The sequence below is a fragment of the Micromys minutus genome, assembly GCF_963924665.1.
Source record: "Micromys minutus genome assembly, chromosome: 15".
NCBI classification, from domain to species: domain Eukaryota; kingdom Metazoa; phylum Chordata; class Mammalia; order Rodentia; family Muridae; genus Micromys; species Micromys minutus.
The window spans coordinates 51,026,973-51,315,330 of record NC_137984.1 but is presented as its reverse complement, the minus strand read 5'-3'; the positions used below and the strand labels follow the sequence as shown (position 1 = coordinate 51,315,330).

Sequence of the window (288,358 nt, the reverse complement as noted above, 5' to 3'; positions counted from 1 at the left end):
CCTTTAGAAGATTGTTAGAGCTGAGTATGATGGGGCAACTCCTACAACACCCCCACTCGGAGCTGCGACAAGAGGGTCAGGAGTTCAAGACAAGCCTGAGCCACAGGAAACTCAACTGCAAATTTTCAAAATCTGCGACTGGAATAAATTTCTATTGCTAGGACTAAACCAGATAGCTATGATCTATTGTTTCCGGGTTACAACTCACTATGAACATGAATTCTGGAGACACCATCTTTATCCATTGGGACAGCTTTTGTTTTTTGGTTTTTTGGTTTTTTTTTTTTTTTTAATTGAGCCTATATGGTTTTTTTCTTTATTAGCTTCCTGCCATAAGGAAAAAGAAGCAGGCCAAAGGTAATGCAATACTCCTATAATCCCAGCCTTCAGGAGGAGACTAAGGCAAGAGGATCACAAATTTAAGGCCGGGCTGAAACATTCAGCAACATCTATTCTGCAAAAAAGAAAGGAGTGGGGTCATTATGATAGCTCAGTGGCTAAGAGCACTGGCAGCTCTTCCAGAGAAGCAGGCTCTGTTTCCAGCACCCACAGGGCTACTCAGCAGCGCCTATAATGACAGCTCCAGGGGATCTGATGCACTGTTCTGGCTTCAATGGGCACTTCACACACTTCACACACGTGGTACACGGACAGAAACAGAAACAAAATGCTCAGACACTTAAAATAAAATAGATAAATCTAAAAAAAAAAAAAGAACTCAATCTTTCTCTCCAGAGCTAATTATTGTCTGTGTCATACAAAAGCCAAAAGATTTCAAGGGTTATAATATTCTCAGTTCAAACGTTAACTTTAAGGGATGAAGATATAACTTAAACTTCCTGTGCTTAAAAAAACTATTTAAAAATTTTAAATATGCTAATTCCACACTCATTTTCTACAGTTTTATGTTCAGTATATGCAAATATAGTCAGAAAACTCAAATGACTTGAATTAAACAAGCCATCACATGTTTTAAGAGTCTTTGAAAGGGGGTCAAATGAGGTTGATACTTCTTGATACTACAGTTTCCCAGAACTATATCCCCAAATATCTAGAGATGAAAAAATAGGCTGGCCTTTCTTTGAAAGGTGGCTTCAGGCAATGTTACTTTGAAACAGAAGCACTGCATGTGGGTGTGGAGGCACAGGCTGTGTGTCAGAAAGTGTGTGTGTGTGTGTGTGTGTGTGTGTGTGTGTGTGTGTGCGCGCGTGCGCGCGCGCATTTTCACGCTTAGAACACAAGGATAACATGTACAGTTTGGAATGTTCTTAAAAGGGCTTTGTTGCTATGAAATGTGAGGGGAGATTACAGGATCCTTGCCGCTGACATACGAGTCCTAATTACAGAGGTTTAGTGTCTCGGGGATGTTTTTCTTTAGACACTTCCATAGGGAAAAAAAAGATAGTTGCTCAAGTATATTTTTTTAAATTGCACTTGAAATCATCTATTAAAACATGAGGATAGAAAGGGGTGTGGTGGGGAGGCCTTGACTCCGAATTCTTTCTTTTCATTCCAGTAACTCCCTATTAGTAGTAATCTTTTTGTCTCTGTTTCTAAGAATTAACAAAAAATGTAATTTAGTTGTCTACAAAACATTTTCTTTTATATGTTTAACCAACAAGTTTTCCATTGATGTCCTCATTCTTAAGACTACACTGGATAAGTATCTTTTTACAGGGTGCCTATGAGTGTCCGAGATTACACATCTTCTGCAATAAAGTCTAAACTGTGTAAACTAAATAGCATGCTTATTGTTACTGTGACCTGTTTTTCAAAATTAAGACCAAGAGCTATTGACAGCTGCCTATTCAAGCTAATCTGACTCTTGGGTCACAGCCACATCAAAATTACATTTCTGAAATGATCATTAGTATGGTTAATTCTGATTAATTTGACTATTTGAACATTGATTAATCAAGAAACAATTTGTCCTTATTTGGAGAGTAAAAAAGAAGTCTAAACAATGCTCAGAATGTGACCTACCATTACACTGTAGCCTCCTGAACACCCACTTCTAATAACACAGTAGCAATCACATAGTCAAACCACTGGTGGGACAGGTCGAGAATTATCCTCGGCTATATATACAGTCAGAACAAACAAAATCAAATCAATGAACAGAAAGAAAACCTGGACATGGCTCTTGAGATGCCTCCAACCTTTATTAAGCATAAGCTGGAGATCTATGTTTCCGATAACAGAAAACCAAATATTGGGAGAATTGCTCTGAGTAGGCACTTTTCTAAGTAATTAAAAATGTTCTAAGAATGCAAATTTACTCAGCAAGAGGAATAATTTGCTCTGTGGTATATTTAATATTTTTGAAGTATGTGTGGTTCTCATCAAAGCTCCCAGGGGAAGACTTTCAGGGTGACACACAGTTTTCTCTCCAACCTATGACAATCAATGCCAGTTGGCTTTTTTTCTTCCTCTCGGTAGCTTCCACACCATCCCCTATTACTTCCCCCATCTCATAATGATACATCAAGACCTATAAACACTATAGACATTCATACTCTGTTGTGTGACACTGCTCCTGGAAAGATGTGACAAAATGTCTACTCATCCCAGATAGAGAACCAGTAGCAGACCAAACAGGAATGCCACCAAAGTCCAACTTGGTAAATCAATGACTTCTATTGGGGTTACTTACAGGAATGTGGGTGAGGGGTACATTGCAGGAGCAGAAATGACTCAAAGATAGATGCTTCACCAAAGCCCACCCCAGCAGAGATGATAGCTCACTAAAGCTGGAAAGCAGGAATGAACTGCTCATGCTTCAGACAGCTCACAGACTTGAGGTCATCCTTTCCAGGCAGGTTATCTTGTCTGAATGTCTCTCAGCAGTTCTTAAAGCTTATATAAACTTGAATGGGAGCGGCCTAGTGAATCTAGTCAGTTTCAGGTACTTCCTGAAGCCTTTGAAGTTGTTTTCTCCCAGATCTTAAAATGTTTCCCTTCAGGAAGAAGTGCTTAACTCTTAGGACATCCTATATCTTAAACCAAATTTCCCCTAAGATTAAGTATTCTTTACTTAAATAAATAAGTATATGTTCATATAAATTTAAAGAAATATATTTATATTCTTTAAGGTATACTCAACCCACACTGCACTTGATCTTATTCTTTTAAGTTCTAACACCTAAATGCTGAAGACAATAGATAACTGTGCTCGATAGTTTTATGTCAACTTGACACAGTTATGGTCATCAGAGAAGAGGGAGACTTAATTAGGAAATGCCTTCATAAGACTGGGCTATAGACAAGGTGGTAAAAATTTTTCTTAATTAGTGATTGATGAGGGAGGGTCCAGTTCATTGCAGGTGGTGCCTTCCTTGGACTAGTGTTCCTAGGTTCTTTAAGAAATCAGGATAAGCAAGCCAAGGGAAGCAAGCCAGTAAGCAGCATCCCTCTATGGCTTCTGCATCAGCTCCTGCCTCCAGGTTCTTGTATTGACTTCTTCTAGTGATGGACTACAATGTAGAAATGTAAGCCAAATAAACCCTTTCCTCCTCAAATTGCTTTTGATCATGGTGTGTATCACAGCAATAGAAATCCTGACAAAAATACCAATTATGTGTATGAAGGGAGTTTCAAGGACACCCACTCAAAGTTGTAGGTACTTGAGTGGACATAGTAATGTTCCTATCTATAACAAATGTTGCTTCTTCAGTAGATGGAAACAAATAGAGACCCAGAGATGGACAATGTGCAGAAGAGTGAAGGACCATGGAATGCTCGGTCTAAAAGGGAGTTTATCTCCATCAAACCCTTCCCCTCGGGGCTGGGGGAACTCTGTGGAAGAGGAATCAGAAAGATTGGTAAGAAGTTCCATTTTAGACCCATCAGGACTGACCATGTATGTATGAACTCACAGAGGCCTTGGCATCATGCACAGGACCTGTACAAGTCAAAGCTGGGGGAGATAAACACAATACCCGTAACCCATACGCTAACTCTGAAAGTTAACTGCTTGCAGAGGAAAAATTAGTTTTCTCCAGTGAAATCTCACTGGGCATCAAACTACACTTAAGGACAGGACTCATGTCCAACCCAAAACAAACTCAATGACATTTTTTGGAGACTTTTCATCTCATAATGCTTTGTTTGGGATTTTTGTTGTTGTTTGGTTGGTTGGGTTTTGTTTGTTTTCCCATATAAATCTTTTGATTATGTATTATAATTTCTGGTTTTGTGTTTTTATGGCATTTTCATGTGTATAATTTTGTGTGTGTGTGTGTGTGTGTGTGTGTGTGTGTGTGTGTGCCTATCTGTTTATATGTTTCTTTTGGTCTTTTCTGTTTGTTTGTTTGTTTGTTTGTTTGTTTTGTCTTATTCTAGTTTGGTTTTGTTTTATGATTATATACCTGTTTATTTTCTAATGCAAGAGGGCAAGAAAGGGTGTGGGTTAGGGTAGGGGGAGGAACTGGGAGAATGGAAGCTATAATCAGAGCATATTGTATTTTTTAAGTTATTTTCAATTTTAAAAGTTAGCTCTTAGCTCACTTTCTCTTTCTAATTCAGTCTGTGACCCCAGCATACAAATGATTCTACTCACAGTCAGAGTGGACCTTCCCGCCCCCAGTAACCCACTCTCGGAGCTTCTTCACAGCCGTACTTGGGGCTCTCTTTCCTAGATGAATTGAGATTCTATCAAGTAGATAATCAATTATAACTATCCCCGACTCTGTTTTCATCCCACAGAAGCCTCCAGTCCTCCACTATACCTAAAAAAGTCCCACCCATCCCCATCTTCCAAAGCCACAGCCCTGAAACCCAGCTCAAAGTCTCAAGGAGCCACTCTCTCCCGGGATTGCAGAACAAAGCAACTGCCCCAATCCCAGATACCAACTGGTCTCAGAAGGAGGCAGCTGACGCTGAGCTCTCAGCTTCTCTAAAGAAAACAGCTCACTTCTTCAGCTCCCTTCATTTCAATCCTGAGCTACAAAAGCTCCAGCCTCCCACCAACTGTGTTCATCAAGCTACTGGGTCCTGTCCCTGATCACTAGCCAGACTAGAGATGCCACCACTCCAGCGTTAAATAAACAAACCTGTTTCAACTGTTTAAGGTCATTTGAATTCTCATCTCTTACTTCTTCCTACAAGCTTAATTCTTACTTGTCCTCACAAGGGCATAAATATCTGCATTTAAATCATCACCAAAACTCCTTCTGCCTTTTCGAGAAGACACTGTGGTAAGTGATGTGCTTAATTGAGCCGAGCTAATCGAAGCTTCTTGCCCCTACTTCCTGCTCTCATTTCCCCTTTGCACACAAAGAGTGTTTTGGGGTTCTTTTTGTTGTTGTTCTGTTTTGTTGTTGTTGTTGTTGTTGTTGTTGTTTTTGCTTGTTTGATTGCTTCTGCCAACCCCCCTTTCCTTTTTTCTTAACTTTAGAGCCTCCTTTCCTGCAGGATACATTTTGGATCAGATATAGTACTATTTCGCTTAATGGCATAAATCTCATTGTAACTTAATACACACAGATGTCATGGCTATATGAAGGGCTCAAGTTTGAAACTGTATCGGACATGTTCTCAGCCACAGGTTAGTTCTTTAATTCATTATAATCATCCTTTTTGTTGTTGAGTTCAGGAATCTCTTCCTTGCCAACGGATTCATGTGAGAAACTAAACTTCTAGCAATGTTGCTTTGGGGTAAGGAAGGTAGAAATGACAGGGGCGGAACTGAGATTTTAGGCAAAGTTCCCAAGCAGGCTGCAATAACAACATTCTTGAGAACTTAGCTCTTCATTTCTTTTTTTTTTTTTTCTTTTTTTTTTTCTTTTTTTGTAAACGCTGACTCTGCAGCCCAGGATTAAAAACTGTAGACATTTTATATTTTTTGTGAAAATAATTTTTAAAATTGTGGCAGGCCAGACCACAAAGTACTCAGCACAACACGTGTTTATTAATCACGGACTCTGTATGGATGCTACTCTGATCAGCGACAGGCCACTATAGAAAACATCTGTTCTTGGGGTCTTATTATCTATAATCAGTGGAAAATCAGAACCAATCACATGACCCAGAAAATAAAAGCCCATACTTTTTTTAAAAAAAGATTTATTTATTTATTATTTATAATATATGAGTACACTGCCACTATCCTCAGACACACCATAGAGGGCATCAGATCTCATTACAACCATGTGGTTGCTGGGAATTGAACTCAGGACCTCTGGGAGATAAGCCAGTGCTCTAACCACTGAGCCATCTCTCCAGCCTCCTTCATAATTTTTAGAATTAGGAAGTTGGTGGCATTTAATTCTCATCTCTTTAAACCAATGGAAGACATTTTGCTTATTTAGCAGCTCCTGACTCTGGCTACTTTGGAAGGACAAGTGTCATTGCACACACTCCTGTCATTGTTCCAGATAACAGTGATACTTGGGGGGAGGGGTGCCATTATCCCATTATCCTCCTCACTTAAATTCCAGGGATGTTATGACCATAACAATATTTGTCATCATTGCTAAGGTATGATCCAGTTTTTACTTTGCTTAAGTTGAACTGGTTTTCTGTTTGGCTCAGTTCAGTTCCCAAACTCAGCGTGTTGATGTATATCATCACACAACTACAATTAAAGGGCGTGTCAGCTCTATTTCACTAAGACAAAACTGTCCCTTCTAGTTTTAAACAGTTTGATTTGGCTGTTGCCGTTGCTGTTTTTGAGACGGGGCCTTGCTCCCAAACTCTTGATTGTCTCCCCTCAGACTGTGATTGCCAGGGTAATGTACCACCATGCTGGCCTACACTGTTAAATGTCTGTCGGTATTTAGAATCTAGTCTAGTCTCCCTCCCCCAAGGTCTTCACTAGTAGAAGCTATTCTTGACATTGGTTCTATTAAACAGTTACTATTGAAATACTGTAAATGCTCAAATTCCCTTAGTAAAAATAATAGTTATCATCAGTGATGGGTACTTAGCTGACAAGATGCCTAAGACTGCCCGGGTTTCTGTTCCTCAGTAGGCAAACACTGAAATAACAACCATATCTTAGATCTTTACTTCATCACTTTTCCATTGTTCTTCCAACACACCAGTTAGCCCTTCTTCATCTCTGGATTGAAGCACTCTAAGAAGCAAGAATCCTACTGTAAGGATTTTCCTTGTGATTTCCTTGCCGCAGTGTGCTTAGCCTTTCAGCAGCATCTGATTCAAATGCCCAGGGCTTCCTTTTTATAGTTCTGATGGCATCTTGGAGTCTTCAGGTGAAACACTGTCTCTGTGGTCTACTGACAAACATCCAACAGGCTGCCCTGTAGATGAAAAGGCCTGCACTATACCATAGATCAGTTCTGATACCTCTGCCGTATCTGATCTCAGGTCTCCATTTAACATCTCTGAACACAGCACAAAGGCAAATGAACTTTACAGTACTGTGAACTGTACTTTATGTTTTATTTTTGTAGAGTTTTAATACAATGTAGTTAGATAATCCTCAAAGAAAAGTTTAAAACAAGTTTCAGTGATTAAAGGCAGAGCTCAGTTGGTAAGGTATTTGAGGATAAAACATCCTGATAAAATCAACTTAAGGGAGAAATGGCTATTTGGGCTTACAATTCAAGGATACAGTCTGTCACTGGGGAAGGAGTGGGACAGTGTGTCAGCAGGCAGAGAGAGCGTGGTGGCTAGAGGAGGCTAGCTGCTCACTTTTATCCATACCCAGGAAGCAGAGGGCAGAGAGGAAGTAGGGCTGAGTTATAAAACCTCAAGTGACACTCCCAACCTACCCAAGTAGCACACTCTATCAATGAGGCTCAACCTCCTGAAGGTTCCGCAATTCCCCAAACAATGGTGAGAGCTTCAAACCAAGTGTTAAAATGCCTGAGACAAGGAAAGACATTTCACACTTGTCTTAATTAGGGCTGTATTGCCTGTGAAGAGATACCATGACTATAGCAACTCTTTTTCTGTCTGAACTTTGCATTGATTCTTGGTGAACTTCACATCACACCCCAACCTCAATAATCTCCCTTCCCTCCATATCCTCCTCCACCTTCACAATTAGCCCCCCAAGAAAACAATTTTTTCTCTTGCTCTTGCTCTTGCCTTCTTGCTCCCTCTCTGACATCTCCCTCCTGCTCCCTTTCTCTTTCCATTCCCCGCCCCCTCCATGTGTTCATGGCCAACCTCTCCTCCTCCTCCTCCTCCTCCTCCTCCTCCTTCTCCTCCTCTTCCTCTTCTTCTTCTTCTTCTTCTTCTTCTTCTTCTTCTTCTTCTTCTTCTTCTCTCTCTCTCTCTCTCTCTCTCTTTCTCTCTCTCTCTCTCTCTCTGCCATTTTCTGTCTCTCCATGCCCTGAATAAATTCTATTCTACACTAAAATTTTAATTTAATTAATTAAATAAAATAATAATAATAAACAACTCTCTTTGGACGCTGTGGTGTGTCACAGTGTGTATCACATAATATACCTTTTTGCTCAAACAGCTTTACATACAAATGTTCACTGCAATGAGTCATTGGTCTGGTTTGATGCCTCTGGCTTCTGTTACACTATCAATACTGGATCCTTACTGGGATTCCCCTCAGATATCTCCCCTGTGTCATGATCCTGAACCTTTGGTTGTGCAGGACCAGCCCCTTCACTTGCTCCATAGATGAAGTAGATGTTAGGGTGGGCCAACTCAAAGCCATGGATCTGGGACTGGGTAGTAGCTGAGCTGGTCAGTCTACCAACTCTCTCCCTTTGCCCAGGCCAGGAGTGGGGCCAGCTTTCCTTTCTGCAACAGCTAGCAAGTGGTGGAGCCAGCTCCTCTCTTCTGGGCTAATTCTCTAGCGATGCCCATCGAGGCCAGAACCAGCTCATCTGAGTGCAACAACCTGAGAGGGGAAGGGCCAGCTCTCCCACACTAATCTAACCAGGAGAAGGGCAGGGCCATTTTCCCTTCACTTATACCACCAGAACCAGCTCTACTGCACTGCCCAGACAAAGTGCAGGGCTGTTCTCCAGAGTGCTACAGTTGGCTAGGTACAATAACAGCTCTTTCATGCCCATACACAGCAACACTTATAACATTAAAACATTTTATTGGGGCTAGTTTAGCCCATTATTGTCATGGTGGGAAGTGTAGGGACATGCAGGCAGACATGGTGCTGGAGAGGTAGTTGAGAGTTCTACATCCAGATCAGCAGGTAGCAGAAAGAGAGAGTGAGTCATAAGGTCCGGCTTGAAGTTCTGAAACCTCAAACCCCACCCCCACCCCCAGTAACATACACAACTTTTCCAACAAGGCCACTCCTCCTAATGGTGCTACTCACTATGAGCCTATGGGGGCCATTTTTATTCAAACCACCACAACACTCAAAGCTAACACCTTGTATTCATTAAGCCATGGTTTGGGTCTCCAGGACTCCAGAGGTAGAGGCTGGAGGATCAGAAGTTCACAGTCACTCCACAGCTACCCAGTAATTTCAAAGTCAACCTTATTCTTTTCCAGATATTGATGATTATAAATGATACTAAAAATATTAACACAAATTATTCAAAGTAGCAATATTTTAGACAGGTATTTAAAAATAAAATGATGTTGAAATGACTGTCTTTGAAAGCCAGGAAGACAAGTTGAATAAAGAAAGAATACTTAAGACCAAATAGAAGAGTCAATAGAAGAAGTGAATGGGAGTGGGAATGTGGGATTTTGGGTAGCCTTTCATGGGCAGCCAAGAAGCTGGCTTCGGGCTGAGAGCAGATCTGTGAGTACAGTGCACTTATTTTTTTCCTTTATTATACATTCTATTTGCTTCCCCACCTCCTACCCCAAATGTTAACCTGTCTCCATTCTGGCACCTGCTTCATTCTTGATGACCATTTAAGCTATCAGTTTTGTCCAGGAGAAAATGATCACATCATAGCAGACCACTCTCATGGTTCACTCTCACATGAAAAGTTCAACTGGTCTACCACAAGGGAGAGAAACACGACTGTCAAAGACAAGAAAGAACCATATGCACAGCAAAGGCCACGAGCTCCATAAATAACCCCGAGTTAAGTCAAGCATCCATCACTAGGAGGAATGTTTTCCTTGGTCATAGGACTATCTGGACTCTTCAAGGGGGGTCAGTGGCTGCTGCAGATGGCAGTAAGTTATTTTGGTAACAATATTCAAGAGATTACTAACCCTCTTTTTATTTTTAATTTAGATGAAGTCATCACTTTGAATCTATTTATAAATTTTCCTTTAATGTCTCTTTGAAGATCTGCTTCAGAAACAATGTTTTCCTATTTGGTTTTCCAGAAAACACTGTTTTCTCCCAGTGCATCAGAGGGAAGTTACAGATGATCTGAGTGTCAAATCTTACCATAATCATCACTAATTTATTTCTTGCGAAACCAAATCTGGCCCACTAGGTTAGTCAAAACACCAACTCTCCTTAGCACCTTATACTGCTTCTGGTAAACATTTCTTCCTCAAAAATGATTTTAAAATAAATTCATATCCTCTCTTATAAAGACCAACATGTACCATTTCTGTGCATTCAATCTTGTCATATGGAAAGACAAAACAGAGAGGTTGTGACAATGATGTGATGGAGACCTAGGGATTATTATCCTTCACTCCTTCCAGATAATTGACCACATAACAACAAAATGGCTTAAGGAAGTTGAAAGCAGTTCTATTTAGGACAGTAAAAAATAGCAAGCTGGGCCTTAACTTTGAAAAGATACTAATAATAAAAAAGGGCATCGAGGCCTCCTTAGTTCTATTGTTTATAAAACCTACAAGTGATTCAGAAGCCATCCATCTCCAAAGTGAGCTCCAGTTTCATCAGTGAGGAAATGTGTTTCAAGTTAGGGCTCACGCTTTCTATCATGACTGCTTTCCTAAGGACAATAAGAACCCTGGGAGGGAATTATTAAGAGGTTTCTTAGTACAGGAAGAGCTCCAGCCTTCCATCTCTCTTTGCTCCTCTTGGGTTCTACATGTGGAGGTGATGTATGATGGACTTTCTTTTAGCTCAGCACAAATACTGAACATTAGATGATTTGTGTAAACCATCTAATTCTTAAATTGAATATGTTTTCTGTGGCCTACAGAATGGACTAGGGGCACTGTTGGTCATATTACAGACATGAAAGTCAATCAAATAAACAATCAAAAGGTACCTCATCTGGATATAATCATTTCCCAATTCCATCACACTCGTTGGTAGTCCCAGTAGATTGAAAAATTCAAAACCTGTACATGCTGTTTTAGGCCAAGGAGATAGCACCCTAAAATTAAAAATAGAAATGCATTCTGCAGAAATTCACTAAAGACTCTGAGAAAGTTCCTCTGCACATAATCCCCAACAGAAAATCAGGCCCAGCCAAAGTTCAACCGGTACACAGCAAACTTATCAATTTTCTGTGCAGATATGAGAGATCTGTAGAGAACTGGAGTTGAATAATACAAGTGAAATTGAGATACAATGATTTCAAGACATTGAGACAAGAGAACAGAGAATTAACTTGAGAAGACACAGAAAAGGCATATATGCATCCTGGGCAAGCAGAAAAGAAGTTCTGTTATCCTCAGAACACCCAGTAGAAGTCTTAAGCCCTCTGAAGGTTGTTACAGGTATTGTGTGATGGTTAAAGAGACCAGAGAGACTACAATACCCTTCAACATCAACACACAGGAATATTTTATCACCTGTAGCAAAGGACTTAGCAATGCTAGGCAAATGGTTTTTTGGAAATAGACCAAAAACCAAATGTTGTGTCATAGGCTAACCATAAGTAACTAAGACAGGGTTCAAGTTGGCAGAGACTGGAATCTATGAGGTTTGGTATTAAGGGGAACACCCTATAACGACTCCTGGGCTTTCCACGCCCCATTCCTCAGTCAGTTCCAACTAGAGTGATTTATTAAGGCGATGCATTTCATAAAAATAAATCAAGCATATCCTGCCTTTTCCTCTGTGAGCAAACCTGAAAGCAAACTATAAAGCGTGGTATGCCCTGGAAATGATGGTAGATTTGGTTCTTCTTAATGCCAAGCTCATCTGGTTTACCGTCCTCTCTTGCTACACCATGGTGTTCCATGTGTATGTTTGCTTTGTTCATTTGTTGATGTGAACATGTTTATACATGAAGCCAATCTCAACATTATCACTGAATCAGCATGGGGAGTATGGTGGCTTGAATGGCCCCCAGATGCTCATATATTTGAAAATCTGTTGGGAATATGGGCTGGGTAGAACTGTTTGACAAGGACTAGGAAGTATGGCCCTGTTGGAAGAGGTGTGATGAAAAAGCCATTTTGAGCTGTCAAAAGCTGTCATTTTGAACTAGTTCTCTCTATATCTAGAGGTGAGCCTGTACTGGTTGGCTTTATGTGTCAACATGACACAAGCTGGAATTATCACAGAGAAATGAACCTCCCTTGAGGAAATGCCTCCATGAGATCCAGCTGTAAGGTATTTTCTCAATTAGTAATCAAGGAAGGAGGACCCAGTCTATTGTGGGTGGTGCCATCCTTGAGCTGGTAGTCCTGGGTTTTATAAAAAGTAAGCTGAGCAAGCCAGTAAACAGCACCCCTACGTGGCCTCTGTGTCAGCTCCTGCCTCTAAGTTCCTGTCCTGTATGAGTTTCTGTACTGATTTCCTTTGGTGATGAACAGCACTGTGGAAGTGTAAGTTAAGTAAACCCTCTCCTCCCCAACTTGCTTCTTGGTCATGATGTTTCATGTAGGAATAGATACCATGACTAAGACAGAGCCCTCAGCTGTCCCTACTCCATGCCATCACATTATCCTTTACCTACCATCTGGTCCTCAAGTATCATGAGTCTCAGGCACTCTAAGCCCAGCTAACATCTTGCTTTTTACAGATTGCCTTTTGATAATAGTGTTTTACTACGGGAATGGAAAAGTTACAAATACAAGGAGTAAATTTAGATTTAAGTTTTTAGGGAATTAAACTTTACTTGTATCCCACTTGGGCTTTGTGAAAGCTGTTAATGAAAAAAATCACTTTACACACCTTTAATGCATTTGCTTAATAGTAATTTATGGTGGACTATGGACCAAACTCTTTAAGTTCTTTTTTGGAGCTCTGTAGTAGGTATTTCCATTTTAATCCATCTTGCTATCACTATTTTTCTCAAGATCTTTTCTAACTTACAAGGTTAAATAAATATCGATATATCAGAGAAACAAATAGTAGTCACACATAACAATGTTTTTCATTTGCAATTGCTTAAATAGAACTCCCAAAGTCTCATAATACCTAAAATTCATAGCAAGGCCTGATCCCACAACTAGAAGAGTGAGACAGGAGGATTACTGTGAGTTCCAGGCCAGTCTTGCTACTGGCTCAATTAATTAATTAACTAATTAATTAATTAACCAATTAATTAAAAACAAAGGAAAACACAAAAAGGAAAAGGGAAGAAAGACAAGTCATATAACTAAGGCAAATGTGTGTTATTCTATGAGTTTGAAAATTATGATAAATTTACACTTCACATGTGTCAACATACAATTTACTAGAAGGATTAGACACTCTGAATGAATGACTTCAAAAGGGGAGTGACTAAAGGCTAGGACAGGACAATACCCTGGTGCTCCAGGAAGCTAGTGATGTCTGGCTGGCCTGAACCTTCTGAACTGCACGGCAGTAGGAACAGGTTGAGCAGGTCAGTCTTCTCCCCATCACTGCTTATCAAGGAGGACTGATTAAACTTTAACTCCACATTCTAAGACTGCTCACATGGCTGTGGCCGAGCACACTTAGGGTATGTACCATACAGGAAATGCATTTTCAGAATAGTTCCTACCCGGTGTTCAGTAAGTAATGTCCCTGTCTACTGCAGCAAGACCGAATGTGATACACTTGATGTTTTAGAAAAGCTGAAGCACAGTTTCATATGGAACAAAGTTTCCACACAATATAAAAATCATTCATTTGTTTAAAGTGTATGTTGCTACTTTGAAATTGCTACCCATAAAAATAACTGGAGTAAGTGAGGACTGAGGGTAGAAACAGCTTTTAATCATGATGTTATTAAATTATTCTCACAATGACAGATAGCTCTCCTTTATATGAATTTATTAAACTCTAAATATCAATATCTCATGAAATAGAAAATTTCAATTAGATTTGAGTTAATGTCTTTTTCGATATTCCTTTATAAATTCTGTTGTTTGTATAAGTATTTTTGTCTGCACATGTGTATGTGCAGCATGTGTGCAGAGCCTCTGGAGACCAGGAGAGAGAAGCGGAGTTCCCTGAACCTAGCGTCACAGATGGTTATGAGCTATTGTGTGGCTGCTGGGAACTTAGCTTGTGTCCCCTACAAGAGCAGCAAGTGCTTTCAACCACTGAGTCATCTCTCCAGACCCAAGATTACCTCTTAAAGCAAACAGCTATCAGTGTGTGGCTTTTATTTCTATCTTACACAGAAAATAAGCTAATGCGAATTTTATGTTCTGATTTCTGAGAGTCTAAGTAAATGGATTCCTTAAATGATACAGGTTTGGCCAGTCACGTGACACACAACATAAAGGGAAGGACCGCAGAAGCCCTGCATTACGTGTGAGTACTAATACCTTGTGCAATACACAATCATGCAGAAGTAAGACTTTGGCCACCGTTTCTTTTCCCCTTAGAATGTTGAGACTCACATCCCCACTTATTAGTTATTTTATTACAGATAACCAAAGGAGGTGGGGCAGATGAATTCATGCAGTTTGAACTGATTAGGTTGAACTTTGTTGTCTAAGTTAATAGGAGCCTCCATTGATATCCTAAAGGAAGCAGCACAGGCCAAAGGACAGCAGAGAAGCAATGTATAGGAGAAAAACACAGACGGTGAGTGTCTGCAGGAAGAGCTGAGAGGTAATTGACAGAAACCTAGATTGGGAAGCAGAACCCAGACAGGAGTGTGGGTGAGAGAAAGATGAGAAAAAGAGGATTACCATAGAGAATACGGGAGAGAAATGTGAATGAACGTGTTCCTGTCTTCTCCTGAAACTGCACTCTGTGATGAGAACAGAAAGATTTCAAGCATAAATGGCAAAGACCAAGAAGAAGAGATGTGGAGGCTATCCGGTTTGGGGAGCTAGAAACGGATGAAAGATGGTGGATGAGGCAGGCAGGAAGAAGCCAGCTAGGGGGCTGTCCCTCTCCCATGCTGGGTCAGGTGGCTGAAATCCCAGGGAAGCTGCACAAAGTTTACCCGAAGAAAAGGGAGACCAACAATGCCTTACCACCAGCTTTGGGAAAACACCCATCTCCTTTTTGTGCAGAGCAGAGGATCCCTTGTGGGGAACACCCACCAGGCCGAGAGAGAGAATACACCCACACCGTTGCAGGATGTTGAGACATTCTACAACGCCTCATACCACCAGGGCACTTGCCCCTGAGAAGTTCCTGTACTTCACATATGACATTCATGTACTGTTCCAAATGACCAAAGCCATCAAAGGAAGCAACAGACATGCCAGCAACAGAACATCATCCCAAAACTCTTGACGGCATGTCAAAGAATGAAAAATGCCACTAGGAAGACATTTTTTAAAAAGTTTATATGTACTTACTGAAACAGGCAGGTTATTAATGAAGGTAGCATTAAGCTTCACTTAAATCTTGATACTCCTTTGTATGTATTTTTAAAATGATAAATACAGTTAATAACCTTGGCCAAAATGTTATTTATTATGTTTAATAGAGACTAATAAGTTGTGGCTTTGAACATCAAAAGCTTGAGTTGTGGAATTTCACAAGAGCAAGAGCTGCTGATGGAGAATGACAGACGGAAGGTCTATGAGTGAGGAGCTAGTCCCTGAGGGAGTCAGGGGAGGGACAGCAGGACAGCTCTGACAGGAGGCCTGAGCCTATCCTGTAAGCACATCCCAGAGAGTGACTAGAACACACAACAGCTGAGCAGCTGGATAGAGCCATCAACCCCTCATTTTGTCTTCTACCACATCCTGTGAGATGTTAGGAGGCTCCTGGAAGCCACTCTGCTGACTGCACTATGGATATTCTTCCTGGGGGACTCTGAGGAGAGAGGGAGGCAGGGAACAAAGCTGCTTTGTTGTAACAGGTGAAGTGGGGGAGGAACATCAAATAAAGCAGGAACTGGATGAGTTAGTCTATTTATTGGAAATCTACAAAGGGTGCACCTTTGCCTCAGAGATTGGCTGTATACTATGTCTCCTCTTGAAAACTCTTTGGATAAAATAAGAGAATACAAAGAATTTGACAATATTGCAGCAACGTAATAAAAGTCGGAAAATAAAATTAAAGAAATTTCTTAGAAAGTTGAAAAAAAATTAAAAACCAAATATAAATTATGTGAAATGCCATTGGTCAATATCCACACAGAGGAGAGGACTGAAGAGAGGGAATCTGGCTCTGGGTTTCTGTGTTCACAAGAACATACTGTCATAAAAACACAACAGAGGGAAAATTCCAGAACTCTGTGCCAAAGAGATAATTACAAAAAAATTACTCAGAGTGGGAATAAAAAAATCCCAATCTAAGAAAGGATCAAAGAACTGTCAGTCTTAGGAGCAACGGGAGCTGGAGGACAATGGGATATTTTCAAGAGGCTAAAAGAAATTGTCTTTAATCATCTAATTATCTCTTTAGACAGAAAGGATGACAAAGGCCTTCACAGGTAAGAGTGGTTTAAAATAAGTATATTTGCTATCTGAAACTAAAAACTCTAAACCATCAGAAGCAGCATGATATTTCCATGCACAGATTGAAGTGTGAGAGACAACAGCTAAGAGACTGGAGTAAGCTTCCAGCAGCAAAAGTCAGAAGCTGGGCAGAGGAGACTGCTTTTGTTCTATGCCTTGCATAACACATGGGATTTTAAGGCTATTCTTACAATTTTGGTCAAAACCAAAATCAATTTCCACGTAACTTATTTTAATTTAGGTACTTAGTTTCATTGGCTTGTCTTAGAGGCAGTGGTCAGGACAACTGAGATCTGGGAAGGGAATGCATATTTGAAAATAGCCGGACAGAGGATGGGGGAGAGGAATTAGCCTTTGACATTCTCAGTCACAACAAAGAGGTTGAAACTCAATTAAGACATTGGAGGTATGAAGGTTGGAGGATCAAAGAGTAAAACTTACAAACATAGATAAAGAGAATAAAGAAGAACAATACTTGAAGTTTTCCCATTCAACCATTTTTTATAGTAAGAATGGTCTTACACAGTTATCAAGGGTCAGAAGACAGGAAAAGCAATGAATTAGACCCAGCAAAGTGTTCTAGATGCTGAACTGCTCCTGTTGCTGTGCACACTCTGCCTCCTTAGACTCAACTAGCTCAAGAGCCCTGTGAGGGCAGCACTCCAAGCATCCCCTCCTGAAGATGAAGGTTGTGTGTAACTTTTAATCAGGAGTTGCTAAGAACCCGAAAGGGCTAACCTGTATTACCTGATCCTGATTTAACCTGTGCTCACAAAATTCTCTTTATGGATGGCATAGCAAATAAAGACCAAGAAGCAGAAAGATATCCAAGCACCAAAAGGCAGACTGCCACTTCAGGGAAGACTGGTTGAGCATTTACAAAAGGAGGAGAACCTGGGCTTAGCAAGTAGAAAACATCTGCTAGTAGACAATAGAAAAATGGAGGCCTGCTGAACTCAACCTTGGCTAAGACCAGAACTGCAGGGAGGCAAGAAGATGCCTTTCTAAGAATTATATTTATTGATAGAAGGTGCGAGTTTGTTTTATAGATTACCCCACTAAGGCTCGTCAGATGCCACCTAGTGAAGGTTTGTGGTTATTTTTTACAACAGGAGACTCATATTCTCTTAATGTGGGCTTCACCGAGATCTTGACTTGATTTCATGAGCTGACAGATTATTATAGGCCTAAGAATAAGATCATACAATTTAAAAAAGGAAAAAAAAAGAATTCTATTTATAGCCTGTAAAATGAATGTGCTGAAACAGTTATCAATCAATAGCTCTCATTTCATCTGATCCAAGGCAAGCATCCATTTTTTTCCTTTTATATAAAGCTAGATCACAAAAGTTTATCATGTTGAGAGATGATATTTCAATGTTGGCTGAAGAAAAAAAATACAAAAACCATCCTGTGTTATCTATAGCCCAATGGTTCATGCATTCAATAAATATTTTCAATATTATGCTCAGTGTTAAGCATAATGGACAATCCACCGATAGCAACACCAAGAGGTAAATGAAAGGCAGCCACAGGGGAGTGTGATGTCTAACTGGGGTGGCAAAGGTAATGATGAGAATTATACTCATAGATGACAGGTTATGTGAAGATGAGGGCCAATAAGATGTGGCCACATCGAGGACAATGTAGAGTATTTATAGGGGTCTCAGAATAACGACTCTTCCAGAAGGACCTGCAAGAGGGAAGCACGTAGGCTGAAAATGGTGTCTTCTAATTCCAAGCTCCTGACCGACATGGCTGTGCCTTTGCTTCACAAATCAATCCCAATGGCTTCAAACTTTAGAACTTCCATTTTTGCAAAACTGTGTGCTAGTTATAACTGTCTACTCTTCTAACTAACCACAGAATCTGTCACCAGGTTATATGGTTTGTCAACTGGACACCTCACACTTCCAATCAATATCATTCATGAAGTGAATATAATCCTGAAATCAAAATCCATAGACCCAGTTTTTACTCTTCCATTACATTCTAAGCATTTTCTTCTACAAAACGGTCTCCTCTTAATATTACAAGGAAAATTTCCAAGCAAGACAAAACATTGCCTCCAAAGCCAAAAATTTATCTAAAATTATTTTTCTGGAATTTCTCCAAATTCTCTCAATTACATGATTAGAAACAACCCAATCACACACTTAGATAGAATGTCTTTCCCTCTGACTCTTCTCATGTTCCACCCCCATATAGATGTACTAAAATGTAACTTGGAAGAGAAGGAAAATGAAGTCTAAATATGGTGTCCAATGAGCTTTGACAGAAATGGACATGCATGTAAAGGCAAAATCAAGTATATTTATCAACCAAGACCTCTCTGTGTTGGTTTTGGTGGTGGTGTTGCTAGAGGCAGGGTCTCACTTAGGGGTGCAGACTAGTTTTTAGGTGGGTGGCCTCTGTTTCCACCCAGGAGAGCTGGAATCACAGGCATGCACCATCACGCCTAGCTTTGCTCTCTTCATTCTTAGACTTTAACCAGCCAAGCTGCCTAGCCAAGCACACAAATATTCTAGTCTACGCTCAAAGAGAACAGTATTTAAATAAAAAGTTAAACAGCACATAAGCTAACAATTTAAATTCTGCCTTTAATTTCCTTGAGCACACAGTAGTAATTTTAGTATGGACTAAGCATCAAAAACATGAAAAACACTAAAAAACATTTAAGTGTTTTGGTTTTGGTTTTCAGATGAAGAATGCCAACAATTCTTCATATAAATGAGGCATAAACCCAAAACAGAATTACTATCCAACTAAAACCCACAGAGCAACTTAAAATAGAGCAAAACATACACAGACTTCATTCATAAATGAGGAAATGACTTTTAGGGAGAATCTTCATGAGCAGTCTAGCGAATGTTATAGGATAGACGTCATGAAGGAAGGATGTACACAGGGTGTGTGTGTGTGTGTGTGTGTGTGTGTGTGTGTGTGTGTGTGTGTGTGTAGATGCTTAATGAAATATTAAGTAAGATAAAAGTTGAATTGAAATTGACCATAATATCCATTTGGTAGTTGCTGGATGTGAATGTCTCAAATTTCTAAGCTGAGACCCACAGAGTTCAAGTAAACTCCAATCTAAATGTTGTCACTGAAGGTTTTGTGTATAATTTGCTGACACTGATTGTGAATGGAATTCTTGAGCTCCATTGCTTGGATGATTCTCACCATTGACTGAGAAGTAGGTTTGTTATGCAAACAATTGTTTAATGCTGTACTGGTCAACACTTGCAGGGGGTGACTTTACACTGACATAGAATCTATACTCAGCCCAGTGACCATCTGCCTGACTTCATTAACATTTATTTAGTGCAAGTCTTAACAATGCTGAAGGAAAACTGCATTTAAAAGCCTTTCAAATCCAGAAATCACCTCTTAGTAGTAGTTGGCTATTTCAAGATTATTTATTTATGCAATATGAAAATTCTTCATTTCCTGTGAGCTTTAGCATCTGTTTCTGAACTTGACTTGAAATTCCAATATATTGGTTACTCAAGAAATTCCTACTCGGAACTTTTTTTTACATCAACAAACTACCCAGTCCAATTCAAGCATTTATTTAAGACACATTTATTGAAAGAGTATGAATGTATCATGACTAAGTCTTATTTACTCAAATACAAGATGAGTATCAGCATTCAAATGCTCACACTACTGAGAACGCTCAATCATGAGAAAGATCTGACTTTAGAAGAAAGTAGTTTTGTTCTGTTGACTTTCAAACAAAATGGCTATTTTCACAAATGGAAAAACATGTCTTGCTTAGGACTGGAGAAACAACTCAGTGGTTAAGAGTACTCCCTGCTCTTCCAGTGGACCCAGGTTTGGTTCCCATTACAGATGTGGCAGTTCATCACCTTAAAGAATCCCAGTTCCAAGAGATCAGATGTTTTCCTCTCTGCATATCTGGCCCTGCTCCACATTCAGACAAACACTTATACAAATAAAATACAAATAAGTAAATCTCAATGTGATTTTTTTTTTACCAAAACTAATTATCATCAAATATTTTCTTGATACATAAATTTAAGGAAGAGACAGACTTGGGGATCATTTCAGATAGAAATACAGATAAGAAAGTCAAAGAATTACAAATAACTGCACAGTAAGGGAAGTAAGGCAGACAGAAGACAGCGACAACAGAAATAATGAAAAGCAAACAGATGAAACATGGGTTAAACCGTGGAAGCGAAGCGAGGGTATACATTGCAAATAGAAGGGATTTCAAGCCCAGATTCTGCAGAACAGCCAATCAGCAATAATTGCAAAAGCCTAAAGATGTCATGGAATTTGTGTCTCGTTTTTCTACCAACTCATTAATAGGCCCTTCAATTAAAGAGTCATCAGATACAAGCAGTGTTGCTGATTCTCCAGCTTAAATGTATTTTTTAAAGATGTATTTATTTCTTTCATGTATAAGACTGCTCTATCTGCATATGCACTGGCTGCTCTTCCAGAGTTTAATTCCTAGCAACCACATGGTGCCTCACAACCATCTGTAATGGGACGAGTAATGTCTTCTGGTAGGTGTGAAGACAGAGGCAGTGTACTCATATATATATATATATATATATATATATATATATATATATATATATATGTAATAAATTAATAATTTTTTAATTTAATTTGAGAACATTGTAAAAGTTGTGTTGTTTTAACTTGTAAAAAAAATCTCCCACAATAACTATTTTACAAATTTAGTGAGAAGGTAAATATTGTTTTAGGCTTTTGGTAAATCTTCTCATTTCTAACACAAGGCGGACAGTTTTCACATTTGCTTCTGTATCCGGTCTGTAGTAATGCATCATCTGATTGAAATACTTAAAGACAAACTGACATCACACAGATACAAATTGGAAAGGGTTGAAGTATTTTAATAGTCTTTCCCCAGTAATTGTGAGCAATCTTTTTAATATGACACTAAATCTCATTAGTGTTCAGCCTCATAAAGATTAACTTGAATGAGAAGTAATATATTAGGAGATTTTATTCACTGTTGTGTTACAATTCTTTTTCTGATTTGCAGAAATGATTTTCTTTAAATCTATGAATGATTTTGTAACAGCAGTCATTGGTCATTAGAAAAATGGGGCTCTCTGCGTCACCCAAATTTTGGCACATTTTGTTATCCATTATCAAATTATGAAATATTTTAGTTGCATGTTTTTACAAATTCTAATTTATTTTCAGTGGTTAGAGATATGGAGAGCAGTTTAGAGCAATGGCTGTTCTTGCAGAGGATCTAAGTTCAGTTCTTAACATCCACATTGTAGATAACAACCATCTATAACCATGTGCTCCAGGGAATTCAACACCCTCTTTCGACCTCCGTAGGCATTAGGCACACTGTACACATACAATGCAGGCAAAACACTCATACACATAGAGCACATCTTAGACAGTGTCTCACCAGGGGAAGTGGCTCAGTCAGTTTGCAACTGAAGTAACTGCAAATACACTTCCCCTCAGGACAGCATCACACTTTGGTATGGAACAGATTCTGTACATTTTCCCCACTGTCCAAACACACAAGGATTGCAACTTTAATAAGTGAATATTTCATAATGCTTCATCAGCGGTATTTTTTACTGGGAGTCTGGCAGTAATGAATGCTACGGTGACTAATAATTATAGCTTGATGGGTTGAAATAATAAATGTTAAGACTTTAAAAGTTTTGCCCATGACTACTTTTGTGACCTCAGTATAATTGTCAACATAGTACAAGAGGCAAATGACATCTTAATATTTCATTCTAACACTTTAGACTTTTCAGACTCCATAGAAGGGGTAAAAAAAAAAAAAGAGTTTGATAAAATACAGATTAAGAGCCAGCAGAAAAGGGCTGGAGAGATGGCTCAGCGATTAAAGACCTGGTTCACAAGCAATACTATAAGAACCAGCATAAAAAAATCGAATCTATCTTGGGCTATCAGTGGGTATCTGCAACTTGCTGAAGCGACTGCCCAGGGCTGATATGGTACATTGGAAGAAAAGTCATCAAAGTGTCATTTCAAACAAGCACATAGCGAGTGCCTGAATGTAGTGTAATGCTGTTTGTTAAGTTTCTACCAGTAGATGAAGCCAAAAGGCAACAGCAGAAATATTTTTAGAAACAGTTATTGGGCTGAAGACAAATGGAACCCCTGATCTACTGTGATGGAGCCATGTTCCCCCTTTTTGGGTGGCAGCAGCTTCTTAAAGCCCAGACGTGGGTCTCACTTTGAGGAACAACTGTGAAGTGTAAGTGATGACTGCAGGTGTTTTTTAACAAACAAAATTAACAGACTTTTCTTTGGTCTGAGTCTATCCCCTCCAAAAGGAAAAAAAAAAAAAAAAAAAAAAAAGGAAAGAGGGAGAAAAAAGATGAAGCCCTGGCTGTTGGGATTTGCTTGACGTACACTGAGAACATGGTCTGGTGAGCAACTGTATGATGTTAGCTCTTCTTCTCTTTGATACTAAATAAAGCTCCAGAAGAAATCTGTGTTCCACTGAGAAACATGATGAGTGGCTTCAAAAGAGGATCAGTGGATCCAGAGAGGGAGGACAAGACTGCAATAATTATCAACGTCTTTCTAGCAGTGACTAGCCCCTCAGCTGCACACTCAACTTTAGACAACACTAGTCTTCCTTAATGCAGTACAGGCAAGAGATGTTGTTTACTTTGTCATACAATCCCATGGGTTAGTGAAGAACCTTACAAAATCACATAGGGACATTAAAACTAAGTTTTCTACCTGTCCCTCTATGGGGATATTCATCAACACAAGTCAAATCAAATGTGATTTGATTCAGAATATTGTGATAACATTTACCGATGGCAAGTATAAATGTACAACCCTGGTAGATCTTCTAGCATCTTTTCTATGACTAGCAACTGATTCTTGGCTTTGCCAATCCCCAGATGGAGACAAGGATTCGAGTTAAATTTAACATCCTGGGCCATGTCTAATTTTGCCCATCTGAACTTTCATCTGAAGTATCTTCACAGGATTGATTTGGGGTTGCCCTTTTGCTGTAATGTATACACAAATAAACATCTCCCTCTGATGAGTTATTGCCTGACTGGGAGTTTCTCAGTTTTGTATTGTTATGATGGTACCAATGGGGATGCTTAGGAATCAACCTTCATCTTGGGCGGCAGTGTGAAAGCCAGGAGCCATGTATCTCTGTATAGTGACAACAAGTAAGAAGAGCAATAGAGGAGGGCATCCTACATCCTACCACACCCCAGAGCACACACCTCGTGGGTGGAGAAGCACTGCCAGGCAGTAGTCGGTTCCCTACAGTTCAATTGTGATTAGTGGTCCATACAACCACCATCCCACCACAAACTAAGGAAGACCTAAGAAACCGTCATCTATTCATTTCTTAAGTTTCGTGTTTCACTGCCAAGGTATGCACCTTATTTTTTGAGACAAGGTCTCATAGGCTGGAGAGATGATTCAACTATTAAAGGCTAGGCTCACAACCAAAACATCAACTAGGTTCTCGTGTATCCCAGGCTGGTTTCAAACTCCCAGTGATGACCTTCGATTCGTGATTCTCCTGTCTACCCCTCCCACTTGGTGGGACAGTATGTGTGCTTCACCATGCCTTGTTTATGAGGTCTGAGGACCGAATGTTCTAGGAGAGCACTCTCCCTACTGAGCTATGTCTCCAGCCCAAGACATGGACTTCTGGGACTCCTGCATTGTGTAGTAACAAGCTCTGAGGAGGCTCGAAGGTGAAAAATCTTTCCAAGTGCCAGGCAAGATATGTCATCCAAACTAAAACTCTGTATTCACTTCTCTGTTTATTACAGTTAGCCTTAATGAAATCACAATTAGACATTCAAGAGAGTATGACAATATGAAGGCAGTCTAGTCGATTGCCCCATTCCAGGCCCCAGAGTGTGAAAAACTCTAATATCATAGTACTGATATATATATATATATATACACCAAAGATGTATAAAATTAACTTAAGTTAACAGAATCACTTATTGAGTCATTGAGTCATATACTTGCTATAGATAACACCAAGTTAAGGTCCCTGATTTAGTTAAGCAAAAAACAGGCCAAGAATAATCTTGTGTCAGTTTTCACCTTGGAAGACAATCTAAAGAGAAATTGTCTAGATCACGTTGGCCGTAGGGCATTCTATTGGGGATGGTCATGCTGGTAACTGACATAGGAAGTCACATCCCACTGTGGACAGCACCAGTTCCCTAGGCCAGGGTCACTGTGTTGTCTTTGCTATGCTCTCCACTATGGGTAAAATGCTTTAACTTCCTTCCTTTGCTCCCCACAGTAATCTAGAATGGGGACCTGTAAGCCAAAAAATCCCTTTCTTTCCTAGGAATTGTATTATAGAAGTGAAACAAGAACAGATATCCTTCCAGACCTCAGAAGCATCTGCCAGCTCCTGTCAGCTTATCTCTACACCTCATGCAGAGCCCTAGCAGTGTCCTGCCATGAAAACACCATCAGAGGCCGTAACCTGAGGGTGAGTGACTCAGGCTGCCAGCTGAACCAGGGACACAGTCAGCACCAGGTTGGCAAGCATGGCTCTCATTCGTAATTGCAGACCAGAACTCCTTCAAAACAGCTTTGTTTCTATTCTGAGTGTCCTGAGCTATGTTATGAGTGCTGAGCAGAAGTGGGAACTTGCACCAAACAAAAACCAGTCTTTCACCTTCAGAGAAGGAAGTCCTGGAAGACAATGGATTTTATAATTAGTCAAGCATGGAACTTTCTGTTGTTCTTTTCTTACAGAGAAAGTTATTCAAGCAAAAGCAGAACAAAGATGAATTAGTTTTAATTGTCAATTTGACATAACCTATAACCACCTCGCAAGAGTCTTAATTAATGGGTATGAATTAATGCTTAACATAGAAGACACATCCCATTGTGGGCAGCACCAATTCCCTAGGCAGGGGGTCTGAATGGTACAAAACTTTAAACAGTTGTCTTTATACACATACTCTTGTTTCCAGACACTCCTGCTTCTCTAGTCCACTCTAGAACTGGCCTCTTCAAAGCCCGTGAAGTGTCTTATCATTAGGTCCGCTCTGTCTCCAGTGTAGTTCTGTTTCTGACTACCCATTGTCTGCGGCTACTCACTTTAAAGACAGATCATTAACTGTATTCTCTCCTCCCTCCTCAAAAGTCCTATTTATCTTACCTCTACAGGCTCCTTCCTGTAAGGTGAACTCTCTCACCTTACTTTGACATCCTTGGCTTGGACCCAAGCTCCATTACATGCACATCTTCAGCCACCAGTAAATATCTCTAGTCATGTTTCTAAATAATGTACTTAGAAAATGACTTTTAAGATGACCCCAAATGATACTTGGCATTACTTTTTCTTATTTCTAGATGTAATTTTACAAATCAACTATTTATCTACTGATCTGTCTGTCTGCCTCTCTGTCTGATTGTTCAAATATAAAATACTTCTGGTTTGTTTGTTTCTTTTGCCTTACTGGATGGAACCACATTGAAAGTCTTTCTATAGGTTTAAGTTGGTGAAAGCAATTTCTTGTGATTCTGGTCATTGACATCAGTCTAATAGGCTCCTTTCTACTGTACCCCCATTACTGGGGTTCGCACTGATGATCACCCTCACTATTCCCTCTGAGTGTTTCCTCAGTGAAAACACTAGGTGTATTCAGTTTCCCCACATCCACCATATACAAATAAATTGCCATCTACCTTTGCAGACATCCATCACTCTGGCTTAGCTCACATCTCTCCTCTCCCAGGGAGTACAGACTTAATGAATCTAAACACAGCTCAACTGGAACTCAAATCTTAGTCTCATTCCACTATCACTTTACTTTTAATTGCTTTTCCCAGGAATAGTCTTTCACGTTGGTTAGATACCCTTGAAGGCTTCTTACAACATCTGAATTTTCATTAAGGAGAGAGTAGATACATTTATTAGAAACAGTCAAAGGACAACTACAGCTAGTTTTCCATGGTTTATTTTTCTGAGCATTCAAAATCCTGCTCAGATAGCATCATTTAATCCTTTCTTCTTTAAACTGGCTGTCCCGCACAGACGTGAGACGCCCTCAGATTTCCTTTCCAGTTAATAGCATCAGCGCCACTGCTTGGACTGCGGCGCATGGTGCCCCATCAGTCTCCTCGAAGACTCGATTTCAGCAGAATGGAAACTGATGAAAGACAGAGACTTTCCATACATGTTTTAATTCCTGGACTAGACTTGAATTTCCTTCCATCTCTAGCAATGAAATCTTAGAGATGTGTATCAGCACATCTCATATCCACCAACCCCTATCAGCGTGGTGGCCACACTGAAACTGGGACGCTTTGAGGCGTGAGTCCTGTGCTCACAGAATTGCACCATCTAAGCATCCAGGCAAGAAAATGCCTCTTGTCATTGGATCACAAGCAATGATCCTGATGCTGGCTGGATTTGTCTTAAAACGTCCCTGAACTTTTGTCTTTTTTGGATAGGAAAAATAATGATTCTCGAAACCTCTACTGTTCCCCAAAAGTCCTCTCTCTGTGTCTTGTGTGTTTTGGTCACCTATTGCTGAAGGTCAATTCAAAATTTTTAAAAATAAACTTTTTTCCAGATTATGCTTTCTGTGCCTTAGATGATTTCAGATAATGCCCCCTAAAGCTCCTAAAATGATAACATTTCTGTATTGTTGAGAGATTTCTATTACACTGGATTTTCTTCTATTGTATAATGGAACAAGAACAAGAAACACTGTTCTTAGTCTTAAAACATCCTATTATTCGTATAAAGAGGCAGAAATGGACAACAAAGGGCTCACTCCCATCTGACCCTACTTACCAAAAACCAGTGATTAGAATATTTTTAAAGTGTATAGCACTGAAATCTAGTGAGGGGAAAAAATCATAATTTAAAGAACTATAAAGTTTTGTGAGAGGTGAACTAGTTAAATCTGACAATTGATCTTCAAACAGGACATACTTAGTGAAGCTTTCTAAGAATGTGATATGAAGTCATTTGGTTTAAATTAATGATTTATAAACCTAAGGTGAGATTTCTGTAAAGGTAGCACATTCAGTATTGATGGACCCCTAACAAGAGTGTTCCTGTTTTAGCTTTGCTTAAAGATTAAATCTCGCTTTTTAAGCCTTCCTTAGCCTTGTTACTTTGTAATTAAGTAAAAAACCCCTAGTGAACTTTAATTCCTATGTGGAATTAGGAAGGAAGAAAACCTCATTTCATTGAGCAGGGAAAAAATTCTCTTGGTATATGGACTGGGAAAAGGTGGAAGAAAGAAGCCTGGGTTTTTCTTAATGTCTCATCTTATTTCCAGGCAGTGTTTGTTTCTTTTCCCTTTATCTTGAGAGTGGGACAAAAGTGCTTGCTAAACAATGGCCTTCCTCACTTGTATCCTATGTAACGTCACTAAGAGGGACTACTCAGCCTGCAGGAATTCACATCCATCCATTCTTCCTTAAATACTGACTTAAAACCATCCGTGAGTTCAATACAATTATCACCATTGCAACTACATGTCAGTTCTCCAAATAAAAAATAGACACAGTTTAATTGACTTGGCTTACATGCAGGCCAGAACACCTCCTGAAAGCCTACTGTATGATTTAACAACTCAGGATTTATGAGAACTGAGGGTGGATGTACAGATATTTTGAGTATATATATCTGTGATTGCAATGGCTCCTGCTGAGCCTGGCCTCTATTCCTTTCTACCCAGCGTAGTCTGCTCCCACAACACACTGGAAGCACTCTCTAACAACAGAGGATGACCAGAGACTGGTATTTTGAAGTGAAGACCCCAGGAGGATTTTGCTGCGACAAAGTAATATGAACTACGGGCCACCATCTCTTAAAATCGAATCCGGGTCTCAGTGCCCTGGAGTTGTAGTGAGTATACAGGAAGACAGCCTTACAGGAGCCAGCAGGGGTGACCAGCAGGGGAGACCCATTAGTAGACACACACCCTTGCTGACAGCATCCCTAGCAGAGCCTTATCTTGACCTAAGGGATGTTTGCTATTGACTTTAGTTAAGGCATCGCTTACATACTGTGAACATTTACGTTATTTGGCTTTCCAGGTTCATATATGATGTACAGAGAGCTGAGATATTTTGTCCCCAACAACATTGATTCATTTATCTTCATCTGCTTTGTCACTAGCATAGAACCTTTGTGACCAACTACTGCTTCAGACTCTCAACAAAAGACAATGCCTAAAGATGACATTCTCCTTGGAAGGAGGCCATGTTTTCTATCTTAGACTACCTTGCCATACAGCCCAGACATATCACTCCCCCAGGAATTACCCAAAAGACTCCATGTTAACAAAGCAGAGACACTTACATGTCAATGGTTATTGCAGCCCTGTTCACAATAGCTAAATTATGGAGCCAGACTAGGTGTTCAAGACTTGGGCATGAATAGAAAAAATAAGGTTCATATACACAGGAGAGTATCTTTCAACCATAAGAATGAAGTTATATGGTGTGAAGGAAAATGGATAAAACTAGAGATAATTATATTAAATAAATTAAGTTGGTTTCGGAAATGTAAATCGTGTTTTAGTTCATTTTGTGATCTTAACATTATGGATTCTATAGAATCACACGGTTACCAATGGCATGAAACTCAGACAAGTACCCTGCCAAAGGACCCGTACAGATGTGCTGCTAGGGATGCTTTACTATAGAGAATTTTCTAGAACTTGATCTAAATGACATAAACAAATATTAACTACCTTTTTTCTGTCTAGATTCCTTTTTGAAAAAATGGAATTATATTTATTTACATTCCAAATGTTGCCTCCCTTCCTGGTCTCCCATCCCCCACCTCTTTGCTTCTGAGAGGGTGCATTCCCACCCAACCCCCACCCCTTTCACCCACCCACCACCCACCCACACTCAGCCTCCCAACATCCCCTTTCCTGAGGCATCCTCTCCCACTGAGGCCAGACAAGGCAGTCCTCTGCTACATATGTTCCAGGGGCCACAAAACAGCTCATATATGGTTTTTGATCGGTGGCTTAGCCTCTGGGAGCTCTGAGGGGTCTGGGTAAGTTGATACTGTTGTTCATCCTATGGGGTTGCAATCCCCTTCAGCTCCTTCAGTCCTTCCCATAGGGGTCCCCGACCTCAGCCCAGTGGTTACCTGTCTCTGCATCTGTCTCAGTCAGCTGCTGGTAGAGCCTCTCAGAGGACAGCCAGGCTAGACCCTGGTTAACTGCCTTCTTTATCTCTTTTTTACCCAGAATTTCCTTATCTGCTCTGATTTTAATCAAAATATGTATTAGGTAGGTTGTTCTTTTTAAAATTATGAAGTAGGGTCTGGAAAGATGCTCTTGTTAAGATCCCACGTTCAGTTCCCAGCATCCACATGAATGCTCACAAGCATCTGTAACTCCAGTTCCAGAGATCCAGTGTCTTCTTGTGGCCTCCACAGACACCAGGCACACACATGGTGCACACATATACATATAGGCAAACACTCATACACATAAATAAAAGAAATATATCTTTAGAAAGCAACGAATGGGGAGAGGGGCTGGGGAGACGAACCACGGCTTAGAATGCTGACTGCCCTTCCTGAGAACCTGAGCTGGATTCTAATCCAGCTCAGCTAGTTCACAGTAGCCTGAACTCCAGGCTTCTCTTGATCCCCTCAGCACCCACACATGGCAAACATACACAGCACACACACACCACACATACCACTCACACACACTCACACACACACACTACAGTCATCACATGTCTCACACACACATCACACATACTCCCACACATACCATACATACACATACCAGGCATCATAGACATATACCACAAACACACACACACACACACACACACACACCATACACACCACACACATACCACACAAACATACACACTTCATATATCACACACACCATACACACCACACACATACCACACAAACATACACACTTCATATATCACACACATTCATACACCACACACACTATGCATATACCATACACATACCACACACACACACACCGCACGAAATACATACCACAGTCGTATAACATACACATACTAAATAAATACCACACACACACACATACACACACACACACTATAGTCTTCATATGTCTCACACACATCACACACATTCCCACACATACCACACACGGACACACCAGGCTTCATAGACACATACCACAAACACACACACACATACTCATCACACACCACAGTCATATCACACACACTCACACAGCACACATACATACAACACACACAACACACATATACTAAAACACACTAAGTATATACCACACACATACCACACAGACCACACACACACACACACACACACACACACACACAACACAACACATACCACAGTAGTATAACATACACACACTATACACACACCACACACACATTTATCATACACACACACATGAATACATAAATAAAAGTTAAAACAATAGTAAAAATAATAATAAACAGTCCTGTGTGCTGACCTCTTTTGTAAGAGACTTTTGTAAAGGAATACATGCTTTTAAAAATAGACATGTGGTTTTTCTTCTTTTCTCCCAGGAAGAGTTAACAGAGGGCAGACATTTCCACTGTCCTTTTTTCTAAATGCTCTATTTTATCTGCCAACTGTGCTTAGTGAAGAAAGAAGGCAGATGACAGAGTCAGCAGCAAGACCCAGGCCGGGTGAGGTGGGACCCCAGCTACTTAGAGGCCGCTCCCACAGGGAGATAAAAGACAGCTAACACAGCAAACTCCAGACAGAAGCGAGTTTAACCTTTTCCTCACTGGAGACAATCAGTAAACTGGTTTTGTCTTCCTATTGAAGTTGTTGAGAAATCATTGCTTTCCTCTTTTCCAAAGCAAATATATGGGAAATACCTTTTGAAAATCTATTGTAAATGTTGGAATTCCGTAAATCCCACCCCTCCGTTACCTAGCAACAGCCAGGTATACCCCACCCCTCAGTTACCTGTCAAGAGCCAGGTATGCTCCGCCCCAGTGACCTGACACTATTAAAGGGGCTGCTTGTTCCCTCTCTCTCTCTTGTTCTCTTGCTCTTGCTCTCCCTCTTGCTCTCCCACCCTTTCCCCTCTCTTCCCCTTCCCTTCTCCCCCTCTCTCCACGTGCTCATGGCCCACCTCTACTCCTCTACTCCTCTTCTCTCCTCTCTTCTCTTCTCTTCTCTTCTCTTCTCTTCTCTTCTCTTCTCTCTCTCTCATTCTCTCTCTCTCTCCCTCTCTCTCTCTTCCTCCCCCTCTCTCTGCCTCTACTACCCTTTTAACTCCCTCATGACCTGAATAAACTCTATTCTGTACTATACAGTCATGTGGCTGGTCCCTCAAAAGGAAGGGATTCCCAACATGAGTCCTCAGAGGCATCCCCCTTGCCTTCAGGCCTTGCCGCACCTCCATGGGCCATACCCTCCCCCCCCACACACACACTCTCTTCATTCTTTTCCTAACATTGATGCTGAACGGGACGTCATCTTTTAACAACAGTAAATGTAATTTGAAGTTTAAAATTGTAATGTGTGCCGTGTGTGTGTGTGTGGGGGGGGGGGTGGCCAGGGAGTTCCCAGCATCCTCTTCACTCTACCTTCTGATGCTGGAATTGAAGACCAGAGCAGCTATGCTCAGCTTTTGTACACGGGTGCTGAGGATTTGAACTCAGGTACTGGAGCTCACAGAAACCCACTAGTCATCTCCCCAGCCTTGTCTGGGGTGTTGTATTTCAGGCACATGATACATGTGACCCTATGTATCCCCGGAGTCCTTAGCCACTTTGGCCAATCATAGAACAAAAATGTTTTGGTTGTGTCTTAAAGTGTCTATAGATTTATATTGTGCCTTTTCTATAAGTAGCATTTAATTGTATTAATTAAAGTACAAAAGCCAGTGTCCAAGGGCAGAGAGTAGCACGAGATGGAGAGGCCAGTGAGTGGGAATCCCTTCTCTGTCCTACCAGTAAACTGTGCACACACTGGGCAAAACGCAATGGTTTTCAGAAAAATACTACACTTAAGGGATTGGCAATCTCCGTGCTGAGAAGATGGGGTGAGGGTGCTCTGGAGAATCAGTGGCTGGACAAACCAGGTCCTGTGAAATGCTGTTTTGAAATAGTAATATTAGAAGTGATTGAGGGAGACACTTGATGCTAACCCCAGGCCTCAGCACTCATATTCATGTGAGTATGTGTGTGCCTCACTCATGTGAACACCTACACACACACACACACACACACACACACACACACACACCTATACACACACACACACACAAGCACACACAAACAGGGGCACACTCTCACCTACACACACACACACACACACACACATACACACAAACAGGGGCACACTCTCACCTACACACACACACACACACACACACACATGCACACACACAGAGGCACACTCACACCTATACACACACACACACACACACACACACACACACACACACACACAGGGGCATACTCATACAGAGTCCACACACAAGAACTGTTATTCCACATGAGGCACCACACTCATTAGCTCAGTTAATTTTTTTACAACTGTGTATAAAATCAACGCTGTGAAGAAACTGCAAATTAAACAAAGCTGGGATGGGATAGCCAAGGTCTTTCCAGTCTCAATAGAGCCCCCAATGCAGAGCTGTACCTTAAAGTGAGCCAATGGCCTTAGGCATCCGTCGGCAGAAGCGAAGAGCGCGTTATATGAAAATTCAGTAAGAGTCCCGAACAGCTGTGGGCCCCTTCCCTGTGCACCACCCCTTTCCCAAGCCCAGCAGGCACTACATTATCCCCCAAGCCCAGAGTAAAAAATTTAAAGCAGACTCGGACTTCTCTCGGGGACTAGAGCACACCACAGTTCAGTTGCCCAGTTCTTCAAATGCTCAGCTTTTTCCAGTTAAATGTCTATTCCTGGGATTTTTTCCACCAGGTTTCCCTGACTCTTTTTCATTTTCCCTGCTGAAGTATTGACGTGTTTAGCAGCTCCAACCATGACTGCTCCTTGCTCCGGCCACTGACACAGAAGTCGCCTTGCTCTGACGGTGGAGTCGTTACTCTCTCCACAACTTTGGTCTCCAAACACTGCTGTCTTCACTGATCGCATCCGGAAGCCTGCCTGACAAAACGGTTTTGCGTGGTTTAAATTGTGACATACCATTGCACTGGTTCACTATTAGGACTGAGAGGTTTACTGACGTTGTGAAAATCATCAACAGCGACCACTGAGGGGATCCTAAGCTTCTTTTGTAAGGCTGCTAAAATCCACGGTCTACTTGATTAGCAATCGTCTTGACCTAGATTTCAAGGGCCCCAAAGATAGGCTTCATTTTTAGGTCCTGTGTGATTTCTTTGAATGTGCCTTGCTTTCATTCTGATTGAGCAATATAAACTCAAAGCTGCGCACCCGAGAGGGGATGATTACTGATACCTACCATCAGGGACCAGATTGAAAACCAACCAAGGGGGCTTCAAACCCACGGTTGGGCCACAGGAATTTTCTGTGCCCTAACCAGAGTGCAGCACCTCCGATCAGCGTCCCCTAGAAACGCGGATCTGCTTTTCAAACTGCCGGAATTGCTTTCCAAAGACTAAGAAGAACAGAGGCATGCAGCATGGATTGACAATAATCCCGTGCACGTTCCAACTTGATGGGCTGCTCTATCGGCGCGCACACGTTATCTGCTGGAGTGAATTATGACAGGCGTCTCCGATGGTATTTCGCCTGCAGTCCAGAAAGTGTCTGCACCTCCAAATGCTTGAGAATCTGAGACAGACTCACAGGGTAAGCCACTGGGTGACACAGAAGGAAGGTCCTGACACCTGGGGAGAAAGGCAGCAGACGTGAAGAACAATGTTGTGTCTAAGCCCTGACGGAAGATGAAAACACCAGCTAACACAGCAGAGCAAAGGAGAGGCGATTCCTGTCTGAAAGCCACTGCCACAAGACTTCTTTCTGTACCTTTAATTTTTATTTTCTCTCTGCCCTCTGCAGTGAAGCTGACGGGGCAAGTGGCCGTGCCTGCATGGCTTGTATATCTGACGGCTTGGAAGCACTGTTAAGAGGTTGATCATCCTGAGTTTACGGGTTTTCACATCCAAAGTGTGGGACAGCAAAGAAAAGGCATGGAGGAAGCCAAGACAACCTCGGGTGGCTTTTGTGACTTGTCAGGAGACGCAAATCTGAAAGACTCACTTCTTCCTGAGTCTCTCCGTTCCCAGGCCTTATTCCATTTGAGTTCATACATTAAAATTAAACCTTTGCACTGGCTTTTGCTCACATAGTTTGGAAAGAGTGTTCTGACTCTCAGCTCCGATCTCCTGGCTCCCTGAATAAAGCCGGTGACAGACACAAACTTCATACACATGAACCTCTGAAAGGTCATACACCTGAGCTCCTGGGGGTGGGGGAGGGAAACTTCCTGGAGCAGAATCAAAATCTTAACAAAATTCTCAACAGAGCTAATAACACAGAAATTGCTTAACCTTAACTCTCATTGCTCCTAACTATAGAAGAGGCTGCCCCGCACCACCCCAGAAAGACAAATGTCACTTCTTGTTCCTGGAGGATGGGCGATTCTTCTATGGCTTGGGAGCAACTCCAGGAGCCGTGCTTCCTCCCCGGGAGGCTGCACCATGTTAGACTCGGTCATGTTAAGTCCCCAAGCTCTGAGCACTGACCTTGTGATGGGCTAGCCTGAAGAAGGCCACAAACACAACTCGGAATCCTCATGTTCTGCAGATCAGCACTGAACATGTGCTGTAGACCCTGTGTACAAAATCCCACTGAGCAAACCTGAGCGTTGCATGGGTTCCGCCTCCATTAGATTGCTTAGTCTTATGTGTAGTTATTAAAACATATAAAAGCCATCCCGCCTTGCACGGTAACACTGTTAAAAACGGTATCTTTGTAAAATTAGTAAAATCAAGTGTATAATTTCAGCACCATTGGAAAAGGAAACACTTGTGTTATGCTGGGGTCAAAGAAGTTTTAATATTCTAATAGTAGCTTTTCTTTATTTATGTTCCAGCACAAGATATATGTAGCAGATTCTAAGAAAGAAGCTGTACTTAGAACACTGTTCTTAGTTAGTTCTTTTAATAACCTGATTTCCCTCTATCTGATATCATCCAGAATGCTCATAAAATAATTGATATTTATAGTTGTAGCAAATCAAGTCTTTTCAGAGATGAAGTCAGAATAATACTGCATTAAAATAATTTTAATAAGCTGTTTGCTTGTTTCTATTACTTATGATAGATATCTTTGATATATATAAAATGTATTATTATACATGTATATATACATACGTTTATATAATTTTTTTCAATAGCTTTTCTATAGGAGCCAGCACAGCACAGCCTGTATCTAAGGCATTGTTCTGATTTGTCCACCATAGCACATCTTTGGGCATGACATCATGAGACCTGTGAGGTTCATGTCTTAAGAAATAAACTTCCAGTCACAGAAGTCAAATATTTCACCACAGCTGAAAGACAAAAGTTAACCTTCCTCTACTTTCAGATGCCTATATTAACAAAAAAGTGTGTCTCCAGACTAAACCTAGAGAAGATCCTGGATATACTCTTTCCACGTTAAAATCCAGCTTGCTTAATTGTGTCTTTGTACAAATGCCATCTGCCCACACTGTAAAACTGTTCTCTAAAACTGGGCCAGATACCAACATGTATGAATCTTGAGGAATTCAGAAAAATATGTACAAATGCACCAAAAATATTTGTTTGACTACATAATTGAAAGAGAGAAAGAAACCAGAGTAACCTCTAGAATGGAAGAGGTGAGATAATCACATTATTCCAAAGTCTGAAGTCTATAATAATAGTAAGACCAGGAGGGAAAGTTGTCCCTGAAATTTGAGATATTATGTCTATTTCCTATAGCCCCAGCAGAAATATCTTTGTACTTCCTAGTTTTATTGTTTAAAAAATGAAAGAAATGTAACAGCCTTTTCTATAATAAAGTTACAGCTCTCTTCCCTTTAATCCAGCATGTTAGACACGGATGTGTATGCACTTACATTAATGCAAGCTCTTTAGAGCGGGAAGTCTCTGACCTGTGATATCATGGGTTCTATTCTTTGGCCATGCATGGCACATTCTAGAGCCTGGCATTCCTCTTCGTGTTCTTTTTTTTTTTCTTATTTAGTTTTTATTCATAATCATAAACTTAACTTTGCAATCCAGTTAGACTAGAAGGGGAATGAAGAAAATATGGAATCCAACAAACTTCATTGAGAGCAGAGATTATAGGATATTGTGAGCAGATGGGGTGGGAGTGCTCTCCTGAGCTACAGAAGGAATGGTCTGATGGGTAAGATGCCCACAGGTCAAAAGAAATTAGAGTTGTCCACAGTTGGAAGTGGTGATCTTCTTGCCATTCCTGGATCCAAAACACTCCATGACCTCCACACAGTTCATGCCTTCTTTTACCTTCCCAAAGACTACATGCTTTCCACCAAGCCACTCAGACTTGGAAGTGCAGATAGAAAACCTGGGAACCATTTGTGTTTGGTCCAGCATTGGCCATGGACAAGATGCCAGGACCTGCGTGCTTTAGGATGAAGTTCTCATCCTCAAATTTCTCTCCATGGATGGACCTGCCTCCACTGCCATTATGGTGTGTGAAGTCACCACCCTGGCACATGAATCCTGGAATAATTCTGTGAAAAGAGGAATCCTTATAGCCAAATCCTTTCTCTCCAGTGCCCAGAGCATGAAAGTTTTCTACTGTCTTTGGAACTTTGTCTGCACACAGCTCGAAGGAGACGTGACCCAAGGGCTCACCATCTGCCATGATGTTGAAGAACACAGTGGGGTTGACCATGGCTGCAGCAAGAGGCAAAAAGCGACAGTGGCGTCTGCAAAGCTTCCTCGTCTGGTTCTAAAGAGACGAGTTTCAGTTTTCTACTGTGTGAGCTAGATGCTAGAAAGCTGCCTTGGAGTCTGCCATGGCTCATTCAGCTGCCAGATCTTGCATGGTCCTTTACACAAGCTAAGAACTCAACAATCGATTATTCAGATTACTTGCTGTGGATACACTTCTATATCCAAATATCCTAACCTCCCCTGTAGGGCTCTATTGACCATCGGTCCTATCCATTCATTCCTTCACGGTGGCTTCCTAGACACAATGCTCATCCTACAAGAGAGCTTGCCACTACAACATTTTTTGTAAAGCGTTGTCATTTAAGGATCTCTACTGACCATCATTGGTGTAGGTTTAAACTCTTTGAGTTCTTTTTATAGAGCTCTGAACATCTCACCCTGTTTATCAATACTCCCCTTGATACTGCAATAGCATCTTCTCTTGCATGGCTGGTGCCAACATCCAGATTTAGCCACAGATGAGAAGGCTCTCATATGTTCCCTTGGCCTTTAAACTCTCTAAACTCTCCTGGTTTTGGTTTTTTTGTTTGTTTGTTTGTTTGTTTGTTTTTGTTTTCCTTTCTCTATTCAAGTTAATCTTTCTGCTTATTTCAAGTCTCTCATGTCCTTATTCCTCCTTCCTACTTTAACTACCTTCTTGCCAGTTCTCATGTCTGACCATCATTGTCTTCACTAGAAACACACCTCTGACTTAACCACATGCTACTATATGCCCTCTTCTCCCTAACAAATCTCATGCTCTCTTACTTCTCTCTAACCAATCCATGCTCTCTTACTTCACTCTAACCAATCTCATGCTCCATTACTTCTCTCTAACCAATCCCATGCTCTCATATTTCTCTCTAACCAATCCCATGCTCTCTTACTTCACTCTAACGAATCCCATGCTCTCTTACTTCTCTCTAACCAATCCCATGCTCTCTTACTTCTCTCTAATCCATCTAATGCTCTCTTACTTCACTCTAACCAATCCCATGCTCTCTTACTTCACTCTAACCAATCCCATGCTCTCTTACTTCACTCTAACGAATCCCATGCTCTCTTACTTCTCTCTAACCAATCCCATGCTCTCTTACTTCTCTCTAACCAATCTCTTGCTCTCTTATTTCTCTCTAACCAATCCCATGCTCTCTTACTTCTCTCTAACCAATCCCATGCTCTCTTACTTCTCTCTAACCAATCCCATGCTCTCTTACTTCACTCTAACGAATCCATGCTCTCTTACTTCGCTCTAACCAATCTTATGCTCTCTTACTTCACTCTCAGAATTCTGCATGTCATCTTACTAAGATGATATATAGTTTTACAGGTCAATTCTCAAGTACAGTGGTGACATTTAAGTCATCATGTCTAAGGCTAAGTCATGAATCATAACAGCCATATAGGAATTTACTGGTTTTCTCAACGCTATCTTTTGATTCCCATCTGCCAGGGCAGAAGTTTTAAAGGAAAGTGATGGAAAGTGGAGGAAAGGTATGTTCCTTCTAGAACAAAGACCAATGTGAATCACTGACATCTTGTAAACATTACAGAAAACAGTGAGTTTGTTAATCCAAACTCACACAAATTTAGATTTTTAAAGGAAGTTTTAAAAAGATGTGCTTCTTTAGGATTTGCTATTGTTGTTACAGTCACAGTATTATAATGAGTCTTTGTAAATATTAAGGAAAGAAAATAAAGATTGTGAAGTAAGAGGCTAGAGACGTGGCTCGGTCAGCAGAGTGCCTACTGAGAGGCCCTGATTCTAAAACCACACAGCAGTTTATGACCATCTGCAACTCCAGTTCCAGAGACCCAGTGCCCTCTTCTAGCCTCCACGGGCACTGCACACACACTACACATGCGCACACACACTACACATGTACACACACAATCATACATACACAAATAAAAATGAGTATCTCAAAAATAAAAGATATATATTGTAAAATAAAAGTATATATTAATGGGATGATAAACCAACAATTGGGGGAAATTAAGATTTAAGGTAAGGTATTACTTTGTAATTTTTAATTATTCAAAAAATTTTTAGTTTAAGATATAACACAGTACTCTGCATGCTACCAGAAGCAAGAACCCTGAAACCTACAAACCCTTTATCTATAGTGTTGTTCTGCCTGCAAGATATTCTAGGGCATGGGTGGCACAAAGCTTCTGTGAGTAACCAACCAATGTCTGGTTTGACTTTAGGGCCACTCCATGAGATGGAAGCCACACCTGACACTGCTTGGGGTGACCTAGAACTTGAGACTAGAGACTGATGGCAAAATCAAATAATACTAGTCTAGAAAAATACAGAAAAGAAAAAAAATGTAGTGATAAAATGACCCTTAATAATACTGTGATGTAGTCATAGATCAGTGCCTGTCTAACTAAAATCAGAGAAGCTGCCTCCTCCGGCAGATGGGAAGAAATACAAAGATTCATGGCAGATGTGAGGCAGAGAGTCAAAGATCTTGGCACACTAAATGGGACATCTCCATCAAAGCTCAAAGAACACCGTGGAAGAGGAAGCAAAGAGTGTGGGAGCCAGAGGGCATGAAGGTGCCAAGGAGACTAGGTCTTCTAAGTCAACTGAGCGAAGCTGATATTGGTTCACAGAGACCGAGGCAGTCTGCACAAGGCTTCCCCGCCTGCACCAGGGCCTCTGCGCTTACACTGTGGCTTCCAGGTTGGTGGTTTGACAGGGTTTCTGAGCACAGGAAGACGCAGGCTTCTGGTTCTTGTGCCCTCTCTTGGACTCTTTTTTTTTTTTCCCTTATGTTGGTCTGTCTCATCTGACTTCAAAGTGATAGTTTTTTTTTTTATCTTATTATATATTAACTTGTTATCTTTAAAATAAATTAATGAGGCTTTGGAGAGGCCACTGTCCCCTTTTTCTGCTTGCTGCAGCCATGCTGAACCTCACTGCATTTTTTTTTTTTTTTTTTTTTTTGAGGTTGCTGTGATGGCCGGCCCTTGAGTTATGTCCCCTTCGAACTGTTTGCAGAGTTCCAAAGACAATAGTAACCATCTGTGCTCTGAACACTGGAGAGAGAGGATTTGGGATATGCAGGTTTCTCCTTTCACAGAATTATGTCAGGATTCGTGTCCCAGCCTGGTAACCTAACATGCTATAATGCAACAGGCATCGGGTCTATCTAGGGAGAGAAATCCGAGGATGAGAACTTTATCCTTATGCATACAGGTCTTGGCATCTTGTCCATGGCAAATGCTGGATCACACTAGAATGGCTCACAGTTTTTTATCTGCATTCTTAAGGCTGAGTGGCTGGATGGCAGTCATGTGGTCTTCAGGAAGTGAAAGAGGGCTTGTGTACCATGGAAGCCATGAATGATGGGGACTTTGGACTAATCTTATTCTTTTGACTTTCAGCCATCTTACCCATTAGAGGATTCCTTCTGTAGTTCAGAAGAGTGCCCCTCCCCACCCCATCTGCTCACCATATCCTGTAATCTCTGTTCTCACTGAAGTTTTCAGGTTCCACATTTTCCTCATTTCCCTCCAAATCTAGCTGGATTATTGAGCTAATTTTATGATTATGAATAAAAACCAAATAAAGGGAGAAATGAATGGATGGATGAATGTAAACCTAGCCCCTGGACTACAGGTTAACAACAATACTGTCATTTATACCTGCTGGGAAAGAGAAAAATCAGTTTTCACCAATGGAGTGACAATCAGTTTATCATCCACTCCATGTTCAAATCTCATGTTCAGGAATAGTACTTATTTTTTTTAAGCACTATGTTTAGAAGTATCATGAGATATCTAGTCATTTAAAGTCAAACGAGACATTTTTGTAATTATAAAATTGATGTTTTCATTTAAGAAGACACAAGAAAGTTACATGAAGAAGGGGCCGATGCACGGTCCACATTCGGTGCACTGTCTCTCTCAGACTGTGGAACTGGTTTCCTAGGTAGTTGTCTGACAGACAAAGGAGAAGCTCAAGTTTGGTTTGCAGATGCGCTGAATGGGCCCCATAACCTCTCTGCAGACCCTTGCTTTCACTGCACACTGTGCTTGTGTTGGCTAATGTCTACACTAGTGCCTGTGACTCCCGAAAACCGTCATCATCATCATGGCATTGTATACTGCTTCCAATCAGACAAATCACTTTGTAGAAAAAGACGGTGGCAAGAGGCTTAGACTCATAGGATTGACTGGTCTTACCACATTCCTTATTCATTTCAAGCAGAAGCATAAGAGTAGCGTGGCCTTTGTTCACATATTAAATATACTCATTAAGCAAATAAACATGAATATTGACATTATTTCAAAAGCAAGTGCCTGCCACGTTAACACTCCAGTAATGCTAATCCAGTCTTGCAATGACACAAAGGTTTATAAATATGCCATGTGCTGCACCCTGATACTCTATGTAGAGATATTGATAAGCTTCTGCTTCACAATTTGAATTATTGTAAAAATTTACTTTAAGAATGGATGTACATCGGCGCATCCTTCAAATGACTTTGATAATGTTTTTGAGGCAAACCAAATCAGCCTTACAACTTTAAAAGGTTTTAATGGAAATCCAGCTGTTGTTTTTAGCACAGCAGAGGGAATGAGAGAGAGGCAAGGCCTGCCGGAGCCATGTTTGCCACACTTGAGCTGGCTAGAATTTTTTTATTCTCTAGTTATTTCTTCTACTTAATTTCAAGAATGAAGAGTTGAATTAATAAGTCTATCAATATCTCCAATAGTCATTATGTTTTCCATAAAATGTGTTTATCTCTCACACTGCAGTGACATCACATATTAGTAAAAAGTTTCTATATTATGTCCTGACATTTTTATCATTTTAAACATACACCAATAAGTCCATATAATTTAATTTCATATATTTCTATTATTAAGATGCATTTCCTTTGTGCTTTTTCTTTCATTAATATCATATGTCATAAATGTCTTTATTCATATAGTATTCATCTTAAAGGTTTAGTTACCAAGATAAAATTTTTAAATTGTAACAATTATTTCAAAAGAAGAAAAATATTCTTTCCTAGGGCAGCTAACAAAAAGACTTATAATAATCTATCAGAAAATCTGATAGTGGTTTGTACTGTTCATAATCAAGACCTGTCTCAAGCTTTGTTTCTTTTTTTTTTTTTTACTATTTTTATTATTAAATTGGTGTCCTTTCTGTTAACCACAGATGACTTAAGAGGGTAAGGTGGGGATGGCTCTCTTTCTGTCAATCAGTTCACTTCTCCAACTGCAAATTAGCTAACAGGAGACTGGACTATAGTTTCCTTTGATTTTTCTTTGAACCACAAAGGATGGAGGCATGGAGAGGAGGCAAACAGGTTTCTAGTACACAAGTTCCCCCACCACATGTGTACAATCCTGTTTCAAATCCCTGCTCATCAGCTGCTCCAGGACTCTCAAGACAGATACAGCAGCAAGGGTTCCAAGACGTGCCTCAAGGGGCACTTGAGAGAACCAGAGATTTTCAGTCTGGTCAATAGATAATGGAGAGGGGAGGTGACTGCTGATGGACACACCTGACAAGCTGTCATGTGGAAGGAGTCAAGAGAATCTGTTTCATGTTAGAGACTGAAATCCCAAGGAGGCAGCTGGGGGCTTTACCGACACGTGGGCATTGTCAAAATGAGAGTTGTTTTGTGATGAGGCTGACTTCCACGTGGCATGTTCAGGGATAATCTATTGCAAATGTAGTAAGATATACTGAAGTCTAGAGGTGGAGTAAAGTAGAAATTTCTGGTTTCTTTGGAGACTCAGGTTATAATGATGTTTTGTTGGGGCAGACAGGTGAAAGAATGTTTTGCTAAAGCAGACACATGAAAGAATGCTTTGCTGAGGAAGACACAGGTGGAATGCTATAGCAAACACATGAAAAGACTCCTGATGTTTAAAAAGAATATAAATGTGACCCCAGACAGTGTAAGCTCTACCATTGGTTCCTTTTGCTCTGCTTCGCCAGTCTTTGATGACAGCGCTCATGTATTGGTTCGCCTTACGTTGCGTTGCTGAGCTTCACTTGTGGTGACATTATTGAGAGAAATGTACCAAAGAACTTCTCCTGAGATTCCCGTGTCTTCTTTCTACTTTTACAGCTCAATTGGTGAGCCCTGGGTTTCCTTCTGGATTGAACTGCCCTTGCTGATTTGTGTGTGGTGTCTGCCTCCGTGGACTGGACTTCAGCTGCTGATTCAGATTTGGTGGTTTGCTACTGGTCTGGACCGAAAACAACAAAGATTGGAATCGCCCCAAAGAGCTATTTCTAAACAGGTCCATTTTCTTTTCCACTACCTCTGGTGGGTGGTGTGCTAGAGGAGAGGGTGAGTCCTTATTAAATTAAGCTGTGAAAAATAAATGCCAAGAGTGGAGGGACTCTTAAGTGGGCTTTAAGATACCTTCCGGAAGATTCTGGGGCTAAGGAGGTTTCTGGGAGGAGTTTGGTGCTCCTGCTTACGAAAAAAGCAGGTAGGCTTTATAGATTATGCCTTGGAAATTTCAAGGAAAAGAATGTTTAGAGATAAATAAAACACAAACAAGAGAGGGAAATATTTTGGAGAAAGTGTTAACTGACTTGCCAATGAAATCATTCTCAAATCTAATTCATTTGAACAATAGTATTCCAAGTTTGAATTTTATATGCTATGGTCTTATAACTGAGTTTTGTAGCTATTAATTTCCCCTCAATAGAAATAAAAATATATTACTCTCATATTCTAAATGTATTTCTAGCAAGTACCTCCCCCAAAGATTATTTTTGTAGAACCAAATTCTTTCTAAGAAGAAAGAACACTAACAGGCCTTTGCTAAATGTTCTCTTCTCACATAGGTAATATGGATATTTCTATAGGTGACTATACCAATAATCAGAAAATATAGCTGCAGTGAGACGAATCTAAAAGTATTCATAAGCAGCTAAAAGTTTTCAATATATATTCCTGGAGAACAGAGCTTCCCCTTTATTTATTGTTTGTTCCTTTGTCTGTTTGTTCTAGTCTTGGCCTAGTGATGAACTCTTGTTTAAATGGTTTGAATTCTGCTACAATCTGAGCTTTGTTTGAAAGTCTCCAGGTGGAAAACCTGTGACTTTTAATGCTCTGGAATCACTGGTTTCAAACGATCTTAACAAATGAACAGCCAAAAACGTTTGGGGAATCTGACTGTGGAAAAGACACGCAAAAAAAGGCTTAGTGTTGATGGTGAGACACAGTGAGTGCTCGTTGCTGGCTCTGACCTGCTCAGCCTTTGAAATCCACACCAGCCAGGACTCACTACATCCCCTCCGTCACAAGAGAGGGGTCTCACCCATGTGGATCCAGTAGTTCACCAATGGTACGAGTCCTGTACTCCCCACCACCAAAGCCTGCCAGCAGATAGGCCACTGAGGATCTTGTTTCCTCTGCTCTGCATGATTCTCTCCTTTTCCTCCATTCTGGGTAAGAGATAAGGGAGAGGCTTGGACAATTGCATCTGAAGGTAGAAAAATGAGAGCGCATCACTGAGATAAAAAGACCATACCAGAGGTAAAGTGGTAGACAGGAGTCTAAAACTAGCCTAAAATTTTTAAGTAAAGAATGCTTTAAAATGCCAAATGTTTGTAAACTCTGAAAGAATGTCACGTGTAGAAAATCCTACATCTGACCTGGGATATGTTCTTCCAGCTAAGCTGCCTCAGTGGAAGAGTAAGTGCCTGGCCTTGTAGAGACTTGATGTGCCTGGACCGGGTGGGGATACCCAGGAGAGATTCCACCCACTCAGAAGGGAAGGGGGACACGGGAAGGATTGTGAGAGGGATGACTGGAAGGAAGGGAGTGAGTGGGACGTAAAGTGAAAAAGAAAATTCTACCTAACCTCAGGTGATGGATCACCATCAAAATGCTGGCGCATTAACATTTCTTCCAGCTCATGTATATAAAATGCACACAGTGCATAAATGAATTTTGTTCTTTGTGTGTACCTCATCCCTAACATTTCTTCCAGCTCATGTATATAAAATGCACACAGTGCATAAATGAATTTTGTTCTTTGTGTGTACCTCATCCCTAACATTTCTCATTATATGCTTTTGCCACTATATATAAACAATATATTCCACAATCTGGAAAAATTTGTTAAAATCTAAAACACTCCTAGACCCAGGCATTTCAGATAAGGAAACTCGGGTGTAATTAGATGATTTTAGTGCTAATTAATTTTACTTAATTCCATTTAATCTAAATTATTTAACTTTAATTTAGACAATAATTGTGCAAACTTGAAAAGAAAAATTACTGTAGCCTAGGCCGGTTTTCTCAGATACAAAATATAAAGGCATGTAGTTGATATCCACCCTGTTACAACAAGCAGGGCCGTGTTTGGTTTTTCTAGATGACAGCCTCTGTCCACTACTTAAGAAATCCCTATGGCAGGACTGTAGACTGTGTGCTAAAGAAAGTTATTCAGCATCAGGAAACCAAAGAGGCTAGAGGCTCACCTCCCTATGCCTGTGTGGTTTAGGTCTTAAGTTTGAACCATCCAGTTATGTCTAGACCTTTGCATTTTCAGGGGCAGGAACAGAGCAACAGTTTGGTTAGTAGGGATATTCCACGCCCCTAGACAGAAGGTGTAACAGCTTTAGTGTGGTTGATTCACGTTGAAGCTAGACTTTGTCACCTATAAGGACCAGTGCCAGCAATGGCGACCATGTTAGCCTCAAATAGCATCTTGCTACTGTTTTTCTTAGCCTTTGGTTATGTATCTTTCTATTATTATCAGTAAATTACGGGAATGAGCCAGTATCTAAAACATCCTTCCCAATACTGCCAAAGCCAACTTCTGCTGATTGATCATAAGAAAACTGAAAGATCTGTTTGAATACCTTAAAAAGATGTTGTGAAATCTGTCTCGGTTATTTTAATTTAAAAACATGGTAAAGAAGTGTAGACATTATTATGTGAGTCTTAGGGAAAGAATGTATCTCAATATAAGCAATGAATGAGCAACTTGCAAACTGTGCTAAGACCCTTTCACAACAGTAACATGATTCCAAGTGCACCAGAGGCTCACGAGCATCTTTAATTCCAGTTCCATGGAATCTGACCACCTTGGGCATAAGGCACATATGTGCAACATAGACCTTCATGCAAACAAAACATTCATGCACAGAAAATTAAATTATGTTACAATAAAAAATAAGGAATGGGTACAAACTAGTAGGTTGTTCATAAATCTGCAGGATCAGAATAGAAACAGATTTAACTTTAAGGGCAGAGTTCTTCGTTTTACATCTGAGACCTAGGTTGGGAAACCGAAGGCCAGCTGAGGCAGCCTCCTTAGCTGGGGGAAAGGAGCCCCCAGATTAATCGGTCCAATCCTGTTTGCCCTCCATTCCTGCTTCTCTGAAGCAAACCAATTTTATGTTTTCAGGAAAGCCAAGCTTTTGAAACTGCTGAAAAATAAAAATCCATTGCGAACTAGCGAGTGCTTTGCACAGAGCTCATTCTTTTGTCTCAGGCGCAGCCCCTTATATCCATGGCTTCCATATCTATTCATCCAACAAGCCACTGACTGACTGTATCTGGAAAGTCTTTGTGTGTAGGATGAACATGTGCACAGATGGGCTTCCTAAGGTGTTTGTCCTCTGAACAAAATAGCACATCTGTCTACACATTTATATCATCTTTGGTACCATGAATAAACCACATAGTAGTTTATGTAAATATATGGAAGGTTGTGCATAGATTATATTCAAGGACTTAACGCATTTGCAGGTTTGGGCTTTGCTGGCAAGGAACCTGAAGTCAATCAACTGTGAATCCTTAAGGAGGGTGTGCACATTTCTGAAGTGCTTCTGAGGCTATTAGAGTCTCAGGATCCAATAGAAAACATAGGAAGAGTGAAGCAAGCTCTAATGAAAGGTAAAATATTCAGATTTAATCAGCAGCTCCTTTAGCCCCAGCCCAGCTTTGTATTTCCAGCTGACTATCTTGCCTTCATCTTAAATACCTCCTTTATGTCAGGAAATCCATTCTTAGATGCTTGACCTTAGGCCGGAAATCTTTCAGGTTTCAGCAATCACAAGTCTGTTGTTTTGAAGAGACTTTTTGTATGGATTTTCTAAGGAGTGAAAAAAAGATTAAGAATGCCTCCTAAGGAATATTTTGTTTGGACGTGGAAATCAGAGCTAAAGAATTAAACCTAGAGTCAAGAAAAAACAAATCTGCTAAGTCATTTCATCACTTTTAAGATAAAGAACATTTTCCTTAACTTTTCCTGCTAACTTAAGCAGATCTTTTTTAATGTTGAACTGCTATTCAAAACACCAAGAGTAGTTTCTCTCCAACAAATATATTACCATTTCCAGCAGTGATCATCCATACAAAAGATAATTAAACAACTCTACATTGCTAGCTGTTTGTTAAAAAAGGTAAACTAAAATTTTTAATTTAAAAAACGTTTCCAAAGAACTATTTCATCACTTCAGTTAAGAAAGGCTAAAACTAAAAGTCCCCCCAAAAATAAAAAGTCCATTTTATTGATTTCCTTAGGTCACTTAAAAATAAACTTGTATTTTCTTAGCACTAAACAAAATATTGAACACTACCCTTCAGGCATCTGACCATACTTCAAATACTGATCTTATCACTGCTGGCAAATCAAACATTGTTGGACTTTAAAAGGAAGAAAAGTAAAAGCTGGAGGCACTGGGAACCATCAGAGGTCAGGCTGTGGCTTTCAGTCAGGCCAGAACATACACATACACACACAGTCACACACACACACACACACACACACACACACACACACACACACGAGTACACACAGTCACACATACACATGAATACACACACACATGGGGACACACAGCCACACATACACATGAGCACACACACAAACACACACACACACACACTGGGCTGGGTAAGGACACTTGGCATCCATTTGACTTCTTTTTTACTAAGTAGGATTTAGAACATGACACAAAAAGACCTTTATTCTGAAACTGACTGTCTACCCCATTCAACATCTTCCTGTGACCTTGCAAACAGAAAATGAGAAGTTCTCATGTCTTGGCCATTTGAACTCCATAAATCAATGTGATAAATCATAAAATTATTAAATCAAAGATAACTGGAAACTGGCCAGGAATTGGATGGGAATTTTCTCATGTGTTTTAAGTACTGGCTGTGTCCTTTCTATTTTTGTAATAAACTGTGCCGTGTAAGTAGGAGTTGAAGATTCCCCAAAAGTACAAAGAACAGAACACAGAGGAACTCCTACTGAACTACATTTCACCATTTTGTTTGCATAAATGCCATGCTTTTTTCTGAAAAGTCTTAGAACCTTCCACATCTGATCCTCCGAGGCCAGTGGGCTTCTTAGAATAGAATCAGACATTTGCCAGCAAAATCTAGCAATGAAATTATTGGTCTGGCTTGGGACACGTTTAAGTACATCAGACACGAGCCAGACTTCTAAGGTAGAGGCTGGTAAACTGACTGCAGGAAGGGTTAAAATGATTGTTCATTTCTTTCTAAAACCACACTTGAATCTTACGGCTTATTTTAGACTGAAATTTACAAGGATTTTTTAACACACCCTGTTTCCCAAATGCGGTGTTTTATTGAAGACAAAAAGGACTAGACGGTCATTGTCCCATGTCGTTGTTTCATAGCCCCTTTTGCATTATCGGGGAAAATATTTCTACATGACAAGGAGCACTGCCCGGAAACCTGTTGAAAACGACTGGGTTTTGAACGTGAGGGGGTTTAGGTGCAGGGAAGGGAGAAGAAAAGGCTTTAAGGGGAATCTGCATACCGATGAAACCTGACCAACCAACACAAGGGGGCAGGAAGCGCTCAGGCTGGGGTTTCAATCTGGGCTAGCTGAACGGTTTATCTAAACTCTTCTTCGCCCTCCAGGTATTTATCAGTTCCCTCAGTGTGAAAAAAAAAAGTGTCGCTGACAACTGGGTTTAGCTCATACTTCGTCTAAATACTGCGAGGTAAACAGAGCGTCTGCAGGGACAGCTATCTAGCTGGCTGTAGCTTAGGACAGCCTGGGGCTGTATCTCTGGAACTTCTCTGGTAGGAGGCTGGCCATTCTGATCAGATTGCATTTCTCACACACCCCAAATGCTTTTTTTTTTCTCTTTAAATCTGTGAACTTTGGTTGCAAAGGAGGAGCTTGATAAAATCCCACCAATCCTCCGGACAGTGTTCGTTTCGTAAAATAAGGAAAAATCAACGAGGCCGGGGGGTGGGGGTGGGAGCTGTGGTGGTGATGGTGGTGAGGATTGCAACCTGCTCTAACTAGGTAGGTCTGGCTTTTAATCCCCTGTCCGTTTGAAAATCGCCAGCACCTTCCCAAACTGCCCTGGGTTTCTTTTCAAACTCAGACAGCAAGATGTTTAACTTTGTTCTCCACTCCCACCCGCGCTTTGGAAGTTTCCGCAAGAAGTGGACATCCTGGGAGAGGTTTCAATGACCAGGGAAGGGGACTGAGATGCATTAATCATTAGACCTGAAGACGTGAGTCCCCGCAGATCTGCGCAGGCTGGTGGCTGAGCCGCAGTTCCAGGGCAGCTCTGGGCGCCCCTCCATTCCAACCAACCTGTTGCACCTCTCTCAGAGCTGCTCTGCGCAGTTTCCCCGCCTGGGAGCTGATTGACAGCAGTCACTACCCAACCCTGGACTCAGGGCCTCCTCCAGTGATCAGCGATTGGCCCCCTGGGAGAACTGGAGTTAGGGGGTGCAAAGGGAGAGATTTCCCTCAAAGAGTAAGGTCCCGGGACCTGGGAGGTAGGGACTCTCCTGTCTGCTTCACGCCCGGGACACACTAGAAGTGTTTAGTACCTTGGGTTGCGGCTCCAAGGCGGGACCGCGCGGCGCACTTGGCCATCCTCCTGGTCCAGCCCCGCCACTGGGAGGCCCCCGCAGGCGCCGCGCGGAGTCCCCGGCCCTTCCCATCGGGCTCTCTAGGAGCCTGCAAAGACTAGCTTTGCAAACTTGCCGGGTGAACTGTCGGAATTCGAGCGCCCGCAACCTGCGTACCACAAGGACTCCCGGGATGGCCACCCGCGCGTGCAGGACAGCCAAGTTCTCCAGCTTCCAGCAGATACTCACACAGTCCTCCAGGCTGCTGCTGCTGCTGCTCCTGTCACTGGTAAGCCGCGTCCCCACACAGGCTGCTGCCCCCGGTGCAGCACTTCTGTCCCTGGGTCTCTCCGGGACTTCGGGGGTCCCTACAGAGGAAGCTATAGTAGTGGCGAACCGCGGGCTCCGTGTGCCCTTCGGTCGAGAAGTCTGGCTGGACCCGTTGCGTGACTTGGTGCTGCAGGTGCAGCCAGGAGACCGTTGCACAGTGACTGTGTTAGACAACGACGCGCTGGCCCAGCGGCCGGGCCGCTTGAGTCCCAAGCGTTTTGCGTGCGACTATGGCCCGGGTGAGGTGCGCTACTCTCACCTAGGTGCTCGCAGCCCTTCCCGCGACCGCGTCCGGCTGCAGCTGCGCTACGATGCTCCAGGAGGGGCGATAGTCCTGCCTTTGGCACTAGAGGTGGAAGTGGTTTTCACCCAGCTGGAGGTTGTGACTCGGAATTTACCCCTGGTCGTGGAAGAACTGCTAGGAACCAGCAATGCCCTGGACGCTCGGAGCTTAGAGTTCACCTACCAGCCTGAGACCGAGGAGTGCCGCGTGGGCATCTTGTTAGGTTTGAGCGCTTTGCCTCGTTATGGAGAACTCCTTCACTACCCACACGTCCCGGGAGGGACAGGAGAGAGCGGGACCTCCGAGACCATTTTGATGGACTGCAAAGCATTCCAGGAGCTGGGCGTGCGCTACCGCCACACGGCCCCTAGTCGCTCACCTAACAGGGACTGGCTGCCTATGGTGGTGGAGCTACATTTGCGAGGGGCTCCAGTGGGCAGCCCTGCTTTAAAGCGTGAGCACTTCCAGGTGCTTGTGAGGATCCGGGGAGGAGCGGAGAACACTGCACCCAAGCCCAGTTTCGTGGCCATGATGATGATGGAGGTGGACCAGTTTGTACTGACTGCTCTTACTCCCGACATGCTGGCAGCAGAGGACGCTGAATCCAACCCAGATCTTTTGATTTTCAACCTCACCTCCGCCTTCCAGCCTGGGCAGGGCTACTTGGTGAGCACCGATGACAGAAGCCTGCCTCTGTCCTCCTTCACACAGCGGGATTTGCGCCTGCTGAAGATTGCCTATCAGCCTCCCTCCGAAGACTCCGATCAGGAGCGTCTGTTTGAACTAGAGCTGGAGGTAGTGGACCCCGAAGGAGCAGCCTCAGACCCTTTTGCCTTTATGGTGGTGGTGAAACCCATGAATACACTGGCTCCGGTGGTCACACGAAACACTGGCCTTATTCTCTACGAGGGTCAGTCTCGGCCGCTCACAGGTCCTGTAGGCAGTGGACCCCAGAACTTGGTCATCAGTGACGAAGATGACCTAGAAACTGTGAGCCTGGAGGTGGTGGCTGGACTCCGGCATGGCCACCTTGTTATCCTGGGTTCTCCCAGTAGTGACTCTGCCGGAAAGACCTTCACAGTGGCTGAGCTGGCAGCTGGCCAGGTTGTCTACCAGCATGATGACAGGGACGGTTCACTGAGTGACAACTTGGTGCTGCGCATGTCGGATGGTGGAGGACGCCACCAGGTCCAGTTCCTGTTCCCTATCACGTTAGTGCCTGTGGATGACCAGCCGCCTGTCCTGAACGCCAACACTGGACTGACAGTGGCGGAGGGTGAGACTGTGCCAATCCCCCCCTTGACTCTGAGTGCCACTGATATGGATTCAGATGACCCTCAGCTGCTTTTTGTACTGGAGCCGCCCTTCTCAAGCTCCGGGCACCTGCTTCTGCGCCAGACTCATGCTCCCCGGGACGAGCAGGGTCTGTGGCAGAAACAAGAGTCATTCTATGAGCGGACGGTGACAGAGTGGCGGCAACAGGATATAACAGAGGGGAAGCTCTTCTACAGGCACTCGGGGCCCCACAGCCCCCGGCCAGTGATGGACCAGTTCCTGTTTAGAGTCCAAGACAATCATGACCCTCCTAATCGGTCTGGGATCCAGAGGTTTGTCATACGCATTCATCCTGTGGACCGTCTCCCTCCAGAGCTGGGCAGTGGCTGCCCCCTTCGGATGGTGGTGCAAGAGTCCCAGCTCACACCACTAAGGAAAAGGTGGCTGCACTACACGGACCTGGACACTGGTGACCGAGAGCTACGCTACACAGTGACCCAGCCCCCTACGGATACAGATGAGAACCACTCGCCGGCTCCACTGGGCACTTTGGTCTTCACCGATAATCCCTCAGTTGTGGCGACCCATTTTACCCAAGCCCAGGTCAATCACCATAAAATTTCTTACAGGCCCCCAGGGCAGGAGTTGGGAGTGGCAGCCCGAGTGGCCCAGTTCCAGTTTCAGGTAGAGGATCGAGCTGGGAATGTGGCTCCTGGTACCTTCACCCTTTACCTGCAGCCTGTGGATAACCAGCCCCCGGAGATTGTCAACACCGGCTTCACTGTTGAGGAGAAGGGCCACCACGTCCTTCGTGAGACTGAGCTACATGTGAGTGATGTTGACACGGATGTAGCCCACATCTCGTTCACTCTCACACAGGCCCCCAAACATGGCCACATGCAAATATCTGGACGGCCACTGAATGTAGGGGGACAGTTCCACTTAGAGGACATAAAACAGGGCAGGATTTCCTATCTGAATAACGGGGATGAAGCTTTGACTGACAGCTGCTCCCTGGAGGTCAGCGACAGATACCATGTGGTGCCAATCACTCTCAGAGTGAACGTTCGACCGGTGGACCGTGACGGTGGACCGTCAGTCCTTCCTGCTGGCACTCTGGAATCCTATCTAGATGTCTTGGAGAATGGGGCTACCGAAGTCACTGCCAGTATCATTAAGGGGACGTATCAAGATACTGACAACTTGATGTTGACTTTCCTGTTGGAAGGTCCACCTTTATATGGGGAAATTCTGGTCAATGGAGCTCCAGCTGAGCAGTTCACCCAGAGGGACATCCTGGAGGGCTCTGTGGTCTATGCTCACACCAGTGGTGAGATTGGCCTGTTCCCCAAAGCAGACTCTTTTAACCTGAGTCTGTCAGCTAAGTCTCAAGAATGGAGAATTGGTAGCAGTATCATCCAAGGCGTGACTGTGTGGGTGACCATCCTCCCTGTGGACAGCCAAGCTCCTGAAGTTTTTATTGGTGAGCAGTTTGTCGTGCTGGAAGGGGACAAGGGTTTGATAAGCCTGACTCACCTAAATGCTGAAGACTCAGACTCCTTGAAGGATGACCTCTTGTGCACAATAGTCATTCAGCCAACCTCAGGCTACGTAGAGAACATTTCTCCAGCGCCAGGCTCAGAGAAATCAAGAGCTGGGGTTGCCATAAGTGCCTTCACGCTGAAGGATCTCAGACAAGGACACATCAACTATGTCCAGAGTGTCCACAGAGGAGTGGAACCCGTCGAAGACCGCTTTATATTCCGTTGCTCTGATGGCATTAACTTTTCTGAGAGACAGATTTTCCCCATTGTAATCATTCCTACCAATGACGAGCAGCCAGAAATTTTCATGAGGGAGTTCATGGTGATGGAGGGCATGAGCCTGGTGGTCGACACGCCCATCCTCAATGCTGCCGATGCCGACATTCCTCGGGATGATTTAACATTCACCATTACCAGGTTTCCGACTCACGGTCATATCATGAACCAGCTGATCAATGGTACAGTGTTGGTTGAAAGCTTCACCCTGGACCAGATTATAGAGAGTTCCAGCATTATTTATGAGCATGATGACTCTGAGACACAAGAGGACAGTTTTGTCATAAAGCTGACAGATGGCAAGCACTCTGTGGAGAAGATGGCTGTCATCGTGGTCATCCCTGTTGATGATGAGACGCCCAGAATGACCATCAATAATGGGCTAGAGATAGAAGTTGGGGAAACCAAAGTTATCAATAACAAAATCCTAATGGCAACCGATTTAGACTCTGATGACAAATCTCTGGTTTATATTATTCGTTATGGACCAGGGCATGGCTTGTTACAGAGACGTAAACCTCTAGGTGTCTTTGAAAATATCACGCTAGGTATGAATTTTACACAGGATGAAGTGGACAGGAACTTAATTCAATATGTGCACTTTGGGCAAGAGGGCATTCGAGACCTAATTAAATTTGATGTGACAGACGGAACAAATGCTCTTATAGATCGTTACTTTTACGTGTCTATTGGAAGTGTTGACATTGTCTTTCCCGATGTGGTAAGTAAGGGTGTGTCCTTGAAAGAAGGTGGCAAAGTCACTCTGACAACCGACCTGCTCAGCACCAGCGACTTGAACAGTCCGGATGAAAACTTAGTTTTCACCATTACCAGGGCTCCGATGAGAGGTCACTTGGAGTGCACGGATCGCAGAGGACTGCCCATCACTTCTTTCACTCAGCTCCAACTGGCCGGAAACAAAATCTACTACATACACACAGCTGAGGATGAGGTCAAGATGGACAGTTTCGAGTTTCAGGTCACCGATGGCCGGAATCCTGTCTTCCGAACTTTCCGGATCTCAATCAGCGACGTAGACAACAAAAAGCCTGTGGTCACCGTCCATAACTTAGTGGTCAGCGAAAGTGAAAGTAAGCTAATCACCCCCTTTGAACTCACTGTGGAGGACAGAGATACCCCTGACAGGCTCCTAAAGTTTATTATCACACAGGTCCCTGTTCACGGTCACCTCCTCTTCAACAATACCAGATCTGTCATGGTTTTCACCAAGCAAGACTTGAATGAAAACTTAATCAGCTACAAACACGACGGCACAGAATCCACCGAAGACAGCTTCTCCTTCACGGTTACTGACGGCACCCACTCGGACTTCTACGTTTTTCCTGATACGGTATTTGAGACTAGGAGACCTCAAGTGATGAAAATCCAAGTGTTACCTGTTGACAATAGTGTCCCCCAAATTGTGGTGAACAAAGGAGCTTCTACACTTCGTACTCTGGTCACTGGCCATTTGGGATTCATGATCACAAACAAAATACTGAAAGTGGAAGACAGAGACAGCCTGCATTTTTCTCTTAGGTTCATTGTGACAGAAACTCCCCAACATGGCTACCTTTTCAACTTGGGCCAAGGAAACCACAGTGTCACACAGTTTACCCAAGGTATGTTCTGCTCCTCCTCCTCACAACCAAAGCCCTGCCAGGCTCTATTTCTTGAGAATGAGCAAGTCCCTAAGCCTTATAAGTCGAGCACCAGGACTGAGTTAAAGGGACAAGGGAGAGAGGAGAGAAAGAGAGAGGAAGAGGGGAGGAGATCACAGATACCCACTGTTCTGGGGAAACGCCTCCATTTTGCTGTCAGAGGGAATAGAAAGGTACTGTAACTGTGGCAAGATATGCTGATGAGGCAGGACAAGAATTTGAGGGTTTATGACAGAGGCTGACTTTCTAATGCAGCTCTATGCCCCCAATCCTGCACTCCTGTTTTGTACACTGCACACCCCTTGAAATGTTCCAGCGCCTTAGTGAGAGATTTGTGGTAAGTATCACCTGGTTGTCATTATCAATATACATTCAAACACAGCATCTTTAAATTCTAAATTACATTTTTTATTTTTAAATACTGGGTTGATACTTGCTGTGACTATTGGGAATTTTGTAACTAACAGACAATCATCATTTATATTTATTTGAGACTTTAAAAATATTCCATACTGGTTTGTGACAGCTGTCCAAAGACACAAGAGATAAATAAACCTGTCAAGAGCTATTAAAATTATATCTCATGTAACAGGGCACAGCACAGGGCTGTGCTCAAACAGTGAGCACACAATTAATGATGTGCAAGAAAACTATGTATCCATTCACTGGCTATCTTGTCATTCCTTACATTAAGCTCAGAAAATATGAAAAGATGGTTAATCCTCGAAGGAGGGAATTATTTTGTTACTGTTTTCTGTTCAGCTGATTTTATTATTGCTTACTATTACTTTTCCTTAATTTTATGTTTGCTATTATGTTATCTTATTATTGTTTATCATTACTTATTTCATTGCTATTTTTCATTCATTGTTTCTAATTTGTTTTTCTTCAAAGCCTTTTCTGCCCTGTTCTATGCAAAGTATCAAACATCCCTTTCTTTTAGCACCTGCCTTCCTGAGGGCCTTGGGGCAGCAGGCTCTGAAGAGGTCAGGAACTTAGGGGAATGTGACCTCTGCCTCTCTCTCAGCTTAGGGAGGAAAAGGAGAAGTCATTCAACTCTTAGCTGGGAAGTTAGGGCTCTGTTCTCAGACCCTGCAACCTTCATTACAAAGGGATTTGTGTTGCTTTCAGGAAAATCTCAGCATCAGAATGGAAACTGGATCTCCCTTGTGGGCTCTGGGGTGGAAATGGAGCGAAACCCCAGGACATCCCAGTGGGGGTGTTCTTTTCCTGCTACAATGTTCTGCTCTTAGACAACAAACACTTTAATAGACTTCATTGCTGTGTTGATGTGATCTACTTTTCTGTTTGATGCTGGCAAACAGCTTCACACTCCAGCCTCTGGTTCTTGGCTGGGCGCCTGCATACATCTCAGGCCTGCAGCAACAGGAAAACCCCAGTGAGTGGAGTTTTCTGTAGATGCCTCTGGCAGAGAAGCCCGCATGCTGCTTGCTCTCCTTGGAGAGAACAGGAGAACTGTTAGAGGGTAGAAACCCTTCCATCTCCTCTCCCCTCTGACTCCCAACCAGAGTATTTTTACAGGGATGTTGTTGTTTCTAAGAAGTTGGAAGGTATGAAATGAATTCTTGTAAATTCTACAAACCAAATTCAACAGCTTCAAAATACTGCCATATTATTCCTCATATATTGAACTCTTAAAATATGTTGTTTTGCTGAAGGCATTTTGTTTTCACAGAGTTACCACAATTAAGTTTTATTATTTTGTAATTATACAGTAGTGATGTTTTGTGGTAAAAGAAATAGTTTTAAAAATTATATTTTAAAGGAACTTAGCATATTTTCACAAAAATTCAGACTCTAAGGAGGGACACTTGATATCCAAGCGCACAGCACCCATTTGAACAAGTTGAGGCTAGAGTCTGGTTCCTAGCAGTTATTTATGGAGATTAGATAAGTCGTTAAAGATGGCTCCTTCTCAGCTGGCTGGCCTCCTGGGGAAAATGAGAGCGGTTGGGGACTCATAAAAGGGGACTGTGTATGTGCAGTCTGTTTTTGTTTTTTATTTTGTTTTTGGTTTTTTGTTTTGTTTTGCTTTATCAGGAAGGGGTAAGAGAAACTGTATTTTGATAGAGTTAAACACTTTTAACAAAAGTTGCCAGCAAAGCTGTTCCTAAGTTGATTAACTAAATAGCCCTTGGGAGACGTTTTTGTTTCGAAGACTTTTGAATCAGGAAAGATTCACAAGCAGAACTAGTCAGATCAGAGAATTTATTTGCTTCGAACTCTGCCTTTTGTCCATGTGTCTCCGCCTACACCATCAGCCCCTGCTCCAAGGTCTGAAGCCTTGTCTCAACTACATAAACTTTTTTTCTTCTCTTCAATGAGTACATAATGGGCCTGGTAAGGAGGCTCAGCAGGTTAGAGTATCTGATGCTCTTGCAAAGAACCCAGGTTCAGTTCCAGCACTAGATCGGACAGTTTATAACCACCTGTAACTCCAGCTTCAGGGGGTCTGATGCCTCCTGGCCTCTTTAGGTATCAGGCAAACATACAGGCAAAGCACTTTAATACATAAAATAAAAACAAATAAATAATAAGCACATACCTATATTTTTTGTTGGATAATTTGTTAAGTGAATTAGTTTTGCTTATATTTGTCAAGCAAAAATTCGGGAAGGCACAAGACACTCCCACCCTGTTTGCACCAGCTTGTAATTACTAGGGATATTTGCTTAAAGTAGGAACTAGGGACTAGTTGTATAGATCAATAAAATAAATATATTAAATATAGCAATCAGGAGAATATCTAATTCTTAGATTACTGCTATAACATTTCAGGTACATAAATGACTGCATCCTCTTTGTACTTAAGGAAGGTAGTGTTTATATACATTTTCAATGTGTGTCTGTCTTCAGAGGTGCCTGTAGAAAACAATCAGGATTCTGCTTCTTCTATGATTTTGTTGAAGATATTTACTGTGCCTTTTAGTTGGAAATCTTCACCCTCTTCTACACATATTATCCTTAAGTTTGGTCATCTCATTATGTCCTGGATCTCCTGGATATTTTGGGTTAGGAGCTTTTTGGCTTTTGCATTTTCTCTGACTGTTGTGTCAATGTTTTTTATGTTGTCTTCGGCCCCTGAGATCCTCTCTTCCATCTCTTGTAGTCTGTTGGTGATGCTTGCCTCTGTGACTCCTGATTTCTTTCTTAGATTTTTCTATCTCTGGGTTGTCTCCTTTTGGGATTTCCTTATTGTTTCTATTTCCGTTTTCAATTCCTTTACCTGTTTGGCTGTGCTTTCCTTTAGTTCTTTGAGTGTTTTTTGTGTTTCCTCTTTAAGGGCTTCTATATGTTTACGTATGTCCTCCTGGTTCTCCTGTAATTGTTTAAGAGAGTTACTCATGCACTTCTTGAAGATCTCCATCATCATCACGAAGTATAATTTTAAATCTAAATCTTGTTTTTCTGGTGTGTTGGGAAATCCACTACTTGCTGTGGTGGGAGAACTAGGTTTTGATGTTGCCAGGTTGTCTGGGTTTCCATTGCTTAGGTTCTTTCACTCCCCTCTTGCCATCTTGTTATCTGTGATGTTAGGTGATCTTGTTGTCTCTGACAGGAGCCTGTCTCTCCTGTGGGTCTGAGGGCCTGTGGGCTCAGGAAGGAGATTGCTGCTGGGTGTTTGGCTCTTTTTGGGCAGGCAGTGAGTTCTGATGGCAGTGACTCTGTTCTGTCTCCATGTGCTTAGGTGGGAGAGCACTTGAGAGGCTAGGCTATTCTGAGAGCTCAGCCGTCTGTATGCAGGTCTTGAGTAATAATGGCTGCCCAGGAGTCTGCTTCTGAAATCATGATTTAGTGTTAACAAAGTTACAGGAAAAATGAAAAGTTTTGAAACAACTATTTATTTCAATGAAATCCACTCTTACTGTGTGTGTTTTTTTTAAACATTAGCACAGTTGTATAATAGAAGTTTATTTTATTTTATAGCTTGATTTTATTTTTATTGTATGGATGTTTTATCTGCATGTACCTATGGAGATCAGAAGGGGTCATCAGCTTCTCTGGAACAGGGGTTACACAGAGACTTACTTTGAGCACTGTGGGTGCTGAGAATGCAGCCTGGGTCCTCTTTATGAGCATCCAGTGCTCTTAGCCAAAGCCATGTCTTTACCCACTTATTATTAACATCATCACCACCACCACCACCACCACCACCACCATCACCAACATCACCACCACCACCACCATCACCACCATCACCACCACCATCATTACCACCACCACCACCATTACCACCACCATCATCACCACCACCTCCACTATCACCACCACCACCACCATCACCACCACCACCATCACAACCATCACTACTACCACCACCATCACCAACATCACCAACATCACCACCACCACCACCACCACCGTCATCACCACCACAACTACCACCACCACCACCCCCACCACCACCACCATCACCACCACCACCACAACCACCACCACCACCACCACCATCACCACCACCACCACCAGCACCACCACCACCACCATCACCTCCACCACCACCACCATCACCTCCACCACCACAACCACCACCACCACCACCACCATCACCACCACCACCACCAGCACCACCACCACCACCATCACCTCCACCACCACCACCACCACCACCACCATCACCACCACCACCCCCATCACCACCACCACCATCACCACCATCACCACCACCACCACTACCACTACAACTACCATTGTCTTCAAGCAGTGACTTTAGAGTTTCAACCAAAATTTAAGAGCAGGTAAGAAGGTTAGAAAAGAGTTTGTCATGGCTGCTACAAATAAGGATGTGTAATCAGCAGAGTTCTGGTCATTCCTTATTGATAAACAATGGTCCTAAGTTGAGATTTTAGAAATAACAGGCCAAGCAAGGGCTGTGTGGAGGCTGTGGGTGGGGCTCTGCAGGGCGCTGTGCAGGGACACTGCCTCCTAGCCTTCAGAGACTCACTCCAGATTAAAGTGGAGATGCTGGTGAGTGGATGAGGCTCTTTCATTTCAGGTTAAGATCATTTGCTGACTAAAAAAACCTTCAACAGGGTTGTTAGATGTAAAAATGGCAAATAAAAAATCTGGAGAAGTTTTTAATCTTTTAGAAAAGACGCTTGTGCTGAAAATTCGCATAAACTTTAGTGCGGACAGTACACAGCTAACAGTAAAGAACGACAGGGGTGTGATACATTTGGACTTGGTCTATGAACTGAAAACGCAGATTTCCCTATCGCCAGGAATGTCTCTTTCTAAGTGTATCTTCTTTCAGTGCCGTGAGGCAGGATGCAGTGATGTCACATCTCCTGAGATTCAGAAGTCTAGGGTAGAACTTGCCAACTCTAAATGCTCTGCTTATCAAGATGATGTTCTCCTGTCCTTTTGTTTATAGCCCTGTGAACACAAACCTAATAGAGCTTTTAGAAATTAGGAAGACCATAAACACAAACGAGACAGTTAAATATTATACACCTTGATGACAGTGTTCTCAGCCACATTCTGCTCACCGTAAAAACTCACTGACTGGCCCAGATCAAAGACAGATCTATTTTAAGCATCACAGGACAGAGTGATAATGGTTTCATTAAATTGTATGTACACTGGCATCATTAAAGAGAGGAGCTCATAAAATGGAGGCATTTAAAAAGCTGTGTATAGGTAATGTTAATAAACCTATGCACATGAGTCTGGTAGACTTGGAAGCCAAGAAAGGAAAGGCTCTAAAGCCTCTACCATGCATTGAGGTTAAAAGCAGTCTACTGCATTGTAACAGTTAAGAAAAATCACCACCATGGCAAAGAAAACATCTGCTCTTTCCTTTAGCTTCCTGTAAACCTCACTCTGCAAGGGTGGTGAAGCATGCGATTTCAAGAGGTCCAGGAAATCTGCCATGCCTCAAAATATCTTCTTTTCCACCTGTCATGGAGCCTGACGTTCCGTGTTTAACTGCCACTCCTTTGACGGGAAGGGGGCACCACCTTGCTATTATTATATTCTAAGTCTGGCCCTTTATTTATCTGTGCACAGGATCATATTTCTATGGGACAGCTGATATTGAGGGGTGTAGAGATGAGGGATGTGGAGATATAAAACAAAAGCATCATGCTCCCCTCCCAAGAGGAGATCTAAACAAGTTTACAGAAACACAATAGCCAATAGGATGTATTGAAAGTACAAGCCATCACAATTGCTACGGTAATTAATCACTTTGCCTTTTGGTTGTGTTTTAGCTGACATTGATGACATGAAAATATGCTATGTCTTGAGAGAGAGGGCAAATGCCACAAGTGATATGTTCCATTTCACAGTGGAGGATGATGGTAAGTATTCCACTCTCTGGGTGGCCTTTTATTGACTTATTTATTTGGGTTGCTCTTTGACAACATTGCTACAAGAAATCTTTTTCGAGTGTTACATTGTGTTCATGTGATTTTTATGCAGAGTGGATTTTGTGTCATGTTAAAAAAAAGAGTTAGTCATTTCAGTCTGATAGAATCCTACTCTTCAGTGGATGTGGGTAAATGAGTTATCATTTGTGTCTTGTAGAGTCTGTGTGTGTGAGAGAGGGGGGGGGAGAGGGAGGGAGGGAGGGAGGGAAGGAGGAGGAACAGGAGAGAGAGGGAGAGGAAGGGGAGCAGAGGGGGAGGGGGAGGGAAGGAAGGAGAGAGAGAGAGAGAGAGAGAGAGAGAGAGAGGGAGGGAGGGGGGAGGGAGGAAGGGAGGGAAGAGGAACAGGAGAGAGAGGGAGAGGAAGGGAGGAAGAGGGAGGGAGGGAGGGAGAGGGAAGGAGAGGGAGGAAGGGAGGGGGAGGGGAGGGAGGGGAGAGAGAGAGAGAGAGAGAGAGAGAGAGAGAGAGATCGAGAGAGAGAGAGAGAGAGAGAGAGAGAGAGAGAGAGAGAGAGAGAGAGAGAGAGAGGGTATGAACAGGCTTCCTCTGCCCAGTTCAGATTTCTCAGGCAGCAGGAAGATGCTGGAATCTAGCCCTGCTCTCATAGCAGACAGTGCCTGCCCTGGAAACATGTAGCTGCTCCTGGATTGAATATGAAGATTTTATTTCTGTTGTATGTTCTCATGGAAAGTCACAGAGTCGCCAAATATTTATGTTGTACAAACAGGACAGAGAAAGTTCCAAGAAAGTGACATGCTAGAGAGCTCACTCACTCAGACTAGGTCTGAATGTGTTTCCTTGTGACAACTTTTAAAATAGGACATACTGTTTGGTCATCCAAGGAGAGATCCTTGTCATCCTCCATATCCACAAAGCAATAGATGCCCTTGTTTACAATATTGCTTGGAAAACATGGCCAGTTGAAAGTGATGTCTGTCCCATGCATGGCAGAAAGGGAAAAGAAAGGTACGCATTATGGTCACAGTTACCTGATTCTGCCCAGATCCCAGGTTTAATATAGCTAATGTCTGTGTTTGAAAGGAACCAAACCACAGTTTAGCAACTGACATACCGGCAAAGGAATCTCATTAAGGAAAAAGTCCTAAGGAAGAAACCAACTGATGAACTAAAAACATTGTACTTACTGACTCCTGCTGCTCTAATGAAAAATTCTGCCAAAGGAAGCTGTAAAATCATACATGTGGTAATCAAATGTCAATTTCAGGAAAAAGTTCATCTTTAGAATGAGCAAACAAGACTCAGTAACAAGAAATGTTTCCTCTTAGAATTTCAAAAACATTACAATACATCCACAGTTTTCGGCTGGAGAGATGCTCAGCAGTTAAGAGCACTGCCTGTTCTTGAAAAGGACCCAGGTTGGGTTCCCAGCACCCACATGACAGCTCACAAACACATGTAACTCCAGTTCCAGGAGGTCAAGCAAAACACTCATACCCACAAAATAAAAATAAATCCTTAAAAAGTACCACGGCCTTTACTTTTTAAAGATTTATTTATTTTATTATGTGAGAACACTGTTGCATTCTTCAGACACTCGAGAAGAGAGCATTGGATCCCATTACAAATGGTTGTGAGCCACCATGTGGTAGCTGGGAATTGAACTCAGGACCTTGGGAAGAGCAGCCCATGCTCTTAACCACTGAGCCATCTGTGTAGCCATGGCCTTTACTTCTAAAATTCTGTTGTCTCCTCACACTCATGTAGACAGCCATAGTTATTCTGCTACTCCACACGTCTTCAGCCAGGTGGGACAGAAGCATTGCATTCAAACTCAGGTCTATGTTCAAACTTTGGAAAGCATTGCATTGTCTATCATATGGAATAGGAAGGCAGGATGCCTGGCTGAAGAGGTAAGGCTTCAGTTTTGTAAGATGTAAATCCTTCTGCTTATAAAAGCGGGAATGGAATCATTCCAGGAGGTTCCTTTTGAGCTTCAGTTTCCCATTGGCAAAATACTCGAGAGAGCCTTCTGTGCCGTCCTGGGCTCAAATATAGCCTGTAGAGCTCAGCTAGATCCCAGCCAATGGTTATTAAACAGAATGTACATGAACCTGATATAAGAACAGTTCCTTTTGACACTACAAACAGAAATCTACAAGACAAGAAAGAATTCACATGTATGTTTTAGAATTGATTCCATCAGACGTTTTAATGGAACAGGGGTTGGTGTGAGGGGTTACCTTGCAAATGGTCTAGCAATGAGGTAACACACAATAGTTTTGTATGTCACAATGAGACATAAAAAGTATTAGCTATAGTGATGTCTGCTTTATGTAGAGAGGGTACATACATTGTTAAGTCTTTTGTGAAGTGTGTGAACAGCTTCCAGTATCACACATCTGGGGCAGCTGTCAGACAGCACTGCCTAAGGGTATGAACTTTCAAAGTCCAAATCTCCTTCCAACCCACTGAAGTCTTCTCCTTCAAAACCACAGGCTTGTTGTCAGAATACTGGCTAGCTGAGGAAAGTCCCAGGGCAAACATAATCTTCCAGACTTTTAAAAAATACAGTAAAATTTTATGTCAAGAGCCAGGAATGGGAGAAGAAACCTCTTGTGTCAGATTTTCTCCTGTGTGGTTGGGACCTGGCTGGTCACAGGATTCTCCTGTTACCATGTGGTCATGTGTGGGTGACCATGCCCCATTCAAGGAGTGGTTCCTTGCATTTGGGGTTTGTAGTACTTTGATGTTAATTACCAAGTGATGGGAGGAAAGATTAGTTAGAAATGAATAGTGGTGGGTTTTACCTCAAGAGACCTCTACTGTGTTAGAGTGACCCAGTAACACAGTTAAGAGTTCTTCACACGTCTTAAAGGAGTGTTGTCAGAAAAAATATATATATATAAACAGTTCCACAACCTAAAAATTAAGGAGAAATGAACATTTGCTCCATGATATGATATAGAACCCACGAGCACACATGGAGTCCTTGGATCTCAGAGATCTCCCAACGAGACTTTAAACCTTCTATATGATTTATTGCTGACCATGCAATTTCGCTGCCACCACATCCCCCTCAGTTTAGTACAATAACAGCAGAGAAAATACCAACCCTGTTTGGAAGGTAAGGAAACTGAGTCATGGCAATGGGTAACCAACCTCTTCAAGTTGCTCAAGTAGATGAATAGAGGCCGAACTGAATCTCAAGCTCTTTCCCCAGACCATGAGAACCCATGACTTCCCCACTGCTCCTAATAGGTAGAAGAGAGCAGGCACTCCCAGGCCTCTGTCCTGGTGAGGGAAGAGTGGAGTAGGAACACTGTCAGCCTGTGGAAGGTACAGAAAAGAAAGCACAGTATCTTCTAGATTGTTAGTCTGTATTTCAAAATACTTCAGATGCCCTATGGTGCTCAAGTGTTCAATCCTTTCCCGTTGCCTTGGTTTAATTCTTGATACTACAAGGTCCTCTAACATAAAAGTGGTCTGGGGACCTTTGTAAATTTCCCTCCAAAGAACTACTTCAGCTCTTTATTGTGATGTGAAAGCCAGTTTCAAGTAACTATATCAGGGTATATATAGGACGGACGTTAAAATGGATGAAGCCACAGGTGAAGGGACAGCCTTTTATTTTTATCCAGTACCCCAAGAGGAGCTTCTGTGGCAGTTTCCCGCAGGACCTTCGTGTTCCATGGGAATATTCCCCTACCCTAGTTTTAATTGAAATCCCTGTGGCACCAACACGGAGTCCTGGCTAAGCCTCCACATTTATAAGCACACGGAACCAACCATTGTGAGGAAGGACTTGAAATCTTCAAGTGGGATGTAATGTAGGAAGAGCCCCAGTTTAGACAGTTCTTGTTACTATCCTTAAAGAAGCATTTTAAAGGGAAAAAAGGTTTTTTGATATATTATATAAACAGCTTAAAATTTAAAGAGAAATAGGCATTTTCTACATTAAAGTTAAATTTAAAGCCAGAGCATAATTTTGAGCAAGTTCTTTTCTGGTTTTGTCACCCCAATTTTTATTTTGAGGTGATAGGAGATAAAAGCCAAAGAAATTGAAAGTTGTCTTCATATAAAGTATGTACAATATTTATCAGAATGGTGTTGGTTTTTGTTCTTGTTGTTATTTTTAAGGGTTTTGTTTTGTTGTTGTTCTTTATTGTAAGTCTGAAGATCTCAGGCTCTGATCCAAGATGGTTACCGGGGAGACTGAGGGACTCTAGGGAACGGGTCAAACTCATGGCCTCCTACATGCTTGGCAAAGGTTCCACCACTGAATTGCATCTCCCGAGGATCCTTTTTGATGAGCCTGAGACTGACATGATCTCGTGGCGGCTTGATAAGCAGTGTAAGAGGAGTATTGCTTTGATTTATGAAACTGGTTTTTGTGTGTTACTTCCATCTCCAAGTCCCCTTATGTCCCGGGCATGAAGCGTAGCTCGGCCTCGCCCATCATTCCTGGCACTGGAACAGGGCAGCAGACATGACAGTAATCTGTGCTGGCGACTACAGTGTGCCTGGTCCACAGCCAGGTCATTTTCTGTTGCTGTCATTGCTGTCTTTGAATAAGCTTTCTGGTGGCCAAATTCTCATCCACCCAGATCTTTAATTCATGAGCCACGGTAGGATATAAATAGCACCTTGAGATAGGAAAGGAAGTCACAAGGTCATTTCTGTCTGTGAGACGTCAGTTAAGGTCAAGGCTTTCAAGTTGCCATTCAACATCTGACAAATTAATACCCAGATACAACAGGGTCATGGGAGCCTCTTCCTTCTGGACACAAGGAACAAGAATTTTGATTTGAATCTGTCTGTCACATAAGGCTGGGGGCAAAGTAATTACTGATAATTAGCTTGAATTTAAAGTAATGGTTAAAAAATATAAATAGGTACAAAGTATGGAGGGAAATGAGGATTATGAGTAGACACATTAAAAGATCAGCCTGCCACTGAGCTGAGGAAAAGAAAGCATTCTGGGCCGTAAAGCAATTGCTAATGGCAGGAGAAACAGAGGGAGGGTGGGAGAGCCAGGGCCTCAGCCACAGGACACGGAAGTAGCCCCAGACACGGATGAAAATGCTTTAAACATGCACATAACGCCAGCTTCACTGAAGGACATCGGCTACTGTGGCTAATGTTTGTAGGCCCTCCTTTCTTCTTTGGACAGTTCAGAATAGTTCAAGTCATCAAACGTCTCTCTGGTTTGCTCCTGCTCAAGGCCTGGCTCTAAAAACACCCCTGCTCAGCATCCGTGAAAGAAGGCACTCTTCTAGTACAAAAGTGCAATTCAAATCTTATCAGCCATTTTGCATTCATCCCCAGTGTCCACACCATATTAATACACACTTGGCCTTATAGCAGAGAGCATTTACTTAAATCGGGAGACCTTTAGCAGAGATTGAATCCCTGTAGAGACTTAACATGGATCCATATTTAAACCCAAAAGAAGTAATGCTGCCCTTTAAAAGCTAAGTAAATCTTTCTTTCACAGGTAATCCATACACCATCATATCAAGCCAAAGATGTGTCTGTAGTCCATGTTCCAAAGCTTACTGCTGTCTTGTAAGTTTGTTCTGTGCGCTGAGACAGGGAAGGCTGCTTTCCTCAGTCAAGTGTATGGTTGTCATCTTTGTATTTTGTAGAGCCAAAGAAATGTAACCAAAAGCCTAAGTGTAGGATAAAAGAAAGGTCTGAGTGGCAGTGGGTAAACTTGTTTCTCTAGAGTCTTTATTCATTTATTTATTGAGTTAGTCAACAAATATGTTTGCCATCCTCAGGATGTTTCAGATGTTTACTGGATGTTAGAAAACAATAATATAAATATATAATATAGTATAAGTATAGAAATATAAATAAATGGTGACCGTCTTTGACCTCAGACTTACCCCAAGGATAAAGCAATAGACAGTACATTCGGGAATTTAAGAGGTAGAAATGCAACTCAGAGAAAAAGTTCCTTTGCAAGGCGAAGTGAAGCCCCTGCAGGAAGAAGAGGGAGAAAGAGAAGCCTGTGTAGAGATGTCTGAGGTCTGGTGTTTAGGTCAGCAGAAGAGTGTCAGCATGCCTGAGCTCAAAAACAAACCATAGGGGGGAGAGGGAGGAGTGGGAGGAGGAGGGGGAGAGAGAAGGGGAGAGAGAGAGGGGGAGAGAGGGAGAGAGAGGGAGAGAGAGGGAGAGAGAGGGAGAGAGAGAGAGAGAGAGAGAGAGAGAGAGAGAGAGAGAGAGAGAGAGAGAGAGAGAGAGTGAGTTAATTTATTGAAAGATATGTCCCAGGTTTTGGCACCCATGTCAGGAAAAAAATAAAGAGTGTGTGTGGGGGTATTTACTACGGAGGTGTGGTGAGGTATGGGGACAAGAGGGTGCCTCTGGTGAACCTATGTTGAGGCATCCCTTCCCCCTGAGACACACGACAGTATAATACAGAATAGGAGTTAAGAGGGTAGAAGGGGCAGGGAGAGAGAAGAGAAGAGGTGAAGAGTAGTAAGGGTCGGCCATGAGCTCGTGGAGAGAGAGGGAGGAAGGGAATGGGGAGAGGAGAACAAAGGGGTAAGGGCAAAAGAAGAAAGAAGAGAGCAAATGCAAGAGAGGAACAAGAGAGTGGGGGGGGGGGGCAAGCAACCCCTTTTATAGTGCCCGGTAAATGTGAGGTAGAGCATAACTGGCTGTTGCCAGGTAACTGTGGGGTGGGGTTTACAGAATCCCAACAGAGACTACTCTGGCAAGCTGGACCACAGATCATGGTGCACAGCTTGTGCACGTGGAATATTAGGTACGCTCCTTTTAAAACAAGGAAGTAGGTAGTGTGTTCCAGTTTGCGCTTTAGAAGGCAAGTCTTCCAGCTGCAGAGAATTGGTCCAAGGGCAACAGTGTGAGCCTGGTAGGCTGAGGCAGTGACTCAGGTGACCTGGAACTGAGAGGGCCTTGCATGCAGGTACATACCTTTCATTCCAGCAGTTGGGAGACGGGGCAAATGACTCTCTGAGTTTGAGGCCAGCCTGATCAACAAAGTGAGTTCTGGGATAGCCAGGGCTACAGAGCAAGATCATATCTCAAAGCAAGACAGAGAGAAGAGGATTGCTTTCCCATAATTTTGAGTCTAAATGCTTAACCTCTTATTGGTTCTTTGTAGAAGGAGGAAGGAATGAGCATAATCTGGGGCCTCACAGCCCATGCGCAGGGAGAGACTGCATCCCTGGTACAGAGATGGGGATGGAGCCCAGGGGATCTGACTTACCATGTGAAGTCTTGTCTCTTCCATGTATGGAAGGCTATCCTTTCATTCTGTTTCTTTGCTCTCTCCCATCATCTCGGAAGTGGGAGCTGTAACAGATGCTGCCGTGAACCTCCACATTACTAGAGTCCTGACTCCGAGCCAAGCATCTCAACTTGGCTGCTCTCAGTTGCAGTGGTAAAGTGAGCAGCTAGCGAGGTTCCTCTGAAGACTGTGTAGAAAAATGAGATGAAAGTTTGCCATTGGTATATTTCAGTTCCTGGGAGGGACTGCAGGGAGATGCTACTGTCTGGCTGTGGTCCCTTCCCAGAGGCCTTAGGGGATTCTGCCTCGTTCTCTTTCTCTCTTCCCCACTACCTTCTCTCTCTTCTTGGTAGTCATGCGTTTGTTTCCTGAGGGAGGTCATATTGTGTAGCCCACAGTGGACTTAACCTCCTGGTCCGGCTGCCTCGGCCTCCTTAGTTCTGGAGCATGTGGCTACCCAGAATGTCTCCTTGTCTTTCTTAAGCTCCTACATGTGTCTCTTTGCTTCTCAATTTTCCTTGTTTCCTTCTCTCTTTTCTTCCCTTCTTCCTTTCCCATGGCAACTGTCTGTACAGTTTGACTGACAGGTTTTGACTGACAGGTGGGGGGATCTGCAGACATGAAAATTAGAAAAGCGCTGAACTTTTCTTCAGTGCAGAGTGAAACTTACAAACGCGTCAAAACCACTTTGCAGGTTGTCAGTGGCTTAACTAAAACCTTCATGAGGAATTTCCCCCATGTTGAAATAACAGATACATAAAATCCCCATCTCTTGAGCTCTGTTAGCTTGTATGATTTCTCCTTTCGAACACCTGGGAATATACATTTTATAGGACTAAAGGTTAAAGATGGTAATTTGATTTTGCTAAAACATTCCTATGTATATACACACGCACAAATCATATAATTGTGCTTCTTCAATACACATACATATTAACACACATAGTACCTGATTGTGCTTTAGGAATATATATACATACACACAAAAATTACATAGGTGTGCTTCATACATATGTATATACAAATACACACACATAGAGGCTGCTTTCATCACCATAGTACAGATATTAGTGAATATTGTAAAGAAAGGGCCACTTGAACAAATGTACCATTGAGGACATTAATAAATGTAAACAGTGAGAAGGACATAGCCCATGACGTTTTTTTCTAAGGTTATTGAGAAGTGTGTGCCGTGTACATTTGGATGTAGTTAATGCATTCCTTCAAAAGCCAAATCTTTCCTCCGGAACAATTTTTTAATATTTCAATTAATACCAAAATCTTTATTTTCTATAGAGATTAGAGGAAAACTTTCCAGTATTTAAACTCTTGTAATCCTGAGGGTTCTATTAGTTCAGTTACTGGTAGTAACTGAATTCTACTTTTGGCTACATTAACAAAGTTTTTACCTTCTAAGTGTGAAAGCTACGTGTCCCTCAAATCCCAGTGAGGTCAATGGAACAAAGACAAATTCTTAATCCTCATTGTAAATAAAGAAAAATAAGATTTACTGGGCTTGAACTTTGTGAAAATATGATGAATATGTTAAAACACACTCATATGAAGACAGCATCCTTGATTATGTTCTTTCTGCACACATGCAGAGTGATTTCTCTTTGTTTTTTTTTTTTGTTTTGTTTTGTTTTGTTTTGTTTTTTGAGATAGGGTTTCACTGTGTGCAACTATCTCAGTAGACCAGGCTGACTTCCCTTGTGAGCTGGGATTAAAGCTGTGCACAACCTTGGTCTGGCCTCGACTAACTTCTCAGTGTTCATTTCCTTAGAGCTAAAATATTTATGTAGAGGAAAAAAGTCTTTATCATTGGCATTCAGTTTTTGAACAGATACTGTAAATTTGCTAAAATTGTTAATTGGTTATTTTGTCTCTGACTTTGGTGGTGGTGGTGGTGGTGGTAAAAACACTTGCCTAGTGGCAGCATAGAAGCAACTCTTTAATGATATGGAAACATTTAACACTAAGGAAACTGAACTGTACCTTCAGTTGATTTACATTTAGCATCCTAACAGTGTTGCCAGGAGAACTCTCCAGAATGAATTATTCAGTTATAGCTAATTACCGTCTAATATAAAGTGTGGACTAGTTTTAGCATCATTCGAACAAAGAAGCTAAAAGAGACTGAGAGATAATTACACAGCTATGTTTAATTTTCCATCTTAAGTAGTCCTTTGTTCTTCATGGGAAGTTGCTTGGAAAATGACACCCTTCATGATCTCTTGGGTGAAGGAGCCTGGGCCACAGTTCTCTTTGTCTCACTCTGGTGACATTCCTTCAGACTTCTCTGCTGGATTCGTCACCCTGTCATCTTGGTAATGCCACCTGCTCCGTCTCACTTGGCTCTGGCGGGGCGGGATGTCGGGCACAGTAATCAGTGTCTCACGGAGTATTCCTGAGAGCGCTTCAGAAGCTGAACAGGAAGCCGTAGGACTTTAGAAATCCAGAGGGCAGGAGACAGTCATTTGGTTTTCATAATTCTCTTCCTTTTGTGCACAAATTGGCTGAAAACTGAGGCCATGGCACTGTGGATATAAGATTCGTAAAATGGCATTTAAAAAGTTGTTTTCTCACCTTTTCTTGCTGTCTAGACTTCAAAGTACATTTTGTCCCTATCGTAGCTTCTGAACCCAGACAGTTATGTCCCTTTTGGACTTCCAATGAGCTTCATTTCCACAGCTAATGTCCTCACTATGAACATTTTGAGCCTTTCATAACCCCGCAGATATAAACTGCTTCAAATTGTGACAACGGTGCTGTGTAAATGTTCTTGAGTTCCTTCTATAATATAGGGCAATGTTTGTGAATATGGGAGGGTTTTATCTCAAATTTCACTGAGAGCGCTTCCATTCCCAACAGGTGCTTAGTTTATTTAATAAATATTTTTCCAGTTAATGCACACATTTCTTCAAATAGATCTCTTGTCATGTGGCTGTCCCTCTGACCCAGAAATAAGACCTGGCCTCTAGGGTTTCTAGATACCCAGGTTTGTTTTTAAATACTTTGGGAAATATTTTCTTCCTTTGCTGTTGGGCAATTTTCTAAAGTATAAGTTAGCCTTTCCTTTGCATTTCTTTTTTCTTTTTAATTTTTGTTTGAGGATCCATTCCTTTTTGGTTTATGTGCATGGCTGTTGTGTCTGCATGAATGCCTGCACCGTGCGTACGTACAGGTGCCAGAGTTGGGCACCAAATCCTCTGGTTCTCTGGAAGAGCAGCCTGTGCACCTAACCACTGAGCCACCCCTCCCTGCATTCACTTTACATCTCCAGTTGACCATCTGGACTCTTCCCCTTTGTGACCAAATCTGCAGGCCACAGGAAGAGTGCTGGCTGTGCATGTGTGCTGTGGTGAGCTGGCAGCACTGGGCCTTGCTTCCTTCTTGCATGCTCTGTGTGAGGCTAGACCCAAGCTGCAGGCTTCGGTATCAAGTCCTTCCTGGACCTCAGGAAGAATCGCATTCCTCTGAGCCACCGTAGCTGCATTTGTTGCTATGCACTATTTCGGGATGTTCATCTGTATAACAATACCTTCACTTATATAATTATCTAAGTCATTACGCCAATTGTAAGACGGATACCTATACAGACATGGAAATACATATGTATACACATACGTATGCTCACCAAAAGTTGTAATTTGTACAGTTCTACTATAATGTAGAAGATAGTTATAATAGATTATATCCATTATAATATGTTATACATATACATTATAATATTGTTAAAATGCTATGAGCATATTGTTTGCGTGTGCGCCTCAAATTATACTAATAATTTTAAAGTCATTTATTTTGGCTTGTCCTTTTTGTTTAAATCACCTTTCACAAGTTAAAGCACACGCTCCCTGTGCCAAAGCCTTCTATTTGTTATGACTGCACCCTCACAGTGGTGTTATTAAGTGGCCAGAAGTCTCAAGGGATAAGACACTGCTTTCACCAACCTCGTTACTTGGAGGTCCATTCTCCGCTCGCCTAAGCCATCACATCCAAGCTGTCTCTGGCTCAGAATAGGAGAGGTTTCCATGCAGCCAGTACCTGCATGTATGGATGAAGTCAGCGTGGGGCCCACTATCCATGGTTAATAAACTGGAAATGTGTATGGGTATAAACCCCCATGTGGGTGCTGGGAATTGAACCCAGGTCCTCTGGAAGACGGCTCTTCAACACTGAGCCATTGCTCCAGCCCCACTTCTGGATGGACTTTTATGTTATGTAAGGCTGTCTTCCTGCTCCTCTTACATATATATATATATAGAAAAAAGAATTTGCTGCTCAATGCCTCAGCATTTGTAGGTACTACGGCCCCTTTAAGTTGATTGTTTTATATACATAAGCATATATGTACATTCCAAACAGCACCGAGACCAGGACGAGTTTATATCCTCATCTTAATGGATTGCTTTTATCCCCGTTTCCCCGCATCACTTTGACCAAACTGAGACAGTAAGCAGCCCCTGTGCACCCCCTTTTCTAAGTCCACCTCAGACCACTGTGCACACCGGGAGAATAAACAGTATGGGAACAATTAGAGCAGGTGACGTTTGAGTGACACAGGGTGTGTATTCATGGAGCTCAAACGAAGGGTCCCATTGGCAGAGATGAAGCAGACTAGCAGAGCATTGTGTAGCCGAGATTTCCCGAGTAAACAAGGCCCCTGAGTAATGTTATGAAGTGTCTGAGTTTTCCACTTTTGTGAGTCTCTGTTGATCTTACATTGATCACACAGCCATGGTATTAGTAACATATGGTGTTAACAATGTATGACCATGGTGAAGACTGTGTGAGACAGGCTTTGAAACTGTAGACCGTTCAACTGGGTTCTACCACATCTAGTCCCTCCTCAAGGGTCATGGGGTCACTGTGGTCACTTTGACTCTTTCTAACACGTTAATCATTTAATCTCTGTTAGCTACAGCTAATGAAGTCACCTCTGGCTGGTTCTCTGACACACCTTGTATAGCATGCTTGCTGTTTTCAGTTTCAGTTTCAGAGAGTGGCATTTCAGGAGAATTCGATCAGTCTGCACCTAGGGACCCCAACCCCACACTTTAGGGAAAGCATTGATCTGTGCACAGGCATGGTCCAGTCCCAAGCAGGCCCTTTGTGTCTTCCTACCCATCCTTCTCACAATCCATCCCATGGCTGCTACAAAACTTCTATCAGGTATCTGTCATTTCCTGTCATTCCAACACACTTGGGTACACAGTTGCACACGTGTGCACAGGGCAGATGGAATCACCATCGTCAAGAAGGTTAAAGCAGATCCCTAGACGGTATTCGAGAAGGGGCTAGGTAGTAACTAAATTTCAGTGACCCAGAGTCATTGAGAAAACATTCAGATTAAAAACACCTTAGTCTTCACATCGATAACTATAAATATTTTCCAAGAAAGATCCCCATGTTATCACCTGAAAGATTATTATAGTGCATGTATCACAGGGATTTATTGGAAAGGTTCTTTTTATAAAAAATATACATATTCACTATAGGAAGATAACAAATATAAAGCTAAAGTTTAAAATGTACATTAACATTATCTTAATAACCAAGCAAAAACCACAATAATATTAAGCTATGTTTTTCCCCCAGAGAGCATGCATTTTACCCAGAGTCCCTGAGTAATATATTCTGTCCTAAAGCTGAACTTTCTCATTTCTTGGTACATTTTGGACATTTTTCTATATCAGTTTTTCTGGTGGGTTTGTTGTGTGTATCTGCGTTTATGTATATGTGCGTATGTGTATGTGTATGTGTGTATGTGTTGTTTATGTGGTATATATGTGCGGTGTTCGGGTGAGGTTTGCTTGTATGTGAATACTTGTACCTGTACACACACGCCAAGGCCAGGGAAGGGTGTCTTCTCTCTACCTTACCCCTCTGAGAGAGAGGCTCTCACTGAACTGGAAACTGCCATTTTGCTGATATTGCTTGGCTAGTGAGTTCCTGGGATCTGCCTGTCTAAGCACCCACCCCAGTGCTGGGGTAACAGGCACGAAAACCCTTGCTTTTTATTTGCATTTTAGGGACTCAAATGCAGGTTCTCCTGTTTGCACAGCAAGCTTCACCACCACTGAACCATCTCCCGGGTCCCCTGAGGATGCTTTCAGCCATAGCTTCTGTTTTACTATTGGGTTACCTTGCACAAGTCATTTAAACAGCTGCACACATGTTTAAGAAGTCTGCATTTACATAAGAGTGCTTAAATACATTCAGCTAATTATCCTGACTAATTATGGCACCCTACTCTACAGGTGAAAGATACTTTGAAACCACTCGAGTCTGTTCTGTCTCCTGTTCATAACAGGTACAATCCTGCTGGGTTCTTGTTTATCAGAGTTGATAAGAACAAGACCCCCTCTGCCATTCCTTCTCCTTATTATTAATAGAAAGAAAGCACAGTTTATAATGGTCTTTTGACCTTGGAATTCCTAGCATACTTATTCAGAGCACCTACCAGCCCTGAGGTCATCTTAAATCCTCCTGTTAGAAGTCCTGTGTAAACTGTTTCTTCAGGACGTGCTAATGGCTCTTCTGCTGGGTTTGATTTCTTTTACTGTAAAAACAACACTGAAAATATGTCTTCTTAAGAGATAAGTCTCAGACAGGATTAGTGGTGCCTGACATCCCAGCACCTGAGAGATAGAAGCAGGGGGATCAGGAGTTCAAGGTCACGCTCGATACTTTGGGATTTCAAGGAGTATGTAAGATTGGGTAAAGGAAGAAAGGGAGGGAGAAAAGGAAGAAAAGAAGGAAGGAAGAGGAGAAACAGGGAAGGAAAGAGGAGGAGGGAGAGAGGGAGGAGAGAGAAAGAATTCTATAATACTAAAGATGTGCATGTCTCCAGTCTTGAGTGTGAACACAGTCTCAGGTGGGCAGAGCAGAGAGAGAGAGGCAGGTGCTGCGCAGTCAATATTTCCAACATGGCCACCTCTCCACCCTAACAACTTAGCTGACCAATTTTTAAGATGTCAGACAGTACTTCTCATTGTCTGCATTTAGTATAAGAAGAAATTGAAACTCAGAGGATTAAAACAGAAATTTCAGGGGTACAGGAGTAACGCAGAAGTTAAGCAAGTGCTGCCATAGGCAAGGATTTGGGTTCAATCCCTAGACTACCCTCTCCCCCAAAACCGAGCAAGTAGTCAAGTTCCTCAGAGATTATTTATTCATTTCCTATTGTTAGAGCACGCTATCACAAATGGAGTGACATAAAACAACATGGAGGTTGGAAGTCCAAGAGGGGTCCGATTACACCAAAGTCAAAGTGTATAGACATGTGTCCACCTGAAAGCTCTACAGGAGAATTCTCATTTAAAAAAAAAAAAATGTCAAGGCTGGAGAAATGGCTCAGTGGTTAAGGGCACTTGCTGTTCTTGAGGGCCCAGGTTTGGCTCCCATCCCTGACATCAAATAGGTCACAGCCATCTGCACTCCAACACCACAGGAACTGATACCCGCTTCTGACATTCCCGGGTATGGCACCCACATGGTACACATGCACACTAACAGATGCAGACACACATACATAAATAAAAACACGCCTTTTTAAAGTAAAAAGTTCTACATTCCTCAAAGCAAATTACATATTCAACACATTTACCCTCAGTATCCTAATGTCATTATGGGGGAGAAACCCCTTTTTTAAAAGTACTTTGAAACTCAATAAATTCACACAGAGCCAGAGAAGACTAAATGTCCAGTACAGTCTTGCACAGAGCAACAAAGCCAGGAACCTCACGTGCCTTGATTGTCTTGGTGGTAACGGTGAGGAAAGACAGAATGAGATTGGCAAACTAGAAGACGTGTTGAGAAAGCAGTGGGGCAGCTAACAGTGTACAAACCATACATCAGACAAGGGTGCAGAATTCAGATTCCTGCCTTCCCAGCTCCCAGCGTCTACTTGCATTCCTTAGCTCAAAGCTCCTTTCTCTATCTTTGAATTTCCCTGTGACTCCCTGCTCCCATCTTTGTCTTCAAAACACCCTGGGATGCTGTTGGGTTTATTTAGATAATCCAGAATAACCATTTAACAAATATGGCCACCCGATTAGCATCCGAGGTTCCATCCACAGCCTCAACCCTCTTGCCCTGTAAAATTGCAACTTCACACTCGTCAGGGATTTGAACACCGATACTCAGGGGAGCCATTATTTTGCCTGCCAGGAAGTAATGAGCCATGTGATGACTGACCTCCAGGTTCATCACCCGTCAGTGAAATGCAAGGGACACAAGATGACCTGTCTAGGTGAAAATATATGAGCCTACCCTTGTCACAGTGCCTAAAAGTTTTGAAGGTTTTTTTTTTTTTTTTGAGGTCAATACACAAGAATCCAAAAAATGGAATTAAAGCTTTGAATCCATCCTCAAGATAAGAGTTATCTGTAGTTTATTTTAACACGTGTCAGGTTTTAGGAGGGAGAGGTGAAGGGAGACGGAGCAAGCGCAGTCGGAGGAAGAGGGAATGCAAAGATGCTGGTTTTCCTTGTAGCTTGCTCTATAATTTATCCAGAGCTAGCCCAGCAGTAGAGCATGCCAACAGGGAGATCCAAACACACACACACACACACACACACACACACACACACACACACACACACTTTAAAAAGTTAAAGAATACAAAAACATTTCTAAGTATAAGTTTTTGAAGCTAAATTACAAACCTGGAAAGCAAGGCCATGCCCAGGAGCAGGCTTACGTGAATGGAGAGCTGATCCCGGTGTAGTAGTCTCCAGGGGCAGTTGAGAAGCAATGGAGCCCAACAGTCCCACAGTCACAGGTGTATTTGCTGTATGTGACAAACTGAGCCTTATGGTGGAATGGGTCTATAACTGTATCAGGCCAGTGTCAGAGGTGTGTGTGTGTGTGTGTGTGTGTGTGTGTGTGTGTGTGTGTGTGTGTGTGTGTAAGAGAGGTGGGGGAGGCAGACAGACAGACAGACAGACAGACATGTTATAGCCTATATTGGCTGTATATACAGCCCAGAGTGGCCTGGAACTCATGATCCTCCTGCCTCTGCCTCCCAAATGCTGTGTTTACAGGTGTGCGTCTCGTGCCGGGCTCAGAAGACAGTAAAGTCATAAGTTTTATAACAAAGCATGGTTGGCTAGGTAAACAAGTTGTGAAGCCATAGGACCTACAGTGTCAGCTGCTGTGCGCTCTAGTTTCTGGGAGTCGTCTCTCTCTGGCAAAATACTTTAGCTCTGATGAATCTAGTCATCCTGATGGAACTTACCAAGTTTCATTTTGATAGCCATGAATGAAGTAGTATTTACTGTCATGTGTTAACAGAATAAATGCAAGCTGGCTGTCTCACAGTGGTACTAAAGCCACCCGTGCCAGACAGGACACCAGGATAGGCCAATGGTTTTGTCCTTCTGGGCAGAACTACTGAGGGGAAGGATGAGCTCTACTCTGACAGCTCACAGTCCCCTGGAGGCTTTACCTTTGGTATCACAATACAATTCTCAGGTCACAGTCTCTAGTGCCGTTCTTCTGGTTTCTCCCGAGGCTCACATGTGAGTCTGCCTTGACTGTTAGGGGAGACCTGAGGCTTGGACTGCGGAGCAGTGCTGACATTAGGATGCCGAGGACTGTGGAGATAGATGCATTTTACATCATGAAATGGTCATGGGTATTTATGGAACAAAGGACACCTTAATGTGTATCTTAAATTGCCTCTGAAGGCTCATACGGTGAAGGGTTGGTCTCCAGTGAGGAGCTAAGCAGTGGTAGCCATGTGACCCTAACGGCCGACACCTCAGTGCTACTGCTCCTCTCTTTTATCATACTGCTTGATCTGTTTCATGTTCCTGCCTTGTTGTGCCCCTTTCCAGGGCATCAGAACATGCACATGGTGCACGTGCATACACGTGAGCAAACCACTCATACACACATAGTCAAACTTAAAAATCAAAACATCTAGGGCTGGAGAGATGGCCCACTGGTCAGGAGCACTCTCTGCTCCTGCAGAGGACCGAGGCTCAGTTCCCAGTCACTTCTTGGTATCTCACAAGTCACCTGTTTCTTCGGCCCAGGATCTCCCAGACCCTCTCCTGACTCCCCCAGCCTCCTAGGCCCTCTCCTGACTCCCCCAGCCTCCCGCTTACTACGTGGTGCACACCGGTAGACCCCTGTAGAGACAGATACCCAGAGAACAAACAGATGATACAAGATGGTCTGTTATTCTAGGTGCTGGTCCCATACTGTGGAGGGTCTCACAGTGAAGCCCCCAAATAGTCAGGGAACCAGGAGGTCACACGGGCATGCACCTCTGTTTCGGCTTCTGTGGGAAAAGCAAGGCACGGAGAGCAGGCTGAGTATGTTAGGCGGTCTACAGGCTTCAAGCGTAGGGCCTAGCTCTTTGTCCAGTCGCTGGCCTTGACCTGACTTGGGCAGAAGGATGCTGATTCTGGGATGGGGCCTGCTTGTGAGAGGCATGCTGGCCTGCTCTAGGAATTAGACCATCTCAGCCCGTGCAGTTTCTCCTGAGTGGGGCCATCCGGAATACAGGAAAGGTAGGATCTGAAATGAAATCTCTCCCTGGGAGGATGGGTGGAGAATGTTGAGAGGTTGGAAAAAGTTTTTTTTTTTTTTTTTTTTTTGTATTGTTATTTTGTTTCCTAGGGAATGAAAGACTTGCTGGGGGCAATTTAGACAAAGAATTAGCAGCTGCCTGCTCCTTATCCCATACGGTTGCCCAAACCATTCTAATGCATGTAATAAAAGGGCAGCTGTTGCTACACCTCAGTTTGGGATCTGATGGGTGTTTCCAATGAGTTAAGTGGTAGTTCCCGGTCTGCTAAGCTGCCAGGTATTTTAATTAAAACAGGTGAAATGAAAGGTGGTGATTGTCAGTACTGAAGGAGAAAGATTCTTCATCGACCTTAATTAATGTGCAGAAAAAGCATTGTTTAAATTGTGCAAAGCTTACTGGACATAGTTGTTAGGCCGCCAATATATACAATTTCAGCTGTATTTAACCAAGTATTTTCATCTATTTCCAAAAAAAAAAAAAAAAAAAAAAATCTGAATCACAAGTGTTTGGGTTTTAGATCTGAAGTGAACATCTACAACTCATTGCTATTTTGTTTATATGTAAGTAATTCCAAAATATTACTGTCATGTTCATTTTAAACACTGTAAAATGCAATCACATTCCATGTTTGAATGTTTCCTTATATAGATGAAAGATCCCATCAGTGGTGCAAGGGGAGGGGCTGTGTTCTAACAGAGGCTAGACAGTGGAGGCTCTCACTGAGCATCTAGTGAGTACGTGAGCGAGCTCACACCTCGTCCGCTGATGTGGAAGCTGCTAGAGCAGTTTCAGCAGTCACTGACTCACTGTGACCTGCAGCCTCGGGAGAGGTCTGGTTGGTTGGTTTGTTTTTCGTCTTTCTTTCTGCTTCTGATGACATTATCTTGTCATTTCCCTGTGTGTAATTTTAGTGATGGCAAAAGCAGATCACATTAGAGCTAGAAAGTCAATTTCATTCCCCCCTGATTATAAAGGCAAATTATCCCGAGCTTGTCACAGAATGAAGTTGAAATGGCAGCGAACTATGCAGCCAGAGTGCCACCCAAAGTGCCAGGCAGTGAGCTATGACCAGAGTGCCACCCAAAGTGCCAGGCAGGGAGCTATGACCAGAGTGCCACCCAAAGTGCCAGGCAGGGAGCTATGACCAGAGTGCCACCCAAAGTGCCAGGCAGGGAGCTATGACCAGAGTGCCACCCAAAGTGCCAGGCAGGGAGCTATGACCAGAGTGCCACCCAAAGTGCCAGGCCAGTTTGTTTAACTACACAAGTGCCTATCTCGGATATGAGTGAGCACTTCTTAGATGAAGAAAATAAGGATGTAAGGCACATTCATGCATCTTTTAAAAATGGATTTTGTGTATGTTGATCTCTGTGTGTGTCTAACTGAGTCTGTGTATGTATGTGTCTATGTGCATGTGTCTGTATTTATGCATGTGTGAATTTTATATCTGTGTGGACCCAGAAGTTCATAACGATCAATCCCTAGAAGCCACAATAATGCACACACACACACATGAATGTGTCTCAGAGACATAGCATCGAAGTATGACCTGTAGTACACACCAGGATCTGAGACTCACAAAGCTGAGGCAAAGGACTGCTGTGAGCGTGAGGCTAGCCTGGGCTAATAAAGTAAGTTCAAAGCCAGGCTAGCTGTGAGTGAGAGCCTGTCTTCATTTTTTTTCTCTTCTGGAACTAGAGAGATGGCTCAGTGGTTAAGAACACTGGCTGTTCTTCCAGAGTACGTGGGTTTAATTCCCAGCACCACCCAGATCACAACTGTCTGTAATTTCTGTTTCTGGGAATCCAGTCTGACCTCTGTGGGCACCAGGCACGCAAGAGGTGCACAGGCAAAACACTCATGCACATAAAATACTTTTCTCTATGTGTGCGCACACAGATTGCTGCTTTCCTGAATTATTTGACTTATGAAGTAATAGCAGGTAGGGCTGGGTCACTTTCTGAAAACATTGGGATTTAGACCTGCAGAGGTGTGCTACAGTCTGATTTCCTCACTGAAGCACTGTCGGGCTGCAGCCTCAACTTTAATAATTATCATTAAATTATCCACTTAACCAGGAACTTGGAATTTTAATTCTCGCTGAACTTTCTTCACCACGTGTGTCTGAAAAGGCATGATGTCTGTGACATCACAGAAATGTCACCTACGGGCCAGGCATGGGTGTCAACAGGAATCCGATTTCAGTGGCACAGTTCTGTGATATTTTATTCTATTTCACACCAGGGATTAGAGTTGTAAAGAAGTGTTCACATGTACTGGGTTCTTTCTTCCCTAAGGTTGGGTTTCACACCCAAGGTTTCCAGATTTAAGTGACACTCAAACAGTAATGATCCTCAGGCTACTGAGGCTCAGCAGGTGAAGATGTCCCCAAGCCTGACCACCTCAGTTTGGTCCCCAGAACCCAAACCAAACACACAAAAAACTTCAGTCTCTTGGGGCCAAGAAGTATTTTTATGAAAAATCAACTGCTGTAAGAATAGAGCTGACTCCCATGTGTTGTTCTCTGACCTCCACCCTGTGTTATTGTATGTGTGTATTCATACATATGTACACACAAAAAAAAATAGAAATGTCATTAAAAAGCATGATTTTCAGCAAGCATGGGTCAGATATATACTGCCATTCTATGACTTTGATAAAGTCTGAATGTAGCTCAACCTTTGTCATCAAACTGTGGTAAATGTTCTTTTAGAAAAATGTGTTGAGCACCTAAAATTATGTTTCCTATAAGCTCATGACACTAGAGGGATGGATGCTCTTACTGAGGGTGGGGAGTAAGCATAGGAAGCTAATGTTACTTAACTATGGGCCTAACCCCGTGTAAATAAATAAAAAGAGCAACTCTTCATTTGAGAAGAAGTCCATCTTTGGTATAATTATATAGGAGTCATTAAGGGGAGTGAACCCAGAATGGTCAAACCCCAGACACTAGTAAAGCAGGAAAATAAATAGACCACGGTCTTTCTGTCCTGCAGTCTCCCCTAGTCACAATCCACCATGAAGCATTCTTCTCTGCAGCGACAGATTTCCAGGTCAGCATGCGGCACATTTGTTTAAACACTGGGTAGGGGTGACTTTGTTAAGATGTGTACTTGTTTTAGAGATGATATTTCTTTGTGTTTATGAAGTGATTCTGTCTGCACACCATCATTCAGTGGTGAAATCTCCAATGGAATCCAAGACCTTAGTGTGAGGAGCGGACAGGGAATGTGAACAGAGCACCTGGGCAGTTCTTAAAGGCATTCGTATGCTCGACAGAGAGATTTTTTTCTGTTCTGCTAGTGTGAATCCGTACCCACTTCTGGAAGGAAGGAATGCTGGATGACTGGAGTGTCTCATTAAGGCTTGGCACTTTTTTGGAAAGACTTACAAGAAGAACGAGAAAGAATTATATCTGACATCTTCTTTAGGCAGCTTGCTCTCTTCTCCCACCCTCCCACAAAACTACTATTTGCACCTCGTGTTTTGGGACACATTTATAGCTTCACTGGTATAAGATGAAAATGCTTTTATTGGCCCATGATTTGTCATGTGGATAAGGCTCGCTGCCTTCACACTGTATGTATAGATAAGGCGAAAGATGCAGGGATATCACTGCATATCTCCGAAGAGAAGGATCAAGCTTTTGAAGTTTTTAAAGTGGAAAAAAACCTGTCACAGGAACACGGTTGTAAAAATGCCCCTGGGCTCATGAGGTAGCTAGTGGGCACATGGGCAAGATGAGGAGCCAAGTTTGAAGATCTGGAACACACATGGAAGTCAACATGCTAACATACGCCTATAATCTCATCATCCCTATATTGATATGGGAGGCAGAGACATGAGTCCCCAAAGGCTCAGAGATTGCCCTTTGACCTCCACATGCCACATATGCTCATACATACACTGGGGAAAGCACTTGTGCATGCACACCACACACACACACACACACACACACACACACACACACACACACACAGCTTAATTTTTCTTCACAGTTGTCAACTGTGTCTTTGCTCTGAAATATTAATGAATGAGTGTGTGTTTTGGAAGGTAATTGGGCATTGCCTAGAAAATCCATGGTGTTCTTTATTGCCTTTAAATTCAAAGTCAAGACTTAATAATGCTTAACTTCTGTGTTATTTCTAAATTCCCACAAAAGTCTCAAGAAAAGCACTTTAGGAAGTCTGACAAGTTTGTGTTAACTTCTATTAAATGTGTCTGGGGACAGAGCATGAAAAGAATATAGGAATTGTTCTATGCATTAAATCAAGGAAATTATGGTGGTTAAAGGTGATGCCTTTAAATATAAATGGTTAAAGACAAGTCTCAGATAAATTGTCTTTTAAATGCACATTGTTGGAAGATGGTTGATGTTCGTGAACTCAGGCATTTGATGAATGGGCTAATTTGACAAAGGGTCCATTGTGATATTATGGGAAAGAATCAGGGTGGAAATATAACAGACAGACAGACAGAAAAGGACACTGACCATACTGGACAGAAAGCCAACCATGAACTGGAACAATTCTGAGTGAGCATCGAACCTACAGTAAATGGGTTTTCACTAAGCCTGGCCACTTCAACTTACCTGCATCAACAATTAGAAAATTAAAGTTATTAACACAAAGACATGATCTTGGCCAAGCAATCACTATCCATCTCTAAACTCACATGAAGAATTAACATAATCTTCAGTGTACAACCAAAACTAAGATATCAGTTGGGGCCTAAAACCATGTAGTTACTGAAGAGTGACCCAGTTGACAATGAGAGGTTAATAGTTCCTAGGAAGCAGAGGACTCTGAACCCTTGTCATTTGATGAGTTATGCATAGCATTGAGGCCCTAGGCCATCCTGTACTGTCCTGGGCCACTTCCTTCTGGTGGGAGAGGTGGGAAGCAGCATTGTGGTATGCACAGGTTCCCTTTGCCTGTAGAACTACATTCTCAAGTAAATAAGAAGCCCGAGCTTCCCCCAACCCTGTTAAGCAAATGTAACCAGGTGTAAGGCCTTGCTGTCTTTTACATTTCAACTGAGCCTCATCCCCTCTTGAAGGCTTAAATAAAGCTGGGTGTACAGAGAGGGTCGAGCTTTGTTAATTCTGTCCACGTCCCTTCAGATTACTAACTGGACTTTGCTTTTCTGTGGGTCCTTCTAATCAAACAGAAATCATGGCCAATAGTGAAGCAGTTATTAAAAACTTGTGACTCATTACAGCACACATCATGTTCGGAGTGCATAGCTAATAAGGATCCATTTAATATCTCTGGGAGACCTTCATTAGACTCCGGTGATTCATGATCAGCAAGATGGCACCCCTGTCAGGACAGTCCTTAGATATACAGCCCTTCTAAATGTCACCAATGCTGGCTGAGACAAGTAGCGAAGAGCCTTATCGACCGGAGACTGGGTGGGAAGAGACCTGCCACACATGGATCTGAGAACCCCAGAGCGTGGGGGGCGTCCTACTGACTTGGGGGTGTCCTACTGGTTTGGGGGTGTCCTGCTGGCTTGGAGTATGGTGTCATGCTGAGTCAGGTGTATCTTGATGGCTTGGAAATAGTAAACATAGTTGCTGTGTTGCTGAGAAATTGTCAGTAATTAACAAAAGATTTAACAGCTGTTATATGGTTGAGGAAACAAAAACAGAGAGGAGCTTCGCTGAGGACAGTATGTTGGAAGATTTGATAGGTGGTTAATCGACTTCCATTGTTGCTCCTAAAAGTTGTTCTGTTTGATTGACCTCACCATTGTTACACAGAGAATGACAGCAGGTGATACAGGGGGTGACAGCAGGGGACATGAAGGTGTGACAGTAGGTGACATGAGGGTGTGATAGCAGGTGACACAGGTGACAGCAGGTGACATGGGGGTGACTTGGCAGGTGACACAGAGAGTGACAGCAGGTAACACAGGGGGTGACAGCAGGTGAAACAGGGGTGACAGCAGGTGACACAGAGGGTGACAGCAGGTGACACAGGGGTGACAGCAGGTGACACAGAGGGCCCAGCTGCCAGCCAATAAAGAGGATGATGTCTTGAAGGTCTAGACTCAAGTGTGGCATCTAAAGAGACACACTGTTCAAAAACAATGGGCTGGGAACATGACTCAGTCAATAAAGTGTTTTTGCCACGGAAAGGTGAGGATCTCAGTTGAGATTCCCAGTACCTAGTTTTAAAGATGTCATAGCTGTAGATGTCTGTGACCCCAGAACTGAAAGAGTTCCAGGAGACTCCATGTTGAGTAACAGACCCTTTCTCAAGTAGTCATGTAGACAGCAATTGAGGAAGACACCCTCCACTGATCTGTAGTCTCCACAGACATGTGTGCCCCCCACACACAATGCACACACTACCGTATACACACACGCACATACCCATATCTAGATCCACACACAAAAAGACAAGAGAAGGAGGGAGAGCCACTTTCTAAAGGCACCATGGAATAAAAATATATACCAGTGCCCAGCATTTGATCTGTAGGGAGCATTTTGTCCCAGAGTTCTTTGGGGTAGTGTTCCCTTCGGTGATCAAAGTGTCAGTGAAGGCACTAACACTAATTTTGCCTGTGGTGGAAAAACCACAGTGTTGCGGTAAATATTAAAATGATGGCGTAACCTTTAATCGTCCCTGTGGTCTCACTCTGCAGACGCCGCTCTAGTGCGGAGCTGAGCACACACCATGTGGTCTCACTCCGCTTGGTGCTCCATGCCACCTCCAGGAACTCTGACTTGGTTCACTCCACTGCCCCTCTGCTGCTTCTGTCCCGGGTAGATACCACCGCCCTGGCATTTTCCTTTTTTCCTTTCCTCCACCACCTGGCACAAACATGACTCCAAAGCCCAGTAGCCTATCAAACAGGTTTATTTGTCAAATTTTCAATCCACAAACCCTCTACACAATAAGCTTACATCCTATGGACAGAGATACAAACTGCCCTTCTATATGAGATAAAAAGACCTATAGAGACCCTTAAATATTCATATCTACCTGTCACCAATTAAGACCACCTGAATCTAGATCCTCCTCCTTTAGCTCCATCTTGATTCCCCCAGAATCTCCCTTCCTCTCCTCCTCTTCCATTTTCCTAGACTTTTCTCCACCTACCTCTTCACTGTCCAATCATATGTCACCCTAATATCAATATACACTACAGTAATTTTCCAGAAACCATACTTAACCTTAACCTTTGTTCTCTGCAACAACTTGGTACTTCCTACTTGTTCCTTTCGTCACAAAGCTTCTTGTAATATACCTGCTAAAATGAATTTCCTATTCACTAACAGAAGGTGTTAGGAAATCATCAAAGTAAAAAGTTAAGAGTCATTAGCTAATTTTCTGCAGCAAGCACTATGACTGAAACAGAAGTATAATTATAGACAGAGATAGATGATTGATAGATATATGGATAGATGATAAAGATAGATAGATAGATAGATAGATAGATAGATAGATAGATAGATAGATAGATATACAGAGAGACAGACAGATGATAGATATAGATGGATGGATGGATGGATGGATGGATGGATGGATGGATGGATGGATGGATAGATAAATGGATAGATAGATAGATAGATAGATAGATAGATAGATAGATAGATAGATAGACAGCGATACAGACAGATGATAGATATAGATAGATGGATGGATGGATGGATGGATAGTTAGATAGATAGATAGATAGATAGATAGATAGATAGATAGATAGATAGATAGATAGACAGCGATACAGACAGATGATAGATATAGATAGATGGATGGATGGATGGATGGATGGATAGTTAGATAGATAGATAGATAGATAGATAGATAGATAGATAGATAGATAGATAGGTAGGTAGGTAGGTAGGTAGGTAGGTAGGTAGGTAGGTAGATAGAGAGAGAGAGAGATAGATAGACAGACAGATAAAGACAGACAGATGATAGATATAAATAGATGGATGGATGGATAGATAGATAGATAGATAGATAGATAGATAGATAGATAGATAGATAGATAGGTAGGTAGGTAGGTAGATAGGTAGATAGGTAGCGATATATGATAGCTAGGTAAATGATGGATAGATGATAGATACATATACACATACACATCGATAGATAGCTTATATTACTTTCCTTTGTTTTACTGTTTTAAAATTGTCCTTTTCACCAGGTGGTGCCTGGTGAAACAGTTTCGCGAGTAAAATCACCTGCTGCCCAGTCCAATGACAGTGTGATACCCAGGACCCACACATAGTGGGGGGAAAGAAACCAACTCCCAGGAATTCTGACTTACACATTCAAATCAATACCCACAAGTTACCCTCTAACCTACATGTGTGCACACACACATACACTAACCTACATGTGTGCACACACACATATACACACAATAAGTAGATAAATAGAAGAGACACTGTTGATTTCTCTGCCAGAAACCTAGGCCGTGTGTTGGACAGAATGTCTTACACTGAATGTCCAATTACTGGTAAAGAAAAAATAATAAATCCATTTCCCCTCGAGCCAGAAAAATAAAATAGTTGCCAAACTAAAGTAGAAACCCAGTAAATGGACTGACTGTGTAAGTTAATTTATCCCAAAGCAATGGCTCACACTAGGAAGCAGACCTGCCTTCTGCATCACTGGTATTCTTAGGAGAAGCCATGCAAGGGGGTCACACTAGGAAGTGACCCTCCTGTTACCACCTCTCTCTCTGAACGGGTGTAGCCAAACCCAGATTTCATAGTGGTCCTGGGGATTGCAGGACCTCAGGCCCTCATGCTTGCTCAGCAAATGCTCCTAAACACCAAGCTATGTCCCCAGTCCTTCAAGAGGCTTCGTCTTGAAAATAAGGTTACCCTATGTCTGTTTCTATCGATGATGCTTGCTTATTCTTCACAGGAGGCATACCTATTGGGACCTCTGATCTGAAGCACAGGAGAGTTGAACTACATATTTCAACTACAAGGGTTTGGTGTAGCTTGGAACTCACTCTGTAGACCAGGCTGGACTCGAACTCACAGAAGCCTGCCTCTGCCTCCAAAGTGCTAGGATTAAAGGCGTGGGCCACCACTGCCCAGCTGGCTATAAAGTATTTGATACATAACTTGTTTAAATTGTTTATTCCTTACTCCTGGAACCTGGGAGTGAGATCTTTGGACACAGTTTGCAATGAAGAGTCTGAGACCCCTAGGATTCTCTTCATAGTAGAGACTTTGTTGGGGCCTCAGGAAGATTTTTGTTGGGATGAAGCTAGTGATGTATGCCTTTATTTGACTGGTACAGCTGTCCCAAAATTAATGAGTAATCCTTCAAACATAGTAATGGATTAATATTAAATAACACTTTTATTTACAGCCAATTCAAATCTTAGGGAGGAGAACATTACAGACCCGTTCTTGCTAGACGACCTGAGACTCAGATCTGATTGGTTTCATCTAGGCATTGGTCACATGTGTTAACACGCTGAGAGAGGCACCCTCGTTACCTGCCCTCCTGTGAAGAATTCACATTGTACTTATCTATTTAGAAATGGGTCACTTTCATGTATACGATATCAGTAGCTCCTTACTGTGTATCAGTCCTTGCATTACAAATGTTCCCATACTAAAGAAGTCACGTGGCTGGAGGGTACATGACCAGCCGGAGACCCAGAGCAGCGACATCCCCAGTGATGTCTCTGGTTGCAGGTGACGTTCTTGAAAGGGAGGAGATACCTGTGCCCTCTGATGCTTCTCTCTGATTATAGCTATGGCAGGGATAACTGCTCCTCTGTCATTTCGTCAGCTTTTATTCCTACTTAAAAAAAAATTATCAAAACAGCAATCACAGCAGGAAATTATAGCAAGTTCTCTTTAAAATACTTACTCGGGGATGACTTGAAAGAACTTAAATGTCTGCTGCTGTGAAGCTTTGCTGCATTAACGGTGAGTCCAGGGTGAAGGAGTTACAGACAGAGCAGGCCTCACGTCAGCTCGACAAACAAGCTGTTGTCTGATGCTGCTCCTGACTTCGAGCCTGGGAATGAACGAATGACTTCGAGCAGGCCAGCTCCTCTCTGAGTGCCTGTCTGCTCCCAGGTAGCTGGGAAAGAGTGGCAGTTAGTCCACGTGGCTGCTTACAGCCAGAGAGGTGCTGCTGTGTGACAGCTGTTCCCCACAGGTTCAAGACAGACCGTCAGTGGCAGATGGAACAATAAGGGTCTTAGAAGCCAGAGCTTTTTTTTTTTTTAAATAGGATATTTTCTTTATTTACATTTCAAATGTTATCCCCTTTCCCAGTTTTCCCTCCAGAATCCCCCTATTCCATCCCCCCTCCCCTGCTTCTATGAGGGTGCTCTCCCACCTCAACACCATGACACTCCCCTATACTAAGGCATCGAGCAGTCACAGGACCAAGGGCCTCTCTTCGCACTGATGCCCGAGAAGACATATGTGGCTGGAGCCATGGGTCCTTTCCATGTGTAATCTTTGGTTGGTGGTTTAGTCCTGGGAGCTCTGGGGGGGTCTGGTTGGTTGAATTGTTGTTCTTATGGGGTTGCAGACTCCTTCAGCTCCTTCAGTCCTTTCTCTAACTTTCTCTAACTCCTCTATTGTGGACCCCATTCTCAGTTCAGTGTTTGGCTGTGAGCATCCGGCTCTGTGTTGGGCTCTGGAAGAGCCTCTCAGGAGGCAGATATACCAGGCTCCTGTCAGTATGAACTTCTTGGCATCAGCAATATTGTCTGGGTTTTATGGTTGGATATGAGATGGATCCCCAGGTGGGGCAGTCCCTGGCTGGCCTTTCCTTCAGTCTCTGTTCCACACTTTGTCTCCATATTTCCTCCTATGAGTATTTTCCCCCTGCTTAGAAGGACTGAAGCATCAAGTAGGCTTCATCCCAGGGATGCAGGGATGGTTCAATGTCCAGAAATCCGTCAGTGTCATCCACTATATAAACAAACTCAAAGGGGGAAAAATATGATCATCTCATTAGATGTTGAGAAAGCATTTGACAAAATTCAACACTCCTTCCCAATAAAAGTCTTAGAAAGGTCAGGAATTCAAGGCCCATACCTAAACATAGTAAAAGCAATATACGGCGAACCAGTAGCCAGCATCAAACTAAATGGAGAAAAGCCTGAAGCAATCCCGATGCCAGAGCTTTTGCGTGTTGGAGCATGCAGTGTCCTGACAGCGTCCCGGCTGCCCCCAACCCCCACACTAGTCCTGGTTGCTAAAACCTTTCTCTGCTGTGATGCTCATTTAATGATAGAAGCTCCCTCAGACCTTGAAGGATAATTTTTAACTACAAAGTAACCTATTTAGAAGGAGTTTTTAGCAAATGGCTCGAACTGGTACATTTTCTGCTTAGGAAGCTCCAGAATTGTTTCAAAAGAGAAGTAAATAACTTAAAATTGGGTGCATGAAAACTGGAGCAGAGAATTCATTTAGAAATTAAAGGATTTTTACTAACTGGTCTTTTCGCAGGATCTCTCTGAAATCAGGCAATAGATTTTGAAAAGCTAGAAACAGTAAATGTAGTTCATTATGGGATTTTATGTCATTTCAGCATTGAGATACTTGTGAAGGCTTGCAATGAGCATTTTCAATATTTGCACGCATATACTCACACACACATGCATGTAAAGGGAGGGAAAGGAGGGGGATAAAGAGGAGGAAGAGAGGGGAGAGGGAGAGGCTCTGTGCTGAGGTGTGTATTTAAGACAGGCTTCTGTCCGTCCATTGTTAGATGTGTTACTTAATTTCGATGTGACAAGGCTATTTTGAGCATGAGGCTTATGGGAGAAGACAAACCTCAGGTTTATGGTTAACTCTCCCCTATTAGGAAGACAAGAATCATTGGTTAAGCCTAGTTAAAAATAAGTCATGTGACTCGTCGGGGAAGCATTCACATGGATGATAACAAATATTCACGTACTTTAGTAAAATTTCCACTGGCCAGTAAGGACTGTGGGGTTACACAGACCTGTAACTCACGGACAAGCTGTCCTGAGTTCTTTCCTTCCTTCTGTTTCTCCCTCTCTCCTTGTTTCCAGTGATCTGCTCCTACTATCTCTGGTCAAGTGCCTTTGCTGCTTTCTCTGCTTCAACACGTTTCCCTTCAGGAACATTTGCCAACTGCCACAGCGGCCTGCCTGTGCTCCTCCCACAGCGGCTTGCCTGTGCTCCTCCCACAGCAGCCTGCGTGTGCTCCTTCCACAGCAGCCTGCCTGTGCTCCCTCCCACAGCGGCCTGCGTGTGTGTGTGTGTGTGTGTGTGTGTGTGTGTGTGTGTGTGTGTGTGCGCGCTCCTCCCACAGCGGCCTGTGTGTGCTCCTCCCACAGCGGCCTGCGTGTGCTCCTCCCACAGCGGCCTGCGTGTGCTCCTCCCCAACTTAAGAAACTGCAAATGTGTGCATACCGGAAGTATAGAAAACATGTGGATATGCCTTCGTTATTTTAATCCATGTGGTTAAAACCCTCATCAAAGACATACAAAGGAGCGTGTGCAACCACATTAGAACATTTCCATTCAACGTCTATGGCACAATGTAGGCAGCTGGAGACAACTGGTTTATAATCTGTGTTTTGATGTGCGGGCGTGCAAACCAGTTGGAACAGATAGTAAATTTAAGCTCAAGAATGTTTTAGGAAACAGGACAGAGCAATGGAGGAAATTATTCCAGTCGGAGTCTGGGGAGCACTAGGTAGTCCCTAAGTTTTCATTCCTATTGTGGGATACTGGAAAGGCCTTATCGTGTTCCTTGTCCAGGATGGTTTGGTATAGTTTACACAGAGGTATCCGAGAAGCCGGGGTTGGAAGATTGGGGGCTTCACGCATCTCCCTCTCTGGTCAGAGGGGTGTTAGGAAGGGGTTGTAAATGTATATGGTGTTAGCTGATATTTGGAGAGACGGAGTTAGGGCAAGTGGAGATGGAGAAGGAAGAAGAGTGCAGTAGGGGCAGGTGGAGAGATCACGGGGGCTGAAATAAGCAAGTTCCTACGGCAGAGGAGCAAAGGAGGAACTCCAGGTATGTTTAGGAGTTGATTAGATGACGGGTAGCTCAAATTTGACGCCCGGAGTGCAACTCTAGTATCCAGGAGGACAGCAGCAGTGTTTCTAGTCTCTGTAACATGGAACACAAGAGACAGCTAAGAGCAAAGAAATAATGCAAATTCAGTTTGGGGCATGTGTGAGATTCAGGAGGCTGACACCCTGGCCATGGGAAAGATGTTCTTGTTCCGTCCCCAGGTGATGAGTAGAAACACCGCGGTCCCTGTAGAAGAGGCAGGGCTGTGAGGTGAGCTCAGTGTCAGCAGACCTAGTGTGAGCTCCAGAGACGGACAGCAGGGGTGTTATGCGCACAGTAGGCACTGACGTCAGGTTCCCAGAGAACGTGGAAGAAATGTAAAGGACAGTGATGGTTCACGCTCACAAACTCAGATTCTCAAGCAAGGCGTTCTTCAGGGCCAACGTTAACTTAGCTGCACCACACTGAGTAGGGGGAGCTGGTGGCGTCCAGTTTCCTCACGGGAAAAATAGGCTCGATGACTCTGTGGACCTCGGGGTGTGCACATGAGGATGTGGAAATGTCACATGGCAACCCGTGGCAACGTCTACTTCACACTGAGCTCGGCAACGCTGCTCCTGTGGCAAAGTCTAGGTAGCCAATGACCAGGCGGAATAGCTGTGGCAGCCATAACAAATGTCACTATCATTTGTATTATTGTTAAGAAAATTTCTAAAATACTTGAATAGGATACTGTGCTAGCTGGTTTGATGGCAACTTGACACAAGCTAAAGTCATCTCAGAGGAGGGAACCTTCATTAACAAAATGCATCCCTAAGATCAGGCTGTAGGCAAGCCTCTATGTCCTTTTCTTAATCTGTAACTGCAGTGAAAGGGCTCAGGCCATTGTGGGTGATGCCATTCCTGGGCCGCTGGTCCTGGGTTCTGTATGAAAGCAGGCTGAGCAAGCCATGGGAAACAAACCAATAAACAGCACCCTCCATGGCCTCTGCATCAATCTCTGCCTCCTGCCCAGCATAAGGTCCGGTGCCAAGTTCCTTTAATGACGAAAGGCAGTGTGGCAGTATAGTCTGAATAAACCCTTTCCTCTCCAGGTTTCTGTGGCCATAGTGTTCCCAACAGCAGTAGAAACACTAAGACAGATATTAAAAAATGAAAACTTTTTAAAACTTACTTTTAATTATATGTGATATGTGTGTGTCTCTCAGGGAGCATGTGCATGTGAGTGCAGGTGCCCACAGTGGCCAGAAGAGGGCGCTGGATCCCTTGGAGCTGTAGCTCCAGGCAGTGTGGATGTTGGGGACCAAAGTTTCCTTTCTCTTTCATTTTCTTCTGCTTCCTGGCTGCTGTGTGGTGAGCAGCCTTGGTTTCCAGCATGCTCCCTGCCATGATATTCACAAGCACAAAACAATGAGGCCAAGTAGCCACCGTCTGAACCCTCTAAAACCAAAACCAACTCTTTCCTCTGTCGGCTGATTCAACATTTTGTCATAGCAACAAACAGCAAACCCAAAATAAGGCAGAACACCGTCCGTCCCTCCTCCTTCGAGTAACCCCGCCTGCTGGGCAGCCCAAATCCAAAATAGACACACAGTATCACAATATGTGTCTCTCTCTCTCTCTCTCTCTCTCTCTCTCTCTCTCTCTCTCTGTCTCTCTCTCTCTCTCTCTCACACACACACACACACACTCGCTAACAGAGCACGCAGGTTGCACTATAATCATCCATCCTAGGGTTTTTATGCAGACCAGGCCAGTTTTAATGGTGTGCATAAGTTTGCTCAGATATTTAGTCTATAAGAATTATTTAAGAGAACATTTAATTATATGTCATATTTTCCTAGTCTGGAGCTACTTCACCTCATCTCATAAACATTAAAAGATTTATCAGTGAAAGATAAAATGGGATGAGGGTTAAAGTCAGTGGGATTTTAAACATTCACATTTGACAGTGGAGGCTAATAATGTGCGGACTCAGGAGCAGTGGCTCCTGTATAAACCGGAAGCTGAATTGTTTATTGAGACTATTATCTGAAGCCAAGAGGCAAACCCTGTGATCATGAAGTCTGCCCTACTCAAGAACAAGACAGAGGTGATCATTGGTTCCTGTTTCCAATCACTCTTCCTCATAAAGAGACAATGGAGCATTCTACATTCTATTCTCTGCCTCACTGCAACACTGCAGTTATAATAGATTATTGTTGATGCTCTGGGCACCAAAAACTACTGCAGATAATTAAAATCTTAATTACAAAGAACTTTCTAAGATAATTGTATGCTGCACTCAGTTTTTAGGAAAGTTTTATTCATGAAGTCTGTTCAGAAGCTCGCCCGTTTATTACTGGTTCTCTCTGGAGGAGAAGACGATAGGAGAAGGCCATTGCTTGTCTCCCCCTAGTGAGGAGTGACTGGGGAGACAGTCCCAGGAAAAGGGAAGTGGAAAGTCTCTGACCTCATCCCTTCACCTGTTCATTAGGGAATCTGTGTGGTGGAGGTGACTGTGGGACTTCTGAGGTTATCTTTATCCTCAGTCCCAAATTAAATCTTTCATTTGAAGTAGGAATTCTTTTGTTTTCTTTTCTTTTCTTTTCTTTTTTTCTTGAACTTCACGCAGTCTGTGAGTTGTTTCTGGGGCAGTCCAAGCCTCTGGGGTTAGCATCCCACTATCAGTAACTACATATTATGTCTGTTCTTTTGTGACTGGATTATCTCACTCAGGATGATATTCTCTAGATGCAGCCATTTTCTTAAGAATTTCGTTAAGTCATTGTTTCTGATGGCTGAGTAGTATTCCATTGTGTAAATGTACCACAATTTTTGTATCCATTCATCTACTGAAGGACATCTGGGTTCTTTCCAGCTTCTGGTTATTATAAATAGGGCTGCTATGAACATTGTGGTGCATATATCTTTGTTGTGTACTAAGGTGTCTCAGGGGTTTATGCCCAGAAGTGGAATAGCTGGGTCTTCAGGTAGTACTATGTCCAATTTTCTGAGGAATCGCCAGACTGATTTCCAGAGTGGTTGTATCAGTTTACAACCCCACTAACAGTGGAGAAGTGTTCCTTTCTCTGTAACCTCACCAGCATCTGCTGTCATCTGAGTTTTGGATCTTGGCCAATCTGACTGGTGTGAGGTGGAATCTCAGGGTTGTTTTGATTTGCATTTCCCTGATGGCTAAGGATGTCGAGCACTTCCTTAGATGTTTCTCAGCCATTCCATATTCCTCAATTAAGAACGTTTTGTTTAGCTCTGTACCCCATTTTTAATAGGGTTGTTTGATTCTCTGGTTTCTAGCTTTTTTTGAGTTCTTTGTATACTTAAATATTAGGCCTCTATCTGATGTGGAGTTGGTAAAGATCTTTTCCCATTCTGTTGGCTGCCGTTTTGTTTTCTAGACAATGCCCTTAGCCTTACAGAAACTTTGCAATCTCATTAAGTTCCATTTGTTAATCTTTGACCTTAGAGCTTGAGCCATTGGTGTTTTGTTCAGAAAATTTTCTCCTGTGCCTATGTATTCTAAAATTTTCCCTACTTTCCCATCTAATAGTTTCAGTGTATCTGGTTTAATGTGGAGATCTTTGATCCACTTACACTTGAGCTTTGTACAAGGAGATATGAAAGGGTCTATTTTCATTCTTTTGCATGCTGAGTGCCAGTTGGACCAGCACCATTTGTTGAATAGGCTGTCTTTTTTCCATTGAATGTTAACGGCTCCTTTGTCAAAAATCAGGTGACCATATACATGAGGGCTCATTTCTGGATCTTCTATTCTATTCCATTGATCCACATGCCTATTTCGGTACCAGTACCATGCAGTTTTCAGCACAATTGCCTTGTAATATAACTTGAGGTCAGGGATAGTGATTCCCACAGATATTTTCTTGTTGTTGAGGTTGGATTTCGCTATTCTAGGTCTTTTGTTATTCCAGATGAAATTGCACTTTGATCTTTCCACCTCAAGTAAGAACTGGGTTGGAATTTTGATAGGGATTGCATTGAATCTATAGATTGCTTTTGTAGGATGGCCATTTTTAAAATGTTGATCCTTCCAATCCATGAGCATGGGAGATCTTTCCATTTTCTGAGATCTTCCTCAATTTCCTTCTTTAGAGGTTTGAAGTTCTTGTCATACAGGTCCTTCACTTGCTTAGTTAAGAGTCACACCAAGGTATTTCATAGTTTTTGTGACTATTGTGAAGGGTATCTTTTCCCTAATTTCTTTCTCCAAATGTTTGTCCTTTGAGTATAGGAAGGCTACTGATTTGTTTGAGTTAATTTTATATCCAGCCACTTTGCTGAACTTGTTTATCAGCTGTAGGAGTTCTCTGGTGGAATTTTTGGGGTCACTTAAGTACACTATCATGTCATCTGCAAAGAGTGATGTTTTTACCTCTTCCTTTCCGATTTGTATCCCCTTGATCTCCTTTTGCTGTCTAATTGCTTCAGCCAGGACTTCCAGTACTATGTTGAATAGGTAGGGGGAGAGTGGGCAGCCTTGTCGAGTCCCTGATTTTAGTGGGATTGCTTCAAGTTTCCCACCGTTAAGTTTGATGTTGGCTGTTGGTTTGCTGTATATTGCTTTTATTATGTTTAGGTATGGACCTTGGATTCCTGTTATTTCCAGGACTTTTAACATGAAGTGGTGTTGAATTTTGTCAAATGCTTTCTCAGCATCTATTGAGATGACCATGTGATTTTGTTCTTTGAGTTTGTTTATATAGTGGATTACAGTGATGGATTTTCTTATATTAAACCATCCCTGCATCCCAGGGATGAAGCCTACTTGGTCATGGTGAATGATCGTTTTGATGTGCTCCTGGATTCGGTTTGCAAGGATTTTGTTGAGTATTTTTGCATCAATGTTCATAAGTGAGATTGGTCTGAAGTTCTCTTTCCTTGTAGGGTCTTTGTGTGGTTTAGGAATGAGGGTTATTGTAGCCTCAAAAAATGAGTTAGGTAGTATTCCATCTGATTCTATTTTGTGGAATAGTTTGGAGAGTATTGATGTTATATCCGCAATAAATGTCTGATAAAATTTTGCACTGAACCCATCTGCACCTGGGCTTTTTTTGGTTGGGAGGCTTTTGATGACTTATTCTATTTCTTTAGGTGTTATGGGATTATTTAAACGGTTTACTTGGTCCTGGTTCAACTTTAAGATCTTGTATCTGTCTAGGAATTCATCCATTTCCTCCAGATTTTCCAACTTTGTGGAGTATAGGTTTTTGTAGTAGGATCTGATGATTTCTTGAATTTTCTCAGTTTCAGTTGTTATGTCTCCACTTTCATTTCTGATTTTGTTAATTTGGATACTCTCTCTTTGCCCTCTAGTTAGTCTGGCTAAAGGTTTATCAATCTTGTTGATTTTCTCAAAGAACCAGCTCTTGGTTTTGTTGATTCTTTCAATAGTTCTTTTTGTTTCTATTTGGTCTATTTCTGCCCTAATTTTGATTATTTCTTGCCGTCTACTCTTCTTGGGTATATCTGCTTCCTTTTGTTCTAGGGCTTTTAGCTGTGCTGTCAAGTTGCTGACAGGGCTATGAGTTTTCCTCTCAGTACTGCTTTCATTGCATCCCATAGGTTTGGGTATGTTGTGTTTTGTTTTCATTGAATTCTAGGAAATTCTTTATTTCTTTCTTAATTTCTTCTTTGACCATGCTATCGTTTAACAGAGCGTTGTTTAGTTTCCATGTGTATGTGGGCTTTTTGTTGTCTTTGTTGTTGTTAAAGACCAGCTGTAGACCATAGTGATCTGAGAGGATGCATGGGAGTATTTCAATCTTCTTATATTTATGGAGGCTTGTTCTGTGTCCAATTATGTGGTCAATTTTCGAGAAGGTGCCATGGGGTGCTGAGAAGAAGGTGTGTTCTTTTACTTTAGGATGATATGTTCTGTAGACATCTATTAATTCCAGTTGGTTCATAGTCTCTGCTAGTTTTACAGTGTCCTTGTTCAGTTTCTGTTTCCATGATCTGTCCATTGGTGAGAGTCGGGTATTAAAGTCTCCCACTATTATTGTGTGGGGTGAAATGTATTTTTTGAGCTTTAGTAGGGTTTCTTTTATGAATGTGGGTGCTTTTGTATTTGGAGCATATATGTTAAGGATTGAGAGTTCCTCCCAACAGATTTTCCCGGTAATGAGTAAAAAGTGTCCTTCCTTATCTTTTTTGATAACTTTTGGTTGGAAATTTACTTTACATCCTAGTAAGAACAAGAAAACTCCTAAGGAAGAAAACCAAAAGAAGAAAAAGACACAGACACAACTCAACCTACAAAAGCAATAATAGTAGGAAACAGAAACCACTATTCCTTGATATCTATTAACATAAATGGACTCAACTCCCCAATAAAGAGGCATAGGCTATCAGAATGGATACATAAACAAAATGAAGTAGGAATTCTAAGTCTAGCCTTAGTAACTCGGATTCCCTCTGTTCATACGAACCCCCCGGTTTTATGTCATTCTTTGGTAAGGCTGAGAGATGCTTGTTAAGTAGAGAGACCTGTGCACAGCCAAGCTTCTCTGTGCCTTCAGTCTGTTACCCACAGGAGTGACCAGCATGAAGCATAAGAGAGCTCTGATCAGGGCTTGTGTCTAATCCATTGAAATCCCCTCATTGTTTTCACAGTATCCGGGTCAATTTCCGGGGGACATGTTCGAAGGATGGAGTGTTCAGGAAATCCAGAATAGAAGAGAAATGACCTACCATGATTTCATGAGCTTATATCAAAAAATTTAATGAAAAGCCTCATATAGACAAAACATCACTGAAATACCCATGCATATCAATTTTCACTCCTGTCAAAACGTTTGATATTACCGAGCCCTTCTCTCTCATGAAAGGAACCCCCTGGGTATATTGTGGGCTGGATAATTAACTCGGCAGCTTTGCACTCGACAGAGTAAAGCCTTACAGCAGAAATTAGAATAAAGGTGAGCTAAAGGGTTTGAGTCCTAGAACAAAAGAAGCCCTGGATTCGGGGTGCACAGAAGTTATTCCTCCTGACTGTGAGCATTCATTCTCAAACACTGGCCCTGCAGCCTCTAAACCAGTGTCTTGCCTCAGCCCCTGCCTGCAAGTGAAGGCAGCTCAATCTAGGCGCCTTTGCTCATAACTTCTTACTCCAGCATGTGTAGTCCCCACCAAAGTCCCAGGTCCTATCTGCCACCCACCCTGTCCCCGCACCCTGAGAAAATGATACAGGATCATAGCCATTCTCTTTGTTACCGATAACACAAGAGACATGCCGTGAAGATTTTCTGTGAATCTCGGAATTCCTAAATTCTGTACTGTTTCTTTCAAGGGCATTGATGGATTTCTGAGTGTGTGTTGTCTTTTAGGCACCTATTAGTTTCAATTTCTTGGGGGCATAAAGTTGAACATTATACATGTATGTATGTGTATGTATTATTCTATATGTATGTATTATATACATATCTATTTGCCCATACATGTATCTCATACATATTGCCCTAAAGTGCCAGGCACACATACACATGTGTAATACACACATGGCTCTTTGTGCTTAACTGTAACATAAGAGTAGAACTAATTCATGATTTTATTTTAAAACATGTCTAAGTCTTCCAATAACCATAGGCATTTCTCAGTACAACCTGTCGATGCTGATAAGTTTTTTTCTCTGCCGGTTAAAATGGCCAATTCAAGCCAGATTAAGAAATATATAAATGCACATTTATTAGGAAGCTGCTCTTGGGCAGGTGAGTTGACTGGCCCCAAGGAAAGAGGCAAGGGAAGTTGGGGAGATAGAGGGGAAGGAAAAGAGAAAGAGTGCTCACACAGAGAAGGAAAGGGGAGGGGGGGACCAAAATGTCTGGGTTATATAGCAAGAGCTTCTGAGGAAGGGCTAGAAAGTTTAGGGACTGGAAGTTAGGAGAACCCGGAAGCCAGATCTGCTTTGGTATGTAAAATATGCCCCTCAGCCCCTTGTCCCTTCATCTGAAACCAAACAAACATCATTAATCCAGCTGAGATGTGAATCAAAGTATCATTCCTGTTTCCTCCAAAAGTGATGGGCACCTGGAGCTCAATGGTACCTTGTTTCAGTCCTCAGCATGAATACCTACCCTGCAGCTCACAACCATCTCTAACTTCAGTTTCAGAGGACCCAACCTCCTCTTGTGGCCCCTACAGGAATTGCATACATATGGTACACCAGTACACAAGCGTACAGGTGCGCTCTCTCTCTCTCTCTCTCTCTCTCTCTCTCTCTCTCTCTCTCTCTCTCTCTCTCTCTCTCTCTCTCTCTGTCTCTCTCTCTCTCTCTCTCTCTCTCTCTCTCTCTCTCTCTCTCTCTCTCTGCCACACACACACACACACACACACACACACACACACACACACAAATAAAAATAAATAATCTGAAAAATGGTAGGCATAAAGTTGTCTGTGGCATTCTCTTGGGAGCCATTAGCTAATCAGTGAGAAATAAATACAGGCCTGTGGACAATGGGCTCTCAGAACCTGTGTCTGTTAATCAGTATTTTATCCTCTTTCCAGAGACCAGCTTAGCTCGCGCTTCCTGAGCTGGTGGTTTTCTTGTTGCAGAAACATTCTTTTAGTAAGCCTGCAAATCCTTTATCCAGTTAGAGAGATCATAGGGTTCAAATGTCCACAGAGAGTACATTTAAGATTAAACTGAAATCCAGGTGCTACCGTGACTTTCTCTCCATTGTGGCCGCTTTGGCTTTGTTTTTGTTTTGTCTTTATGTTGAAGGAAATCCTGATCTCTCTCTCCATTGAAAACCGATCCCAATTTTGTTTTATAATAATTTAGAAAGAGGAGCATTATATTGTCAAGTCACAAAAATAAAAGAATGTGTTTCCGGTACTCAGTATACCCAGAGTCAGCTGTATTTGTTTGAACTCATTTTCTTTAGCATCCTACTGATGAGAATATTCCATTTACCGTTTGGGTTAGAAGTTAGAAGCAGCCAGTCTTAGTTGCTTTTCTCATTGCTGTGTTGAAATACCCATCAGGAAGTAACGTAGGAGAGGAAGGGTCAGGTTGCACCCACAGTCAGGAAGCACAGGGAGAAGACCGCTGGTGCTCAGCTCACCTACTTCTACTTTAGTACAGGAGTCCACCCCATGGACAGGTGCCCCCCACTGCTAGGCTGCCTCTTCCCACCTCAGTTAACCCAGTCTAGATCATCCCTCACAGACTTGCCAAGAAGTTTGTCTCCTCCATAATTCTAATCCTATCAAGTTGACAGTTGAGGTTAGCTATCACACAACTGGAGCAAGAATTGGTATGATAAGAAAAAAATAGTTATTGATTGTTTTGGATATTGTTTCTGTAAATTATGAAATTCAATCCTACCTGTTGGTTTCAAACGTGACAAGTGAAAAGGATGTGTCAGATACACAGGACTCTCTGCTCTGGTCTTGGCTCATACTGGAATCCAAGTGTACCAAGGTATACTTAGTGGGACAGTTAATGATCACTTAACAAATGGGGCTCCTTCCTTATAGGCCTTCAAAGCAGTCATGACTCAGAGCCCCCAGGTATTTCTTCAGTAGACCACTTATACAGTTTAATGCTGCATATATCATCAATGCAGGAGGGATTTCAGAGAGAGAGACAACACCCCCAACACACACACACACACACACACACACACACATACTATGAGTTAAAGCACAGACTATATGGATTCAAAAAAAAAAAAGTCCCCTATATCTCACTGGAGACTCATGTACAGGGCACTCTTGTTTTGCTTGTTTTGTGTGGTTGGATATTTTGCCTGTATGTGTGTGTGATCCCTGCAACTGGAGTTACAGATAGTTGTTAGCTGCCATGCTGGAGGGTGCAGGGAACCAAACCTAAGTCCTCTGCAAGCACAGACAGCATCTTCACTGCTGAGCCATCTAGGAAGAATGAGAATATGCATGTATGTGGCTATGTGTACATATGGTACATATATCTATGTGCCTGCATGTGAGCATGTATGTGTGTATGTGACATGCATATGTGTGTGTTTACACCCAAGTGCATTCATGCATTGAATATGCAGAATTTTTCCTTTGAGCTATAAAGTCTTAGAAGGCTGAATAGCATGTGTCCGATGCTCAGCTGTGTTTATCCACAGTGACTTTAGAAGACCTTTTCTTCTGTCTTCATGCTTTCAGACTCTCAGATACTCGGGTGAAACCTCATCTACTAGAAGATCTAGAATAGAACTAAAACCTAAACCACACGTAGAATTTTTCTTGGACCCTAAATTTTTAAAGTCTCCCCACATGTGTCCTCTGGGATAAGCTATACATTTTACCTTGTTGGGGAAAGTTCCAGCTCAATTATTTCCTGCAGTGGAAAATGAACACTTTTGTTGGAAAGGTAACAGCACCACCCATGGGGGGAGTTCTTAGCAGTTACACAAGAGAGTCATCACGTCGTCCCATGCACGTGAAGATACAGTTTATGTGATTGCACGTGGGTACATGTGTGTTGCGGTCAGGTGCCCTCAGATGTCAGAGGTGTCTGATCCCTGGGTGCTGGAGCTATAGGTGGCTGTGAACTACCCTGTGTGGATGCTGGTAAATTATCTCCAGCCTCTAGAAGAGGAGCAAATGCTCTTTACCAAGGAATCTTCTTTCTAGGTTCTGGGGCCAGATAGTTCTACTAAGCCTTTCTGTATGAATATAGGGTGGGGTCTGTCTGTCCTGAGTGTTATAAGATCCCTGGACTCCCAAAGATGCCACTTCTCTTATTTTCCTTTCCATCTCCTTTCCAGTTATGACAACCAAGACTACCTCATCTCAGGGGCTGGGGAGATGTCTAAGGGCCAGGGAGATCTCACTCAGTGAAGTGCCTGTAACACAGAATGAGGCCTGAACCCCCAGCAGGCTATAAAATCAAGTTTGGTGGTTCCTGGGATAAAAGGGTCAGGTTCAAGACAGGACAGTCTCAGGAACTCATTGGCCCGTCAGCTAAACCACTGAGCTGCAGGCTCAGTGAGAGAACAGTCTCATGAAATAAGGTGGGTCGTGAGTAATCAAGGGAAACACCTAACATGCACTTCTCCCTCCTGTGCACAGACACATGTACACATGTACACTCACATGCATGTGTGCACCGTGTTAAGAACACAAACACACAAAGTCTCTAGACGCTGCCAAAGTGTTTCTCAACAGCAAAAATCATTACCTGCCCCCTGTATAAAAGGCAATGCGTTTGCTTTGGAAATATGCCTTTTAAGAAGTGTCTTCATGGAATGTGTATGAATTCTGTACAGTCTGTTGTTTAAAACCATTGTCAGGGTTCACCATGTGCCACATGCATGGCATATTAAAAGAGTAGAGAAAAATGTCGTTTACTTTGTCCAAAGAGACCAGTGTGTCAGCAGACTTTCACTTTCTACCAAGTGGACAGCGAAGTCAAAATTGCCCAGAGTCCAGCCTCCGTTTCCTTCGATTGCTCAGATCACATGGACGCTTAGGTTGTGTTCCTTAGCAGTGTTTTCTAAAGGACTGAGATAATACCCCATCCCAACAACTATGACCACAAATGAACACAGCCCGGAGAATGCAGAGCCAACACTGGGACCTTCTGTCGGAGCTCAGCATGTCACCACGCTATTGTAATACTTGAGGAAATTACTCTTACGGTTTGTTGGCAAAGTCTAATTTTTATCCCAGAATGCCATTGAAGATTTACAAGGATGCCTTGTCATGGCTCACCTGATACCACTTCTTCCTGGTAATAATACAGTTTCCCCTGTATGAGACACAGTTCGTTAACAACTCCAAGTGGTAAAAATACATATAAAACCTTTTTCTAATTGGAATTTCTTTTAATCGTGAAAGCAAATGTATCCAAGGTATAAATTATTTTTCAAACACAATCCTAAATCTCTGTGTTTTAGAAAGACAGCAGTGCCCCTTCTAAAATATGCTTGTCAACACTGTAGACAGTGGATACTTGCTAACTGAGTAGCCAATAAATAGGTTACTTCAATTTCTTCTTTTCCTACTTCTTTCTCTCCCTCTCCTTTCTTCTCTTTCTTCCATTCCTTTTCTCCTCCCGATTCCTCCTCTTCCCAGCTAAATCTGTAAACAATCGGCCAAGCACTAGTGTGCAATAGAAGCATACATCACCGAGGACTCTGTTGTATTGTTTGCCTGACTGCCGGGATCAGACCAGTTACGCAAAAGTTTGGCTAATTAAATACTCCTGCAGGTTAAGCTGCCAGGCTCCCTTAGCAAAGCTAATCTGAAATAAATGAAAAGGAACAAGGTGACCTGTGACCCAAAGCCTGTGTAGCCCAGGGTCTCTGTCTGTCCTGACTGGAGGCATTCCGTCCTTCCGTCTCTCCCTCCTTGGAAGGAGTCATTGACCGGGCTGTAATTCCCACAGATACGTTAGCTAGAGAGAGCCACACATGATTCCAAACATTATTTTCCTTTTAATTAGAGAAACATAAAGTCTACAGCTTAAAAGAGGAAACAAAGCTGGAGCCGGAAGATGGACCTTTAGCAGGGAGGAAGCGCAGGGGAGTGAGTGGGGGGAGAGGATTGAATCTGGCTCTAGAGATGGACACCAGGAGTGGGGGTGGGGTGAGGCAGCCGTGCATGCATCCATCCAGTGTTGCAGTGGAATCGACTCATTTGTACAGCTAATATGACTGAATCATTATCATTTTTAAAAGGACACACACACACACACACACACACACTCAGAATCTTAATTGTGATGCAAAGAAACCAGAGCCGAAAGCATGCGAACAACTCCAGGTTTCAGTCAGCACCCACAACTCAAACAAGAATGACCTGAGAAGAATCCTTTCAGTCCATTCTGTGAGCTGAGATTCAGCAAGTGCTGTTTGATTGTAGAATGACTTTTCTGCACGGTCTCAACCAAACCTTCCATCCTCGCCTTCGACATTGACTTGGATGGAAGAAGTGAAGTTGAAGGTTTGTTTGTTTCCCTTTTAACAATGAGGTTTCGAAACACAATTTTTTCACTTTTATAACATAGTTGCAAAACACACTTGGGCCTTAATGCCTGTGGGCTGCAAGGCCTCACCTCACTAGGAAATCAAAAACCGGTTGTTCCTGGAGGTGGTGGGCCACGCCCCTCCTCCTCCCCTCTCATTGGGGTGGGGGAGCTGTCTGGCTCTGGCGCCACTCTAGGAATTAGGCTTTGGGTTGAACAGAGACCCGGAGGCTGTAAAGTTTATTTTAAGAACATGTTGCCAGAGATCTAATAAATTGATTTGTAGCTTCAGGCAGGGCTTGTGTGAAATCTTGCTGCACCAGGTGCTTGCTTTTGTAGTTTTTTTCCTTTCCCCAGAGGCTGACTGAGCACGTGGGTCTTCCTTAACTCTGCTCCCTGTGAAAGCCAAGTCAGGTCTGCTATGAAGATGTTTGTTTGCTTATATTGTTATTTCTATTAGAAGTAGGGAAGATGATAGCAAATTAGTTCTAGGTTTTGAAAAGACACAAAAAGTAAGATGTCCTCAAAATTAAAACTATACACATGTATATATTAGTATACATGTATGTATGTATATACATATATACATATACATAATTTACATCTGAAGTGCTTAAATAGGTAAGCCTCTTAAAGGACCACTAAAGCAGACTCAAATCACACCTTTCTGGAACTTGGTATAATAAATAGAAAGTGATGAGAAATTGCCTGCCATTAATTCTTATTCTAAAATATCTCATGTCTGTATTGTATTGTTCAACACAATCATTTATTTAAATTACTGTCTGGTCAGCAAACTTAAGTGAAGGAAAATATCCTTAGTTGCTAGCCTGAGAAGAATGAAAATAACCCAGGTAGTTTCAAAGCTTGCAAAAGCTCCTGAAACAGCGGGTGAGAGTTCACCCTGCAATTACTTGTGTTTACTTTGTCCTTTGCCCCTTTCAGGTGCACATTCAGGTGGATGTGCACCGGAATTTCTCATCCTGGGTGTGCATTCCAGCCGGGAAGGCTTTAGTTCCACTGGGGAGGTGACACGTGACACAGCCAGCCGGCCTGTCGGGCTTGCTTTACAAAGACTCTCAAACCCTAGGGCAGAAGTAAACCCTAAACCATGGTTCTTCCTTTTGGTTGTTGTAGTGAGCACATTCCTTTTTGTTCTAATTCCTTGTTTGTTTGGGGGGGGGGGGCTGGGGCTTGGAGGAAAGGGCTGTGTTTGGAGATGGGAAGGAGCCCTGCAGGCTCAAACTTGAAGCTCCCACCCAACTGTGGCCTGGTAGTTCCCTCCATCAGAGACAAGTGCCTCCCAACCTCCTCAGCTTTGAGCAGCCTCCAAATCCCTTCCTGAAATTAGAGACTCTGAGCACTTTACACATGTTCTTTTTTTTTCCCCCTTGCAATTCCATCTGTGAATATTTACAAGTTTCCATCTGCCCAAACCAGGGCAGCCCCTCTGTCCATCAGCTCCAGGGTCTTTGGAAGGAACGCTGACTCAGATGGTATTGCTTCTATCCCAGGGCGTCAGTTTATGAATTCATTAAGTTGAGCAGATGTAAAGGACATTCACATGGCCTGAAATGTCAGTGTTGACCTGAATAAACTGATCAGATGACTCAGAGAAGAACAGAAAAGAATACTGGCCGCCAATATTAAATCGACCCTGATACAAACTATACTTCTGCTAACCTCATCCGCAGAATGTAGAAATCCTGGACTTGGGCTACAGTGTGCTGAATGGGGTAAACTGGCCAAACTCAGGGCGGACTTGAGCAGCCTACAAGTACCTGGTGGGGAGTGTGGAAAGGTTGCAGGCCATACTCAGCATAACTTAAATGTTCATAACAATGCCAGTGATTCTGTTTGTCCACCTTTAGCTTAAGACGGGCAGCTGTGCAGGAGATAGACCTCCTTTCTAACATGAGCCACAGTGACGTCAGAGTCCCTGGACTGGGCTGGTCAGGGAGGTAGGTGCTTCCTCTCCATGAATACAGCAGTTCCTGTCAGCTCACACTCCTGACTGTAGAGGGAATTGGTTCTGTGATGAATTATTTCATGTCCCAAAAGAGTAACTTGTAGTTTGGTCTGAACAAACAAGGTGATTTTCAATATTCACTGTATTAGGTTAAAGCAGATCGCTGTTAATTCTAATCAGCAAAGACTGAATGATTATCACTAAAGGGAATATAGGGCTAGGCTTTCTACATTTATTCCATCAGCCTATAGCTCTACATCAGCCTATAGCTCTACATCAGCCTATAGCTCTACATCAGCCTATAGCTTTGCATCAGCCTATAGTTTTTCTTTTTTTTTAATTGAAAAGCTTTATTTTAAGAAACAAAGATAAATGTACATTTTTGCATAGAAGTATACGAATACATTTTTAAGGTTGTAATTAAGTATTTGTGGGTACATATACATACACATATGTATATATGTAACAATAATATAGGAAAAGAGGGTATTAGTTTGAGGGGATGGGAGAGAAACTGGGAGGGGCTGTAGGAAGAAAAGGTGGATGTGATACAGTTCTATTTTAATTAAAAAACTTTTTTTCTTGAACTTGACACTGTCTGTGAGTTGTTTCTTGGGTGTTCAGAGCTTTCTGAGGTTAGTATCCATTATCAGTGACTGCATATTATGTCTGTTCTTTTGTGACTGGGTTATCTCACACAGGATGATATTCTCTAGATGCAGCCATTTTCTTAAGAATTTCAGCCTATAGTTTTTCATCAGCCTCTAGCTCTACATCAGCCTATGGCTCTGCATCAGCCTATAGCTCTGCATCAGCCTATAGCTCTTCATCAGCCTATGGCTCTCCATCAGCCTATAGTTCTTTATCAGCTTATAGCTCTACATCAGCCTATAGCTCTATATCAGCCTATAGCTCTGCATCAGCCTATAGCTCTTCATCAGCCTATAGCTCTACATCAGCCTATAGCTCTGCATCAGCCTATAGCTCTTCTTCAGCCTATGGCTCTGCATCAGCCTATAGTTCTTCATCAGCTTATAGCTCTACATCAGCCTATAGCTCTACATCTGCCTATAGCTCTACATCAGCCTATAACTCTTTTTAGTTGTACTTCTGCTTGACAGCACCTTCTCTGATGAGAATTGGGCACCAACATTGTGCACAGACCCAAAGAATTGTGACTTTGAGATGAGTAAAACTTGGCCGACACTCACGCATTCTTTAGCACTGTGGTCTGGAGCCATTTTGAACAATGAAGTCATCAGTGAAGATGTGCCACCGAACAGATTGTGAACTGGTCCATCCATAGATTGGGAGCTCTAAGAAGGTAGAGCATGACTTGATTCACTTCAGCACCACATGGGCGCCCCCAAGACTGACCAATGAAATGCCTCATACTGATTTCTAGAGTCACAGAGAAGCTGTTGTGAGTAGATGAATTTGCAGATACAGAATGGAAGACTCGTGTGGATGGGGTCTATGCCGATGCTTGGTGTAGTCTGTGAATATGCGCTCAATCCTTTGAAGCTTCTGAGTCTAATAGACATCCTGTGATTCTGCAGCATTTGTGGCAGTGAGTTTGAGGAAGCACATCCCAAAGGGAGGAAGTACAAGGCACCCTGTGAACTGATACCCTTGGCTTCTCAGGGGAATACAGGAATTGCTTTCAGTTGTATCTGCACATTGTCTGGCAGGTACTTACCAGCATTGGCAGTGTTCCCATAGAATGAAGAGTGGGGTGGGAGAGATGGCTCAGCAGGCACAAGGCACTCACTAGCTGCCAGTCTGACAACCTCAGTACCACCCCCAGAACCCACATAGCAGTAGAAGAGAATTGACTTCCTACTCCTACAAGCTGTCCTGTGGTCTCTACACTCAGACCATTTCCTCTGCACACACAGAATAAATAATAAAATATTTTCTAAGGAGAGCAGAATGTGAACTAAGCCGTATTTGAGCTGCATTCAGCCTTGCTCTGAAGATGTAGTGTCTCCAGGACTTTCCTTGCTATAAAGTGTACACTTGTTTATGCTTTCCCAAAAAACTTATACACGTGTATAAGTGTGTAATGATGATCAACTGTGCCCTGTGCCCCTCTACTTCTTCTCCTACACATTCTCAACAATTTCTTTTACTGTGGATCTTTATTCAGTGTGGGTTCTTTCACCCTGGGAGTAGGGGGAGAGGTGAAGCTCCACAGAATGAAAGAAGAAAATGATGTATTAATGACCAACTGTTGCATGTGTCAGTAATTTTAATATCTTTAGTTGAAATATACTAATTAACTAATTAAGCTGAAGTAGCGTTCAATGTATTAAATCTTCTGTAAAAAAAAAAACACAAAAAACAAAAAACATGGGCACTTCTTGGTCTGCCTCCCATCAGTCACAGAGACTTCAGAGTCTAAGATGTGTGTCTGTGTCACCTCAGAATGAACCAACCCCTCCTTTCCTTAAGTCACATTTTGGGTAAACCTCATCTACAGTCAGCATGTGTTTAATTTCCAATGACTTAAATAGCAAAAACAGTAAAAATTGGTATTCAGCAAATTCCCTAAGCTCCCACAAAGCTGAATTGGTTGAAGTCCTTTTTCCTGGATTCTTTTCATCTGGAAGCACCTTCTTCTCCATCATCCTTAATGTCTGAACACCACCGGACTCAAGGCTTGTTTAAATACCTGCTCTTCCTTGTGTTGTCTCTGACCCTAGATAATTCCTCCCCTGCATGCACCCCTCAGCTGCAGGGCAGCACCTCAAGATAAAAGTTTCAGCTTGTGTGCTTTGTCTCTGCAGAAACATGATACCCCAGAGTTGAAGGCCAACTCCTGGGATCCAAAGACCCAAGCTGGCTTATGTTCTGTACCAGGCAGTGTTAGTAAGCAGTAAAATCGGCCTGACATTACAAGTAAAGGCATCCCATCCTACACGTTGACAGTTTCTTCTATGAAGAGCCCAAGGCCAGTGCAAAGTTAGAGATGAATCTTGTCACAAACATAATGGGAAGTACATGCTTCACATGAGCACAGCTGGAATCGCCACCTCCCAGAAGCACAGCCATTAATCACCAACTCTAGCCTTGATGGTGACTGAACCCAACCTGCTTCTAAAGAACAAAACTCACTTAAAAATAAAATTGCAAAAAAAAAAATAATAAATAAAATAAAATAAAATAAAATTGCACAGCTATTTCTATAAACCAGATAATAGTACCTTAATGTTTTCCAATATAAACACTTCTTTCTAGGTGAGATCTCTACCATTGACCTACACCCCTAGGCCTTAAATATCTCTCTCCATCTTTAGCTTTCAAAGATGTACATTTGACTTCTAGAGAAATCTCTAAATAGAACTTTGTTCTTGGAAACTGAAATTTATGTTAAAATAACATTTTTTTGTAATTAACTTTTGTCTGAGGCTAGATTCTTAATTAAAGATAAACGTTCAGGCAACCACCCTCAACAGCACAAGTCAGGGTTGTGACACACTGTGTTGTGGTTATTAAGTGTGCTTTGTCTTAAGGGAAATCAGTGTTTCTAGGGAGGAGCCATTGAAGATCTGGGGTTCTTTGTTATTCTAAAATAACTGAGTTTGAACAGAAGGGGGAAATTGCAGAAGCCTAAAGGCCAGCTGGAAAAGTTCAAAGGGAGCCAAATCTTAATAGCTGTGGTGTCAGGGCTCAGGACAAAGCTTTTGGGAGTGTGGTTATCAGCTGTCAGGCACCTGTTGTGTAGATTTATGGCACAAGCCTTGGGCCTTAATTTGTTTCCAGCTCCTCAGGCATTGAGGTGGCCAGATCTACTACAGAAAGACAGCCAATCACGTGTAAATATAATTTGTCCTGTTTTAAAGCTGGTTAATTTCATGTAAAATTTCAGTCAGTCATAACCCTAGTTCAGCCTTAACTTGTATTATCACATCTGCTGAGGTTAGAAGCATTTACATGCTAGATAATAAGCAAGGTCGATTTCCACTGTTTAGGTAAAACACAGTACAATTTTACAGGTCAGCGAAGCTTGGCTCCTTTAATCCGAGCATCTTTCTACACAATGAGTGCTGAGGTATTACAAGTTTTAAACCTAAGTATGACTCACATGTTCAGAGGAGTCAGGTGGTATTTGAATTTGGGTTTAAAGATGAGATGCCATGATCTCTAGTAAAATTCTAGCTTTATAATAAATTCTAAAATAACAAGTAACCTGACTATTTTATTCTTATCCTTGGTGCATTGGTCTTACCTGCAGGTGTGTATCTCCTACGTGAGGATGTCAGATCCCTTGGTGCTGAAGTAGATGGTTGTGAGCTCATGGCAGGTTCTCTGGGGGACAGTCAGTGCTCTTAACCCCCGAACCACCTCTCCAGCCTCCTCTCACTGTGTCACAAAGTCCCTGATATTGTCTCTGGTTCTCTTTTATTGTGCTGGGTAGACCTGTGACAATACTTCTTTAGCCACATGAAATTCGAAGCTGTAGGTTAACAAGTAATTTGGTACCTTTTCCTAAATGAAAGATGTTTGAGATCTGTCTTTTATAACGATCTTTTTAAAATTAAAGAATTCAGTACTGAAAGCAGCAGGTAACACACTTACTTAGAAATTCATAGGAGGCACTTTCTCTTTCCAGCACAAGAGAGTTCTTTTTTATTTCTTTTCTTTTCTTTTCCTTTTTTTTTTTTTGGCTTATTTGTTTTTCCTAACAATAAGCAAAATTAACTGCCTGCCTTCTAGATCAGGGGTTAGAGTGGGAGGAGACAGTGTCTTAGTTAGGGTTTTATTGCTGTGAACAGACACCATGAACAAAGCAAGTCTTATAAATAACAACAGTTAATTGGGGCTGGCTTACAGGTTCAGAGGTCGATTATCATCAAGACTATATGGCAGCATCCAGGCAGGTATGTTAGGTGCAGGAGGAGCTGAGAGTTCTACATCTTCATCAAAAGGAAGCAAGGGACCAACTGAGCATCCTCAGGCAGCTAAGAGAAGTGTCTCCAAGCCCAGCCCCAGAGTGACACACTTCCTCCAACAAAGCCACACCTCCTGCTGGTGCCACTCCCTGGACCAGGCATATGCAAACCATCACAGGCAGAAAACAATTAAATAAAACATACCGATATTTAGGAAATGAGACTGTGGACAGTACTGCAGAGTAAAACTAGTCGGACAACAGGACTAGCAGAGGCTACGTTGGGCTGTCATGATTCACTTGGGTGGAACAGAGTTCTCTACCACTCAATATTCTTCATGGTATAGTATTTCGTAGAGATCCGTGTTTCTTGGGCTATTTCAGGAAAGAGGATCAAGATGGAAAACAGTATAAATATTGTGAAATTTGGAGAAATAGACATTGCTAAGGCAAGCAGAAAAGCGTGGGTTTTTTAAACAGTGCAGCATGCAAAGCCTACCCCCGAGTTCCAATCTTTAGATTCGCCAGAAAAACCAACTCTACCATATTGGGACAAACTCAAAGCAAGCATTATTAAATACTAAACACTGACTGAGAGATGGACTTCAGTCAGGACCATTTCCCAGAATTTCCCTCCTGAGAATGTCCCCAAGCCATGTGTGCTAAGGGTTTAGAAGGACAACCCTGTAGGCCACCACACTTTCCCATGAGGCTTTGTTATTTTTCCGAGAATGACAACTCCCAGCATTCTAGGGAGATGCCTGGTTCCCGGGCAGGGGGTGCCTACAGGTTATTCGGGGGCATTGTACAAGTTCACACACAAAACAACGAGGGGTTAGGTATGGCTGGATCTTTCTCTTCCTAAGCAAGAGGTGGCGCACTGTGACAGCCCCGTCCGTGAACAGGACGAGGACCTCGTGAGTCGGGTGGTTAGAATTCCCTTCCGTCCTCATATCAGGGCTCGAACTTTTCAATCTATTCATGGACTCTGTACTGGGTTAGCTTGGGTTTCTCTGCTGCGAGATAAGCACCAAGGCAAGCGCACAGCCTGCTCTGCAAACAATTGACCCTCATCCTTGCGCCATGGCAAGAGATCATAGTGGGGCTTCTAATTCCGACATGGCGGCTCACAACCACTTGTAACTCTAGTTCCATAGATATATGCGTATTTATACAAGCACCTATACACCTCAACTACTAAAATAAATACCAAAAAGTCGGATTTCAAAAGGAACCATTGGGGGGCAGCTGTCCACCCGCATTCATGAGTCTGAGGTAAGAGTATTGCAAGTTCAAAGTCTGCTGCTTTGCACTATATAGTAAGAGTCTCGCAAAATCCAAACGAACCAATGACAAACTGGAAATTAACTAAAAGAACTGTCCAGAGCCTCATCGACCGGAAGCATATCATAACCCCGTGTGTATACAGCGCACTTTACACAGCTGCGTCCACGGCACCTGTTTCTGCTTCTGCATCCCGACTTTAAGTACTTCGACAAGAGTTTCCTGTTTATTGATTTTTGTGGGGTGCAACTATTTGGCAGTTCTGGGGATTCACCAAGACACCGCACGTACCAGGCACGTTTAGCTGAGTACTTCCAGGGTCAGCCCGGTAGCTACTGCGGAGTGGCTGAAAGGTTTTGTCCTGTTTCACGTAGTACAACAGAGCAAACCTAGAGTGGTTCTGCACGGATGGGAGCTTTTGCACCGATGGGAGCTTCTACAACCATCACTTTCTTACCGAATGTGTTTTGGCTTCCTTGGGAGCACAACTCCCACGGAAGACTCACGGGGTCAGTTAGCAAAACACCCTTTTGCTTCTTGCACACGTTGTGGGGGGACTTTGGAGAGGCTGAGGTACCAGGTCAAATGTCAGACAATGAGAAGCAATTCTTTCCCGTCTCAGCTGCCTGATCCCTGTCGTTTGCTTCTCACTGAGTCCCCTAGCCTTAAGTAGTTTTTACTTCTAAATATTTCAGAGGAAGCAGACCAGATGCATGCTTCTTCCCCCCCCCTCACTGCTTCTCCCTGTGTAGATTTTCACTCAGGAGTCTGACGGTTTCTTTACTTCAGCTCCCTTTGTGTCCCCTCAAAAGAGAACAAACTAGAATCCAAACTATGCCTTTAGCTGTGTTTGTATTTAGGTTCCCCCCCTTCACCTTTGACTTAGAAGGAATTAGTGATACCTTTGTTTATGAACCTCCTAGATCAAAGGAGGCTGAGGGATAGGTGTGGAGTGGTCAGCTGATAACACTCCTTTCATTTTTTCACAGAATGGCTCTCCTGTTAAGGAGACCGGCACAAGGTTCATTTTCTCCCTGGGGCAGCCAGCTCCTTTTTGGTGGGAAGGTGGGAGGAGAGGGGAAGCCAGTGAAAAGGGCCGCCTGTTTGCTCAGGACTGGAGTGGAGTCTAGTGAGAAGGGGAGTGGGGAAAGAATATTTGTTTTTCTTTAAGTGGTTATAATTAAAGCCTTCCACCCAATTGCTCTGTGAACCAGAAAGAGGTATTTGTGAAGGTTTTTGTGTGTGGTTTAAGAACATTGTAGGCCTCTGTATAGCGAAGCAGGCTCTCCAGCGGCACCTTGTGGTGGATGTTTTTTAAAAATGTATATACTTTTTTTTATTAACTGAGAGTACATACACACAAGGTATTTTGATCTTATTGATCCCCTACTCTTTCCAGATCCACCCTGTCTCCTTCTTTTGTGATTTTTTTTTACTTCAGAGTGCTACATGCTTCTTTCTGCTTTCCAACACCCCCCCCCATCCTGAAAGAGGGAGGGATCTATGGAAGACTGTATGTGTCATCAGTGAAAGTCTAGCAGTCACTGAGAGGTTAGCTCCGTGTCCATGCCATGTCCTGGGGTTGCGGGATCCAGCACTGTTCTTTTCAAAGCTGTGTACTTTGGCTTTTAGAGGCCCACTGAAGAAAGCAGTAATGTCAGGTTTTACCCTCTTGTCTTCCAGGTGGAAACAGGTTAACCAACCAGCACTTTCGACTGAATTGGGCGTGGATCTCCTTTGAAAAGGAGTATTACTTGATCAACGAAGATTCCAAATTTTTAGATATTGCTCTTAAACGCAGAGGATACCTGGGAGAAACTTCATTTATAAGTAAGTTTCATTGGCATTTCACGTGTGTTTATAATTTTTCTCTGGTGGTTAAACTATAGCACGAATTTAGGTCATTGAATTTAAAATCTTAGTGTGATGTTGGTATTTGATTTTTAGCTACAAAGAGATCATATACGTGTGTCAAGGTGCAGAAGTGGGACCTTTCTCTGATATAAAATAAAACTGGAAGTAATCACCAATTAATTCAGAATACAATCAAATGTCACTGGGTTAGAATAAGCTGACATGCATCTAATTTATCCCCAGGGTATAAGTCATGAAACATCGGTGTAAAATACATATGATTCAGTGAGTTGTTAGGTATTAGAGTGTTAACTCGCTGTATACTGAGTTTGAAGGCCCCGTAGCTCATGGCAAATTTCTTTCTGACCCGGTACATTACATGACAGGTCTATTCTGTGGGTTTTCATTGTTAAAATGTTAAATCCTAGTCATTTTCTTCTGCCTTATTTAATAAAACCAAGAGTCAACAGCAAATGGCTAAAACCTTTCTTCAACTTCAATTCATGTCCACATTTCATTTTATATAATCCTAAAATAGGAAAAGGTATAAAAGCAGGAATATGTAAAGTCTGAGCCCCTTGACGACACGGTGACTTCACTTTGAGAAACACCCATTTAATATGATCTGTAAACACAGAAGAGCTTTGTGGGGGAAATGGTGACGCTAGGTACATATTGACAAAAATAAAAGGGTTGTTTCCAAAATGACTACTTGGAAATCGCACTGGCCTGTCCACCCGTGAGCACTGGGTCCCTGTCAACAGAGGTCCCCACACTAATCACACGCACTCCCCTGGCATGTTTGGACTCTGGGCATTAGTTACTTTTTAGTTTAAAAATAGGATTTTTATTGTCTGGTGATACATCCTTTTCCCAACACTCAGGAGGCGAAGGCAGGCAGATTTCTGTGAGTTGGAGGCCAGCCTGGGGTACACAGTGAAACCCCGTATAGAAACCCCAAAAAGAACATAAAATGTTTTGTGTTGTTGACTCTGAAAGAGGCCTGTCCTCCTGCAGCCAAGGCAGCACCTGTGGGTTCTTCGTTTGCTACACTGTTTACACTGTTTAATTCCGGAGTGCGGTAGCTGGTCACTGCACCCTCCCTAGCCAGTCACAGCACCCTCCCGTTTAGGGTTTAGGGACTTGTCTCTCTGCCTGTGCTCTGCTCTCTGCAGGTGCCCACGTTTGCTGTCAGTGAGGGGTCCGTCCCTACTGTGCACGTGGAAACGGGGTGAATAAGGTGCACTGAAAACAGGCAAAAGGCCCCCCACCTCAGCAATCACCAGTGACATCATTGTCTATTTGCAACTTGTCCCCACACTGGCAAGTCTGTGTGATTTGTGCTCACGGGTTTTCTACGGGTGGCACTGAGCAAGTTAACAGCTGAAAGTATTTTACAGAGTTTTTAAATTCTGAAAATTTTTTCTTCTCACTGCTGTTTTTGTTTGGCTTGTTTTGGGTTTTATTTTTTCAGCAGAATGCTAATGCATTTTTCTAAGTTATTTGTTTGGACCAGCTATTGTTCCCTGTGCCTGTGACTACACTAGCAAGGCCTGGGGGGAGGGCATAGCTCACCGCACAGCTCCTTAGTAAACTGGGGTGGAAGAAAGCCAGAAAGACCTCCCCTGTGTGCCCACATCAGCCCGTATGGAAGCATTTGCTTCAGCCCTCCCCTAATTTTTTCCATGTAAGAGAGGACAGGAAAGTGGGTTCATTTAATAACTGAAGGTTATTGTGGTGTTGTCAGTAACAGAAACAAGGATTTGGCACTGCAGCCTGCGTTTCATTAGGTTGGTGACTTCGCTGTCCTGTGATAAACATGGGCTGAAACTGGAGCTTCTGCACTGTATGATATGGATTCCTGTTTGGCTTTAACTGCCCTTTGAGTCTCCTTTGCCATTGGAAGGAAGTTGAGCCAAGCAGGCAGCTGGCAGAGACCAGCGAGCAGGATTCCGTTCATCTTGCTGGGGGTGATTGTAATGGGATCCAAGAGATGTTAACAACCCCTTTCTGTGCACCAGAAACAGACCTCTAAACGGGAAATCTGCAGACCTCAGTGAGACCCGGCACTCTTGTAATGGGTCCTTTATCCTTTGGCATTAAATAAGCCATGATCTACCTGCTACTGAAGTAGATGTGTACTTGAACTACTTGTCCGTCTGGTGTTTTTCTGAGGACTGGAAGACAAATGCTTTTTAATGAAACCTTTGTTTTTATCCTCATCTTAATATTAACAGCCCATGATGTAGTCATATGTTTTCAAACTCCAAGGCAGTTTTGTTCTGTTTTAGTCTCTGATAGACACTTAGCAAGTAAGGCAGGACAGGATGCCCAGCAACAAAAACAAAGAAGGAGGGAATAATCCCAGTTAGTCGCAAAGGAATGAGTTACATTGTTTCCACAGGTATCAGCACAAGGGATGGGACTGCAGAAAAAGACAGAGACTTCAAGGGAAATGCTCAGAAACAAGTGCAGTTCAATCCGGGCCAGACCAGGGCCTCGTGGAGAGTGCGGATCCTGGGAGATGGGGAACACGAGCGCTCTGAGACCTTCCAAGTGCTTCTCTCTGAGCCTGTGCTGGCAGTCCTGGAGTTCCCCACAGTGACTACGGTGGAGATCATCGACCCAGGCGATGGTGAGAGTGACTGTCACCTCCCTTTATGTCATTATTGCTGGGCTTTTATGGCAAAGTATCTTTTTTATAGAGGAGTTTAAGGTCACTGTTTGGACTTCCTATATAAAGAATTTCTAGATTCTTTAGTATTCTCCGATGTGTTGATGGAGAGAGGGGAACGTTATGGATCTGAAGGGAAGCTGCATCTTAAGTAAATTAACCACAGTAGCATAAATGCCAGGTCCTTTCGATGACATGGCATTGGTTCATCAGCTCTGAAGTTTTTCAAATGTCTGAGGATACCTTTTAAGCAAATGGTTTAAGTCAGGCCATTCTGGGCCTAATTTGTTCCCTGTATTTTATTATTTCCATCCCGTTTCACCAACCCACCTCTTCCCGTGGTAAAGTGTCCTGAGCTACTGCTGTGGTCTCTTAGGTCACTTCCCTTGTAATGGCATCAAAAAATGAACATTAATATTAATGCTCTTATGATGTGCTCTCTTCCGCCCTTGACTACAATCCTGGTTTGTCTGGATGTTGAGTAGGAGGGTCTGGAGGTGGGGGTGGGGTGAATGGCTTTTTTTGAGACCTGGCAGTTACACAAAAAATGTCACTGAGACTTTTAAAGTTGAAATGCTGTCAGAAGCCAGACATGACTTTCTTTGATTTAAACTGACAGCCAGTTTTATTTTGTCAGTCTGGAAAATTCTGAAATGGTCCACAAAGATACAATCTGTTGAATTTGTAAAATGGGGACTCACATACAAATCCCTGCGTTAAAGGACTTACTGTAATTAGGGAAGCCGGATGAGAACAGAGGCTTCCCGGCATCCTGAGCTTAGCTAATTCCTTCGCCTCCAGTCAAATATAAAACTCCCTTACATTTCTAATGTTCATTGAAGGATAGTTAACATTAATTGTATCTGCTTTATCTGTAGATAAATAACTAATCTTTCCTGTAGTCTGCAGCTTTGGAGATATACTCCAATAATAACACTTAACTCTTTTAAACACACCTATGACAACTTTAATATATTTAAGCTGTTTCATTAAGTTTAAGCTGGAAGCTATTTTCTGAGATTTTATTTGCTATTTAGTAAAATTGCTATCGTTTACCTTAAGGGATGACTTTAAACTTATTTCTGAATTCCTAACTATAAGGTGAGAGTGTTTCCCTCTACAGTGCAAGAGCCACGTCTGAGTAACGGGATTTGAAGACAAAGGAAACACACACACACACACACACACACACACACACACACACATACACACACACACACACACACACACACACACACTTGCAAACTTATGCATATACACACACCCTGGACCTCACATATACAGAACTATGCTATATAGACATCAATAGTTGTACACTGAATAGTTGTGATTTAGGCAAGGATTTTGGCTGGTGCGCATGTCACTGCATACGTCAGCGTCCACATTCACATTTATTTCATGTGAAACCAGTGCTAACATAGATTACAAAAACCCTTCCTGCCCATATCTGTGTCCCTCTGTAGCACTGTAATCAGGGGTGACTTGCCATCTCCCCCTCAAGACTAGGTTCAGTCCTCATGTGCCTGTGACATCCGTGTTCCAGCATCCTTGCATGGCAGGCACCAGTGAGGGTGCTCCAGGACTCCCCTGGGAACTTGAGGATGGCCAAAACAATAGCAGTGCATCTCCAAGCTGTACTGAGAGCTGGTCCCTACCCTATCCCTTGGGAAGGGACCCTCCAGAGGCAGTTCAACCATCCAGAGGACCTTCTGGACTAGAGTATCCACGTTTTGGTGCATGGGAATGTTAGATGGAGAAGGGACTTTAGTGTTTTTCAATAAGCTATGGGGAGGGTAGAGAATGACTAGAACATTCTGCCATGAATGTGGATAGTGGCAACCTTCTAGACTAACAGAGTCGCATGCTTATTGACCATATCAATAAGCATCAGTAAATTCAGATTCCTCATACCTTGAAGCCTGTCATTCAAAGAGGAAAACTAGAAGAAAGGAAGAGCAGAATTGTCAACAGTGACGATAAATAATCTTTCCTATTAAGTCAGCTGTTTGGTCACATAACCTCAGCCTCACCTGTCATTCCCATTCCTTTTCTGCCTGAGTACATCCCACAATATTACTCTTTTTTACATGGTAAGTTCTAGCTGAAAAGGGATTCAAGCACCATGTCACACCAATCTTCTTTTTTGGGTAAGAAGATTGATAGGAATCCCATGGTCCCTGTGGTAGCCCACCACGTGCAGCTGTTTTGTTCGATGGTCTCTGGCATTGATAGAGATGGTGTGATGTTCTCTGTATGAAGAAGAGGCCCTTTTGAAACTACACCCAGTAACAGCAACTGTCTTCCACTGAGCAAACCATCATTCCTGGCCTGGACTGCAATAACAAATCACCCCTGTTTATTTCCAGAAGACAAGGAAACCTGAGAAGGGAATTTAAGATCAATACCCCTTGTCTTATGTTCTCCCCTGAAGACCCTGAAGTATTCTACAGGCAGGGTGACATCGTATTCATAATACCAACCCACCCTTCTGCTGGGTGCCTTCTGTGAGCCATGCAAAGCATCGGGAGCTTGGCAACTTTTTCTCCTTCCAAACCTTAGATTCTAATTTTGTGATGTTTTTTAATCAGTCAGTGAGCTCTCTGAGACTCAAGAAATTTATTTCCACTCCACTCAATGCCCCAGACAATGGGTATTAGAACCAATGTTTAAGAAGTGAAAGTATTAAGGTGGAAATGTGTTACGTGTATTTTCTCCCTCCCTCTCGAGTTATCGGATTTCAGCATTTCGTGCTACTAGAAAGAAGGTGACATCACATGTCGCAGTCAGCATGCTTTTTACAAATGCAGCAGTGCTACAAGCTGTGCATGCAGGTCACACCCGCAGAGAGATTCCTAGCTTTCAGTTTAAAACCTTGACTGTATTAACATCGAGAGCAGACCCTGATGTTCTACAAAAGAAAACAAGAACACTTTAGTCCTCGTATTATGTACCTGTGTGGTCAAAGGTTAACTAAGCATCCGCCGTAGGTGCCGGGAATTCTGCTAAATGCTGGGGTTGCGATAAAACAGCTCAGGTACCTGGCAACCTTAAAATGAGTCCTGTGATCTCGTGACCACGTCCCATCAGCTAATAACAGAGAGTGCTGCATGCTGTGAGCTGTAGAATGGATAGCTAGCTCACTTAAATTTTATCAGAGATTCATTTACTTACGTTTTATATATGGGTGTTTTGCTTGCATGAGTGTATGTGCGTCACATCCATGCAGTGCCCGAGAAAGCCAGAAGAGGGTGTCAGATCTGGAACGTGGTTACTCGTGGCTGTGCTGGGAAGGGAACCCAAGTTCTTTGCAAAAGCACTGCTGCTCTGAACAGCTCTGAGCAAGTTCTGAGAAGTTTGCAGGACAATGATTCTTAGGTTTCTATCTATTAGATCCTGTATCTCAAACAATAGTACTGTTTCTTACTCTTAGAAACATACAGAACTTAACTGGCAGTAAACACTTTTGTTTCTGTTAAAGGAAAATATGTAATTTTAAAAAATAAGTCCTATTGAATACTAATTTAAAAATTAAGATATTAAAATATTAAAAACATTTTAAAAATAAGTTTTATTCTTTTTCTACTTCATAGTCTCTATTCATAATAAAATGAATTTTCTGGATATATACTAGGAGAACACAACCTCAAATATAAGAGTATAAACACATAGAAAAAATGAAAACCCCATTTTTATATAATTATTTTGCTTGTTGCACCTGAAATGCCTATAAACTTGTACTGACCGGGTTGTTTGGATGTTTTCCTGGTAATATAATCATGAGCAAGTAGGTCATTTATTTGATGTCTGTAAATGTTTTTGATAGGATCAAATTCAGTCACTGCTTAATATTGTAAAAAAAAAAAAAAGAAGCATGTCTAGAGAGCTGGCTCAGCAGTTACAGTGCTTACTGCTCTTGATTCAAGTCCCAGCACCCACATGCTGGCTCACTACAGTTTGTAACTCCAGATCCTGTTTCTGGCCCCCATAGGCTCCTTCATGCATGCGGTACATACACGTATGATCCTTCATGCATGCAGTTCCTACACGTACACCCCTTCATGCATGTGGTACCTACATGTATGCCCCTTCATGCATGCAGTACATGCACATATGCTTCGATAAAACATCCATACAGGTCTAAAACCAATAGTGACTACCGAGACCTAATATCCTGATATGATCTCGGATCACGTCGCATTGTGAGCTAGGCTCACTCTTTTTATTTGCTTCTTTCCCAGACTCCCTTTAATAATGGTCCTCATTAACTTGGCTCACTTTAGAAAATAATACCAAAGTGTAAGAGAAATATCAAAGTTCAAACAACAGCAGCGTTCAGACATTTCCGTGTGAGTACACTTGTTGGCCAGTCTAACGGCAACGCAGTGGCCGGACGACTACCGGCATGGCTTCTGGGTTGTTTTCAAACACGCCGGATTCTCTCGAGGCGGGGAACACCCAGTGCTTTCATCTGAGCCCCAAGTTCTCTTCCTCTATTATGACAGATTTGTAGAAGATAATTTTCCCTGTCATGGTCTCAGTAAGTTCTTTCATCTGCACAGTGTCATGGAAAGAAAGGACAGGATGGACATTATCTCTCAACTGTGGCTACAAAGTCACTTTCCACCCTGAACTCGTAGCATACTCAAAACCTAGGAATAAAGCCTGCAGTTATAAGGCAGAGGACTGAGTGTGTTGTATAGTCATGTTGATGCATGGAGGGTGTGTTCACTCTATCCAGGTTTATCTTTCAGAGTAAAAAGCATTTGCGTTTCCTGAAATGGGAAAATAATTCAGCCAGAAAGGGTTCAGTATGGTTGGTCACAAGAGTTGAACAGAGAGGCAAGGCATGAGAAGCTACGGGGACTCTAGCCTTCCTACTTGTTTCTCAAAACTAGCAAGCAGTAGTGAGTGTCAATCTTTCTGTCATGTATAACCCTCCCATGCTGAGGGATCGTTCTAGGGTTTAAGAACACGACCCTGCAGTTGCTTTTTCCCTACTGGCTTCTCTTCACTTCTTGAGAATGCACTAATCCCACAATGTAGCCCCCAATTTCTTCCTCTGCAGGGACTGTTGAGTGAGCTGGATTTCACACGAGCACTCTTGTGATGCATGCCTGTATGTTCTCTGTCTATACTAATGTATGTGAGGCATGTTACCTAAAAGGAAACGTATAGGACATTTTCAACTTTAAAGGAATCCTCTACGTCCGTAGCTCTCAACCTTCCTAATGCCACGGCCCTTTAACATAGCTCTTCATGTTGTGGTGACCCCAACCATAAAATTGTTTTCACTGCGCAGCTGTTCCGATCGTGTAAATTCCGATCGCAGGATATCTGATATGAACCCTGTGAGAGGGTTGTTTGACTTCAAATGAGTCACAGCCCATGGGTTGAGAACCACTGGCTTTCTTCTAGCCTTCTTTCCCTGAGCTTTGCTCTGTGTTATCAGTGTCTCGGGGAGAACGCTAGCCAGCCATGCTGGTTGTGAACATGACTGACGTGGCTTGTCTGAGTTCACAGGTATTGTCAGCACCTCCCCCTTCACCTCTGTGTGTGCTGTATCCTGACGGCTAAAATACCAATCACAAAAGTTCTAACCTCAGAAGTTATGGCAAAGATAAAGCCAGTCAGCACACGAGGAGTACTTAGAATAGCATGAAAATAGCAAGGCTGCGGGGGTTCCAAGGCTGATGCAAGAAAGGTGTTCTTAAACATTTCACGCTTAAGAAACAGATTCCGTGAGCCAGCCTGTGCATACGTTTCTACTGCATATGCAACACGAAGTTGAAAAACCGTGTTAGCCTAAATGGCAACCGTAGAAATCATTCATTGTCTTTCTGATATCCCTTTAGAGTTAGAAAATCTGAAGTATTTACCCTCTGTCAGATGAAATGTAGGAGTGAATTCCAGGTCTAGGGCCATAGTCCGGACACCCAGCCTTCTCACTCATGGTTCACGCCCACAGCACTGAGGGAGCAGTCCTGACTTGTATAATCCAATGTGTATGGGTCACGGGTACAGAAAGAACCAAACCTTCAGCCCCCTCCAGGTTCAAATCCAAGAGGAACTGCTTAATTAAAACCCTGAATGCTCAACTGCCCTCAGGACAGATTTGAAAACAAACCCGCCAGGGCAGATTGCAGCGTAGAAGGAAGGCTATGTGAGATTTTTAACCCTGGCTTAATCAGCTCCAGCTTGTGTAACAAAATATCACAGATTGGGTGACTTTCATAAAACAGATAACAATATCTATCTGCTGCTCACGGTTGTGGAAGAATCTGAGCTCAAGGTACAGGACTGGCAGGAGAGAGCTTGCTTAGTATGTTTGAGACCTGGGTGCCAATTTCCAGCAATGCTAGAACAAAACAAGTACACTGGGGCTAGTGCACTAGGCTCTCGATGAGGAGGCTCCTTGGCTTTCAGAGTTTTGCTTCCTGGGCGTATCACCCAGCTGCCCTGGCCTGCAGGGGGGAAGAGCTGGCAGGGCTTTGCTTTTAACAAACGTCAAAGCCCAATCCTGTGTGGAGCCGCATCACTCATGACCTTCCTCTCAAAGATGCATCTCCTCCACCATCGCCCTCAACATATGAATTCAGAGGACAGAAGCATTTGCATGTGGCGAGAGCTTTTGGTAACATTTTCATATAAAGACCACAGAGGATGTGGCCTGTGAACCCACCAAACTGTTGCCCACGAGTTCATGGGATTCGCTGGATATTTTCACACTCCCTGAAACCAGGATGATCTTATGCTAAAATTTTGTATTTGGTAAAATCATACTTGATAATTGTAGCTACAGTTCTTACCATGCTGAAAACTTGTCTTTAAAAAAAAATCATTCTGCAAAGATGTTTTTTCAAGTTGCCACTTGGATCCTCTCTAGAGCAGGACTGCGGAGGGCCACGCCCCCTCCTGTGGGAACCGCTCCTTCAGGTTGCCACCTTGGACTCTGTACGAAGTGCTGGTGAGGATAAGCAAATTCTAGCATCTTCCCCTAGAGTCTGGTCTCAGTTCTCCACTTACTGGATTCCTCAGCAATGTTTGGAACAGTGGCTTCCTTTCTTTTTCTGAATGCACATGATGCATCCTGGCCCTTCTCGGCCTCCAGTCTTTTTACCCTCTGGTCCATTCTTCAACTAGCGTCCCTCCAGGTGTGAGCATCCTCTGACTGATAGCACATCTCCTCACCTGTGTTTTCCTAGTCTGTCCTCTCCACTGAAATCTAAGAGCATACACCCAAAGGCCACTTCGACTTTTCCAGTCTCAGGTTTAGCATATTCAAATGTCACTCCAGGTTTCCCCAATTTGGGAATCTAGGAATCTCCATATAGTGTTCCCCACTTTTCCAAAGAGCATCTTCATCTGGAAAAGACTGACCGAGGCTACGTGTTTGAGTTGTCTTGGGTTCTCCAAGCTCCCTCACATAGCGCTTCTTCAGAAAACTCCTGGGAGTCTTTGTGAAGCATCTGTTTCAGTCCACATTGTGTCGACTCTTGTTTCTTCCGGTCCTTCTTGTCTGAGATCTCCTCCCTGCATCGTTGCTAAGTCTTAAAACCAGGGGCTCTTTTTCAGACCCTCTAACTTCATTTCTATCAGGCAGCCGCTGAGACCTACATTCATGAAACACATCAGAGTACAGCATTGACACCCATGTCTAATGCTCTTTGATGAATCCCCCTGGAGATAGTGAATGGGCAAGCAGGACTAGACAAATGTTCAAAGCTGCGGTCCACTCTCTATAGTAACCAGGAAGCTCAACTATGGCAGAAACCCAAAATGGTCAGGACCTGAGCAAACAGCTTCCCTAATTCTAATTCTGCACCTGAAAACCCCACATGTGCATAGGATTTCCTCCTTCTTAGTTACTTCCCCACACTTCAGCCTTCCATCAGGACACACCTGAACCTTTCCTCTTTCCCATCATTACTCCTTTGCCTGATTTCAATTCCATCTAAACACAAGTAAAGAGCTGTACACGAATTGCTGGTCAGCTATTCTGGTTAGTATTTTGTTAACACAAGTCAGTCATTTGGGAAAAGGGAACTACATCTAAGGAAATATCGCCATCAAATCTGGGCAAGCCTGGGGTACACTGTTTGACTTATGATAGAAGTGGGAGATCCTAGTCCAATTGTGGGTGGTACCAATCCTGGTCATGTGGTCCTGGGCTGTGTAACAAGGCAGACTGAGCAAGCCACGGGTGTAAGCCAGTAAGCGACACTCCTCCATGGCCTCTGCTTTAGTCGTTGCCTGTAGTGACTTCCCTCAGTGATGGAGTGTGACCTGAGACTTGTACACTGAGATACGTTCTTTCCTGCCTGAGGAGCTTCGGGCCATTATCACAGCAATAGAAATCCCAAGACACGGATCGAGCACTGTAGAAAAGGAAAACAAGAAAGGTAACAGTGGCTGGTTTCATTGCTCTAATGAGCTATAATGTTTGATTTTTCTCGTCCCCTTATTGGGTAGATTTCTTTATCTCCACCTCCTACTCACTGAAAATGAAAGTCTTCCCAGCAGCTGAAGGGAGCTATGTGGCCTGCACTCCCATCCCCTCCCCCAGCTCATGTTGGCCTCCTCGCCCACTGTGCTCTGGAGACACTACTCTGCCTGCTCCTCCGCCATCCTCAGTCTGCTCTTAGACTCTTTGCACTCCTGATCCTTTGTCTGAAATTCTCTGCGCTTCACTTCGATGGCTCATGGCTGCCTGCATAACTCAGCTCAACTTTACAAGAACACCTTTCTGTGATCTTCCTGAGTATTGTGCACTACTGAGCATCCTCATCCACAGACCCTTGATTTTCTTTCTACACACACACACACACACACACACACACACACACACACACCCTATCATATGTACCTTCTTGTGTATTTAATCATGATCTTCCTATCTTTCATCTCCTAGTAGAAAGAAAACCCCATAAGATACTTCTGCACCAGCAGAGTCTATTGCAGTGCCTGGCAAGTTGAACTCAGCGTTTAATCAATGAATAAATTCATTATAAGATGAAAGTATTCTAAAAATTAATATACCAGAAAAGGTCTTGGACGAAAACAAAGGACACTGAAAAAATCCATCATTTGAAAGGCACTTCATCTCTTGATTGCTTTACAGAGGTCAAAGGTCAAGGCATGTAAACCCGGGCACATGAAGTGCCCTCAGGACAGTGAGGGCCAGTACCTGCACCACTTTTAGGGAGAAGAGATATATACTCTCATGTACCTCTGGATGTATGAGAGTTGCTGGGAAAATGAGCTCCGTAACTCATTGCCTTTCAGTGTTCATGTATGTGCACCTATGTCTTTTCATACGTGCATGCATGTGTACAGATGCTTATGGAGGTGAGGTATCAGATCCTCTGGATCTGGAATTACAGGAAGCTATGAACCACCATATATAGGTGTTCAGAGCTAAACCCCAGTTCCTTTGCAAGAACAGCAAATTTTCTTAACCACTGAGCCATTTCTGGTTCTTATCCCAGAAGCTCCTTCCTGCAGGCTCTTCCATTTGGCTGACCCACCCAGAACCTCAGCATCAGGGAACCCTCTGTGGGGGCCTCATCTTTTATGCCCTCAGCCACAGGGCAGGGTGGGCTGTGCATCCTAACTGTGTGCACTGTTCTAGAAGAATTGTGCTTACTGTTCAAAGATAACCAGGAAGCGTTTTCTGTGTGGATGGTAAGACTTCCTCGAGGAATACCAGAATCTGTTTTGGGTTTGTAATGTCAAACCATTGAATTAAATAATTGTGAAAGTTTTATAAAGTAGATTTATTTTTAACAGATTAATTATGCCATTTGTATTATTTAATGTACCTTTTATCTAAGTTTAACAAAAAGAATCATTGAGACTTATAATGTCATATAAACATAGCTTTTATGTCACAAGTAATTGCTATCCTGCTAAGGAAGAAAAAACACTATAGAGGTGTTGTTCTAGCTGATAAAGACACTTGGGAACGCTAAAGGAACTGTTGTCTGACAACAGTTGAACATGATATTGTTACATTTTTTATCTCAAATCATCCAAAAGGAAGTCCTTTGGATAGAGTAGCTATCACAGGATCCGAGTTCCAATCCTGACCGCTCAGAAGCCAGGCTCAACCCTATGAAACTGAGGTCCTGCAAAGTAGGGCATTTCCACCTCTCAGGTTCTCCCAGGGAAGATGGCACCTTTACTGAGAGGAAAGAACTGTGCAGCCTATTCACTGAGAAGAAAGATGACTGGAGGCAGAAGCTATGCTGAGTTTTGCCCGTTCCTTCCCTTCTCCACTCCTCCCTGACACTGTCATTCTAAAGGAAGAAAAAAAACCTACTAGATTCATGGGATGTTAAGTTTCTGAGATAAGAATTCAGACCAAAAAAAGAAGAATCGAAGAGAACAGATGATAGTAACTGCGATTGTGTGTTCTCTTTAGAGTCGACTGTGTTCATTCCCCAGTCGGAATACTCGGTTGAAGAAGATGTGGGCGAGCTGTTCATCCCCATCAGGAGGAGTGGAGACATCAGCAGGGAGCTGATGGTGATCTGCCACACGCAGCAAGGTGAGCCAAGTGAAGTGACCGCCAGTCAGCGTGCCCAGACATTTCACAGACGCTGGAAAATCCTTTAAGAATCTTTGTGAGTCCGTTTGGCAGGAAGCTGCTGCTTCTTCCCCGGACTGTTGGTCACTCAGTCCAATTTAAGGGTACAGGGAACCGAGGCTCGCCGGAGCCATTGTTCCTAAGTGGGGTCTGGTCTGTAATGCAGCCTGCTAGCATTCTCAGACTGCCTGGGCTGTCTCAACATGTGACAGCCTTCCTGTGCAGCTCAGTGGCTTCCCTACAGTGCCAAAGGCTGTGCATTTGATCCGTATCACAACAAAAAGAGAAAAAAAAGGGACAAAGTAATATATATTTGAGGAGGACACACTAATTTAATGCTGGTTTGACTGGTCATAGCAGTGTCCTAAGAGTCTTCCCCTGTTACATATCAGGAAAAAGACCAGGTATCCCGTTCTATGAGCTCATAAGCAGAAAAAGAGTCAGGTTGAATCAAAAACCAAAATTGATATTTTTGTAACTTTTATATGTGACTGTAAAACTTTGTCAAACAGAAGACCACGTCGGCAATGAATTAGGGACACAGCATTATCAATTGGAAATAGATCAAGAAATTATATACAAGTTATTATGTATTGGAAGTGGATCCACATTTTTCTGAGCATGCCTTTCTGAAGAATATAAGAAAGTGTCTGTTAATGGTTAAGTAAGAATGTGAGGCAAATGCAAATGTCCATTAGTGAGCCACAGATCTCTGAGCATGTAATCCTGACATAATCAGTATGACCAGGATAACTGGTACATCGTCTGCCATTCGGTGAACTCTGGAGAGTGTCACAGATTTAACTATCATCTTGAAGTTTTTCAAGGTTTTCATAAGCACTGAACTCAGTTTTAAAAGTGCCCTCAACTTTAAAGACCAGTAAATGAGTATTTTTCAAAAGGTAGAACTCATTAATAATTATTGCAAACAAATGTCAAAGTACTATTTTGCTTAAATGTGAGCATCCTATGGAAGGTAAATTTGCATAAGATAAATTTAAGGTTAAGATACAAAAGTGATTATCACACCGAATCATTTTCTAGCGGAAAAAAACATTAGAAAAGAAAAGAAAAAAATTTCCCATTAATGTATCTGTGATCTGAAAAGCTGGACAAAAAAAAAATTCCCATTAATGTATCTGTGATCTGAAAAGCTGGACAAAAAAAATTCCCATTAATGTATCTGTGATCTGAAAAGCTGGACAAAAGAATGATTCATAAAAGACTCAGTCTCAGCCTTGCACCCGGATGCCAGAACCCTTGCATTTACCTTCAACTCCTCACTTCCCCAAAAGCCCAAAACCCAGCAGACAGACAGAAGGACTGAGGCAAGACAGAAAGCAAGTGCCCTTGGCCTAGACATGGGATACATCTGAATAGTGAGAGATGCTATCTTTTCCTGTGGTGTTGATCTGAAAGCTTGTTAGAGGAGTGGTAGGAGAAAATTCTGGAAAGCCAATATCTGCAGTGTGTGAGGTCATTCTGAAGGTGACCTGTGCTCTAAGGATACTCTATAGTTGTCATTCTGAGGGTGAGCTGTGTTGCAAAGGTACTCCGTAGTTGTGATTCTAAGGAGACCTGTGCTGGAAGGATGCTCTGTAGTTATTCTGAAGGTCACCTGTGCTATAAGGATGCTCTGTAGTTATTCTGAAGGAGACCTGTGCTGGAAGAATACTCTAGTTATTCTGAAGGTCACCTGTGCTGTAAGGATGCTCTGTAGTTATTCTGAAGGAGACCTGTACTGTAAGGATGCTCTGTAGTTATTCTGAAGGTCACCTGTGCTGTAAGGATGCTCTGTAGTTATTCTGAAGGAGACCTGTACTGTAAGGATGCTCTGTAGTTATTCTGAAGGAGACCTGTGCTGGAAGAATACTCTAGTTATTCTGAAGGTCACCTGTGCTGTAAGGATGCTCTGTAGTTGCCCCTGCAGTTCTGGGTATGGCTATATACAATTGCAACAGTTAAATGCTGAATATGAAAACAATAGGTTTTAGAAACTGAAGTCTTGGGCTGGAGAGATGGCTCAGAGGTTAAGAGCAGTAGCTGATCTTTCAAAGGTCCTGAGTTCAGTTTCCAACAACCACATGGTGGCTTGCAACCATCAGTAATGGTATCTGATGCCCTCTTCTGGTGTGTCTGAAGACAGCAACAGTGTACTCATATACATAAAATAAATAAATGAATCTTTAAAAAGAATCTTTAAAAAGAAAAAAGAAACTGAAGTTTTCTGGGTTCTTTGGCCCTAGGGACAGCAACCAGCACTGTGCGGACATCCGTGCTGTCTTACTCCGACTATATCTCTAGACCTGAGGACCACAGTAGCGTGATCCGCTTTGACAAAGACGAGTATGAGAAAGTGTGCCGTGTGCTGGTGATTGATGACTCCTTGTACGAAGAGGAGGAGACTTTCCAGGTCCTTCTGAGCATGCCCATGGGTGGGAGGATCGGCGACAAGTTTCCGGGAGCCAATGTGACCATCCTCACAGACAAGGATGATGGTGAGTTCTGCTTCATCTTACTTGGAACGGCAACGCCAGGCATGACTATCTATACAGGGGAAAAAATGGAAATCAACTAGAATAGGGGGTGCTTGTTGATTCTCTGCTGGATTTTATAGTGCCTAGGGTTCATCACTCACTGGCTACATCAATCAGTGCCCTTTCTGGTGTAATGTTTTCTAGTGACTGGAAGTCACCTTACCAGTGAGTGGTTACAGTCAATTTCCATGGTAAAGAATCGTCCCTTTGATAAGGTTCATTGATTTCTTCTTTTTTTAATCTAACTTTAATCCAAGTTCTTAAATCTATTTCTCACAGAAACCCATAAGGAAGGGTGTTAAAGGAATCATCACTCGGTGGTAACAAATATATGGAAAGTTAAGTCTCAAGACAGGGGAGCTGACATAGAAACTGCTCTTCCCCAGGGAAACCAGGTTACCATGAAGCAATGCGGGGGGGGGGGGGGCGCTTCACGCTTTCCTGTGGTGGGAGAGAGCGCCGGGAGGGGAGTGGTTGCAAATGATCTTGTGATACAATCGAAGGGCACAAAGGGACAGCACTGCCCTCGTCTCCCATGGACAATTTTCTGTCTTCTTCCCATTTTCCTCATGGCAGATCAAGGGGAAGGATGAGCCTTGCTGTGGTGGGGAGGCTGCACAAGAGTCAGAAAGCCCAAGTAATCTCTAAAACTCAGGAAACTGAAAGCAATCTGTCCGGAAAGGTCTCTGATAATTAAGGTGAAGAAGAAAGCGTGGGATGAAGCCGGTCAGGTGTCCCACAGTCCCTCTGTGAAGTCTTTGTTCTCTCCTCTAACAGTCCTGTGAGCTACTGAGCTACAGCAATGCCTTTTTCTTGCTGGAAAGGTTTAAAAGCACTGATCCTAAATTCAGTAGTGACTTTCGACAAGAGACCATAAAAGGAAATTCTCCTTTCTTTAGCTATCACCTTGCATTAAAAAAAAAAAAAAAAAAAAAAGTTCTTCCAATAAGTGTTTCACATAATAAAAAGTTCTATATTTACTTATTTTAATTTTTAAAATTATACCTGTGAGAGAGCACCTAATCACAGGTCCCCAAGGAGGCAAGAAGTGTGGTCGAGTTCCCCTGGAGCTGCAGTTACAGGCGCATATAAGCAGAAATGAGCAGCCCGTGCAGGCACCAGGAACTGAACTTAGATATTTTGCAAAATCAAAATGCATCTTAACTGCATTAAGTATATTTAAATCAAGCAATTTTATTTCAAAATTGAATCACTCTTAGAAAGTCAATTTTTTAACTGTCCAGAATAAACTTAAGAACTTGCATTAAATTCCCATCTACCATCCGGAGAGCTTTTTCTTGTGCTGTTGACAATGGTTTAGATGGAGCAGGGTTTGGTTTTAAAATGGAAAATCTAACTACTTTAGTTTCTGTTGCTATTGCTTGCAAAATTCTTTTGGTATGAACCTCTATGACATGTACATGGGAGGGATAAATGTGTACGGGGAATTCACATATTAAGTTACTATTAAGTTAAGTCTTAACAAGAACCAAGAGTGATATTCTTCCCTCTGTTCCATGAAGATAGAATTGCTGATGTGTGAGGTGACTGGCTGGTATTTATAGAGCTAGTCACACAGGAAGTGGCATTAGCCTGCAGAGGCATGCACCTCTCGTGGGAAACACCTTCTTGGCGTGAGGTGGAAGAGCAATTGATGGAGTCCTATCGTAGAGTAGTTTGCAGAATATTTATTTCGTGAGCCTTGGTGATCAGGGGTTAGGGTCTGAGGTTCTGGAGTTACTGGTGAGCACTGGTCTTTCTATTAATGGCTCTGAAACTTCAGTCGGATTGATTTGCTAGTCTGCTTTCTCTACCTGTCTTATTCCTTCCATTTCTGCATTATCATCCTAATTCAGACTGGCCTTTGATTTTCTTTGTGGGTCTTAGTAACACCTTTATGATGACAAGCCCAGTTTCTAGCTGAGTGCTTAATTTCAATCTTGAGAAACTGTCGTGAAATTCCTTTGACCTACACAAATTATCCCTGGCTTTTATTTATTTATTTTCTATTGTTTTTACATTTTTATTAACTTTTATTTATACGGGTACACTGTAGCTGTCTAAAGACACACAAGAAAAGGGCAGCAGATCATATTACAGATGGTTGTGAGCCACCATGTGTAACAAGGGAAGTGAACTCAGGACCCCTAGAAGAGCTAACAGTCAGTGCTCTTAACCTCTAACTTGACTCTTATTTAAAAAAAAAAAATTGATAGAACACAATGTACCAGGCTTCATTCTCACTCCTGGGTTCAACTTCAGATGTCTATGTGGTAGTCAGCTCAGCAAGAACTCACAGCCTGTTAAACAAGTTACTTGATAGGTTGCAGAGAATCTCAAATGATGATGTCCCGTAGCAGGCACTTCCCCAAACGGTATTCAAGAGATCTGATATTTCAACACTGCTATGATTCATCCAATGTCTCCCCTTCTTAAGACTGATCACATTGATGTTCAGCACTTAGAGACCTGCACATAGAGCCTCGAGATCGGTTAGTTTCCATCCACTAATGGATGTTTGCTCTTTGCTAAACAGTTCTTGACTTCATGCTGTCTTCTGCCATATAGAACCTTACCTTAGAAACACAAAAACACGCATAGATACTGTTTGATATGAAGGAAAATACTTTAAACAGGTCACTGCGGGGCTCCCAATTCTATGCCAAAACAAGAGGAAGACGCGGCAAGTCACGGGCAGGTGAGATATACCTCACGCACGGCATGGCAGGTTTTGAAGACATACAGACAAGCAAACAAAAAGAGCAAAATGCCACATTGCTGTGCCCGTGTCTGTAGAAATGGGCACAGCGAGCGAGGCATTCATTTGCTAACTGTTTCTTAATGAGGAAGTTAGGTCCTTGTAATTTTATAACTCAGGGGACTCAGAATCTTCTAAAACAAGACTGTCCCTCTGACATTGTAAAACAGTGTTTTGTGTTTACCGAATGGGAGACAGAAATAATGAAGACAGGCAAATACTGAGACTGTTCACTGGTACCTGTCACCAGCATTACGGACATGTTGATGGTGGTTAGCTACAGGAACATAGCGTAGGCCACACAGATACAGCTCTAGTCTGTGTTGTGCTGCTAAGTAACAGCTGAAGAACTGGTGCACTGCACATTGTTGATGGGTCTGCCTTTAGAATAGGCAGACATCCCCACCAGCATCCTCCGTGTTCGTCCTTCCCCAAGTTACAGTTAAGGATGACTGTACTGGTCCCTTACAAGAACTATTGGTTCAACACTAGGGACACTCCACTAACTGTATTGTCAGCCTTCAGAGTAAATGAAGGGATGTTGGAGCTGAACCCATGGTCTGTCTTTGTGTGACAACCCACACGGGGGCTTCGCTAACGTTGCTGTCTTCTTTGACCATACTGGAAGAGCTACCAGGCCACACAGAAGGTAGGAGCCAGTGGCCAGCTGCAGGATGAGCTCTGTGGTATGTGGATCTCAGTTCACAGGCATCCGATGCCTTACAGCCTCAAAAGCCATATCAAAAGCAGGCGCACTGGACACCATGTGAGTGAACATGTTTGCATTTGTACAAAGATGAAAGACCAGCTTGTCTCCTTTTTTCCCCATTTTTCCTAATCTTAAATTCAGTTATTTATATTAGAGTGAGATTCTGCTAAGGGATGCCAAACGGTTCATGTAAGAAAGGACCAGATTCAATTAAAGCAGTAACTTGACAAATATATTCTGCATTAAATATGCCTAATTTAAAATCCTACTTTAAAATGAAGAATGAGGTGTGGGGGAATGAGTCTGTAGTTGCTCAGAATTTCCTTGAGTTGTATCCATTGTGATAATAATCACACTGTTAATGGTACCAAGAATCAGTGAAAGCCAAAGGGACCGGACACAGCAGGAGCGAGGTTTCCTTCTCCGTGGAAAAGATGCTACATATAGAATAAAATAAAAGAATCACTGAGCTGCCTGACCATTTAGAAAAGTCTAAAACTGCAGTGGGGACTCACTATGAAGGTTGTATCACTTGTAATGGACACCCAGGCCTTGACCTGGCAATGAGATCTGAAACAATAGAAAAGGAGAACAAGAAAGCAGGCTTTGATCAAACGCACAGGGCCTTTGTAAGCTGGAACTCCTGAAACCTTAAAAGATGAAAGAATTTAGGTGAACAAAGCTAATTGTGATTTGACGTCACAGCTAAGGAGAGGAATGAGTTATGGAGTGCCGAGGAGTCCAGCTAGCCGGGAGGTCATGGTTTGAGAAAGGTCTGGGTGAAGAGCCTCAGGCAATGATGGCAGTTTAGAGACAGAGGTTCTGGCTTCTCTAGGGACGAGTGCCTGATAGGTTATCCAATCCCTGCATCAGCCATAGACACAGCTACATACTAGTAACAATAAATGGACCCAGCCACTACATTTACATATACATTATGTGCATATATTATATATACATATGTGCATATATATTATGTACAAACGTGCAAATATATTATATATATTATAGACACACATATGTGCATATATATTATACAGCTGGCTACATTTAGATATGCATATGCACATACATATTATATATGTGCATATATTACATATATATAATATGTGTATATATTATATATACATATGTACATGTATATTATAGACATACATATGTGCATATATTATACAGCTGGCTACATTTATATATACATAAGCATGTATATATTATATGAGCATATATTACATATATATACATATGTGCATATATATCATATATGTGCATATATATTATATATACACATATATACATATGCACATATATATTATACAGCTATATGTAACAATAATAATTAGAGACAAAGTGATAGATTTGACAGATAGTCTAGGGTGGCAGTTCTAGAAAGAGGTAAAAGGAAAAAGGGAGGGGTAAAGATGATGTAAATACAATACTTAAGTATAAAATTCCTCCAAGTAAAGTATTTTTTAAAAAGGGTCAATGCCCTGGGATCTGCATACACATTTGCTCCTGTCTGCTCAGTGGAGCTTGGCCTGTAAGCCATCTTCCTCCCCAGCTTGTTTTCCTCTCTTGAAGCATGGCATCACTGGGGTGTCTCAGCCTACAGCTTGTGGAAATTTGGTGACATGATCTGTAAGAAAGGGCTTTAAAATCTGAGCCATCAGAGGAAGGGGAACTCTGTGGGCAGCACGTCTGAGAAAACGGCTCGATGTGCCTTCAGCCGCTTCGAATGAATGTATGGTCTGGATTTTTGGTCAGAGAGCATGGGGAAGTTTGTGAACAAGTTGTAAAAGGATCAGTAGGGTTTGTGGGTTACTAATTAGAGGGCAGTGGAAAGGAGAACGTTAATCTACAGCAAACCCTGGGATAACTAGCCACCCCCCATATTGGAAGGAGAGAAGAAAGGAATTTAAAATGTTTACATCCAGAAAGTTTGTGCAAGGTTCAAAGTCTTATGATAGGAATTTAAGAGAAGCAGATTGAAAAAGGTGAGATGAGAAATTCTCATTATTTTTTAATTTAATTTATTTTTTTACTATTAGCATGGGTGTTTTGCCTGAATGTATATCTGTGTATCACATACAAGCCTGGACAGAGAGGGTATCAGGCCCCATGGAACTTGATTTTCATGGACAGTTCTGAGCTACTGTATGTTGCTGGGATGGAACCTGGGTCCTTTGACAAAGCATCGGAAACATTCTAGCACTGAGCTCTCTCTCCAGCTCTGACACATAGCAAGAACTGTGCAATTGAATAGAATTGGTACAAAGCCAAGTCAGACACTGAGGAATCCTGTGAGTCAGGTGTGCAAAGATGGCATTTCAAATCATGGGGCCAGTGGGAGTCAGAAGGAAGAGGAGGGCGGCACAGGGTGATTTTGTGCACCAGAAATGTTACTGACAGTGAGTGTATAAGGTTCATAAGACAGACTGCCGGAAACTGTTTCTACCAAGTGTAATACACACGTTCACCTCAGCAACTGTTGCAATTAAGAACTTCCCTTTGGTACAAACTGAAACTTGTCTGAACTCACAGCTGAAGTACATTGCTAGATAGTACAATGCCAAACAAAGGCCTTTGTGTTCATCTATATTTTAAACTTTATTAGTAAATTAAAAAGTTGCAAGTTCTTTTTAAAAAAATCACACATCACAGTAACCCAGACACAAAGACCATACAACTCAATAAACTGGATGGCTTTGCAAAAAAACAAAAAACAAAAACAAAAACAAAACAAAGAAAACGGAAAACATCCAGTGTCAGTTATTTTGAAAGTCAGCATCATTCAAAATCACCTGGGATCATAAATCTCATAAAGAAAAAAAACCCCACGTAGGAAGGGAAAACTTCCCCTGTAGGAAGAACACAGCCAATAATATATGTATCTGTAAACAGATGCACCTGTGAGTACAGTATATATAGAAAAGAGAACAAGAAGGCTAAATATTAAGGAATGATGCAGGTGAAGATATGAATTATGAAAGAGGATAGAAAGCTAATTGTCTCTAACCTTGTCATGGATTTTTCATTTTTGGTGTTGGATAAACACATTATACACATACATATATATTTGATAGTGAAAGTATAAAATCTAACCTGAAGTTCCTCAGCGCCATTTCTCAGGGGAAAAAGCTCCCTTGTCTGAGTGAGTGAGCGATTCACTAAAGAGGGGGAGGAAGAGGAAGAGAGGAGAAAGAGCATCTAGAGAAGTAGTCTCTCCAGGTTTGGCCATTGGAGAACCTGTGTTCCTAGGTCCCCAACTCCTAGCCCTCTGTCTTTAACACTGGACCTCACTCAAGATCTGTAAAGAGGAAGTTCCCCAGAGAGGATGAACAATGATTAAAATAAAGGAAATATGTCAGGGTCAGAGACTGAAAAAGTGGCGTCTGTTGCAGTTGGGGTACCTTTGATTCAGCAACCAAAAGACCTTGCTGCTGGGAGGCCCCGTGGTCTTCCTGAATCTGCTGGTACAGCTCACTGCTCAGCACAGGGACACGCTTTTCCCCCACTATACTCATGAAGGCTTGGCAAGCAGCCAGTTGGATCCCTTCTGCAAGTTGCCCGAAAACATCTCACCAGGATTACCAGAAAAGGAAAGGACTCCAGAGCTTTTTATGAGAATGGCTAAGCACTTTGTGTAATTCTCACAGGACAGTGACCTCCTTGCCCACAAAGAAAGTTAGCCCAGGAACTATGCACAGACGGTTTACCCAGAGTGATCTGGGTTCACAGAGCCTGTGTGTGCAGGCACTGGCTCTGCTGGAGAGGTTCAGGGTGGAGATATTGCACACAAGCTGTGCATGGTGTTAACTCCGGTCTTCTTCCCCCCCCCCTTCGGGGCTTTATGGGAAGGGTGTGGGTAGGTAATAAGCACTTGCCTGTAAATGGCATGGAGTTGATCTCAGCTCCACAAGGATACTGCTTTATTTTCCAGGGTTTCATATGTAACCTATATCCAGTGCTAACCTGAACACCCTGCTGGGTGCCTGCATTTCTTCTCATCATAGGCATACATTTTGAAGGCCCAGCCTGCCTTTGTTGTATCATTTAACTGTGGTTCAGTAACTTGCCCAAGGGGAATGGCCACTGAGCTTTGAGCCAGTGTGACCACAGCACACATGGTATTAACATGTGAAACCCACTTCGTATTCTCCCGAGAGTGTATATATCAAACATTCGCTTTCTGATCCGACTGTAGGATCCAAAGGATTTGGGGCACCCTGGCACTAAAGTCTGCCAAATGAAGCTGTACGCTCTTTTGTTTGTCTCCAGCCCCTGAATAGTCTAGAATAACTGACATGTTGTGGATGTTCAAACAAGTCACAGAGGAGCCACTTTGGCTCACTCTCTGCCAGTTGTAAGCGCTCTGGGATCCTTAGGAGAATGAGTTAGTACCATCTGTTGCTCCAAGAGACGCAGTGGCACTGCCTTTGGCAGCCAGTTGGGAAACCAGCCAGCAGAAGCTGATGTCTCTGCAGCCCTGGGCTTTGGCTCTCCTCAAATTCTTCCGGGAAAAGAAAAAAGAAAGAAATTCTTTGCTTTGTGTTTGTTGAGTGCTTTTCACAGTGATGCTGTCTGCCTGATACCCATCTCTTCAAACAGGAGAGCGGTTTCTGCCTACACTGATCTTGGAGACGGCAGAAGTGTAAACACCTACATCTTATTATTACTAAAATCCTGGAAGCAGATCACTGAATGTCTATTCTTAAGATCTCAGACAGTGATGAGTTCTATTTCAGTGCTAAAAGATCACATAAATTTCAGAAGCAGCTTTTCAAATACCAGACTCTAAAATTTGTAAACATAGGACTACTAAGGGAATATTTAATTTTCTAATTATATATATATATATATTTGTGAGTGAGTGTGTGTGTGTGTGTGTGTGTAAAACTTTCCTGGTGTCCACCGAGGCCAGAAGAGTGCATCAGATCCTCTAGAACTATAGTGACACACAGGTCTGAGCTACCAGGTGGGTTTGAGAGAATTTTATAATAGAAAGCAATCAGAGACTGGACAGATGTCTCAGTGGTTAAGAGGACCTACACAGGGCAAGTAGCAGACATTCATGACACCAGCACACAGAATCTGATTGGCCCTTAGGCACTCTTGTTGTGTGCACAAGTCTCCCCGGCTCCGGTACATATAAATAATTGTTAAAGCTTTAAAATGCACAAAAAAGGTGAAAATGTGTGATAGATTGCTATCTTACTCACTTTGGCTTACTCAGGTACCTTTCTTATACAGCCTAGGGCCACCTGCCCAGGGATGGCATTGCCTTCGGTGGGCTAGACACTCCCACATTGATTTGCAATCGTGAAACTGCCCCAACAGGCATGTCTACAAGTCAGTCCGATGGAGTAAGTTCTGTAGCTGAAGTTCCAGGTGTGCTATATTGACAACCATTATTACCCATCCCACATCAAAAAGCACAGGTGTGTCATCTGATAAAAACAGCTACATCATACGCAAATACCCACAATAATAGTCTACACACGGATTATAAAATTTGCTAAACCTAAAAATGCCTTCATCCTTTAGGACATTTCTAAGCATGTAGGCATCCAAAGCACTTAAAATTATGAATAACTTTCCTTTCACACTTCTAAAGAATTTTAAAAAAAATAGTTACCTTTTCTCTTAGAAAGAGGTCCCTGAAATACAGTCAGCCCTCTAGATTCTCAGGTTCCACACACACAAAGCCACCATATACAGATCGACTCGGAAGTAGTTGCCTCTCTGCTGAGCACGTACAGATTGGTGTTTGATATCTCTCATCTTTTAAGAGTTATTTCCTTATATTTTATGTGTATTAGTGTTTTGCCTTTGTGTGTGTGTGTGTGTGTGTGTCGGATCTCCTGAGACAGAAGTTACACACAGTTGTAAGTCATCCTGTGGGTATGAGGAAGGAACCTTCAGTCTAGAGAACCCACCAGATATCCTACACCTTCCTACGATGCCTAGCGGTGAGCGAACTCATACCTTGCTTTCCTTAGATATTTGCTAAGTGCTGTGTTGTTGGAGATACTGTGGAAGAAGACAAAGACTAAGAGGTTGCTATGCATTCCTTGGCACGTTTCCCTATTCAGCCCTTTTTAAGTATAAGCTCCAAGGTGCTGAAAACAGTGCTGAACATAGACCAGCCCTTTCTAGAAGAATTCGAACAGGAAGCTAGAGGCACCCATGCAGCCTGGCAAATGGTAAGGGCAGGCTTACCACAGGAAGCTTTCTGAAGGTCTTGAAACTTGTTCCTGACCTCCAGGAAGAGCATCGCCAACCCTTCCTCCATACAAAAACAACAACAACAACAAAAACTTCAAAGGAGACACTCAAACTGAGAGCTGGCAAGTAGATGGGCCTTGCCGTGTGAGCCTTGGGCTTTGACAGTCTTTCTTTTGTGAAGACAGTGGTCCCCAAATACAGAGAGAGAGAGAGAGAGACAGAGACAGAGACAGAGACAGACGGAGAGAGACGGAGAGAGCGAGAAAGAAAGAAAGAAAGAAAGAAAGAAAGAAAGAAAGAAAGAAAGAAAGAAAATAGTTGCTAGCCCTTTATGAGAATGCTTTTCAAGTGAAATTTTAGGCCTGGGGACGGGGGCAGGGTACGCCCTTCCCCTTATAGGGGTGAAAAAGATCTGTTTCCACTTCCCTGAGGGTGTTCCACAAACATTTGGTTCCACTGCCTCCCCACCCCAAATGTGCTACAAAATGAAGCTGTTTGGTCAGAAGGCCAACAAGGGGCTTCTGGGGGGTCGCCTTTTATTTTCATAAGACTTGACCTCATTGAGAAAAGTGATTTTCACTGTTCCCTCCCAGGAAAACCCCCAAAACAAATAAATCAGTAAACGTGAAAAGCCACAGGTTTCCCACAGCCCCAGTGCTGAAAGATGACCCTGGAGATGAGAGACAGAAAGGGGAGAAATGCCAAGGTCTGCTCTGCACCTGCGTGGTCTCCATCTTGGCAGGCCAAGGGACCATCTAGGCTACCCAACGTGGTTAAGTGAGGGACAAAGGGCTGAGGCCACTTTCCAGGGATCACTGAGCCCTGGCAAATGCAATGTGTGTTCTTGCTTAGCTTGATCTCATACATATTTTCATGTTATTTTCGAGGTTGGTAGACTTTCCTAGCTCTGTGCCCTGGATTTGGTTCAACAGTCAGCCATTAGCAGAAAGCCCTTGATTAATTCTCTGGGGACAGGAAATTGTTACCTTGTTCAAAACATTTTCTCCCTTGGCTTGTCTGGAAAAGAAAAGCTGAAAACTCTTGTGTTGTAATTATGGGGGAGCTAGGAATTCAGCTGTGGGTGAAAACCCATCTTTTCTTTTCTTTCTGTTTTTAAAGAGTGGGAAGTCAACCACACAGTACCACAGGGGCGAGCGGAACATTACCCCAAGACGTCAGGAGAATGCAAAACAGGAAAGAGACTGTATGCGCTGTAGCAGATAATCCTTGCCCTCCCCTGGTTTCCCTCCTGCATTTTTTTTTTATTTAAAAAATGACTTATTTTCATGTGTATGGGTGTTTTGCCTCCATGTATGTCTGAGCACCACAGATGCATCTGGCAGAAGAGAGCATCAGCTCCCCTGGAACTGGAGCTACAGATGGTTGAGCACTACCATGTGAGTGTTGGGAATCAAACCTGGATCTTTTGTAAAAGAAACAGGTGCTCTCATCTGCGGTCCCCTCTCTCTTGTGTTCTCAATCATAGTGAATGATCTAACAATACCAGCCCTCCTTCCGCCCACCCCAATCCATAGTCATCTTTCTATACCAGCGCTCCTTCCGCTCATTGCCCACCCCGATGGGCATCTTTCTACACCATTGTTCTCCATCGGAACAGCTCGTCCAACACCAACGGCAGCTTCAAGTGGCTCCTACATGCCTGTAACTTGTCTGTTCGCCCATCCTTCTCATCTCTGAGCACTCATGTCACCAAGCTCTTGCCCATCTCAAAACTGAGCTTATCTCTTACCACGTATCTCCATGACAAGGCTCCAGTGTCAGGGACCTCAGAGCCTGGCCATTGCCACCCGGTTCCCGGCTCACTTTGTCTCCTCTCACCAAGGACCATATACTAAGCCATGCCTAATGGTACCACCTGTAAGCATGAAAAGCCAGGGACTCAGCCACACTGCTGCTCTGCCCAGGTCGCCCTCCACTCCACCCACGCCCCTCAGCCTTTTCCTCACCTACTCTCGTCCGCTCCTCAAAAAATCTAGCTTCTGGTAATAGAAATATGACACAGGCATCTAGCTTTTCCTATGGAAAACATTGCATTTATCTGAGCTCCAATAGTCTGATTAAAGTGGCTTTTAGGTTTATAGTGCTTCCTGGTTCCTTTCCGCCTTTCCTTTGAACTACCTCTCAATCCCATAGCCTACAAGGCTCTGCCAGGACTGTCCATGAGTTCATAAACTCAGGACTGCTTCAGCTTAAGAGACATAAAGCTTTGCTTTTTTAATCTCTGTAGGCTGCATTGGTTAATGGAAAATGGTTATAAATCAAATCAAAGAATTAGCTTTAGTACTGGAGAGATGGCTCAGCAGCTAAGAGCACTGACTGCTCTTTCAGAGGTCCTGAGTTCAATTCCCAGCAACCACACAGTGGCTCACAACCATCTGTAATGGGATCCGATTGATGCCCTCCTCTGGTGTGTCTGAAGACAGCTACAGTGTACTCATATATGTAAACTAAATAAATATTTAAAAACAAAATAATTAGCTTTAGAGACTACTGAGTATGGGTTATCTACATTTGAGGTTATAACACCTACATTTTTATCCTCTGAATTTGCCTTTTGAAAAGGAATATAGACGGGTTATATGTTATATGTATATATATTAGAAGGAAATTACTTCAACTAGAACCTACACAAGAAGTCCTGATCCCCAGAGAAGGGTAAAGACTGTGAAAGGACAATAAGTCAGGTGATCTGGCATCACATGGTCCAGTTCGATTGTCCTTGTGTTATAGAGCCAGAGAAGTGACTCTGTTAAGGTCAGGCTTTGTACAGTGACCCAAGCATCCTGCACTCCGAGCTTGGAGGAGGAAGGCACTTCCCATTGCTACCGCTGACTAGAAAGCCAGCAGCAGAGTTGACAGCCTCCCCTGAACAGCATGGCCAGGATCATGACAAGAGAAAAACACATTCTTTTGAGCCTGAAGCCAAACGGAATGGTTTGGGCTGTTTATTCTGGACATGTTTATCCTCGGCTGCCAGCAGACATGTTTCACGTGTCATTTCTTAGCCAGTGTCTGGCCGACATTGTTTATTTTTCCAGTGTCAGCCACAGGCTCCTTTCCCGAGACCTCACTCAGGTTGCGGTTAACACTTTATTAGTTGTAGCCTTTCTTCCTTCAGCTGCTGGGATTCCCAAATAAATCAGCCTCCTGTCAGACTCTTTGTGGACTGGAAATCGTATAAATGTATCATTTGTTAGCAGGCATAAAAGTATTCACGTGTAACTTCTGCTTGGCGATTTCTGACACAGGGGCAGGAGCTCTGAGCACCGTCTCTCCGCTCGTCCATTGTTCCTCCCCTTCATTCCTTGAACGAGAGCTACATTTCCCCAACTACACAAGTGCACATAGAACATAATCTTGTTTCGCTTTGCATAGATCGTTTCTTCCCATTCACACGGCCGTTTCTCCTTGTGCATCCTCGAAGAGAATGTTCTAAACATTTGAACATCTAAGTGTGTTCATTGCTCAACTTATTTAAACACATTCAAAGAAGTTACAACTTGGTGGAAAGTATTTCACATTTTCCCGTATTCATCTGTCTTGTTTGACTTCTGCTTGCTCTAGGAAGATTACGTAGCACTTACTCATCGTCTCCAAGACTCAGCTTGATTCGGTCAACAGGAGGTAGAAAATAATTACCTTGGAAGACAGTTATGCCTTTTAAAGCACTGGAGACACTTACAATGAACTAGAGATTTTTGATGTGGCCGGCAAAGGTGAAAGGTCAAATGCAGTGCTGCATACTGTGATTTTCAGCACAGAGCTTTGACGTAGGTGCAGAGATTGAGCCCTGAGCTATCTCTCCAGCCCTGCTTCCATGTTTTATTAAACACATCTCTGAGGTGGTCTAGAAACTGAAAGATACATGGGTTTGGAAAGAAGCTAATTTTCACCACCTCAAAAACGTGGCTGCTTTCTGCCTTTGTCTTGAAATAGGTGCAAGGTTGACGCGAGACTTTTTAACTGGTCTTCCCAAGTAATTACACTCATGACTGTGAACTGCTCATGACTGTGAACTGAGTTACATTATCACCTCAAAGATCTCAGCGCTGCTTCCTGTGTCCTCGTAAGCAGACTAATTGTACAGCTTCTCCTGCCCTCCGGGGTGCTCACATGTGGAAGCAGAACATGTTAATTGGCAGATAGTCGTACTCGAGTAATTGTAAAGAAACACACCAAGCAGGAGCCTTGGGACAATGAAGTCTGGAGACGTCAGTGGGCCGTGGCTCGTGACTGGGCGGGTGGTCTCCACAGTGAGAATGCAGCCCGGCTAGCGTCCTTGCTGATCCAGTCAGTCCATTGCTGGCTTTAGGATAGGCTTCCGGCTCTCGGGCTGTCCCTTTCTATGAGTTCACAGTGCTCTTACCATCCTCTCGTTCTCGTGGGATCCTTTCAAGGTTACAAACCTCTACTTCCACCTCTACAGTCACTGTCCCATTCTTAGCCACACCCAAAGCCATACCCGCTCCCTCCCTCCCCTCCCTCCCTGATCAATTCTGTTTTGCTGCTCCCCAACCCAGCTCAGTCTCCAAGGCAGCTTCCCTGGTCACTATTACGCAATAAGCCAGCCTCTCAGAAGCTCTGCACCATGGGATCTGTCACCTGGCTCAGTGCTGTGTCCCTGTACCCTGACCCTGAATCTCACGCGTGCTATTCACCTGAGACCCTTTAAAATGTTTGCCTTCTGGGAATTCTGACTTTGCTGATCAGGGTAAGCTATTAGGAGCCAGCAGACCTGTGATCAGCAGTGGAAAGGTGTTGCTGTAAAAGAAAGTGTCTAGCAAATCCTAAATTTCACCCCATCCATTTGAATTTGCAGTTAGTGAGTGTACATAAAGAATACAGTGGGATAAGAAGCCAAATGATTAATTAAATGTTGGCTCGGCAGGTAAAAGTGTCTGTCATACAGGCTCCTAGCTAGAGTTTGATCCAGGGTTCAACAGTGGAAGGAAATAAGCGACTCCTAAAAGATGTCCTCTGGTCTCTATATGTATGCCATGGCAAACACACATGCGTGTGCATATGCGCATGTGCGTGAACACACACATACATATACACACTCACAAACATACATACTCACACACACTCACACACATACACACACACTCACTCACACACATACACACTCTCACACACACTCACACATACACTCTCTCACATACACATACACTCTCTCACACATACACTCACAGACACTCTCACACATACACTCACATACACACACACTCACACACACACAGACAAACACACTCTCACACACACATACACTCACACACACATACACACTCTCATAAATACACTCACACACACTCTCTCACACACTCACACTCACACATTCACACATACATATACACTTTCACACATACACTCACACACACACTCTCTCACACACTCACACTCACACATTCACACATACATACACACTTTCACACATACACTCACACACACACTCTCTCACACACACACACTCACACACACACATACTCTCTCACACACACTCACACTCTCACACACACCTACACTCACATGGGTACCTTGGCTGTGCAAACACAATCCATTCATAAAATTTTAATTCATGCAAATACATAGTGAAAATTTTTTGTGATTGTGATCAGGTAAGTTTTGGGGTGAAGCTACAGTGGCAGTAGACTGGGGGCATTATCTTTCTGGATAACAGCTCCACTATCCTTATTCTTAACTGAAATCTTTGGAAGGGTCCATTAATCTTAGCATCCTGAGTTTGGACTAATTTGTCTTGATTCTTTCTGAGGGATGCTATTGTGGCCAAGAAAAAACAAAAAAAAAACAAAACAAAACAAAACTAGAATGTGTCTTTAAAATGAGGGAGACTTTAAGTCTTTCTACTAAGTCATTCTCTGGCACAAGCACTGCCACTGCCTGGTACTCAGTGCTTCTTGCTCCTGCAGCACAGGGCACACATACTTATTCAGGTGCTGTGGACAGTAAATGATCTTTACCTGTTGCCAGTTCATTCTACAGATCTTACTCTGCACCCATAGCCAGATACTGATAGAGCTGAGTGCCAAGAAAGGACACATGAGGAAGGAAGCTCAGCTCTGTCCTGTAGGCTGAGCCAAGAGGGAAGGCAGAATCATCCCCAAAGAGAGAAGAGTGGTTGAAGGTGTCTGGGAGCAGCACATGCAGATGCAGAGTCTCTGAGCAGAAAGTGACCAGTCATGGTACAGAAGGCAGAGGGAGTCCATAAGTTCCAGTGTCTTGGAGTCCATGGTGAGGAGTTTGGGGACAATCCTCAGGGCAGTGAGGTTATGAGAACTTTCCCAGCAAGAGGGTAACTGTGGTGACAGGCTTCCACCCTGTCTGTTCAGTCTAGAGCCCCTTTAAATGGTTCTTGGGAAAATTCAAACATCATGTGATCTAGGTGGTCAACCAGAGAGAAGCCAGGGAATGGGAGGCACTGTCCCCACAGGCTCATATCCAGGAACGCTGGATCCTTCAAGACATGGAGGCTGACTAGAGAAATTGTGTCCCTGGGGGTGGGCCTTGATAGGCTGGCCCCATTTCCTGCCCATTCTGTTAGTGAATGTAGAAGCAATATGTCTAGTCACCTCGTATTCCTGACGCCTACCTTCCTGCCACAAAGTATTTACTCCAAATGCAAGCCAAATTAAAGTCATCTTTCCTAAAGTTGTTTTGGAAGTACTTTGAAAATGAAAAGAAGATACTGGAGTGGAATTTAACCCTTTCCACCCTGAGAGAAAGTGACCTCGATATGCCTGTAGGAACTGGTTTGTGGGTACTCAGTACTTGGCCTGCTGGTTAGTCTTTTTCAGATTTACACAAACCTAAACAGAGAGTCTCAGCTAAAGAAATGCTGCCATTAGTTGACCCATGGCCTTGTCTGTGGGACATTTTCTTGATTGTTGATTGATGTGGGAGGTCCAGTGCACTGTGGGCGCTCACATCCCTGGAGGCAGAAGCCTGGGGTACTTGAAAAAGGTAGATGAACAAGCCAGTAGGCAGCCTTCCTCTTTGGATCCTGCTTGAGTTCTCACCCTGACTTCCCTAAGTGACCGGACTGTAAGCCGAATAATGCCTTTTCTCCCCAAGTCACCTGTGCTTATTACAGCACTAGAAAGCAAACCAGGACCGCATCAAAGCTTCCAAAGGGATCTCTGGGTCACAGGCAAGTCCCTTGTATTATTTTCAACACTAAACCCAAACACAGCATTGAAGCTTTGCTCAAAGACGGCGTACAGGCTTCTATTCCATTCAGTTTTAATCAAACATGTTAGAGCTACAGAGCTTACTTGACTAATGGCCTTTGTGCATGCATGAGTAAATAAAACTTGGCTCCAGGTAGCAATTACTTCTTTCATCTCAGGAGACACAGTGAAATTGTAAACACCAATCCAGACACCAGGTAGGAGGAGGGAGAGAGGGAGGGAGGGAGGGATAGGTAGATAGGTAGATACTTAGATAGGAAGATAGATACATAAATAAATGTGTAAATATATAAATACATAGGTAGATACATAGATAGATACATAAGTAGATGCAAAGCTCCCTTTGTCCTCCTGGGAATAGACCTTGAATTACTTACCTTGGTCTTTGTTGCACGTGTGTGAGCCATGTAGCACTGCCAAGCCTTTCCCTCCACTTCCATGTTAACAAAGCAGATATGGTACAACCTGTCCTCCATGAAGTGAAAGTGTCTATTTGCAAGTCTGACTCATTCTTCGTGAGCTAGGATAAGTCTATCATGAATGCCTAACCTCTGCCCTTGAGTTTAAAGTGCTCTACCAAGGATGAGGTGAGATCCTATGTTCCTTTAGGAATTTCACACATTCTTGGTGCACCTTTTGAAAACCTCCCTCATGGTGAGGCCCTCCCATGATTTAGATATGACTTATCTGTCCTGTGCAGAGAGACTAAACATGTGGTCTGAACTGCTGTTGTCAGAGAGGGATGAAGTGCTGAGGAATGTTTTCAGTAATGCCTGGTGAGGGCTGCAGGCAGCATGGTTTTATTTGATCATTCTTCTTCTGCTTAGCAGTCAAGCCTGTTTCCTATGTAAGTCTGTAGGCACAATTGCAATTTAAGACCGGTGCTGGATTAGGGAACTGCGCGGGCTGTGTCTATTTTGCTCTGAATTCTAATGTGAATATGTGACAGATTTACAAAGGTCTTTGGTTAGTATTGTCTCTCTCTCTCTCTCTCTCTCTCTCTTTTTTTTTTTTTTTTTTTTTTTTTTTAGTGCCTAAGGAAGGGTAGGGCAAGAAAAGCTCACTAGAGAGGCTCACTGTCTTTGTCAATGCGCTGTTGTTGGAAGGAGACATTGTGGTGGCTTAAATAGGTCTGCCCTCTACAGACTCATGTTTGAATGCTTGGTTGGCACTATTAGGAGGTGTGGCCTTGCTGGAGGAAGTATATTACTGTAACAGTGGGCTTTGAGGACTCAGACAGTTTTCTTCCTACTGTTTTCCACTCAAGATACAGAACTCTCAACTCCCTCTCCAGCACCATGTCCGCCTGCATACCACCAAGCTTCTCACCATGATGGTAATGGACTAAACCTCTGAGACCGTAAGCCAGCCCAAATTAAATGTTTTCCCTTATAAAAGTGATTGCGGCCATGGTATCTCTTCACAGCAATAAAACCCTGACTAAAACAGACACCATGACCACAGAAACTCTCATGAAGGAAAACATTTAACTGGGGCTTGCTTCCAGTTTCAGGGGTTTAGTTCATTGCTGTCGCGACAGGGAGTGAGGCAGCATGTTAGCCAACATGGGCTAAAGTGGGTTCTACAATAGACAGCAGGAAGAGAGAGCCACGGGACTGGGCTTGGACTTACAAAACCCCAGAGCTTGCCCACGGTGATACGCTTCCTCCAACAAGGATATGCCTCCTAATCTTTCTGAAATAGTGCCACCCGGTCCCTGAATCCCGAGCATTAAAACACTAGTCTATCAGAGCCATACCTATCCAAACTATCACACTTGGCAAAAGTCTCCCTTATAACAACCATTTGTCAGCACAGACAGAGCAGTTGTCTTGGATTCCGCATAGGTGTCTTCGCCTCCTCGATGGCTTCACCCATTCATTCGTTTCCTCCTTTTGATTGTAATGTACATTAAAATGGCCCAAGCACGGGACTGGAGAGAGGTTAAGAGCACAGGCTTCTTTTCAAGAAGACCTGGGTTCGGTTCCCAGCATCCACATGGCAGCTGACACCCATCTGAAACTCCAGTTCCAGGGGATCCAGTGCCCTCTCTGGCCTCCGCGTGCACCAGGCATGCTAGTGCTGCATAGATATAAATGCAGGCAAGACGCTCATACACATAGATTTTTTAAAGGTCTGGGGTCATCCTAGCATGTTCTGCATAATGTCTGCCGCTCCCTGCAGCATCTGTAACTCATTTATACACCTACGAGTTCGATCCAGTAGTAACATGCATAAATCCATCCAAATTTTAGAACTTTTAGGAGAAAATGAGAAATTTAAATGTAATCACCAGCATCCTAGTTCCCATTCATCTTTACTAAGAAGACACAGATGCCAACACCTCCTCTGTTTCTTTTGATGAGTTAAATAAGCACCTTGCCAGGTACATTGTGGGGTTATTTTCATTTTAATCGCTGCCGTTTGCCTTTTATGTTGTAGAAAGCACTGTGTTGAGGTCACCCAAATGTTAACTGTCACCCTTGGGGATGGAAGTTAGACACCTAACTCAGCTGACCATGGGACAGCTTCGTTTTAGAGACGTCATGTCTTACGTTTCCTAATCCCTGCTGGCTACTTCTTAGAATGGGGGGATTTGTAATCCCCGTCTCTATTCCCCATCCAGCTCCACGTGCTCGGCATATGCTGATTCTTTCTGCATCATTATTTGCAGCTCAGTCATTATGCTAACCGCCCCCCACCCCTGCCTCTTTCTCGCCATTTTCATTTGTGAGCTACACGTTAAGCTATAAGGTGCCTATAAGCCTTACGTTATGGTTAATAGGACATCCGTGAATGTACATGTAAACCACTGTTCTACCCACCCTTCCCATTCCTATCCCTTCACCCACCCACACCACCCTCAGCATGCAGCCCCCTCCTATCCCCTCACCCACCCACACCACCCCCAGCATGCAGCTCCCTCCTATCCCCTCACCCACCCACCCCACCCCCAGCATGCAGCCCCCTTGGTCTTTTATGATTGCACTTTAATGGGTTTTTTTTTCAGCTGTATTTTTAATTAATGTGCATCCGTAAGGGCTAAAAAGATGGGAGACAACATCACTACATTCCACAGCATTTGCTTAGAAACCTAACCCGTTTGATACCAGAAACATAGAGACTTAAAACAGTCACTTGTTGGAGGCACGTGTCCAGTGCCTTCGTGATGATTGTGAAAGCCTTCTAAGGAGAAGCTGCTGCCCCTGGTTCAGCCAACTGCCCCGAAAAGTCATTTTCTGTCTTCTCAGCCTTCACTTTCGCCCCTCCTTAGAGGAGAGACATGTAAGGAATGTGTTAGTTTGTCCTCCAGATCTGCGTGCCTGGGGGTTATAAGATAACACCTTCTTCTATAAGCACACCTCGAGTCCAAGTTGAAAGGATAGGGGAGGCAAACTCTGCTGTGAGTGAATTTATCATCTCTGAATGAACACAGGCAAATGCTTCCAAGATTGGTTTCGTATGATTTAAGAGGCCAGGGGAGCTAGATGCTTCTAAATATGCCTGTCAGATGAAGGAAGAAACATATAGTTGTTTTATACTTCTTAGTAAATGTAATTAATTTGCAGATACAGCGGTGAAGGAAGATTTGTCTTTGGCTTTCCCTGTGGCTTTGTTTTATTACACGTGCTGGGAAAGGGATCCAGGGTTTCATACATGTTAGGCAAGTCTCTCACTGAGCCCACCACACACACCCAGCCACACCCTGGGGTTTTCTGAGCTGTTTAGAGAACCCATAAGATCTCACATAAACTATAAGATTCACTTTTGGTGTTGGGGGAGTTTGATCTAATTCTCTGAGATTTAGCACTAAATTTAACATTAAATAGCTTTGATGATTCTAAGAAGCCATGTCCGCTGTGTGTTTTAGACAAACTCCTCTTGAAACTTACAGAACTAAAGACAAAAATGTAGACTCTCTCCACATGCTCACTCGAGGATTTACCTTTGCTTTATAGGATAAGCTCTCGGTAAGGAAACTTTATTCCGTCTTCTGTGAAGCTATCTGTATTTCAAAAACAAGTATTTTTAAAAGCAGTCCCACAATCCATCTGTTTTCCCTTGTCATCTGATGCCCTTCAGACCTCTGCAGCTGTATCAAGAGTCAAGGGCGGATCGTAGAGACAATTGGAGAGGAGGCAGTTGCAGACTCATCACCAATGCAGGAGAAAATAGAGTTTCTGAAGCAGGGACCGTGGCGCCCAAGTAGTATTCACATTCATGACAAACACTAACCTCTTAGAATGAGGTTATTTATTCAGTGAAACCTCAGCTTGTATAAAGAATACCCAAAGCCCTACAAGTAACCAGCATCCAGCCCTGGTCTCCCTAAAGCCTTGGGGACATTGGTTTTTTTTACTAGTCTAGTTTATAGATTCTGGGCCCTCTAGTTAAGAACAGACTCAAATACTGGGAGTTTAAATCTGGAAGAAAGCATGAGGCACATCTCTCTGACTCATGGTTGGGTCTTAGGTGAGGAATCATAGGATGGATACTCACGCAACACTTTGAGAAACAACAAAAAGTGTTACGCGCATGTGTTTCATTTGGTTGTGTTTTTTATGGCTAAGCTTCAAAGGGCACCTAAAAGCTGTTATAATCTACGGATAGCTTTATGGTTGTAACTCAGTTGGCAAGCCCACGGCCCTGGTTCGGTGTCTGGCACCATCAATCACAACTACATAGATATTTACATATATGAAAGGCAAACATGTCATGTGAGTTATCTCAGGGGTAGCTTATGAAAGAGACAGAAATAATAGTAATGGTTTCTGTGTCCCTGTTAACAGAGCCTGTCTTCTACTTTGGGGACACCCAGTACTCCGTGGATGAGAGTGCAGGCTACGTGGAGGTGCAAGTGTGGAGGACGGGGACCGACCTCTCAAAGCCTTCTAGTATCACAGTGAGGTCCCGGAAAACAGAACCTCCCTCCGCCGATGGTGAGCAGTCTCTTACATCCAGTCAGCCTTTTGTGTTGTTCTGCAGCTACTGAACACCTCCCCTGAATGAAACGTTCCTAATGGATCTACTGTTGTAAGGAAAGAAATTTCAAAACCATGAAACAAAGTTCGGATTGTAACTGAAGATTCAGAGGCTAAATTGTGGTACCCACGTTTGCGTGGCGTGGTTGTCAGCTCAGAAAAATAACATGGTCAATGGGTCTGACATACAGGGAGTGGTCACGCCTGGCATCTTCACGGAATGGAAGGGCATTCAAGTCTTTCCCAGGAGGGCATCGTCAGGCCACATCCTCATTTTAACAAGTATCCCTGAAAGTACGTCACACTGAGCAGGTTGTCCTTTACACAGTGGCATATATATTGTCCTGGCTGGGAGAGCCCTGCTTCTTATCCGCGGCTCTGAAGCTCTGGTGACACATACACCTAAGGGCAGACATGGAGCTTAAATTCCTCTTTTCCTGTTTTAACTGACTGACAGTATGATTTCTCTTATATATACGCGCTCATCCTGTGTGACTAAAGTGTGACATAGGACACACATACATCATACGGGCTATTTATCACCATACAGAACAGGCAAGAGCTGTTCCATTTTAAAAGTCATCCAGACGTCCTAACTTTCTTAATAAAATGAACCACCATTGTGCCTTGCAGGCTACACGTGTCTGTTCATATTTGTTTAGACAATTATTTCTTTTTCTTTCTTCTTTCCCCTTTTTTCCTTTCATTTTTATTTTTTAAATTTTTATATAATCTCACTGTATAGCCCTGGTTAGCCTGGAGCTTACTACATAGCCTAGGTTAATCTTGAACTTGTTATGTGGATGAGGCTGACCTTGAACTTACAAAGATCTGCCTGTCTTTGCTTCCTGGGTGCTGGGATTAAAGACATATGTGGCCAGGCCAAGCCCTAAGATTATTCTTTTTTTTTTTCTTTTTTTTTTTTTTCTTTTTATGAGACAAGGCCATACATGTTTCTGGCCGTCCTGGAACTTGCTATGTAGACCAGGCTGGTTTCAAACTCACAAAGATCTGCCTTCCTCTGCCTTCCAAATGCTCTATGGAAGGTTTATGCCACTACACCAGGCAGATTATTCATTCTTAAGAATGAAATTTAAATCAGAATTGAAGGTGTGCATTAAAAAATAACAAAGGAAACTAAAGTGCAAAAGAAAACAAGGGAATGCTTTTGTGTGTCCATTTGTTTTGTGTTTGGAGTTTCGGATGCTGGAGACTGAATTCGGGGCTTTGCGTGTGCCCAGCACACAACTCTCATTGAGTTATACCTCCAACTGTAAGAAATAGAAACTTTGTCTTAATGAACCAAAGACACACTCACAGTTGCACGTTGAAAGACAAAATAGGTAAAAAATGAAAGTGACTCTCACTGTCTGGAGTGTGAGTGACAGAGAAAATGTGTTGAGTTCTAACTTTTGCCGGTATATGGCTCAGTAAAATAGTCACTGCAGAAACAGATAGATCGACATTAATGGGTATCAACAAAACTTAAAGGTATCTACTTTATGTATAATTTTTACCATGCATTTGATTGATATTGATTAATTTATAACTGGTTATTAAAGGACTTTAATAAAGAAGGAAGAGGAAGTATATATGATGAAAAGCCGTTGGACATAAGGTTTAGAACTCCAGCTTAGATTCACCAAACCAATAACTATGCAAAAACCAGTCTTTTCTATCTTGTTAATTACACTTCTCTGTAGGATTTGCTGTGCTCTATTTCTACAACATTATACATTCATCTATGTCATTTCTTTCTTCATTTCAATCCTATATAAATAATGGATGCATTACGGTTTTAGCTGGAACAGATTATGTGGGAATCAGTCGCCACTTAGATTTTGTCCCTGGCGTCAACATGCAGACTGTTCGCATCATCATTCTGGATGACCTGGGACAGCCAATGCTGGAGGGAATCGAGAAGTTTGAATTGGTACTTCGCATGCCTATGAACGCTGCCCTTGGCGAGCCCAGCAAGGCCACCGTGTCCATAAATGACTCTGCCTCAGACTGTGAGTGACGTTAAACTTTACAGTTATAAGTGTATTAAATGGTAGGAGGGTGATAAGCTGTATAGCACAGCCGTGGGCATTTACTAGGGATGACATTGCAGGGGCTGGGACAGTGCTGTCCACACTGTTAGTGAGAGGCCTGAGAGGCAGCGGAGCTGGTTCCTTCTGAAGCCACAGTGAAAAGACGGCACAGGCCTCTCACTCATAAGTGGCCATCTTGTCCCTGAACCTCTTCACATCATCTACCTCCTCAGATTCTACATGACCACATCTCCCTTTGAAACCCTGGGCTGGAGCCCATCCTAAGGACATTTTATCTCCTTTACCTGCCTATTCGCGGGCACTCAGGGTATGATTTCAACATGTAAGATGTTGGTATGGGAGACACCATTCACTCTCTACAAATACCCGTGTCTTTTCTACTCCTGCTCATTTTGATAGAATTAGACAGTCTTTAAAAACTAACCTTATATTTTAAAGAACAGCGTGGTATTATCACTGGTGTCTTGAATGGCTCAAACTTTCTTCACCACATGGGTAGAGCTGTGTGATGCTTCCTGAACCTTTGAGCATCCATGGTCTGCCATTTCTGTCACCCAGCCACACCTCATATTTCTCTAATCAACGTCAAGTACACTGTTGTGTGACACTATTCCTAAGGAGACCAAAGTAAGGACACCACCAGTGCCCAACTGGTTGAACCTATCTATAAGTAGTTTTCACCGGAGTCACTTACAGGAGCAGAAATGTCTCAAAGACAGCATCTCCCCAGGCCACCCTAGCATGGATGACAGCTCAGAAAAGCTGGGAACCTAGAGCACACTGCATAGCCTGCAGGCAGCTCAAAGGATTGGAGAGGTCATGGTAGGACAGTCCGATTCAAAGTAGCACTTTCAAAAGTGGTAGGAAAGTGTCTCTTCTAGATGGCATGCTTGGTCTCTGCTTTTTCTAGGCAGCTCAACTTCTCTGGGAGTGTCTCTACTGCTTCTCTGTAATTGGGAAGTGTGTGTATGGGGTGCAGGGCAGTGAATCTGGTACGTTTCAGGGACTTCCTGGAGCCTTTGAGTTGTTGACTCCCAGAACTTAAGAAGCTTCCTTGTATGATGCGGCGTTTCACCTCCACGCAGAACATCCTCTTGTTCATCTCCGTTCTAACATCCATTATCCTAATGAGCTTCCCTTCAAGGCAGTGGTCTGTCTTGGGGGAAAATGCTACATAAAAGTTGTTTGTAGCAGGTCTCTCTAAACACCATCACTGACAACAGGAATCAGGGCCTTTCTACCATGATGCTTCCAAGGGTGATTAGAAGAAAGGAACCTGTTGTCAATGAGACCTGTGTATGACCTGCTTAGCTTCAGTGTCACCTAAAACTAACCCAAGCACACACTCGCCCACTTTCCCTACCATTCCTGCATCGAAGGTAATGATGTGTACAATACTTAGTGTTTTTCGTATGGAGAACATCTGAAAGCACGTGACGTGAGCATCTGGAGGCCTCTGGCTTTATCTGCTTTTTAAACTCTTGCTGTACCGCTCATGCCACAAAAAAGGACAGTGACCATCACAACGACAAGGAAATAAAGATTTTACAGTGGTCTCTTGAGGTCAAAAGGTTGGCAAGTAACTGGGAGCGAGGTACTACTGTTCTCATTCATCGTCTACATTATTTATTTATATACATTTATCTATATTATGTTATTTATATTATATATTATATTATAACATTTATATTGTATACCATTTATTCTTATACATTTATTTATATCCATTATTTATTCTCTACATCAGACTGTATCTTCTGAAATGTTTTGTGTCAAAGGATGTTTCTGTTCATTTGGATCCATGAGTTTATTTCCCTCCCCCCAACAGTGCCTAAAATGCAATTCAAAGAAAGAGTGTACACTTGCAGTGAACGTGACGGGCGTGTAGCTGCAGTGATCCACAGGAGTGGTGACATCCGGCACAGGTCTTCTGTGAGATGCTACACAAGGCAGGGGTCTGCGCAGGTGATGATGGACTTTGAAGAACGCCCAAATACCGACGTTTCCATTGTCACATTCCTCCCTGGTATGTGCAAGCTTGAAAATGTTTTAGACCTTTCATCGTGTTTAGTGTGTGTGTGTGTGTGTGTGTACGTGCGAGCACGTGCGCGCATGGGGGAAGGGCATGTGCATACCAGAGCTGATACTTGAAGTCAGAAAATAAATCTGTGGAGTTGGGATTTCTCTCCCTTCTTCCTTGTATATCTGAAGGATTGAACCCAGGTCATTAGGTTTATGGATACAGTGTCTTAAGCCCTTGAATTTTCTATACATAATTTAAGGGCACCAAATATACACTGCCAGATTGTAGTCCAGAAAATACAGTAAAATCAAATGTCCCGATTTTCCAAAGAGCTTGCAACATAAGTTTATGTGCAGTATATGACAAGGCGTGTGCATTGGGACAGATTAAGTAGGCAACCTTTCAGTCTCTTCATTAACCTTTTGATTTCTAATCATGTATTTTATTGTTAGTTCAGAACTCAGCAGACAAGAGCTTATCAAATGTGAAAATGTCACCAGGCTAGAAATTAATGTTAATTTTGAAATGTTATTAGGGAAAATGTATCTCACCCTTTTGACGTATATCAGTGCCCTCAGATTTTTCCTACTTTGTCGCAACCATGTAATTTTGTGGGATATTTTCTAATGAAAAGAAGCACAGACATGTGGAAGGTTACGCTTATACTGGTAGAGTGTTGAATACATTTAAATTGTCAACAGTAAGGACTGTTTATTAATATTTAAGCATTCATCTGCTAATCTATCATATAGCTGTGAACATGTTTTAAAGATTTTTTAATGAGACTGAGGAAGTTTGGGCTATAATATTGGTCCCAGTTGGGAAAGACAAGGATCTAATTGCTTTGAGTCGACGGCCTGTTGAACAAGCCAGCAGTCAGTAACATGAGAAACCGGTGTAAACCGGTGTAGTCAGGTTTTTTGACAGACTTCCCCACCATAGTTCTGGGAACTCATGCACAGTGCTGGCACTTTCTTTTTCCTTTGCTTTCTGAGATGAGTGCTAGGCTGTAAAGAGAGAAATTACAGAAAGCCTTATGAAAATGTGGGCCTGGGTCCAAATAGTCGCATCGTCATTGAATAATTATTACTGTGAACAGTGTTCTTGGCCTGACGGAGCAGCGGGAAGCACCCACTCTCCCTCTTCTGCCTCATTCTAGCTGTTGGCCTTTCCTTCTAGAATGTGTCACTGTCCTTTGCTCCAGGTGAGTCAGAGAAGCCGTGTGTCCTGGAGCTGATGGACGATGATCTCTATGAGGATGTGGAGGAGCTACGCCTGGTCCTTGGCACGCCACAGGGCAGCTCTGCCTTTGGAGCAGCAGTCGGGGAGCAGAATGAAACCCTGATAAAGATCCAGGATGATGCTGACAGTAAGCAGCCGCAGATTTCCTAGCAGGGACTCCGGAACCAAAGTCCACTCTCTACCCGAGTTTCCAGGTGGCTCAGAAAAGTACTTCCTCTTTCTCAGTAGGACCCGAAAACAACTAAGCCATAAGACAGGAACGAAACAGAACCCCAAACTGATACATTTAGGGGCTGGTGAGATAAAGCACTTGCCAGACAGGCACGGGGTAAGAGTTTAGGTCTCCGGCAGCCACATAAAAGCTGCGCAGATGTGGAAGGCTGCCAGTAATCCCTGCTTCACTGAAGAGGCAGAGGCTAGATCACTGCGGCAACCTGGCAACCTAGACTAACTAGATTGTCAAGCTCCAGGTTCAGTAAAAGACTCCGTTGTGAGGAATAATGCAGGAAGAACCCAGCATCAAGTTTGGGCCTCGACATGCACCCACTGCACATCTCACATGTAAGAAAACCTGGTAAACCCCAAAGCTCTGGATACAGTGCCATAGTCAGGGGCTTGCCTAACGTGTGCAAGACCCCGAGTTCAGTCCCAGCACCACTGACAAAGCTGACTGGGGAGGCTATGTCTTATGCCTGCATACTGAAGCACATGGTTTCATACCTACCCTCTCCCTACATGCCTTCATGTCTACCCAGCCCTGGGCCCCCCAGATCCCTGCTCAGTGTACTGCTCTAATAAGATCTACGGGACAAAGAGACAGCTCACAGGACATGGCTCAGTGTTTCCCAGGAAGGACGTAGAATACATTTAACATGTCTCCTTCAATAATCACATCAATGGTGAAGCAACAGAGAGTTGCTAAGATTGTAACAATAGTAAAAGCCCTCCATAGGGAAGAAACAGAAATGGAGAGAAATGCCCACTCTCATTACCCTTTCCCGGCAACTTCCGTTTGTCTGTGTTTTCCCTGTTCTTAGAAGCTGTTATCAAATTTGGAGAAACCAAATTTAGTGTCACTGAACCCAGCAAACCAGGAGAGTCAGTGGTTGTCAAAATCCCAGTGGTCCGCCAAGGAGACACTTCAAAGGTTTCAATTGTGAGAGTCCACACTAAGGATGGCTCCGCTACCTCTGGAGAGGATTATCACCCTGTATCAGAAGGTATGGGTCTTCCCGGCTCTGTCACCAGCTAGATCGAGGGAACACAGTTGAACCTGGGAATGTAAGGAAGAGGGTGAAAAAAACTGCTTTTAAACTTTCTCTAGGAATATAAAGAGCAAAAATCTCTAGAATTTTCTCCTAGGGGATTTTTGAGAATTGGTGTGTGTGTGTGTGTGTGTGTGTGTTGAGCGTTCTGACTGTCCATGAGTCTGACTGTCTGTTCAGTGGCTGGTCAGGCATTGTGGCATACGTTTGCTGTAAATTTGAAAATGAGTGATAACCACACTGAATAGCTTGGGTCAAATGCTAAAGCTAGACAGCTTCTTCCTAACAGGGACCAACCGTGAAAGGATAATCAAATGCCAGCCACAGCAAACCTGTTGTGCTTCCATGGGGGGTGGCGGGGGGAGGGGCACCATTCTACCATTTACATTTCTGTACTAGTAAAGCAATAGACAGTCCCCTCTCTGCAATACTCCTAAATTCTGCTTATGGAAGCACTGTTCCTACCTTTCTGCCTCTTCTCAGAAGTTCTCGGGATGAAACATTCCAGGTGTTCACCTTGATTTTCTGACTCAGTAACAAAATGTTAAAAGTGGTGGCCAGGTGTTAGTGAATCAGTAACAAAATCAATTTAAGCAACAGAAACCTGATAACTTCTACAAAGGAGCTTCAGCTTTCTTTGCATACAGTGTTATTCCCAGGCTTTGAAGTGCATCTTATGTAATTCAAAAGCTGGGAAACTAAAACCGGGTCTACCACAAAATTACAAAGTTAAAAGTCTGTCTGTTCTGTGATAAACAGATTTTACATAAAAGAAAAACCTTCTGAATAGCACCTGTCACCTTTAAAAAGAAATTGCTTATCTTAGAAATAAAGTTATTCTCTTATTGAACACAGTAAAATTATAAATATGTAATGAGCTAACAAATGAAGCCTAATAAAGATAAACAATGCTAACTCTATGTAAGTATCAAGTAGCCCCTAAACACCAGCTGGCTGTTTGTAATAAATTTTGGCATATTTTTTCCATATGACATGTTTTAATTTTTCATTCTATGATCGAAATTGAGGTCGTGCATAACCAAATAGAAAAAAAAAAAAACACTGCCACAAAAAGTTGAACTCTAGTTCCATGGAATGAAGTGGCAGAGAGAGGGAAAAGTGACGAATCTCTTAAATCTGAGATGGAAAACGCACACCGAGAGCGCTGATTGAAATGTTTACGATGCATTATTTTTAAACTTCTTAGACATTTGGTTTGTATAACTCAGGGGTTTGTAAAAACTTGAATGCTTCACAGTGACACCTAGTGATGGAGGTAAACGGAGATGAGGAAAAGAAAGGAAGAGACTGGAATGTTGGTCAACCAGAAGATCTACTGTGGAGAAAAGCCCCAGGAGCTGTTAGCTGACAGTTACCATGCAACAAAGTACACTCAAGTGTCTATCTGTGTTTTCCTGTGAAATTTTACATCTTTAGCGTAAGAAAGTAACTTTTAAAAGTCACAGCACACAGACCAAGCCGAATTATTTTAGGCCATTGCATTGCATATACCAAATATAAACAACAAAATTTGCTTTTAAAAATTAAAAAAAGTTAGTAGGCCAGAAATAACTAGCTGTTCTGATTTTTCTATGTTTCTTTTGTGGGCTAAAAAAAAAAAAAAATCCAAGACTGTTGAACTCAAATAGTATAAAAAGGTGGGGAGAAAAAGCTGTGTCCAGGATTAGAAGGAAATTTTAATTGCATTGATTAAGAGCTAATTTTTTTCTTTATAAATTGGCAATAGAAAATTTCAAAGTGCAGAAGTGAGCGGCAGGTACACCAGAGATGCTGTGTCCTGCCATAAGGAATCGGTAACTGCCAGACTGTCTCTACCAATGGGAGGGGTGGTGTTTTTCTCTGTCCATATTTCCTCTTTGGAAGCAGTGTCTCCAAGGGCAGAATAACCAACAAATCGTCTTCTCCAGCATCATCAAAAGATTTGCTACTCAAACGGCAGAAAAACCCAACAATCTTAGTGAAGAGGAAGTGATCAGCAAAGGACCCTTGTGGTTGCGTGGCTTTCCCACGACATTGTGTCGTCCTTGCTGGGCGGGGACAGAAAAGGGAGAAAACACTGCCCAAAAAATTAAAACAAGTGCTTTTGAAATAGAATTTCCTAATACACTCCAAATGATTCCAAAGGCAGCTGCTCTGTGTGTCTGTCTAGATGCTCTGTCGCACTTAGTCACTCCTATCCAGCCTACAGACACTGGGCTTCATTAGTATGAGAAATCGGGGGCTAAAGAAGTCTGGTGACTATCCTGTCGCTCAGCAGTTTCCAAACTCTGAGTCAACAATTAATAAGTCGTGGTTAGAATTTTCCTTTGGCTAGAACAGAGAAGAAAGGAATAGTAGAAAAGATTAGAGTAGAGACTGGGGAGATGGCTCCAATCGTGAGACCTCAGCTCAAATCTCAGCACCAGTCTTGGATCCCCATGCCTGGGACCCAAGCACTGGGCCAGAGATGAGGATCAGCGGGGGTTGTTGGACACCAGCCTAGCTCTGGGTCTGGGGAGAGACTCTGCCTTAAAAGGATAAGGGAAAAGGTGATAGACAGGTATCTCATATCCTTCTGGCCTCCACACATGCACATACACACAGACAGGCAGACAGGCAGGACAGGACAGGGCAGATAATAGCAATGAATTATCAGTTAGGTTTGACTCCCTTTAAGTAAGCACACACAGATGTACTGGACCACAATGTAAAATGTTCTTGTTATAAACCACAGTCCAAGAAGATTTCAGGTTCATATGCAAAAGATTAAAGTAATGACCTTGTGTTTCTAGAAATCGAGTTTAAGGAAGGGGAAACCCAACACACGGTTGAAATTGAAGTAATCTTCGATGGGGTGAGAGAGATGAGGGAGGCCTTCACAGTTCACCTTAAACCAGATGAAAATATGGTAGCAGAGACACAGGTAAGTGCGCACACACACACACAGACTCACAAGAAGAAGACTCAGGGCTGGAGAGATGGCTCAGCAGTAATTCAACCACCCGATTTTTTTTTTTTCTGACTAGATTAGAACCTAGGAACTTCTCTTTTTGGGAAATTGTCTTGTTGGAAACTCACGGTCCTTGGGCCCCACATCAGCCCCCTTAGCCTTGCCATGTCTGTCATAATTCTGGGGTTGAAAGGCACCGTGGGCATCCCCCTTCATGTACAAAGAAACTTTGTACTTTTAAAAGAGATTTATTTATTTTCACATTGTGTGTATGAGTGTTTGCCTGGATGAATACATGTATACTACATATGTGTAGTACCCACAGAGGCCAGGGTCCAGGTCCTGTACAAGAGCAGATGTTTACTGCTGAACTATCTCTCCAGCCCTGGGTCTTCTTATTGTGAATATATTTATTTATATTCAGCGCTAACTGAAGAAGACACTTTTGCCCACCAAACATGTCCCTGGCCCCTGGAGTGCCCACTTGTTCCTCTGAATTTGGTTAGAGTTTGATGCTGAGAGTTTTGTGCACAAGATTTATTAGCCACAAACTGTGTTTTCTATATCACCCACTATATTTTCTTTAAGATAGACATAATTTCCATAGAATTTCTTTTATAGTGGAGATCATTTTTTAAATTACATGTTGTAGAAGAAGGTCAATTTTAAAAGTACTGGGTAAGTGCACCAAGTGTTTTCCTTGTTTGGTTCACTATCGATATGAGAACAAAATGGAGAATTGTGTTTTTCTTGAGTATTTGTATTACTTAGTACAAAAGGTAATTCTCTCCTTTAAGAATTTTTTAGCTTTAGGTTTTTTTTTTCACTTTGTATTTGTGTGGGGCAGCGCATGTCGTGAAACACGTGTGGAGGTCAGAAGGTAGCTCATAGGAGTCAGTTTTCTCCTTCGTCAATGAAAGTTGTTAGGATCAAACTAAGGATGCTGGGCTAGCAGCAAGTGCCCCATCTCGTGACTGTCCAGCCCCACTCTGCAGAAAGCATTGATCAAATACATTTTTGTTAGACTTTCACTGTTTCAATGGATTAGCATTGACCTTCTTTTAGGTAAAGAAACAGAGTCAGTGTTGGAGACTCTTAAAAATATAGAAACGAGCTTTGGTTCACAGTGATTAAAAATGACATTTCTTTGACTTTACAAAACATAATTTGAATTCCTCTTCCCTTTGCTCCATAATCACACGCTACAATGCTATAGTACTATAGTGTTTCTGACCCATGATGTTCACTGTGTTAGGAAGACTGAAGATTTTGATTTACAGTATTTCATTTGGGATGTGCCCATTGCACATCAGAAGTGTGAAGGCAATGTTGGATAGCTGTCCTATCAGTTGTCTGAGGTGGGAAAGATGTCCCAGGAACATGGACAGAGGTGATTCTCCTCCTTGACCTGACAATGGCCAGAGCTGCCTTGTCCTCGTCGTCTCTCTTGGTATCCCAGCAGCTCTGCCACCAGCCCACAGTCCCATGACCTCGAAGGCCTGGTTTCTTCCAAGGTGCCCTCAGCTTTCTCTTCCCTCTGTCAACTAATAGATTGTGTTCTCATGTAACTTCAGCTTCGCAAATCCACCATTGATGTATCTGCCATCATCCCAGCTGAAGAGAAAACCCGAGAGCCTAAGCACTCATGGGCTTTGGTGAGCCACAGGTCCCTCCCCTGTAAACATGCCATGGTCACGTGTGATGCGCTGTATGTGGCCTATTACTCTGCATACAGTCTGCACACGACAGTCTCAATCAGAGATTCCGAGGGGTTTTCCGGTCATTTTTCTGACAGAGAGAAGATCCAGGAACCTTAATATTTGACACAGGAATGTCTTGTCCTTTGCTCCTAGGCAACCAAGGCCATTGTGTATATAGAAGAAATCCACAGCATGGCAGATGTCACCTTTCCTTCTGTCCCTCACATTGTGTCTTTGCTCATATATGACGACACCTCCAAAACCAGGGAGGATTCTGGACCTGTGTCTGGCTATCCTGTCGTCTGCGTTACGGTGAGGAAGAAACAGAAGATGTGGGGAAATTAGAAGACATTGCTTTAAAAGATTCACTTCTATTTTATGTGTGTGGGTGTTTGCCTGCATGTTTGTATGTGTACCACATGTGTGCCAGAGAAGAGGGTGTCAGATCCCCTGCAACTATAGTTACAGATCATTGTGAGCTGCCAAACCTAGTTCCTCGGCAAGAGCAGCAAGTACTTAAAATGATTTTATCTTCAGAAGTTTAAGGTTTAAACTCTCAACTGTGAAAAAGAAACAGTAACAATAGTTAAATGAAGCTGCCATCTTCTTCCTCACAAACACACAAATACCATGTTGACTGCATACACAGCGTATGGTTTATGACCTCTGCACAGAGCAAGTTAGAAAAAAATGGAGGCAGATGAAAACCAAGGATTCATAGCTGTAATATGGGGCAGTGTGTAAGGCTGGAGCTAACACGCCCCATGCATAGCTCTAATATGGGGCAGTGTGTAAGGCTGGAGCTAACGCGCCCCATGCATAGCTCTAATATGGGGCAGTGTGTAAGGCTGGAGCTAACGCGCCCCATGCATAGGAGCAGGTAGAATGTTGATGGTTTAAGATTTAAACAGGGGAAGATCATTCTGGAAAGGGGTGGCCATGGAGAAAGAGTGGAAGAAATTTGTTATAGGTTTCGCTTGCCTTCTCATAAATGAATTTTAAGTCTCTAATGAACAATAACTATGGAGTATATTTTTGTGTCACAGCAGCCCTAATGAAACGCCCCACATATAGGCACACAAGGAATGCTAGTCGGCTTAACAAGGAGTGAATAATTGGTTGTTCACTTATAACGGGCTTCTAAATGTCACTTTAAGCAACTCGGAATTCATTTGTTGACTGTTGGGGAGAGTTCTCATACAAAAGAGCCGCATGACAGAGGGTCATGATGGAGTGGGGGCAGGGGTTTGTGACTGGGCTTGGAAAGGGTGAACTTCAATCGGGGAGGAAGGAGTTAAAGGGATGGTAAAGAAGGCACCAACTTAAGGAGAGAGAGAGAGAGAGAGAGAGAGAGAGAGAGAGAGAGAGAGAGAGAGAGAGAGAGAGAGAGAGCGCGCATTACAAGGTTTTCCCCCACCCCCCATGGATGTGAAGGAGGAAAGAGAGGGATTAGTCTGTGAACAAATGTCTGATTGGCACTTGTGCTGTCCCTGATGGAGCCTCATGGGAGAAGTAGATTTCTGTAGGACAAGGGAGATGGGAAAGAAGCAGAAAGGTTAGAGTGACCGGGAGACCGTGATGAAATGAGTAGCCCTTCTGCGCGTGGTCAGTCATGTCCAACGTTTGTAGGTTGAAGGGGAGAGAGACGACCACAGCTGGGAACAAGAATTCAGAAGTTGTGTGGGGGATGGGGAAGCATTCACCAAGGAGGTGAGAAGAATCAGGCCCATGTTGCTCTGTACTGTGGTCTCAACACACATCTGCTTGGTTTGACTTTCCCATAGGCCTGCAACCCCAAATATCCAGACTACGACAAAACTGGCTCTATCTGTGCCAGTGAGAACATCAACGACACCTTGACCCGCTACAGATGGCTCATTAGTGCTCCCGCTGGCCCGGACGGCGTAACCAGCCCCATGAGAGAGGTGGACTTCGACACCTTCTTCACATCATCCAAAATGATCACATTGGACTCCATATACTTCCAGCCTGGCTCCCGCGTGCAGTGTGCAGCGCGAGCAGTGAACACCAATGGGAATGAAGGCCTGGAACTAATGAGCCCCATTGTCACAATCGGCAGAGAGGAAGGTGAGAGACTGTCACGGGGAGGCCGCTGAAACTGCGGTATTTCGAATGTCTCGTTTCTGTGTATAAATTACTCCAATGCCCATGCATGCCATCGCACTTGAAGAAGACCTTCCATGTATAGCAATCGTCATTAGGAAAGAGTTATTTGTGTATTTCAAGAGCTCCTGTGGTGTGCTGGGCCCAGAGCCTTGTACTCATAATGATGACAGAAGAGGGCTTCCATCCTGAGTCCATGGGAAAATTGGAGGCATATGTCCTCTGAGTCTGGTCCTGCACAGAGGAGCTGCTAAAATGAGAAGCCACTGTGATAAACATAAAAGAACCTGAACTGGCTGGAACTAAGAAGCCAAAACACAGGGGAGCTCTCAAGAGGAAACAGGACAGGTTAGATCTAGACAAGTGGAGGGATACCGTGCCAGGTAAAGAGCCCTTGCGTGCCTGGAAATGTACTAGGGACACAGGGTAATGGTGGAAAAAGTGGAGAACCATCCGTCCATATTCTCACCTCATTTCAAAAGGAGCTGTGTTGGGAGCTGGAGCCAGGGAGCATGCATGTGTTCCTCATCGAAATGAGCATCGTCTCTAATCCGTCTGACCGAGAGCTGTTTCCTCGTGAGCCTGTTGACAGGTTTCTGCCCTGTGCATCTTGCAGAGGGCCATGTTCAGTTCCAAGCACCTCCATCAGGTGCTCACAAATGCCTGTAGCTCCAGTTCCAGGGGGTCTGATGCCTCTGGCCTCCCCAACACACACACACACACACACACACACACACACTCCTTTTTTAAAAGTGTATTTAGGGCTTGAAATTATAATTCAGTAAAGTTCTGGGAGCAGTTCCCAGCTCTGTTAAAATAAACATTAACTTTTAGGTTATTTACCAATAAGTATAGTCATTATATCTGATACATAATAAATATTTCAGAATTAACCATATTCTAGGGTAACATTCAGACTCACCTCATTTAACTATACTCAGTTTGTATTGTATGTCAACCATTTTCATTTTGTCTGTTCACATTATACAATAATTTTGTGCATACGTTCTTGACCTAAATCAGCACCATGTATTCAGTCAGTCTGACCAGGAGCTCTTTCCTCACAAGCCTATTGGAGAGGTTTCTCCCTGTGTGCCGTGGTCACCTCTCATACAGTCTTCTGCTTCCTTAGGACACACGTTCTCAGCCAGGTCTTGGACCCCAGGGAATAAAATATAGAAAAACAATAGTATCTATCTTGACACATTCTTTAGGTGCCATTATCTTCTTTTAACATAAATGTGCTGATTTTCTTCAAGGTCTCTGTCAGCCCCGTGTGCCTGGGGTAGTGGGGGCGGAGCCATTCTCAGCCAAGTTGCGCTACACTGGCCCCGAAGACCCAGACTTTGCCAACCTCATTAAACTCACTGTGACGATGCCACACATAGACGGTAGGTACCCTAAATAAAGAAAGACCTTAGAAGTATCATGTATATTTGTAACCTGGTTTGGTTTGCTTCCTTAATCTTCAGACTGCAAGTTGACTTTTCAAGCACATCTGCTCTGTCTGCCTAGGCATGCTCCCGGTCATTTCCACGAGAGAGCTGTCCAACTTTGAGCTGACCCTCAGCCCTGACGGCACAAGAGTTGGAAACCACAAATGCTCCAACCTGCTGGACTACAATGAAGTGAAGACCCACCATGGTTTCCTGACTAATGCCACAAAAAACCCGGAGGTCATTGGAGAGACCTATCCTTACCAGTACAGTGTGCCGGTCAGGGGTTCCAGCACCTTACGCTTCTACCGAAACCTGAACCTGGAGGCCTGTCTGTGGGAGTTTGTCAGCTACTATGACATGTCGGAGCTCCTGGCTGACTGTGGAGGCACCATCGGGACCGATGGCCAGGTACATGGTCTAACATCCTATCCCTATTGTTTGGTTCTGTTCATGGATTTTTTTTTCTTTTAATATTAACTGTTAGTTCGGTATTGTTGGTCAAAGGGACAGGTGACCAGGAATAAGAAAAGCTATGTTGTACCACATACACAGGAGATACACAAGGCCTTCTTCCCACACCATCAAAAGAATATTGCCAGAACACAAAGGAGTCTCTGCTTATGGGATAATAGAAACAATCAAAATTTGTATTCAAAGTATAATGAGTATTTGAACTAAAATTGTGAAATAACAAAAAAGTTATAAAGGTGCTTGCATATGTAATACAGTGGAAAATACCACGCAGAATGCACCATATCTTTTAAGAATTACCCAAGGGGAATCTAAACTCCTAATAGAGTTGACAATTCCTGGAAGTGTATTTCTTTTTTTAATTTCATTTATTCATTCATTTATTTATTTTTTCATTCACTTTATATCTCAATTGCTGCCCACTCACCCCCCACATTCATACAGTCTCTCCATCCATCCCCTGATCCCCTTTGTCCTCCGAGAAAATTGAGGAAGTGGGAGAGGAAGCACCTCGCTATAAAAGTTTATGTCTTAAGGCTATATCTCCACTGTGGTAAGAGTAAACTAAAGGGGAAATTCTATGGTAACTCACCACAAATTCAATCCCACAGCAGAGCTGTGGAACTCAGTGATTTCAGCTACTATCAGTGTTGACATCAAGGGCAGCCTCTCATGATGCCTAGAAGTCAAAAGTTAAGCTTTACCATCCTCAAAAAGAAGATAGAGTCAGTAAATAGAATGAATTGGTGAAAATCCTTATTAAAGCATCAAAGCAAAGGTGGCATGAAGTGGTGGGAAGAGCTCAGTACCGTGGGTGGTAGTCCATTGGGTTCTTCCTCCATTCCACATTGCTGTTCATCACCAAAGAAAGTCAGGACAGGAACTAATGTAGGGCAGGCACTTGCAGGCAAGAGCATGGAGAGGTCCTGCTTACTGGCTTGCTTCCCTTGGCTTGCTCAGCTTGCTTTCTTATAGAACCCAGGTCTACCAGCTCAAGGATGACACCACCCACAATGGGCTGGGCCAGGGATGGCTCCACCCACAATGGGCTGGGCCCTCCCCCCTTGATTACTAGTTGAGAAAATGCCTTACAGCTGGATCTCATGGAGGCATTTCCTCAAGGGAGGCTCCTTTCTCTGTGATAACTCCAGCTTGTGTCAAGTTGACACAAAACCAGCCGCTACACAGGCCTTCTCTTTGCAGATCAAATATTTTTATCTCTTCCTTACAGACCCTGGGCAACCCTTATAAAATCGCTGTCTTCTTTCTGATAGCTCCAGACACAGGATCAATTCACATTCATGAAATGGGATACAGGGTACCTTGTAGTTCAGCCGGGTCTTTGTTGGCTGCTTCCCCACAGAATAGAAATGTGTCTCTATCTTTCACTTGTCACGTGACAGCTAGTTTTCCCAGTGTATCCCTGCCTTCATGATGCTAAAGCTTTTCCCCCATTGCTGGCCAACTGCAACGCATCAGGCTTGCTTTGAAGGCATTAGCTTTGAGGTGTGTGACTCTTAAGATCAAATCTGGCTACTAAGTGTTCACTTAAGCTGACCCTGCTTTGCACATTCTTGTAAATGCCCATTATTCTATTGAATCATTTGAGTCCAGACACATTGTATGCCCGGTGACCTCAAGGAACTGAAGCAAGTGCAGTGTCTCTGTAACTGAAATTTGGGTGCTTCTGCTGTTAGGCAAGAACTGAAAGATACCAGTTCCAGCCAGGTTTAACCTTCACAAAGGCCTGTGCAACATGTCAGGTATGAGATAGAGCACACCCTGAGGATTTTCAGTCAGCCAGTTATCAATCATCTATCCATCTATCATCTATCTGTATATCTATCTATCTATCTATCTATCTATCTATCTTCTTGTCTGTATAAATATTTTGCCTGAATATATGTATTTGCACCATGTGAATGCCTGGTACCCACAGATGCCAGAAGAAGGTGTTAGATAGGTGGCTCTGAGCTAACTTGAGGTGACAAGACTTGAAAGCAGATCTGAAGAGCAGCCAGTGCTGTTAACTACTGAGCCATCTCTCCAGTCCTTGGGCTATCCAGCTCCTAACCACTTCGTGTACCTTTTTCAGTAGATGGCCAACATTTAAGGATCCCTTCTGAGAGGATTCTTCTGCTTTGGCATTATTGAAAATCAATCTAATTATCTATTGGTAACCTATCAACATCAAGGAACGTATTCAATGTAACTCACTGACGTTTTAAGTGCTATTATGAAATCCCTTCAGTGTAATGCATGTGGTAACAACCTGGTAAAACACATTATTTAAACTCGTAAAGGAAATCTTAAAGATGAACATCCCACTCACCCCTGCAGCTTTCCCTGGATGAGACTTCCATTTTCCTACATCCTATCAATACCCTCCTACTTTCTCCCTGTAGCACACATGCATACTGCTGAACCGTGGGGGATGGTTAATTACTATGAAAGAAAGCTGACCCTCTAAGACATTCCCCACCTTTTCCTCCATTCAATAATTGCTCTAAGAAAGAAAGAAATAGTCCAATGGTAGCACTAACAATAAACGCAATGGCAGAAGGGATGGGGAGGTAGGTCATGCAGCTGTGTGCTTGCCTAATGTGCATGAAGCCCTGAGTACAGCCAGCCCCACAGAGCAAGTGCAGCAGTGCACACCTGGTGTCCCCATACTTAGTTCATGAAGCCACAATTACACTCATTCCTAAACCACACATAGATCTTACAAAGAAAAAGAACTTTAGACCAATTTCCCTAATGAACACTGATGCAAAAATACTCAATAAAATTCTTGCAAATTGAATCCAAGAACACATAAAAACAATCCTTCACCATGATCAAGTAGGCTTTATCCCAGGGATGCAAGGATTGTTCAATATACAAAAATCCATCTATGTAATCCACTAAATAAACAAACTCAAAGAAAAAAGAACACATGATCATTTCTTTAGATGCTGAAAAAAATTTGACAAAATTCAACACCCCTTTATTTTAAAAGTCTCAGAAAGATCAGGTATTCAAGGCTCATACTTAAATATAGTAAAAGCAATTTACAGCAAACCAGTAGCCAACATCAAACTAAATGGTGAGAAACTTGAAGCAATCCCACTAAAATCAGGGACTAGACAAGGCTGCCCACTCATCCCCTACCTGTTCAACATAGTACTGGAAGTATTTGACAGAGCAATCAAACAGCAAAAAGAGGTTAAGAGGTACAAATTGGAAAGGAAGAGTCAAAATATCATTATTTGCAGATGATATGATAGTATACTTAATCAACCCCAAAAATTCTGCCAGAGAACTTTTACAGCTGATAAACAACTTCAGCAAAGTGGCTGGATATAAAATTAACTGGAACAAATCAGTAGCCTTCCTCTACTCAAGGGATAAACAGACTGAGAAAGAAATTAGGAAAACGACACTCTTCAAAATAGTCACAAGGAATATAAAATAGCTTGGGGTGAACCTAACCAAGAAAATGAAGGATCTGTATGACAAGAACTTCAAGTCTCTGAAGAAGGAATTTGAAGACGAGATCAGAAGGTGGAAAGATCTCCCATGTTTATGGATTGGAAGTATCAACATAGTAAAAACTGCCATCTTGCTGAAAGCAATCTATAGATTCAATGCAATCCCCATCAAAATTCCAACTCAATTTTTCATAGAGTTAGAAAGAACAATTTTCAAATTCATTTGGAATAATAAAAAACCCAGGATAGCAAAAACTATTCTCAACAATAAAAAAGTCTTCCAGGGGAATCACCATCCCTGACCTCAAGCTGTATTACAGACCAATTGTGATAAAAACTGCCTGGTATTAGTACAGGGACAGGCAGGTAGAACAATAGAATAGATTTGAAGACTCAGAAATGAATCCACATACCTCTGGTTACTTGATCTTTGACAAAGAAGCTAAAAACATTCAATGGAAAAAGGACAGCCTCTTCAACAAATGGTGTTGGTTCAACTGGCAGTCAGCACTCAGAAGACTAAAAGCAATCTTTTCTTATCTCCTTGTACAAATCTCAAATCCAAGTGGAACAAAGACCTATACATAAATCCAGGTACACTGAAACTATTAGAACAGAAAGTGTGGAAGAGCTTAGAACACATAGGCACTGGGGAAATTTTTCTGAACAGAACACCAATGGCTTATGCTCTAAGATCAAGAACTGACAGATGGGACCTCATGAAATTACAAAGCTTCTGTAAGTCCAAGGACACTGTCAAATGGACAAAACAGCAACCAACAGATTAGGAAAAGATCTTTACCAATCCTACATTTGCTAGAGGGATAGTATTCAATATATACAAAGAATTCAAGAAGTTAGACTCTAGATAATCAAATAACTCTATTAAAAATGGGGTACAGAGCTAAACAAAGAATTCTCAGTTGAGGGATATGGAATGGCTGAGAAGCGCCTAAAGAAATGTTCAGCATCCCTAGTCATCAGGGAAATGCAAATCTAAACAACCCTGAGATTTCACCTCCCACCAGTCAGAATGGCAAAGATTAAAAACTCAGGTGACAGCAGATGCTGGCGAGGATGTGGAGAAAGAGGAACACTCCTCCACTGTTGGTGGGGTTGTAAGCTGCTACAACCACTCTGGACATCAGTCTGGTGGCTCCTCAGAAAATTGGACATAGTACTACCTGAGAACCCAGCTATACCACTCCTGGGCATATATACCCAAAAGAAACTCCAGCACCTAACAAGGACGAATGCTTCCCCGTATTCATAGCAGCCTTATTTATAATAGCCAGAGGCTGGAAAGAACCCAGATGTCCTTCAACAGAGGAATGGATACAGAAAGTGTGGTACATTTACACAATGGCGTACTACTCAGCTATTGGAAACAATGACTTGATGAAATTTCTAGACAAATGGATGGAACTTGAAGCTATCATCCTGAGTGAGATAACCCAGTCACAAAAGAACACTCATGGTGTGTACTCACTGATAAGCATTTTTCCAGTGTAGGGGAACACAAAGGTGCTGAGGTGGGAGAAGGTGTTTGGGAGAGGGAGCACTCTCATGGATGCAATGGGAGAGGAAGGGGAGATGGAATTGGGAGAAGGGGATAACATCTGAAATGCAGAGAATATCCAATTAAGAAGGTGAACTAAAAAAAGAAGAGAAGCATGGAAAAACTCATACCCCTTGACAGATTCACGTAGCTTGTGTTCCCATGCAGGTATCCACCATGTGCCAATCTTAACATGTACCTGACTGCAAAAATGGATGTGGTCATAGCCTCTGTGCTAAAAAAGCCAACTGAGTGCCTCCTCCGGTGCTGGGGTTGGGGGCATCCTGGTGATGGAGGTGGGGGTTCCAGGTGATAGAGGTCGGGGGGTCATTGTGGTGGAGGTTTCTGGAGGTCCTAATGATGGAGATGTGGGGGTCTTAGTGTTGGAGGTGTGTGGGTCCTGGCGATGGAAGGAGGTCCTGTTGATGGAGAGGGGTCCTGGTGATAGAGGGGGTTCTGGTGATGGATGGGGGTCCTGATGATGGAGGTGTATGAGGCCCTGGTGATGGAGATATGGGGGTCCTTGTGATGGAGGGGATCCTGATGATGGGGGGTCCTGGTGATGGAGGGGGTTCTGATGATGGAGGGGGTCCTGGTGGTTGAGGGGGCTTCTGGTGATGGATGTGGGGGGTCCTGGTGATAGAGGTGTGTATGTCCTGGTGATGTAGGTGTGCTCTTGTAAGGGAAGTAGGGAACCACCTGAGGCAGTTCTCTAACTGCATCCTAGAATAAGAAGGTTCAGACTTAGAATTTCTTGGTCTTACAAATGTTCGCCTGATTTTATAGTTTGATAAACTAGTGAGAAACACACGTGAAGCATCTGCATGAGTGTCAGGTTTGCTTCTGTGGGTTTATGAACACTTCCTTAGCAGCACACACAGGTGTGTTCCTCCCTTGCCAAGAAATGTACTATAAAGCCCTGACCAAGCGTCAGCCACACACGACCTCAACCAGCCAATGCCTGTCGTAGACTTGGCACTTTAGCCCAAGGACACACTGTGCAACTTATCATTGTGCTAGCTACAGCTACCCTTGTGAAACATTGTTAAGTTACTGTGTGTGTGTGTGTGTGTGTGTGTGTGTGTGTGTGTGTGTGTGTTTCTGTCTGTCTGTCTGCTTCTGACACACAGAATGTCCCGCTTCCACACTCACTACTCAGACTACTTAACTGTAAGAAAGTATTGCCAATGTGAAGAAATGGTTGGGAAATCCAGGATTCTCACGTTCCACAACAGTGAAGTTTGTTGAGTGTTAAGCAATCTTCAGCTCTTTGACTAATAGCAAGACCTCTTTAGCGAGTTATATATTCACAAAACAGTCACTTGACAACAAGTTCCTACCAGGAAGCATTCCAGCAACCCAGTGAAGAGCCCATACACATCAGCAAACGAGACTTATATAGGTCAAATTATTACTCATTAAAAGGTTAGGGATTTCACTTGTTAAGAAAAATAATTTTAAAATGCAATTTTATTCAGTTCTAAAGTAATCATTAACTTCAGAAATGCGAAGGCAGATAAAACAAAAAAAGAAGAATATAGACGTAGTAAATTAGTCTGTCGCTATGCATACCCTGTTTCCTGTTTTCTTGTTTGTTTTGTTTAATTGAGGTTGTTTGAGATGGAATTGGCAGAAGTTAAACTTAATTTTTAAACAACTGGAATTTTGGGTGATTTTTTTTTCTTTGAAAAGTAAAAGATGTTTTTCTCAGTTTTGCTGGGTGTTCCACAAAGTGAGGGTCTTTAGTTGTCCAACTGAAAGGCCTAAGCTGTGGAATGCAGCTCAATTAAAGTTTGCCCTTATAGCAGGAAATTACACCTGGGAAGACGCTCTGTGGTCTGGAAAAGTAAGAAAGTATTTTTTCTTAGTTGATTTGTTTGGGGAGTAATTTTGCCTCCTTTTTACATGTGTATTTGGTTGACAAAACTAGACACTGAGGCCAGAATATATGTCAGAGGTCACGACACCTCATCCCATTATTCATAATATATTATCAGAGGTCATGCTATCTCATCCCATTATCTTAAATTTCTATGTTATTATCTAGTTAGTAAGCCACACTAAATCCACCAAGAATAACCTAATCCATTATGCTCATGAAGTATTTTACTGCCCATGTTATCAAACTGAGCAATTAATTTTTATAATGATATTTTAATCAAAATAGCATCATTTCTGAACTCTGGAGAGCAAGTGAGAGTCGAGCAAAGCCGCACCCATTAGCCCATCATGATTTTGCAGAGAATGGCCCATCTCTTTAATAAGCATGCACATGTTAATGGCAGTGGCTTATTTCCTCGTACACTGTTTTATACACTGCTTTTTAAATTAACATGAACATGTGTCATGAGAGGGAAAATTCTTCAGACTCTTTTCTTTCCTTTGAGATACGTAGCCCTGGCTGGCTTGGAACTCACTGTATAGACTAGGCTTATGGTTGACTCTTAGAGATCCGCCTGCCTCTGCCTCCCACTGCCAGGTGTGAGCCACTTCTAGGGCCAGACTCGTAATGGCCACATGATGATTCCCTTTTGAACATTTCACCATAACATACTCAGCCATATTTCTGTGCTTGCTCATTATACTGTGAATGGTTCTATATTGCGAACACTCTGAGGTTGTCCTCCCGTCTACAAACTTAATGGTTTAGTACAGATGCCATCCTAGGGTCTGTTCCGTCCTCTCCAATTTGCAGACCTTCAGGAGAGCTGTGATTGGGCAGAAGCCCAGGTCTCTTCCTCCTAAGATCACTTGATGCATGTGACTCAGAGAACTTAATGAGAAATTTAACACCCCCTCACCTGAGCAGCTAACTGCACACTGTGCGACTTGAAGTTTTTTTCCGTAGGTGACTTTATTATGTAGTTACTAATATCTCCATCTTGATATGTGTTTGGGTCAACAAAAGACCCAAGAAAAACACGTTGCAGTGAGGGTTGGGGAGCATTCCTCACCAGTGGTATCCCCACTGGAGAATTCCAACAGTTCTGAGTGTTCAGTGTCTTTCAGATAAATGCAAACCACATATTCTGCAATTAAGGGCCATAAACATGTTGATAAAGTAGCTTTCAATGGTATTTGCAATGCATGTGGCCTAGTTAAAAGGCCTTGAATATGGAAATCTAGAGCTGCTCTGTCCAGTGTGGTCACCATCAGCTATGTGTGGCTACTGAATGCAGAGTGTCAGTGTATATGAAACACTGTAAAGGCACTTAGCCCACTCCGACCCACCTCACATGCAGGCAGTACCCACCTCGGGCAAGCAATACCCTCTCCACAAACATGCCTGGCACTCAGCAGCATAATATAAGTTGACAATGTGTTACTTTCTCCAGGACATTTGTGTTCTGGGCTGTCCCTTTACGTGCTCTGTTAAAGGTGTTCTTTGCCTTTGTTAATTAACTTTAAATGCCAGTCACAACATGCAAGGTTACTCACTGGGCCTCAGTTCATTATTTATACCTTTATAGGTCCTCAAGTAAAGGTTAAGAGAAATTGGATGCTCTTAAAAGTACCACCAGAAATAATTGGTCCCTTTGCAGTCTTTGAGTGAAGAAATAAATGGGCAGGTGACCAAGTGATTGAAATAGGTTCCATTTCAGCTCCTGTGCCCTTCAGAGAGAGATAAATAACTAGGGAAAAAACGGGCCTTAAATAAGAAAAAAATAATGTACAAGATACAGGTAGGTCCTGTGTCCAGAAACCACCACATTGAAAGTTAAACCAAATAAAGTCAGGTGTGAGGACTCACACCTGTTATAACAGCCCTCAGAAGGCTGGGGCAGGGGGATTGCCGTGAGTATTAAGCTGCATAGTAAGTTCTCAAATGTTTAACAATGAGAATTATACAGGATGCTCTATTCCAATCATCTTATTGAGAAGAAGGTAAAGCTTCCCTCTGGAACAGTGCCCAATAACATTTGCTGGAGAGTATGTCAATACTGGAATATATATATATATATATATTAAGCTATGTTTTTAATTATAAATCCATGCCCAAGGACCCATCTTAACTGATGGATTACTAGAGTCGTGGAATGAAATACGAACCTTAATCAATCACCAGTGGCGTGTGGGCTGGCCAAGTCTCTCTCCCGGATAGCCAGAGTATTAATTGCCTTTCAGATCTCATTGTTCGGTGGTAGGAATCATGGCTGCTCTGGGAGCTGGGGTGGGGGGAAGCATTCAAGTTACAGGGCATAGACTCACCAGACATAAGGAACTGTTTGCGTCCCTCAGGTGAAAACCAGACAAGTTGCTCATCTTGCGGGTGGTTCTTTCTCACTCTGTGTTTTTATCATTGGTTTGGAATGTGTGTGTGTGTGTGTGTGTGTGTGTGTGCTTTGAGGAGTTCGCTCTTACTCTGTGGCAGTATGGCGTAATGCACAATTCCCATGACCTAAGTGCGTGGCTAGTCCCTACGTTGGTTTTCTGTGTGAGACCAGCTTCAACAGCCCGATTGGAGCTTCCAAGAAGAGTCAGCTAACCGTTTCCTCGTGCCCAGAGAGGTGATGTGACCCTTGTCCTTAGAACATTTGGACATTTAAAGTACAGCCATTTTTGTTGGGCAGTTTTGGGACTGATCTGCAGTGCGTGCGGTGTAGTGAAGTGTGGGAGAGATGAACAGGGACCAGAGACTCCGTTCTGATTTCTGCAGGTACAGAGAATCCTGCTGAGGGGGGCTGGACGGATGGAGAGATGGCTCAAGGGGTCAGAGCACTGGCTGCTCCTGCAGGTCTTAGCTCAGAGCACCCACAAGGTGGCTCACAACCGTGTTTGGCTCCAGTTCCAAGAGATTTGAATGCCTTCTTCTGACCTCTGTGGGCTCCGGCCATGTGGTACCCATAGGTACATGCGCTTAACATAAAAATACATTTTCAGAACTCCTGGTGAGTTTGCCCATTCCTTTGCAAGTTCACTTTTCTCCAGCCTTGCTTTCCATTCACCACCCGTTCATACTTACCCACAAATGCAGTGGTGAGAATGAAAATATTAAAGTTTGTATTAATAACCAACACACTGTCTGAACTCCAGTAGAGACTTGATAGGGGTTGATTATTATCCTCCTGACTCCCCTCACCCTACCCGCTGACTACCAGAAGAAACAAAATATAAAACTCACAAACAGTTCGTGTAATCATCAGAGACATCAGAACCGCACCCTGTCATTGCTAAATATGCTTGTTTTTACTTCTTCGGTGCTCATCCTAACTTCCTCTAAATGATTTAAAAATTAGTAGATGCGTTTTTGCATAATAGTTCCAAACTTATCGTAACAACTCATCCTCTGATGAAGATCGATAAAGCTGAATGCAGCTATATATGTCTAGCTGATATCCCATAATAGAAGGGAGTGAACCCCCCAAAAGACTCGCAACTGACAAGATTCATTTCTGGTGTTCAGAAGAGGCAAATTCAGGGAGTACATCTGTGTTTGCCCCTCCCTCCGGGGTACTAGACTCCTGCGGAAGTGAGGGAGGCTTCCTAAAACTAACTGGGTTCGGGCTGCCTGGCTCCTCGCACGGATAAAAAGCCTATGCAATTATCCACCTAACGGGGTGAGTTATGTGCTATGAGACCTGGATCCTGATAAAGCTGTTCATAAGTAAGAAGGACTTATTTGCTGAAAGTAGTGTTATTTTACGGAACGCTGGTGCACATCCCTGTTGCACGCCACCGCGGTAGCAGTGAGCGAGGGGTGAGGAAAGGCCACACTGAGGAAGGCTGCAATTTACTCTCCGCGCCGATGGCACAAAAATCTGGCCTCGGCAAAAGTGGGCTGATTCGGTTAACGCTGATGGGAATGGTTCGATTGTTTTAGGTGCTCAACCTCGTGCAGTCCTACGTGACCCTTCGAGTTCCTCTGTATGTTTCCTACGTGTTCCACTCCCCCGTGGGCGCGGGAGGCTGGCAGCATTTCGACTTGAAGTCGGAGCTCCGGCTCACATTCGTGTACGACACTGCCATCTTGTGGAACCGTGGGATCGGCAGCCCCCCGGAAGCCGAGCTGCAAGGTGGGTTGCTGGGACTGGCTCCCAAAGTATCTTTCCTACCTGTGGTAATTACTCAGGAAGATAATTGTTTTATTGAAGGTAAAAATTATGGGGAGGATCACCTTTTGATGCCTTTATTTTTATGTCCACTTATAATGTGATTTCTTTAAACCTTTGTCAAGGGGAAGGTCATATATCAATGCTTCCAACTTGGCATGGTGATTTATGAAATTTAACACCTTTGTTTCAGGCATATTTTACTCTGTCTGTTGTAAGTGGCTAATTGTTTATATTTTCATAGTGCAGTCCATAGGGTTTTCTGGTTTCTACTGAATCCCAGTTGTGAAAAGTGGAAATAAAATCAAGGGGGAAAGTTGCACATTTTGCTTTTGAAATGAAAGGATCACTTTAAAGTGATAAATCCTGTCCTGGGTTCCAGTTCTGACTCTACAACTAGTTCGCTGTAATCCATGTAACCTCAAGCACATTGCTTAAACTTGAGGTTTGGATTTCTTCTGAGGGGCAGACAAATCTTCAATTGCCTTCTGATTAAAACTCTATCATTCGGTGATACTGTAGACAAATGTCTTAGAACACTTGTGGAGAGCTTCTGACTGCAGGCCCTTCAGCATCTGTAGATCTGTTGGTAGTCAGGCAAGAACCACGAAGTCCAGAAGTTATCTAGGCATCTGGCTCACATCTGTAATCCCACAAGGTTCACTGTGGGTCTGAGGACAGCATGGGCTATGTAGTAAGACTGGCTCGATGAAGAAAAAGAACAACAAGAAGAAGAAGAAAAAGAACAAGAAGAAGAAGAAGAAGAAAAGCGAGCAAAGCCCATGCTCACATTACTCAGCTGAGTCTGTGAACATCGATATCACAGCAACTTGACATTTTCCCAGTCAGGAAAGTTTCCACTCACAGGTGTCACTCTCTCTATGACTTCAGATAGGCCATTGTCATTTCTCTCAATTACAGCCTTGTTTTTGTAAAACATAACTTTATTTAAAAATGTATCATGGTATTTATGTTAAATTATCGTGACCTGACTCATTTCATTTTGCCCCTCATTTGTCTTTATCAAAGAACGAAACCTGTACCTATGACTACTACTACTACTACTATTACTATTATTATTATTATTATCATTTAGGAAGCATCTGATAATATCAGTTTATAGAACGTTTAAAGACATTTTGTTAAGAGTCTGGGCATTAAGCCAAATAGGTCAGAAGAAAAATATCTGTGGATGAGGGTCTCCGGCCACCTACATTTTTATCTTCCTTGCTTCTCTCTGCAGGCTCTCTCTATCCAACCAGCATGCGCATTGGCGAGGAGGGTCGCCTGGCTGTGAACTTCAAGACGGAGGCTCAGTTCCACGGCTTGTTCGTGCTGTCCCATCCTGGTAAGTGTCATCATCATCATCCTCGCTGGGCGACCACCTCCCACCCACGTACATATTCATACCCACACAGGTCTCAATGAATTTTCTAGCCAGCATTAAGGGCCTGTGAATCCCATATGTATAATTATGTCCTTATTGCTTGGTCACCATCATTTTCCTATCTCCTACCCTATGGAAAACCATCACTACCCTAATCACTACACAGACATTCAGAGAAATGCACCATCCCTGGATACGTGTAAAAGAAAGCCGGACTGGGGATAGTTAATAAGAACGTTCCTTCCCAAAAGACACAGAAGAACAGTCCTTTGCTGTGCTCCAGGTCGGCGACACAAACGCCTCATTTCAGTTGATTGGTTTGCCAGCGATTTTCTGCTCAGTTTTTTCTAGGTCTGGGAGAAACTGTAACGGAGACAAGAGAGGCAGTTTGCTTTCAAGTTCAAGCGTCAGCCTTGTTAGCCGCAGTTGGTAGAGACTGGATAAGCAGTAACTGGCTGTGCCTTGAATATTAATAAGACACCTGTCATTAAACTGGTATTTGTTTGTGTCACCAAGGCTATTTCATTAGAAATCGTCCATTTTTTGTTTTCTTTGACTTTTCACATTGCCCAGTTAGCCTCCTGACCCACTACTGAGACTCTTGGGCAGCCGGGGGAAGAGCTAGCAGCCTTTTCTGCACAAGCTCTCAGAAAGGAGAAAGCAGCCTACTGCTTGAGAAGAAAAGAAGACTGGCTGTAATTTGTTAAACAGATTAAGCTGTAAGAAACACAGCTAAAGGGATCACATGGCTGCATTAAAATGATGAGTTCTGAGGAGCAAGAATTTCCTAGACTTCGGGTTTCCTCTGAGTGCCCAGGTCTCTAATGAACTCGATCCATGGCTAGCCCAGTTGCAGGCTATCTAATTAGAATTAGAGTTCACTCACAAAATGGCTTTGCTAGCAGAATATTTTCAGTTCAGCACTTGTCTTTGGTGTGTTCTTCCGGTGTTCACGCCACTCTGGTTACCCTGCAGCTGACCCCCTGGATGAAGCCCTGGGTACCTACCTTTTGGCCAAATTACATAGATCAGAAAAGACAGGGAATTAGGAATCCAAAGTCACGCAGCCTACGTGGGTGATCTTGGGAAAGTCCCATAGTGACTATCTGTCCCGATTTTTTTTTTTTAACCTTTGAAATGAGAATAAATGCACCACCCTTGAAGACTTGTAAGAAAGCATTAGATATTAGGTGATCTGGTACTTAGAAAACTACACATTTGTGGACTGTTTCAGTTTAACCTCTAGACCATTGTGACTTCTGGTATTTTTCCAGCTTCCTTTACCAGCTCAGTGATTGTGTCAGCTGACCATCCAGGCCTCACCTTCTCCCTCCGCCTCATACGGAGTGAACCAACCTATAACCAGCCAGTCCAGCAGTGGAGTTTCGTGTCAGACTTTGCGGTAAGTGCAACCAAGGACTTTCTCTGCTGCCTTCAGATGCTACACATTTCAGAGTGAAAATACCTTCTCTCTCCTCAAAGGTTCGAGACTACTCAGGCACCTACACAGTAAAGTTGGTACCCTGCACCACCTCATCCAACCAAGAGTATCGTCTGCCGGTCACCTGCAACCCCAGAGAGCCTGTCACCTTTGACCTTGACATTCGATTCCAACAGGTACATCTCACAGAACTATCAGGATAGAATCAACTTTGCTCAAAGTCATGATTTACTTTAATCAATACATGCATTCTGGAGGCTGGAGAGATGGCTCAGTGTTTAAGAACACTGGCTGCTCTTCCAGAGGTCCTGAGATCAACTCCTAGCAACCATCTGTAATAGCTATCTGTAATAAGATCTGATTCCCTCTTCTGCTATGCATGAAAACAGAGCAGTACATAACATAAATTTAAAAATACTCGCATCTTAACAAGCAGGTGTCCTTTAATTCTCAAACATTGAGAGAAAAGGAAGTTGTTCAGGAAGGAACCAAGGGAGAGCAAAGGGGAAAGGGATCCTATCCTCTCTTACCTGTTGTTAGTTTCCAACATAAGAAACATAGCGTCAGTTCGTGTAAGAACGGTTTAGCTGTTATCTGACTTCGCTTTCACTCCTGTCATTTGCTGGATTAGAGATGTGACGATTTTCAACTTTCTATACAATTCTACACTTCCTCTCGTTCAAGGAATACGATAATATACCCAATACATTATTGACCTTAGGTATTTGTAGAGGCCGAATGCCAGCCTTGGTCCAAGAACTTAGACTGTAGTAATAGTAATAAATACTTTGTGTGTGTGCCACAATCAACCCTAGATATGAACACAAGTGGCACTGGTTACTCCCATGCCAAAAACAAACAAACAAACAAACAAAGATTTAAGGTCACCAGTCTTGTTTCTCAAATTCGTAGTTGGAATGACAGCTCCATAAGTTACTTTGGGTGGACACTAAAATTCAAGGCAGGGTTCTGCATGACAGTGTGAAGTGGTGATGTGCCTGTGAGCAGTGTGTGTGTGCTTATATACGTCAGACCCACCGACACATAAAGAAAACTTTCCCCTGTGGTTTAGGTCAGCGATCCAGTAGCAGCTGAGTTCAGCCTGAACACCCACATGTATCTGCTGTCCAAGAAGACTCTCTGGTTGTCTGATGGGTCCATGGGATTTGGGCAAGAGAGCGACATTGCTTTTGCAGAAGGTAACACTCATTAGAGAGTGGATCTGTGGTGTGTGTGTCTGTGCTCTTCTGTTGTCTTGTATGTCTAATGTCCTGTTGTGCTGTGTATGTGCAATGCTCTGTTGTCTTCTGTGCCTATGATGCTCTTCTCATAGGAAAAGAATGTGGCTCCCTTGATAGGTGCTGTAGGCTCAGCCCCTAGCAAAATAAGTAATGTATCAAAGCGCTGCAGCCATAGCTGTGGAGATGTGAGGCACAGTGCCAGGGGCTTCTTTAAACCCACCTTCAAAAGCAGTGAAATCAACTAGGCATGTCACTGATATTTTCTTTTTTAGTGTTAGTTTGTATTAGTCAACATCTCACCAACTAAATAACTTATGTAAACTGCAAAGGGATGTTATAATGCCAAATTATAAGTCAGACTTTGAAATTACTGCGGCTCCATAAGGCTTTGGTTCTCTGTGCTAAGTCAATGGGGTACCCTTGTCTGAGTCCCTGGGAGTTGACCATATCTTGATATGAACACAGATAGCTTCAGTGTCCAGTGACAGGTTAGGAAGCAAACGAAATCATCTGTGTTGCTGTTGTTAATGGTTTGTGGTGTCATCACACATAACAATTACATTTCCTCCTCTGCTTTAGGGGATGTGATCTATGGTCGTGTCATGGTGGACCCCGTCCAGAACCTCGGTAACGCTTTTTACTGCAGCATTGAAAAAGTGTTCTTATGCACAGGGGATGACGGTTATGTGCCCAAGTACAGCCCAGCAAATTCGGAATATGGCTGCCTGGCTGATTCTCCTTCTCTCTTACATAGATTCAAAATTGTGGTAAGTGTGTTGGTCCAACAAACTGTATTAAGTATCAAGAATGAGCCCTCATAAAACACTATCATTATTTTACTTAAGTTACATAGTAATGTTTTATGATAATTTGTACTTGCCTAAAGTTACAGGAGAACTTTCTGCCCTTACAAACTTGGCACTCTCTATAGACATAATCATCTTCCTTCTTACTTCAAGGATAAGGCTCAGCCAGAGACACAAGCCACCAGCTTTGGAGATGTCCTGTTTAACGCCAAACTGGCAGTGGATGACCCTGAAGCCGCTCTCTTAGTGAATCAGCCTGGATCTGATGGTTTTAAAGTAGACTCTACACCACTGTTTCAGGTAGGTCTACGCCCCGACCCGCAGGACGGTCGATGGGAACCCAGGATCACCTAGGAGAGAAAGAAAGACAAGAGACACAAAGAACGGACAGCAAGTCAAGAGGTCTGATCACGATGACAAACTTTTATTTTTTTCACATGCTAGTTTTATACAGGTAGAAGAAAGAAGTAAGGCATGGGACTACGGGAACTTTCCAGCTAAAGGACTTTTCACAATACTCTTTGTAGAGAATTACATGGGGAGGGGGACAACCCAGGTGCAACAGAATGTTCTGCCAAGCAGGATCCGTTGTCTGGGTGACCGTTCTACTCACCTGACCAAAGTGAGATCACCTGATTTCTGGGAAAGGACCTCTATTGTGGGAAACAGAAACCTACTCGGAGACCTATGTAAAATGGCGTTACTCAGGCTAAGGGAATTTCTTGGCTCCCGGCAGTCTAGATATACAGAAGCTATGCAAGTATAAGTAAGTGTTTAACACTTCTGTTCAGGCACATCACAGAAAAAATGAAAATAGGAACAGGCATGCATGTAGTAAGTGGGAAGGATGGGAGTGTTTGATGCAATATAAATCTACCTATTATTGTCTTGTTAGTGTATTAATATAGGACTATTTAGTAGAGGCTGGAGAGATGGCTCAATGTTTAAGAGCACTGACTGATCTTTTAGAGGACCTGAATTCAGTTCCTACCATGGCTCACAACCATCTCTAACTCCAGCTCCAGATAATCCAATGCCCCCTTCTATTTTCCTCATGTATGTGGCACATAAACATATATTCAGTCAAAATATACCCATACATATAAAATAAAAATTAAAAATCATGTTTTGGTATTTCAAGACAGGGTTTCTCTGTATAGCCCTGGCTATCCTAGAGCTCACTCTGTAGACCAGACTGGCCTCGAACTCACAGAGATCTGCCTCTCTTTGCCTCCCAAGTGCTGGAATTAAAGTGGTGTGTGCCACCACTGCCTGGCAATTCTTTTTTAAAGACTGTAAAATAACGATTCTTATGCAGCTTATAAGAGTTGTTTGACAGCTGGGCAGTTGACTTTGCTTAGTCAAAGCTTCCTTCCTGGCCCATCGTTTTGGAGTAAGGTCTTAGATGAAATGACAGACTCAGAAAAGTAATCATGAGCAGGAAATAAATCTTCACTCTTGGGGCTGGAGAGATGGCTCAGTGGTTAAGAGCACTGACTGCTCTTCCAGAGATCCTGAGTTCAATTCCCAGCAACCACATGTTGGCTGAGGTCTTCTTCTGGTGACAAACAAAGAGTGTCTGAAGACAAGAAACAATGTACTCACATACATTAAATAAATAATTTTTAAAAATTCACTCTTGAGAATTACATAGACTAAGACCAAAAATCCTGACCCAGAAACAGGAGGTGTAGAGACAATAAAGACATTGGGGCAGTTATAACAATGCTTGATGGACAGGGTGCAAGGTCAAGAAATGCAATACATTGTATCACAGTATATTGAAACACAGTGTATTGTTCAGGGTATTTACCAAGAATTTCCCAAATAGGATTTTATACTGTAAGACCCAAAGTGAGTCCTATCTATTTGAGGCTCCCATGAATGAGACAAGAGATCGGGAATAAATGCAGAGAGCAAGAGGTTTATTTGTCCAGTGCACTGGGGTGGCCTACATCCAAAGAAGATGTTACCCGGAAAGGCTGTTACAAGCAGTTTTTATACTTTTTAGGGGTGCAGGCTACATTAGCAAGGTTATAATTTAAATTCATTGGCTAAGCATATTGACCTTTAAACCTATTGGTTAGTGAGCATATGCGTCAGGACCCTAACTGGAACTTTCTAGAGGGTCAGATGGCTATCAGTCAGCACATTTTGCGATTCTCCTGAGAACTGTTTACTCAAGGAAGTCCCTTAGGTCAAGGCAGGGTGGAGCGCTGAGCCACTGTTTCTACACAGGTGGGGGGTGGAGGATTTTTTATTTTTTTCAATATATCGAGGTGGGGTGGGGAGGGGAATGTGTTATTTTAAAGTTAACTTCAAGAAAGAGAGAGAGTGTGTGTGTGTGTGGGAGAGAGAGAGAGAGAGAGAGAGAGAGAGAGAGAGAGAGAAAGAGAGAGAGAGAACATATGTCCCTATTACACAGTATGTGCATGTACATATATGTGTACGTGTATATGGAGGTCAGAGACACTTTGGATTTTATTCTCGGGAACTGTCCTTATTTTTGAGACAAGCCTTTCACTGCCTTGGAGCTCATCAAGAAGGCCTGGCTACCTAGGGAATAATCCCCAAGGATCCAATAACTTCTGTATTCTTAGTATTGGGACTACAAATGAGGGCCCCCTTTTCCAGCTTTTTCACTTAGGTCCTGGGGCTCAAACTCAGGTCCTCATGTTTGTAAGGTAAACATTTTATCAGATGAGCCATCTCTAAGGAAGGGCCTTAAAGAAGCCTGTTTCTTCCTCTGAATCCTTTTAAACAAATATTCTGAACTCTGAAAACAACTCACTTCACCAACTCTTCAACAACCCCCCACCCCAATTATCAGAAAAGCAATCCTTTTCCTGGCTCTAGAAAAGCTTAAAAACTGATTTGCTGGGGGTGGGGGTGGGGGTGGGAGATGGTATGGGGATGAAGGGTGAAGGATGGGGGATGAGCATGGGGGTTTGGGGGACACACATGCCTTCTATCCCAGCACTCAGGAGGCAGAGTCTAGCAGATCTCCATGAGTTCCTGATCAACCTGGTCTACACAGTGGACACTTCTAGATCCCCCGGAGACTACATGTGAGACTCTCTCCCACCAAAGAAACAAACACCTGATTTCCCATTCCCTGTGGTTTTCATGCAAATAAGTATGATGCAGATGGGCCAAGGCTCAGAAGCTTTGAGCTGCCCTTCTGCTTTTAGCGCTGACAAAGAGAAAGAGCAAAACCTCACGCCGTGTGTTCCCATCAGCTTACTCCTCACATTAGTAAACACACTGAGACATCTATTTACTGCTGTGCTCACTGTGACAGCAAATACCGATGCCCTGGGGACATATGCCAATGATACAGCGCCTGTCTAACTTATATAAGATCCTGAGGTTGAGCCCTCAAAGCGCAAAATAAAAAAGAGGGGTAGTTATGCAGAGTGTAGTATGGAATAGGTTTTATACAAACCTGTTACAGAAGAGTGTGGTGTAGACTAATTCCCATGGTCATGATTCATGATCCTGAGTTGGGTGTGCACTGAATTTAACTTCCTAAATCTGGGGTTGTGTTCCCTAGGTTGCCTTGGGCCGAGAATGGTACATACACACCATCTATACAGTAAAGTCAAAGGACAGCTCCCATCGAGGCATTGGCAAGAGGAGCCTGGACTTCCAGTATCACTCTGTGGTACATCATGGACCAGCCCAGGCAGCTACCAAGAGCTGGCAGAAGAGAGCAGTCAGAAGCGCGCCCTCGCTTGCAGGAGAAATCGGTGCTGAGAACAACCGGGGAACAAATATCCAGCACATCTCCCTGGACCGCCGTGGCAAGAGGCAGGTCCCCCACGGAAGAATTCCTCCTGACGGCATCCTGCCCTGGGAGCTCAACAGTCCTGGCTCTGAAGTGAGCCTCGTCACTATCCTGGGAGGCATTGCTGTGGGCTTGCTCACTGTCTGCCTGGCTGTGGCGGTGGCCGTCATGTGCAGGAACAAGAGTGTCAAGGACAAGGGTGCTCCAAAGGGCTCTGGAAGCTCTGAGCCCATGATGTCCCCGCAGGGCCACTGCAGTGACAGCTCAGAGGTGTGATGACCTTCTCTTCCTGTGCCTCATACCACGGGCAACCCCTCCCTCCCCCGACTAATTGGGAGCAGCAATGGACTAAGAATTTTCTGTGACAAAGGTGCTAAGAGCCCCTGGCTGAATCTAAGGACAAATTCAGGCCACATCTTTCCTGCTGCCCAGAAGGCATCCAGGATGCTTACATAGAAGCCTTGGTGGACTGGCAGGGGAGGTGCTTCATGTTTTAGGCATTAGGGGGTGGTGAACCTACTCAGAGGTGCTCAAATGTGCTCAAGAAGTGGCAAGTCTGAGAGAAGATGGCTGTCACTCTATTGCATTAGTGTGAACTTTGAAGGTGCTGTTACCATGTGTTTATTCTTTGTGTATCCGAAAGGTTTAAATTGGTAGTATCTAAGAGTAGCAAACACACTGTAATGACAAGTTTTCTAATCCGTGAAGACAGTATGAAGTCACGACCAGGGCTAGCTTGACCCATGAATCACCTCTTACTGATGGGAAAACAGAAGGAATGAGTAGAAAAAGAGGAAGACTTGTTCGAATCTGAATTGTTTCTCATTTCTCTCAGACTTCCTTCATCTTCTGAGCTCGTTTAACATTAACTTAAGCCAAAGAATATATTAATTCTGGAAGCGAATTTTAAGAGATTGATGTCTTCGGTATATATTAGCAGCCTTGATTGGCCTCACTGCTTCCCAGCCTTGGTGTGGAGGGAGAGAGTTGTAGACATGCCGACAAAGAGATGCCGTAGAGTTACCTTTGCCACAGGACAATGTTCTCAAGAACTGAGCCTAGGTGTCCGCAGTATTGAACCCATAAATGATGAGAGACATCTTTACCAATGGTGAAGGGTGAGAGGGGTATTTATTAGCATGCTTTGTACAACCAGAAGGAATGCCTCTCGGGCCTGCTTTCTAGAACAGTGACGGCAGTAACAGCCACACAATAGCCAGACTGGCCTGTATTAGCCACAGGAAGTTGTATTAGGCTAAAATCTGTTCTGAATAACGGGAATCTCTATACTTGTCAGTCCTGAAATTATCTTGGAGGTGGCCGAGCTGTCAATCATCCTCTTTAGTGATCTAGGAAGAGGACATGTCTGGCCTCATTCAGCGAGCCGGTGCTATGAGGTTCCCCTTTGGGACCTTATCTGTGGTTTGTCACTGATTATTCACTGTTAAAGCTTCCTCCGTGTTGCCTCTCGCTTCAGAAGAGTGTCTGGTGCCTCTTCCCTTCCCACACAGTCTTTGCAGAGATGAGGTAGCATCTCCTCCTGCCGAGGAGCTCAGCGAGGCCTGTCTGCAGCACAGAGGTCCCTGGAGGACTCACAGGGCAGAAAGCATTGTCAGTGCAGGGGTCCGCTCATCAGCTGGGACAGTCACTATCATCCTTTCTTTGTTTTACCTCCAGCAGATGCTCAGCTCCATGTTTGGCTACCTCATGATGCCAGCAGTATAGGAACTTTCACGCCTTAGCTCAATCGCTGAAGACAGAGCGACTGTTCTCAACTAGCTTTCTGTTTCTAACAGCTGAGAGCCCAAGGCTGACTCCCATGGCCTTCTGGTCAGGAAGTGAACAGAACAAAAGGCACATTATCCTGTGTCTTAGCCAGGCAGCTTCTATGTCTGTACAAGTTTCTATTGGAGCTATCCTCTATACATTAGATAGTATACTAAGTACAAAACACACCTATCCTCCCCCAATAGAAAATGTCAGTATTCCTTTTCCTTCTCCCTCCCCACCTGTTTTCCTCCTCTTCTTTTACTGGTATTTTTTTTCATAATTTTAAAAGTATCTATTTACTAAATATGTGGCTTAAAATACAGTAATTGTTTTAAAAGTCCTTTCAATAAGAAAAAAATGTTTTTTTAATAAAGTAAGTCTTTGTTTTCAGTATTTTGGTTTTTTTTAATAATCTGATATTTTGAAAACAAATACATGAAGTAATTTCCCATAGAAAATCAATTATAGTTCTTGATTTCCTCCAAGTCTCCTGATACAGACTAGCATTTGGTTGACATTACAACATTCAGTAAAATCTAAAAGCAAAAACAAATGTTTCCATGAGTGGCTCTCCTACACATATAAGCAAGGAAACATTAAAACACATGAGTAACGGGGCTGAAGCAATGGCTCCACTGGGAACTTTGCTCAGTACAGTGTTCAGTCCTGGGGATGGCACCCAAGATTCACATTTCCTCTTCCCCACAGTCACGCCTTCCTTTATTTTTTTTTTCATCTCGAACAATCAACACACTTTCTGTATTTCACTGTAACCATGTGTGCTAATTTAACATTATCTTAACACCAACATGGTGACCCGTGAGTGTGACAGGTTGAAATTAGACCCTTGGCAGCTATGGCATCCCTTCCAGATCCTAGGGATTTTAGTGATTGCGGATGTTCCTTCAGGCCCTGTCTCCAATCTGCACCACACACCTCTTTGTTGTCTTCAAAGAGATAAACTTAAATGTGCTTTTGTCTATATGTAAATCCATGAGACCGTTGCTCATAATTACCATATACTTTCTTTTGTTTATGCTCTCTGAAGAACAAAATCTGGTTTTACTCTGGCCCAGATAGGCTTCAAAGTCACTCTGAAACCACAGATGCCTCAAGTTTGTGACATTCCTCCTGCCTCAGCCTCTCAAGCACCGACTTTCACTTATATTTTTCATCATTGTTTCAATTTCTTAACGTTTTGACTTGATGCAGTTTAGCCCAGAATGGCTGTCGCTCTGGCTGGCCTTGAACTTTCTGTCTTCCTGCCTCAGTCTCCCACATCAAGAGGGTCCCAGGCCTGAACCAGCACTGACTCTTGATCCTCCGTTCTGCCACGGGCAGCTGGTAATCACGAAAGGCTGTCTTTGGAGGGAGGTGAATAGAGTGTCTTCTAGACACGACGATGGTTGTATGTGACCCTGTCCCACAATGAAACTTCTTAGAACATCAGCATTAGATTCCACTCTTTTAAACCTCAATGATAATAGCAAACCCCATTTAAGCAAAGACTAGTATGAAGACTGCTGCCCTCCACCGTCAGCCTGGCATTGGTAAGGACTCCGTGTGTGTTCAGGATCAAGGAAGCTCCTGTGAGCAGCAAAGACTTTTATCAAGCCACCTTACTGTAAATGTTTTCCCACCACAGCAGTTTCAGGGTTAACATTTAAACACTTGTAAAGCCAGGTGTGGTGGCTCATACCTTTAATCTCAGCACTCAGGAGGCAGAGGCGAACAGATCTTTATGAGTTTAGACTAGCCATGTCTCCACAGTGAGTTTCAGAACAGCCAGGGCTAGGTAGACAGATACTGTCACAAAAATAAAATAAAATAATAATAATAACTTAATATAAAAATGTCTGGGTGTGGTGGTGCATGCTCTTAATCTTAATGCCAAGAGCAGGAGACAGCAGCAGGTGGTTCTGCATGGTGTATTTCAGGTCAGCCAGAGCAATAGAGAAGGAATCTGTCTCAAAACCAAACCAAACAGCCTTTTCTTACACATCAGTGTTGCGAGTCTAACTGTTTTGGGAAGGAAGATCATGAAAGGACAATCTGAGAATTAAATGCAGAATCACAATTTGCATTTTTAAAACTTTTTATTTGTTTATGAATTTCACATGTACCCCAATCTCCCCCTCTTCTTGAGCCCCTCCTCCATCCTTGCATCCTCTCCCCAACAGAAACAAACAATCTCCTGGGGAAGCTGTCTCGTATCAGTGTGCCTCATGGTATACTCTTTTGTTTACATTTCTTTTCTTGCAAATGGTCATTACAAGGAGTCGTTTGGCTGAGGCCTCTGGCTTCTGCTACACTATCATTAGTGGAACCTCACTGAGACTCCTCTTGGGTATTCTGTTGTTGCCCTGTATCATGGAGATCCTGTAGTTTCGGATCTATAGGACCGGCCCCTTCACAGTCTCCAGCAGTTCATTTATAGGGTGGATTTGGGATTGGCCAATGCATGCCCTGGATCTGGGCCTGGGAAGTCTTGAACTGGTGAATCCTCCAGCTCTCCCAATTCTCCTGCCCTCAGGGCCAGCTCCACTGTGCTGCCCAGAAGAGGTGTAGAGCCTTCTCTCCCCAGTGCTAGAGCAGGTGAGGGGCAGGACCAGGTCTCCTGCCATGATCCCAGGATCAGCTCTCCCATCCTCCTCTCTGCAGCCTACTGACATACAGGTGGCACAGAAGCCACACCTACAGTGCCTCTAGGAACAACCATAGTTTGACTTTAAAGAGCTGCATAGTTTATTTTGAAAAAAAAAATGTATTTAACATTGGTATGGAAATAAGTTCAGTAGTTTGATAGGGAAAATAAAAAGAGAGAATATTGTAATTCTATAAATGCTTTACAAATTGGAAAGCCTTTGAACTGTCCGACCTTGGAAGACACCACATGAGCATCTTTTTGCATCCTTTTCTAATCATGACAGCTTCAATGAAAGGAAGCATGCAAAGAGTTTTCACCAAGTTACTATGAATGAATGGGGTACAAACGCCTACCTGCTTACCAGCCCTCAGCTGTGTATAATTTGGAAGAAAACTTCTGCAGCTATTACAATACTCACACATGCATACACATAAAAGAGAACCTCAACTCTGGATAGAGAACATGCGTAGTTCCCATGGTAATAACATGAGTGATTTTCAAGATTAACACAAAGGTCATAGGGGTCTCTGGTGCTGGTTGAAAGGTTAATATATTTCCTTGAGTCATTTTCCTAGAATTGATCTAAGACTGCAAAGTAACAACAGACATTTCAGGACAGGGACGTCAGTTCACCGCCACCCTACTGTGTCCCCCTTTGCTATCAAAGGAGGACAGGTTTGTAGGGTTGAGTGGCTACTTCTACTTTGATAAAGTAGACATTTATAGTAGGGTATGTTTTCCTCCCTTTTCCACGAAAAGACCACATAGGTGTCAGAGAGCAAGAGAACTGATCCCCTGACAAGAGTGGGTGAAACAATGCACACTGTTGTGAGTCCCTTGGTTGCTGAAGAGCTGAACTTTCTCCATTTTCCTGTCATGGCATACACATAATTTCCTGTCATTCACATGTTTGCTCAGGGTTTTGCTTTGTTAAACACCAGCAAGAAACTATTCCGCACTCCTCCACTGCTGGTGGGGTTGTAAGCTGGTACAACCACTTTGGAACTCAGTCTGCCAGTTCCTCAGAAAATTGGATATAGTTCTACCTGAGGACCCAGTTATTCCACTTCTGGGCATATACCCCAAAGATACTCTAACATACAATAAGGACACATGCACCACCATGTTCATAGCAGTCTTTTTTATAATAGCCAGAAGGCTGGAAAGAACCCAGATGTCCTTCAGTAGATGAATAGATACAGAAATTGTGGTATATTTACACAGTGGAGTACTACTCAGCTACTAGAAACAATGCCTTCATGAAATTCCTAGGGAAATGGATATATCTGGAGACTATCATCCTGAGTGAGGTAACCCAGTCACAAAAGAACAGACATAATATGCAGTCACTAATAATTGGATACTAGCCCCAGAAAGCTCTGAACACCCCAGAAACAACTCACAGACTATATGAAGCTCAAGAAAAGAAAGGCCAAAAAGTGGAAGCCTAGGTCCTTCTTAGAAAAAAAAAAAAAAGCAACAAGTGTATAGCACCCACTCAGAGCTCAGAGTGGGGTACACCTAGTCCTTAAATCATTAATAACTCAAGAGCTAAGAAGATAGCCTTGTGGCAATTTTTGGTATTTAAAAATCATTATGTTCAATCTATACACACCAAGAAAACTTGGACTATTTTCATGTTACGTTTTGTTTTACATGTACTTTATGCTATGGTAACTAGAAGGTTTTCAATGCATACTATCAAACCTTTAAAAAAACCAAGTGCTGACAGAAATATATTTATATAGTTTTGTTCCAAAATGCTCTTTAAAAAAGAAAAAAGAAAGAAACTGTTCCAGTACTGACATACTGTCCCTGCCTCCCCTGTTCCTCTTTCTCTACCACAGTGGACAAGGTTTTCTCTGGAGGACTTTTGGCATCAGCCTGTGTTTCTTTGTGAAACCTTTACCATTTCAGCAGGTAGTGCACATTCCCATCCACCGTCAATGCCTCCCGAGAGTATATTGTAACCTTCCTCAATACGACATTAAAGGCTTATCAAGAAAGAGAAAACAAAAACAAAAACGTTCTGCCAAAGAAAAGGATCATATTCAATGACTAGGATGGCCATGTACACCTCATTTTATTGTCTCAAGATAAGCTAAACTCTGTCAACACAGTATTTAAAAGGCCCTTGAAGACATCTCTGACAATAAAAGCCAAAGACCAAAATTCATTAGAATAATCGAATATTTTGCAATGAGATCAGCAGCCAAGAGACTGGTACAATATCGACAGCATTGAGTCTTTAGAGTTCAAATCATTACATAGCCAGTGCTCATCCGCTGTTAGCCAGATGGTGCCTGCTCTGGCAGTGTGACTGCTTCAACAGCCCAGAGGAGCTCTACACGGATTTATTCTCTCCACTGCCTGGATACTCCCCAGTGTCAGCACTGTGCCTTAGGAGAGACAGGAGAACAGGAGCTAGATATTTAGATAGATAGATAGATAGATAGATAGATAGATAGATAGATAGATAGATAGATAGATAGACAGATAGATAAGAGATAAAGAAAGTGAATTTTCAACTAACTAAAATAGCATATAATAAGAATGGCTTACAATGTACAAAGTTGATCTTGGATTAAAATTAAAGATAAGTTTGTAAGGTAGATCACATTATCACAAATAGTGCACAGTGGTCTTTTCTTGTGGCAGGAGTTTAAGGTTCTAACTAGGTGGTATTTAAGCCCATTGTTGTATTTAAAAAAAAAAAAAAAAAACTACTCTAGACAAGGAACATGGGTCTTATAATTGTATTAAGAAATTCCTTTCCCCACAGATGCCTTTCAGCACATTAGCAAACACGTATTATTATTAGCAAACACTGAGTGGCACATCTGTTTCATGGAATTATTTGCAGAATTTCACAGCCTTTTCTGTTTCCCATGGGATGCTTCAGAGACCAATGGGGCCTCACTGTCTTGTATTTGCTAAGGTACTGCATATTTGCTGGATAGAAACATTTAATTCTTAGATGTATAATTATACAAGCAGCTTGGCATCATTCATTCCTAAATCTGTGTCTTAAACACTTGTCATATAACCACACGTTTTCCTCTGAATTATATAGTGATTGATATAAATAAAAGTCCTTATAAATATGTGTGTTTAGATGAGCAGTTTATCATGATGTGCTTGTGTAGTTTTTTGTTTGTACTAAAGTGATAATCTCCTGAGGGCTGCTAAGGATAACTTCCGGTTCTGGAGCCGAGCTCACACATGCCCCTGGGTGGGTATGTTACTTCCACTGTCCTTCCGATACAAGAAGTAAACCTGCTCCATGTCTCGGGAGGATACTCTCACAGGCCTGTCCACCACCTGCAGAGGGGCAGATATGACAGAAGGCCGAGCCTGGCGACATATATTTTTCAATGAAACACGTTTGAACTCACTGCTCCTTTGTCGATAGGAGCAGGTTTAGACCCTGATATGATTAGGAAACCTGGCCTAGCATCTCTGATGAGGATGAATCCACCCTTCTGGTCTTTACTACCAAGGTAGACTGGTTATCCTAGTCCTGACCTCACATAAGTCAGTGGTAATTCTGCTAGGGCAGATAAATCCAAGAGAAGAGAATTTCTGGCCTGACCTTAACATTTTAGTTGTGAAGAGCCAACCCCTTGCTAAGGAATCGCTCTGGGTGAAATATCCTTTAATCTGACACTAGTTTCCCTTCCCAGAACCTGCTCCCCACGGCCTCCCAGTGCAGAAGTTTATGGGCCACATAAGTAAGTCATTGGTTTGCCTACTTTTTGAAGTACTTAGGAAAACGCAACTTATTACCCTTCTGTTTCTTTTCTAAGCATGTTTTTCTTCTTTTAGCTTCTCGCCAACTTTTCTGACTTCCTTGCTTTCTAGAACCACGCTCCGTGCCATGTGAACGCCTGATTGCTGTGTGTCTAACTCCCATGCCAACTTAAATGGCAAGGGCTTCTCGGTTCTCCACCCCTTCTCTGGGCAGCAACTGAAATTTACAGTTTGCCTGCTCTGGAATCTTTCTTATAAACTCTAGTAAAATTATCCTCCATTTTAAAATTATTTTATTAACGAGACCAAGAATCCCTGAAGGAGACCGCAATTTACTTTGTATCAATTAGGTTAGGTTCTTTTTTACACCACGAAGTCACCATTATTTACTAATAAAAGAATCCCAAGCATATCCTACTTCAGATACCATAGTGCGATCCCAAGAAAAGGGAACAACAGGGTAAAGAAGGTGAAACAGAAGAAAAAGAATTCACTGCTTTGTCCAAAGACTTTCAACGTTGTAAAGATGATGGACAAAAACGGCCATGTGGTATCCGGAAAGATACAGTGTGCACCGAAAGCACTCGGGTCCAATCAGGCTTCCAGAAAGAAAGAACAGCAATCGGCCTTTGCAGTGGGAAATGTCGGGGCCACAGGGCCTTCAGGAAGTCATGGGGCGAGGACCAGAGAGAGGCAAGAACCCAGAACCACCAAGCATACACACACTGGGAAATGTGATCCTCCTTAAGAGTCACTCCAAAGACTCCCATGTTTAAGAAAAAAGCCAAGACACACCAAGCAAGAGAAGAAACCAACTGATGGGGCAGGAGGGTGAAATGCGCATGTGCCAGCTCCGCCTCCCTTCAACCAAGCCGGAATACTGTCTTATCAGAAGCTTGCCGGTGGTCTTTGACAATCTCTGCCCCCTCTCACAACTCAAAAGTGTATTTCAGCATAAGGTGCCACTCACAATGTAAACATGACAAGCTTCAAAGCAGAAACAAACAAAGCACAAAACTTTTAAACAATGGAAGATTATACAGGAAGTTGAGCAGGACAGAGGCATATCCAGGATCATTACCTGGGAAGAGATCTTTAAGGGAGCATGTGCAAAAAGAAGAGTTCAAACTATTTATCCAGCCTTTTCTTAACCCTTCCAATGGGTTGTAGCTGAACCCAATTAAGGTTACTGGCCTTGCCTCGATACCCGTCCCTGTCTTCTGGGTTCCCAAATGAAACACACACACACACACACACACACACACACACACACACACGCACGCACGCACGCACGCACGCACGCACGCACATACACACATTCGCGTGCAGCCTTTATCTTTGGGGCCACTACCTAACTTCCACATGGCTGATGTGCACCTCCGACATTCCCGAGTTATTACTTATTAAAATCTACATTCTATCTTTGTTACCCCGGACCCAGACCTCCAGCCCCTCGGCTGCGTTCCCCGGCACCTATGTGAAGGACTATCTCTGTGTCCCCCCTCTCAGGCCTGGTGTCTCTCTTCCTTCCCCGGCACTGCGGCTTCCTCTCTTCCTGCTCCTTCCTCAGTCCCTTGTCCAGAAACCCTAAAATCCGACCTCTGTCTCTCTGCCCAACCATTAGCTGCTGGCAACCTTATTTACCAATCAAAACCAACTGGGGCCATCTTCCGTGGGGACGTTTTGAATTCTCATGCAGCTTGGGGGACCAAATGAACATAATACAAATCGCTTTAGACCAAATCCACAACAATAGGTGACCGTTGACTTAACTGGACTTAAAACTCCCTAGGACACACGCCACACTGCTGAATACGTCAGTGAGGGTTTTTCCAGAGAACAGGTATTTTTCTGAGAGCCACCCCGGATGTGGGCAGCACTATGCCATTGTCTAGAAGCTCAGGCACTCAGGCATTCATCTGGCTTCCCAGCTGCTGGCTCTTGTTCCACTGCCTGTCTTTAAGCAGCCAAATCCAAACCCCCTCTTTCTTCCCCGGGCTGTCAGGTATTTGGAAATAGTCAGGAGAAATGTAACAACTACAGGATGGAAACTGTTGCACAATTTGTCTCACAGCTGTTCTTCTGGCCCCCTGCAGACACAGCTGCCTTAATGGTTGTGCCCACCCGTGGGCCCCTTACACACTGTGAGCACCAGGTGGATGGCTAGCTTAGCGGCTGTGCTGGGCTGCAAAGAAGGGTTCAGCCCAGCCCAGGAAGCTGGGGGCTGAGGGGCAGGGGATGCAAGCCAAACTCAGAAGTTGCTTTCACATTTAACCACACCGGGCTTTCTTGTATGAGCGTACAGCTTGCTACCTGAGAGTCAGAAAAATTCAGATTTCACACAACACTGACTTTATGTGCACGCACCTGTTTGTTTCTTACCTGGTGTGGTCCTTGACTATTCCCCTAGAATGAGAAATGCGTTCCCACTCTCTCATCTTCCTTTTGGTTTGTTTGTGTGCGACCTCACTCCCCTACTGGCGACTGACCTAGGGCCACATACATACCAGGCAAGTGCTCTAGCACCAAGATAATTTTCTCAATGACCCAGCCCCACTTCGGATGCATCTGTGTGCCTCTGTTCAATTCTTTGGGGTCCCAGAACCCTAATATCAGATGGCAATTGGTGAGACAATTGAATCACGTGACATGGGTTCTTTGCCCCTCTTGAATATTGACACAATGACTGACTGCAAACAAGTCCTGCTTCACAGCTAAGAGATGTTATTTACAGTCCCCCCCCCCCCCCAGAGCCTTGGCCCAGTCTCTGTGGCTGAGGGTGGGGACATGTTAGAACATCATCCTTGGTGGTCTATGATCCAAGATTCAGCCTCTTTATAGTCAAGCAGTTTATTTATCTCCAGGGGGTGTCTTTGTTATTCAGCCTTCAGTAAAAGCAAACGTTATAAATGTACTAAAGAAATAATCACCATTAATGTTAAGAGGCGGAGTCACTTGAAGTTGTCTTGTCTTGTTTCAAGGCAGGATCTCACTATGTAGCTTTGGCTGCCCTGGAACTTTCAAGTCTCAGAGATCCTCCTGACTCTCTGCCTCTAGAGTGCTGGGATTAAAGAACAAATCTATATCGCCAGCTCCAAGCCAGCCAGAATGACATAGTACACACCAAGACTAAATACATGGAAAAGCAAAATAGAAGAAAATATATCTAATTTTTCAAAACGTATCCCAGAAGAAAAACCACGCCTTAGCAATGAAGTAAACTCTATTAAAGCAATTTTAAAAATCACGTTCACTTTCTATGACTTTTTTTAAATTTGCAATAAGTTGTTGGAGCTAGGGAAAGATTACAAACAGATCTTAATCACTGTGGCTCTTGGGACTTGCAGAGTGAAAACATGCAATTCACAGACCGACCTCCCCAGTGGCTGCAAAGGTCTTACAAGTAACCAAATTACCCTGTGGTCTCCTGCCTTGTGCCTCTGGCCCTGACAAATGTGTGAGTGTGCTGAGCAGGGCGAACACTTTAACAGGACATTGAGGGTGTCAAGAGAGCTGGGCCTGAGCTGGTACCTTTGCCCTCGCTGCTGTTATGCTGCGGCTGGGTTCTGTTCTCTACGTTCGGATCGGTCCTAACTTTCAGCCTTGAGTTCTCTTACTTGAACTAGAGCAAGTCATTTTATTGGAACAGAGAAGCAGATGCTTAGCACAAATGCAGTATCTGTTCCTCTTTACAAATGACCTAGGGTCCTTCTCCATGGAAGCTTAAATTCTAAAGTTCTTATCACAGTCACCTAGAATCTCCGTCCCTCCTGAGAGAGTCCCTGTTGATAGTCAGGGACAACCACTAACTAATTACATATGAATATTGAATATTGGTTATGCCTTTAAATAAATGTAGTGCAGGGCTCTCGATTTTGTTTTTATTTGTGCAGTTTCTATGTCTCTCTCTTTCTGGAAATTCTGCTAGCCGTGGAGTTACTGTAGCTTTCATGGTGCGCGTGCACATGTGGTGTGTGTGTGTGTGTGTGTGTGTGAGTGTGTGTGTGTGTGTGTGTGTGTGTATGTGTGTGTGTGTGTGTGTGTGTGTGTGTGTGTGTCTAATGGCTGACTTCTTCATGGTACAGAAAGGCCTTTCTAAGCAGCAGGAGGTTACTTGGAAGACCTCAGGCTTTAGCGGTGACCTTCTTATTGTTGTCATAGCTGATGCCACCAATGCCCTCAAGTATGTTCATAGGCAGGGGAAACACAATGGTGGAATTCTTCTCCGTGGCCACCGTGGTCAAGGTCTGTAGGTACCGCAGCTGGAGGGCGACTGGGGACTCGGCCAGCACCATGGAAGCTGACTTCAGAGACTTAGAAGCGTTCATTTCTCCCTCGGCTGCCAGAACCTAAAATGAGAGAAGCAGGGGTTGACAGCTGCAAGGTATCTGTAGCTTTCTTTTTCCGAGCTCATGTCCCCAATTTGTCACCTGTGTTTAACCCTGCTTACTTTCTTGGCAAAGACAAGATTTTCCACATCCTAGAAGAGTTGAGAAGATTCAAATGTTTCACAGATCGAGTGAGCTGTGCTGGTTAGCTGGTGGTTTTGTTTTGGTTTGATTTGGTCGTTTGTTTGTCTACTTGAGGGAACCTTAATTTCTGGATTGCTGCCATTAAATTGCCCATGTGCAAGTCTGTGGGGCTTTTCAATTATTAGTAATGATTGACATGGGGGCCACCCTCTGTGGGCAGGGCCATCACTGAGCGGATGGTCCTGGCTGTGTAAAAAGCAAGCCATGAGGAACGAGCAAGAGAGCAGCACTCCTCCACAGCCTCAGGTTGGCTTCCGCTGTGGTCCTTTATCACACCAACAGAGAAGTAGACTAGGACACTAGGGATAAATACTTTGCAAATTATTAGTCATCAAATTTGATTTTCAAACAGATAAATGCAGTGTCATTTGAGCAAATGAAGATTTGACCATCTAACCTGGGAATGTACTTGAGGCCCCTTGGGATTTCATTATTTGTTTATATTTATTTTTTGGAGGAATCCAAACCTCAAAGTCTCCTTGAACTGTTTTTGTTGTTGCTGTTGCAAAATAACATATTTTATATAACTATCATTGTTGTTGATATTATTGTGTGTGTGTGTTGTTGTTATTATTATGTTTGTGTGTGTGTGTGAGTGAGTTGCAGGCACACCACAACATGCGCATGGATGTCTGAGACCCCGTACAGTGGGTTACAGGGCTCCATCCCAGGTGGTCAGGTTTGCACGGCACGTGCTTTTCCCTGCGGAGTCATCTCCCTGCCTCTCTTGGTCTGTTGCTGAGTTAGTCTCATTTGTATGGTGCCAGAGTTGTTTCTATTTTCTCAGACTTTGATCATATCAGCAATGAGCCCTAGCCCGATAATTTTCCCTGGGACCCTCTCTTCTGACTGCTCTTCTAAATTCTGAGATAACCTAAGAGGAACTCTGGCCAGAGCTCAACTGACCCATCTGTGGGTACTTGCTTTTCATGGGCCACAGGAATCGCTAGTCAGCAGACAGAGAAGATGGGGCTGAGGAAGGAGCAGAGAGAAAGCAGGTGGGTTTCCTATAAGTAACACCTGGAGATTTCTAGTCTCTCACACTTCAATCAATATACACAGAAACAAAGGAGACAGCAGATTCTAGAACATTTGGTGCCAAGCTGAGTTTCACACGTTCAAATCCCAACCCACCTTGTATTTAGTCATTCTTTTAAATTCAGTAACAGTGATCATGCTCAATTAGCAATGCTTAAGACTTAAGCACCAGGTTGGTCATTTCTGAAATGTCAGTTTTAAAATGATGGTGGTTCTCAGATGGCCCTGGGCTCTGCTTCAAGGGATCCAAAATGCCTTCTCCAGAAACCAGTGGCCATGTTTTGTCCACATGTTGCTGAAGATGCCACTACCAAGCTTCCTCAGGGGACACAAGCTGCTCACTGTCTTTTAGAGAATTTCTCAGGAAAGATAAATCTGTGGACAGAACCTCTTTGGAACAGTAATTGGGATTCTATTCTTCCTTCAGATTCATTCTAGTTCCCTTCATGCTAACAGCATTTCTTTCTTACCTTGGCTCTGGCTTCCCGGGTAGCCTCAGCCTCAGCTGCCATGGACCTTTGTAGCTGCACAGGAATCCGGACATCTTTGATTTCCACCCTGGCCACTCGGATTCCCCATAACTCGGTAGCATCATCAAGCAAGGTCTGTTTCCAGAAGAAAGGGCGTTGATCAGAAGACATGTGACTTGACCCCAGTGCCTGGTATGTTTGGGGAGGCTGCCTTTTCTGAGCTCATTGATCACATTAGAAATTGAAGTGGATCTCCTGAAGGCTTCATGTACAAATCTAGAGCTGAGGGGGTGTGGCTCTGTTGGTGGAGAACTTGCATATCAAGCAAAAAGCCTTGGGTTTGATTTCCAGGCTTATGCCTGCAGTCGCAGCACTCGGAAGGCAGAGGCAGGAGAATCACAAGTTCAAGGCCATCCTCAGTTATATGGGGACATTCAAGGCTCATTTGGGATACATGAGATTGGGTCTAAAGAGAAAACTCTTATACACAAGATTTTGACATAACACATATTGGTCAACTGTAAGAGTTCACCCTATAACCTCCAAGAAATTAGATGACATCCTTGCAGACTTCAGCAAGTGTTCTGATGTCAGTGCATAGGCTTCTCAGACAGCCTGGATTTGTCCTGGCAGTACTATTAGCAGCTGTGGATCACTGCATCAGCTTGATAACCCTTGATAATAAGGCCCAGGTTTTCTCACCCAGGCTTCCTGTCAGCTTTGTCGTGTGGGTTGGAAGTAATGCACATAATGACCTAGTGGTCATCACTGACGTTTTTTCTCAAATATTTGAAAAATATATATATATATATGCACACTGTAGCTGTATTCAGACACACCAGAAGAGGCATCAGATCCTATCACAGAGGGCTGTGAGCCACCATGTGGTTGCTGGTAATTGAACTCAGGACCTCTGGAAGAGCAGTCAGTGTTCTTAACCACTGAGCCATCTCTCCAGCCCCTGTCTTGCTTTCTTAAGCCTCTGCCTTGGAGCAGTAAGATACTAACATTTTAAAGCAAGAGATGTTTTAGAACATATTTTTAATACATCTTAAAAATCAGTCCTTTTATGAAGACTTTAAATTGTAGAAGACATGTTACAGGTCACTCTAGAGACAAACAAGAATGACAAAAGTCTAAAGAGGAGGAGGGGCTGAGAACTTGGCTACCAAACAACCAGTAGTCTCGATCCTGCTGGCTGTGACTTTACGGGACCACGGGAGTTGGTGAGACTGCCTAAGATGCTTGAGATCTGGCCTTGGAATGTTGTTCAATGTTCAGAGTTCTTACTGATGTCCTTAGGCAAAGCTGACGGGTGCTTGTCCACCCTGCCTTACAGGCTGCACAGGGAGCCACGAAGGATTCGGAGTGAATTTCCTTCTAACTTACAGAGAGGAGGCTCACAATCAGACAAAGTCGTGGACATAAGAAAATACCAAGATGCTATTTATAAACTGAATTGTGGCACTGGCAAGGCCAGGTTTGTACCCCGTTTGATGGCTATTATTTTATAGGTGATCCTGGCCATCGTGTGAGGTCACTGTCTCAAATGAACCTTCCTGCTTTACTCCACTAAAATGTAAGGGTCCGGGTCTCCCTGGTGATGCTTGTACTTCCTTTAGGGTAGTTTAAACTGAAAATAAAGATGACTTGTAACCTTTTTAAAAAAGGTTAAGCATACAGTGTTTGTTCATAATTTCTAACTTAAAGATAAAAGATAGGAGCTCAAAGCTTCTTTCTCCAGGAAAACATTTAATGTATGTCTATACATAACATGTATGCCTGGTTCCCAGGGGGACCAGGAGAAGGCATCAGATCCCCTGGAACAGAGGGTTATGGGGAACCATGTGGGTGCTGTGCACTTAAGAGCTGAGCTATCTCTCTATCCTCGTGCAAACCTTTAAATCTGTGCTTTTTGGTGATAGATGGTATTACTGGAGGAAAGGAACCCCATCTTAAGAATGCAACTCTCCCTGTGTGGGGGAGTCTGCTCTGCAGTAGTGAGAGTGGTGGTCAGTGACCTGGGGTGAGGAACCTCAGGATATGAGCTGTGAGTACTCATGTCTTTACCTGGATGCTATGTGCAATCTCTTCTCTCCCAGACAAGATCTGGGACAAGGTCTGTGTCCCTAAGACATTTCTCAGAGTGGTCTGAGCCAGCAGAAACGTGGCCTGGTGAACATCATTCACGTTGGCCACGGCTGAGACGGCGCTGTAGATCCTGTAATAGACTACTCCATCCACTTGGGTGGTCACAGAGTCTCTTGTGAGGATCTGCAAAGCATAGACAGGGTGGGCCCATGTTGTATTATGTTGCAAGGCCTAGAGGCAGCCAACCAGAGTCTTCCCTTGCAGGAGGACATCATTAATGGCAACTCAGGCTAGCAGTTGCCAAACATGTCCAGTAACATCTCACAGCTAGAGACAGCACAGATTTGGTCCCTACCTGTACCTGTAGCTTCAGTTTAGAGCATTGGCTCTCAATCTACCTAATTCTGTGACCCTTTAATATAGTTCCTCAGGTTTTGGTGACCCCCCCAGTAATAAAACTGTCTCATTGCTATTTCCTATCTATAATTTTGCTACTGTTATGAATCATAATGTAAATATCTGACATGAAGGATATCTGGTATGTAAACCCCTGGAGGTTGAGAACCATTTGACTTGGGAAATTCTTACATCCCACAGGCATAAAGCCCTACTATCTTATCCTTCCAAACAGACATAGAATTTGTATCCTGTTGTCTACGGGTATGTAGTTCAAATCAAAAGAAGAAGCAATGCTTCCTAGGAAACACAGAGGGCACCAGAGACCATGTTGTAGTCTCAAGCAAAGCAAATACTTTACAGATGTTCTGCACCAGGCATTCTGAAAAGTGTGATGTTCTCTCTGTCTCTCCTTCTCCTACTCCCTCTCTCCCTCCCTCTCCTTCTTCCTCTTCCTCTTCCCCCCTCTATCTGTCTCTGTCTTTCTCTTCCCTCTCCCTTTTCCTCCCCCCCCCATCTGTCTCTGTCTCTCTGCCTCTTGCTTCCTCTGTCTCTGTCTCTCTGTCTCTCTCCCCCCCCATCTTTATCTCTCTATCTCTTTCTCCCCTGCTCCCTCTAGGAGGACATGGACCAGAACCTGAAAACTGAAACTGTCCATTGTAGACCCACAAGAGTCTTTTGATGTTCTGGTGTTTGAGATGAAGTGGCTCACATCTGAAGCTGGTACCCATGCCTTCTGACAGCCCAAGATAACTAGTAGATATGTGGGCCTTGACTGGTTTTCTGCCTGCTTTATCCCTTTGGCCATCCCCAGTCCTCCATCTTTCCTGCATTTTCTTTTCTTTCTAGATGCCTCTGATTACTAGAGGGCAACATGCTAGTCAATATTGCTTCCTCTTCTTCAGCGCTCAGTTACTGGTTTGGATCATGATTCACACTAAGCTGAATTATTTGAAGTTCAAACTCAGGTGAGTCCCATGCAGCCTCTGTACTGTTCAGATACCCTTTCTGTTCCAACACACACACACACACACACACACACACACACAAACACACCAAATATGAACAGCAGAAATAAAAGATAAGTCATACTGCTATTTCTAAAGGTCCCCTGAGAAGGCGGTGGCGAGTTGAGCCTAACCAGCCCCTGTCCTCCAGCAGTTCCACTTAGTTTCCTGCCTTCACCCTCCATCTCCAGCTTCCTGCTCCATCCCACTTCCCTGCCAGTCCTCACCCTTCCGGCCTTTCCCTTCCAACCCATTCCCATTTAGCAAGGCAAAGCCATTCGTAGCAATTCGTGCAGGCCCTGGGGTAGGGGTGGGAATTAAGTCATCCTTTCTCTGGCAGGTTAGAATGACACCCCTGTCATCGAGAACCTGTGCACAGTCTTATTTTCAGTAACTTGTTTAATTCCATACCTCTTGTGGAGGAATATTGCAAGTAACCGTTCGCAGATCGACTTTGACAAACACATCAATGCAAGGCAGGACCAGGATCAAGCCTTTAAAAGAATAAAACTGATTTAAAGTTTGATCTATTCAAAAGAGTGACAAGGACAGTCATCCAGATATGCTGGGCATTGTTATAGTAATGCTGTGTACATTTCTCAGATTTTCAGTGTGAGCAACTTAGGTGAAGGTGACTTATTGTGACCAGCCAATAATTAAAGTCGGATCACTACTTAGAAGTTAAGGGCCTTTGGCAGAACACTAAGGTCCCGGACATACATGTTTTACATTTTTGTTATTCTTAGGTAATCTATTTTGACGTAAGCATTTATTCTGAGGTTAGTTTAAAGGGGGTGTTTAGGAAATTGGTTTCCTGATGATCAAGAGTTAGGTTCAGCTTTCCTATGAGCTGTGGGATTGGCAACAGTCTCCGTACCATCGTCAATGCTGAAGGACTGTATTACAGTCCTTCATCCAGTCTCTGAGGATGGATTCTGAGGTAAGAGATTACATGTCCTTCCCAGCTTACATAGGAAACCCAAACCCAGCTCCGACAACCTAGAGTTTTCTCAAACATTTACAAAATAAAATGTTTAATGCTTGCGGTAGCTCAGCAGGAGAGCACGGGCAGTCTTCCAGGGGCTCAGATTCCCTGCCAACAGCACACCACAGACCCGAGAACAGCCGTGTCTCCAGAGCTTGTTCAAGTGCAATGGTATTACTTCTGATTCCAAGCAGTAAGTGCAGGGCTTAGAGCGGGTCAGGGTGAGGCAACGTAAGAAATCCCATCTGAGGGTACTGGGTCTTTTCCTACTGCTGAGATCTGTGCTCTTTATCAGCAATAGTCTGTGTGTGTGCGTGTGTGTGTGTGTGTGTGTGTGTGTGTGTTCAACCATGCCTAGGACTATGCCAGGCATCCATGAGAGCCGGATATGATTGCTCTTCTCATTAACACTTTTATTACTAAAGGATGATTTGCTATTGGCAGAAGTGTTAGCAATTTGGTTTGTTTCCCTCTGGCCCTCATGACGTTCTGAGATAACCCGTTAGCCCCGGGGACGTGCATGACGGGGTTTATTATCCTGGGACTCTTAGCAGAGAAATCTTTCGGGAGAATTCATTTAAGAGGGACACGTTCTCCTCTGAGGTTCTCCCAGGGGTAGCTACTCTGCCTCTGTCCCTGCTCCAGTTTTATTTTAACTTATAACCTTGAACCCATCAGACTGAAGCGAAAGAGAGAGCGAGGTTATTCTTGATTGGTAGTCTGTAGCACTGATGTGTTGATAAATGTTTTATACATAAGTTATGTTACATGTTATCTGTGTGTGTGTGTGTGTGTGTGTGTGTGTGTGTGTGTGTATGTGAGTAGTTTAATGGTCCACAGGGGCCATTCACTCTCTTCCTTGTTCCCAGGACTTGGCTAATCATAGCACTGGAAATAAATGACATCCACTCAATGTGATCCATTTGTTGGACTACTCAGGGTGTGAGTTATACAGCAGGTTCGTATTTCAGAATGCTCAGACTCACGGTCTCTTCCACTAATATGCTGTATGAAGCCGCATCTGTCTACTACCTAAGACACAAGGACTCCTGCTTTCTACGGTTTTTCTTGGACCCTCATTAGATGCTCTGGTGGTGGTAACAGTGTGAATAGTCTCTGCTGTACCTGGTCCCTTGGCTTTATCAGCTTGGATGCGTCCCAGTCTGAAGACAACAGCACGCTCATACTCCTTAATGATCTGAGAGAATAAGGGAGAACCTTTAGTCGTGATAGCTGTCAGTTTATGGGAAGATACCCATTTATTTTTCAGGGCGTTACCTTTAAGCACATCCATATGGAGACTGGGAAGGTAATGAGCATCAACAGGAAGGAAAGAGAACACAGAATCCAGCCGCATACACCAAGCTGGCTTTTGTTGGTTCCTGGGAAGTGAGAGAGAAGAAAGCTTGTAATCTAAGTGATTCTTAGCAAAGATCCCAGGCAGCATCGGTGAGGAGGCAGTGTGTCCTGACACATCCCCAGCCAGGCAGGAGTGAAGAACAAACCTAAATCCATCCACACTAAGTCTAGTTGCACGCAGATTGTAAAGCCCCGCCCCCTCTATGTACACACCACACATAGAGAATGTTTTGTGGTGGTACTTAGAAGTTAAATCGATCTGCCCCTTCCAAGAGGCCATTTGGCAATCAACAGAGATAATAAGTATTATGTTTCCATATGACCAGCGTGGTTTATCATTATCCAAACACAAAAACATGTCTCAGAACATGACCATGAACCACTTCTATCAGAACCATCAGGTTCTTGGGGCCCTTGAATTCCCCAGATGAAGTTTAAAACAAGCCCTGAGATAGGTCAGGAGGTGCTATTATCCCCAGGGAGGAGAGTGGTGTGCCTGTGGGAGAGCATCTTAGAACCCTTGGGTGTGAGCTTCTATGCAAAGTCTCTCAAGTACTGACTCCAGGGTTTTACACAGAAAATTCCAAAAGAGGCTCTCTGGGTGTCTTCACTGTCAGTAAGAAGAGGATAGAAGTTACTTACCCTGGAAGATCCAATGAAGACTAAATGCTATATGTTTACATGGTCCTGACCCATGCATTAATGTGTTGTGTCTGTGTATATGCCTGTATCTACGTGCCTGTGTGTGTATGTGTGCGAGTTTGTATGTCTATATCTGTATGTGTATATATATATATGTCTGTTGTGTGTGTGTGTCTGCCTGTATGTATGATTGTATATATGTATGTGTGTATGTATTTGTATGTGTGTTTGTTTGTATCTCTTCTCTCTGAGTGTACACACATGCATGTGTGCATGCATGTATATGTGCACGTGTCTGTATATGTATATCTGTGCATCTGTATGTGTTTATCTCTCTGTCTCTGTCAGTCTCTCTCGTGTGTGTGCATGTGTGTGTGTTTGTGTGTACATATATGTACACCCTATTATTCCCACTTTACAAATGGATAGGAAATCTAGGGATTTGTCAAATTGCTTTGTAGCAGAAGAAACTGATTTCAAGTATGACCTCAACCACTGAATGCCCTGTAGCTTCAGTCCTGTTAATCATGTTTTGTTCATACAACGTACATATCTGGCCGAATTCATGTTGGAATTCTTTACATCATTTTGTCTCCTTTGCAGTCCTCCTGTGTGTAGTCCCTTTTGCTCGGCAGCACCTCATTTCCATCCCCAAATCTCTTCTGATGGAGTCATATCCTTCACCTGAACATCAGAACTAGTTGTATTTGCTAGATGCCACCACCCTGGCAACCCCAGCTGCCCATCACCACTGTCTTCCTTCTCCACCACCCTGGCAACCCCAGCTGCCCCGCTGCCCATCACCACTGTCTTCCTTCTCCACTACCCAGGTCACCTCCCAGCTGCCCCACTGCCCATCACCACTGTCTTCCTTGTCCACTACCCAGGTCACCTTGGTGCCTTCCACTGGTACACTGGGACCTGAGATACATTTTTTAAATTAAGAGTTATGGGTTTTGCTTTTATGGGCAGTTATGTGATACAAGTGTTTAAGCTCCCCCCCCCCTCTCTCTGTGTGTGTGTGTGTGTGTGTGTGTGTGTGAGCATATAAGCACTTAGAATAAATCCCTGGTATTGTGTGTGTTAGGATAGAGATTTATAATATAATCAATAGCCAATGTCCCTGAGGGAATGTGAGGACCTCCGCACCATTGGCACCCGCGCCTCCTGCGCAGCCTGAGCCCATGCTGCAGACGGTTCCAGACTTGGTAAAATGAATTCTTTTGATTTAGATACACAGTCATTATTAAAACCCTCCATTCTTTTTAAAACCTTTTACTTATTTAGACAGGGACTCTGTAGCTCTAGCTGTCCTGGAACTTTCTCTGTAGACCAGGTTGGACTCAAACTCACGGAGATCCAACTGCCTCTGCTTCCCAAGTACTGGAATTAGAGGTATGTGCCATTATGCCTAGCTCAAAGCTGTTGATTAATAGCATTTTAGTGAGTATTCTAGACAGAGTCTAAATAATCTAAGATTACATTATGGACACAATAGCTTGCCTGCCTACTCTAAACCTAAAATTTCTGAAACACCAACCTTTGAAGTCATGGAACTGCTCCAAGGTGCAATTAAGAGGACAACCTGGGTCTGGTGAAATGACCTGGTGACCCCAGTTTGACTCTGGGACCCTTGTGGTGGAAAGAGCCAGCTCTGTTAAGTTGCTCTCTGACCTCCATGTCAGTACTGTGGTGTGTGAAAGCATCCACATATAAATAAATGTAATACAAGCTGCAGATAAAATGCAAAGCATTGGGTGCTGGTATGCTCAAGGAATGATTACTATATCCTAGTTGCTATTGGTTTTTAGTATTAATACTGCCTGTACATGAATTCCCACTGGAAAAACTCAAAGCTTAGGACTTACATTCCCCCTAAAATACCTCCTTCTCAGCTCCACATTCATCTAGAGAAGAAAAATGACTGTCATTGATTTGTCTTTATAGGCAGATTTTCGAGTCTTTACATACACGTTTGTCACTAGAGGTGACAATCTGTTCTCCTATGGGTCGTTGGGTGGGCATTCCTGTGGTGTCTTTTGAAAATAGTGTTTACTCTCCTGTACTTCATACATAGTCTGCCTATTGTCCCTTTCAATTTTTAGTCTCCTAAACTAAACATCTAAGTTTCATACTCACTGACATTTTACACCATGCTTTAATTTTTTTTAAACATTGCATAAAGACTGGAGATCCAAATAAAGGCCTAAGAGCCAACTAGTTCTGAAATGGAAAATTCAGTGCTTGGCCCACCCACTCAGAAAGAACATTAGCAGGACTAGCCTGTGGGCAGTCAGGATGTGAGCAGAGCTGAAAACCCAGGCCTTGGGTCAGGCGGCCACATATTCTAAGACAGCTGTACAGCAAAGCCAGGGACACCACAACAATCACATGATCTGCTTCCACAAGAGCACTGCCAAAAGATTACAGTAACAGATAGTTGGCGGGTGTTGCTAAGACAATGTATATAAAGGAATTAGAGCCCCACCAGAGAGGTGGTGAAATCATGACAGTCATTCAGGGTTTTGAGTGTACGTGTGTGTGTGTGTGTGTGTGTGTGTGTGTGTGTGTGTGTGTGTATGTGCATGCACGTGCCTGTACATGCATCTTTGCAGAGCTGAGGTTGATATTGGTGTCTATTATTCTGTCCTTATTTTTTGAGATAGGATTTTTCACTGAATCTAGAGTCAGCCGTTTCGGCAACACTCTGCTCCCCAGAGATTGTGCAGTCTTTGTTTGCCTCCTTCCATCAGCACTGGGGTTAGAATTACAGGCATGGGCAATGTAACCAGGCCTTTACATGGGTCCTGGGCATCCAGACTCAAACATTTTACCTATTGTGCTGTCATCCCAGACTCTAATTCTTGGATGGATGGATGGATAGATAGATAGATAGATAGATAGATAGATAGATAGATAGATAGATAGATACATACATACATACATACATACATATATACATACATACATACATATATACATACATACATACATACATACATGGATAGATAGATAGATAGATACATACATACATACATGGATAGATACATACATACATACATACATACATACATACATACATACATACATACATGGATAGATAGATAGATAGATACATACATACATACATACATACATACATACATGGATAGATAGATAGATAGATAGACAGACAGACACATAAAGGAGAGAAAGGAGGAAGAGAAAGAAAAAAAGAAAAGGTTAAGAAGATTAAGAAGAAGCAAAAGAATCAGGAGGGAAAGGAGGAAGAAGAGGGGGAGAAGGAGGAACAGGAAAAGGAGGAGAAAAGAAGAAGAAAAAGAAGAAGAAGAAGAAGAAGAAGAAGAAGAAGAAGAAGAAGAAGAAGAAGAAGAAGAAGAAGGAAGAAGGAAGAAGGAAGAAGGAAGAAGGAAGAAGGAAGAAGGAAGAAGGAAGAAGGAAGAAGGAAGAAGGAAGAAGGAAGAAGAAGGAGAAGGAGAAGGAGAAGAACAAGAAGAACAAGAACAGGAAGAACAAGAACAGGAAAGTTTAGAACTGCCCATTAGAATTGTGCAAGGTTGTTCACGCTGATAACCCTAGCATGTGTGCAGCTGTGCCAGGTCAGTGAGTTAAAATCTATTCTAAGCTACGTAGCAGCAACCCATCTCAACAGTAACAGCAATAGGACCTTCTCAATCATAGTTAGTTGGGATGAACACCATGAGCGCCCCTCCTTATGGACTCCTCCCTCCAGAGCCCTGGCCCCACTGTTAATGAAAAGACCCAAATGCTGCAGTGGCACTCAGCAGACCAGGCTTGGCACCTAAGTTCCTGACCACTGGTAGCTGAGTTTTCCATGCTTTCTATAGTTTGGGGGACACCCCTCCATGGTGTGCCCACTTACATCACTGTGTTTGCCTACCTCAGTGCTACTATAACCTCCATCACTACCACCCGTGTGTACTCTAGAGTTCACCGTGAATTTTAGCTGCATCCCATGTCTTCTCTGTGAAAATTTGGTGCTTTGAAAGGGGGTATTCTGTTCCTGGCTCACAGTAGGAGCCAATGGGTGAGTGAGGGTCCACTCTGACCCACTGTGAAGCCTCAGAATGACTCTGCACCACAGGTTAGACTATTGGAAGTTCTTGTCAGAAATAATGATCCAGCAGAAGAGCTTCTCGGCTGTCTCTCTTGAGACTTAATTAACACACACACCAGAAACTATTTCATTTTCTCCTTCATGTTTCTGCCCTCCTGTACCTTACCCTTGCATAATTATGAGAAAACAAGGAATGTGTCTCTGCGTCATTCTGCCCTGTCCCCATACTCCTGAGCTTCCAGGCCTCCCTGTCTGAAATAACAGTTCTGCCAACAAGCACAGATATTCTGTCCTTAAGGTCATCTCCAGATGGTCTCACAACAGTTATGAAACTGAACACCACTGCAAACAGCAAACATCCTGACAGACACACAATATTACATGTACACGTTGCATTAATTAATCAGTCATGGACAGGGTCTCATGGCTGGTTTTACACTAATATGTAATTAGTGACTGTGAACTTCTGATCCTCCTTCTCCACCTCCCAAGTGCTGGAGCTACTGGTGTGCATTCTCACACGTGCTGAGGAATCGATCCGGGGCTTTGTGCATCTAGGCCCAGACTCTCTGTTGAGCCGCATCCCCAGCCCACATGCGTATGTTTTTATAGTTTATTAAAGAATGTGAGAATCATTATAGGATATTAACAGGAAAAATGACATGGCATAAACCTATTTGCTAATGAGATACCAATTACTACAAATGTTTACATAATACGAATTCTGGAAGAAAATGAAAACAGAAATTTCTGAGTTGTAAAAATATAATGGTTCATGATTTTTTAAAAATGTTTGGATGTTTTATTGTTTTTTTCAAAAAAGTTTAGTTTATTTTTATTTTATGCATATGAATGTTTGCTTTTTATATGTATGTGCACCATGTGCATGCTGTGATTTAGGAGGCCAGAAGAGGGCGCCAAATGCCCTGGGACTAGAGTTACAGATGGTGGAGAACCACCATATGGATGCTGGGAACTGAATTGAGGTTCTCTTGGAGAACAGCCAGTGCTCCCAACAGAGATCCATCTCTGGCCCAGAATTGTTTTCTTAATTTTATATATGTTTATGTTTTTATAAAAAATTTAAATAAAATTTATGACTAGTAAATGTTCTTCCTCCTTCTCTCCGTATTTCTTCCTCTCTCTTTTCCTTCCTATCCTGTTAAGGCACAGTGGGTAAAATGGAACTCTGGTAGCTTCTAGGCTTTTTCTGTGGAAAAGCATAACCTTCAGACACCAAATATAAAATGCTAAGGGTAACACTATTTTTGGGCAGCTACAATTCATCTTTTCTGCCTGTCTGTTCCTCCAAAATGGGCAAAGAGCTTTCACCAAAAAACAATTTTAAGCATACTATAAATTTGCCAAAAGGAGGAACACAGACACCCAACATGGTTTCAGTCTGGTGGTTTCACCCCTGGGAACTGGTTTGGATTCTCAAGCTCAGACTACCTAGAATGCCAAGATTTCATGGATTTGGTGATGACACACGGGAGGCCACAGTTCTTACAAACAAGATGCCAGTGCTGATCCTGAGAGGAACACCTAAGGCTTAGATGTCTGGTTTCATTAACTCTTTAGTGAAACAGAGAGGCAGGGCAGAGCATCAACAGTGGTGTGGTGGTGTTTGGCCACGGGGTTTCTGGGTGTGGGAAGCTCTGATTTGTAGCACTACCCCATTATCAAGGTATATCATGGACTGGAGTTACAGAGGCACTTACATAGCTTTCGGAAGATAGCAGCTCAGGCAAAGGCCCAGCTATTAAATTTCCTCACCACTGCAAGTGAGCTCACATCCCTGGGTTGTGGGAAAGACAAAGTAACCCATCTCCCGACCATACTGGGGTTGGAGCAGAAGGACAAACTCATTCTCGAAGTCTCAAGGGAAAAACAACAGTGCATTTTACATACATTTTGAAAGGTACAGGAAACACAAGGCCAATCCTCTTTCTTCTGTAGGAGTACAAGTTTATCGTTTGATTAAAAGAGCCAGAGTACAAAAGCTATGGTCACCCTGAGACCCTCACTGATGAGGTAGCTCCAGTTGTGGCCTCTGCTCAGAAGCTGTCTTACCCTCTTGCCCAGAAGCCAGCATTCTCAAGGAACCACTTGTTTAAAAGGTGAGGCCCAGCACAGCACACAGCTGTGATATGAACACGGAAGAGGCTGAAGCAGGAGGATGGCCAACTTGAGATAAGTGTTAAGTCCTCCTCCACCCACCAAAAACTGCATAGGCGGATCAAGTGATTAGCATTTTTTTAATTGTGAAGAGTTTCTGAGTCCAAAACGTGTAAGTGCAGAGGCAAAATTAAATTGTGCTCTCTTTATCCCCCTTAACGCTCCTAGCCCACCTGTGTCTGTTCCAGTATTGATGCAAAATCAAGTCAAACCTTTCAGACTGAGTCCATTTTACAGATTGGTACATTCTACCTCCACTCTCCTGAACACTGCCTGCCTGATATTCCCACCAACAGACTTAGGAAATGCCTTGAGTTAGAAATTTTCTCACTGTCACTATAAATAACTTCTTTACAAAATCATCCCCCAAAAAAGCCCTTTCCACAGTGGAATGTATTACACAGGACAGCTGGAATCCATGCTCACTCAGATTTGGCTCAAAAAATAAACTGCTAAGGTCCAGCCTCAGCTTGGAGAGGGCTCTGAGGACGGGGTGTCTGGGAGCTTTTGTTCTGTTAGATTCATGGAGCCCCTTATGTAATTCATACTGCATCATTATTTTTTGAGAAATTATATATTTTGAAGCCATGGTTTTAGAGTTCTTTTCTACAGCCTTAAGGGCTGTCCTGAAGGTCCCAACACTTATCATTTTGCCTAGACTTTAGCCACACCTTTGCCTCCCTGACTCAGACTGTTTCTGACAGGCAGGATGTTCCTTGAAAGAAGAATGTAAAATATGTACATTATTACACAAATAAGCCTTGTGCCCACAGCAACCATGGGCACTCGTGGAGTCCCCTGCCTGTTGGCTCTGTCCCAGGGGCAGCAACTGTGTGACTCTGTCACTACCAAGGCCATGTCAGACCCGGCAATAAACTATCTCTTACTTATTTTAAGGTGAGAGTAGAATTTTTATTAACAATACTGAGACCTTGACTCTAAAAAAATAAAATACTAAAACGAGCACGGTGCTTGCAATCCTGACACTTAGGAGAAGGGGGGAGGTTCAATGGGAGCTCGAGCCACAAGGATTTTCCAGAGGATGATTAATGTTTTCAGCCTCTCAGTACTGATATGTCTACTTCGGGAGAAAAGACTTTTCCAATTCTGGGAAATGTCTATTTGCTTTTCTGAATTAGTAATGCCAGATTCTTTCTCAACTTCCAACTTGACATGGGTTTCAGCAGCTGGAGTTTCCCGAGCACAGATTAAATCCCATGCATAGCTCACTCCCCAAACCCACCCACAGCTCCACCGTCGCTTCACCATGCCCCTGGACTCAAACTGAGTACATGGTACTCAGGGCTAAGTCTTAGTTCCTCAACTTCTCTCATTTGTCTGAAATTATGTAGCTTAAGCAACTTTTCCCTTCATCATAGCGTTACCAGATACACTTGAAGAGGAGGATAGTCAGCCTCCATCACATCTGGGCTACATGAGTCGAGGCAATCAACGCAAAGATGAGCACAGGCCTCTCTGGTCCCAAAAGAAGTGCTGGAGAACAAGTTACAGATCACTGTTCAAAAGCCAAATGAACACGGTAGAAATGGCTAATGTGAAACAAGGGTTCTAAACAGAACTGGTCTTCCCTCCTGCCCCCAGCCTCTCTCTTTGTGACAGGGTCTTGCTACATAGCCCTGGCAACTCTTGAACTCACAGCAGTTCTCAGGCCTCAGCCTTCAGAGCACTGGCTACAGGCACACCTAGTCCAACCTCCCTTCGGCAGGTACATTGTCATCACGTTACGGCTGCCGAGCGTTCCAGTCCTTCTCTGATTAATACCTGGGCAGCATTCAGAGAGGAGGAAGGAACCTACCCACTAAATTGTTCTTCTCCAGTTTCTCTGGTGAATCCATCTCATCCTTGAGATGCTCTTCAAATCTTGCAGATGGTCCTGGGTCAGGAGTCAAGCCTGGCAGCAGGCATCAGTGGTGTGTGGAGGGGAAGACAGGGCAAGAGAGGCTCCTGCTCCTTGGCATATTATACCCCAAGGAGCAGTAACCCTGGTGCAAGAAGCCTAGAGACATAAACAAAGCACCTTCCCTGACTTTACACTGTTTTCCTTCAAAGAGGAAAGGCAAAGCCTTCTGCCAGAGGCTGCTTCCTGTAAGATATGCCATGTGATCCCTGTATTTACTCCAGTAACTGACTATAAGACACTGCTAGACCCCTGTGTAACTCATTATCTGATGTGTGTGTGTGTCCCTGTCCTCGATGTTATAATACAATAATGCAACCTAATTCATCCAACACACCATAGTACGAAAACTTTGAAATGCAATTCTAATCCTGCCATAGCCTTAAGTAGCCCGACCTCCAATCGACAAACAGTTGAGACTAAAGTCCCAGGTGAAGTTTGAAAGTATGGGGTCGGTCCTTCCCTTATCCCACACTCCCCTCCCACCGCGTATTGATCCCTTGAAGACTGTAAGTTGCTTGTCCTTAGATAAAACCTCATTCTAACCCAGGCTGGCTTTGGACTCCCAGGAAGTCTCCTGCCTCAGTACCTCTTCCCCCTCCCCCAGTGCTAAGATTTCAGGCAAGAGGCACCACCACCTCCCTTTACAGCTCCATGCAACCTCTTGGCTCAGTAAACACCATGCTTGACTTGGGTCTGCGATTTCTTCTAGACCGGGTTTAGCCTCCCACGTTGGCTTTAGGAAAACTGATGGCGCAGCTTTTGCACCGTCCAGACTGTGTCTGGAGTGGCTGGGACGGAGCCTCCACGGACTGTAGAACTTCAGTATCATAAAGTAACGGCATGCTGGCCCCTGACTGACACTAGATTTCCACGCAGAGTAAAGAGGCGATTCTCCCCACACCAGGAGGGGCTGGAGCACCGCAGGCCAGCGTTGATGTCCATGAGGTGTCGGTCCACTGAATAAGTAATGGGGTGATGACAGACAAGCTGCCTGTGAGGCACAGAGCTTCAGGTTCCTGGCTGTGCTGGTCAGTCAGTATTTACATATCTACTTACTTGCTTAGTTATTTTTGTCTATCAGACACAGCTAGGGTCATCCTGGAACAAGGAACATGAGAAAGAAAAAATGCCCATCAAATTGTCCTGTAGGTGGTTCTGTGGAGGTGTTTTCTTGATTAATGAATGCTTGCTTGGGTCGGGGGTTGGTGCCCAGCCCACTGCAGTGGGTGCTACTCCAGGGCACACGGGCCTGGTTGTATAGAAGACTGAGCAAGCCAGTAAGTAGTGTTCCTCTGTGCTCCGCGCCTCAGTTCCTGCTGTGGGTTCCTGCCCTGACTTTGTGTGGTCTGTGAACTGTTTGCTGAAATTAGCCCTTTCCTCCCTTGTTGCTTACAGTCTTGGTGTTTAACAAAGTAATAGGAAGCTAACTAAGGAAACGGCCCAGGATTCCCCTTTGTCCCCCAATTCTAAAACCAAGTGCCATAGTAAATTTATCTTAACACCAGAAATCCCTCTCTCACACGGACAGTATGTTTGCTTCCATATGTGTACAAGAACAGAACAGGACAAAGCAACAGCTCTGTCCGTTTGAACGCCCCACCCTTTCCCACCGGTCTAAGTTTTCATTCTCATGGAAACTTCAAGCTTTTCCCACACCTTGGTTAGTTTTACCAACTAAAACTCAGCCATGCAAACTCAGCCATGGCTCTTATATGAATATATGTGGAATTTTAGAACTTCAGGGAAGGCAGCTGGATCCAGAAAGCCAGATTCCAGCAGACACATAGAATCCTAACATTCTGGAGGAAGAGGCAGATGGATTGCCACAAATCTGGGGTCAGCTTGCTCTACCACAAAAGGTCCAGATCAACTTGAGATACATATTGAAAACCCCATGAAAAACAAAACAAACAAAAAACAGGAAAGAAAGAAAATCCCTAAAGCCCAGGCCACGTGCTCCATGGGTTCCCTGGCTGAGCTGCTGGTGCGCAGCTTCCCTGTTTCTCCTTTGCTCTGTTGTCCCTGGTCATCCTCAGTGACAAATATAAGATGCAAACAGCAGTGGGAAAGCTTCCTGTGCCCACCAATTCCCACCACGCCCCTCAGTGGTCATGGTGGTCACGCAACAGAGGCTCTAGATTAGCCTATTTCCTAATACACTCCCCCATAAATGCCATTTATGTTGTAGCTGCCACTCAAGGAAGGGCAAGATTCAAAACAAACCCAGTAATTGTTCCCAGGAGCTGCTAGAAAGAGCCCTGGGGGAACTCACTGTGGGTCCCCTTGGAAGATGACTAAACAGCTGTTTTTCTTCTTTCTGCAAAAGTTCCAAATATCTCCACCTAGAAAGCAATGGTGGTTGAAGTCATAAACACAAGTCCCTACAGAGGGGAATGGGAAAAAAAGACGAGAGCTCATTTTCCTGTGTATGGAGGAACACCAGGGAGGCCTCAAGCAATGAACTACCGGCAGCATTCTCTGTCATCATGGAGGAGCATGGGGGATGATGGGAGATTTTGCTGTTGCCTGCTCTTAATCTGTTCTTGCACTCACTCAAGTTTTACCCTGAGGCCAGCTTTTAAATGCTCAAACTCTGGTCTCAGCCTGGAGGTTTATAGCAAGCACATCCAGCCTCGAACTAGAAACTGTCCCTTCTAGCCGAGCCTCCTGATTCAGGAACAGTCTGTCATTTCCTGCTCAGAGCTACAATGTGTAATGCACCTGCTGTAGCTTTAGGGATTCTCCATAGTTGGAGGATCAATGACTGTTTCCACTGTGTACAGTATGCATACTCAAGTACACTCACATTTCAAGTACATTTGGTCAATAATTGTATGAGGATACTTATACAGAAGTGTTGGCCTACACCTCTCCCCTTAAGTGATACTTTCAATTCCTAGCTAATTAAAGATCCGGACCTGGACATGCCTGATTCAGTATCCTATAGCTGCTAAATAAGGTTCTTTTGTGATGCAAATTGTGTTGACACACATGTAATAACAAATGCAGATTCTGTAGGTACATATTAATGAAAGAAACATGTACATGGTGTCCCATGCCACAATTGGAGTATCACTGATACTTGTGGACCCTCATGAGCACACCTGTCACAGTCCTACCTCCCCATAACCAGAAGCAGGAGTGTTGTTTTCTTGCTTTTCAACTTTTTCTCCTAATTTAATTTTAGTTAATTAAAATCTATATGAAAATTCCCTTGTAGCCTTCTCTGGTTACAAGTACCATGTTTCAAGGTTACTTCCCACTCTGATATGAAAATAATGTACCTAAGGGCTGGAGAGATGGCTCAGCAGTTAAGAGCACTTGGCCACTCTTGCAGAGGACCCTGGTTTAGTTCCCAGCAACAACAGAACAGCTCACAACTGTCTTTAACTCGTCCCAAGGGATGTGACGCCCTCTTCTGGCCTCTGAGGACACTCCATGCAAGTGGTCCACAGATGCACACACAGAAAGGCAACCCCTCATATATGTATAAATAAAGAAAAATGCTTGTTAATCCCAAGCACTCCTTTAAGATAGTGCACAGATCACAATTCATTGACTTGAAGTAAATTTAAGTTTTTGTCATTACATAATGCCAGCATGGATGCTTTTATATTTGTGCCACTTTGCTCTAAAACCCACGATGTAAACATTCAGAAATAGAACTGAGAGATTTTATGTTCTGCATTAACAAGCCTGTTATCATAAACTTTGCAAAATTCCAAACTGGTGTGTCTGTGGGGTGGGGGAGAGTTTATGTGCACCGTGGGAACACATTGCTCATAGAAGCCAGGAGATGGCTGTGGGTCACCTGGAACTGGAACTGTGGAAGATTGTGAGCCATCTCGTTGGTGTTAGGAACTGAAACCACATCATCTGCAAAAGCAGGAAGTGCTCATAACTGGTGAGCAGTCCTTCCAGCCCCTCAACATCCTTTCTAACAATTATGAGTTATGAACATCAAGGACTTTTAGCTTTATGCAGAGAGAATCTCTTATGCACTGTATGGAAGTATCACCTGTCAATAAAAAAGGTGTTGGCCTGTTAGCTTAGACAGGGAATAAGGAAATGAGAGTTTTGGCAGGGAAAGAGGTTCTAGGATATGGTCAAGCATAGGAAGAGGTTTGGCCCAGATGCTCCTGATGGAGTTCGTCACATGAACTTGAGGAGAATTAATTAGCATTGTGGCAGGACTTAGGATAGACTAAATGGGCTAAGTTACAAGCTAGTCAAGGGATGACCCAAAGCTTTGGCCTAGACATTTATCCATAAATAATTCAGTGTCAGAGTTGTTATTCTGGGAACTGAGATGTGGGTGAAAAAGCTTGCTATTACAAATGTGTCCAGTTAGAATCCAAGCTTAGAACCTGAGAAAGAATCCCAGGTGAAAGATGGGGAGCAAACACTCCCCAGAGCAGTTTCTTAGCCAGGTAGGAGACTAAGTCCCTTTAATAGAGAGTAAAGGGAGGCCTGTGAGCTAACCAGCTGGTAGAAGCTGGAACTGCCTCACTGTCCCTCTAGGACAGTATTGTACCTGATGGTACAATAGCTGTGATTTCTCCCAAGTGTGGCAAGGGTCTAGAGAAAGCTTGAAAGGTGCGCTAGAGAGAGCACGAAGGCCCAATCTGCGTCCACAGGAGAAAAGCCTACAGTAGCCTGACCTGAAGGAGGCAGAGCTTTAGTGAACAGGCAACAGCAGCCTGCTAGACTGAGCTAAGGGGGCGGAGTTAGCCACTGCAGGCACTTGATGGCATGAGGAGCTTGTGGATACCCATTTACCAGGAGCTGTGCTATGAATGAAAGGCTCCAAACTTCTGAACTCGTAAGGGATAAAATTTGAGAACAATAAAGGAAAAAGAACTGGGTATAAAAGCCCATAGAAAGAAAGAAAGAAAGAAAGAAAGAAAGAAAAAAGAAAGAGTTTGAAAATAAAATAGTGAACTCCTGAAAGAGAGAGTTAGAGATTAAAAGGATTTTTAACATTTTCCATGTTAAAAATGGAGAAAAATGCAATGGCAGAGGGCATCTGGAGCATGTGTAATTTTGTTTTACTTATCAGCATACAAATGGTTATTTTCAATAACAATTACAATTCTATACACCCTTTTAAAGAGAGATCAAAAGAAGGCAGACTTAGATAAGGGTTTGGAATGCTAGGTTACAGGCTGTAGCACAGAGATTGGAGGAGTCTTTAAATCCGAGTAAAGAATCTTCAAACAAATCCAGTTAGGAACCTATAGCAACAGCAGAAAAGGTAGTTCTGGATGAGAAAATCACACAAAGGCTTGAAAATGCTAGTCCACAGAGATGCAACAGCTAAGAATCCAGATTCTGATTGATGAGGCTACTTTAGGGCACTGTCATGCAGTAGATTGTGTCTCATTTTGCAGTTTGGAAAATTACAGTAAGTGCACCCTACTACTCAGTATTTCAATAGGCAACTGCTTTAAGTTCTGGAAAGGCTGGTTCTGTAATTACACACTTATTAGAAGTCACAGCAATTCTGGGAATACCTGTACAAGTTAAGACTGGCCATGCTCCAGCATGTCTTTACCAAAGCTAGAAGATCCTAGGAAGATGTCATACAGACCCTAAGAGACCACAAATGCCAGCCCAGGTTACTATATCCAGCAAAACTTTCAATTAACATAGATATTTACACAATATCTTTCCAAAATCCAGCCTTACAAAGGATGATAGATGGAAAACTTCAACACAAGGAGGGAAACCAAACCCTAGAAAAAGCATGAATGTAATCGTCTTTCAACTAACCTAAAAGAAGACAGCCACACAAACATAATTTCATCTCTAACAACAAAAATAACAGGAAACAACAATTGATGGTCCCTAATTGTAGATTGTCCTAAGGTTGTTTATATTTTAATGTTAATTCCACTTCCCCAAGGGCTGCCTAGTCAATTGCTCCTGAGGTGACTTCATTCATTCCCATTTAAATTAGAAAAATAAAGGAGAGCCAGTGACTAGGTGGAATAAGGGAGGTGGAGAGAGGGGTCAGGGTCAGGAATGAAGGAGGAGAGAGAAATTCCAAGATAAAGATTCGTGAGGATGAGCTAGATCTAGGTGGGCTTAATTGGTGTTAAATAGCTATAAACATGTAAGGATTTTATAGGTCTAGTATTTCATATAAAAGGGTAGTTTGTATCTTTGTTTATTTGATGTAATCTTGTTGTGTAGAGGGTTTGTGGGTTGAGAATTGAATACATAAAACTCTATGAAAAGCTACCAGGTTATAGAGTTGTGTTTGTGTTAGATTTTGGGATATAGAAAACTGCCAGGGAAAGGAGTCACGCGGAAGAAGTGAGATCCTGGGGGAGGCTTGGACTGGGCAACAGAATCCGTGCATGTGACTCTGAACTAGAAAAGCCAAATGCGGAGTGAGACCATGGAGCCGATAAAGACATAAGCCTATATATATATATATATATATTTAATATTTACTGCAATATCTAATATCTTTTAACATCAATGAACTCAATTCCCTAATAAAAAGACACAAACTAACAGATTAGATACATAAAGAGGACCCAACATTACACTGCATACAGGAAACACACCTCAGTGACAAAGACAAATACTACCTCAGAGTAAAAAGGCTGGAAAGCAATTTTCCAAGCAAATGATCCCAAGAAATAAGCTGGAGTAGCCATTCTAATATAAAAACAATTGATTTTCAACCAAGTTTTCAAAAAAGATGAGGAAAGATACTCCTTAAAGGAAAAACCCAACAAGATGAAATCTCAATTCTGAATATGTATGCTTCAAATGCAAGGGCACCTACATTCATAAAAGAAACCTTACTAAAGCTCAGAGGACACATTACATGCACACAGTAATAAAGGAAGACTGAAACACCCCACTCACACCAATGGACAGATCATGGAAACAGAAACTAAACAAAGACACAGTAAAACTAACAGAAGTTATGAACCAAATGGATCTAACAGATATCTGTAGAACATTTATTTCATCCTAAAACAAAAGAATATTCCTTTTTCTCAGCACCTCAAGGTACCTTCTCCAAAACTGACCATAAAATTGGTCACAAAACAGGCCTCAACAGATACAAGAAGATTAAAATAATTCCATGCATTCTACCAGATGACCATGAACTAAAACTAGTCTTCAATAACAATAAAAATGACAGAAAGCCCACATACACATAGAAGCTGAACAATGCTCTATTAAATGATAACTTGGTCAAGGAAGAAACAAAGAAAGAAATTAAGGACTCTTTATAATTTAATGAAAATGAAGGAACAACATATCAAACTTATGGGACACAATGAAAGCAGTGCTAAGAGGAAAATCATAGCTCTAAGTGCCTCTAAAAGAAACTAAAGAGAGCATATACTAGCAGATTGACAGCTCACCTAAAAGCTCTAGATTAAAAAGAAGCAAATGTACCTAAAAGAAGTAGACAGCAGGAAATAATCAAACTTAGGGCTGAAATCAACCAAATAGAAACAAAAAGAATTATACAAAGAATCAACAACCAGAAGTTGTTTCTTTGAGAAAATCAACAAGATAGATAAACCCTTAGCCAGACTAACCAGAGGGCACAGAATCAGTACTCAAATTAACAAAATCATAAATGAAAAGGAAGACATAACAACAGAAACTGAGAAAATGCAAAAAATCATCAGATCCTACTTAAAAAGCCTACACTCAACAAAACTGGACAGTCTGGGTGAAATGGACAATTTTATAGACAGATACCAGATACCAAAGTTAAGTCAGTATCACCTAAACAGTCCCATAACACCTAAAGAAATAAAAGCAGTCATCAGAGTCTCCCAACTAAAATAAGCACAGGATCAGTTGGGTTTAGCGCAGAATTCTATCAGACTTTCATAGAAGACAAAATAACAATATTCTCCAAATTATTCCACAAAATAGAAACAGAAGGAACACTACACAGTTTCTTCTATGAAGCCACATTCATGCTTATACCTAAACCACACAAAGACCCAACAAATAAAGAAAACTTCAGAGCAATTTCCCTTATGAATATTGATGCAAAACTACTCAATAAAAGTCCTACAAATTGAATCCAAGAATACATCAAAACAATCATTCATCGTGATCAAATAGGCATCATTCTAGGGATGCAGGGATGGTTCAATATATGGAAATCCACAAACTTAATACACTATATAAATAGACTCAAAAAAAAAAAAAAAAAAAAAAAAAAAAAAAAAAAAAAAAAAAAAAAAACAAACCCACATGATCAATTCATTAGATGCTGAGAAATCATTTGACAAAATTCAACAGTCCTTCATGTTAAAAGTCTTGGAAAGATCAGGAATTCAAGGCCATACCTAAACATAGTAAAAGCAATATACAGCAAACCAGTAGCCAATACTAAACTAAATGGTGAGAAACCTGAAGCAATCCAACTAAAATCAGGGACTAGACAAGGCTGCTCACTCTCTCCCTACCTATTCAGTATAGTACTGGAAGTCCTAGCCAGAGCCATTAGACAAGAAAAGGTGGTTATAGGGATGCAAATTGGAAAGGAAGAAGTCAAAATATCACTATTTGCAGATAATATGATAGTATACTTAAGTGACCCCAAAAATTCTACCAGAGAACTTTTATAACTGATAAACAACTTCAGCAAAGTGGCTGGATAGAAAATTAACTCAAACAAATCAGTAGTCTTCCTCTACTCAAAGGATAAAGAGGCTGAGAAAGAAATTAGAGAATTGACACCCTTCACAATAGTCACAAAGACTATAAAATACCTAGGAGTGTCCCTAGCCAAGCAAGTGAAGGATCTATATGACAAGAACTTCAAGACTCTTAAGAAGAAAATTGAATATCTCAGAAGATGGACAGATCTCACATGCTCATGGAATAGCAGGATCAACATTGTAAAAATGGTCATCTTGCCTAAAGCAATCTATAGATTCAATGCAATCCACATCAAAATTCCAACTCAATTCTTCAAAGAGTTGGAAAAAACAAGTTGGAAATTCATCGGGAATAACAAAAAACCTAGAATAGTGAAATCTATTCTCAAGAATAAAAACATTTCTGGGGAAATCACCTTCCCTGATCTCAAGCTATATTTCCAAGCAATTGTGATAAAAACTGCATAGTATTGGTACAGAGTCAAGCAGGTAGATCAATGGAACAGAATTGAGGACCCAGAAACAAACCCACAGTCCTCTGGCTACTTGATCTTTGACAAAGGAGCTAAAAACATTCAATGGAAAGAGAACAGTATCTTCAACAAATGGTGCTGGTTCAACTGGCAGTCAGCATGCAGAAGAATTCAAACCTACCCATTCTTATCTCCTTGTACAAAGCTCAAGTCCAAGTAGATCAAAGACCTCCACATAAAACCAGATACACTGAAACTAATAGAGGGGAATGTGGGGAAGAGCTTAGAACATAGGCACTGGGGAAAATTTCCTGAACATAACGCCAATGGCTTATGCTCTAAGATCAAAAATTGACAAATGGGACCTCAAGAAATTGCAAAGTTTCTGTAAGGCCAAGGACACTGTCAAGAGGACAAAATGGCAGTCAACATATTGGGAAAAGATCTTTACCAATTCTCCATCTGACAGAGGGCTAATATCAGTATATACAAAGATTTCAAGAAGTTAGACTCCAGGGAATCAAATAACACTATTAAAAATTGGGGTACAGAGCTAAACAAGGACTTCTCAATTGAGAAATACTGAATAGCTGAGAAGCACCTAAAGAAATGTTCATCATCCTTAGTCATCAGGGAAATGCAAATCAAAACAACCCTGAGATTCCACCTCACACCAGTCAGAATGGCTAAGATCAAAAACTCAGGTGACAGCAGATACTGGGTGAGGATACGGAGAAAGAACACTCCACCATTGTTGGTGGGATTGTAAGCTGGTACAACCACTCTAGAAATCAGTCTGGCGGTTCCTCAGAAAATTGGATTGAGGACCCAGCTATACCATTCCTGGACATTTACCCAAAAGATGCTCTAAAATACAAGGACATATGTTCATAGCAGCCTTATTCGTAATAGCCAGGAGCTGAACAAAACCCAGATGTCCTTCAACAAAATAATGGATACAGAAAATATGGTACATTTAAACAATGAAGTACTACTCAGCTATTAAAAATCATGAGTCATGAAATTCTTAGGCAAATGGATGGATCTAGAAAATGTCATCCTGAGTGAGGTAACCCAATTACAAAAATACACCCACTGTATGCACTCACTGATCAGTGGATATTATTAGCCCAAAGGCTGGAATACCCAAGATACAATTCACAGACCACATGAAGCTCAAGAAGAAGGACAACCAAAGTGTGGATGCTTCAGTTCTTTTCAGAAGGGGGAACAAAAATATTCTCAGGAGGAAATATGGAGACAAAGCTTGGAGTAGAAACTGAAAAAAAAAAAAAAAAAAAAAGGCCAGAGGCTGCCCCACCTGGAGATCCAGCTCACATTCAGCCACCAAATGCAAACAGTTTTGCTGATGCCAAGCAGTGCATGCTGACAGGAGCCTGATATAGCTGTCTCCTGAGAGGCTCTGCCAGAGCCTGACAAATACAGAGGTAGATGCTCACAGCCAACCATAGAATGGAGAACTTAGGGAGTCCTTAATGGAGGAGTTAGAGAAATAATTGAAGGATTTGAAGGAGTCTGCAACCACATAACAGTAATACCAACCAACCAGAGCTCCCAGGGACTAAAATACCATTCAAAGAGTACACATGGACAGACCTATTGCTCTAGCTGCACATGTACTAGAGTATGGCCTTGTTGAGCATCAATGGGAGGCAAAGCCCTTTGCCCTGCTAAAGTTTGATGTTGCAGTAAGGAAATGTAAGGTTGGGGAGGTGGAAGGGGCAGGGGTGATGGGGTAGGTGATATGGAGGGGAATCTGGGAAAGGTGATTAATTTGAAATGTGAATAAAATATATCCAATAAAACATATATATGAATAATAAAGATATAATAAAAAGCTTTTATGACAATGACATATCTGCTCCTGGCAGCACCCCACTCTACTTCAAAGAAAATATAAGCATTGAAGATATGGAGTAAGCTTCAAATGTGGCAAGCTAACCACCAAGCAAGAAACTGCCCTCGCTTCAACTGCTGACAGTATGCCGATTAAACAGGATAAATGGGACGGGGGCAGTCGACTGCCAAGCTCTGCAAGGACAAGACAGACAAGTCCTTTATAATTCCTGCTTCACCGAAAGGTCTGTCATGTGTTCTGGGCCAGAAGGCCAAAGATGATGTTCCAATGACTCAGACTTGTGTGACCGTGCAGGCAGCCAGCTTTCTGTCATTTCTACAGCTCTGGAAGCTGCTTGTCTGCACTTCCTGTGCAATATTTATTCCTTCTCAGGCCTTTAATGGGACTGAAGATAAGACAGTTGTATCCTTAAAATTAAGTTTAAGTTATTTAGGATTTAGAAAAAACGTTTTAAGCTCTAAGATATTTTTAGGTTAATAGTGCAAGTTATGATAAAAATTGATTTAAGAACAAAACTCTGAACTTACAAAGATACAATAGATACTTTCTCCAAAGTTGCCCAATACATACTGACTGGGCATTATGGATATAATCTTACCTGACAGTTTTCACAATTGTTATGACTGTATATAGCTTATTAATATAAGAGAAAGGATCCTTTGTTAGTTTGAAAGGGGGAGATGTAGACTCTTGTGAATGCATCACCTCTCAGTAAAAAAGCTGTTGGCCTATTAGCTTAGGCAGGGAATCAGAGGTAGGAGTTCAGACAGGAAGAGGAATCTGAGAAAGTCCGGTGTGGAAAAGATTCAGCCCAAATGCTGATGGAGCTGGTTTCATGAATCTGAGAAGAGGTAACTAGCCCCGAGGCAGGGCTTAAATAAATGTGTTAATTTAGTTACCAGCTAGTCAGGGAATGAGTCAAAGCTTTTGACCTAGGCATTTATTCATAATAATTTAGTTTCAGAGTCATTATTTTGGGAACTGGGGCACAGGTGGAAAAGCCTGAAGCTACAGGTTTAACCATAATTTTAAAAACTATCTCTAAAAGAAGTACTTAAATTTTAAAAAATTGAGTATCATAATATCCTATCTGTAGACAAGGGCCTGGGGCACACTTTACTCTTTCCAATTTACTTGCTAAGGTTCAAGGTTTAATCTTTTTACCAACTAGAGATATAACCTGTCACCTTTACAAACAAGACTCATTCAGTGAGTTAGAGTAAAACTTTCACTAAAATTCTGACACCAACTGTATTTCATATGAATACAAGATTGAAGATTAAGTTCACATACCTAAGCATGTCTCTCTTTTCTTCTTAGCTTTGTTGAAACTACTCCTTATACTCAACTGAACTATTAGCAGGCAACTTCCTCAAGCTTTTGGCCTTTTTTAGAATGTTGGCTTCTCCACTAACTGAGCAGAGGCTTGTGAAAGACACATGTAAGAACACCCCCCACCCCCCCAGTGATTATTCTAAAACATTATCTAAGCTTTTATGTAAACCTTTTCATAACCAATATATACAGCATCTCAGGGACAAACTGAAAAGATGAACTGGACACACACTTTCTGCTCAGGGTTTGCAGAGGACACACGTTTGAACTCACAGTGGAATCAGACTACATGGAGAGCACTCCGTAACCATTTTCTGAATGGCCAGCTCAAGTAAGACTGACATGAATGTGGACTTCAGAAGAGCAAATGGCACCTTCCAGCGCTTGTCAGTCTGTGTTTGACAGAAGAGGTATCTGCCTGTCACGAGTTTTGCTCATCGTCTGATTTTTTCCTAAGATTTCACTTAAAGGACTGGGCAATCAGTATTCTAAAATGGAGTTTCAACTAAATTCAGATGAGGATATTCAATAGCCCCTAGAAAATTAGGAAAATTAAACAGTTATCTACCTAGCATTTAATAAAACACTTCTATAGTTTGTGATATCCATAAAGTTTATTTTTAAAAAAATGTTAAAAACTAACCATACAGGATTATTCAATATACTTAAAAAGTTTGTTCCCCACGTTGAAGGAAAATACATTTGCAACATCTTCCAAACAGCATCTTTATAAAAGTAGAACTTCTAGATGTTGAGATGCACTACAGCAGATCCTACAGCTCATGTTCACCCCACCCCCTACCCCAGTGCGGCAGCTACTGTTCAGGATGGTGGTGGGTCACGTTCCACTTGCACAAGCCCTCAGCGCACACTCGTGCATGGGCAGCGTGAGTCGTTGCTGTCGCTGCCACACATCCACTTCAGATGAGTGTGTAAGCGGAAACCCACCCTATGACTGTAAACATTCACCAAGGGCTTCCAGGGCACAATGAGCAACCGTGGTGGCCAAGACTCACCTGTCACACTGCTGAGATGAGGGAAGTTCTGCCACATTATCCTGAGCCTCCCTTGCTTATAGGTCTATAAGGTTGTTCTGCGTATACGCTTTGAGTTGAAAACACCTGAAAGTCATTCTAAAGACTATAGTAAGCACCATTTTTACTTTCCTGAAATATATTCGGTTAAATTCAGCAGTATGCATGACTATCGGTAATAAATTAACAATAAACTGGTAACAGTCATCTCAAGCCCCTCATTGTGGATACATACAGAATACTGTGTCCCAGTTGATGCTAACAAGCATCCGAAGAATAAAACTCCGCCCAGGGCCACATGCCGCTGGAGGCACAGCTGGGGCCCCATGGAGGCGACACAAGCAGACTTAAGGCTGTATTCGGCTATAAAGACTTCAGTCTCCTCTTCAATAGTCTCTGTGGATCACTCACACAATTCAAAGCTCATAGGAAGAGAGGTAATAAGTCCCCAAGTACATTTAAAATACTATTCTTGATACAATTTATTGTCATCTTATTTACATAGGTCAGATTAAGGGTTCTGATACAACCACTTTAAAAACACAACCTGAACTTTTAAGTTCTGTCGTTAAGAAACTCTTACTTTCAAATTATTGGCCAATTTCATCTGACAGATTGTTCACTGCAGTTCTTGGGTAAATCTCATGTTGTTCCCAAGAAGAGTAAACACTGTTAAAACTCACTGCCACCCGCTTTGGGATAGGCCTGTTTGCAGAGAAAATGGTGTCCCTGGCGTGGAGGGGTAGCTAGGGAACCCGTCTGTCTGGGCGGGGTAGCTCTCCAGAGCCGATGCCGAGTGGACCTGCAGGAAAGAGGCACAAGCAGTTAGCACAGCTCCGTTCACTGGGCGCCGACTGGCTCCCACCCGCATCCAGTCAGATGGAACAGGCCCGTTTTTTGTTGTTTAGTAGAGATAATTTGCCTTACTGTATCCATTATAGCTTAAGTATAAGACAAATTAAATTGTAATTGTCTTGACTAGTTTCCACTTTACCAAGTCTCCAAATCAAGGGTTTGTTTTGTTCTGTTTTCTGAGACAGGGTTTTTCTGTGTAGCCTTGGTCGTCCTGGAACTCACTGTACAGGACTGGCTGGCTGTCCTGGAACTCAAGAGGTCCTCCTCCCTCTCTGCCACCTGAGTGCTAGGGTTATAGGCATGTGCCACTAATATCTGAGAATTTTTTTTTTAATCTACAAATGGGAAACAATTCATACATTTGACTCCCCACCCCTTTTTTGTTACTCGTCTGAAAGGATATATAATCTGTGAATTTGGGGGTAAAACCAATCTTCTGGATTCTGGTGAGACTCATTCTTGTTGGCACTGGGCGGTCAAGATGGTGGTTCACGGCTTTACTTACTACAGACTCTGCATACCTGCTGTAACAAAGCCGACTGTGCAGCCGCGCTGTGCTGTAATTCTTGCAGGGACGACTGTGAAGGAGTCTGAGAAAACCCAGGGATACCTGGGAGAGACAGAAGGCCCGGGAAAACAGAGCTCCCCGCAGCTTGGAGTCCAGAAGACAAACTGAAAACAATCAGTAGAAAAATAGGTCAAACTGAGGACACCTGGAGGCGCATGGCCGCTTCTTCCATATTTAGCAAGAGGCAACTTAAGGGTGGGGATGCCAACAAATCAGCACTCCTCTGTAGGACGGAATTGCAGAAATGAGTCACTTACTGTGGTAAAACTTACTCAGAGAGTAGTCAGTCTAAAAAAAAGCAACGTCTCACACAACACTGCCAACTACCTTAGAAGCAAGCCAAGTAGTTCACTGTGCTATATGGCTGAGGAGTCATAAAGCATTTTGGGTAGTGTTTTCCACCCCCCCCCCACCCCTCTTCGCCTAATATCTCAATATAAATCAAGACCGAGCTACATAAGCTTGGTGAGAAATGACTTGAACCTGTCTGCAGCCCAGTCACATACCCGGCTTGTGCCACCAGGGCGGAGTTGAAGTTGGAACTGAAGGCTGAGGCAAACCCGGGGAGAACAGGCGCAGGTGATGGAGCCGAGGCAGCCACTGGCAACGGGGTAACAGCCACCGTGGAGGGTGCCTGCAGCCCTGGGAACGAGGGCAGCGTGGGGGCACCGCTTGGGGCACTGGAGACAGGGAAGCCAGGGTAGGATGGGTTGGAGGTGGGCAGCGGGCCCTGGGTGACCGCGAAGAGCGAGGGCACAGCAGTGGACAGGTTGAGTGGGAAGGCTGCAGGCGAGGCATTGGAGGTGGGCAGAACTGTGCGCACGGTTGCAGAGCTAGGGTGTACAGCTGTAGATGCGGCGGTCGATGGCCCCGGAAGGGATACAGCAGGATTGAGGGAGGGACTGCCCGGTAGAGGGAAACTATTGGTCAACGAAGTGAAAGGGGGAAGGGCAGTGAATACAGGGGCGATGGGTGTGGAGGATGCGTGTGGAGGAAGGGACATAGAACCAGCTAAGGGGGCGCTCAGACTGGAGAGCCCAGACAGTGCAGGGTTAAGGCAAGTGGACGCACTGATTGGCACTGAGGTCGTAGGGTACCCACGGCCCAGGGCACCTGACAGGCCCAAGGTAGCACGAGCAGGAGTCCCGGGGTGAGCTGGGCCTTTGAAGGCCGAGGGTGGGGGGCTTGTGGGCTCACTTTTTATCATAATGGGCATAGTTGCTGCAGCAGGGGCAGAAGAGATGCCACCTGCATGGGGACCGTGCAAAAGCGAGCCTGAGGAGCCACAGCTGACTGGCACTGCTGTGGAGGAGGGGGTAGCTAAGGGGGACTGTGCAGGCAGCGTTGGAGCTGCCGAGGTGGCACTAGCCACAGGAGGCTGCAGGCCTGGGAACATGGCCAAGCCTGGGGTGGAAGCCCTTTGTGTAGCAGGAACAGCCGCAGGGGGATAGCACTTGTTAGGGACCGAGGCAGGAGAATCCGAGTTTCGATTGGGAAGAGAGGATAAGGAAGCCAGTCCACTTGTGACTGCAGACGGCAAGGCGGAGGAATTGATTAAATGTGTGTCATTTGATGTAAGAAAGCCTTTTAAGGCAGACAGAAGGGGGGTATTTACACCATGGGGACCCGCAGCACTGGCAATTACAGAAGGAGTCGGGGTGGCTATGCTGTGGGATGCTGGTGGGAAGGGCAAAGGCAGGCCTGTGAAGACGGAGGAGAGGGGAGCTGTGATTGGGTTACTGGCTGAGCCAGCAGAGGAGCTGGCCGAGGAGTGGCTGGTGAATGGGGCACACGTGGAAGCAAATGTCTCACTGGAAGCCAGAGTGAGCCTTGATGTCGAGCTGCCCTGAGTGGATGGGGTGGGCGTGGCAGACAGACCTGGCAGGGGCACTAGGCCAGAAAAAATGGAAGGGACAGGAGTGGGTGTGGTGCTATGGGTGGAAGTAACAGGCGTGGCAGGCACGGAGGGTGTCCGGATGACAGTCGGGTTCGGTGCGGATGGCTGAGGCGTTGGGAACGCTGACAGGGCAGCGCTGGGTGCACTCATTCCGGGCCCCGGGGCAGCTGCTGACACCGAAGGATGGTTTACTACTGCCTTGGCTGGGGACACAGCAGGTACTGGCGTCGCAGCCGGAGTGGAAGGATTAGAGCCATGAGGAGAGAAGAGTTGGCTGGCTGCGGTAGACAATGCTGGGGAGAGAAGAAGCAGGGTTTACCGTGTTTCGAACGCCTGGTTTAAAGGAAGAGCGGCATGGCTCCTCTTCTGGAGGGGAGAGGCTCATACTGCACAAGTACCAAAGAAAAGCAACGCAGGCCTCAAGCTGTCCCCGTCTCGTCTGAGCTGCTGAGCGCTGTGATCCTGACTTCGGAGCATCAGTGACCGGACGGTGGCTGTACCATGCTTGTCCCAGCTCACCAAGTGAGGCGGTCTAGAGCAGCTAGAAATGCTCATGCTCTTGCTTTGCAAAATCAGAGGCACGGATTTTGGGAGGAGGCAACTTGGCGTGGACTTACTCTCCAGCTCCTTACGTGAAGAAACCTTTCTCTAGGTGAACACAGCCTCCCAGCTCATCTCACTGACCTGTGCAGCCCACAGCCTGCACCAGCCCCTAAGCCTTACACAGCCTGCCCCGGGCACTCGCCAAGTCCACGCTCAGCTTCTGTTTCAGTAAATTTGTGTCAGGGATCCACACAGGTTCACCTTAGAGGGCGGATCCAAAACACCCAAGAAGTTGTTCTCAATATTACTTTGTGTTTGCTGCGCCATCTAATCCTGACAAAACTCTATGGCGATTAAAAGGAGGGTTGGGGGTGGTCTGGGTTCTTCCTCCTAGAATGAGTTCAGTGGCTGTGCCCAATTACACTGTGGCAGCTGATGGGAAACCGGAGTTTTGTAGTGCTGCTGTGATCAGCGCTGTCTGAGACTGTATTTAGACCAATTCTGTTTCAGAGGTAACACAGACAGCTCTTCCCTCTGTAGTGATAACCACCAAACAGCATTTTTCAGGGAGTAAGACAGACATTTAAAGATGTGTGTAGAAACCAGACTGTTGGCAAGAGGACACTTATATGGCCACTCCTTCTGTCTCACAGTAATCCAGAGACCAGCACTCCATTTTATATAGGGTGATTAGTAAAGATCACACAGTCATGCAGCTTCATTATAGAAAGCTCATATAAGGCCCTGCCTCAGTACTCTAGCACAGAAAAACAACAACAACAAAACTAAAAAACAAAAAAACAAAACAAACAAACAAAAAAACCACACAGCTATCACGTGATAGGGCCCATGAACATAAAGGTTTTTAAATTATCTCCATAAAGTTGAATGACTTCTTTATAGAGCTAGGTCGCTCCAAAGCCACGGAGAGCAATCCTGACATCTACCGACTTCCATCTGTCCTCCCTCCTTTACACACAAGCTGGCCACGCCTCTAGGTGCCTTCACAGCGAGGGGAGAATCCCACCAACACCCCCACCCTGGGCACATTAATCAGATTTAAGTGCTGTTTTCCTGAGAGTGAACTCCTTTTCCTCCCACACCGGAAAGCTCACTTCTTGTTGCTCACTGACTGGACAATACAGCTCGGTGCTGCCACCTGGAGGCGCCACCCCGCCAGGACACACTGTGTTCCCTGTCCCTTTCCTCAGGCTATACCTAATAGGCTTACTGGGCTTATTATCTGACAAAAGGGTCATCTTCGTGTGCATGTGAAAATCACCACTCCCATATCACAATGCTCAGTGAACACGGATGAACATACATGTAACTCTTAGATTTCATGGAGTTTTGCAAATAGGATAGAGTCAGAAAATGAATTTAAATCCGGACATGTGCATTTCCTGACTGTAAAACTCTTATCAGGATCACTTCATTCTTAGTGAATTACCCTACATCCAGGAGCCTTTCCCAAGTTCCCTGTGAGCAACAGCCAGCGGCCATGGCAGACAGCAGGCTTCTCTGATCCATTTGGTACTCACTTTGATTCTGGGTAGGTTTTGACTGACTGGAGAGGTCTTCATTGTCTATATAAAAAGAAATGATTTCCAGCTTTAATCAAATTATTCCCCCACCATGATCACAGATAGATGTCAAAAAAAGAAAAGCTAAAATAAAAGTAAGTAGACATCATTGAAAATACTGAGGGAAAAATAAGGCCCACGGGAATCATATCCACATGACTAGAAAAGGCTGCATGGACACATTTACAGACACATATGCGAACACTTTGTGACTCATTTTAAACAGCCTACAGCTGCAGGCCTTTACCTGTTCCTGCTGGATTTGGAGTGTATGGAGGCGGAGGAGGGACGCCTGGAGCTATCACATTGGCTAATGGCACCAGACCTGCATTATTGTAAGCACCTGAAACGAGAACATGAGAGAGAGAACTTAGTATCACTGGCTACAAGTTCAAATCCTCATAATTAGGGAATGTGGTTTATTTTAAACTGTCGTGTAATAGCGAGACAGCTCCCATGGAGCATGTATGTGAGAGGGAAGACAGCTCTGTATGCCCGGCCCAGACACCTCCTGACAGGTGAGGTGGGGTGAACCTGCCCCACTTAAGTCCAGTGTACACACTTGACCATTTCCATACGCACTGATACCTCTGGACACCAGCTATCTGAGAAAACGGGCACTTATGGCCATTTGCCAAAATGAATTATAAGTGAAAAGCCCCAATAATAAGGTGATTAAAACAATCTGCAATTAATTCAAACATGGAAAACATTAAAAATAAACTACACTTGTGGCAGCGTGCTAGACCAGGATGCAGCAGCTAGCCATCAGCAAAACTAAGCTTTCAGAACTGAAGTGCTGCAGATTCCCTAAGCACACAAAGCAGCCTATCCTCTCAATGTAATGAACAGCAGAAAGGAAAGGTGCAGACAAGCCAACACTTACTTGGTGCAATAGTTGCATGCGGCCGGCACGGAGGTATTGGGTACGGGACAGGTTTGTGTGGATTGTATGTTGATGGAGGCTGGACGACAGAAGCACAGTAGTTAGACATCACTGAGAGTGCATCTCCTGATAAAACAATACCATCCTAAGAGGCTCAAGATGCCCCAGTTGTCAAACTTCAGACTACGTAAAGTCTTTGCTTTCATAAGGGTGGTTCTTACTCAGTTCCAGAGGTACAGCTTGCCAGAAATGCTGTGTTTTAATTTTAGCTTTCATTCGTCCCGTCCTCCCCAATAAAGGTCAGACTTGAATAAACAGCAGGTGCCTTTCTGACCCAGCCTGGGTCAACCCCAGGAATTCCCATTTCCAATATGAAAGCAACACAAGAGACCTTCAGGACACACAATGACCTCAAGGACAATGTCCTCCTACAATCACTGAGATCCTCAGGGTCTGGTCTCTCCAACACATAAAGACCTCAGGGCACGACTCTCCTGTGATCTTAGGATCTTAGCACAGGGAGGTCATTAGCACCTGGCCACCTGACAATTATTACACAGTGGACTAGGGATGGAATAAATGTTTTATTCTTTTGAAACCTATAGATTCACAAGCACTTTGTTTTACGGTTGATGACATTTACAGAATCTTGTGTGTCCAAAGCTACACCAAACACTGGGTTTTATCCAGAGTGAAAGAGTGAACAGGAGTCATTGGACAGAGGAATCCACTGGTGGGAAGGGACTGTTTCCTCCTGGCCTCAGAAACAGCTACTTGATTCTCCTATCTTGTGAGAGAAAAGGAAGGCACAGGCCTGTGTGGGGCCAGCAGTACTTATAAACCTCTCCACTCAGGAGGTCCCATTCTCCGGTTCACTTTACATTTCCAGTCATTAGACTCACTCTCTCAAAGGACAAGCCCTGGCTCCAGGCCTGCTTCACTAACATTCAGTTTAATTAGCAGGCAGGTAAACAACACTCTCTAATGCTTATCTGAATAGATAAATGTGGCTGAGTTATTTTAACTTTCAAATAAAATGCTTACTCTCCAAAGATCCTTGAACTAAGTCCTTACTCCCAGCTCCAGGCCATTCTCTCTGACCTGGAATTTCTACCACATTTGCACTGCAACACAAAAAACGTACTTTCCACAGAGAGAAAGCTACGCATAGAGAACCTAACACCTGCTTCCTATTTTTATCTCAGCACATACCGGTTTGGACGGTCCAAGAATTCGAGCTGCTATTCCTTTGCCTTCATTGGTAATTTCCTCACCATCTTTCTTCAGAGGAGTTCCCTATTAAAAAAGAGAAAGAAAGGAGACAGAGGTGGGGGGCCTGAGGTTTTAGAGACAACAGACAACTGCGCTTAATTATTCTGAAGGGACTTGCAAAGAAGACTGTCTTGGATTCTGGGACCGATCCTGCCCCAGTTGGTTATCTCACCTTCCTCCTTACCATCCTATACCACGGCAGCAGAGGGGACAACAGGGAAGAATGATGTGCCGTCTAATACTTTCTACACACACACACATGCCAACTTCCATGCTAAGTGGATAGAAATCAGAGGCTGAAAAGGAAACGTGGTGCCCGAGAGCCTTTAGAGACTGCTCTATAGAACAGATCAGAGGTCTGCACAGCCTGTTACCTCAGGCAGTGTCCTTAGGTAGTACACACTGGTACTGAGGCCAGCTCCCAAGATGGCTCCACTGGCCACTGCTGCCCACCATCCATCTCTGAATAACTAGGGCTCATGTGTGCTACTACCAGGACATTAAAGAATGGCACCGATTCCCAAAACCAAGTTCTAAGAGCTGCCCCTGCCTCCCCTTGGTTACATGTGCTGTGGAAACCAGCTACCATGTCATAAGGGCACACAAGTCCTTGTGGAGAGGAATAAGATTCCTAGCAACAAACAACATTAACTTGTCATGCACCTAAGTGCCTGGAAAGAAAAGAATGCTCATGCATGCCAGTCAAGCTTGCAGGTGAAACCTAGGGTAGAATTACAGAGCTAAGCCACTCCCGGCCCCCCCCTTCAGAACTACAGGAGCACAGTGTGCTGGCCCAGGCCTTTAATCCTAGCAATTGGGAGGTAGGCCTGGGTAGATCTCTGAGTTCCAAGCCAGCCTGCTCTGTATATGAGTTCCAGGCCAGCCAAAGTTGTGGAGTGAGGCCCTGTTTTAAAATAAAAACAAATCCAACCAGCCAACCAAACGACCCCAAAACTGTTAATAATGATAAATGTTTATTATTTACTCCATGAAACTTTGGGGTTGCGATATATTAATAGAAATGTAACGGCTTTTGAATGTTAACTTCTGAAAAGGCTGTTTTCCCAGGGCTCTGAGAACCGCCCTCTGGTATTCAAACAAGATTCTTATGCGGCTTCATCTTGCAGTTTCCCAAATGGGTTCTCAGCTATGCAACTGTCAAAAATGGCTAAGAACAGCGAGCGAATGAAACAGCAAAATGAGCCTTTGTCTGGGATGTTCTGAGGGTAACCCAGTCAGTTAATGGTTACACATGAACTTCCCACTGTGTATGAATAAGTGGAGGACAGGAGACTCCTTCCCTTTGGAGAAGCATCACAAGCTGCAATGTTCTCATATGCATACAGTGCACAGATCTGTGCTACTGTGACAGTCATGGGAAATTCCATTTATGTAGAAGCATGCTTACAGGGAAAATCCCATTTATGCGACTGGGTTTTCCTTTGGGATATGGGTTTCCTGGAATGGTTCCACATGAAGAAATCATGGCATGAGGGGCTTTGCAGCCTGCCTTGAAAGCCTGTAAGATAAAAAAGAAAGTGGTTAACAAAAGTCCAACTCATCAGATCAGGCATTCCAGGTGACGGGAGTCAGCTAAGGCCACGACTTCAGGAGCAGCACACCGTCTGCACATCCACTCACCGTCCACCACCCGGGCTGGAAAGCCAAGGCGGTGTGCAGAGATGTGAGGGCTCGCTCTGTAGTCACTGCCGCTGTGTATCACGCCTGCTATAGCCACAGGTTCAAGAAAGGTCTGTTATCTAGCAGCAGGCTCTGACATGCACACCTTTAACCCCAGGCACAGAGGCAAGCAGAGTTCTGTGAGCTTGAGGCTAGTCCGGTCTACATAGTGCGAAGTACCTGTTCCATTTCTTTACCCGACTCCAAAACAACAACCAAACCAAACAGCAAAAAAAAAAACCAAACAGGAAATTGCTTTGAAAATGTTCATAGACTTAGTGTACACACACACACACACACACACACACACACACACACACACACACACACACACGGTGGTACAGCTATTAAAAACACTTGCTGTTCTGGCTGAGGACCCAGTCCACATTGGGCAGCTCACCCTCTTCAGCCCTTCACAGGCACCTACACTTACAGGCACACACTCACACATTAAGAAAAATAAATAATTTAGAAATGTTTAAAAAAACAATTCCAAAGAGCCAGACTACTGAAAATACAGCAATGATTTATTCGGCGCTCACTTTTAAGAAACTGAGAAAGGACTTAGGTGTACGGTGCTTCCAGTGCCCTCTTGGCTTCTGAAATGGTACCTCAGACACACTGAGCTGGTAAAAGTGAGAAGTACTTGGTAACGCAAATGCACTCCCGTGGCTGTGCTGCAGAAATACACAGGTGCAGTCAAGTGAAATGTGTGATACACAACACATACAGTCGTATTCATATCCAAGTGCTTACAGGGATGCTGTTTGTATTTAAAATTATTTTTGTAAGTTTCCACAAATCACATTAACTGCATAATCCAACCTCCAACCAAACATTTCAACCTTAAAAAAAAAAAAAAAAATCACCTCAATTTGGTCATAATAAACCACAGCAGGGAAATACCCTTATATATGAATTTATATATTTCTATTATTTCATTAAGACAATTTAAAAAAAGATTTGTTTATTTCTTATATATTAGTACACTGTCCCTGTCTTCAGACACACCAGAAGAGGGCATCAGATCTCATTCCAGATGGTTGTGAGCCACTATGTGGTTGCTGGGATTTGAACTCAGGGCCTCTGGAAGAGCAGCCAGTGCTCTTAACCACTGAGTCATCTCTCCAGCCCCCATTAGGACAAATTCCTAATAGAACTTTAAACTAAAACACTGGAACACTTTGATTAATGAATTTACATTAATAGTGCTCCACTCAAAGGGGCACAGGGTCCCAGAACATTTCAGAGTCAGTGAGTGATGCTTAGAACATGTTAGAGGGATGACAACTACAGCTATGTATGTAGGACTCCAAGATTCTGTCACGAAACTCAGGGACACTGGTGTTAAGGAGATGTAGGATGAGGGTCATCTCAGCAACAGAAACCAGCAGGGAGGCAGAGCCTCCTCCCAGACCTCAGGAGGCTTCAAGGGCCCTCAGAGAGCACTCTATCTCTTCACACAGGCTTCTGCTTCAGTGGACAGGCAGCATTACCTTACCAATTTGCAAGCCAAAATCAGATACTTGGACAGAAAATCTGTCCCCTTTACAAATTTTCATTAGTGACATGGAATTTTGTCTTAGGAGTCTTCTCTTATAAATCTGATTACTCTAAGTCAGCTAACAAAGCAAATGTGAAGTCACTGTTCCTAAAATGCTTGGTGCCATGGCAGAGCTCCTCAGGGGAAAGCGCCCTGCTGGGTGAGCCCCAGTTGCAGTAAATATTAAAGGGATGGTCTCACTCCAAGGATGCCACTCTAGTGTGGAGCCGAGCACATGGACTCTGTCACTGGGCCCACACTCCTGGGGATTCCTTTCCCAGGTGGTTCATTCTGCCCGCCTTGCAGCTTCTGTCCCTGGTGGATACGACCACCCCTGCATTTTCCTTCCTCCACCGCCCAGCACAAACATGACTCCAAAGCTCAAGAGCTTTCCATGAAGGTTTATATATTAAATTCTCAATCCACGAACCCTCTATACCATAAGATTACATCCAGTGGACAAAGACACAAACTGCCCTCCTATAAGACATAAAAAGACCTATAGAATCACGTAAGAATATTTATATCTAGCTATCGCGAAGTATGGCCACCAGGATCTAGGTCTGCTTTCTCTAGCTCCATCTTGATTTCTCCTGAAATCTCTGCTCCTCTTCCATTTTCCTACCTTTTTGCTGCCTACCTCTCCACTGTCCAATCATGTATCACTCTAACATCAATCCACATATCACCTTTTCTGTTTACTTAAAAAACAAACGATTCCCTCAAATGTAAGCTGTGTACAACTATTACCACTTGAAAATATTCTAAATGACCATGTTTTCTCAAAGTTAATTAACTTGGGTAGGCCATAAATTAGTCTTCAACTCTGTCAGAAATCTTAGAGTGTCCAAATATCTAAAAAACATAGGGAGCCTAACCTGGTTTCCAGAGCTGAGAGAGGTTGTAGAGACAAACCTCCACTAGCCGTCCCCTGTTAGCAACACGTGAGAGTAAGGATCATTGATGGCCTTTGAAAGACAGAAATCTTGAAGGGCTGAAAAATTTGGCTCCACAATGATTACCAGTTGACTATTCTGCACAAAGTGTCCCTTTCTGGACAGTATTAGTCTGTAGATGAAATTTACTACAACAGGTAGTGGAAGGGAACACACCAGGGTGGTCGTATCCACCCGACAGAAACGGAGTGAAGCGCCTGGGAAAGGAACCATGTGGAGAGTGTGGCTTGTGACCATGTGATGGAGTCCCTGTACTCGGCTCCACACTAGAGCGGTGTCTGCAGAGTGACACTCAGGGGTTGATAAATGGATAAGCCATCCATTTAATATGTACCGCAACAAGCCACCACCGAATTCTCGCTCCACAGCCATCTCTGCTCCCTTGCTGGCAAGAATGTCTGCTTCTAAGTTAGTCCCCAACACTGCAACGGTGAGGCAGGCACTTCGCTGGGCACCAACACCCCAGACTTAGCACAGCGTCTACAACCGCATGTGTGAGGATTACCTGCTCCAGGACTCTCTTGCACCGCTTCTTCTCAGACATGTTGATTCGGAATAAATCTTCAATGGGACGAGAGTTCTGTGCATCCACAATGTTTCTGTCAAGGAAATGTGACTTAGCTTCTGTTTGAGGATCCAGGCAGATATACACAGGTCGGAAACGTCTTTATGGCATGTTTTGTGTTTTCATGGACATATGAACACATACCAGACTGTAGAATACATTCTCTTTTAATGAACAGCTCGCCCACCCTAAACCTTTGCTAAAGGTTGGGTCCCTTCTCTCCTCTTTAAGCTCACACTTACTGTGGTTCTCAAATGTCAAGTAAGGAGAATTACTACAGCCTCACATAACTCTAGCCCTTTCAGAAGGAACAGAAGGCTCTCAGATACAAGTGTCCTGCTCAATAAACATCTCACATTTTTATCAGTAACACTTAAGTTACTCAGTGTACTGGCTGGTTTTGTGTGACTACTTGACACAAGCTGGAATTATCACAGAGAAAGGAGCCTCTCTTGAAGAAATGCCTCCATGAGATCCAGCTGCAAGATATTTTCTCAATTAGTGATCAATGGTAGGAGGGCCCATTGTGGGTGGTGCCATCCCTGGGCTGGTAGACCTGGGTTCTATAAGAAAGCAAGCTGAGCAAGCCAGGGGAAGCAAGCCAGTAAGCAACATCCCTCCATGGCCTCTGCATCAGATCCTGCCTCCAAGTTCGTGCCCAGTGTGAGTTCCTGCCCTGACTTCCTCTGGTGATGAACAGCAATGTGGACGTGTAAGCTGAATAAACCCTTTTCTCCCCAGCCTGCTGCTTGGTCATGGTGTTTGTGCAGGAATAGAAACCCTGACTAAGACACTCAGAATAGGAAGAATGCAAAGCAAATGCTGAAATGCATTAGCCTATGTAGGAAGTGCTCATTATCAGGTGAGCTAAAACCACACATACGAAGTGCATTGTTCTGTGAGCCATGACCACAGATGTAGAATTGACTATGGGATGACACTAGAATCCAGTATTGTGTTTTCACAGAATGTGGACATTTTTGTTTGTTTCTTGTTTGCAGACAGGTTCTAACTGTCTGACTCAGGGTTCCCTGCCTCCAGACCCCAATTTCTGACATGAACGCTGTGTGCAACCACATCCAGCCGTTTTTATAAATAATTCGTTAGGGTCTGCTCCCTTACATGATTGACACATTAAGGGGTATCATTTTCACAGACTGTCTCCTAAACATTCTCTGCCCCACGAAACTGACACATTCACAGGAACCAGCGACTTTAAAAGCCAGTTACACTTCCAAGATTTGAAGCAAGCAGTAAGAGAACTCACGAGGCCAAGAGCTCCAGAGCAGTCAGCTTGTCCTTACTGAAGGTGAAACAGCTGAGGATGCTCACCACTTCTGCCGGGTGGACGGCCACCATTTTCTATCACAAAAAGAAAACATGTTTCAACATGAGATTACCGTAGCAGACCGTACCCAACGGAAAACTTTACATTCTGTAGTATAAGCATTTTAGGACAAAGCCTACACCTTAGCTGAGAGTAACACAAGCAAAAGATAACCCCAGCAACGCTCCAGAAAAACCAAATTTCGGAGTCATACTTGGACTCCTTTTAGTGTAATGACTTCAGAAGAGATCTAGGTTCTCCATGTATGTTTCACATCTGTGCATCCTGATGTGCTCACTTGTAACAAGTGTAAAATCCTCTGAATGGCCATCTACCAAGGCGGCATGTGCACAAGGGTAACCCAACTCACCCGGCACTGCAGTCAGAGCCAGGGACACACGAGAGATGCCCCCAAACCTGGATCATAAGGGTCAAAGTCCCAGGACTCTGCCTTTCTGAGTATTTCCTCAACTACCCTCAATCTGCCAGTTAGAACCCATAGAGAATTTAATAGTAGCACAATTTCACACCCTGGAAGCTTTTAACTTTTTAACAGTTATTTGCTATATCAAAGTATAACTGAGTTGAAGGTCAGCTCTTTCTGACACAAACCAGAATTTGCCCAGGACGGTGTGACAGGGGAATGAAACACTGTTATTTGGCATTCTGAGGAAGGGGGTCACTCACATGCTGTAGTGCTTTCATGGCCTTCAGCTGTGGCTCTGCCCAGGAGAAGTACCTTAGGAGATCAACCACCTGCAAGCAAAGACTCGCTTCAGCTTTGACGGCAGCCTCTGCACACAGCTCTTTCAAACAGACTCAACACAGGCAGTCCAGTCACTCACATGGAAGATGAGCACATGGCACCGGAGGCTATGGTGCAATAAAGCACTAAACTGAAAACTCCAGCCGCCAAGTGCTCAACAGTCACATGATACAACAGCTTCCACAGAGGACAGTGTGGACAAAGAATGTCGGTACCCTCACAGAACCTTCTGGGAAGAAAGAAAAGCCCACAGTGCTGGCAAGATGGCTCAGTGGGTAGAGGTGTACCATCAAGACTGTTGACCTGAGTCTAAGCCTGGGAACATCACGAGAATGTGGTGGCATTTCCTTCCTATCCACTCCCTATAATAAATTGTTCTTTTGTTCCTTTCTTTTCAAAGAAAGGCGACATTCCATCTAGATTTAGCCTGGAAGTGCATATCTGGCAACTGACTAAATCTCTGTCTCAAAATAAAAATTAAGAAAAGAAAGAGGCCTGGCATGTAGTTAAGTGGAAGGGCACATGTCCAGCATGTACGGGGCCCTGGGGTAACATAAAGCCATAAGAAAGAAAGGCAGGAAGTGGTGCACACTGAATGCACAGTGCAGTGTGCAGTGACTGGCGGAAGGCCTGAGGGCTCCCCTGGGCTTGAATCTGCAGGTTATACAGCAGCAGCCAGAGGCCCTAGGTTGGCACTGCCCTATGAGAGATCCCAGGGTCTCCTACCATCCCCCACCACGCTGGGATGCAGTCAGGAGTGAGCAGCACAGAGATGCCCTCACCCCGGCCGCTGTCTTGAAGGAAAATCCAAAGGAAAAGCAACAATGCAGGAGTCTGTGGACTTTCTAACTGTTCAACATTTACTTATGTCTTCTTTGATTAAACAGTGAATTTAAAAACTATTATAAATACTGTACAAATTAGTTAGTAAATTTACAAATTCATAAACTCAATAATGGCTGAGTGTTTTGCTTGCATGTCTATATGAGTTCAAAAGAAGGCGTCAGATGCTGCAAGGAGCGACCTCAGCTTGGAGAGGGGTTCTGAAGAAAGGATGTTTCATTCTGGTAACAGCGAATGAAACCACTCAAGTCAAATCATGGGTCCCAGCTGGAGGCCTAAGCTTGGGTGGAGCTGTCTCCAGTCCGCTTCCTCCCAGTTCTGCTTTCTGAGGAGATCTCCAGTCCGCTTCTTTGTTCCCCGGGAGACAGTTCTCCAAGCAGTTCCCTCTTGTTATTCTGAAATGTTCTCTGGATTGCTCATCTCTTTTACTCCAGATTTCCTTTTGATTATCCTAAGAATCAGCATCCTGGGATCCAGCCCCTTAATTCTTAGGAGCCAGTAAGCACACATTTCCCTTTAACTCTGGAAAAGAATTCAGAGATCTGCCTGCCCTGGTTAAGCACAGAGGATAAACAGCTGGGTGGGACCCTATCCCCAAATTACTTTCTGCCACAGCCGGATCTAAATTAGTCTGTCCCAGGTCAACCTTGAACTCAGGAATCTGTGTCTTTGTAAGCATAAACAAAAACCACTTGGCTGGGTGGGATTTCCTTCCTTAGTATCTTTCTGACAAGTTGACTCACAATGCAGGTGCTTCTTCCGTTCCTTTAGATTCCTGAAGCTCCTCATTAATTCATGCTGCAACCTTATTTTTTAACCCAAGTTTTTAGAGACTTTTCACAGGCTTAAGGGCTGTGCTGAAGGTCCCAGTGTTTACCATTTTGCTAAGACATTAGCCACACCTTAGCCTCCCTGACTCACAGGGTCATTAATGTTGACAGGGAGAACTTGAAGGAAGAAAGACCTGTGCATTATTACACAAACAAGTCCTATGCCCACAGCAGCCATTGACACAGTGGGCACCCCATCACCAACCACATCTGCTGGTCCTGTCCCATGGCCAGGAAACCAAGTCATTCTGTCCCCACCAAGGCCATGCTGGACCTGGCAAGATGGCTTGGAACAGGAGTTCTGGATGGTTGTAAACTATGACCAGGAGAGTGTTCAGAGCCAAACTTGGGTCCCCTGCAAGAGCAAAAAGTGCTCTCAACCACGGAGCCATCTCTTAGACCCCAAGTTTATAACTTTTGATACTTTCCCAGAATAACCCACAGTTTAAGTTGCTTTTAAAAAGGATACAAATCACCATAGAATAGGAATGTGGTGTAATTAAAGTCTTGCGCCAGAATGAAGAACTTCTACAGCACATAAGGTAGCAAAGTCAAAGCAATTCTGAATGTATCTAGTAAGTAAACAGACATTAACTGGAGCAGCAGTGTAAAGAGGCTTTAAAGAAAACAAAGAATACCTGTTCACTGGAGAAGTACCCATGAACATATTCAATTGCTTTTAATTTATATTCTGTCAAAACAGCCTAGAAAGGGGGAAAAAAAAAGAATTACTATACATCAGCGACATGTTGATATGCAGGTTCTGAAGTACATACACACCCACAGACTGACAGGGACTGGTGTCATTCAGCTCTAGCTGGGAGCTGCAGCAACTAAGGTAACAAGAAATTCTATCCTTGGTGGTTTCTAGGAACAGGTCTACAGAAGGAGCAACATTGTAACAGAGTCAACATTAGTACAAACTGTTTCAAATTTGTGAATGCCTAATTATCTTCACAGCATCTCTAACTGATACAATTTACCATGACCTTTTTTCTTTCTTCCAAGGTCTCACTATAAAGCCCAGGCTGGCCTGGAACTAGCAATGTAGCCCACAAGAGTCTTTAGAGCTTGCTACCTCATTCACAAAGGGGAAATCCCAATCATAACCTTCAAGGAGCTGTAGGTCCTAAGAATTAGAGACCTGATAGATACTTGATAAATGTCTTCCTTCTTCCGTGGAACCTATCAGCTGAGAACAGATGCCTCTGCTCTAGCACTATGCAGACGTCACATCCTCTACCAGCTACTGTGGACCTAAGAGATGGAAAGACTACGGCAAGCTACCGTAGAAGGCAAGCACTCACTATCAAATAGGAACTGGCCTCCTCACTTTTCTCCTCACTACAAAACAGCTATAATATTTTTAACTTCTCCATGTATCATTCTATTCTGCTAGGAGCAAATGCAACGACCAGTAAAAAGTCATCCTGGGTGCTCAACAGTTCAACTTTTACATGGCATTCTGGGTAATGCATGCTGAGGAGTGTTACTATCTCCATCAATTACAGAGACAGTCAACAGCAAGGTCCAGGACCAAATCCTGGCTTGAGCTGATGGCACCAATCCTATGTCATATCTTCCCCTGATGCTGCCAAGGTCCAGTTGTGGCCCCCCACATAGGGCATGGAGCACATTTTTCTTTTTTTAAATACCAGACTCCTGGGTGAGCATGGGAGACCTACTGAGGGCTTGGGGGCTGGAACACAGGGAGTACAGCAGGTAACACCAATTAAGAAGCTGGAGTCAAACTGAAAGTGCTTACTAACAGCTCTTATTAGTCCTCTTTTGAGAAAACCAAACAATGCCTTTCCTATTGTTCCCCAGTGTCTTCTCACACGTTTCTACTTTAAGTGATGGCAGTATTATCTGTGGGTGTGCAGTAACAACATTAGAGGTGACCCATTTAAACGGACATCTACAAGATCTACAGCAATTTCTAAAAATGATAGCACTGCCCCTACTTAGACATGCCCCCACTTTACTCCATTTTAGTAGACTAAGATACCGCGGATGTGCTTCTCCGTCTGGCAAAGCCAACCGCCACCACATTTTGATTGCAAACTAGAACTGTGGACTTAAAGGCCCCCTGAGATGAACAGACTTTTGTCTCCAGAACCTTTCTGGTTCCCTTGTTAATATCTATTACCAGATACTTTTTTACAAGGCTGAGAAGGGAGAAAAAAAAATACACACACACACACACACACACACACACACACGCATGTCTGCACTGCTCCAAAGCAGAAGCCTGCATTCAGGTCTACTTTAACTTAGAATTTATCGTCTCAGAATGGTTAAAAACCAGCTCAGAAACCAACTGTGGCAAATTCTAAGTACACGGTAAAAAGACATTTTGCTTCAAATTTTAGTTAGACAAGACTCAGCAAGAGCAGACGTGTATTTGAAAAGAAAAAAAAAAAATCAGCACTATCAAACAGGAAAGATTAAAGGTGTGTTGTTTGAGAAGGGGGAAGAAGGGGTCTTAAAAGAGCAAAACAAAACTCTAGATCTGGCAGTCAGGGACACCGATTTGAGATGCCAAACAGATGCAAGACAGCCCCGCGCAAGCTGTGAGATGCTGTGTGGCACTGCTCTTTCCGTCAAACAGGCAACCTCTTATTTTTTTAGAGTCAATTCCACATTCCAATTTTTTTTTTTTTTTTTTTTTTTTTTTTTTTTTTTTTTTTTTGCTGCCTGGTTCATCCCGGGAAATAGGAAATATAAACAGTCTCAAAACGCAGACGGAAAAGGAGGAAGGAAAGCAAAGGCAGGGAATACATTTTGCCTAGCTTGAGATTTGAAAAGGAACTTTCTAGGCATCCCTTCTAGTGCCCAGTCACTCTGTTACTGAAACATGGAAACAATGAATAAATGTCACTTAACCAAAAGCTAATTTAGTAAGGATTTACAGTTGACTCCGGAACCGCGGGTAGTACAAACCGTAATTCCCACATCACAGTGACTTCCCAAGTATAACAGTGAGGTGGCTTATTTTCTGTTTAAGCGGTGCAACCTACCAAGCTCTTACCGGAAAGTTCAAGTCCCTTTGGTGACTACAAACACCTCAAAGAAAGTAACTCACGACAATGTCAGAAGAATTTTAGGAATCAAAGTCAATTACCTTTCGAATTTCATCCAGCACCGTTTCAAAGGACTTTTTGTCCATCTTGAGTACTATTCCGAACGTGTCCTCTAACAGTTCTACTTGCAATTACGAAACGCTCATCCCAGGTTCGACTCGTGGATAATACACCAGGAGGAGGAGACGAGGAGGTAGAAAGTATTGCAAACTGCCCCAAAACAAAACAAAAATCCCAGAACAAAAACTTGGGAAAAGTTTTTATTAAAATCAGACTTCAGTAGCTTCTCCGCACAAAGCTTCAGCTGCTCAGAGCAGAGCCGGCTTGTGCGTCTGCAGAAATCAGGGCTCCGGAGGGCGCTGAGGGCCGGGCGCTCCGGGGAAGGCCGCCGAGCCACGCTCCGCTCTCCGCCGCGATCCGGAACACGTGGCCCTGCGGGCGCTCTGCCCCGCCGCTCCGCGCGATCCCGGGGTCTCGCAGCTCTGGCAGTCGGCGGCCCCTCAGGTCCTTTGTTACCGGTGTTCGTAGCTTCCGGGAGCGGACCGGCGGCAGGGGCGCACTCGGAACGGGGCGAAGGGGGACACAGCCCTCCGAAGGGCGGCTCTCGAGTACCGCAGCGCTCACGCGGCCAGACGCCTAGCGGGAGCACCCCTAAGTGCCCCACCAGCTCCAGGGGACCTTCGGTAGAGCGTGTCGCGCCCACAAGACGCAATCATGCACCGCCACCTCTAGTCGCTATTGCCGAAAGACTAGTTTGGAACGCCGGGGTCCTAGTGTGGGAACGTAGGCATCCACGGCAGACGCCTGAATGCATGTCAAACGGATGTAACTAAAGTCCTTTTCGGAGTGTGGTAGTCATTGTTTTACTGTCACAGTTCCCTAACGCTTTAGTTTTGTGATGCCCTGTTTTGATTCTTGAATGTGAGTTTAAACGAGTGAACGGTAAGTAGATCAGGAAGATCTGTGGGCGCCGCCATTCTAGTGGCTAAAAGAAGTCCCGGCCAGGAGCACCTCCGTATGGGGACCGGGGCCACTGGGCCACTCTCTGGGCACCTGACTTTGGGGAGGCGTGGCAAGGAGCAGGAAACCCGGAATTGGACTTAGGAGTTTCTCTGGTCTAGTTTTCTGGTGCTTTAGGCTTCCTCTGCCCCAGACCCGGCTTCGGGCCCCGCTGACCTTCTCCCGGGCACTCACGATGGCGAGAGCCTGGGTCTGCTTGGGAGGCTCCGTCTTCCTTCTTTCCTGTCTGGTTTTGCATTCGCGCTTCTGTGGCCCTCTGGTGAATAGTGGGAAGAGGGCTGTGGATATGGGTGGCGCCGAGGGGTGCAGCCCCGGAGGCCCCAAACCTGTCCCCGGGCTCAGCAGCTGACAACTCGTCCTCTCATTTGCTGTTAAAAGTGTGCACATGGGACTGAGGATGTGGAGCGGAGGTTGGGAGCTCTGGCAGCTTTGGTAGGGGACTCAGGTTCGATTCCCAGCACCAACAGGAAAGCTAACTCCTCCACTGTAACTCCAGTTCCAGGGGGTCTTCTGGTCTTTGTGGGCACAAGGTACACATAAACTCACGTGGATTCACACACATAAGTCTAAGTAAAAATAAGTAAACATATTCGTTCAAATATATGTATTCTCTTCTCCAGCTCTTACTACACTCTCAAGTCATTTGCAGAATTTTGTTGTGGTTGTTTAGATGTACAACCCTATTTCAAACTGGATACCTTCTGGTTGTCAAACTGAATCTGAGTATTTTGATTTTATTTGAGGTTTCAAGGACATTTTCTTTCCACATTTCCTGGAAAACGGAGGACCCTCTTTTCCGGCTGGATTTGGGTTGGCCCAAGAATTCAGAATACTTCACTGGTGCTACATTTTGTGTTGCAGTTGACTCCCTCAACGGGTTAGTTTACGTAGCTCAAGTAAGTAGAATGCATATTTTTTTCTGTGTGAGCTCAGGAGAGATCAGAGTGTGAATGTGGTTATCTAAGGTCAACTTTTGGAATTGATTTTCTCTTCCCACCAGTGGTTTCTGGGATGGCACTCGGGGTCTTAGGCTTGTTGACTCTTATCTGCCTGGCCATCTCTCCAATGGAGAGACTTTTTATTTTAATTATATACATTCAATTTGATCACAGCAAACAGGAGAGAGAAAAAAAAATAGTCAATCTGATCATGACAAAAAAAAAAAAAAAAAAAGATGAACATAAAGGAAAGAAGTTAGTACCTCCCTAGATGATCGCCCCTTGCATTTATAACATACTAATTATGGCTCCGAGTGCACATTTTAGATTTGTGTGCACTAGATATCATTATGGTTAAGTTTTGAAGTTAGCGCCTTTTTTACACACTTCTGAATTCCTCAGTTGTCCTTTAATTTTGATTTCTCTGACAAAAGTGAAGATTAGCATTCTTATTGAGTGATTCTAAGCAGTTATTTTTGTATGCCTTCAGAGAGGGGATAACATCCCCAAGGTATTAGTGTTCTCAGAGGATGGATATTTCCTTCGAGCCTGGAATTATACAGTTGACACACCCCATGGTATCTTTGTCTCCGGCACAGCATATGAACAGTCCGTCTGGATCACAGACGTAGGAAGTGGTACGTGTGGTGCGCTCTGTTATATTGTCTTCCTCCACAGAAGTCACGTCTTGGCCCGTGTTCTTGCTTGTACATTTTAAGGCTAATCTAATCATAAATTTCTTTAATGCTTCACAAAATCATGTCTTTCTACAAATTTATATCACATTACTGTATAATCAAGAAACTCAATGGCACTGTAATCATGATTCTTTAAACTTGTCCCTTTGCTTGTTGTGTGTGGGAGCGGGCAGAGTCATTCTTCTGGCCGTGTCTCTTGTCTTTTGAACCAAGGTCTCTGATTGGCCTGGCACTCACGAGCAGGCTAGGCTAACTGGCTAGGGAGCCCCAGGGGCCTTCTTCACTTCCCAATGCTGGGATTACAGTGCACACACTTATACTCCAGGTTTTTGTTTTTCCTGGCATTGGTTGTAGGTACAGAACCCAGGTCCTCATTCTTGAGTGACAGCTTTTTCCCAGTAGACTCAACTGTGAGATCACATCAGGTGTCAGTCAGTGGACTCTGAATAGTTTGTACCGCTGTCTCTTGAAAGGAAGTATGAAATGATAGGAAGCCACAGTTTGATGCCCAGAGATGAGCAGACACTGGTATTGACAGTTTTGAAATTCCACTCACTTGAGCATGTCTGAAACTTTCCTACCAACAGATAGTGTGCAGTGTTGAAAAACCAGGTGGGCTCAGTAGCTTTGTAGCTGCAGAAGTTGTAGGGGACCACAGTTCGCCAGTGCTGCTGGTGTGTCAACATGAGAAATGGGAGGGTCAGGGCGGATGTTGCCAGTGTCCTTCCTGGTCTGGTTATGTTCCTACTTCCCCAGTGCTTGATAAGTCTTTATAGCATCAGGAAGGTCACACTTGGTAACAGAGCACAAACTTATTTCTAGGCTTCAGGTAGTGAGCGAGCAATCTGTTTAGTTAAATCTTTATCTTGGAAGGCAAAAGCTTATTAAACGTTTCACAATTGGCAGCTGATGAGTGTTAGGGCTGCACACTTCTCAAAGACTCATAACTTTTCATCTTTCTTCCTCAAGTCTTTTTTTCCTCCCTTCAGATACTTGCCAAAGCCTAGGCATGATTCTCCGAACACTCACTTCCCTTTCTGCCTTGAGGCTGCTTACAAACCTCGTGGCTTCCTCAATTGCTCTTCTTTAACTTCCTTTCCCAGGCAGCTGTTAAGATCTATAGTTTGGGTGCCCTGGAGTTTTCCTTTTAAGTCCCAGTAAAATTGGCCTTGAACTTAAAAATCTAGGAAATGGGAAGATGCTCAGTGGTTTAGAACACTTGTGCTTGCAGACCTGGGTGTGTTTCCCACACCACATGACCACTCACAACCCTCTGTAAGTCCAGGCACAGGGAAGCCTATGCCATCTTCTAGCCTCGGGCATGCCTGCAGGCAAACACTCATGTACTTAAATAAAGTGAAATAAAACACTCTTGGAAGCATATTTGAACTTATATAATAATGTAATGAGATTTGACTATTTCTCTCTCTCTTCTTCTCTGTCCCCAGAATTAGCTGTGAGAGTCCTTTAATTTTAATCTATTCTGTTCATGTCTCCCTTAAAAAGAAGAAAAAGCAAGTCATCACTGGTTCCCAGAAACAAGCACAGCACAGATGATCTCATTCTCTTCTTTGCGTCTTGTTTTCCACCCTCAGATCAGAGAAACAATTTTTATGCTCTTCCCATTTTCAAATGAATTGATTTCTTCAAGTGAAGATCTAGCTGCAAGTCAACCACTTAAACAAATCATAAGTACTCTGTCCCCCTTTTCCAAGTCTTTAGAACTTGGAGGTGTGCTCTCTAGCACTTCGGTGTTCTCTTGGGTAGAACCTCAGCATTAGCACTCAGGTCCAGGCTGTAAGTCAGGCGGCTCTCCAGGCTGAGCTGGAATGAGGGCTGCCCCGCTGGACGTCAGTCTTTAGGTACCTGCCAGTTAGGTTCACCTCCTGTGCCTCTGCTAACGGCTTCATAGTTTCCCTTATTCGCTCTTATATACTTTATTCTTTAACTTGTAAGGTCATTATAGCTCCAGGAGTATTTTTCTCTTATGAAATTAGTTCAACTTTGAATTTGCTTCTGCTGTGAGAAAAATGTAATTTAAAACAATAGTGCTAGTTATAGAGGACTTTCTGTGGCCTTACTAACTTTATAATCTGTGCATGGTTAATTGAAATAACAGCTTTGAACGTCAGTTGTCTGTGTTTTAGTTTATTCTTAATTTCTTGTACAAGCAATGGGTTGTTTACTTCTTTGGGTTTTTTTGGGGGGGAGGTGGGGAGCTTTTTGAGCCAGGGTTTCTCTGTGTAACCTTCCTTGGCTGTCTTGGGATTCACTCTATAGACCAGGATGGCCTCAAACTCAGAGATCTGCCTGCCTCTGCCTCCTAGTGCTGTAACTAAAGGTGTGTGCCTCCACCACCTGACCAAACTGTGTGTTTTAAGTATGCAAATTATCCTACACTTTCTCTGTTAGGAGCCAGTGTTTTTCTTGTGTCCAGAGTCTCCTTATTTTGGAGTGTTAGATTAGTTCATCTCCAGGTTTGTTCACACCTTATGAAAGGCTGCTTGTCACCTGTCACACTTAAATATGCAAATCTCTTGGCTCCTGTTGCTGAGCAGCCTAGTGAAAGGTTTGCCTTAGCTTATAGAAGATGTGAATGCTGTATAATCCTTGTGACACTTGCTTGTCTTTATCTACAGGACCCTATGGCCATACTGTTAAAAAATATAACTCCCTGGGTGATCTTGTTCAAATCTTGGGAACCCCAGGCAAGAAGGGCACTGGCTTGAACCCGCTGCAGTTTGATAACCCTGCAGAGTTATATGTAGATGACACGGGAGAGATTTATGTTGTGGATGGAGATGGGGGACTGAATAACAGACTGCTCAAACTATCCCAAGGTATGACTTGGTATGATCATGATTATAATCATAGCGATATTATTTTATAAAGTGATTTTAATTTGTTTGCTGTGTGGGATAATGTAACCATAATGTACATGAGGTTGTCTGTAAAGGTTAAATACAAGCAGATCTGTTGCTGAAAATATGTAGGGTTTGTACCCCACCGTAGATTTATTTCAATCCCAAATAAAAGACACAAAACCTTTATATTTATAATAGGCCTTAGAATTAGAGCTGGGTAGATATCAACTCTGTGCTATTTTGTCTATTTCTCTGTCAATAATCCCAAGTATCACCTGTTACAGTCTGCCTAGGCTACTCCTACTCTGAGCCCTCAAGGCTGTGTGCTCAGACCCACCTACCCTTTCTCCTCTCTCCCCAGTGGTCTCTGCCTCAGACCCCAAAGCCCTGCCTACCTCTCTTCTGCCCTGCTACAGGCTGTAGGCATCTTTATCCAACCAAATAGTTTTAAATTAAAGAGCAAACTTTGCATGACAAAAGCTGGTATAGGTGAGAATTCCCTCTTGACCTTGGGTTACAGAATTTAGCATTACAATACATAACAAGGGACTAAACCTCTACACAAATCTGATTGCTGGGATTACCAATACCCCTTCTGTTCAGAGGCTGTGTGACCCTCCTGGACTGAGGTGGTGTAAACTTTTCAGTCCTGTTTCTGATGGGGAAGTCCGGAAGCTGAGTCCCTGTCAGTCTAACAGTAAGGCTTTATGCAGTGCCTTCTATAGGCCCTCAGTAGCTACCTCAGCCTCAGGTCTGTTCTGAAGAGAACAATAAAACTAATCTGTGACAGAGACTTTCAAGCCTGAACTGGGGAGGCACTGCAGGGTTTCCTGAAGAGGCAACCCTTGGCTGAGCTGTAGACAGAGGGCCAGGCAGGACACTACTGGAGGTGGTGCCCAGATTTGTGGGAGCCCTGAGCTGGAATGGAAACAAAGCATAGCTTTCTCAGCAGCCCAAAGGAAATGTGGGGTGCCATTAAAGCTTCTCTGAGGGTTTCATAGTTGTGCTCTGCTAGTAGTCTGAGGGATTTTCAGTCAAACAGACATATTCCAAAAACGTTTTTAAATACACAGAATGTTGAGAGTTATTTCTGGTGAGTCTGTCTTTAGGAATTAACTTAGTCTCTAACACAGAAAGTAAAGCAGGCATCCAGAGATTCTGTAAAAGCAAGAAATTAGTAAAGTTAGGAACAGGCTGAACATAACATAAAAGGTTGTTTTAAAAAAAAACCAGCTGCAAAGAAGGTCACTCTAGACAATAGAAATTTATTGTCATAGTTTGGGAATCCAGAAGTCTGAAACACATAGGGTGGGTGATGTTCCCACTGAGGGCTCAGTGTGGGCCCTTCTTCTCCTCAGCTGTGGCAGTATGACTTTGTGGGCTCCTCTCTGTGTCTCTGAAGGTTGCATCACTTTCTTATAAGGCCTTAGGGCCTACTGTAAATCCAGGATAATCTCAGGATCCCTTTCTAGCTTAATTATATCTTTAAAATCTTTCATCTGAAAGAGCCACATTCCCAGAAACAGTGTGTTAGGTGTGGACTAGTCTTTTGAGAGAGAGGTCAGTCCATTAGGCTCTAGTGACTGACCTCTAGTGAATAGAGGGAGACCATAAAATCTACCATAGCTGGGTACATACTTGTAGTTCCTGGCTTCCAGGAAGCTACAGTAGGAGGAGGATGGCTAAGAGTCTGAGGCCAGCCTGAACTACAGTGTTCAAGGCTAGCCAGGACTATATAATATGACTCTCTGTCTCAGGAAGGGAAAACTCAATTGAGCAAAAAAATGAGGTTTTGGGTGTTTTTGTTTGTTTGTTTTTGGTTCAGAGGGAACTAGTTTGAAGGAGACGGTACAGGAACTCTGAACAGTGCCTTGGATGTCCGAACAGCTCAGGTGAAGCTAATGAAATGGTAGACTGAAGGAGCATGAGTTAGACAGACAAAGCCAGAAAAGAATACTCAAGTCCTCAGTGTGGGATACATTTCTTTTGCAGTAGGCAAGACAAAACCAAATGGAAACACTTATGTTTCACTATTATTCATATGTATTTACCGTTTGTAGATTTCCTGATCCTCTGGCTGCGTGGAGAGAATGGAACAGGACCTGCAAAGTTCAACATACCTCACAGCGTTACACTTGACTCAGTTGGTCGGGTAAAGACAGTGTCCTTGTGTTTGCAGCTGTGTGGATGTGGGTGGGTGGGCTTGTCTTGGTGTATGTATCCTCTTTTCATTTCTGTTGCTGTGAGAAAAACAAAACAAACAGAAGAACCCAAGGAAATCCCAAGTAGGGGAGAAAGAAAAATCAAGGCCGGAGCTTCAGACATCTCTGTTGTCCCAAGTCAGGAGCAGGGAGGGGTGAATGCACATGTGCTGCCTTGCTCGCACTTAAACATCATACAGCTCAGCTCTCCACCTCAGCCTAGGGAATGGTGCCACCCACACAGTAAGCTGAGTGTACCCATGTCAAGTAAAGCAAACCATACAATCCTGTTCAGATGTTCCCACAGGCTAGTCTGACATACACAGTGCTGCTTGAATATTCTCTACCTAGGTGGTCTTAGGTTGTATCATATTGGCAGTTAAAGGTAACCACAGTAGGCAGGCCTAAACAGTTTCTCTAGAGCAGGCTTGGCACATATACTCCTAAAATGTTCGGACACTGTTCTGATGAAGTTCTCTAAATACTTAGAAATGAACAAAATAGATAATTCTATAGTTTTTAAATGACTGAGGGAACAGGTAATGAATCTAAAACTTGGAAAAGAAACTTTGCCTTCTACTTGGAAGAACGTTATTATCAGTGTTTGAGATACTTCAGTTCACAAGGGGAGCAGAGCAGCACTGAGGGAAATGGGCAGGTGAGTGCCAGAGGCTGATCCCGATGGAGTTGAGCCCTCTGCAGCTTCTGCCCTTTCTGCTTCCCAGGGAGCTCAGCCATTTCTTCCTTCCAGCCCCGTCCACTGCTGCCTCCTAGGCTTTTACTCATCTGTTAAACAGAGACGCTGCTTCTTGGGATATTAGAGGTCACCTTCTAGCAGCGAAGACCCCGTCAGCAGTGTTAACTGCTCTGTCTCCTCTGGTAACTGTACTTCGAATCACAGCCCTGCTGTTACATCACGGCTTTGAGCGCATGTGCTGAATGGAGTTCTGAGGGGTCATACCTGTGTTAAATAAGTAAACGTGTTGACGCGCAGTGTTTTGGTCAGACTGCTTTGAGCTCTAGGTCAGGCTGCCCTTTGACATGCAAAGTCTGGATCAGCTTGCCTTCCTTGATGCTAGTTCCATTTTTTTTTTTTTTTTGCTTTAAAAAAATCCCATTTTGCAGAGCAAGAGAGATAGAGATGCAGTCAGATTCACCATGGTGAGGAGAGTTCTTAGGGGCCAGCAAGATGGCTTGGAGGAGCAGCCTGAGACCGACCAGTGAGTTGTGAGAGAGACAGCTCATTCTTTACATACCTTGGACTTTTGCTTGTCAGTTGTTGCAGCTGTGGGGCAACAAGGACCCATGGCCTTACACATGCAGGAGAGCATCTCAGTACTGGGCTACGTCCCTGCCCCTGCACCCTGATATTTTCTAACAGTTATTTGGTATTCTGCACATTGTACATAACTCATTTTATCACCACCATGATCCTTCTGAAGAGTGAATTTACTCCACAGTTAAGGAATGTTTCTAGGAGAGGCTTTCTCATGATCAAATGTGTTGGGTACTGAAGAGGAAAAAAAAAAAAAAATCTGCAGTACCATCCATCCTGAGATGTGAATGTTCCTTCCTTAGACCCTGAGCAACCCCATCACTGCTCAGGACACTTGTGTGGGCACCAGCCTGTCACTGTCTTGTGTCTATAACAGTCAGTGGCTACCAAAATCCACATACACCAATGAGAATAAAGTCAGGGTTGCACTGAGCTTTACAAACCCAAGAAATCTGAAGGATCTGTGAGGGGCGTGGTCTGTGCTATATGGAGAGCGTATAATTGTAGAATCTATGGATCTCCATGAATGCTATTGAGAACAAATCTAAGCTCCCTGCTTTATGATAGGAGTGTCTTAGTAACTCACTGTAGCCTATAAAAAAAACAAATTAAGCCTGCTATGCTTTCTGTGTTACTAAGGTGCCCAAGTTTCCTCCTCGTCAGTGGCTTTCTGTACTGTGGGCCCATCCCAGGAATAACAGATGCTTGTTTAGAAATGACACCGAGAGAGGAAACACCTGAGCCTCTGAGGAGCAAGGTTGCTTTTCTTTGTCTTGTACCTGGCTTAGGAGCTGATTCAGTTGTCAGTGATGAAGACAAAAATCAAAGGGATGGGCCAGTTTGTCCTTTGCCAGTGTTGCTGATCCTTTTCATGGTGTGGAGGACTTCTGTGTTTAATGCGGTTGATGGCTCTGTTCTTTGGGCTGAGGTGGACGCACATTAGACTGTGGCATTTGCACTTCCTAGTGCATTCAGAGCAGGTGTTTAACCTGCTGAAAATGGAGCTAGTGATGCCTGTTCTTCAGAGTCCTCAAGCACTGGGACTGTGTGCAGAGCTGATAGAGCTACTCATGTTTCTCTCCGTGCTGTGGGTCTCTTCCCATTGACATGAGTTTTTGGTTTTTCAGGTGTGGGTTGCTGACCGAGGAAATAAAAGGCTCCAAGTATTTGATAAAGACACTGGGGAGTGGTTAGGAGCCTGGGACAACTGTTTCACAGAGGAGGGGCCTTCTGCTGTGAGGTAATCCCTGCTGGTTGTTCTAAACACTTGTTTTAGTGGTTGTGGGACCCGATTCTTCTCAAGAGTGTCTGAAAGTTTAAAATGCATATTTTTAGTTAATCAAGGGAAAATGGAAAGAAACAAGAGTCCAAAGAAGTTAGAGATCTGAGATTTTCAAATCCTTTGAGAGATCTCTAATCATAGAAAAGCAGCTGACATCTCCCCTGCCTGAGGCATTGCTTCTGTCTCTCAGGAACCGGAAGGCACATCATGCCCCAGGAGCCATGCACTATAACCTGAAAAGCTATGACGTGTCTCACAGCTGCGAAGCCAGGCCCACTCCCCGGTTCCCTGCAGCACGGCCCAGACCTTGAAAGAGTGGGGGTTATTGATCTCTCTCTCCTCCTAGGTTCACCCCCGATGGGAAGTACTTGATTGTGGCCCAGCTGAACCTCAGTAGGCTGTCAGTTTTGGTTGCCCCGCCATCTGGAAGCGTTGGAGACTGCTCTGTGATCAGCACCATCCAGCTGGCAGACCAGGTTCTGCCACATCTTTTAGAGGTCGACAGAAAGACCGGAGCTGTCTATGTAGCAGAAATTGGGGCAAAACAAATACAAAAATATGTCCCATGGCACAGCCGCACCCCTGCCTTTGGGGCTTAGTGCTTCCGGCTAGGAGGAGCTTCAAGTAGCAGTTCAGCACCTCAGAGTCATTGCATTTAAAAAGTCATTCATGCACAGCGCCATCTTTACCTCCTCTTCTACCAGAAATGTGTGTTGTTGTGTCATGAAGAGTCATGTGTCCTTGTGGTTTGGGGACTTGGTTTTACAACTAAGTATGTAAGAATGATTTTGCTTTTTGGTGGCCCTAGGAGTTGAACTCACTGTTTCCTACATGCTAGGCAGCTGCCTTAGCAGGATCTTCACACAAGCAGCTTTTAAAGAGAGAAATGCAATTCTAAAATGGGGTCATGAGGGCAAGCGGTGGTTGTAACCAAGTTACTTGCCTATATCGATTAACTCTGGGTTCCTGGGTAACTTTGATTTCATGTGAAGCTGTTTGATGCATGCAGAGGGCCGTACTGGTCCAGAGGATTCGGAAGTGAGGAAGCAGTGTGGTCTGCCTGCGGTCCAATAGAGAGATAAGTGGGCGTGGTGACACAGGAGGAGCTGTGTGTGGGGGGGGTTCTGGGGGGTTCATGGAGACTGGGCACAGAGTGGGCCGAGAGATTACGTGAGAAAGAGGCAACAGTACCATCCAGGTAGAGAAGGGCTGAGGCAGACATCACGCATTAGGAGAAGAAAACAGCAAAGGGTTTGGTCTTTGGCTACAAAATGCTTACTGTCACCCTCTACAAGACTGCATCCAGCGTCTAAGCAGTGTGCTGCAGTGAAGATCCGCAGGCAGGTGTAGACCCCTGCTGGCAGTAAGGACCACCCATGCCAGTGTGCAGTATAAACTCACGTCCTTACTAGCACCTGCCTACCTCAGAGGTATTTCAGAAGTAGAACCATTTTCATGAAAGTGTGCCACATGCCTGAGGTATTACAATGACAAATACCTACCTTCCTAGCCCTCTTCTGCACTGCCTAAATACTGTCCTTCAGATGTGCGTCTTGCTCCTTCAGTTTGTTCTGGTTGGTTCTAGGTTCTGATGAAACCCTTTCCGATCAGGGCATTTTGATCGCACATTGCTTTTGCTCCTTTTGCGTCCTTCTGTCCCAGAGTTTTACTGTGACTTGTACAGCCTAAGCTGCCTGTACCCCACCCAGTCCAGCTGAGGGGCAGTGTGGGCAGAAGGTGAGCCTCCAACAGAAGAGCACTGGACCCTAATGTTGAGTGTGTCCCCAACACTTCCCAGATTGCGATGCAGAAAAGCCACCGTAGTTTTCTCTTCACTGAGGGAGCATTGTTCCTCCCTCGTTCACTAATGCCGTTTGGACTGGGTGGGCAGCAGGCACAGGTGTCTAGATGGAGCCTGGAGCGCATTACAGGGTGTTCCAAGACTGGTGTAATTATGAGGCATGCCAGGTTTGCCTGGCTGTTCAAGGCGTCTACAAACTGAGAAGTCTACAACTATGATCAGTTGACCTGGATGAAAAGGTAGTGTGAGGCTTGTCTTGGTAAGCCAGACAAATGCAGGTGCCCTCTGAAGAAGAGCAGACTGGCTGAACTGCCTTTGTTATTTGTTTTATTTGCCTGTTTATTCTGGATCGTTTTTATTGTGGCCTGTGCTTTGATCAGACCCGTCCTGTGCTCTCTCCCCTTCAGCTCCTCCCCGCCCTCCATCACCTTTCCCTCCCAGTTTCCATGGACCTGGCACTGCCAGGATGTGCAAATGTCCACCTCAGCCATCCATCCGACAGGGTCTCAGCTCCTGCTAGGCTTCACGAGTCTCCCTGCTCTGTGCCGGGATATTGACTGCTGGTTTGTGGGTTATCACTGCTGCTGTGAGTTTGTCCCAGCAGATGGTGCTGTGCAGAGTCAGAGACGGAACATCAGAGTCTCTGACTCTGGAGGGAGCACATGTGGCTCTCTGTATTAATGTCCATCCATTCCAAATGAAGCGTCCGAGATGAGAATTGGTATGACGGTGGGGCAGTGTATTATACTCGCTATACCAGAATAATAGCATTAGATAGTCCCCTGGGGCTAGGGCCTAGCCAGCCAGTTAGCAGTACCATGCAGCCTTCATCTTTTAGAGCAGGCCCTGAATCCAGTCAGAAAGTGGTTGGTTACACATAATATTTGCAATTCTCTCATTTTTACGGGCCAGTCCTTTCTGTAGCCCTCAGGCTTCACAACTGGTTATGATTGCTGAACATTTTCTCCGTCCATAGTATAAATAGAACCTTCTAGAACTGTGAGAGCTAGCCAGTAGGGATGAAGCTTCCAGGCCAGTGTTGGCATGCTTTCTTTACAGATCCTTAGAAAATTTGCTGCTGATGTTCTTGTTTATCTTATGAGATCGGTGTGTTTATAATTAAAGCATTTCACTCTGGGTCAGTGAGTTAAAGAAATAAGACTTGTGTTTTCTCTTGGAACATTCAAGTTTTGCAAAGAAAAATGTATATATCTGGCTCCTTGTTTTATTTTATTTTTTTATTTATTTTAATGGTAGAAGAATTTCAGTAGCCATGAGATTTCAGGTTGGTGAGTCTGGGCATGCTGGTATACATCTATAACTCAGCACTCTGGAGGCCACAGCAAGATCTCAAGTTGCAGACTGGACCAGCTGTAGACTACAGTTCGCTGTGTTAAACCCAGGACTGAAGACATAGCAGGGGCTGAGAACATTGTTTTTGCCCTCATCAAGCATAAACTGCTGACTGAGCGAGGACGGGCTCACAGGGATGTGTGTGCATGCCCTGCGTTTACACGGGTGGGAATTCGAACCCAAGCCCTCAAGCCCAGCCTGCAAATGCTCAAATCCAAGGAGCCATCTCAGCTTTCCACATTGTTCTGGATTATGTTATGTGTCTGTCTGTCGGTATGTGCGGGTGAGTGTGTGTCGGTGGAGGCAGAGGAATTTGCGTCCGCTGGAGCTGGCGAGCATGAAACTGAACTCAGTTTCAGCCCCAGGAGTCTGGATTTTGTGATAGAAAGCTTCCTAGCTTTATTCTTGACACAGAGGGAACTATTCTGTATTAAAAAGCCAAAGACTGTGATCTTTCCTCCCACTTTGAGAATGAATCTTTCAAATGGAGAAGACATGGTTATAGTAATAATGAACAAAACTACCACTTGTGTTATGGTCTTATAACTGCTTTATGTACCATTGTTGGAAGGCTAAGGTAACAGAGACTAACCTGTTGGGCTCTGGTTTTAAAAGATGATTGGATTTGACTATATAGCTAATCAAACTGGAAACTCTTTAAAGTTTTAATTTTTAGACACACTTAATTAAATAAAAAAATTTGAAAGGCCCTGATCTTACACAACTGGGTTATTTTTTCAGCTGTATGCTTTCAGCAATAATCCAATAAAAAATTTGAAGCCAGAATTTATCAGCTTTATTCACTTTACAAACAAGAATGTTTTGGAGCTACTGTCCAGTCAGCCAGCAGTACTCTTCTGGGAGGATGCAGTTGGCATGTGTGTTCCAGTCTTCAGCCAGGAGAGGGCAGTAGAGTTCTGCGTATCGTAGGCGTGTCTTGAACTAGCTGGCGAAAGACAATGCCAGGCTTCCACGTGGTCTTGACTTTGAAACTGAAGATACAGTGTGGAACACCCGTGTGCTTTCCTTTGTTTCTACAGTATACTTACATCAAAAGGACTCTGGTGTACACATGACACAATTCCAAGGGCTGAACATTGTTCTGGCTTAATTTGTTTTCTACAATTAAAAGGGAAAAAGTTTTAACAGTTTTCAGTAATTCAGACATAGGTAATTCATGAGCACGAATATACTGGATTAGTTTTGCTGATCAGGGCTTTAAAGCTTCTTACTTGTGCTAGTTGATTATTTTATAAACAAGAAAAGTGGATTATTTATTTAAAAGACTAAATGATTCTTCTACCTGGCCCTTAGCCATCATATGAGTTTATGACGTAAAGTAAATACCTCATATGGCTCTTTTTTAAAAATCATTTTTATTGAATATTCTATGTATTAATATTTCAGATGTTATCCTCATCTTCCACTCTTCCATCTCCCTCCCCATCCCCTTGCTTCCATGAAGGTGCTCCCACTCCCAACTACCCTTTCCCATTTCATCGCCTTGGCATTCCACTACACTGGGAAAATGAGTCTTCACTGGAACAAAGGCCTCTCTTCCCATTGATGCCAGACAAGGCCATCCTCTGCTACATATGCAGCTGGAGCCATGGGTCTCTCCATGTGTGCTCAGTGGTTGGTGTTTTAGTCTCTGGGAGCTGTGGAGGTGGGGGAGGAGTATGATTGGTTGATAATGTTCTTCCCATGGGGTTGCAACCCTTTCATCTCCTTCAGTCTTCTCTCTGACTCCTCCATTGGGGTCCCCGTGCTCAGTCTGGTGGTTAGCTGCAGCATCCTCCTCTGTCAGTATGGCTGTGGCAGAGCCTCTGAGGAGACATCCCTATCAGGCTCCTCAGTAAGCATCAACAATAGGGACTGGGTTTGGTGCCTACGTGTGGGATGGATCCCCAGATGGGACAGTTCCTGGGTGATCTGTTCTTCAGTCTCTGCTCCGCTATTAGTTCCTGTGTTTCCTCCCATGAGTATTTGTTCTCCCTTCTACGAAAGACTGAGGCATCCACCTTCTGGCCTTCCTTCTCTTTGAGCTTCATAAGGTCTGTGAATTGTTTCTTGGATATTCCGAGCTTTTGGGCTAGTGTTTGCTTATCAGTGAGTACATACCATGAGTGTTCTTTTGTGACTGGGTTACCTCACTCAGGATGGTATTTTCTAGTTCCATCCATTTGCCTAGGAATTTCATAAAGTCATTGTTTTCAATAGCTGAGTAGTGCTCCATTGTGTATATGTGCCACAATTTCTGGATTCATTCCTCTGTTGAAGGACATCTGGGTTCTTTCCAGCTTCTGGCTATTATAAATAAGGCTGCTATGAACATGGTGGAGCATGTGTTCCTGTTAGATGTTGGAGCATCTTTTGAGTAGATGGCTAGGACTGTTATAGGTAGTTCCTTAGGTAAATACTATGTCCAGTTTTCTGAGGAACCATCAAACTGTATGCCTCAGTTGAAAATTCTTTGTTTAGCTCTGTACCCCATTTTTTAATACGGTTATTTGGTTCTCTGGAGTCTAACTTCTTCAGTTCTTTGTATATATTGGATACTAGCCCTCTATCAGATGTAGGATTGGTAAAGATTTTTTTCCCAATCTGTTGATTGCCATTTTGTCCTATTGACAGTATCCTTAGCCTTACAGAAGCTTTGCAATCTTATGAGGCCCCATTTGTTGATTCTTGATCTTAGAGCATAAGCCATTAGTGTTCTGTTCAGGAAATTTTCCCCAGTGCCTATGTATTCTAAGTTCTTCTCTGCTTTCTCTTCTATTAGATTCAATGTATCTGGTTTTATGTAGAGGTATTTGATTCACTTGGATTTGCGTTTTGTACAAAGAGATAAGAATTGGTTGATTTGCATTTTTCTATATGCTGACTTCCAGTTGAACAAGCACCATTTGTTAAAAATGTTTCCACTTTTTTCCATTGAATATTTTTGACTCCTTTGTCAAAGATCAAGTGACCATAGGTGTGTGGTTTCATTTCTGGGTCTTGAATTCTAGTCTATTGATCTACCTGTCTGTCTCTGTACCAATACCATGCAGTTTGTATCACGATTGATCTGTAATACAGCTTGAGGTCAGGGATGGTGATTCTTCCAGAAGTTCTTTTATTGTTGAGAATAGTTTTTCCTATGCTGGAGTTTTTGTTATTCCAAATGAATCTGCAAATTGCTCTTTCTAACTCTATGAAGAATTGGGTTGGAATTTTGTTGGGGATTGCATTGAATCTGTAGATTGCTTTTGGCAAGATGGCCATTTTTACTATGCTGATCCTTCCAAACCATGGAAATGGGAGATCTTTCCATCTTCTGAGATCTTCAATTTCCTTCTGAGACTTGAAGTTCTTGTCATACAGATCTTTCACTTGCTTGCTTAGGATCACACCAAGGTATCTTATATTATTTGTGACTATTGTGAAAAGTGTCATTTCTCTAATTTCTTTCTTAGCTTCTTTATACTTTGAGTAGAAAATGACTACTAATTTGTTTGAGTTAATTTTATATCCAGCCACTTTGCTGAACTTGTTTATCAGCTGTAAAAGTTCTCTGGTGGAATTTCTGGGGTCACTTAAGTATATTATCGTATCAGCTGCAAATAGTGATATTTTGACTTCTTCCTTTCCAAGTGTATCCCTTTGATTTCCTTTTGTTGTCTATTTGCTCTGGCCAGGACTTCCAGTACTATATTGAATGGGTAGGGAGAGAGTGGGCAGCCTTGTCTAGTCCCTGATTTTAGTGGGATTGCTTCAAGTTTCTCACCATTTACTTTGATGGTGGCTACTGGTTTGCTGTATATTGTTTTTACTATGTTTAGGTATGGGCCTTGAATTCCTGATTTTTCCAAGACTTTTAACATGAAGGACTGTTGAATTTTGTCAAATGATTTCTCAGCATCTGAAGAGATGATCATGTGTTTTGCTTTTTTTTTTTCTTTTTTGAGTTTGTTTATATAGTGGATTACGATGATAGATTTTCATATATTGGACCATCCCTGCATCCCTGGGATAAACCCTACTTGATTATGGTGAACTATCGTTTTGATGTGTTCTTGGATTCAGTCTGCAAGAATTTTATGAGTATTTTTGCAACGATGTTCATGAGAGAAACTGGTCTGAAGATCTCTTTCTTTGTAGGGTCTTTGTATGGTTTAGGTATAAGCATAATTGTGGCTTCGTAGAAGGAATTGTGTAGTGTTCCTTTAGTTTCTATTTTGTGGAATAGTTTGGAGAGTATTGGTATTAGGTCTGATAGAATTCTGCACTAAATCATCTGGTCCTGTTTTTTTTTTTTTTTTTTTTTTTGGTTGGGAGACTTATTGAGTGCTTCTATTTCTTTAGGGATTATGGGACTGTTTAGATGGTTTGTCTGATCCTGATTTAGTTTTGCTACCTGGTATCTGTCTAGATAATTGTCCATTTCATCCAGATTTTCCAGTTTTATTGAGTATAAGCTTTTGTAGTAGAATCTGAAAATTTTTTTTATTCCCTCAGTTTCTATTGTTATGTCTCCCTTTTTATTTCTGATTTTGGTAATTTGAATACTGTCTCTGCTCTTGTTGATTTTCTCAAAGAACCAGATCCTGGTTTTGCTGATTCTTTGTATAATTCTTTTTGTTTCTACTTGGTTGATTTCAGCCTTTGGTTTGATTATTTCCTGTTATCTATTCCTTTGGGGTATATTTGCTTTTTTTTTTTTTTTTTTTTTTTTTATTCTAGAGCTTTCAGGTGTTCTGTCAAGCTGCTAGTGTAGGCTCTCTCCAATTTCTTTTTGGAGGCACTCAGAGCTATGAGTTTTCCTCTTAGTACTGCTTTCATTGTATCCCACAAGTTTGTGTATATTGTGCCTTCATTTTCATTAAGTTCTAAAAAGTATTTAATTTCTTTCTTTATTTCTTCCTTGACCAAGTTGTCATTGAGTAGAGCATTGTTCAGCTTCCATGTGTATGTGGGCTTTCTGTTGGTTTTGTTCCTATTAAAGACTGGCCTTAGTCCATGATGACCTGATAAGATGTATAGGATTATTTCAATCTTCTTGTATTTGTTGAGGCATGTTTTGTGACTGATTATGTGGTCAGTTTTGGAGAAGGTACTGTAAGGTGCTGAGAAGAAGGTCCATTCTTTTGTTTTAGGATGGATTGTTCTATAGATGTCTGTTAAATCCATTTAGTTCATAACTTCTGTTAGTTTTACTGTGTCTCTGTTTAGTTTCTGTTTTTATGATCTGCTCATTGATGAGAGTGGAGTGTTGAAGTCTCCCACTATTATTGTGTGTGGTGCGATTTATGCTTTGAGCCTTAGTAAAGTTTCTTTTATGAATGTGTTTGCCTTTGCATTTGGAGCATGGATGTTCAAAATTGAGAGTTCATCTTGATAGATTTTTCCTTTGATGAGTATGAAGTGTCCTTCCTCATTTTTTGATAACTTTTGGTTGAAAGTCAATTTTATTTGATATTAGAATGGCTACTGTAGCTGCTTTCTTGGGACCATTTTCTTGGAAAATCTTTTCTCAGACTTTTACTCTATGGTAGTGTTTTTCTTTTTCACTGAGATGTGTTTTGTGTATGCTGGGTCCTGTTTATGTATCCAGTCAGATAATCTATGTCTCTTTATTGAGGAATTGAGTCCATTTATGTTAAGAGATATTAAGGACTAGTAATAGTTGTTTCCTGTTATTTTTTTCTCACAGTTTATTATTCAATTACAGGTCACAGATATGATGCAAAAAGCACTGTTTGGTTTTCTAAAACACAGATTTGAAGTTTCCTGTTATTTTTGTTGTTAGAGGTAAAATTATGTTTTTGTAGCTATCTTCTTCTGAGTTTGTTGCAAGAAGACTACTTTCTTGATTTTTCTAGGGTGTAGTTTCCCCCTGGTGTTGGAGTTTTCCCTCTATTATCCTTTGTAGGGCTGGATTTGTATAAAAATACTGTGTACATTTGATTTTGTTATAGAATATCTTGGTTTCTCCATCTATGGTAATTGATAGTTTTCCTGGTATAGTAACCTGGGCTGGCATTTGTGTTTTCTTAGGGTCTGTATGACGTCTGTCCAGGATCTTCTAGCTTTCATAGTCTCTGTTGAGAAGTCAAGTGTGCCTTTGTATGTCACTTGGCCTTTTTCCATTACTGCTTTTAATATTCTTTCTTTGTTTTGTGTATTTGGTGTTTTGACTACTATGTGACAAGAGGCATTTCTTTTCTGGTCCAATCTGTTTAGAGTTCTGTAGATTTCTTGTATGTTCATAGACATCTCTTTCTTTAGTTTTGGGCTTCTATAATTTTGTTGAAGATATTTACTGGTCCTTTAAGTTGGGAGTCTTTGCTCTCTTCTCTACCTATTATCCTTAGTTTGGTCTCCTCATTGTGTCCTGGATTTCCTGGATGCTTTGGGTTAGGAGATTTTTGCATTTTGCATTTTCTTTGACTGTGTGTCAGTGTTTTCTATGGCATCTTCTATACCTAAGATTCTCTCTTCTATCTCTTATATATATATATATATATTTTTTTTGTGATGCTTGCATCTAAGACTCCTGGTCTTTTTTCTAGCTTTTCTATCTCCAAGGTTGTGTCTTTTTGTGATTTCTTTATTGTTTCTATTTCCATTTTTAGTTCTTGCATGGTTTGTTTAATTTTTCACTTGTTTGGTTTTGTTTTCCTTTTAGCTCTTTAAGGAATATTTAATTTATGTTTCTTCTTTAAGGGTTCTACTTGTTTACCTGTGTTATCCTGTGTTTCTTTAAGGGAGTTACTTGTGTCCTTCTTAAAGTCCTTTATCATCATCATGAGGTATGATTTCTAATCCAAATCTTGCTTTTCTGGTGTGTTGCGATGTCTCTCCACTACTTGCTGTGGTGGGAGAACTGGGTTCTGATGTTGCCAGGTTTTCTTGGTTTCTGTTGCTTAGGTTCTTGCACTTGCCTCTTGCCATCTTGTTATCTGTGATGTTAGTTGGTCTTGCTGTCTCTGACTGGAGCTTGTCCCTCCTTTGGGCCTGTGAGCCTGTGGGCTTAGGGGTGAGAGTGCTCCTGGGTGATCAGCTCTCTGCAGGCATATTTGGGGTCCTGATGGCAGTGGGATGGCCCTAGCTCTGGGTACAGATGGAGACCGGAAGGGCTGCTTCTTCCTTTCATATGTAAGAGTTAAATGGATGTTGAAAAGTGTCTTGGTATAATAAAGTTAAACAGTGTCTTTTTCAGCTATACCTCCTCATCATTCTTCATTGGCTTGTTCTCCATGACTTGCTCAGCCTGCTTACTTACAGAACTCAGGACCACTAGGCCAAGGATGGTCCTATCCACAATAGACTGGATCCTCCCCAATCCATCACCAATTAAGAAATGCCCTACATACAGGTTTACTTAAAATTCAGTCTTATGAAGGCATTTTCTCAATAAAGATTCCCTCCTATCAAATGACTATAGCTTGTGTCAAGTTGCCACAATTAGTTGCTGACCAAATTGACCCCTTCTCAAGTTGGCATACAAACACATTACTATTAAGCCATAACCTTCTTTCTTGCTTATTCACACATACATTAATAACTATCACAAATAAAAACATATTACATACTTAAAAGTCTTACAGTCTTTACAAATTTGAACACTAAAAGTTTAGACTCTAAAAACCCAAAGGTTTTTTTTTTTTTTAACTCAAAGTCTCTGTAAGTTTCTCTTTAAAAGTGCAAAATCTCTCAACCATGGGCTCCTGTAAAATCAGAATAAGCTGAATATTTTCTTATTCCAAGAAAGAATAATGGCACAATCACAATCTGAACAAAGCAAAACCAAACATCAGTAGTGTAAAATATCAGTGTCTCCTGTCTGGGACTCACTCACCATCTTCTGGGCTCTTTCTAAGTACCAGGTCACTTCTTTAGCTCTACCCTCTGCAGCGTACTCTGTTTCCCAAGCTCTGGCTGGCTTCATCCCACTGGTGCTGCTGTTATTTGTGGACTCCCATGGTATGGAATCTCCAAAATGCTGAAGTCTCTTGCTATAGCTGGGTTTCACTTTTACCAATAGCCTTTTCTGTACTCTCTTCAGGGTCTCTAGCCCTGCCACATAGTGTGAAGTCTCAACTATTCTCTATGACCCCTTCATGCCTTCAAAACCAGTACCACTGGGAAGACTCTTACTCTAGTTTGGCTGCCAGCACAAGGTAACTGTAACACAGCTTTTGGATACTCACCCTGAGGACATGTTTCAATGCTGCTGCTGCTGCTGCTGCTGCTGCTGCCTCTTTCTTTCTCCCTCCCCTCCCCCCTGTATGTGTGTGTGTGTGTGTGTGTGTGTGTGTGTGTGTGTATGTATGTGTGTGTGTGTGTATGTGTGTGTATCTTCTTCTCTCTCCTACTTTCTCTCCCTCTTCTCCCCCTCTTCTCATCTCCCCTTTTCTCTCCCCCTCACTTTCTCCCCACCTCTTTAAATAGAAGAAAGTATTTAATTGGGATTACCGTTAAAGAGAGTCCACGGTGGAAGAATGGAGACATGGATCCAGGAGCATCTGAGAGCTACATCTCTGACTGCAGCAGGAGGCTGGCAGAGGACACTAAGAGTGGCCCAAGACTTATGAAAATCTTAAAGCTGTCCCCAGGAACATTCCTCCAACGAGGCCAAACCTAATTTTTCTCAAATGGTTTCACAAGCTGGGGACCAAGTATTCATATGTATGAGCTCTAGATGCCATTCTCATTCAAACCTCTCCACAAACCCTGTGTTACTTCCTGATGAATGTCTGGGTTTTTTCTGTGTCTCAGGTGTTGCTGAAAATGGAACAATAAACATAGAGTAAACTGTCTCTAAATCATGGTAGTTTTACATTCTTTTGGGTATATACCCAGAAGTGGGATTTCTGAGTCATATGGTAATTCTATTTCTAGTTTTCTGGGAACGTCCATAGGTACAATGTCACATAATGGGTGTGAGAGCAAAATTCCCACCATCTGTGTGCGACCTGAGATTTCATTTTTCCACATTTTTATCTTTCATCCTTTCTTTTTGTCTCCCAGAATAACACAGCATAAAGGTTTGCTGATACCTCTTTTTTTTTGTAAGAAGAAATGCATTCATAAATGATAAACTATTTTGCAGCAAATACACAAAGCCATAACAAAGTCACTTGTTGTCAAGCCTCATGTGCCACACACAGCTGTATGCGTGACTGGCACATGGCTAGCTTGCTTTCACCCAGTCTCACCACGAGCAGATAAGCCGTGCACCGAACTGCAGCATCACTGGGGACAGGATGGCTCTTCACCGTTGCATATGCAGTCCATGTTTGGCTGCAACGTCCTTATGTCCACACATGCTTTAGAAGTACATTGCTCTGTCTAGAGTGTTTAACACCTAAATACTTGATCACGACTTTTTCTTTTTTAATTTTTGTGTGTGGAATTAGAGGAAACATAGTTTAATGAGATAATACAAAGCTGAAAAACAAAATTGTACTTATTGTCCAAATAACAGATATTCACAAGCAAACAAATAACCCTAGATGACCTGGGGTAAGACACTTGGCTTCCTTTCGGAGCCTCAGCTGCAACACCTGTATGAAGGGTTAATATCTCAACTGCAATGCCAGTATGGAGAGGCTAGTGACATTAGCCCCACTGCCTGGTAGTCAATGGCTTTGACAGAGACAATAGAACATCTTAAAATAGACTGACTCAAAGAACAAAGGCCAAATCTTGTGATTTTTTTTTATTGTTTTGTCCTCCCTCTCCAAAGTAGATGGAGTCTGTCCTAAACTGATTTTTTTTTAATTGAAGAACTTTATTTTTAAAAAACAAAGATAAATGTACAAATTTTAAGCATTTTTGCATAAAAGTATACAAATACATTTTTGTCATTGCTTGGCTTTTTTTTTTTTTTTTTAAGATTTGATACTTTGCATTAAGGTCTTACTAGTTACAATGAGCATAAAGTACATGTAAAACAGCATGTAACCCGGAATTAGTCAAAGTTTTCTTGGTGTGTAAGGAGTAAACATGATGTTTTTTTCTTTTCTTTTTTTTCTTGAACTTCACACAGTCTGTGAGTTGTTTCTGAGGTGTTCAGAACTTTCTGGGGTTAGTATCCAATTATCAGTGACTGCATATTATGTTTGTTCTTTTGTGACTGGATTATCTCGCTCAGGATGATATTCTCTAGATGCATCCATTTTCTTAAGAATTTCATAAGGTCATTTGTTCTGATAGCTGAGTAGTACTCCATTGTGTAAATGTAGCACAATTTTTGTATCCATTCATCTACTGAAGGACATCTTCAGAAGGGTTCTTTCCAGCTTCTGTCTATTATAAATAGAGCTGCTATGAACATTGTGGTGCATGTGTCTTTGTTGTATATTGGAGTGTCTCTGGGGTATATGTCCAGAAGTGGAATAGCTGGATCTTCAGGTAGTACTATGTCCAATTTTCTGAGGAATCTCCAGACTGATTTCCAGAGTGGTTGTACCATTTTAGAACCCCACCAACAGTGGAGAAGTATTTCTTTCTCCGAATCCTCGCCAGCATCTGCTGTCATCTGAATTTTTGATCTTGGCCAATCTGACTGGTGTGAGGTGGAATCTCAAGGTTGTTTGATTTGCATTTCCCTGATGGCTAAGGATGTCGAACACTTCCTTAGATGTTTCTCAGCCATTCGATATTCCTCAATTGAGAACTTTTTGTTTAGCTCTGTATCCCATTTTTTAATAGGGTTGTTTGATTCTCTGGTGTCTAGCTTCTTGAGTTCTTTGTATACCTTGGATATTAGGCCTCTATCTGATGTGGTGTTGGTAAAGATCTTCTCCCACTCTGACGTTTTGTTTTCTTGACAATGTCTTTAGCCTTACAGAAACTTTGCAATCTCATTAAGTCCCATTTGTAAATCTTTGACCTTAGAGGACGAGCCATTAGTGTTCTGTTCAGGAAATTTTTTCCTGTGCCTATGTGTTCTAAGGTTTTCCCTACTTTCTCATCTAATAGTTTCAGCGTACCTGGTTTAATGTGGAAACTTTTGATCCACTTGCACTTGAGCTTTGTACAAGGAGATAAGAAAGGATCTATTTTCATTCTTTTGCATGCTGAGTGCCAGTTGGACCAACACCATTTGTTGAATAGGCTGTACTTTTTCCATGGAATGTTTACAGCTCCTTTGTCAAAAATCAGGTGACCATATACATGAGGGCTCATTTCTGGATCTTCTATTCTATTCCATTGGTCCACGTGCCTATTTCTGTACCAGTACCATGCAGTTTTTAGCACAATTGCCTTGTAATTTAGCTTGAGGTCTGGGATAGTGATTCCCGCAGATGTTTTCCTGTTGTTGAGAATGGATTTCGCTATTCTAGGTCTTTTGTTATTTCAGATGAAATTACACATTGCTCTTTCCAACTCAGTGAAGAATTGGGTTGGTATTTTGATGGGGATTGCATTGAATCTGTAGATTGCTTTTGGTAAGATGGCCATTTTTACAATGTTGATCCTTCCAATCCATGAGCATGGGAGAATGACTTTTTCTTCACTTGAGGGTATAATGAACTTGCTGCTATGGGAAGGTAACTCCTGGTTCCTGAAGTGCAGGCATTATTAGGGATACTATGCCTATGACTGAAGGAAGAGTAGCATTTTAACATCCTGGAGCCATCTCTGGGCCAGCCCCATGTCTCCAGGTCTGCTTCCAACCTTTCTCAAATTTCTAGCATCTATCTGTTATCTCCTCCCTTTAATTAAAATATTTTTTCACCTCACATAATATATCTTGATTATGTTTTCTCCTCCCTCTATTCCTCCAGGATGCTTCCCAGCTCTGCTCCCATCCACTGCCTTCCGGTCCCTCATTAGAAATCAAACAGGCTTCTAAGGATAATAATGAAATAAAATAAAATCAAACAAAAACTAAGCTATTGGAAGAGGACAAAACAAGTTTCCAGAAGGAAGTGATCCCAGGAGAAGGTACATGAAACAGTTACATCTGAAGAGACTTACTCATCCACACACTCGGGAATCCCATAAAGCACTAAACTGGAAGTGATATTATACACACAAAGGATGCTCTTTCTGCCATCTCTTCTGCATGGTTACTTGGTCCCGGAGGGGTGGGATATAATGGAGATATTCCATTGTGGGCTGAGTGTTCTATGGTCTCTCACTCTGCTTAATGTCTGGCTGTGAGTCCTGCATTTGTTCCCATCTGCTGTAGGAGGAAGTTTCTCTGAGCAAGGCCCTGACCTATGAGTGTAGCAGAATGTCATTAGGAGTCATTTTCCTGCTATTGAAAACGAACGAATGAATGGAACGTTAGTTGTCTTAGAGTTTTATTGCTATGAAGCGGCATGATCACAGCCACTCTTATAAGGGAAAACATTTAATTGGGGCTGTCTTACAGTTCTGAGGTACAGTCCATTTTTGTCTTGGCAAGAAGCATGGTGGCACACAGGCAGACATGGTGCTGAAGAAGCTGAGAGTTCTACATCCTGATCTGCAGGCCGCAGGAAGTGACTGAAACACACTTCCCCTAACAAGGCCACACCCTATGAGCCCATGGGGTCATTTTTATTCAAACCACTACAGTAATACTTATTTTTACCCTAGGTCCCTGGGCGATCTAGTTTCAGGTTCTCGGTAAACCAAGTACTATTGAATATGGGTTCCATCTTGTGGAGTGGTCCTTAAGTCAAATCAAATAGTGGTCAGTTACTCCCACAGGCTTAGAGCCAGCATTGACTTAGCATCTCTTGCAACCAGGACACCACTGTAGATCAAAGGGTTTGTGGCTGGGTTAGTGTTTATGTTTCTCCTTTGGTGACATTCAGAGTACCTTCCTGTAGTAAAAACAGTAGAGAATAGGGGCAAAGGTTCCATGTAGGTACCAGCTTGACTTCTCCATATTCAATGAGTAGTGTAGGCGTTATCTTCATCAGTGGGGTCTTGATCTTACTGTGTGGAGAGCAGCCTATAATCTTAGCAACAGCCTGGGTTATTTGAGGGTTTCTCTGGAACCCATTTGTCTAAAAACTCAATTAGCTGTAGCCCATCCCTGGTATTGGAAGCTTCATTTGATAATAAGACATCCAGTTGATGTCTTCCTGTTATTTGGGGATTTCATTTAGATTCCTTTTATATATGTGTAATATTCTAGGAACCCCCCACTATATGACTCTCAAATGGCCCTTGGTCTTAGCTGTCTCTCCACATATTCCTCTGTCATCTCCTTCTCCACTTCCCACTGGATTCTCCTGCTCTAGCCCCACCCTTTCATGCATCCATCTGTAACTATCTATTCTAGTTCCTAATTCTATAGAGACCTTTCTGTCCCATCCCTGAGCCTTGCAATTCTACAGTTTGTACAGATAGAAACAAATACATACCATATTTGTTTTTCTGGGTCTGGGATACATCACTCAGGAAAAATTTTTTTCTAATTACATTCATTTACTTGCAAATTTTATGATTTCATTGTTTTAAAAGCTGAATAATACTCCATTGTGGAAATGTGTCACATTTTCCTTATCCATTCTCTGTGGTAGGATGAAGGGTCCTTTGGGTATATGTATAGAGTGATCTAGCTGGATCTTGACTAGATCAGTTCCATCTTCCTGAGGAATGCCCACACTGATTTCCATAGTGGCTGTACAAATTTGTATTCCCACAGCTATGGACAAGTGTTCTTCTTACTCCACACCCTTGCCAGATAATGATCCCTTCTTAGTTACAGATTCTTGACCAGCATTGAATGTCCCAGCACAGCAAAAGCTTCATTCCAGTGATGCTGGTCTCTTGTCATGGTTGTCAGGAAGCATTCTTGATTCTTCAGCCCCAGAATACCGGGCCCATGGGTTCTTCTTCTTCTTCAAAACAACCACTCTTAGCCTGTCATCACACTTGCAGACAATGGGATAACATGGTATCTCTTCACCTCCTGTGGTTGATAAAGAAACTAGTATTTGATAGTGCGCTAAGTCTTTAAAAAGACAGCTTAATTTGCATGTCCCACTAAATTGATCTCACAAACATACTTCTCAACTGTTACCTGTGTTTCTACTTTATTCACATGACAGAAAATGTTAAGAGTCTCTCCAGAGTTCTTATTACCTGGTGGAGTAAGTTACTATAGTTTGTGCTATAAAAGAAAATTGCTATATGTTAATCACATATAGATGACCACAGCCACCAAAGGTTAATGATTTGTGGCATTTTTCTTCATAGTGTATGCCAGGGAGCAGTTAAATTAATTTAACCAATGGTATGATAAACAATTTTGAAAGAAAGAAATATGGCACGTTTTGATCTGCATTCATTTTCAACAAAAATCTTCTTTCTGGGGAAGCCCACTCTGCTGTGGAAGGCAAGGCCTATGAAAGGCCTGTGAACCTCATTTGGATGCCCCTGGGGATGTCTTTCTCTGGAGGCAATACTACAGGGACTCTTTCCTTCTTTTGGGATATATATGTGTGTCAATAAACATGAAGGTATGCTGTCCGTGTTAAGAGTGTTGGCCACACAAAACAGGAAAACTCAAAAACTTATACATGAGACCCTAAGTCTCATGTATACATTTAAAAATTCATGGAAGGGCTGGCCCACTGGTGCCAGCCCATTAGCCCAGCATGGGGGAGGTTGAGGCAGGAGGTTCATGAGTTGGAGGCTAGTCGGGTATGCATTGTGAGACTGTGTGAACGTGGTAGGACCACCTGGGGATCTGTAAGTTGGAATTTAGATTCAGGTTAAGCTGGATTCTGACCGTGAATTGGTTGGCCTCAGTTTTCCTCATGTGAAGTGATAATGTTAGTGTTTTATGATGTGATTGTGAAAAACCAATCGGATCATGACTGTAAGGCATCAAGCCACATTTCTGACAGGGTAAGAACAACCAACTTCCAACAGTCTGCTCAAGAAACTCACAGTAGAGCTGCCAGTTGACCAGTGATGAGGAAGTAGTGTAGGAAGACACCAGCAATACGAGACCTGAAGCTTGATTCTGGTTTTAATGGAAATGCCAGTATTTACTTCGCTTTTTGTTTAAATGTAGGCATTTGCACTTGAGTCATTCTCTGAATCTCCTGTAATTTTATTAATATTACCTACTATCACAAATGCCTTTGGCATAGATGTATACAATGTGTTGATATTAGAAGAATTTGGGTTGTTTTGTGGAGAAAGCATCTTGTTTTTCCTTGAAACAAAAAGGGCAGTAGAATTCTGTTCATTTTCGACTTGCTCTGTTTCTCAGGTCTCCAAAGAAATGTGTATTTCCTTGTTATAGAGTATTTAGAATTAATTAAGATAGAGTTAGTCATGTAAGGAACTGTATAGGGAGATAAAAGAATATTCATAACCCAGATTGATGTTATAGCAGAGAGCAGCTGTAGCAAAGGAGGAAATGCAGATAAATAATCATTTCCCGATGAAAGTAAGCACATCTAGTCTCTAGGAAGCCAGTGTCCGTTTATTTCAGATACATTCTTATAGGTGTAATGAAAATACACATCTTCAATGCTTTAATCTGCAGCGAAAGATTGTGTTTGTCGAGGAAGAATCAACAATGAATGCAAAGGGGGGGGGTTAAACATGGTAGAAAGATGAGAATAAGTATTCACATTTGGGGTGTGTGGTGGTTAGCATCCATTACAAACTTGACAGGGTTTAGGATCACCCAGGAGACGTGACTGAGACTCTAGACTGCAGTAACTCAGATGGGAAGGTCCACCTTAAATATGGACAATAGCATCTCCTAGGCTGAGGTCCTGGATGGTTCACTGCTCACTAACCAGATGCCTAGTTCTGGGCACTACCCAATAAAAGCAAATATCCTGATGTCCTGTACCTCTGTCTCCCAATATGTCAGGCACTCCCTCGTGTGGTCAGTGAATGCCTGCTCTCTAGCCAGTATGTTGGAGAACCTGAACTGTCTTCCATGCTTTTAATTCAGTAGTCATACATGGCTGCTGCCTGCTGTGTTAGATCACATAGCAAATGGCCCTTGATGTTTCTGTTTCTTTGTTTATTTTACATCTGTCTCTACTTTTTCAGCTACATTGAGGCTCTAGGAGAGTAAGAGCAACCAGTGCTGCCCACGCAGGACTCAGAGGGAGGTGGACAGTGCTGTTTGCACTGTGCCATCCACAGGATACCATTTTTTTTAACCTGGACACTAGCCTGATGTGTACTGGTCAAACTGGAGACTAGGTAGTCCCTCCCAGAGGACCTTGGTCAAACCATCAAATGTCCTTCGACCTTGTCAAATTGTGCCCAGATTATGCCTGTGTGCCCATTTTTCTGGTACTGGGAATTCAACTTGTGATGTGTTTGTGTCCAGGACATACCTGGTGCAATTCCTTGCTCTTCAGGGGGAAGGCACAAGTTTAACCCTCCCACAGTAGGGATGTTTAGGAGATTATCCTTAGAAGCCCATGGGAGCAGTGATGGGCCAGCATGCTGACATTAGGATACAAAGGCAGCATGAAACTCTAAGTGCTTGCTGGAGCCATTTCCTGACAGTTTCTTGAGATCATGATTTTCCATCGAGAGCCTCCTGCTTGGATGTTTGAAATGACTGCTGTTTGGATTTTAGCTTATTGCCCGTGTGAATATGGGGACAATAGATGACAACAGACAGGAGGACCAAGATTATTATCAAAATTTATCAGGCCTATGAGCCCCACACTGAGGAGACTGATGCCAGATGGTCACAGATTGAGTCGGCCTATCCTACAGTGTAAGACTAAGTCCTTAAACAAAGAAGACTATTTTGTCATTTGAAAATAGTGACTTTCTGATCACCATGTGGGTCATATCCAGAGAGTGTAGGAGAAGATGGTGAGTTATACGTACTCTGCTGTTGCAGGTTCTGACATGAGGTACCACCCAGACAATGACATGGCTAATGTGCTGGCTGGATGTATATCAACTTGATGTTAGCTGTAAGTCACCAGAGAGGGGCTATCCTCAGCTGAGAAAAGGCCTCCATAGTATCAGGCTGCAGGTGAGTCTGTAGGGCATTTTCTTAATTAGTGACTGAGGGATAAGGACTGGCCCATTTGGGCTGGTGGTCCTGGGTTCCATAAGAAAGCAGGCTGAGCAAGCCATGGAGAGTAAGCCAGTAAGGAACACCCTCCATGGCCTCTGCATTCATTTCTCCCTTCAGATATTCTGCCTTGTTTGAGTCTCTGTCCTAAGTTCCCTCCCAATGATGGTCTATGCTGTGGAAATGTAAGCCCGATAGACCTTTCCTTCCCACATTGCTTTGGTCCTGGCTTAATCTCAGCAATCGAAACCCTAACTAAGACAGAAACTGGCACCAGAAGAGTGGACTATGGCTGTGGTGGAGCTATTTCGGGGAGGACTGTGGAAGGACTTTGGATTTTGGGTTAGAAAAACCACGGAGGGTTGAGAGCTCGGAGGACTGTTCTGTGGGAGCTTGGAAGGAAAGAATGTCTCGAGAGCAGAGATGATAGAGACTTGGCTTGTGAAGCTTCAGAGGGAAGCAAAGACTATCAGATCATTTGGGTGAAAAGCTGTGGGTGTCTGCTCAGCTGGAGTAAAGAACTGGTTGATTAACAAGAGAATCACTAAATAAAATGTTTGCTTTGCTGGGCCAATGGATGCTGGCCAGAATCAGCTGTGAATAAGAAGAGACCAGAGTTATCCCGGTGAAATCTTCTGGAAAGTGTTTCCTTTGAGTCGGCACACAGAAGCTGTGTTTCAGAGGCAGCTGGGAGGGGGGTATATCTGGTGCTGTCAGCTGAACTTGAAGATGAATGTTTTACCAATTTGTGTGTGTGTGTGTGTGTGTGTGTGTGTTTAGCACTCTTTTGTCATAAGCCTAACTAGTAATATATACATGAAAATAACCATGTTGTGAAAAAGTGACCAAACCCATGTACTGAATGCGCAGCTTCTGTACCTTGTGCACCATCTTGTGCCTCTCCATCTGCCTCCTCCTTCCCATCTCCCTCCCCAGGAACTGCAACAGTCATCTACAGAGTAACCTGAACTCTAAGTGTTGACACTTAGCCAAAATAAGATACTTTCTTCCCTAAGGCTTTCCACTTGAGATATTTAGTAATAAAATAGAATTGCTGGTTTCTCTTTAATCAACTGAAAATAGATTGAAGCTATAAAGAATGAAGGGTTTTCTTTGAAATGTAAACTGTCACACTGAGAAGCTAAAAACTCCCTACTGCATAAAATAGTTACATTTGGTGTTGAAAAGATAGAGATGTGTGAGAAACAAAAAGAAATTTAAAGAAGAAGAAAAATGTGTGTTACCTCTGGCCCTCAGCTTTTTGTTTGGAACATAACTGACAGTGAACTGAGTGTCACGTGAGTGGATTAAGGGACCATCTAAGAGACTGTTGCTCTCAAGGTTTGTTTGTGCGCAGGAGATGAGCTTTTGCAGAATTACTTGAGAGTATATTAGTATCAGAATCATGAATATGATTAAAATTGTGTTAAAAAGTTTATTCATTTCAGATAGGTAGACAGACAGACAGACAGACAGACAGACACACACACACACACACACACATGGGGGAGAGATACTGAGAGTCTCAAATGCTTGTGCCAAATACTGAGGAATTTTTTAAATACTCTTTTTTTTTTTAATTGTAAAATAGTAAACTTAAGTTTTTTGATATCTTTAACTGCACAATTCAGTGAAATTAACTGAATGGATATTGCTTTGTTACAGAGATATAGATATAGATCTTCTTGCAGAACCAAAACGACTCATTAAGGATGTCCCCACTCCACTAGCATTTCTCCTAGTCATCTCCATATTGTGATCTCTCTCCCTGCCTCCCATCTTCCCTTCCTCCTCCCTCTCCCTCCTGCCCCACCCATCTGCTAGCATAGCACTTAGCTTGATGTCCCCAAGCTTCATCTGTGTCTCCTGTGCTAGGGTTTCCTTTGTTTGAAGGCCGAGTGTGTGTACATTTAAAGGTTTTCTGTGGGCAATTGGCCTGTTTCCTGCTGTTGTAAATGACGATGGAACAGACATGTTATACAAGTACCTTTCTGAGATCCCGCCTTCAGTTCTCCTGGATCATATGGTGATTCTATTTTAAGCTTCTGATGACACTCCATTTCGATTTTCCTGGCAGCTGCATTATGCCCAACCCCCCAGCAGTGCACAAAGGTTCTCCTTGTCCTTATGCACACATGAGCATTTTGGTTTTCCTTGCTGGTGGCCACCGTAACTGCTGTAACTTTTGAGTGTTAATTAGAACGTTGGAGCTAGCACTAACTGTGTGTCTCTGAGCGGTCATGGCTGCCTTTTTGAGACACAGCTACAGGCAGGTTCTTCTCTGAGCACTGGGTATTAGTGCTGGTAGCCTTCCCCTGTGCATTTGAAGTAAATAGGAATATCCAGGTGAGAGAACTGTCACAGTTTCTGTGGGCAGATGTGGAACTACAGAGGTGGGAGTCCTCCTCAGGTGCTGAGCTTACCTGCCTTTCTCTCTCAAAAAGATACACATGTGCACAGTTTATGAGTGTACTGAGGAATAGTGAAGCCTGTGGGACCAGTCAGATAGCAAAGAACCAGTATTCACACTTAAACCATCAATGTAAGATGTGAGGTTGAGAGCTGGGAAGGTGGTTTCGGGAGTTAAAAGCACTGAAAGCTCTTCCTGAGGACCTTAGTTCAGTTCCCAGCACCCACATGGTGGCTCACAGGATCTGTCACGTCAGTTCCAGGGGTTTAGCATCCTTTTCTGGCCTCCTTGAACACTCCATGCATGTGGTATATTGGACACACATGCAGCCTAACTACACACAAAGCAAAAAGTAAATCTTTAAAAACAATGTATAGTTTGTTTTGTATACATGATTATATGGTCCTTAAAGCTGCTGGTTATGAAGCCAGCATGGAAGATAATTAAGGTAAAACAAGGAGTGGGAAATGAGGCTGTGGTGTTCACTGTGGTCATAAGAGATACACAGCATACACAGTCTTTTCTGTCAACCACATACTCTTCTAAGCATTTTTCCACCTCGACCTTTTTGACTTCTGCCAGTGTTCATCCACCCTACTGTCCCAAGAAATTGGTTGTCACCCGATGTTAATAAACTTATGAACATCTGTGGTTCAGTTGCTCTTTTGTGCTCTGGGTGTGGATAGATAATTACCTTCTTGCCATTTCTACCTGGTTGGTCTCACAGTTGTTTCTTGAGTGTAACACATCCAGGAAAGATATTCTGTTCCTTTCTCATCTCAAAGAGAATGGAAACCTTGCTTATTTCTCTAGCTGGTCCCCTGTCTCCCCAGAATGCCCTTTACCTGCCTTTCGCACAGATTCTGCTCAAACACAACCTCTTCAAGAAAACAGGTTCACCTAATGCTGTGGTTTAAATGGTGACTGTCTTCCAAAAGCCCAAGTGTTAACTGGCTAGTGGCACTCTTTGTCAGTGGTGGGACATTTAACGAGGCGAGGTTCGGTGTGAAGTTAGGCCACCAGGGGCATGTCCTTATAGAGGTGATTATAACAAGACGTGCAATTTCCTGTTTCACTCCCTGACCTAACTTTTCCTTCCTGGCTCCTTATGGTGAGCAGCTCTGATCATCATTTACAGTCACTGTGGTACCCAGTGTCACTGAAGGCCCAGAGCTGTGGGACCATGGGCTGAAACCTCTGTAAGAGGTGTGTAGTGAGCGTGTATTGTATGACATGCCAGAAACTCAGACACATTCATGCCTTTCCACAGGGTCAGAGTTTACTGAATAACGATGAATCCACAGGGTGTAGAGGACTCAATGGCAGTGTTTTATCATACAATCTGCCTTCCCTGATAACCTGGTCCAGGTGCCTTTATCCCAATCGAAATCACTAATTTTAACTCTTATCACACAGAGCATAGCAAAGGTGTCTACAAACCTACCTGTATTCAATATAGCGTACAGAGTGAACACTAGTTACGGACGCCGCAGCTGAGTGCAAAGGTTTCAGACCTGGGCTGTGAGAGTGCCCATATTGACGAGACAAGGAAGCAGACCACTGTCTGAAGGCAGCGATGGTGAGACAAGGAAGCAGACCACTGTCTGAAGGCAGCGATGGTGAGACAAGGAAGCAGACCACTCTCTGAAGGCAGCGATGGTGAGACAAGGAAGCAGACCACTGTCTGAAGGCAGCGATGGTGAGACAAGGAAGCAGAGCACTGTCTGAAGGCAGCGAGGGTGAGAATGCCGAGCTCAGGTCCCAGAGCAAAGCTGCGGAGCTGAGCTGCCGGGTGAAAGGCTTGAGCAATCAGAACAGAATCCAGATGGGACTAGGAAACAATGGGTCAGGTGTGGTGAACAGGTTGACAGTCAGTGGAAAAGCCCCAGGACACTGAGCCAAGCCAGAACTCCATTGTTTTATGGGGTCTAGATGACAGAGTTCCACCCTTTCCTTGTTCTGGTAAGTCCAATAAGTTTTGGTGCTTCATCTCTCTAACATAATTTTAACACACCCAGGTGCTCCGCAGACTCAGCCAACGTTTGTGCAGGTGGCTCCCTTTCTATTCCTACACTAATTATTGCCTGCTCTCAGGACACAATGCTGAGAACAAGAGGACAGAAATAAGAGAAAATGCTGGATGATTCTATTTATTTGAAATTCTAGAAAGGGAAAAACTGTAGTAAGAAAAAGATCAGTGTTCTTCTGAAGCCAAAGTTACTGGTAGGTATTAACTGGACAATAAACCTTTCACATAATAAAACCATCTTCATTTTAGTGATACTTACAGACACACATCTGTGATGTGTGTGTGTGTGTGTGTGTGTATGTGTGTGTGTGTGTGTGTATGCCAAAATTTGTCATACTAGATTTGAAATTCGTGTTTTGTTAAAACGAAAACCAACAATGGAGAATGGCAGCAACTGAGCAGAGGATTGGAGGAAGGAGAACAAACAAAACAGAAGTAGACCTGTAGGAAGACAAATGGCAAGAGAATTCTCGTTCCCTACCATTGACCTACAGGTGCCAGCAAGGAGGGTTCCAGAGAGCAGTCGATGATGTCACTGCCACTGAACGTCAGCAGGAAGAGTCACTGTACCAGGTCTCCTTTCACTTTGCTCTCTCTGGTCACAGTTTGCAGGTCAGAGAGAACAGAAGTAGGAGATCTAAGGATGAGACGCTCTAGAATGCTGGGAAAGCTAGAGTGTGTGGCTGGGAAGATGGAGGAGAGAGTAGTGCAGTTGTGGCTGAGTAGCTTAAACTAATCATTAGTGGGTAGAGATGGAGCTCAAGTGCTAAACCTTGGGAGAAGCCAAGCACACGTGGAAGGTGGTTAAAGTAATGGGGGAGTAAATTGAAATGAGACAAACAAGTTCCTATCTTCAGTTGATACGTTATGAGACGTGTAACCAAATTAGAACAGTAATGGCAGACAGCTGAGGCTGAAAATACTAAACACCTTTATCAGGCATAGGTTTTGAAAAAGTCCCTCTTCATTCTGTGGGGAATAATCTCCATAGATAGTACCCTAATCATTAGTAACTGTGGTGCTCAAATATTTAGCATCCTACTAAAGACAACATTCTTAAAGGATTGTTTTTATGTGCAGTCGTCTATTTTGTGGTGGACTTTGTAATCTGTGTTGTAGGTTGTTCTCTTGGCTGTAACTTCAAGAAGGAGGTAAGTTTTCTGCAGACAGAAATATGGACTAGAACGTCTTTAGCCCTTCAGGCCTTTAATGGGCTGATGATAGATAATCGTAATCTCTCATTCCTCAGTAAAGTGGCTAGAGTTCTTACTTGAAGTTGATCCTAAATTTGAAACAATGCACAGTAAAGATTCTTGTCTTCTATTCAGACTTCTCAAACATACAAACATTGAAGCAACATCTTAGAGTCAACAGCAAAAAATGAATGTCACTTTTCTTATTTAAACAAATAGACTTGATATTGTCTTCATTTTGAGTTTCTTTTAGGTGGATTTTGATTTTTATAAATACTGGTTACAGGGCTGGAGAGATGATTCAGTGGTTAGCAGCACTGATTGTTCTTGTAGAGGATTCATGGCATTTCACAACCAGTTAATTCTAGTTCCATGGGATCAACACCTTCTTCTTGCTTCCTTGAAAAAAAAAATTATTTTGGGTTGGAGAGTTGGCTCAACAGTTAAGAGCACTTAGTACTCTTGCAGAGGACCTGGGTATTTGCAGACAGATGGTGCACATAAATTTATGCATAGACACACAAAAAGAACAAACTTAAAAATGAATAGAAATACATATCATTGATCTTAATTACCACACTCTTAACAACCCATTAGATTTCAGGCCTATATTGTCATCCTAATGTTAGCTTTGGGTAGAAGGCTGAGAAGCATTTTGACACTGAGAAATAGGCTTGGGGCAGGAAGCTGCACTAAGAAATACTATGCTAGGCTCCCTCTGATATATTCTTTCCTTTGCTCCTGACAGCTTTACTTCAAGGCAGGTAGTATCATTAATATAAGGAAACTGAGGGCCAACACTTTTTTGCAAGGGTAGCCAACTAAGCTGGCTCTAGGAAAGCTCTCTGTACTGACTGGTTTGTGTCAACTTGACACAAGCTGGAGTTATCACAGAGAAAGGAGCCTCAGTTGGGGAAATGCCTCTATGAAATCCAGCTGTAAGACATTTTCTCAACTAGTGATGGGGGGGGGCAGCCCATTGTGGGTGGTGCTATTCCTGGGCTGGTAGACCTGGGTTCTATAAGAAAGCAGGCTGAGCAAGCCAGGGGAAGCCAGTAAGTGACATCCCTCCATGGCCTCTGCATGAGCTCCTGCTTCCTGACCTGCTTGAGTTCCAGTCCTGACTTCCTCTGGTGATGAACAGCAGTGTAGAAGTGTAAGCTGAATAAACCCTTTCCTCCCCAACTTGCTTCTTGGTCATGATGTTTGTGCGGGAATAGAATCCCTGACTAAGACAGTCTCTCTTCTCTAGAGCCTGGCTGTTGCTCCATACCTGCCTAGATGTGCCTCATAGCTTATGAGCAGGGTTAACTTCATCTCAGGCCACAGGCTCTGGCGTGTGAAAAGAGGAACCACAATGGGAAACTTGATCAACTGCCTCTCAAAGCTGCCACAAGACTTAAGCCACAGCTGTTCTTTTACTGATGTTCTTGGATGAATTACTTCCTGTGTCAGTCATGTGTGGTATCCACCAGGAGATCAGAGGGTAGGCATGGTGCTGGAATGTGCCTTCTTATATGTAACATGTGTTACTGTACTTGACAGGTGTGCTGTCTGCTCTGCCACAGCACATGCATGCAGGAGTACACACATGTAGTCAGTCATGTCTTACACCTGTGCCACAAATTCAGTCAACCTTTCATGGGAATTCAGTTCTGTGTGCTGTGGAAAGAAGGCAGGTTCTGAGTTTTAAATACAACTAATTGCTGAATGGTGTTGTAATCATTCACTTTCTCTTCTTTATTTTTCTTCTTAAGAAGAAAAACAAAGATGTATTTTCTTATTATTTTATGTGTGTGTGAGAGTTTATGCATGATTACATGCACGTGGACCACCTTTATGCCTTGTACCCATAGAGATCGGAAGAGGGCAATGTATCCCAGGGCCTGGGGATGTTTACAGATGGTTGTGAACTGCCATGTGGGTGCTGAAAACTGAACCCACGTTCTCTGCAAGCGTACTAAGTACTCTTAAATGTTGAGCCATCTCTCTATCTCAAAAGAAGTTTGTTGTTCAAACAAATAAGAGAGCATACATTTTGCCTTCTTTGGAGTCACTGTGACTCACGGATGAAAAACGTTCATTGAAATTTCTGTGTTTACATCAGGAGTCCAGGCCCTGCCAATACTCTCCACTGTGGTCAGCTGTAATTAAGGGATGAGAGTCTTGGTCTAATGAATGCTTAAGTAGATCAATAAACGGGTGCACATAAACCTGGATCCACAGGTTATCTATCTGTTCATTCCCTTCTGCTCTGGACACTCTTGGCTT

At 43.0% G+C, this 288,358-nt stretch overlaps 4 protein-coding genes and 1 pseudogene across 6 annotated transcripts; 2 read left to right on the top strand and 3 right to left on the bottom strand.

Annotated features, from left to right (window-relative positions):
• Positions 1–37,002: 37,002 nt before the first annotated feature.
• On the bottom strand, positions 37,003–37,489 carry LOC308430342 (peptidyl-prolyl cis-trans isomerase A-like; annotated as a pseudogene). The gene has a single exon. The product of its transcript is annotated as a peptidyl-prolyl cis-trans isomerase A-like (transcript).
• Positions 37,490–50,583: 13,094 nt separating this feature from the next.
• On the top strand, positions 50,584–190,263 carry FREM2 (FRAS1 related extracellular matrix 2; the record flags this gene model as incomplete). Its single annotated transcript, XM_080929574.1, has 24 exons — positions 50,584–55,720; positions 61,993–62,082; positions 115,704–115,850; positions 118,279–118,509; positions 128,969–129,094; positions 131,380–131,631; positions 153,376–153,525; positions 155,370–155,579; positions 157,450–157,647; positions 158,849–159,013; positions 159,924–160,106; positions 162,944–163,074; positions 164,955–165,113; positions 166,586–166,889; positions 168,185–168,316; positions 168,441–168,772; positions 179,685–179,877; positions 181,157–181,261; positions 182,575–182,702; positions 182,783–182,917; positions 183,814–183,940; positions 184,562–184,749; positions 184,942–185,088; positions 188,342–190,263. The coding sequence occupies 24 exons, from the start codon at positions 50,584–50,586 to the stop codon at positions 188,849–188,851; spliced, it is 9,480 nt and encodes a 3,159-aa protein (XP_080785700.1). The 3' UTR covers positions 188,852–190,263.
• A 10,603-nt stretch (positions 190,264–200,866) lies between these two features.
• Positions 200,867–229,811, bottom strand: STOML3 (stomatin like 3; the record flags this gene model as incomplete). Of its 2 annotated transcripts, XM_080929146.1 has the most annotated exons (8): positions 200,867–201,091; positions 202,783–202,917; positions 204,853–205,056; positions 206,688–206,770; positions 208,387–208,459; positions 208,540–208,643; positions 219,663–219,781; positions 229,739–229,811. In XM_080929146.1, 8 exons carry the CDS (start codon positions 229,744–229,746, stop codon positions 200,867–200,869), a joined length of 951 nt encoding a protein of 316 aa, XP_080785272.1. The 2 variants fall into 2 exon arrangements, with proteins under 2 accessions (XP_080785272.1, XP_080785273.1); XM_080929147.1 differs by lacking the exons at positions 219,663–219,781; positions 229,739–229,811 and adding an exon at positions 217,335–217,374.
• A 729-nt stretch (positions 229,812–230,540) lies between these two features.
• PROSER1 (proline and serine rich 1) lies at positions 230,541–250,585 on the bottom strand. The gene is made up of 13 exons (XM_080929314.1): positions 250,053–250,585; positions 247,567–247,632; positions 245,177–245,245; positions 244,430–244,524; positions 243,103–243,196; positions 239,827–239,937; positions 238,359–238,442; positions 237,147–237,225; positions 236,508–236,603; positions 236,219–236,263; positions 232,744–234,427; positions 232,191–232,341; positions 230,541–231,616 (listed from the first exon to the last, which is right to left on the bottom strand). The coding sequence occupies exons 1-13, from the start codon at positions 250,095–250,097 to the stop codon at positions 231,494–231,496; spliced, it is 2,742 nt and encodes a 913-aa protein (XP_080785440.1). The 5' UTR covers positions 250,098–250,585; the 3' UTR covers positions 230,541–231,493.
• A 568-nt stretch (positions 250,586–251,153) lies between these two features.
• On the top strand, positions 251,154–264,125 carry NHLRC3 (NHL repeat containing 3). The gene is made up of 7 exons (XM_080929208.1): positions 251,154–251,290; positions 251,775–251,927; positions 252,460–252,607; positions 255,307–255,507; positions 257,592–257,683; positions 260,136–260,248; positions 260,637–264,125. The coding sequence occupies exons 1-7, from the start codon at positions 251,207–251,209 to the stop codon at positions 260,887–260,889; spliced, it is 1,044 nt and encodes a 347-aa protein (XP_080785334.1). The 5' UTR covers positions 251,154–251,206; the 3' UTR covers positions 260,890–264,125.
• Positions 264,126–288,358: the final 24,233 nt, after the last annotated feature.

Excerpts from the sequence above, each read along its gene's own strand:
- PROSER1 (XM_080929314.1), bottom strand. The coding sequence starts at position 250,097 with ATGGACAAAAAGTCCTTTGAAACGGTGCTGGATGAAATTCGAAAG. Across the intron at positions 236,264-236,507 it reads TCCAAATCCAGCAGGAACAG|ACAATGAAGACCTCTCCAGT; the intron begins GTAAAGGCCTGC and ends CTTTTTATATAG. Across the intron at positions 231,617-232,190 it reads AGTCGGCTTTGTTACAGCAG|GTCCACTCGGCATCGGCTCT; the intron begins GTATGCAGAGTC and ends TCTTTCCTGCAG.
- NHLRC3 (XM_080929208.1), top strand. The coding sequence starts at position 251,207 with ATGGCGAGAGCCTGGGTCTGCTTGGGAGGCTCCGTCTTCCTTCTTTCC. Across the intron at positions 251,291-251,774 it reads CGCGCTTCTGTGGCCCTCTG|GTTTCAAGGACATTTTCTTT; the intron begins GTGAATAGTGGG and ends ATTTTATTTGAG. Across the intron at positions 252,608-255,306 it reads GATCACAGACGTAGGAAGTG|GACCCTATGGCCATACTGTT; the intron begins GTACGTGTGGTG and ends CTTTATCTACAG.